At 36.6% G+C, this 256,693-nt stretch overlaps 6 protein-coding genes and 1 pseudogene across 14 annotated transcripts; 3 read left to right on the top strand and 4 right to left on the bottom strand.

Moving 5' to 3' along the window:
• Positions 1-8,712: 8,712 nt before the first annotated feature.
• On the bottom strand, positions 8,713-33,702 carry Qtrt2 (queuine tRNA-ribosyltransferase accessory subunit 2). 6 transcript variants are annotated; one of them, XM_047565205.1, is made up of 11 exons: positions 33,586-33,689; positions 30,074-30,296; positions 26,577-26,631; positions 25,567-25,608; positions 24,566-24,621; positions 22,829-22,905; positions 21,021-21,233; positions 16,302-16,501; positions 13,504-13,655; positions 11,764-11,881; positions 8,713-10,166 (listed from the first exon to the last, which is right to left on the bottom strand). In XM_047565205.1, the coding sequence occupies exons 6-11, from the start codon at positions 22,901-22,903 to the stop codon at positions 9,935-9,937; spliced, it is 990 nt and encodes a 329-aa protein (XP_047421161.1). In that variant the 5' UTR covers positions 22,904-22,905; positions 24,566-24,621; positions 25,567-25,608; positions 26,577-26,631; positions 30,074-30,296; positions 33,586-33,689; the 3' UTR covers positions 8,713-9,934. The 6 variants fall into 6 exon arrangements, with proteins under 6 accessions (XP_047421161.1, XP_047421158.1, XP_047421159.1 ...); XM_047565202.1 differs by having other exon boundaries at positions 25,388-25,608; XM_047565203.1 differs by lacking the exon at positions 26,577-26,631 and having other exon boundaries at positions 25,388-25,608.
• Positions 29,683-33,334, top strand: LOC124993668 (vesicle-associated membrane protein-associated protein A-like). Its single transcript, XM_047565490.1, has 4 exons — positions 29,683-29,686; positions 29,873-29,927; positions 30,031-30,726; positions 33,259-33,334. Exons 1-4 carry the CDS (start codon positions 29,683-29,685, stop codon positions 33,332-33,334), a joined length of 831 nt encoding a protein of 276 aa, XP_047421446.1.
• A 219-nt stretch (positions 33,703-33,921) lies between the features above and the next one.
• On the top strand, positions 33,922-123,638 carry Ccdc191 (coiled-coil domain containing 191). The gene is made up of 17 exons (XM_047563408.1): positions 33,922-34,062; positions 37,696-37,734; positions 43,664-43,805; positions 47,432-47,575; positions 56,633-56,811; positions 58,258-58,481; positions 61,627-61,780; positions 71,885-72,075; positions 83,805-84,054; positions 87,765-88,225; positions 89,276-89,364; positions 91,841-91,923; positions 95,294-95,395; positions 113,834-113,977; positions 115,524-115,676; positions 116,672-116,817; positions 123,348-123,638. Exons 1-17 carry the CDS (start codon positions 33,973-33,975, stop codon positions 123,490-123,492), a joined length of 2,736 nt encoding a protein of 911 aa, XP_047419364.1. The 5' UTR covers positions 33,922-33,972; the 3' UTR covers positions 123,493-123,638.
• Positions 123,639-125,489: 1,851 nt separating this feature from the next.
• Zdhhc23 (zinc finger DHHC-type palmitoyltransferase 23) lies at positions 125,490-141,542 on the bottom strand. Of its 2 annotated transcripts, none has more exons than XM_047563413.1 (5): positions 141,265-141,542; positions 140,474-140,750; positions 134,122-134,832; positions 132,269-132,436; positions 125,490-130,276 (listed from the first exon to the last, which is right to left on the bottom strand). In XM_047563413.1, the coding sequence occupies exons 2-5, from the start codon at positions 140,614-140,616 to the stop codon at positions 130,009-130,011; spliced, it is 1,290 nt and encodes a 429-aa protein (XP_047419369.1). In that variant the 5' UTR covers positions 140,617-140,750; positions 141,265-141,542; the 3' UTR covers positions 125,490-130,008. The 2 variants fall into 2 exon arrangements, with proteins under 2 accessions (XP_047419369.1, XP_047419368.1); XM_047563412.1 differs by having other exon boundaries at positions 141,038-141,542.
• A 1,827-nt stretch (positions 141,543-143,369) lies between these two features.
• On the bottom strand, positions 143,370-208,697 carry Gramd1c (GRAM domain containing 1C). 3 transcript variants are annotated; one of them, XM_047563409.1, is made up of 15 exons: positions 208,662-208,697; positions 197,237-197,332; positions 190,706-190,786; positions 173,644-173,762; positions 170,405-170,537; positions 167,270-167,432; positions 160,323-160,460; positions 155,334-155,452; positions 153,781-153,923; positions 152,905-153,008; positions 151,405-151,581; positions 150,305-150,356; positions 148,541-148,651; positions 148,189-148,294; positions 143,370-143,617 (listed from the first exon to the last, which is right to left on the bottom strand). In XM_047563409.1, exons 2-15 carry the CDS (start codon positions 197,300-197,302, stop codon positions 143,537-143,539), a joined length of 1,593 nt encoding a protein of 530 aa, XP_047419365.1. In that variant the 5' UTR covers positions 197,303-197,332; positions 208,662-208,697; the 3' UTR covers positions 143,370-143,536. The 3 variants fall into 3 exon arrangements, with proteins under 3 accessions (XP_047419365.1, XP_047419366.1, XP_047419367.1); XM_047563410.1 differs by lacking the exons at positions 160,323-160,460; positions 208,662-208,697 and adding an exon at positions 197,924-198,021; XM_047563411.1 differs by lacking the exons at positions 190,706-190,786; positions 197,237-197,332; positions 208,662-208,697 and adding an exon at positions 177,106-177,438.
• A 7,125-nt stretch (positions 208,698-215,822) lies between these two features.
• LOC124992536 (UMP-CMP kinase-like) lies at positions 215,823-216,445 on the bottom strand. Its single transcript, XM_047563414.1, has one exon. It carries the CDS (start codon positions 216,442-216,444, stop codon positions 215,923-215,925), a length of 522 nt encoding a protein of 173 aa, XP_047419370.1. The 5' UTR covers position 216,445; the 3' UTR covers positions 215,823-215,922.
• A 26,474-nt stretch (positions 216,446-242,919) lies between these two features.
• LOC124993669 (mesoderm-specific transcript homolog protein-like) lies at positions 242,920-248,361 on the top strand (annotated as a pseudogene).
• The last annotated feature ends 8,332 nt before the right edge of the window (positions 248,362-256,693 follow it).

Here is a 256,693-nt window from a genome sequence, read left to right on the forward strand (position 1 = left end):
TGGCATCTTGTCATGGACTTCAAAATCAAATAAACCCTCCCCCACAACCCAATAAGCTACTTTACGGTCACTCTTAACCCATCGAACCAAAAGTTTATAACCAAAATTACTTAGTTTGACCTCCTAAAGAGACATGGATTTTTTGTTGTTGTTTTGTTTGGTGATGAGATTGAACCCAGAATGCTAAGCATGTGCGCTACCATAATCTCAGCCACACTCCCGGTCTCAGAAGTGGATTAAATGACTTTTTGCTGTTTTCTAAAATTTAAAGCATACATACAATGCTCTCATGAATATTTAACTGAATGTGCTGCCCAACTGACTCTTTTTTTTATTAGTACTAGGGATTAAACCCAGGGGTGCTTGACTATTAGGTTCCATCCCCAGTCCTTTTTATTTTTTATTTTAGGTAGGGTCTCCCTAAGTTGCTGAGGTTGGCCTTGAGCTTGTGATCATTTTGCCTTAGCCTCCCAGATCGCTGGGATTACAGGCATGTGTGCTGCACCTAGCCCAGTCTGAACTCTTTTTCTGAAATTTCCAAATGTTGCTCCAAAAATGTTTTGAGTAAAGGCAGTATCATCGGAAAAACTCTGTACCCCCATGGCTATCTTCCTAGATATCAAGATTAAATCACCTTTCTCAAAATTCTGTTTTAGAAAAAAATCAGTGATTTGACTCTGAAAAACAGTATAGAGGAAGCAGGTTGTATCATTTTTAGATGCATCACAATGATTTGCCCTGACCCCAAGTACTAGTGAATAAGAGAGAGCTGAGGATAGAAATAAGAGCACAGCCTCTGGAACCAGATTTTTTTTTTTTTTTTTTTTTTTTTTTTTTTTTTTTTGGGTGCTGGGGATCAAACCCAGGGCCTTGTGCTTGCAAGGCAAGCACTCTACCAACTGGGCTATCTCCCCAGCCCTGGAACCAGGTATTTCTATTTGATGTTTGTTCTGACCCTGTTTCCTCAATTATAAAATGTAAACTTTTGGGAGGGTTATAAGTTTATTATAAACTTTAAAATGAAAAACATTCCAATAGAATTTGTGTGAGATGATCTGCAAGTCAGCTAAGAAGTAAACTCACATTCTAATCTGCTCCCAGCTCCATTCCTTGATAACAAATAGATAATGAATAGTAAAAACACACACACATTTTAAAATTTCTTTATCTATAGATATTGTCATCTGGCAATTTTCCACCTTCTCTCACCTCTTAGGACAGTTTATTTGTGGTTGGGATATGATTCAGTAGACTACCTGAGCAAAGTATTGGAGCAACAGTTGGAAATTCTACCCTATGTAAAATATATGTGACTTTAGAGTTTTCTCCTGGTCTTTGAATTCCAAGAAGGTAGGTGCTCCTTAGAAGGCATTTTTCATTCAACTCCAAGTGTCTAGAGAGCAACCCCCACTTAGTTGGAAGTGGATAAATTTTTCTTGACTGAATGAATGAACAGATGCCATTTATCAGAGAGCAGCAGGATGGGGAAAATGCACATAACAGCAATATCCCTGTTACTAAGATATGGAGAAGTCCCTGATCAAGATGTTGGTTTTGACGTCTTCACTGGCTGGAAGACATTCAAGACCATCAAGGACCCATGAGGAAAAAAAAAAAATAAGATCATATGATGGGACCCTGGAAGAGGATCACCTTTTCATTCTTTCCCTTCTCCTGATAAAAACCAGAAATTCTTAAAAATTAAGAGGTGTAATTATGGGTGGAGTATAGGCCAGGGAGGAGTTTATAAATGGCATAATACATTAGAAAGGTTTGGTGGATATGATCTTACAGACATTTTGTGGGGTGGGGACTAGGGATTTAACCCAGGAACACTTTACCACTAAACCACATCTCCAGCCCTTTTTATTTGTTTATTTTTTAGATTTTTAAGGCAGGGTCTCACTAAGTTTCTTAGGGCCTCACTAAATTGCCAAGGCTGGCCTCGAACTTAGGATCCTCCTTTCTCAGGATCCTCCCAAGTCACAGGAATTACAGGTGTGCACCACCATGCCCAGCTTGAGACATCTTTTGCCAAATTCCATGAAGACATAAAAATGAGGCCAATGAAACCTCCTAAAATGTATCTACAGGCAGAATGGTCTCAGTGTCTAAGAGTCATTATCACTCCAGCAGCCTCAAAAGCTAAGTGATTGCCAAAGTGACAGTGATCATGTTTGTAAAGCACCTGGTGTGGGATGCAGGAGCTACAGTAAGGTACCTAGACTGCATAAAGGCAGTATAAGAGAAGGATGTGCAGAAGGCTGAGGTGGAAAAGGAAGCTAGACTCTCCTGGCCTTGCCTCTCTTTTTCCCTTGGACCTTGAGTTAGTCTGGGCCAAGTTCTGCCTAGAATGATGAAGTGGTTGGTTAGATGTTCAGTAACTGTCCTTCTGACTCTAAAGTCATATTTTGTGTGTCACCAAAGAAGCCTCTTTCTGACAAGGAGAAACAATAAGTTATTTTCCCCCTTTCTACAATTTAAACATCCTTTTGCTTTTCATTTATATGTAAATGTATGTGCCTTTGACCAAAACAAAATCACCATATCTGGGTCATTCATGAGCCCCCTCATCATTAAAATGTAGTGTGGTTTTCTGAACCTTAAAAGGGAAAAGGAAACAGTTTCTAAGCCATCCTGACCTACCAGTCCTATAGTACCAGGGCCAAAAGCACAACCTTAGAACAAGGACAGGTGATCACACAAGGAAGCACACACCACTTGGCATAGGTCTCCACCTACCTCTGTCCTTCGCTCTTGAAGGAGAACAGATGTTCTGCACAAGAAAAGCACAATTTAGGGAAGTCAGGAAATGAAATGGGAAAATTCTTGACTTCTGAGTCAAAATACTGAGTTCAAATTCTGGATCCTGTTTTGTATCCTTGAGCAAGTCACTGAACCTCTTGGAGTCACAATTTCTCTTTCGTAAATTGGAGAAGATGATATTAATCACAGAAAGTTGACATGAGCAATTAAGTAGGTAATATGCTAAAGCACAAGAAAGTATTGAAGAAATTATAGTGAAAATAGATATAGGACAAGCTATGCATTAGAATGAGAAGCAGAGAGCATACTAAAAGCTTAGTTCCACTTTCTTCCTTTATTTCATTGGACAAGTATATTGCAAGTTGGGAGAATAACAGAGGTGGGGAGATGGCAGGATGAATATTGAGGAATTTGCTTTTCCACTTAGGAGTTGCTAATCTGCTTGGAGAGTGAGGCATACAGAATTGTGTGCAAACCAAATGCCCAGGGCCTTGGTTGCTGATGCCTTTGTGAACAGGGGAAGTCAGAAGAGAAGGTCCTCCTCTCCTGAATCCTGAGGGTCAATCCTGCTTCTAGAAAAGCAAGTCTTTTAAAGATTTGGTTCTCGAACTGGATGTTGAAGAATGGTTAGGATTAGGATACAACTATTGGGAAAAAGTAGAAAAATCCACGACAACTGGATAGGGGTCAAATGATGGCAGACCTAGAAATCCAGGCTCTCAGCTGTCCTTGGTCTGGATGGCACTGGGGAGCCATTGAAGGTTTTCAGTAAGGGAGTTTATGAAAGCTTACCCTAGTCACAATGAATGGTACAGGAGGAAGAAAATGGAGTTGGAGAAGATAGGAAGGAGATGAGGGCAGGATGGGTAGTAATCTTCCATGAATCACGCTTTAACTGCTTCCTCTGAACCAGTCACCAAGTCTTATTGATCTTTCCTTTTCAATATCTTGCATCCAGCCCTTCCATGTGTGACATTATTCATGTGGACAATAACTTCCAGCTGCATTTGACTTGAAGAGAAGTACCACTGACAGGCCAAGTTGAAGTAGAGATTGATTGAAGGAAGATAGTAAATTTGGTTTTTGACATATTGGGTTAGTGGTAATGACTGAAAGTTCACATGGAAAAGTGAAGTAGAACTGATTTTTCTATGTGACTGGAAGGGATTTTCTACAAAAACAACATGGAAACGGAGAGTCTAACCAAAATCAGATACAGGATGAAAAAGAAAAAAAAAAAAAAAAACTAAACATACTGTCACTCTCTTCTCTTTTGATGTGTAATTACTATGTGGAAACAGAGCATATTTGCATTGTTTGTGTTTTCTTTAGCTGGCATTATGGAGAAGAAATAAATGGAATTGTGATGGAAATGTTATTTAAGTTTGTTGAACTAAAATAAAAATAAATGAGTAGGAAATGGAAAATGCTGGAAAATGTGAGTAAATATTTTAGCTTTGGGGGGATGTGATTTGAAAAACTCATATTTATCATGCGATTAGATTCTGTGAAAGCATTTATGACCAACATAAATGATGCTGGGAGACTTCTAAGGCAAGATTTTAACTATTTGGAAGGAGAACAGATCCTTGGAGGGGAGACCACCTTCCCATCTGTCCATAAAAACTAAAGGAAAACTTTACCAGATTACCAAGCTTGCAACGTTCAGTTGTGAGGGCTAAACTTTCTTAAATTTCTTCACAGAAGGTCCTGAAGATGCTCACCCTGTTTCTCAATTATTGGGGTATCCCTTGCCCCCTTACCTTTTGGTTTCTCTCCCCTTATTTTCTCTTCCTCTTGTGCCTTTTTGATAGCAACTATAAAGCAGTGGTTATGAAATGGCTATAAAACTTTTATTTGAAGCAGAGATGATTATGTGGTTTGGGAGGACAGGGGAAAAAGAACTAAATAAAAGGAAGTGACTCTAAGCTGTTAAGAAAGAGAAGAGCATTATAGCAACATCTTGATTTTGTTAAGAGACAAGCTGAAGCCATCCAAAGCAGGCAGGAAACTAGGTGATAATAAGAGAAAATGTGTTTCACAGACAAAGGCGCAGACAGCAGGGGAGAAGAGTTGAGGGAGAGGCGAACACTAGGAAGAGGGTGCAGAGAGGATAGCTAATCCCTCTGAATCACACTGGGGAGAGCACGGGCTGTTTGAACTCCTTGGCAACTTCAGCCTGGTCTGGGAGTGAATTGTGAGGAGAACAAAAGAAAAGTTCACTCTGAGTTCCTCTTGTCAAAGTAGGGGAAGTTGTTTTGAGGTTAGCACTAAAAGATGGTGATGGTAGAAAGTGGAAGTGAGTAACAGAAAAAAAAAAATAATAATAACGTGTCGGGTCACTGGGAGCTTGCCTAGCATAAGGGAGATAAAAACACCACTGACAAGACATTCAGCATAGGCCTATCACGTACTGCTGGGCAAGCCACTGCCAACCAGTGCTCAGCTGGCTAAAATCTCAAGATAATGCCTAACTACCCCGAGGATATTTGTTCACTTGACAGTCATTGAGATCTCACTGTGCCAGCCAGGAGGAATGCTGGACCATGTATTAGGGGACTTCTGTCCTTGGACCAGCTGGTTTTGTGAGACCAGAAAAGATCAGTGGAAAGTGAATCTTGGGAATTTGATGCTGACCCTGGAAGGACATAGGCCCAGCAGAAAACAGGGGTGAGACATAGGAGAACCAACACAGTAACTAGAAAGGAACATGTGTATGTTTAAACTCCTTGTTGTGAATTAAATGTTTGCATCACCCCAAAACTCAAATGACGAAATCCTAACCCCTAATGTGATACTATTTAGAGGTGTGAGATTTGGGATAAACTTGAAGTTATGAGAGTAAAGTCCTCATGAATGGGATTAGATCCCTTATAAAAGAGACCTCAAGGAATGTTCCAGTCCTCTTTCTACCCATATGAGGATACCACAAGAACACAGCATGTAAGCTCACCAGAACTGACCATGTTGGTACCTTGACCTTAGACTTCCAGACTCCAGAGCAATAAGAAGTAAATTTGTTGTTTGTAAGACCCAGTCTGCAGTATTTTGTTATAGCACCCTAAGCAAACTAAGACACTTCCAAAAGAGGAAGGACACAACTAACTGCTCGTCCTTTTTTCTCTGGGCCTAATATTTCTCATCCATATAATAGAAGGTGAACAGGAAGAAGCATACCTTCCTTCTGGCAGAGTTAGAATGGTTCCAGGAGTTACCTGGGAATCATGAAGTAGAAGTGACACAACATGGAGATTTCTTAATGTGAGAATTTGTACACGGTTACAGGGACTAGAAATTATCAGTACATTTTCCACATATTTGGATCAGTTGAGAAATTCTTAACTGCTAAAGATAACAAAGACTTTCCTCCAAATTTTAAGCCAGAAGTTAAAAACTAGGCACCCCTATGTTTTGTTTGGCTAATACAGTATTTTTAAAAAATTGAGGCAGTATTTGAAAATTGTGAGAACCCAGATTTTTGGCTTCTCTTGGAAAGGCTGGAGTTTTTGACTGCAGTGGACCCATAGCAGCAATTAGCTAGAAGTGGGTAGCAGCTGTCCTGTTTAGATGGCGACACCTGCTCTCTGGTTTGATCATCTCTACCACTCACATTAGGGTGACCATATAACTTGTCCAAATGGCACTTTTGAGAGAAAAGGGATGTGGGGATGCCATTAGTGAGTATACCTGGACCACAGGCATAATCCAGCATTGTTGAGCAGTGAGGATATATGATCAGTTTGTCAACTTGTTTACACTGTTGTTGCTCAGTGTTATTTGGGATTTGGGATCACAATCTGGGAAACTCACAAGGAAGGCAAGAAAAGAGTGTAAAATGAGGAAGAACATAAAGGTTGAAAAGAAAGCAAAGATATTTAAAAGAATATTAAAACGAATCCCAATTACATCAAACCTTTAGGTGAAGGGAGAGCCTTGCTGGGGGATGGCTCAGCATGTAAGTTTGACCTTCCAGGCTCCCTACCCTACACAGCACTGTCAGTTTTAATAAGCTGTGTAAGCCCTTAGCTACAAGCAAGACTAATCAAACTGCAGAGAGCAGGCTGTTCCTAATCAGAAAGGCACAGGCTAATCATTTAACTGTGGTGTCTCAGTGAGCTTTCTCCAAGCTGCCTCTCCAGAAAAAAACATCCCTGATAAGATAACTGCTCTACTCTCCAGCCTTGACCCTCTGATGGTCTTAGAAACTTTTATTAAAATGCTCCAATTATACAAGAATTTGGCTTAAAATTGTTTTAGAAAAATATTCCCCCTTGATTCCAGCAATAACAAAATATTTCTCCTTCAAGACGTATAGGAAATTGCAGACTCCTATTGATTACTGGAGTTCATTTGAACGAATCAAAGCCCCTAAATCCTTTGAACACTTCAGGGTGCAGTTAGTTCCAAACTGGGAAGAGGAGTGGGGGGCATGGCATGGCAACCCATACTGAACATCTACACTGCCAGCATGGTAGCATGGGCTGTATGTGCTGGTACCTGCTATTCCTCACTGAACTTTTCCTCTCTATTCAGTCCTTGATTCTCTCAGTCCCGTCAACCTAGAAGCAAGCCCAAATAAGTAAGAATCTATTCAGTGCAATGGTCAACTGTTGCATTTCTCACATGGAGCTACATTCTAACCAGGGAACTGAGTAGTAATAGGCCCTTAGGCAAACTACTCAACTTTCCTGAAATTTCTGGTAGATCCTCAGGCAGGCTACTCAATCTTCCTAAAACTCAGTTTTTAACCTCAGAATAATAATACCAATACCTTACAGTTAGGCTTTAAGGGTCAATGAGATTCATAAGGAAAGCATTTACTAAGTTGCTTGGTACATTAAAAATCTCCCAAGATTGTGATTATTATTTTTTTTATTATGTACTAGCATGGTCTTATGGCCCCTAATTATATAACTTAAAGAGACAGATAAGGGAATCTTTAAAACGCATACAATTGAACTCTTCTTTGGATTCTGTATTTAGCATGAAAGTTCTTAAAACAATGAACACAGATGGAATAAATAGAGAAAAAATATTTTTCCAATGAGAAATCTCTAGAACATTTCTGGTGCCATGGAAATTTAATATTTTGTTTTAATAGACTACCACTTACAGAAAGCAATACACAGCGAATTTTTTAATTAAAAATGTTTATTAGCTATTGCCTTTAATAGATTTACTACATTAAAGGAAAGAAATATTTTTTGAAATGTGTTAATAAGAAAAAGACCCAGGAAACTGAACAATGTTGAAAAGAATTTTCAGTATTTTGGACATAAATAAAACATAACTTTTACATGAACTCTGGGATATTTACTGATAATCCTTCAACAATGGTCTTGGCATTGAACAAGAAATATGAACACATAAATAAGTATAATACATTTTAAGACAATCAGATCCTTGAGAACAGAAACTCTGTCGTCTGTAAGTGTCCTTTGCCACTCACAGAGAAGTTATACCACTAAAGAGAAAAACATATAGATGGACTCCCAACACATAAAAATACAAGAACACATAATAACTAGAAATAATGTTCGGTAATGCCCATTAAAATTTAAAAACCAGGAAAACATCAGAGGGCAAAACAAATGCATTGGTTACGCCTACCAAACAACCTTTTTGGTTTTGTTATTGTTATTTTACAAAAATGACTATATACATGTATTTGTATTTTTTATAAAAATTGACAGATATAGAAAACACAAAATAAAATAAAAATGACCAGTCATATCATCAACAAAAATGTCAATCCTCTTCTGATAAGAACAGAACAAAATCATACAATCAGAGAGGACCTAGGAAGGACACCCCCCAGCCTCAGGATCTGCTGATGCTAATTCACGAACCACTTTAAAACTGACAGGCCATACTTCATTTTAGTGCTAAATATCTATTCTATTGCTTGTCTCCTGGTACTGTTGCATTTTTAAAATCAGGTCAAGTGATTAATAAGTTTAGTACTCTGATTCAATACTTCCTGTTTTCCAGGAAAAAAAATGTTTTCTTGGGCATCATGTATGTGAGGCAAGTGCTCTAACCCTGAGCTCTAATTCCCAGCTTATTTTTTTTTTTTTTTACTTTTAATTTTAAACCAGGGTCTTGCTAAGTTGCCCAGGCTGGTCTCTAACTTGGAATCTTCCTGCTTTCAGTCTTCTGAGTAGCTGGGATTACAAGTGTGCACCATCATGCCTGGTTGTTCCTCAAATTTTAAAGCTAGCAGAATCTTAGAAGCTCATATAATCCTATCCACTACGCCTATTCCTGTTTATTCATGGGGTAACAGGCACGGAGAGCTAAGTGGTTTTCCCAGCCAATGCACTAAGTAGGACTAAAACTGATCTTCTAATGCCCATCAGGTTTATCCAAGGGGACAAAATGGAAATGAATCTCCACAAGTGACAGGGCTATAGTTATTTCAAGTTTACAATGTTTATGAACCTGGAGGGTAGAACACAGTGGATCTGTATGACCAGTCAAAAGCAGCTAGGTAAACTTTTGGATTCTAACAGGCAAGAACATTGGCTCTAGGAAGACAAATAGACCCACTGGCCAAATGAAGGAGAATGACCTGGGTCAATGATCATAGGAGCACTGTTTGAACCTCATGTTCCAGGGGAGAGGCAAGCATGGTTAAGTCACAAGAGACCTTTCTCAGTGACTGTACTGCCATGGCAGCATGGAAGGCAAAACTATCCAAAAGAGCTCCCAGATTCTGAGGATCAAAATTAAGAAAACCACAGAATTGGCCAGATTTTTTCCCCAGTCAATAGGCATGTGTCCACAGAGGTTATGCTAATCATGCATCGTCATCTCCCCTTGGGTCTCAATTCATCTCAGTGTTTCCTAGAATCTCATCCTCTTCTTCAAGGGTGTCTTCTCACCTCTAGTTTTTGTCTTTGGCTAAATGAATCTCTATCTACTAATAGAATTGGCCTAGAAACTTTATAGATCATGGTTCAATTCTTTTGGATCAATCTATGCCATTTAAGTCTTTAGAAGACTTCTTTTCACCCTCATGTGGGCAGTTTGGGACAGACATTCTTTATTCTGACATATTTTATTCCAAATTCAAATGCTTCAAGCTAAGATTGTTTCTTCTTTTCTTCTTCCCATGTTATATCAGTGGTATTAGCTCAATGCAGAGGCAGATTTGTATTGCCAGTTCTTAACATGCTTGCCTGCTGATGAGCTCTTTCAGCTGTGCCAGTCTGTCACTTTTTAGTGCTTCCCGGATGGATTGGAAAAATCCAAAGTAGTGTTCAAAATTGTGCATCATAAGCAGGACCCCAGCTAGAAGTTCTTTGGTCACTAGCAGATGGTGGATGTATGCACGGGTGTGATTTTTACAGCAGTAACAGGAACACCCTCTCACCAGTGGGTTAAAGTCCTCCTGATACCTGCAAAAAGAAGCCACAGTGACATTCCAGAAGGTGAAGAATATAAGAAAGCTACAACCTAGGCTATCTGTTTTACTGGTGAAGTTATCAGTGGTTAATAACATCGTTGGCAAATGTTTAGTGCAAGGCACCTCCATAAGATGGTAATGTAGATGAAAGTTTACAAAGAATACGACCAATCAGAGAGACTCAGGAGTGTTCCTCTAATGGATGCAATCTTTAAGCCTGGTGGCTAAAAAATCCACATGGTCACTCATTCATGCTGAGCACTGAAAAGGCACATAAGGTTAGGAAATGCTGGTCTGGAGAATGACACTTCTTTCCCACTTGCCATCAGAAGACATGGTACAGCCTTCTATTTCCACAGCCTCGTGTAGTTTACAAAGCACTTTCACATACACTGTCTTACTTAATCTGCAATTACTTTTTGAGATAGCTGTTTTTATTGTCATTCTACAGATGAAGACTACTATGGGGGTTTAGAGGGTTCTGGGCCTACCCAGAGTGAGTTCTGGCTCCACAACTCATTTGGGAAAGTCACTTAACATTCATCTGTGCCTCATCCATGAACCAAAGGTATTCCACCACCTGAGTTGTTGAGAGGATTAAATGAGTTAAGAGACCAAAAGGGCTTGGACCCTGCTGGGCACATACTAAGTACTATACAGGTTTACCTTTTATCAGTTATTAAAGAGAAGGTAAATGACTTGACCAAAACTGTAGTTAAGAGCAGTGCTAGAATTTGTCTCTGAGTCCCCAAAACTTCAAACCTAGCACTGATAATAAGCATACTACAATTTTTAATTACATAAAGGGAATTTTAGTAGTACTATAACCATTTGTATTTGAAAATACAGAAATATTTTAAAAACAGAAATTAATCTCCTTGGCTATTTTTTAAAAAGTTAAATTACGTAGATTTTTACCATTTCAGACCCACATCAAGAAGCCCCAACAAAATATAAATAGAAACTAGGATTTTAATGTTCTTTCATAAATTCTCAAGTCTTTACTATTACTAGACTGATATTAGTAAGTCAGACCTAGAATGTCCCTTCACAGAAACAACAAATCCCCACCCTGAAGAGAATGCACTGAACACTACTCCCTGGTACTGTGGATTATCACTTTGGGCCAAATGTGGAGTTACAATATATCTTAGTTCATTCTTCATTGAGGCAAATGTTTTACTTAAGATTTACAACCTGCACATAAGCAAGACAACTTAAGTTCCTTATAAGTTATAAACTTTGTTGTATTTTATCTTAAAATACCATTTCACTCCATCATTACTTAAAGTACTTGGAGGGAATAAAAGACCCCAAACACATGGATTCGGTCTAATATTTCTGACAGCTTTTCTAAAGCAATTGTTATCTAGCCTCAATTTTTTGATAAGACAAAGTACACAAATTCATCTGCAAAAAAAAAAAACAAAAACAAAACAAAAAATCCTGGAACCAAATTTGAAAAGGCCTAAGTAATATCCAACTATAAATATTTTATGAAGCCATAAACTGAAAATGGAACAGTTACATAAACTTGTAAAACAGACTAAAATTAAAAAGTCTGAATTCAAACTTCAAAAAATTTTTACCTTTTTTCCTTCAGATTAATTTCAAATGATGTCACTTCTTGGTTACAATCAGTTGTTTTAATTTTCTCTATTTGATCCACAGATTTTATTTCTTCTTGTGCCCCATTTTGTTGTAATACTAAGGAAAAAACAACAGAAAGTCTTGGAAGAATTTTATTTTAGTTATTATTTTATGCCCTTTGACCCTGTAATCACTCTTGAGGATCTATCCTAAGGAAATCACACAAGAAAAGAAAAATAGCAGTATGCTCCCAGATGATCACAGATCTATTATCTATAATATCAAAACAATTTGAGATATTCAACAATGTCTAAGCAAATTGTGGTTACAAGTGTGTAACATATACCCTTACTAGCAAGGAATGATTTTAACTAACATTTGATGTGTATGTATGTGTTGGGATTATTCCTTAGCCTCATCTCAATGGACATGCAAAATAAATAGGGCTTTGTAACAGTCTATATTCCATGTAGATTATAGAATATTAATTGGCAAAAACTTTAATGTACAACAAACTCACCCAAACACTACACACAAATATGATTAATAACACATTAATAAAACTATTTTAGTTTCCCTAATCATGAAGGAATGTGGCTTTCTCTGGCCAAAAAGGAACTTGCTCATTCCAGAGAACTCAGGGTCAGGTTCTCTGTGGAGTTTTGCATATTCATGGAACTGAAAGACTAAGTTACCTTGGTAGTGGTGGAAGTAATTTAGTTTGTAAATGAAGTCATGAAAATGTATAAAATGTTAATGGTATGTCTATTCACATATATTATGCTCTGGTCTATCTAAAAGGACAGTAAAATTGACCTCCTATATATAAGAACTTGATCAATCTAATTAATTTTGTTTCTAGAAGTAATCTGATTTAGATTAATAGCTAAGTTGCTTTATGAAAGAGTGACATCCTTCTGAATGAAATTTCAATCACTTGCAGGAAATAAAGGGAAACTTTAAAGAAGTCTGGGACCCAATTCAAAGTTAAGGTTGGCTGTGGTTGAGGAAGGGTTCAAAGGGAAGCAGAAAAAGGAAAATAAAAAGGAAAGACCGTCTCCAAAGCCAGAGAGAGATGGGCAGCCCATACTCTCCAGCCCAACTGCTTCAAGAGACCCCCAGACACAGGCTGCGTCCGGTTCCTTCTCCACAGCCAAGTGAGTGTTAGAATCTAAAACTGTTTGCCTCGACTTCTGAATACCTAAACAATAAAAGAAAATGGCAGTGCTTCAAAGCAATATTAGCTGAGGAAAACAGCTTTCTCATCTCAGTGTGTAAAAAAAAACCCAAAAAAGCTAAATGCAACACTAGGAGCAGATAATGGTGAGGATCCCTGTAATTTAATTGCATGGGGTTTGCAAAAATGGTGCTTGCAAAAAAACAGACAAGAACTCTTCTGTGAAAAAACAAATGAACTTTTACCAAACAGTTAAAAGGTTTTTCCTTTCTTAGATTTTCATCACAATTCACTCTGAATATTCTTTTTTCAGCCTGTTAACAGAAGAGGTCTTGTTTTTACTCATTACAAAAATCATATCCAATATTGATAAGTTACATGTACAGTTTTAAGTACCTAGTTTTGTATGCCAACATGCCAGGGCATACAGATAACACACAAAGAAGGGGTTTTATAAAAGACTGGCTTGACATATACACATTTCTGACAGGTGACAGGCCAAAAATTAATAGAAAATAGAAGAAATTAAGGATTAGACAGAGATGAACTTCAGAAGACCTACATGTCTCTTCTGGATTCGGCTGGTAATCAAAGCTGAAAGTCAGGGCACATCCTCGCTCTGTCACTAGATAAGGGAAAAAACTCTCAAATAAGTCCACTCCTCTTTCAATACACTCAAGCACTTCATCTGGCCGGCTAATACCACAAATGAGCCTGTGAAAATGACAGTAAGAACAGTGACATGAGGACAATGCCAGGAATGACATCAAGTCTTTCTAATGAACAGCGCATTAAAAGTAATAATAACAAAAGACAGCAATCAGGGTTGGAGTGGCTAGCAGCAGATAGCAACATGTGGTAGAAAGAGCTTAGGACTTTGAAGAAAGAGTGATAGGGGCTTACATCCCAGTTCTACCATTTATTTAACTGCTGTGTTACTTTGGGCAGGTTTTTAACATCTCTGATTTTAGTGTTTTCGTTTTAAAAACAAGAGCAATAATATATTCCTCCACAAAATCACTGTGAAGACGAATAAGATATTTGGAAAAGAAGGCGGTAATAGTTCCTGACTCCAAAGAAAAGTGCAGTAATGGTTAGGTTTCTTTTCCTTTCTGAACAACCTCCCTGGTCTTCAGTAAACTATGTCTATTTTTACACAATAGAGATTTTTTTTTTTTGAGTGCTGGGGATTAAACCCAGGGCCTTGTGCTTACAAGGCAAGCACTCTACTGACTGAGCTATCTCCCCAGCCCCGAGATTTTTTTTAAAAGTGCAAAGTCATATGTTTTATTTCTCCCTCAAATACTTTCCTCATTTTAAGTGTTATTTTTCTTCTAATTATTTTTCATAATTGGTTCAATTAAGATATTTTATTCACCATATTTCTCATTGGTTCATTTACACAGCAACTCTTGCTCTTAGAATTTGAACTCTGGCCACAGGATCTAAGACTCTAGTTGGTTTTTTATATTTTCTCTGTGAATAGGAAGTCTGCACTATGGAATGAAATGGTGTTTTCTGAGGTCCTGGATAAGGCATTCTGAGAGTATTAATAATTTTCAGCCAGGTTTTGCCACTAAAACAAAATGGTAGAGATGCACTCGATCAGGCTGGCTGGCTGAAACTATTTTTTATGTTTGTTTTTCTACTGATAGTCCCTTTTTTCATGAACTGGAAGAGAAGAGCTTACATATTCTCTGATTTCTAAAAGAAGTTAAAAAAAAGGCTTATGTAATATTAAACAAGCAGAACCCTTAAATATATGCCAGTTTTCCTGACTACAGTTTCCTTCAAATAATGTAATGTTTTAGAACTCCTCTCCAACTGAAGCTGGCATTTCTACACGCTGATAGAAAGAAAAACAATCCCAGCTTTCAAATTCGGTAACAGACATCTGTGAGCACTTAACACAAAAAAGTCCAGAAAATGACTAGAAATACTAGTGCTGAGTTGTTATCCAAGCCAGAATGAAACAAGTACAGGGGGTGCAAGGAATGCAAGAGAAAGAGGATAAACATGGGGGCAAAAGCTGGGTGAATGGTGGGAAAACCCTTTTCTGCATGGTCTTTACACAAATGTGCAAAAATTCACTGACCTGTATCTAATCATTCATGCACTTTACTGCATGTTATACCTGGCTTTTAAAAAAAGTGATAAAATGATATATACTATATACTATTCAATAGCCCTCAAGGAGTACCAGGTAGCAGACCATAATCAAACTTCCTATATATACGTGGGGTAGGGGAAGCATGATTATTCACACCAAGTGGAATAAAGGACTACAAAGTCTTTTTTTTTATATATATAAAAGATAAAGTTGAATGTATCTGTCATATTCAACATGTTTTGAAGTATATTTCACATTATGAAATGGTTAAATCTAGATAATGAATTGCATTATCTCACCTAATTATCACTTTTATGGTGAGAACACTCAACCTCCATTCTCTTTGCCTTTTTCAAGAATTCAATTTATTATCATTAACTATGGTCACCAGGCTGTACAACATATCCCTCAAACTTATCCCTCTTGTGCAATTATGTATCCTTTGACCAACATCCTCCCAGCCCACCCACCCAAAAACCATTCCAGTCTCTTATAAACACTACTCTACTCTCTACTTCTATGACATAACCTTTTAGGTTCCACATATGAGTAAGATAATGCAGCAATAGTCTTGCTGTGTTTGGCTTATTACACTTAACATAATGACCTCCAGATTGACCTGGTTTTTTGTTTGTTTTTTCTTTTAAGAAAGAAAAAAGTAAAATTTAGGGAGTCTAAGATAATATCAGCTTGCTTTCAGAAATGGAATTTGTAGCTCTGAATCTTGCAGATCGTCTCTTCTCATGAGTACACAGTGAATCCTGCAAGTTATAGAAACATGAGAACCAATCCCAATTATGTTGCCAGTTCTCCCAATTTCAGAAATGACACTACTTACTACCTATCTCAAACCTAAAAACTTATTAGAGTCTCGTTTCATTAGGTACCCAAGATTTGTCCTTAACTTTCCTTAATTTAAAGCAGAATTCCACATGATTTTACACCTGTCCCCCAGTAGCAAGTTAGAATGAACAAAAAATAATATTTATACTTAGTACAAGAATGTGAGGAAACAGTATAACACTTGCCCTCACACTTATAAGGATCAATAAAGTAATTCACATGGCAATCATCCTGTGATCTACATTCTGAAATCAGGGCAGAAGAAACTTGATGGAAACTTCCCTCAGTGTCTGCTGAGAAAAGGACAGAAAGGACAGAATCAAAACATCAGAAGGTATACTCGTATACAGACTGCCTCATATACAACTGGCCAGCACTACTTTCCTACATCCCAGCGGAACACTAGCCTCGGTTTGTCCTCTGGGAGCTCTGCAGTGACCGACGACAGCAAGTGCAGTCTAGTCTCCAGGGTTGCTGGATTCCCATGGAAGCCATCCAGAAGGAAGCCTCCTACAGGCCGCTTGGCTGTCTCTCGTGCTGACCTCAGCCTCTCCTCCATCACGTCTCCACCTTCAATCACTCCAATGATGATACTTTTCTGAAGGACCTGAAGTAAGAAAGGACTGAATGCTCTTAACTATTTTCAGGAAGAGACTTAGTTACATGAACCTTACGTGGTCCAATGGACAGAAGAGATCACAAAAAAATTACTGCAGATGAAACATCTAAGGAGGGTGGTGTTTCCCAAGAACCTCCAGAAACACTCTGTGAAAAACATAAAATAGGTAAGAAAAGACTGAGGAAACAGGGGTAATCAACAGGTTTCAGCATGTTCTGGCTTCAATTAAGTTAAATGAAGATTGAGCAGGTATAAAAGGAAAAGGTCAAAAGGAAGAGTTTTAAATTGTTTAAGTGACTATCTGGAATTGCTTTAGGCTACCTCCAAGTCTCTTAGTCTCTTAGCTATTTAGGAACTTATAGACCTATCTACATCCTAGATCTGCAAGAAATTCTCTAAGGAAATGACAAACCCCATAGAAATCTAGGTAGCATATGAGTAAATGAAATTCAGAAAAATCTGAAAAATCTGAATGGCCTGCGTGCATATGGAAAACTACTAAGCTTCACCAGTAAGAAGATGCAAAGTGAAAACAATAAGATGACTTTTTTGTCAATCACAATAACAAAAAAAATTCAAACACAAATAACGAAGTGGAGGTAAAAGTGTAAGGGATATGACACTTAAACATCCTCTTATTTCCCTTACACTTTTACCAAAAAGAGTAAAAATTAGCTCACCTTCTTAGGAGGGCAAGTAGATAACACCTATTAATGTATCAATATCTTTATCTTTGGATTCTAAAATTCCACTTCTAATGATCTGTCCTATAAATACATTCATTCATATGCATCAAGATATATTTACAAAGATATTTAGAATAATGAAAAACTGGAAGCAACCTAAACATTCATCAATAGAGCAAAAGCTTAAACTATGATATATTCATAACATGACTTCCTATAGTTATTTTAAAAGGAATGAAGTAGATATACTAATAAATGCATGGACAGGAGTTTTAGGACCTTGGCTAACCAAAAACAAATTGCTGATCATATAATCATATTCACATAATACAGGCGTGTGTATCTATATTTGTTTGTTGGTTGGTTTGTTTTGGTACTGGGAATTGAATCCAGGGGTGCTTTACACTGAGCCACATCCCCAGCCCTTTTTATTTTTTATTTTGAGACAGTTTCTCATTAAGTTGCTGAGGTTGGCCTCAACTTGTGATCCTCCTGCTTCAGCCTTCCAAGTCACTGGAATTACAGGCATGTGTCATTGCACCAGACTCTATGTATTAATTACACATATACAACTCCAAAAAATAAGCTTTGCAAGGACATGCACATATCAATAGTGGTTCTCTGGTAAAATAAAGGGATGGGGAGGAAGTTTGAAACACTGTAAAGAAGGAATTTCACTCCTTTACTTAAGCAGGAGGGACAGAATCAGACTATTTTGGCTCCTGCATAGAAAATAAGGGTGAATGTGGCTAAGGAAAGCATAGGAGACAATTAACTAACCTAGGTGAAACACAAGATGATCTGGACTAAAGCAGAGGTAGTAGAAGGAAAAGTGTAGATAAAATTTGAAACTGCGGGGCTGGGGTTGTGGCTCAGTGGTAGAGTGCATGTCTAGCATGTGTGAGGCACTGAGTTCAATTCTCAGCACTATGTACAAATAAATAAAGGTCCATTGACAACTACAAAAATATTGAAAAAAAAATTTGAAACTGCATCAGGAGGTAGGATTAATACAACTGAGTGAATTAGTTCTCTTAGTAGAGGATGAGAATGAATTCTAGGAAGACTACCAGCTCCTGCCTGGGAAGTCCAGGGAGATGGTGCTAAGAGCAAAGACAGGGAATAATCCTAGAAAAATAGGGGAGGCTGAGGCACAATTATTATTCTGCTTTGTGTGTTCCAAATCTGAGGTATTAGATTTCAATTCAACCACTGAAGATATGAAGCTTAAGTTATAAATACGTCTGATACAAATTAGATTGTCCAATTAGAACACTAGATATTTGGCAGATAACACTTTCCTTTCCTGTTTCTGGGGCAGACATGGCTAAGAGACAACTCTTCCTATGGCACTGGGCATGGCTCCAAGCTCCATGGATGAAACCTATTTGCCATTCCTGACATAGGAAATATATGGAGAAGAAAGAATGCCAAAATCAAATCTTGGGGAGCTTCAGTATTGAAGCGCTTTCAGAATAAGAGGATCCAATGAATAAAAGGGAAGACATCACAGAAAGAGGAAAATATGCACGCACACATACAAAACACACAATTACATAGGCCTGCCCCTTTACATGACTAGTACAACCATGTGAAGAAGTATGGTCATATAATTTATTATCTAAAATGGAATGCATGGAAATAATGTGAAATGATAAGGCTGCTTGCAACAACAAAGATGAGGGACTTGAGGCATTGGCCTTTCTAAAAACCATCTCTATCATACACCCTGTACTACTTGCTTGTTTGTTTGCTTGCCTGCCTTTTTTTTTTTTTGAATCAGGGACTGAACTCAGGGGCCCTCTACCACTGAGCTATATCTCCAGCCCTTTTTATTTTTTATCTTGTGACAGGGTCCTGCTAAGTTGCCCAGGCTAGCTTTGAACTTGCAATCCTCCTTCCTCAGCCTTCAGAGTCACTGGGATTTACAGGCATGTGCCACCATACCTGGTCCCTGTCCTGCTGTTTTCTATTTATCCAAATGTTACTAGTCCAACAAAGATAATTACTGATTCAAGATAATTGCTATCAAGCTAATACTAACTACACAGACCTACAGCAATATCCCCATGCAGGACTCCTATTAGAGATAATCCAAGTTCTACTCAGAATGACCAGTTTCCTTTAATATTTCATGTACATTAAGCTTATTAGCCAAATTATATTTTTATTGATAACCTCAAAATAACAATATTTTTCAAAATGTGCTTTTCCATAATTAGACCTGATTACTGCTCAGGATTACTCCACATAAATGATCTCAAATACTGAAAGTCTCTCCTCTGATCACTATCTTTTGTTCCCTCACCTCCTCTGCTCTCCAATAAATGTATCCTCTTCCAACCTCACTAACTTTGCTCTCAGGCTTTCTTATTTACTGCTACAGCTTCATCTTCCTCACCATCATAACCATTCACCATCAGCAAACATTTACTGAAGTTTACATGTGCAGGCCTTCGGCTACATGATAAAAATATACAAAAAGGACATAAAAATTGAGTTTAAAGAGGTCACAGTTTAATAAAGACAAGTACATAAAAAATCATTGGAATACCACTGGGGTTATACTACAGTTATAAAATAAGGGATAGCAAAGGATGAATAGTGCTTCCCGGAAAAATCAGGAACCAGTTTCACAGAATGGTGAATGCAATGAAAAAAGCCAGTGGAAGCAGGAGTGGATTATGGCTAGAGATTTAAAAAAGAAACAGTTCAGAAGAAAGTCTGTGCATAGGTGCATCATAATAAAACAGAAAAATGACTCAAAGAATTGCAAATAATTCAGGAAAATCAGAATGCAGGCCACATGAGAAAAGAAGATCACAATGAGCTGAAGAAGCAGGTGAAGGCCAGGTGACATTGGGTGTACATGCCATGTAAGAGTTGAAGTGGAGAGCCATTAAATTCTTCTAGGAAAGTAGACAATGGGCTAGCACTTAAGTATTACAAAGGTCTCTTAGAAAGCAAGGATGAAATCAGACTGGATAAAAAAGCAACAAAGGCATAAAGAATAATTCAAAGTATCTGTACATAAGAGATGACGAAATCATGGCTTAAGGTGGTAAGATGAAGGGTGGAAAAGAAGAAGTAGGTTCTAGACATATTTAGGGAGTTAGAATCAAAGGAGAGTGAGTAAAGGGATATTAAATGTGCATGAGCAAAAAGATTCTTGAGTCAGGTGTGGTAGCACATGCCTGTAATTCTAGCAGCTCAGGAGGCTAAGGCAGGAGGATCACAAGTTCAAGGCTAGCCTGGGCAACTTAGCAAGGTCTTAAGCAACTTAGGAAGACCCTGTCTCAGAGTAAAAAATTAAAAGTGTTGGGGATGTGGCTCAGTGGTAAAGTGCCCTTGGGTTTGATCCTCATTACCAAAAAAAAAAAGTCTTGACAAGTTCCTGTGCTGAGGAACTTGAACTGAGATAAAGTACTGAGGAAGAGTGAAAAAAAGAACAAGTTTGAAGAAGTAAGACAAGGAGTTTGGTTCCCTTGGAGTTTGATGAATTCAAATTAGTTTGAGTAATACAACCAAGCTACTGCCCAGTAGTTATGTAGACAAATCTTGACAATATATATAATTTTTAGAATTATTCAGCAATTAAAGAGAAGGCTACTCGGGTATGACATACGTAGTGTGATGAAAAGAGAGCCTAAGATAAAATCCTAGAAAATATTAGTTCTCAGGACTCAAGGAAGAAAAATAAAAATAAGTAAAACAGACCAAGAAGTAAGGAGCAGAGAAGGAGGAGAAACAGAAAAAGTGGTATCATGGAGTGAAAGGGATGTGGAGTTTCAAGAGAAGGAGGGTTGGTGGTACAGCCTTACCTCTGACTCTTCTTGTAGCCGCAGGCAGCTATCTAGGAATAGGAGGGATCGGTCCACAGATTTTCTGGCCCTCTTTGTGGAAGTTGCTTCCTCGAAAGATGCCTCTCCATCTGAGAGGCACTGGAACCAGTCTGGCTGAAGGGCTTGCTGAATTGCCATGAACTTGGAAACAGTCATTTCTACTCGTCCTCCAACACCCCACACAGACACAGACTGCCATAGATCAAAACAAAGAGGAATTAGCAACAGTAAAATACAAACGAAAAGAAAGCAATAAAGTGATAAAGCATTAATTCGTCACAACTTTAGGATCTAGACATGGTGGGTAAAAATTTGTCTCATGGAGAGGAAAAGCAAAATTCCAAATTTCAAATGCTCTGGAGATCTTACAGCTCATAAAGAATCCTTCAATGGTAAAACAAGCCAACTTTTGACCTAGCCCCCAAAGAGTCCTCTGTCTCACTTTTCTAGCACAATCTTCCATTGTCCCCTATCTTAGCTCTCCCACCCCAAACCCACACTTGCTATTCTGAACAAACCACAGACTTTGGTTTCTTTTCCACCTTTGATCACATTATTCCTTTTGACTGACATGGTCTTCTACTTCTTTGTCTGGAAAAATACCATGCATCCTTCAAGAAACTGAATTTAAATATCATCTACATGTTCCCCCAAACTTTCCTGGGTTTAATGGATTACTTAATCCTCTAAGCTCTTACAGCAATTTATATTTCTTTCTTTTTCAGAAAAGAGCACTTATCACACCATTTTATATTTGTCTCGAGTATTCCACTTCATACCTTTATCCCAAAAGAATAGTTTTGAGTCCTGCACATTAATATTTAGTAAGTGTTTACTGGGTTCAGGTAGATATAGAATTACATGCAAAGACATCAACCCCTTAGTTCATGAGAGTCACTATATCATATTCCATCTTTGGTTACTCTTTCCCCTACAGCATCTGTTCTTAGATGAGATCATCAAGGACATAGATGGAGAGGCCACAAACGGTCTTTCCAGTATGCACTAAGGTTAAGAATCCTGTTCAAATGAAGTCTCTCCTCCTGTCAAATGGGGAAGATAACTGAAGTCAAAATACTGCCTTTTGAGTTCAAATTATAAAATTTTAAAAAAGCTTAAAACAGGAGAATAATTGAAAATAGTACCCTTAGATAAATTGATACTGTTGAAATCAACAAAGCAAGTGTGGGGAAAGTGATTTCATTCATAAAGCAATAGTACCCACTGAAGCCTCACCTGAACACTGTCCTCAGGGATCCTGCCAATGGGACAACTCTCAGATTAAAACTTTTAAGGAAGTTCTTTTGATACCACTCTTCACTAGCTAAAATCTCTGGCTATGGACCCAGCTTTTCCACATTGGTCTACCAGCAAGCAGTATTACACTGAGGTTCTACTATATATAGTTAGACATGTGATAACACTCATCAGCAACTTTCCCCACTCTCCCTGAAGTTATTAAAACTGCAAATACAGCACAGCATCAAAAGACAATTGTTTTCTCCCATCATAGCAATTTCTTTTTTGGGCGCTTGTGCTTGACCTTCCCTCGCCTCCAATTTTTTTGTAATAATAAAAACATTGAGGATACATTCCTCCCCTTAACTCATCCTTAGGCAGCTCTACTCTCTCTTATATTTCAGCCCAATCCCACTAAAATCATTGAAATAAACATAATATATAAAGGAATTCAACCCAGATCAGAGAGAACTTCACTTCTGCAGAGATATAATAGTCTGATTTCCTGGGACAAAGTTGCAGCCGTGGAGGCTGTTCTAAGAACACACCTTATTTGTTACATAACCAGCTGGACAGGGGCTGACTGGATCGTGCAGAGAGCAGTACGACAGCGATTCTGGCATGCCTGTATAAACACAAAAAAGAATCACTGAAAGTGCTTACATCAATAATAACACAGTTGTAAGAGGGAATAGCTTCACATATGTATTGGTGGATAAGGCATCTCTAACTACAGTGAACAGTTGGTACCTGATCTTGGAATTTTAGGAGGCTTACCAGCATAAATGAAAAGATTACTTTGAAATTTCCTAATCTAAAAGAATGGAATGTAAAGATTCACATCTAATGATGTAGTGAGCTGCTACAAAGGAAAGGTGTATCTTAGAGTATAAGATACAATAAAAAGTTTTTAGTGACACGTTGATCCCAATTTCATTTAAAGAATTTAACATCAAGTATGCTCATTCCAGGAACCATCCAAAAAAAACTGGTACTAGAAAGATGAAATGATAAAATCAAAAGAAAATCTCATTAATCATAAATCTCAGTAATAATAATCATGGTTCCCTATGGACAGAATTATAGGCATGCTGTAGGATACTAAAAATGGATCTCATTCTCAGTATGTTTTCTTTTATTGACTCAAGGTGACAGCTTCTTAGGTTCTTCAGTCAAAAAAAGAGTTACTTTTTTTTTTTTTAACTCAAAAACAACAATAAGTAAATCATTGGTGTTTAAATTTCATAAGCTACCCCAAATTTCTCATAAGAAAAATAAAAGAATTCTACTCAAAAGAGAAAAAAAAAAACCAAAAACAAAGCAAGTTATAAACCTCTGCAGTTCACCTTAATTTCCACAATTTCGATTATTACAATTATCTCCAGGAAGCTTACAATAGCTATTTTGACTTAATTACATGCCTGTACCCTTTAAAGTTGGCAATTACATCTGGCCTCAGATTTAGGAGAATGATACCACATCAACTCTTCTGATGAACCAGCAGGTTATATGCAGCTTCCTCCAGAAGTAGAAGACTGACTGATCAAAGGAAACAGGATCTTCCTTCACTTATGTGAGTCCCAGATATTGGAAAATAGCTTTAGGAGAAAGTGGTCCACAGAACTGGTCTCTACCTGTCACCACTAAGTTTTTCCTTTAAATAAATGAATACATAAATCTGTACAAAAAAAATCTTACTTTTGGAACAAAAGATAGTATCATTATACCAGAATATAGCAATACATAAATTCTTCATCTGCTGCTTTATGAGTGTGGCTCAAGTGGAATGGGACCACTTTGGATCTCGTGCGTGTCCCATGCAGGTTCTCATGTCTGGTCTTTGCTCAGTACCTGTGTCTGCTTCATAACTGTCTTCCACCACTGTTCCCACTACTGACTCAGCTAAAGACTGCTTTCCCTTGACCCATCTAAGATGTCCACTCACCTACTCTCTTAAGAATCCTTTCTTTCTTCTGACAACCTTCCATATGTCCTCAGAGCAGGTTATGTGCTCCTTCCTCTGGGGTTATCATGATATATGTACATATTCCTAATCCTACAAAGCAGTCACCATATTCTCACTAGAATTACCTGTTTATCTCAGCTAGGATCTGAGTTCCATGAGAGCAGCAACTGTTTCCTAAACAACTGAATCTCTAATGGCTGGTTCTTAGGTCTGAAGATGTTTATTAGAATAAAGAATAAATAAATGTATGAATGAACTATCAATAAGTCAACAGCACCTGCAAACTCCAAATTAATATAAGACACAAATTAATTTTTACCTATAAAGTTTCCAATTCCTTTCTTATATTCTGCCAAGACTTCATGATGTTCTGCCCTGTAAGTAAAACAGAAAAATACATAATAACGAATCATTCTGTGGATACTGAATAACAACTAAAGCCCTTTTCTCACCCAAATAAGCTATGACATGACCTTAAATATAGTCTTGAACAATAATGCACATCATTATTTAAGAGTCCCTACTAACTAAGCTAGTTAGGTTCATTACTCAAAATCAAAGCCTTCAATTTATAAATGGTTCTGTGAGAAGATAAATTGCCAAAGATCAGATGCTTCAGAATACTTGGATTTTCTTCTTTCTCTTGCCCCTTCAACGTCACAACTAATATCACAATACTATAGAATCCCTTGATCATATAGTAGGCTCGTCAAGTAAGTACAAAGTTGGTTTATGTACTACACAAGTCATTTAACTCCAGTAGTTTCATTTTCATAAAGTAGTACTAGCAAGTGCTAAGGCAGAAAAATATTGAAGCTGAATAACTAGTAGTCTGGTGCATGATGACAGCCCCTGAATTCCAAGTTTAGCTCTTAGAGAGCACTTCCTGCCCCACTCCCACAAGAAGCAGTAGCAATGAGAGCAGAGGATTGTAAGTTTGGAGAAAAAGCAGCACGACTAATCCACGGGGTTGATCTACAGTTCCAGATCAGAGTCAAATGATGTATACTGATACCTCTTCTCTGATTTTAATATGATAAATCTATGAATACATATGAACAAAAGAAATCTTTCTTTCTTACACCTAATCAAGGTAACTACACTGCTGCCAGAGTCTTGAATGACTAGGTCCAACACTTACAGGGATGACAGTGTAAGCTGAGCCATGGCAGGAATCCCATGGATATTATGCAGTGTGTGATGAGTCAGGTGTGGGGCAGAGCCAGTCTTGGTGTACAAAAGGCAGCCTGGAATGTCCATGGTGCGGTCCCCTGTTTTGCCTAAGTTTTGTATTTTTCCTAGACGACAGCCATTAACTACCTTGGTAAGATTCAGCTTCATCCTTAAGGATTACTCCACGTCCTGCAAGAAAAAAATATTAAATTTACAAGTTCACAACATTGCAGAAAAATGAATGATAGCATATTTATTATTACTTCTAGCCTATTTTTTTTTTTTTTTTTGCAGGGGGCGGGGTGCAGATATTAGGAATAAGAGAATAAAAAAAGACACAGAGAAACTCAGATCCCTTCCCCAAGTTCTCAGAGCAATATGATGACATCAACCACTTTTAAATTTAGCCATGGAATTTTAGTCAGAGTTGATGAAAATTAAACAAATGGAGGATGGAAGTAAAAGGAATAATCATGAAAAGAATGCCAAGAAGTCAAGGTACACTCTTAGCCTTAAAAATGCATATATAGAAGGGTCCCAATGCTTAGGCCATACTGACTGCTGATATGAACCATTTTTTTCTTCCTTTAATTTGAAAGAATACTAAACAACATAGCAATTTTCCCTAATAATGTTGTTCAGTAACAAAAGCAGACTCCAAGACAGAATACTGATATGAATACAAATCAAAGAAGATACATTGAAATTAAGAGATTATATCTAAAGTGGGATTATATTTCAATTTTTTCTCAGTATCTAAACACAGGTGAGAAAATACATGGAGTAAGTATATATATAATCCATAAGTAATTTTTCATTACTTTTGTGACTGGGAAAGAAAAATATAGATATCTAACTTTCATAAATACAATGGGGAAAGAAAACAAAACATCACCAATTATTTATTGGAAGCTGCTAAACAGTTAGTATTTGGTGTGGTAAAATCCTGGGTTCCACTTTTAAAATGTAATTCAGAATTTGATAAGCAGATATGTCAGACCATTTGCAAAATGTCATTGGACATATCAACATTTTATAAGTACTTTAGTACATCTCTACAGCAAGTACCCTTACCATATCCTTAGGAATTTTTCCCAACTGGACCAGGTCAAGTTTTATTAGTAGATAAATTATTACAGCTATCTAGAAACACCAACCTTAGATCTTGTACTCTTAAAAAATTGTTCTGGATGTCACCCATTATTTAAGATGCTATAAAACAAACAAGCATTATTTATTATTAGTTAATGATATTTAGGAAAGCAAACATTACTTTTTAGGAGACAAATTCTTAAAATTTAAATAAGACAACAATTATGGTTATTAGGCTCTGAGACTTGAGAATAACTATTTTCTGTATGATCCAATAAGAAATGTCATGTTAAACATAAGATAGTTGAGGAAAGTTTGGTCGATTTTCTCTGACTATACATCATTCTTTCAAGTTATCACAAAAGTAAAGACAGAAAAATTACTATCATTGGAACCCACAGAAATGAAGACTGTTAAATAGAAAAAGTTAAGTTTTAACAACAGAATAAAAAAGTTTGTTTTTTGCTTTTGTTTGTTTAGTTTTTGTGGTACCAGGGAATTGAACCCTGAGCATTCTACCACTAAGCTACATCATGAACCCTTTTTAGTTTCATTTTGTGAAGTTTTTGCTATGTTGCTGAGGCTGGCTTCAAACATGCCTTGACCTCCCCAATAGCTAGGATTACAGGTGTGCACTACCATGCCTGAAAAAGGCTATCCTGCCCCCAACTCCCAAAGTTGATATACATTAAATCTATTAAGAGAAGAAAATTTGCCCCCAGAATTACAAAAATATAATTACAGGCTAATAAGAACACAATCCAAAATATACAATACAAGAATCATATTACTTATGAGCTAATACTCATTTCATGTATTAAAATATATAAATATATTTATAAAATATATATATATTTTAAACCAACAGAGCCCTGAAGTCATTCTGTAGCAAAATTAAAGACAGTATTTTGCAACCTAAGTAAGCTGTGGAGAATTCAAGCGGGGAAAAATAAAAAGATAAAAAATGCACTTGATCCCAACAGCTTGGGAAGCTGAGGCAGGAGGATCACAAATTCAAAGTCAATCTCAGCAACTTAGCAAGACCCTAAGTAACTCAGTGAGATCCTGTCTCTAAATAAAATACAAAAAGAGCTGGGGATATGGCTCAGTGGTTGAGTGTCCCTGAGTTCAATGTCTGGTACAAAAAAAAGAAATGCACTTCAGTCAGGTGTGGAGGCGTGACTTGGAGACTGAAGCAGGAGGATTGGGAGTTCCAGGCTAGCCTGGGCAATTTCACAAGACCCTGTCTCAAAACAAAAGACTAATAGGGCTGGGGTGTAACTCAGTGGTAGAGCATTTGCCTAAAATACACAAAGCTCTGGGTTCAACGCCCAGCACCACTATAAAAAAATAACCTAAATAGTTTACAGAGTTCCACCATTGCTACCAGAGACCCCAAAGCTGGGGACACCTCATAGCCACCATCACTCCTTCTGTCATCTCATGATAGGGAATCTAAGGCTCAGCAAGATTAATTGGGAACTGACCTAGAACACAGGTCTTCTTCAAGGAGGTATGTGCTCTTCACATGCCTTTTGAGTAAGAGTGAATCTAACATGCTACAAGAAGCAGTCTGATTAAAAAAAAAAAAAAAAAAAAGACCATCCTGCACTCAAAGAAAAAGATGATTTTTCAAATTGTATGTGAAATCTGTGAAACATCTTTCCACCCCAAGAATATACTGTAAAGTCATAAAGAGAAAGAAGCTCTCAAGCTCTGATCTGTGCCAACAGAATGGCACATATGATCAAAGAATGGCTGCCTGCTGTTTCCTCAAAGGCCTCAAAGGCTTGCACTGCTCAGAAAGCTGGCCACTGGTCAGGGATCTGACCTTCTGCCTAGAAAGCTCTAAGTCTGATCTTGTCTACACTCACAGCACAGATCCATCATTTAGGGACTGGCTCAAACAAACCAACTAAACAACAAAATCAGATTATTTATTCTGGAAAGGAAAATGGGTCAGTCAGTGAATTCTTGCCCTACAGAATGCCATTTGGGAACTCAAATATAACACTGTGTGCACAAAGAATCAGAATAAGAAGCATAAGTAACAACTACATACATAAAGGCAACTAAAAGGAAATGCAGTTTCTCTTAATATAACCAAACAGATTCTCCGAGTTGGACATAGGATCCCTTCAAGAGTGTTGAGATAGACCTGGAAGTCCGGACTGGTAGCTTCCAAGACCCACCTTTCTTTTGGGAACCTTTTAGTTTTTTCCTTGTCTGAGGAAGAATGAACATGTTCTAGAAGCCTCCATCATTTAACAGAAGAGTCTCAAATGTAACTAAGCATCCACTCACTCCTGAAGGCCTTTTCTCACATTTCTCCTTCCCACTTTCCTCAACTGAAGACATAGTTCCTTTCATCCTTAACCCACAGTCTGTCATTATAGAGCCTCAGTAGCTCTAGCTACAACTCTTAGAATTGTCTACCACAATTCTTTGATGCAGAGAGGGGCTCTCATGTAATAAAATGTTTGAATCTCAGAAGTTTAAGCCCAATAACTTTAAAGATCACATTAAAAAAATCTCAGCTTAGTGTACTGAACCCAGTAGGTCACTTAGAGAGAAACACATGTGGTTCTTTCTATAGTGCAAGACTTTGATGCTGTGTACTCACATTCTGCTGTTTGAGGCTTCTTAAAAGTACCTCCCTAATCATGTTCATTTGAAATGTTGCTGAAGGAAAATATTAGCAGGGAAAAGCAGAAGAGTGGGTTTAAGAAAAAGTGTTGTGATGGATAAACTGCTACTGTCAAGGACTCTGTGAGGAGGGATGTGAACATTAAAAAATGTGACAGGGCTAGGGGTGTAATTCAGCAGTAGAGTGCTTGACTAGCACCACAAAGCCTTGGTTCAATCCTTAGCACTGCAAGAACAAAGAAGGAAAGAGAAAAAGAAATCTGAAGACAGCAACAGGGAACACACTTCAACTGGCAATCAACATTCAAAAATATAAAATGGGATTTTTGTCCAGAGTTAAACAAACCCTTCCTTTCCTCATTCACTGTTCGATGTATGTAAATGTTTTTATAATTGCACTTCTTTTTCTCAAGTTTTATTTTGAAGTAATGTACATAATATAGACACACATATTAAGTACATATTTTTGAAAATATGCTTTGGGAGTGATATAATCACAATCCCAAGCAAAGGTCAAGAAACATCATGGGTGCGCGTGGCCCCAGCGGTTGGCGTGGGGTTGAGTCAGTTGTGAGACCGGAGCTACGACAGGGCCACAAGCGTTGAGGTCCAGGTCCCCGGAGCTGGCCCTGTCCTAGCGTGGCCGAGCAGCACCACAGTCCCGCCCAGTAGCACACCATGGCTCTGCGATGCCTCTGATGGTGTCCACCTCCAGGCTCATGCAAGCAGATCCCAGTCCTCGACCCACCTACAGACCTCAAATTCAAAGGGTCTTGCTGAGTTGCCCAAGTTGGCCTTGAATTTGGGATCCTCCTGCCTCAGCATCCCCAGCTGCTGGAATCAAAGGCCTGCACTACATTTACTCTTTAATAGAATCTGTTTAATAGGCCCCTTCACAGATGTAGTCACTACAAACCTTAAACTGCAAAATCCGTCAGACAGGAAGGTGTGTTTCAAAGTGAAGACTGCAGCACCTCGGCAGTGCTGTTTGCGGCTCAATAGTGGGATCATCGACCCAGGGTCCACCGTGACCTTTTCAGTGATGCTGCAGCCCTTTGACTATGATCCCAATGAAAAGAGTAAATACAAGTGCATCGTGCAGACGATTTTTGCTCCACCAAACACTCCAGATAAGGAAGCTGTGTGGAAAGAGGCACAACCCGATGAATTGCTGGATTCTAAATTGAGATATGTTTTTGAAATGCCAAATGAAAATGGTAAATTGAATGATATGAAACCTAGCAAAGCTGCTTCACTGAAGGCATCTAAGCAAGATGGACCCATGCCCAAACCCCACAGTGTTTCACTCAATGATACTGAAACAAGGAAACTCATGGAAGAGTGTAAAAGACTTCAGGGAGAGATGATGAAGCTGTCAGAAGAAAATCGACACCTGAGGGATGAAGGCTTAAGGCTCAGGAAGGTAGCACACGTGGATAAACCCAGATCCTCCTCCATTGCGTCCTTCAGAAGTAACTTCACCAGTCCTCTTCCTTCACTTCTTGTGATTATAGCCATTTTCATTGGATTCTTTCTAGGGAAATTATCTTGTAAAGCAAAGCATGTGGAGTGCCTGTTTCTTTTTTTTTTTTCTCTTGACCAGAAAAAAGATTCGTTTACCTACCATTTCATTGGTAGCATGGCCCGCAGTGACCATTTTTTTGTGTGTACAGTGTCATAGACGCTTTGCCTTTAATGATCTCGTACGGTTAGAAACACAATAAAAACAAACTGTTCGGCTACTGGACAGATTATACATTACCAGATCATCACCTGAAAGTGTCAGTTGCACATTCAGTCCTTTATGAAATTCATAAAGAATTGTTCTTTCTTTGTGGCTTTAATAAGAGTTCAAGAATTGTTCCGAGTCTTGTAAATGTTATTTTAATAATCCCTTTAAATTTTATCTGTTGCTGTTGCCTCTTGAAACATGATTTGTTTAGATTGCTATTCCCACTCATTCAGGAAGCGCCAAGAGGTGTGATGTGGGAGGTGGTGCCTCTTAGTGTAAATTTCCCTCTACCTTGCTAATATCATGGCAGAACTCTTCTTACCCCTCGTGAGGCAGTTGTTTTTACATCCTTACAATCCTGTCCCATGGTATTTAACATAAAAAAAAAATTGTTAACAGATTCTTGTTTGATTGAGAGAGAGAGAGAGAGAGAGAGAAAGAAAGAGAGAAGAAACAGACCATGGTCTCCAAATATCAACCAACTTTTATTTGCTTTTATTATTATCCCTTCCCTTTTCACTTGCTGTGGGTACCTTATATTTCTGGGGTTGTGCTTTCTACTTCACTTATACAGATGAAGTCCCCAGAAAAGTCTTAAGGAAGAACCATTAGAATATTAGGACAAATGACAGGCTATCCAAGGATCTGTATCTTTTTAAGGGCCAACAAAGATTTTTCTGCACTTCTGGCAACTTTGTACCTATCCTAACACCTCCAGTCTACCCTACCTTTCAGGTGTCAAGAAAGAAGTAATTTTAAATTATTTCTTCAATTTCTACATGCTGTCATGAAAAGACTTCCAAAACTTACTAAGGGAATAGAGCAAACATAGGTGATTGCATGTTTTTGTGGAAGGAAAATAAACATTTATAAGTACACATCCATATCTCCCCTAACTCCCTCAGATTCTATAATAAGTACATATACATAGAAAAAAATCTGAAGGGCTTCTAAACAATATGATGCACTGAGCTGACTAAAAAAAAATCACATAGAAATGATGGAGAAAATAGTAACAGAAGATGAGAAGACTATTTGGAGGGAAAGTGATCTAAAATTCTTACACCATGTGGTAGGTGGAGAGAGACACTGGATTTAACAAATTTGTTAAGCATTTGTGTTAAAAATTTAGAATTAGTCATTAAAAATGAATGATAACACATAATTTTCAAACCTGCTAGGGAGGGATCAAGAAAAATAAAGGAAATAAGTAATCTAATGAAGGACAAGAAAAAGAGGCCAAATAAAGTCCATAGAAAATAGAAAATACAAATTAAGATGTAGCGCAGAAGTCCAATAGAGTTATACTAATTTCATTCATGGAAAGGTATAATAACAACAGTAGTAACTAACATCTATTTAGTATTTAGTATGTATGTTCTTTATATATGAACTCATCAATCCTTACACCAAGCATTAATAGATGCTATTAATATTTGCATTTTACCAATTAGAAAAATGAGACTGATAAAGTCACCAGGGATAAGTGGCAGATCTACTATTTATATTGTAAAGTTCAGTTTTAGGGGTTATACTTTAATAGGCTGGTAGTTGCTTAGAGGTTCTTTCTTGTCTATAACCACAGGCAATGTTTACATATTAACTGTAATATTAAGATAAAATTTTATGTTCATATTTTCCATTGCTGGTGTTATTATTGCTGTTCTTCTCAATTCTCTCTCCTCTGCCTCTAATCCATCTTCCCAGCCTCTACAACCTTTCTCCATACTCATTCAAACATTTAAACATACTTGTATATGAGAGGGAATTAGCTTTTACAAAAATAGAAACATACTATACTATATACACTTCTCTGCAATTTGCTTTGCTCACAGGAACACACAACGGATCATCCCCTCACCCCCAACACACACCGAGAGAGAGAGAGAGAGAGAGAGAGAGAGAGAGAGAGAGAGAGAAACAATATTAAATTAAAGAAAGAGAACTAAAAGAACTACTTCCTGATATTGCATAGTTTAATGTGACACAGTTTATTCAACCATCCCCTTCCTGTCGTGCGGAAGTTACAGGGCATATCATGCCCGACCTCATTTTCAGCAATTTCAAGTGAATTTTTGTTTACATTTCCTGGCAGAATGCTTTTCACACATTGATCTTTAATCATTACAACATTCCAATGGTTTAGGTACTATCGTCCCCATTTTGCCAATGAGAAAACGTAAGATCTGAAGGAATTAAATAAGTTGCCTAAGGTCATAAAACCAACAAGTAGCTGAATCCACAGCTCCAGCTCTAAATCTCTACTCTGACTTACAAGTTCACGGTTATCACTAAGTGGACAGTTCCCGACAACATCTAGGTTCAGACAATACGTCTGTACTTATCTTCGTCCCATGGGTTTTCTCCAGGGCCCCAGACCTCGCCAAGAGCCTAGCTCAGATTCGAGAGTACCCCACCTTCCTTGATACCTTGGGTTGTGGATAAAAAAATAATAATAATAAAAAAATCCGTCTGGAAACTTGACCCAGAGGCGGGTCAAAAGGAGGCCCTCTGCGCTCAGAGATGTCAGCACGCTCACACGATTTGTGAGAAGTCGAATTCTGAGATGCCTAGTTCCACGTGGGGACCCAGTAAAAGGAAGACGAGACATGGCGGGAGTAGTTACCATTACTGCAACAGAACGAGACTCATTATTCCCCAGCAATCACACACCAGGAGGGAAGAGGGACACTTACCTAAAAAACTCCCAACTCTTGTGGCCTTCAAAACGCTCAAAGATCACCAAAGTTCGCTACCCCACGTGTCCGACTTGCAGAATTCTTGGCCCCCTAAACTTCCGCCTCCGATGTAGAGCCAATCAAGGAACATTGCGTCATCACCAGGCGCCAGAAAGAGGTAAAGGCCCTATCAAAGACACCCTACCGGACTGTCGCTGTTGCTATGGTAACGGAGAGAACGCGCTCCAGCCGCGCAAAGCCTTCTGGGAGTGGTGGTTCGATGGTGTCCGCACTTGCTTTTCTTCATACGGGGAGGAACTACAATTCCCAGGGCGACCCGGAAGCTGCCTCGGCAGAGGAGCGGTTGTTGCAGCTTTGGCCGAGGTCCGGGCCTGAACCTGGAAAATGCTGCTGGCGACCCAGGAAAAGTCCACCTCAAAGAAGAAGATGGGGCTGAATCGCTGGAAACAGTTCACAAGGAAGCCGAATCCCAAGGTGATACCAGTCGGGAGCCTTGTGGGGGTTAGGGATTGCCCAAGACGCTGCCCAGTCCCGCAACAGCCGCTATCCTTCCTGTGCTTCCTCTGACTTCCCCCAGGGGCAGCCTTACCTGGCCTTGACTGTCCTGGAGTCAACATTGCCTTAGTGAAGTGGTTCTAGGAGCTTCATGGTCTGGGTATCTCAGGGCTTTGGTGGACAGCATCATGGAACAACTGTTCCCATCTAATGTTCTTCTCAAACCCGAGAAGTCTGCTAGTGCGCATCGGGGTGAAGGGAGTTCACGACCTCGGCCCCACCTTACCCCTGGCACCAATTTCAGGAAACTTCCCGCATATTTCCTTTCTTTTCTTTTCTTTCCTTCCTTCTTTTCCATCCTTTCCTTCCTTTACAAATCTGCAGCAACTGATCTTTATTGAAAGGGAGAGAGCATCACATTAAATGCTTTCTTTGCCTGTATTTCTTCCCTTTCCGTTTTACATAAAGTATCTAAAAAGAACAAAGTTGTCCAAGGCTTTATTAAATTACATCAATACCTGATCTACATGGTTTTTTCTAACTACCATTCAAAAATAGATCCTCTTATATCTGTCACCTCTTTTGATGCACTAGATCCTGGAGACAGGAAAAAACTCTTAACCCCATTTTAAACTTGAAACATAGAAGTGACATGTGCAAAATCACACAGTGCATTCCTTTCAGGGTACCTTTTTATCAGTCACAAAAATAAATCCTTAAATGTAAATGAGTCTACCAAAATGGAGATGCTTCTCAGCTTTCAGCTCCAGAGCATTTCACCAGCTGTTTTCACCCTTCATTTACTTTCCTTAAAAAAAAAAAAAAAAAATCCTGTAGATGTGTGACCTTCTGTGAGAGCCTCAGGCAGTAGTTCTTGTGGTTTATTCTAAATATACCAACTAAATGCACTGGACATATTTCACTTGAAAATCTTGCTCCAGATACTGGAGGGCATAGACTGGAACATTAGGGGGACTTGGAAACTGAGGCTGCTCTTACTGCAATGAATCAGTTGCATAATAGATTGGATCCAAAAATAGTTTATGAATATAGACTTGAGATGAAAGGTAAAAATTTGGGACAATTCCTTAGGACTCCATAAGGAGGAATTTTTGCTGATAGCACTTATTGTTACTGCCTAGAGGATAAAAAAGTAAAAAACAAGAGTGCCCTGAGGTTTGGTTTTAGTAGGATCAGCTCTTTTATTCATTTCAGTGACAAAATAATTCAGCAATGAAACTGCATTAATTAGTTATCTGTAAGGTGCTTTGAAGGTTAAGTGTTAGATAATGAAAGAGTTATGCCTTTCCCACTTCCATGTGTCAGTATGCTAGTTTAGATATATCCTAATTTTTTTCTTTACACAGTGTTGTTTATTTTAATATTTTATAGGTGAATTATAATTATACATAATAGTGAGCTTCATTTTGATATATTCATAATTGCACATAGCATAATTTGGTCATTCCCCTGTACTTCCCCTTTCTTTCCTCTCCTCCCTCCCACTAATGCCCATCTTCTACTGGTCTTCCTTCTGTTTTCATGAAATCCCTCCCACTCTTTTTTCTCTCTAGCTTCCACATATGAAAAAAAGCATACAACCCTTGATTTTCTGAGTCTGGCTTATTTTTCTTAGTGTGATGTTCACCAGTTCCTTCCATTTTCCTGCAAATGACAATTTTATTCTTCTTTATGGCTGAGTAAAAACACCATTGTGTATATAACCACATTTTCTTTATCCATTCACCCATTGATAGATACCTAGGCTGGTTCTATAACTTGTATATTATGAATTGTGCATTGGGTATGAATGTATCACTATAGTATGCTGACTTTAATTCTTTAGGATAAATCCAGAGGAGCAGTATTAGCTGGGTAATATCGTGTTTCCATTCCTAGACTTTCAAGGAACCTCCTTACTGATTTCCATAGTGAATGTACTAATTTCCAATCCTATCAACAGCGTATGAGTCTTCCTCTTTCCCCACATCCTTGCCAGCATTTATCATTATTTGTATTCTTAATTATTGCCATTTAACTGTTCTGAGATAAAATCTGAGTGTACTTTTGATTTGCATTTCCTTGATTGCTAAATGTGTTAAACATGTTTCATATATTTTTGGCCATTTGTATTTCTTCTTTTGAGAAATATCTGTTTAGTTCATTTACCCATTTATTGATTAGGTTATTTAGGTTGTTCTTTTTTGTCTTGGTGTTTTTTGAGTTCTTTATATATTCTGGATAGTGATTTTAGTTGGCAAAGATTTTCTTCCATTATGTGGACTTTGTCTTACTGTTTCCTTTGCTGTGCAGAAGCCTTTTAATTTGATGCTATCCTGTTTATTAATTTTTTTGTTTTATTTTCAATTAAGGAAGTCAATACCTGTGTCTACATATTGGGGTGTTGACCATATGTTTTCTTCTAGCACTTACAGAGTTTCTGATCTGATTCCTGGGGTCTTTGATCCACTTTGAATTGACTTTTCAGGGTGAGAGGTAGGGGTCAATTTCACTCTTCTACACATGGATATCCAGTTTTCCCAGCACCATTTGTTTAAAAAGGCTGTCTCTTCTCCAACAAAAGGTTTTGGCATCTTTGTCAAGGATCAGATGTGGGTTTATATCAGTGTTTGTTTGTCCCTGTGTCTTTTATTCTATTCCATTGGTATACATGTCTGTTTCCATGCCAGTACCATGCTGTTTTTGTTACTATAATTCTGTAGTATAATTTGAGATCAGCTGTCATGATGCCTCCAGAATTGCTCTTATTGCTCTAAATTGCTTTGGCTATTCTGGGTCATTTATTTTTCCATATAAATTTTAGGACTGTTTTTTCTAGTCCTGTGAAGAATGTCATTGGTGTTTTGATGGTATTGCACCACATTGGAGATATACCCTTACTTTAAAAACCTACCTGAAGTTTTAGCAGATACCTGTATTTGTTCAGTGACTAGTACAGGAACTTTTGCAAGCTTCTGAGAGTTACAGAGAATAAAGAAAGGAGGTGTCCTTATGGTCTGATTACTAATTGCAGATTAATATCTGACTGATCTGGGTAGAAATTAATTTGTTTTCCATCTTATTTTCTGCTTGGTAAAACAGTGGGAGTCAGATGATTAATGCTCACCTCAACCCCTCAGTTCTTGTTGACAAACAATATCTTTGATGTAAGTAAGACAGGAAAGCCTCTGGCTCCAGGCTGCTCCTGAAAAGAGGTAGGAGGGTATCACACCCTCCTCCCAGAAGAAAATTGCTTTGATAGCCTAATTAATTAGTACTTGTTTGGGTTTTTATGAGCAGTATTATATGTAACATTTTTACATCTTGACTCATAACCCTGGGACCTTAAAAAAAAATACTGATGCCTGGGCCTTACCCAGACAAATTAAATCCAAATCTCGAGGTAGGCTAGACAAGAAATAAAAATAGACGATGTCCCAGAGAAGGCTTCTTGTCTATTCCTGTACTGTTATTTGTGTTCTTTTATTTTCAATCAGTGCTGAAATTTCCAATGAAATACTTTCCCACATGTGTTAGTCAGAAAAACAGATAAAATGACCGAGTTAATAAAGATATTGCTGTGCATTAATATTCTGTATGTATTTTTTACAGCCTGCTTTTGACCCTGACAATGTGGAGCACTGGCTTAAGGTAAGGATATTTTTAAATTAGGATAGAAAGAGAATTGGGAGTGAGGTACAATTAGATGGGAAAGAAATACTTTGCACATGCTTGACTGTTTTTATTCCACGTGGTTATATGTGTTGCCTTAATTGTATACTTTTTAGTATTTTTTTGTTACTCTTGCTTCTCATGAAACCATTTAAGTATGAATAGTGAGAAAACAGGTATATAGATATGTTCTTTCAAATGCCATGAGTATTTCATGAAAAGGATTAAAAGAACAAGGGAAGAGAAGCCTTGTACCTTCTTCAGTTGCTGCCAAGACTGTACTGTAGTTACATTGACACAGGGGACTTGTGTGTGAAAGCTAGGTATCACAAGAATTTGCTAATGTCTAGAATGACCAAAATTGTAGTAATCCTAAATGACCCTGAAAGGTTGTTTACTATTAGGTTACTGAAGAATATTTGAATATTAAGTGAGAGAGGATGGTTTAGAAATCCTAGGAAATCTCTTCCAATCCTGAGATGTATTTTTTGAATCTAGATACCATGTATGTTGAAAGTACCCTTAAACCACATCAAGTGCATGCCGCTGAGTGTTTTGTCAACTTGCTGCAAACATAGCAAAACATAGTTCAAAATCATGCATCATTTTCCTGGGAAAATATCCTTCTGCTTGATAGTATTTTTTGAAGAATATACATAAATTGGCCTTATGAGCACCAGGGCAGATGTAATAATTTTGTCCATTCAGTTATTTGACTAGTATTAATTAAGTGCCTACTAAGTACTAACCCACTGAGTTTGGTGCTGGAGCTATAATAGGACACAGGGAAAGTATAGTCCTTGCCCACACAGAGTTTATAGTCCAGTGCCACACAAACAGCCTTCCTAAAGCTGAGTGAAGAGTTAAAGATGTAATGAAGCATGTGGTGGGAGGCATTAATATAGATGGGGCTAGGGAAAGCTTACTGGCTATGGCAGAAGACCTGACTCAGAAGACAACTACAATAGATCCACCATCATGAAGGCTAGCTAGCCTCTGAGAAGACCATTCGACATCTGGTAAGTCTAGCTTGTATGTCAGTGTTGAGAGGCCCAGTGCCACGCCCCTGCATGGGTTGGTCACACAGCTAGTAACCATCTCCTCTAGAGAGAAAGATTTAACTAAATTGGGAGGATAAAATACTACTCCATCTTGTCAATATCATTTTCCTTGTTCATACAATTGTCAGCCAGCTTGACTCAGATTTTTATCATTCCTCTATAACTTCTGCAATGACTTTTTTTCCATTATGTCCTCAAATCTCCCATCCTGAAAAAAAATCAATAAGTCCTTACTTGACCCTGCAGTCCATTCTGATTGCTGAATGATTTCATTTTCTTATCTAATGTCCTCAGAAGTGTAGTCTGGACTCCTCGCCTTTGTATTTTCATTTTTCTCTCATGTCCACAATTATTTTCCTTCAGTTTCCATTTCTTAGTTCAGTTTCCGTTCCACAGAAACTGTTGTTATAAATAACTTCCTGACCAAATTCAGCAGTCTCTTGGTAGGACTCAAACTTTTACAAATTACATTTGGTAGTTATCACTTTTTTCCTTGATTATCTTTTTCTGTAGCACTTTTTTCTCCTGCTTCTACTATCTCTCTGTCTAGTTTCCTGTCTTCTGATTTTTCCCCCTAATATATCCCAACTCTGGGTGTAACCCAAATAATTATAACCTCTGGATCTAAGATTTCCAAATCTACTTGAGGGAACCACCCTTTCAAAATCAGCAGAGCCTTTGTTCCATGGAAGGAGGGCAATGTATATGGAAAGGATGTGAAGGATCGTGAAGATTGACATGGGCCTCTCTTCAGAGGAAAAGGAAGATTTCCCAACAGCAATGTGGACATGACTGAAGAAAGTCACCATAATTTTTCATGGTACCAAAAACTAATAGATCAGATTGATCCAGGCTTAGAGGTTTTCCTTGCAAACACAAAGGAACAGAGATTTGAGAAAAATTCAGGATATCAATTGAATAGCCATGCTGATTGGGAAGGGAAGGGGACTCATTAAAAGATTCAGAGTTTGGGAGGAATGTGGAGATTGGGATACTTGGTCAGGTCCAGTATCAATGTCATGGAGTTCAGGGAGTGAAACTGGGAAATGGTTAGGAGATTGATGTTGCAGAGGGGTTATCAGAGTTTGGATCAAGAAATGAAAGATTCTATGCAACCTTGTTCAAGGTGACTGTCAGAAGGTTGCTAAAGTGAAATTGAAGGGAGGCTGTTGGAATACAGAAGATCTAGCAAACTTTGAGACTGAGATATTAGTGAGTCATTATCAGGGAAGTCTTGAAATCACTTAGAATCAGGCAGATTCTTGACTAGTACTGAATCCTATGGCAGCTCACCCAAAATACAACAGTCCATGATTTATAATTATCTTCATCCTGAGTTGGTAGACTGATTCATCTTACTCCAGTGTATACTGCTCCTTGATTGAACTTTCTAAACAATTTCACCAAGTCAATTCTCTACTCTTGAGCCTCAGTGTTTCTGTGTACCATCATATGAAACTAAATTCCGGATGGGCATTTAAGGCTGTCTGTCGGTCAACCTGTAATACCAGTTTACCTGAAACAGCCCCTGTATTGTGTGACTTCTGCTCCTGTCAGGCCATTCTCCTTCCCTTCCATCAGGTAGGGATTCCTTTTGCTTTGACTCATGCTGATCCCTCAGCCTGGAGTATGTCCTCTCTGAAAGGAAATCCAGATTATTCCCATACAACTCGGCCTGAGATGCCCCTCTCAGTGAACAAAGCTCCCTCACTCACCTCAACACATAATCCCATTCTTTAATACTCTTTCCTTTGGAATTATTTTGGCATTTGTATATACATTTATTGATATAACATCAAGAATTTGCTTTTATGCAAAGGAATTAAAAGAGAATTGGGTGCTTTTAAAATATATTACTTACAAAACTATTCTGAATGATCTTGCTATATGCATGTGAGGGTATGTTAGAAAACTCGTGTTTGTACCACCTGGTCTTAGGAAATGAAGGACTACATTTTAGCCAGTCCACATTTCAGCCATTGTGTAGTGCCCTCCACAATGATCCATGAGACACAAGACACATATAAGATTTCAGGAATAACTGAGACAATTGCTTTACTTGCTCATATGTACCATAGCTACTGAGGAATAAACTTTTGAAGGTGTTTGTCTCTTTCAGATCACTCTGTCTTGCTTTAGAACTGTTGTTTATTGTGAGTTGTTTCTTTTTTTCTCTTTTTTATTGTAAACAAATGGGATACATGTTGTTTCTCTGGTTGTACATGAAGTAAAAGCACACCATTTGTGTAATCATATATTTACATAGGGTAATGGTGCTTGATTCATTCTGTTATTTTTTCCTTCTCTCCCAACCCTCCCGCCCCTCTTTTCCCTCTATACAGTCCCCCTTGAGCACATGGCATAAGGAACCAAAACCAAAAACATGAACTTTTTAAGTATAGAAACTTATTTTCATTTTCCCCTTAATACCCATTATAGTACTAGGAACAGAGCTAGCCTTCAGTCTGGACTTCCTGAAAGAATAAGATGTTAACTTGACACAGTGTGTTTTACTGGAGTATAGGATAGATCTCTCCTAACTCTTACACATTTGTTTTGAAAAAATTAAAAGTGATATCTTAAGACAAATCCAGATTATTTCTAATCCTTAGTATCATCTAGTAGGCAATGATACCAAACTTTATTTTAAGTGATATCCCAAACACTTGCTTTCTTGGAGACAAGCAAACATTTTTCTTTGCTCCCTTCACCAGACTCTTTCTTTGGTACCAAGAACAGTCTTCCTTCTCTTATCTCCCAAACTTTCTACCCTCCTCTGTTAAAGGCTTGTACAAATTTCAACTCAGATAAGAAGTCACATCATATGTAGGTATTTATTTTATTCATAGCCTTAAGAACTAAGTCAGGTTTAAAAATCTGTTTTGTCATTAATTTTTTGTGGGTATCAGTTTAAAAAAAACCAAAGTCGATCAGTTTATTTGTATACTATTTACATATATGTGTATATACAAACATACAGTGAAGTTCTTCTTAACCTAAAGGGAAATACTATACCAACTCTGAATTCAATGAAGGACATATACCACCAACATAAATTGGTAAAAGATGTAATGGGGTAAACAGGTCTCTACAGAGTGATCTTATAAGGAGTCAATGCTATTTCCATAACTAACTTTGATGAGATCACATTTTCTTCTGGTTCATAGCTTTTCTTGTATTTTCTGTCACATCTTTTTCAAATTGCTCATAACTTTTAAACTTTATTCTAACTTAAACCAAATACATGAAACATGAGAATGAGACTGTTAAACCCCTGTCAAGTTTTTGTAGAGGCACTCCTAGTTTAATCATCAAGGGCAAGGGGAAAAAACCATTTTCAAAACAGGCCAGGTGAAAATATAATAGGGGAAAGTGCATCTTTGTAAAATAAATCTGTCATCAATTCATTCCTTCAGCAAACGTTTATTGGGCATCTGTTAAGTGCCAAACACTCTTCTGGCTGCTAAGGGTTCACATGTGAAAGGGAAAACAATCTCTGCCAGCATTCTACTTGGAGGAGACAATACGTGAGAAAATATGTGTAAAATGAAAAGCCCTATAAAGAAGGAGAGTAAGAGGAAGGTGGTTACAATTTCGCATAGGGTGGGCAGAGAGGGCCTTACTGAGAAGGCGATTTTGAGCAGACTTGAGGAGGCGAGGAAAGAGTCACAGGGATGTGTGTGGCAGAGTTGTGCATGCATAGGGGAGTAAGTAAGAACTGGTAGCACACATGGTGTGTTCGAAGCAGTGAAGAGGTGAGACGGTTGGAGAGCTCCCAAAAGGCCCAGGATGTTGATGCGCATTGTAAGGATTTGATTTTATACTGATTGAGATAGGGAGCCATCAATGGGGTTTGAGTGTTGTTATTGCATGTTATGATTTTCATTTTAAATGATCACTCACTGCTCTGGTAAGAGGCTATTCCAGAAAACCTCTCAGGAAATTGTGCCTTAATCCCAGGTGATAACAGTGGAAGTGATGGGAAGGAGTTAGATTTGAAAATAGAGCGCACAGGTTTGACATATTGTCTGAGAATGTGGGGGGTGTGGCGTGTAGAAAAGGAAAGGTACAGAGCAGGAGGTAGAGAGAAGGAGAAGGAGGAGAATTAGGAGGAGGAGGAAGGTAGGGATTGGTTTAAGGAAGACTAACGTTTTCCTTCTTAAGAACAAAAAGAAAGGAGTTGTCACTCCCTGAGTTGGAAGACAGAGAGGGCAGTAAGCATAGGGGAATCAGGTTGTTAGAAAGAGGGAAAGTCAGGGGTTAGTTGTAAAATAACTTATTTTGTACTGTGCAGGTAAGTCCAGATGCCAAAGTAGGTTGCCCACTTCCACCATTCCCTTCCTCAAACCCATGAATTTGGCCATGTTTTTATTAAACTCCCACTGTTGGGTTAAACATTCTGGATGGTAGGGAAACTAATAAAATATTGTATTTTTATTTAAAAAATCCAGATCTCAGGATCTCATTACTAATGCCCTAAACAAAAGTTATCTAAAGCTTAAATAACTTTTTATATAAACATTGTGAACATCTGTTATAACTTGATAAAATGCTGCAACTCAGGGGGCTGGGGAGATAACTCACTTGGTAGAGTGCTTGCCTACAAGCACAAAACTGTGGGTTCAATCCCCAGCACTGAAAAAAAAAAAAATGCTGCAATTCAGTGTCACACATAAAAGTAAAACTTATTTGGTGTGGATGTTTAAACCTCAGAATTTTGTCAACAATTTAAAAGTGAAAGAATCTGAAAAGTGGGTAGAAAATCAGGTTCTTGAGTAAGAGAGAAATTCTCTAACCTTGAACAAAGTTACTATTTTCTTAATGGACTTTTTTCTGTTATACTGAAGAAAATGGAGAAAGCCTCAGAATTTGCAGTTTTGAATGCATTTTCAACCAGAAATTCACACTTACCTGGAAGGCTCTGGGACCAAATGATAGGTTTGGAAGCATCTGAGCAAACAGAGGATCACAATGAAGTTTACACAGAAGGTGAGAGAAATATTCTTTGCTGTGATGTTAACAGTTTTTAAAGCATATCCTGTAATGCATGTCCAAGTATAGACTGGAAACTTTTCTTACTCCTTTTCCTAATTTTTATTTCTTTCTACTGCCTTGAAGCTAATTTACTCTGAAGTTGACCCCATTATTTATATGTAAGGGCATATTTAAAGTCCATTTTGTTTCCTGAGATAGAAACAGCCACATTCAGAAGCATTTTTAATAGTTAACTGATAAGTGTTGTATTTGACCTTTGGCACAGATGTGGCCTTCTACTGATAATTCAACCACTAGTTAATAAAACTAGTTTTGTGCCTTTTAAAGAGATCTAAAACCAGTCTAACTTCTCTACCTCTCATATGTCCCCCAAAGTTCCCTTCATTTGGAATTTGGTATCTTAATTACTACTGCTCTGAGGAACTACACCATTTAGGGATTTGAGGAATTGGGAGGCACTAGCAAAGGCTACTGTGAAGGAGAGACTGCTGAAGTAAGAGGGAAGTCCAACTATAGTGTCCTACAAGCCAGCTTCCGTTTGGATTGTATATGTCTCCAACTGTTTTGTTTATTTCTTCATTTACCCAAAATTTATATACATAATTCTTACTCTGTGCCATGTACAGTTTTAGGCCCTGAATATACTGGTTATAAAACAAGAGAAGCAAAACCCTTTCTTTCATGACATGTACATTCTAATGTGTGAATAAAGAAAATGAAAAACAAACCATCAGGAAGTGATAAGTCAGTCAAGTCTGGACCTGAATAACAAGGAGCCAGCTAAGCAACGATGGGAAAAGTGCTTCCCCGGCAGAGGGAAAGGTGACATTGGGAGCTTAAAGTACAGAGGAGCTTGGTGTAGGTGAGGAACTGATGGAAGACCTGTGTGGCTGGAGCCTCCCAGCCAATATGAGCTTGAAGGAGTGAGCAGAAGACATATCACATAGGACATTATAGGTCTCAGGGAAGAATTTAGATTTCATTGAGTATGATAGAATAGAGCAGAGATCTTTTGGGACAATTTTTTAAATATATGAAGAATGGAAGGGAGAAAAGTCACCAGTGGGAGGCTCTTGCAGTGGTCTGGGTGAGCAGCAATGGTGATTCGTCTTGGGTGGTGACAGTAGTACTGGATGTAGAAAAAGGGGATTGTGGAATTGGCATGCTGTGTCTTGCCCACCCACCTCCCACTCTGCCAGTAGGAATACAAAATATGTGAGCTTAATAAGGGTTCCCTAAAGTTCTGTGGTTAAAAAACTTTCTAGCCCATGAACAGAGATTTTTATCCTGAAGTAGCTATTAACATCCAGAAAAACTAGTGATTCATTATACTAGTTAGAACATAGTTTTCAAAGATTTACTCATTTTTTTCTCCTCCTATCAACTAATCATTCTAGATCAATCATTGTAGAACAATGTGTTCTACAAGAACACATTTGAGAAAGTGCTTAAAGGTAACCTGCAAGCCCCTCCTCTGATCCAACATGAGGGGTTTCTATATCTTAATCCTCCAAGGGAAGTTTCCTTTCTTTGTTCTTTTAGGGGTACTTCATAGTAAACTTTTATTTACCTATGAATGGCACTTGGTAAATCCAAATTATTTTATATATAAATTATTATACACATAAATACCTGAATTATTATACACAAGAGTTAATAAGTATCTGTTCCCTTTCTGTACCTTCCTCTGAAAGCCAATAGTATTTGTTGCTAGTATACTTGTTACACTTAGTTTCTAGTATGGTAGTACCCTCCTTACCTCTGTATCCATGAGATACGTTCTAAGACCCCCAAGTGGATGCCTGAAACTGGGGAAAATACTGAACCTTATACATGCACTTATGATAAAATTTAATCTATAAATCGAGGATAGTAATAGATTAACAATAGTGATAATAATAATATAGAACAATTACAGCTATACTGTAATGAAAGTTATGTGAATGTGGTCTCCTTCTCTTAGGATATCTTACCTTGTATTACCCTTCTTAAGGTGAGATGATACAGTACCCACGTGATGAGGTGAAGTGAGGTGAATGACATAGGCATTAGGATACTTGTGACGTAGCATTAGGCTACTGCCTGGAGTTACTTGAAGACAAGCACTGTGGTGTCGTGATAGGCAACTGATAAATGAGATAGCAAATAAGTGACTAAAAGGCAGGTAGTATACCCAGTGTAGATATGTTGGACAAGGGTGATTTACATCTAGATGGGATGGAGCAAGATGGCATAAGACTTTATCATGCTTCTCAGAACTCTGTGCATTTAAAACTTATCAATTATTTCTGGAATTGTTCATTTAATATTTTTGGACCATGGTTGATCTCAAGAAAGTAAAACTGTGGAAAATGAAACTTTTGATAAGGGGGTATGGACTGTTGAACTCTGATGTTTTTTTCCTGTTGTATCTATATTAAATACTTCTTGGCATCAGTTAATATAGAGAAATACCCCATTCCCTAAGAGCTATGAGATAATGATAACAGTGATGAAGGTAATGCTAACATAGATGTTTTTTCTTTTTGAAATCTCTTTACACATATGAGCTGATTGATAATATATAAATGATGAAGGCAATGCCAAGGAAGGCATTTCATTCTATACCTATGAATTTTAAGAAGAGTTTCTCAATTTAATTAAGAAACAAATTCAAATGGAAGTTGGCATTTAGTATATCACACTCTTGATTTTCATCCTTCCTCAATGGCCTCTCCTTCCTATTCAACTTTCCTGCTCCATCTTCTTTTCCCTTCAAGTCCTAAATGGTGGACTTCCCTAAGGCTGGGTTTTCGAAGCTGCTCTACCTTCCTCCTTTGGTATTTTCTGTGACTTTAAATACCATCTGTAGGCTTACCACTCCCACATTTGTTTCTTCAGCTTGAACTTTTCCTCTTAAATTCAGAATATTATCACCAATGCCAACTTAACATTCCTATTTAGATATCTCTTAAGCATCTGCTTAACTTTTTCTTTTTGTGAGTGCTGGGGATTGAACCCAGGGCCTCACATACTAGGCAAGTGCTGTACCACTGAGCTATATCCCTAGACATTGCCATGTCTCCACGGGGGGCAAAGGGGCTAGATCTCCCCCAGTTGAGAACCATTACTCTAACCTGGTCCAGCATTTCCTCTTCTGTTCATCTCCTACTGTTCTCTTACTCACTCTCCTTCAGCCACAATGGCCTCCTTGCTATTTCTCCAACACTCTAGACATTCCTACTATTTCTCTCTGCATGGTATAATCTTCCCTTGTATGTACATATGGCTTACTCCTCACTTCCTTTTCTTCTTTGTGCAAATATCTACTTCACATTGAGGCTTTCTTTGACCAACCAGTTTAAAACTACAATACCAACTTCCATTTCCTGTCCTGCTTTGTTTTGTTTCTCTCTTCTCTTTTTCTCTCCACTCCCCTCCATCCATTATCTCCCCTGATTGGAAGATAAGCTTCATAGTGGTAAGGTTTATTTTTCCTGTTTTATTCATTGCTATATTCTCAGCATCTAGAACAGTACATAACACGTGATAGATATGTGATATGTATTGAACAAATAAAAATAGCAAATAAATAAAGTCTCTGAATGAATTATTTAAAAGATGTTTTATTTTATTGATAGCTCAGGAGCTGGTCAATGACTGGTTAGACACCAAACTTAAGCAAGAATTAGTAAGTGATGGAGAAGGTGATGCTGAAAACACTGTCACAAATAACACTGCTTTGCCAGAAACCAGTGGCCATTTGAAATATGACAAGTTTGATGGTAAGACCTTATCTAATTTTCTAATGTTTAACACTAATCAATTGTCTAAGAAGTCTTTTAAAGTATTTTGAATAATAAATAATATTATTCTACTTTTCTGTGTTTTGTTTGATTTTATTATTAGCTTTAATTTTTCCTTTTATATGTTAGAAACTTTGTATTTCTTTTCTTTTTTTTATTAAAATCTATTTTTACAGACTGCATTTTGATTCATTGTACACAAATGGGGTACAACTTTTCATTGCTGTGGTTGTACACAATGTAGATTCACACCATTCATGTAATCATACATATTCATAGGGTAATACTGTCTGTTTCATTCTACTATCTTTCTGTCCTCCACCCCCTTCCACCCCATTTACCTCCAAAGTTTCTTCATTCTTCTCTTCCGCCCGCCACCCCACCTCGTTATATATTGTCATGCACTTATCAGAGAAAGCATTCGGCCTTTGGTTTTTTGGGATTGGCCTATTTCACTTAGCATGATATTTTCCAACTTCATCCATTTACCAGCAAATGCCATAATTTTTTTCTTCTTTATGGATGAGTAATATTCCATTGTGTATATATACCACAGTTTCTTTATCCATTCATCAACTGAAGGGCATCTAGGTTGGTTCCACAATCTAGCTATTGTTAATTGAACTGCTATGAACATTGATGTGGCTGCATCACTGTAGTATGCTGATTTTAAGTCCTTTGGGTATAAACTGAGGAGTGGGATACCTGGGTCAAATGGTGGCTCCGTTCCAAGTTTCTGAGGAATCTTCATACTGCTTTCCAGAGTGGGTGCACCAATTTGTAACTCCCCCAGCAATGTATGAGTGTGCCTTTTTCTCCACATCCACACCAACACTTATTGTTGCTTGTGTTCTTGATAATAGCCTTTCTAATGGAGTTAGATGAAATCTTAGGGGGTTTTAATTTGCATTTCTCTAATTATTAGGGATGATGAGCACTTTTTCATATATTTGTTGATCACTTGTGTATCTTCTTCTGTGAAGTGTCTGCCCATTTCCTTAGCCCATTTATTGATTGGGTTCTTTGTATTTTGCATGTGAAGTTTAAGTTCTTTATAAACTTTGGAGATGAGTGCTCTATCTGAAGTGTGTGGAAAAGATTTTCTTCCACTCTGTAGGCTCTCTTTTCACATTATTGATTGTTTCCTGTGCTGAGAAAAAACTTTTTAGTTTGAATCTATCCCATTTATTGATTCTTGCATTTATTTCTTGTGTTATGGGGGTCTTGTTAAGGAAGTCTGGTCTTAAGCCAATGTGATGGAGATTCAGTCATACTTTTTCTTCTATTTGGTTAAGGGTCTCAGGTCTTATTCCTAGATCCTTGGTCCACTTTGAGTTGAGTTTTGTACAGGGTGAGAGATAGGGGTTTAATTTCACTTTACTGCATATGGATTTCCAGTTTTGCCAGCACCATTTGTTGAAGAGGCTATCTTTTTTCCATTGTAAATTTTTGGTACCTTTGTCTAGTATGAGATAACTGTACTTATGTGGGTATGTCTCCATGTCTTCTATCCTGTACCATTGATCTACCTGTCTATTTTGGTGCCAATACCATGCCATTTTTGTTACTATTGCTCTGTAGTAGAGTTTAAGGTCTGATATTGTGATATATCCTGCATCACTCTTCCTGCCCAGGATCGCTTTGGCTATTCTGGGTCTTTTGTTCTTCCAGATGAATTTCATGATTGCTTTTTCTGTTTCTATGAGAAATGTCATAGGGATTTTAATTGGAATTGTGTTAAATCTGTATAGCGCCTTTTGAAGTATGGCCATTTTGATAATATTAATTCTGCCTATCCAAGAACATGGGAGATCTTTCCATCTTCTAAGATCTTCTTCAATTTCTTTCTTTAATGTTCTGTAATTTTCATTGTAGAGATCTTTCACCTCTGGTTAGATTGAATCCTGAGTATTTTATTTTATTTTTTTTTTTTGCGGCTATTGCAGATGGAGTTGTTTTCCTCATTTCCCTTTCAGATGTTGTATCACTTATGTATAAAAATGCTTTAGATTTATGCATGTTGATTTTATATCCTGCTATTTTGCTGAATTCATTTATGAGGTCTAGAAGTTTTCTGGAGGAGTTTTTTGGATCCTCCAAATAGAGAATTATGTCATTGGCAAATAGTGACAGCTTGAGTTCCTCTTTTCCTATTGGTATCCCTTTAATTTCTTTAGTCTGTCTTATTGCTCTGGCTAGTATTTCAAGGACGATGTTGAATAGAAGTGGTGAAAAAGGGCATCCCTGTCTTGTTCCAGTTTTTAAAGGGAATGTTTTCAATTTTTCTCCATTAAGAATGATGTTGGCCATGGGATGGGCTTAACATAAATAGCCTTTACAATGTTGAGGTATGTTCCTACTATCCCTATTTTTCTAGTGTTTTGAGTATGAAGGGGTGTTGTATTTTGTCGAACTCTTTTTCTGCATCAATTGAAATAACCATATGATTCTTATCCTTAAGTCTATTGATATGATGGATTACATTTATTGATTTATAGATGTTGAACCAACCTTGCATTCCTGGGATGAACCCCACTTGATTGTGGTGCACTATCTTCTTAATATGTTTTGGATGCAGTTTGCCAGGATTTTTGCGTCTATATTCATCAAGCATATTGGTCTAAAATTTTCTTTTCGTGATATGTCTTTGCCTAGTTTGGGTATGAGGGTGATATTAGCTTAATAGAAAGAGTTTGGTAGTGTTCACACCTTTTCTATTTCCTGGAATATTTGAGAAGTATTGGAATGAGTTCTTCTTTGAAGGTCTTGTAGAACTCAGCTGAGAATCCATCTAGTTCTGGGCTTTTCTTGGTTGGTAGGCTTTTGATGGCTTCTTCTATTTCATTGCTTGATATTGATCTGTTTAGATTGTGTATGTCCTCCTGGTTCAGTTTGGGAGGAGCATACACCTCTAGAAATTTGTCAATGTCTTTGGTATTTTTTATTTTATTGGAATATAGATTTTCAAAGTAGCTTCTCATTATGTTATGTATTTCAGTGGTGTCTGTCATGATATTTCCTTTTTCATCATGAATTTTAGTAATTTGAGTTTTTTCTCTTCTCTTTGTTAGTGTGGCTAAGGGTTTGTCTATTTTGTTTACTTTTTCAAAGAACCAACTTTTCGTTTTGTCAATTTTTTGAATTGTTTCTTTTGTTTCAATTTCATTGATTTCAGCTCTGATTTTCATTATTTCCCATCTTCTACTACTTTTGGTGTTGTTCTGTTCTTTTTGTGGGGCTTTGAACTGTAATGTAGGTCATTTAGTTGTTGACTTTTTATTCATTTCTTGAATGCACTCCATGCAATGAATTTTCCTCTTAGTACTGCTTTCATAGTGTCCCAGAGATTTTGATATGTTGTATCGTTGTTCTCATTTACCTCTTAGAATTTTTTTATCTCTTCTCTGATGTCTTCTGTTATCCATGCTTCATTCAATAGCATATTATTTAGTCTCCAGGTGTTGGAGTAATTTCTGTTTTTTATTTTGCCATTGATTTCTAATTTCATTCCATTATGATCTGATAGAACACATGGTAGTATCTCTATTTTTTTGCATTTACTAAGGGCTGCTTTGTGACATAACATATGGTCTATTTTCGAGGTTTCATGTGCTGCTAAGAAGAAAGTGAATTCGCTCACTGATGGATGGAATATTCTATATATGTCTGTTAAGTATAAGTTATTGACTGTGTTATTGAGTTCTGTGTTTTCGTTGTTTAGTTTTTGTTTGGAAGATCTAGCCAGTGGTAACAGCAGTGTGTTAAAGTCACCCAGAATTATTGTGTTGTGGTCTATTTGATTCCTGACATTGAGAAGGATTTGTTTGATGGACATGGATGCACTGTTGTTTGGGGCATAAATATCTACGATCGGTATGTCTTCCTGATTTATGGTTCCCTTAAGCAGTATAAAATGTCCTTCTGTATTCCTTCTGACTAACTTTGACTTGAAGTCCACTTTATCTGAATTAAGGATGGAAACCCCCACATTTTTACTGAGTCTGTGTGGGTGGTATTTTTTTTCCCATCCTTTCACCTTTAGTCTGTGGATATCCTTATCTATGAGATGAGTCTCTTGAAGGCAGCATATTGTTGGGTCTTTCTTTTTAAATCCAATCTGCCAGTCTATGTCTTTTGATTGATGAGTTTAGACCATTAACATTCAGGGTTATTATTGAGATATGATTTGAATTCCCAGTCATTTGGGCTTCTTTTTGGTTTTTAATTTGACTTGGTTTCTCCTTTGATTGGTCTTTCCTTTAAGGTAGTTCTTCCTTTTGCTGACCTACATTGTTGTTTTTCATTTCCTCCTCATGGAATATTTTGTTGAAAATATTCTTTAGTGCAGGCTATCTATTTGTAAATTCTTTTATCTTTTGTTTATCATGGAAGGATTTTATTTTGTCTTCAAATCTGAAGGTTAGTTTTGCTGGGTATAGGATTCTTGGTTGGCAACCATGTTCTTTCAGACCTTGAAATATGTTATTCCAGGCCCTTCTAGCTTTTAGATTCTGGGCTGAGAAATCTGCTGATATCCGTATTGGTCTCCCCCTATATGTAGTCTGATGCTTTTCTCTTGCAGCCTTCAAAATCCTATCTTTATTTTGTATGTTAGGTATTTTCATTATAATGTGCCTTGGTGTGTATCTGTTGTGATTCTGTGCATTTGGTGTTCTGTAAGCCTCTCGTATTTGATTTTCCATTTCATTCTTCAGGTTTGGGAAATTTTCTGGTATTATTTCATTGAATAAATTGTTCATTCCTTTGGTTTGTATCTCTGTGGCTTCCTCAATCCCGATTATTCTTAAATTTGGTCTTTTCATGATGTCCCTTAGTTCTTGGACATTCTGTTCATGATTTCTTACCATCTTCTCTGTTTGGTCAACTTTATTTTCAAGATTAAATATTTTGTCTTCATTGTCTGAGGTTCTGTCTTCCAAGTGGTCTAGTCTGTTGGTGATGCTTTCAGTTGAGTTTTTTATTTGGTTTATTGTTTCCTTCATTTGAAGGATTTCCATTTTTTTTTGTTTTGTTTTGTTTTGTTTTGTTTTGTTTTTGAGAATCTCTATCTCTTTATTGAAATGATCTTTTGCTTCCTGCAGTTGCTTTTTCAACTGCTTATTGGTGTGATCATTCATAGCCTGCATTTGTTCTCTTATCTCATCCTTTGCTTCACAAATCATTTTAATTATGTATATTCTGAACTCCTTTTCTGACATGTCTTCTACCATACTCTCACTGAATTCTATTAATATAGAATCTATGTTTGTTTGAATCATTTTCTTCCCTTGTTTTTTCAGGTTGTTCATTTATCTTCCCCTCTAGTACTGCAGATCTGGGGTATTGCAGTTTCCCCCCATAGGCTTATAGTGAGCCTGTAGGTTTCTAAATCCTTTTCTGACAATGAGCTTCTAGTCACCAGCAGCCATCTCAGAATGATATTTGCCCCACCTAAAAATGGTAGATACATCTTCCAGGATTATCCACAATGACCGCTCTGGTTTCCAAATGTGTCGGCAAATGGGGAGCTGCAGCACAGGGTGTGGGCATGGTCGGCTGGAGGTCCTGGAGGCAGGTTGTGGTCAGTCTGCTTGTCGGATCCTGGAAGCAGGGCACACTGAGTTGGAAATCCTGGTGGTAGTGTGCAGTCAGTCAGTCTGGGGGTCCTGGTGGTAGGGCACAGTCAGTCAGTGTGAGAGCCCTGGAGGCAGGGAGTGGTCAGTCGGGCTGAGTGGTCCTGGAGATGGGGCTCAGTCAGTCCGGCCAGGAGTCCTACAGTTCCTGGCTATTTTCTCAAATTGGCGACAACCATGTGTAACCAAACCTGAAGGTATTGTGACAGTGAACTTCCAGGCAACAGCAAGCAGCTGTCACTCTACTGGCAGTCTGTGGTCAGTCTGCTGGCTGCTATCGGACGTTTGGCAGGTGACCCTTGGTCGGTGGGTCATGGGTAGGTGAAAGGCAAGTGATGGACAGGCAAGAGGCAGGCAAATGATGGATGGTAGGCACCAGAGAGTGAGCAATCTGCACTCAAAAAGTAGTCGATATGCTGGCACTGCAGATGATCGCAGCAGGCAAATGCGGGGATGGATAAGCAACAAAAACTGCCTCACCAAGAAACAAATATCCTCTGCTTGAAACCTGAGTTATGGAGCAACCTCTATTCTGCCACCTTGGATCCATCTGTATTTCAGTTTTTCCTGATTGAATGTAAAGTTCTTATACTATATCCTCAGTAAATTCATGGTGTTTTTTTTTTAATTAAAATATTCTGTTATTTTCTGGGCATGGTAGTATACTGCTCTAATCCCAGCTACTTGGGGAGCTGAGGCAAAGAGGATTGCAAGTTCAAGTCCAGCATCGATAACTTAGTAAGACACTGTCTCAAAATAAAAAACAAAAAGGGCTGGGGATATAACTCACTGATAGAGTGCCCCAGTTTCTACACCCTGTTCTGCAAAACAATACAAACCAAAACATCCCATTATTTATAATTTTGCTTATGATTATAATAGCAATTAAAAATATCTCTTACCCTTGTATCATGACCATTTACTTTGGTGGAGACTACATTTAAGCATTCATATATCATTTTATATTTACAAAATTCTTTTTTCTCTCTCTTGGTACCAGGGATTGAAACCAGTAGCACTTAACCAGTAAGCCACATCCCCATCCCATTTTTGTTTGTTTGTTTGTTTGATTGGTTGTAAAAGAGTCTTGGTAAGTTTTTGAGGACCTAAGTTGCTGAAGCTGACCTCAAATTGTGATCCTCCTGCTTCAGCCTCCTGAATCTCTGGGATTACAGACGTGTGCTACTATGCTGGCTACAAAATTCTTATATATTAGTTCTCACTTATAAGAGGAATTTTTCTAGGTCTTTTTCTTTCTTCACTATTTTGTGCAAAGCTAGTGTTAGACAAGTCACATAACCAATTCACGAGGGTTCTTCAAATGCACTCAGGGGTCTAAGGTTTTCCTGCCTGAGTATAGGGGTAGGCATGTTGATGGTAGGGGCAGCTTCCCATGCATGATACAAACACCCTTGAAGAAGTACCTGGCAGTATTCACCTTGTTCAGAACTCTACAAAATCTCCAGCTAGGAGATCAGAGTCATGGAATATAGTGAAATTGTTTCTGCCTTTAATATTATGCTAATAGATTTACTTATAAGCCTTTACTCAGATTGTTATCATCGAGTATCATACTAGGCCTCATTTATCTTATTCTGTTAGAGGGCGCTTTTTTTTTGTCAAAATATGGAACAAAATACCATGTAACCATTAAAAAGGAGGTTTACCGAAAGTACTACTTAACTTCTGATTATAGCTGTAGACACAGAAAAGACACTTGACAAAATCTAACATCCATTCTTGAATAAAACTTTTAGCACACCAGTAATAGAAGGGAAAATCCCCCAAATTGATAAAGAACACTTATATAAGACATATAGACAACAAGGACCAAAATGATAAATCTAAACCCACTTTATCAGAAACACATTAACTATAAATGGATTTAAACACTCTAGCCCAAAGGCAGAGATTGGCAAGATAGATTAAAAGTATGTGACATAAGTATATCCTATTAAGAGACATACTTTTGACTCAAGACACAAATAAGTTGAAAGAGAAGGATGAAAAAAGATATACTATGTAAATAGTAACCAAAAGAGAACTAGAGTGGCTATACTAATATGGAATGGAGGTAGGAAATAGACTTTAAAACAAAAAATTGTTATTAGAAACAAAAAAAAAATGATAAATGGTCAATCCGCCAAGGAAACATAACAATTCAAACATATATGCCTGACAGAAGAGTCCCAAAATAGATGAAGCAAAACTGACAAAACTGAAGGAAAAAACAGAAAATTCAACAATAATAGGTGGAGACTTCTATACCCCCACCGTCAATAACATTTATAATAACAACAACAACAAAAATCAACAAGGAAGATGTTAGTATCATTTGTCATTAGGGAAATGCATGTTAAAACTGTAATCCATTACCACTACATATCTATTAAAATGTTTTAAAGTTAAAGGACAGGCCATGCCAAAAGAATGTAGAGGAACTAGAACTCTACCACATTGCTGGTGGGAATGAAAAATCATATCATTGCTTGGACAGCAGTTTGATGGTTTCTTGAAAAGTTAAGCATGTACATATCATGTAATCTACCATCAGACTCCTAGGCATTTTCCCAGGAGAAAAAAGTCAGTCTGTGTTCATACAAAAGCTAGTATACAAATGTTCCAAACAGCTTTATTTCTAATAGTCCAAATCTAGGAACAACCCAAATGCCCATCAACAGAGGAATGAATGACCAAATTGTGATCTTTCCATACAGTGGAATTCTGTACTACACAGCAATAAAAACCAATAAACTACTGATGCACACAGAATGGATAAATCTTCCAAGTAATTGTGCTGAGTGAAAGAAACGAGACCAAAAAGAGGCATGGTGTATGGCTTAACCTATATAAAACCCTAGGTAGTGCAAACTTTTTTTTTTTTTTTTTTTTTGACAGAAAATAGGTCTGTGCTTACCTGAAGCAGGACAGAGGGCATAGGAAGGAGAGAAAGAGATTTCAGGTCAGAGAACATTTTCTGGAATAATGGACATGTTCATTATCTTGATTGTGGTGATGGTTTTATTGACAAATACATATGTCAAAATTTATCATAGACTGTAGGTATTTCTCATATATTATATGTCAGTTATACCCTTTTATAAAGCATTTTGCTTCCTTAGTGGTAGAATCCTCAAGGTTGTTTAGGTTGAAGTGTCTTTTAGATTTGGCTGTGAAATCTTTAGTGACTTGGGTAAGGGTGATTTCTGATAAGTGGAGTTTTTTTCCTCTTAGTTGAATTGGAGGTAATTGCTGAGGGCTTTACTCATCCTACTGGCATTATCGGTTACTATTTATTGAACACCTGGCCTTTGTATTTTTTCAGGATTCTTTATATAATTATGAATATTATAATTAAGTTAATTTTTAAAAATTTCTCTCTTTGTTGTTCTGTTTTCCCCAGATTTATGTGGTTATTTGGAGGAAGAGGAGGAAAGTACCACTGTTCAAAAATTTATGGACCATCTGCTCCATAAAGAAGTGGTGGATTCTGGGATGTTGGAAGATCTTGGAATGAAGGAAAACCAAGACAAGAAGGAGCAGAAGGATCCTCGTCTTACCATGGAGATGAGACATAAGCAGGTGGGAGGGAAAAACAAAATTAAAATGGATAACAGGAAGCAGTCTTTGTGTAACACATTTAATAAGCTTAAATAAAGATTTAGGCTTTATTATGAAAAAGGGTGCCATCTGTGGTTTGGTTAGAAAGAATAAAAATAAAATATAAGAACTTCAGAAGAAAAATAATTCTCATAAACTGAGGGTAGGAAACAATTTATTTAAGAAATAACCAAAATTAGAATAATTGATTTTGACCAAAAGAATGTTGAACTAAACTTTATTAGTTTGAACTTGGTGTTTCCTATTATAAATATGTATATTGCATTTGCTTTAATTTGATTTTTGAAGTGACATTAATATATTATCATGAATATTCTGGTGAATATTATAGGGATAATTCTTTTCTAGACAACTGAAATTCACTCATTTTGTGATTATAATTTGAAAAGGAGGACAGATCGGAATTAAATCTAGTTCAGCTGTTTTGAATTAGAAAGGCATGTGGGAACTTTCCTTTTTCCAAAGTCAATAGTGGGTAATAAGGGAAAAGACTATCAACACTTCTTGAAGAAGCTTCAGAGACTTAGAATGACCACATCTTTGTCATTTGTGAAGGACTAAGGCTGAACTGGAATTTATGTATATGTGTGTAGTCTTTTTGTAACACCGAATTTCTGGTTGCCAAATTTGAAAAACAATGGTTTAAACCATTAAGTTATGCCTAATCAGCACTGGGGATGTAAAAACACTGGCCCAAATACCATCCTGGTTTGGATGTGTGACAAAAAGGAGGGGAGAAGATTCAATAAGCTACATGACCATTGTATTGAAGTCTTATCATAACTGGAGAGTAAGATAAGGGTAGAGTTAAGTGAAGCAGGATGGAAAAGACCATTCCTTAATTCATAACTAGTCAATCATCCAAAGAAGTGATAGGTTTAAAAACGTGAATGTGCTTATTCAGAAATACGTGCAAAGGTCATGTTTTTGGTCCAGAATCACTGGCGTACTTAAATTATAAGGGAAATTAATAAAGAGTTGTACTGTTACCTAAGTCTATAAATCACTGTTCTGTCCTTCACAATGTAGCCTCTAAAGAATACGCCTGTTCTTTCTTCCATTATAATTAGAATGCAAATAGAGCCAAAATAAAAAGCAGTCACCTTGAGTAGTTCTTTGGGTGGGAGATAATTTCTAAATAAGAATCCAGTACTTGGAATCTGACCCAGTAGACCCAGGTTTTCTGTGCTGCAGACCAATGATTTGAGAGTCTTCTACATCTGACTTCATGTAAAACTGTATTGGCCTTTTCCCAGTAAACAAATCAATTCCCCATAATCTACCAATAAACAGCAGGGCTCTGAGCCAGAATATTTCAAACTGGTTGTATTCTGAACTTCAAAATGTATTCTGAATTTTGCAGCTCACTTCTTGAAAAGCTACATTTCACCCTTGTTGTATTCTAAGGTAAAGGAAAATCGCCTAAGACGTGAGAAAGCACTAGAATACCAGAGAACTGAAAAGGCCCTGAAAAAATCAGCCTTCTTGGAGGCTCAGTATCTGGTGCAAGAAGAGAAGAGAAGGAAGGCTCTGGAGGCCAAGAAAGAGAAGGAGGACATCCAAAGGGAGATGGTGAAGCTGCGGAGGGAGATTCTTGAGAGGCGACGCACTGTGGAGGAAACATGGAAAGAGTAAGCCAGCCTGACAAGCAGTGTGGTGGTTGTGTAAGGAGTGATTTTGGATGTACTCTGAAGTTTGTAAAATGTACAAATATTGCAGTAACAAAACAAAAAAGGAAAATTCCATGGGCTGGGGACCTAGCATGAACAAGGACCTGGGTTCATTCCCCAGTACTGCCGAGAGAGAGGGAGAGAGACAGATAGACAACAGAAATCCCACTATGACATCATTTATTACATCATCTTAACAAATTAATTTTATTTATCTGTTTCCTCCTGGTCTTGGCCCTGTTACATACTTAATTCCAACCATAAAGTACATTTAATTTGTTATCCTGCTATAATTAACACATTCTCTGACGTCCTGAGGTTTGTATACTACTCCAGAGTGGTCCTATACCATCCTTTATATAATGACCTCCTAACTAACCTGCTAAGCATTTTGGTTATTTAGATTTTTCACCAATATAATATTATGATGAGCATCCTTGGCCTAAAGATTTTTTTATTCTTTTGAATTACGCTAGGAATGTCATTAGTGAGTTAAAAGGCATAGATCTTTTTATGGCTCTTGAAACATTGCCAAATTGCTTTCAAAATGGGTTGTACTTATTTACTTTATCACTGGCAGTGGGGCAGTTAACCACACTTCTCAGTATTGGGGAGTATCTCACTTTCAATACTTTTTATACTTTTAGTAGGCGTTGTACAGATTCAGATTAGTTTGCATTTCTTTGGTTGCATAATACCTTTAAGGTTCAACATGTTTCTTTATGTCTTATGCATATTGAGTAATTGTGCCTTGTCCTACTGTGCATTGTGTTAGCACCTTATTTTCTGATAAACATACAGAAAGTCACCATTACCTTACTATCACCGATAAAGAAAAAGAATATCTGAATGAGAGGAAAATTAAAATAATCCTCACAGGATATAGTACTATTAACCATCCTCATGCAGAAAATGAGCTTCAGTAAGTGAAATAACGAATGTATTTATTCTGAAAAATAACACTGATGCATGAACTGCTGAAGTCTTGGAACAACGTGATTAAAGAGTCTGAAAACTCAAACTGAGAGGCCGGAAAGACCTATTAGATAATCCTTCCACCCCCATCAGCCTACACAACTCCTCCCTCCCCACCTGTGGTCTTGATTGCTCTCCTTCTACCAATTTAAAACAGCTCAGCAGTGGACTCTTGCTTCACTTCTTCAAGTGCCAGACTTAGGCCTCCTCCAGATGCCGTTCCTTTCAGAAAGCAATCACCAGTGTTTTAGTGAGTTCTTTCTGAGGTCAACCCTGCTTTTCAGATTGTGCCCAAGCCCTGGAAAAACTGGGCTGACCTAAAATAAATTGTGAAAACAAGTAACACTTGATGGTAGCAGGATGCTCTGTTCACAATGGGCACTTGACAAATATTCATCGACCAGTCATTTCTTATAAAAGTTAAAAATCTTACCCATCATTACAGTAAGGAAGACAACATCCTTTACTTCTAGGTGGATGAACTGATTTAAACTCTCCAGAAAGCAATTTGGCAATAAACAGGATGCCATAAAAATGGTATTATCCCTTGACCTGAACATTCCAGTACTAGAAAATAATCTAAAGTCCAGAGATTTGTTTATGAAGATGATTAAAATAATGTTATGCATAATAACAGCCATTAATAAATGTAGGAGAAATGATTAAATTATTATTGCACAATGAAGCAGGACTGACATGTTATCAGTGTTTATTTCTGGGTAGAAATATGGGTGGCTCTTATGCTGTTCTCATTTTTCACAATGAGCAGATGTTACTTTCATAACAGAAATGTATTTTAAAAAATTCAGATCCATGGCATTAAAACTGCATTTCGTTAATGCCTACTATTCCCTGCCTCTAACCATCTAATATAACATCGTTATTGAATTAGTCATTTTGAAAGAGTAAGATGTTATTATTAAATATAAGGACTTCTAAATTTATTTGCAAGTAATCCTGAACTTCATTGTCTAGTTTTAAAGTATTTCCTTTGAGATACTTATTAATTACAAAGGGAAAAATAATTTTACACTTATTTAATGCAACTTAATCAAGTGAAACAGTTAATATCACCAGGAATAAGACATAGTATTATGTGCCCTGTGTATGCTATATAAGAAGGAATGAAGGCTGGGATTGTAGCTCAGTGAGAGAGTGCTTGCCTAGCATGTATGAGGCACTGGATTCAATTCTCAGCACCATATATAAATAAATTAAATAAAGTTACATTGACAAATTTAAAAAAAATTTTTAAATGAAGGAATGAGAGAATGTCTGTATTCAGGCATCCCTCTCCATTTGAATTTCCACAACTGTAAAGTGAAGCTCTGGGAAGACTAGAAGACTTGTCTGAGTTTTCTCAACTGGTTTGTGGCCAGAACCTAGAATCCTGATTCCTGACTAGGTGCTGTCTCTGCTACCTCATTCATAGTATCTACTTTATACACATACCTATGTAATTAACTACACCCCAATAAAAAAGCAGTAGCTGTGAGCTTTCTTCAGTTGGTGACTGAAAGAGGGATGTCCTGGATGAAGAGAAATAGAAGGGGTGGCAGTGAGAAAGAGGATAACAGAAAGATGAGTAACAAAGTTATTTAGAAGTTCTGGTTACTTACTTAAAGACCTTTCTTTGTCATTGAATTTTACTTTTTTCTCTGGTCAGCTATGTTAGAATTAATGTAGACTCTATTCTCTCCTTACTCAATAATACTTGGTTCTTTTATTATTTTTCTTCCTAGAAACCTTATAAAAGCCTAGTGACTTTCTTACTTGAGGTTCCTTTTTGCCTCCTATCATGAAGAGAGAGAATGTATGTCTACATTAGAGAACACTCAGTAGTTATTTACTCTCAAATTTCCATCAAAGTATGGCTAAATGTTAAACTGAATAAAAATATTTTACTAAAATAAACTATAGAATTTTCTATTTGTTAAAGTACTTTATAATAATTTTATTTCATTTAATCTGCATTTTAAAAAGAACTAAGACTCATAAAAATACCCTACTATGTACTTTTAGAGGCAAATCTAAAATATGTCTCTTCAGTGCTCATTCCACTACAGTAGGTTGTAATTACTCATTGTTAATTCTATTATACATAAATGTATTTTTAAATTGTTATTAATAGAGAGAAGAAAAAGCAAGATGAAAATTCTCAAAAGAATCCAGAGAAAGGCATGTTTCCAAGCGCTCACGTTCTTTTGAATGAAGAAAAAGTTGCAAAAGAAAAAAAAAGGAAACTTAAAGAGTTATTAATCCAAACTTTTAAGGAAAATCACGAGGTAGGAATTATAGTGTCTCTTTTTTCAACATTCTGTAGTATAAATGAAAAGAAGGTCCATCAGAGATGGGATAAAGTGAATGCTAAGCCCATGAAAGACTCATCCTAACTACCAAAATTGCCCACACTATTTGTTCTGTGTTGTCCAGCTAACCTGGGATGTAGTTGTGCATTGGTCCCCCCCTTCTGGAGTTATTCTTTTTATACTATAGAGAGCCTCGGTGAGGTCCTAGAAAACTGACTGATAAATTTAGGACCCTTTCCTCAATCACCATTTTCAAAATATCATTTAACTACATAGGTAACTCTCTGGCAATTTTTGAAAGTTTCACTTCTACCTTGATATTCTCAAGGACCATTGTGGCTAGGTTATTCAGAAGGTAAAAGAACAAATTACTTGCCTTTTGTTAGCTCAAATCCCAAAGTAATGCTACATTTCTGTTTGCTTTTTCTTACTAATGGTCTACATTTTATTTTACCTTTTCTTTTCACTTTCTCTTTTTGTACAAATAACTGCCATTTTGACATTAACAATTGAGTACCCTCCTTGGGCTCTTTTCAATGCTGGATATCTGATAAAAGTGCGAATTCAAGACTTATTACATTTCACATGAAATAAATTACTGAAAGATGTGCAAATGAGATGGTTGGATGAGAAAAGATAAATATGTATAATATGTATAATTTTTTTTCTATCTCCTTCAACACCCACCCCAGTGCCTTAGGTATTGCTGAAATGCAGTGAAAGTTAATAGAATGAACATGTGAATGAGCAGATTTGATTTTTTAAAAAAAGAATGATAGGAAGATTTTGAGTGATCTTGATAAACATAGGGATAGACTTACAAGGGCTCCAGGAATCAGTAATAGAAATTTGAATATAATATGAGTAACTAAGATATGAGGAAAAAAACAAAGTAGCATAAATGATTTTTTAAAAGATAAGAGATATTTAATGGCAGCCTTTTGGAATAATGGGTGGGAAGCCATAATTATTCAGATACTGAAAAACAAAAATTTGTTCAGTTTTGGTTTGAGAAATAGGGAATTGTGGTGGGAGGAAATGTTAAAATTTGGGGTTAATATTTTAAGAAAGTTTGTCAAAACTCAGATTCTGCATCTTTGTGAGATAGATGGAGTTAGTGTTACTTATTATAAGAATAGGTAAGATTTCTAAGGGCATTAGGAAGAGAAATGAATATTAAGGGGACCATGTTGAGAAGCCAGAAAGAAAGTGCCATGATATATGAGAGATGAATATGACATTTTTTAAATGTATTGAAATAAGAAGTCATATGTTTTAGATGGAACTTCTATATATGAATGTTGGGCACATAGATAGTTTTAGAAAATTAGTGGTCCATCTCAGACAGACTACTTGGTTTTAAAAGGATGTGTCAATGTATTTAAAAAGGAAAAATGACAAATCATGAATAAATTATCTCCACTTTGCAACAGATTCTGCTTGATTTTTTTCTCTACTTTATTACTTTTAAGATTTTATTTTGAGATAAATTTTTGGCATACAGAAAAGTTGCAAAAATAGTACAGAGTTCTTGAATACCCTTCACCCAGCTTCTCTCAATGTTAAAATCTTACATAAGCATAATATAATTATCAAAACTGGGAAATTAACACTTTTATAATACCATTTTGATACCATTAATTAAACAATAGACCAGATTATAATATCACCAGTTTTCCCACTGATGTCCTTTTATTGTTCCAGGATTCAAACCATGAATTCATATTGCATTTAATTATTATTCCTTAGTTTCCTCCAGTATGATATTTCTTCTCTAACCCTACTTCCTCCCCACCCCACCCCCACACCAGTACTGGCAGTTGAACCCAGGGGTATTCTACCTCTGAACCACAACCCCAGCCCTTTTTATTTTATTTTGAGACAGGGTCTCACTAAGTTGCCCAGGCTGGCCTCCAATTGTGATCCTCCTATCTCAGCCTTCTGAGACACTGGGATTACAGGTGCGTATCTCTGCACCTGAATCTTACCCTGTCATTTAAGACCTTGACATTTTTTAAGAGAATTGGTCAGGCATTTTGTAGAATTTGCATTTTCTGATGATATTGCTTGCTGAGAATGAGATTATACATTTTTTATATTACAACTTAGAAGTGATATTGTGCCTTTCTCAGTATATCGTATCAAGGAGTACATAATTATTGATGTTACCTTGATCTCTTGATTGGATGTGTCGCCTGGGTTTCTTCATTGTAAAGTTACTATTTTCCCTTTCATAATTAATAAGTGTCTCATAAGAGGTCATGTAAAGCTATGTAAATATCCTGTTTCTCCTTAAAATGCTAGTCCATTAATTTTAGCATCCAGGGGTGGATCCTGCCTATGATCATTATTAATGCGGTAGTTATCAATGGTGACTTTGTATTTCCCTTATTTCTTCTAGGTTTATTAATTAAAATTCTTCTAGAAGGAACTATCCCATCTCCCCCATTTATGTTTATGCATTTATTCATTTTATTTAGTACAGACTAATCACTTTATTTTATTCTATGGGTTGTAATCTAATATTGTTATTAACTTTAATATTTAAGTTGTTCCAACTTCGGCCATTGGGTAATCTTATAGGCTGCTCCTTTGCCCTTTCAACATGCTTCCATCCTTTTCGGAGCACATCCTTTCTTTATGGCACCACAAGATATTCCAGGCCCATATTTTATTTTCCTGGCATGAATCCTGAAATTGTCCATTTCTACACAGAACCTTTTTCAGAGTAGGGTCTTTAGAAACCAAGATCCATGTGCTCGCTGCTACTTTTGGGGTATCATTGTTTCTAGACCCTCTCAGCAGATAGGGCTAAGAAATGTTTGTTTGTAGGTACATTAACACATGCATACATGCACCGTCTGTTTATTTCTGCATTTATCTGTATTCATGTTAAAATTCATGAGCTCCTACTTAAATCTTTACAACACAGGGAGTCATGTCATTCTTCTCCCTTTTCTTATTTGTGACTTACTTCTGTTCTATCTGACTATATATCAAGTAATTGTGAATTTATAATGATATTTTCATCACATTTTTATTCGTGCATAATAGTTGTACGTAACAGTGGGACTTGTCATAATGATATTTTCAATGCAAATCTAGCACCCAGGTTTCAGTGGAGCCTTTTCCCTCTTGCTGACTTATAACTTCTTTCTCTGACAATGAGACACCCAGTTCTCATCATGCACATTCTATTTATACTTAGTTTAATACTAGTTTACTATAAATCGAGTTTCAGAATTACTAACACATACCACTATGGAAGCAAATGTACTAACATATAATGTATAATATTTGCACAGTTATTTTTGGTTTTAGCCTACAGTATTTAGTCACAATATTATTTTCCAAAGTTACTTAGGTTAGTTCTTTTCTTCCCCTTGCCCTTCACGGTGATGATGCTATTCATTTATACTATGAGTAGTGAACCTCTAATTTAGATTTCCCTAATATGGATATAACTGAGACATGGTGAAACTCCATCTACTAAATGCCGCACACTTTTATAGACTTGGCTGGACAGTCCTGGTAAATGCCACTGGAGTAGGCAGGCCCTCTGGACTCACTGTGCTGGTCCTAGTCCATATTCCTAGCCTGATTCTGAAGGAAACTAAAGCTGGCCTTTGGTAGTGAAAGCTGGATACTCAGCAGTGTATATATATGGATTAAAAAGAGTAACAGGTCTAGGCAACTTACCCTGAACACCTAGACAACTGGACATTCTCATCAGCACCCTCAAATGTTTCACTAGAATAGCTGTATAGAATATTTGGAGGATGACTTTAAAGAATGCATTTCTAGTAGTTGTTCTAGTTCAAGTTTCCTTTCATTCCTGTAATTCTGTGCTTTGACTCTGGATTTTATTTGCCCCACCCCAAATGAAATCTTAATATCTCATTTGGGCCATGTTATTTAATGGGAGAACCTCAGAAATAGTGAATGCTCCCTTATCAAAATACAAATTCAGGTGCAGCACTCTTCATACATCTCTCCTACCCATTTCATTGCCAGGTCTTTCTCTTGTATCAGAAACTTCTGTTTTTGTGTAGAAGTGTTCCACTTCTAGCCTATCCTAGTTTCTCTTTGATCTTGTGGTAAAATCTCTTAGGGAGATTCAGCAACCCATGTGTCACTGCTAATTAGCAGAGACAACTAGGGATTAGCTGTGAAATTCTCACAGTATTTGAAAAGTGGGCTTCTTAATTCTCACACTATTTTATAATACATTTTTGTTTTTTTTAATAATATTAGAAACTCTATAAACTTTCTTGCTTATGAAAGTTGGAGAGAATAATGAAAGATGGGGTAACACTGACCTAAATCTTATTTTTCTGGGTGGAGGGAGATTTTGATTTGCTGATTTGGTTAGATTTTTCTGTTAGAAAGTAGAATGATAATGACTCAAAGAAATCATTGTTGATGGTTTACTATGGCATAGCATCTTCCAAAAGCCCACCCCAAATTAAACCAATGAAGCATAGAGATGAATGGAAAAGAAGCTTGCATTTTTTTCCTGACAGGATGATGAAAACTGTAGTTAAGTAACTCATTTAGATAGCATGATTCCTTTTCAGAGCTCTTGGTTTTATCAGAACTTCCTACACACCACTGAAGCAAAACCATTTCTGAACTGACAAGTAGCAACCATCCTCTCAGCAGTATCTATATTTGAGGAGGGAAGTGAAGGGAAAACCTCTTTGCAAATAAAACTAAAGAAACAAAGAAATGCCAGCACATATATGAAGAAGATGGAAATTCATGAAACTCTTCCCTCCAGGTTGATTGCCAAGGGCAATATGTGGCATACATTTTGGGAGGCATTTGAAGCATTACTACATATTACTTTATATAGCCAACTCTAGAAATTTTCAAACTACAATTTTATCTATTTGGGCAAGAACATTGCTTGTTTATTTTGATGTTGTTCTGCCTTTCCTCATCCTGTGGGTAAACCAGATCTCCCAGAAGTTCCTATTCTTAAACATGTGGGTTATCTTTTTTTTTTTTTAATCTTTTGAAAAAAGCACTGATTAAAATTTGCTTTTAAAATTTGAAAAAAAGGGCCTTTGGCATAAATGAAGTCTGTTCTTTAAAGTTTTACAGAGTAGAATATCTTTTTCCCTAAACACTAGACACTTGAGGTGAATATTCATAAGGATCTTGAGTAGGTGAAAAACAAATGAGATCACGTCATTGTCTTCCTGTCAGACTACTCTGGGAGTGAACCAAGCATTTGTCTGATATATTTTGAGGTAAACTGTGTTCTTGGAATAGTTTGTGTGTGTCCGTGGTGGAGAAGGTTGGGCCAGGACTAGGGATTGGTGGGGAAGAAATTCTTGAAGGGAAAGAGAAGGCAATGGGGAGCTGCAGGTCCCTAAAGATGAAGCTGTCATGAGAACTGGTCCAGGCTGTGTGGGGAAAGGAGCTCTTCCTATCCTTACTGTAGTCAGGCTGTGGGCTGTATTAAGGTCATTCTTTTTTAAAGGAGGTTAGAGACATCTATTGGTTAAACATTTACTATATGGTGAGACTAAGGAATTGCTGCCTGAAATTATACTACTTCTAGAGTGAAACAGAGTAAGTATCAGATAAATACAGCAATATTGTTGATTGAAACTTCTTAGCAGAATTAAGAAGAATTTACAAAATGTCCTTATGTTACTGGTACATATTGACACATTTATGGGTAAAATGATATAATGTCTGATGTCTGGGATTTATTTTTAAATACTCAAGGGAAAAAAAAGGTGGTGGGAGACAGACGGAACATGATTGGCAAAATGTTGTTAATTTTTGAAACAGAGTGAAGATTTATTCTTTTGTTCCACTTTTGGATATGTTTGTTAAATTTATGTAATAGGGCTTTTTTTAAAAAAGAAATTTAAAAGAAGGAGAAAAATTTAAATACAGAAGTTTCACACAGCAGTGATAGTTAAAAGTTTGAGTCTCTAGGCTTTTCCATGGAACCCAACAGCAAGTCCAGGCCTTAACACTGTATTCTAGGAACTGAGTTATTTCCTCTAATGTAATGAGCTATACGAATGTATATGGTTGTGGGTGGACTGTTGTCATGATTTCTTCTCTGTTCTTTGGGGCAAAATTATGAAATCAGTAATAGGATGGATCACAGGGTACTTCTTGCCAAATTAAGGGCGAGTCCTTCCCACTGGAAATTTATTTTGCCTTGGTAAAGATCCTCCTCTACCCAATCCCCAGGCTATTTGTCACATCTGTGGGGTCTATTGCTTAGCTACAGTGGCCCTTAAAAAGAAGAAAAGAAGTTGGGAAGTGCTTCCTTTTGAAGCAATAGAATGTCTGTCTTTTGGGAATAGGAGCAACAGGAGTTACTTGGAGGCGAGGGGTGGAGTGGCTTCCTTCCTGACATTTGAGCCTTGGCCAGCTCCCCTAGACCACTAGTTGCACCACAGTTAGTTCCATTCAGTGAAAATAAATTGTAAACTTGTTGACATTTTTGTCCTCTTTACAATTCATTGTTTATTTTTCCATGACGGAGAATTTTGATGCAATTATCACTGAGCTTTCTGACAAAAGGGAAATAGCTGAGGAATTTTGATGAGTTATCCACTTCATTAATCAGAACAAGCATCTCTAGTGACAGGGTTAGAATTACAATGAAGATTAGATGGCAAATTGCTGTTCCACCTAACGTCAATCATTCGCAGTGACAGCAGTGTGATTACACTTCAGGGAAGAGCTTTTCTTGCCAACAGAATGAGGGCAACTCCAGTGCAGGTAATAAATTTAGCAGGGCGAGCTGTCATTTCTTCTCTTGAGTGGAATCCTTAACAACCAAATGATGTCTTGTGGAAGATTTTGAGGGGAGGAAAGCATTCACTTAAAACTTTCTAAATTTCACATTGTAGTATTTTATTTTAAAAATTATTATAGATAGGTACTTAGGAACAACTCATCCCCACAGTGATTTTTGGTACTTCTTTTACCCATATCAAGTCTTAGTTATCGAAGTTACTGATAAAGAAATGGTAGAAGTTAAGAAATGAATATATAGCTATATTTGAGAATGTATTGAAAAATGTTTTAAAAATCTCATACAGAAAGACAGTAGGAAAGAAATCAGTCTAGTTATGAGCTGGTTAAAATTTTAAGGTCTCCTGGTTTAAATGGGATATATTCCTCTTTCAACCTGGTTATGGTGTTAAATAATAGTTCTGTTTCAAAGAGCAAAGACATAGAGCACTATTGTAGGACTAGAATGTAGAACTGAAAAAGAGAGGCAGACCTGGAAGCAGCAGAGTTAGGTGGGGGAGGGAGGAATAGAGAGACTAAATAGATCATGTCAGCAGAAGTATGCCACTTCTCGTCCCTTCGAAATACAAACAAGGGCTGAGAGTGGATTCCTTTCCCAAGTACATTCATGGGACTCATGTTCACCTGAATAATGTTTGCTGTGAATCAAGAATAACTACGCAGCTATCTTTGATTTGTATTTTATTTCCTTTTATTTAAATTTTAATAGGATTGCTTTTTTGAGCAGGCAAGAAAAAACTCAACAGCAAGTCAATTTCAAGAAAACAGTTGCTCTGTGAATCTGTCACTTTGCTGCTGTTAACCTCTGTGTCATGAAATTGAATAGACCTTTAAAACTAATTTTGCACTTGAAATCTCAACCTAGGTATTTTTAAAGAAATATATTGACTAAAGAATTTATAAACTCCAATTTTTTCCCTCCTAAGTTCAGATAAGCTTCTAATCAGTGCTCTTGCTCCATGTTATGTTATACAGAGAGTTTTCTTTCATTACAAAAGCAGCAAAGAATTTGCCCTTCATTTTTAGGATTGGCTCATTACCAAATAGATTAATCAGGATAACAGAATATTTCAGTTTTAGTTTCAGGTACACCACTTTCTATTCCTTTCTCCCCTAGCTAACTCAGGTAAACCACTAACTCTTTACTTTGTGAATTTAGTCACTGAACCTTTCTCTACTTGAAGTTTTAACTTGCTGAGGTTGATCATAAGAATATTCTCAATTTCTATTTTATCATGTTCTAAGAATTAATAAAATTACACATGTCTAAAAGATAAAGGACTGAGGATATAGTGTAGTGGTAGATCACTTGCCTAGTATTAGGCCCTGGGTTTGAAGACTGCAAAAGTAAAAATAATAATAATACATGGAAATTGCTTAAGCTTTACAGAGAAGATGACTGTAAAAATCCAAAGACACTACTAATAGTGTTATTGTCTAGGTAGATTTTGTTTGTACTACTTCATCATTAGAAATAATCCAAGAGACCAGTCATGGTGGCACACACCTATAATCCCAGCAGCTTGGGGGGCTGCAGCCGGAGGATCACGAGTTCAAAGCCAGCCTCAGCAACAGTGAGGCATTAAACAACTCAGTGAGACCTCGTCTCTAAATAAAATACAAAATAGGGCTGGGATGTGACTCAGTGGTCAAGTGCCCCTGAATTCAATCCCCAGGACTCCCCCGCCAAAAAAAAAAAAAAAAAAAAAAGAAGGGGGGGGGAGGAGATAATCCAAGAGTTAAAATTAGAGATAGTTATGCATAGAATATTTACCTAGTCATCCAATAAGAATCTCTTACCTGGTAAATAGACATAGGTTATTTTCTTTTGACAGTGTCACATGTCAACATCATTTTTATGCCATAGTTTGTGAGATAAAAAATAATGGAAAAAGCATATCCCCTCAATCTGGCAGCTGTCTGTTTTCTCCTTGTTATGATTTCAAGGCATATCCTGTATTCAGTAAATCTACTTTTCCCCCTCCCTTCCTCCTTTTCTTCCTTCCTTCCTTCCTTCTTTTCTTCCTTCCTTCCTGACTTCTTCCTTCCTTCCTTCCTTCCTTCCTAAGATCTAAGATGAAGGTCTGGAAAATGTGCCCTCATTTGATATAGTAACAAGGGAACATTATTTTTTAAGTTTGTCATGATTTCTCCCAATGAGAAAGTATGATAAAGAATATCATGTATTTTTACAAAGAAGGAAGGAGTAAAAAGGCTGTCACTGCTGAAGTCTTTGAAGCTGGTTATCAGGCATCACTCATATTTCCCATAAAGTCACCTCCCATGAGGTCACCTCCTGTTTAGTCTCCCCACACTCAGATTTGCCATTCCTGTTTAGGGACCTAGTCACTTCTCTCAGGAGGCTCATGGTTTAGTGGAAATCAGTGAACTGGTGATTATGACACAGTGTGATGAGTTTTTTGACTGAAGAAAGCATAGATGGCCTTGGGAACACAGTAGGTGGGCAGTTATATTTGGGGAGAGGGTAGGTAATAGAAGAGCTTTCTGAGAGAGGTGACTCCTGAAGTAGGCAGAAAGAGGACAGAAAAGAACGATGGAAAAGTTAGCATGAACATAGATAGTAAACTGTGAAATAGTATGGTTGGTATTAAGACCAAGAACTGAAAGGAAGGAACATAAATTTTGTTGTAAAGATAGAATAGATAGATAAGAACTAGGTTGCAGTGATTTTTTTAGACTAGGATCATGAGTAAGGTACTACACTGAGGACATCCATTAGGTTGGTAGACCTTGTCTAAGTTGCTGTCAGATATACATATGGTCTCTCTAGACCTCCTCACTGAAGTCAAACATGGTCACGAGTAGCCCAGCTAAAATTGTTGCTTTTAGTTATCTTGTTAGTTATCTTTTAAGTTTGCAGGGGACATCAGTATAGGACTTCAGTGGTGCCAGTAACAAGAATGAATTAAATGGTTGACATTTTAAGCTCCAAGACAGCCTGGTAGTGCAAATCATGTTGGAAGCAGGTCTTTCAAGGTTCTCAAGCCCTTTAGTTTATGTCTTAGATATTACCTGTGTCTCCAACTTCTCATAGGACTAGTGCCTCAAAATGGAAATTTGGAATTTTGGTTTAAGCTGTGAACACTTCAGTTGCATGACTTGAATATATCTCATCACTAGAAGCATAAAAGAACTTTGTTCTCTTCCATCAAGATCACAGTTTCTAGATTTGTTAGAAAAGTATGAGGGGAAAATCTGAGAAAAGGGCTCTCAATGCTAAGTATTAGAAACTCATTAGTGGTGATTTTCCAAATATTTCCACTGCAGTGTCAAAAACGGTATTTCTCTGCCTGGCACAAGCTGATTCTTGATCATAGGATTAAGCTGGGGAAAGCTGGAACCTTGTCTGACTGGAAGCTCCAACTGAAGGTCCTGAGAGCCTGGAGAGACTACACAAGATCCCAGAAGTTGGAGAGGGAGAATCAAGCCTTGGAAAATGATCTTAGGGAAGAAAACAGGTACCATTACTTATACCATGAAAATCCTTCTAGTGTGTTTATCTAAGGCATCTTTTCCTCCTGAATGATCCAGAAAAAATTCTAAAAATGCTCATTAGAATCATCTTAACTACTTATAATATTTGGTAATTAGTTTTTTCTGTCACATTTCAACTAGAAATTTAAGTGAAAATTACAAGCAAACAAGATTATTATTTGATTAAAGTATACTAATGTACCTGATTTTCATTCTTTAAAGGAAGCAAGTATTAGACTTTTCCCTAATGCTAATGTAGCCACATTGCACCTTGGACCATCTTACACGTCCAATGAGGGAGTTTGATTTATATGCCAATAAATTTCATTGATAGAAATCACTGTCTGCACATAGAATGTTAATTAAGGACACAGGGAACATCCATCTGGAAGGGCCAACCTGCCAAGAGTGATTCCTCCCACTCTGTCTTTTGTTCCACACCTTATTTAGAGATTTTTAATGTTTTTATATTGGTTCCCTCTTATGCTTGTAACAAGCACAGGAAACAAAATTTATCTTTAAATGAAGCTTTCTTTATTCCATCATAAATACATTTTCTTCTCATTTCCAAGTTCATCTTTATACTCTGTTTGTTTGTTTGATGGTGCTGGTTATTGAACTCAGGTCCTCACACATGCTAAGCACACACTACATGCCACATGCTCTACCACTGAGCTAAACCTCATCCCCCTTCCCCCGGGACTTCATCAACTTTATATTCTAGAATCAATATCATAGCTATAGAAGGAATCATCTGTTTATTTGGGGGATTCATGTTCTTAATGTGTAAACATTTTCTCCTGGCAACTCTGACATTCATTCAGAATGAATTGTGGAAATAGTGTTACGTAAGAAAGACATGGTGCCCTCTGGAGCTGTTCAACCTCGTGACAGCGTCAGACCCTGGGAAAGTACACAGGAGACTGGCACGTGCCCCTACATCGTTGTATGGGGGAAACAAGATCTAGTACAGGCGTTGAGCTCTACTGCAAACAGAGGGATATACCTCCTTTTGCTGCTAAGAATATGGCACAGGGAAGTGTTGCTGTGGCCAAGGAGGCTTCTTAAGAGTGCCAGGAAAAACTTTGTCAAGAAGGTGGGATTTGATCTGGGTTCTGTGTGGTAAACATGATGGTTCTAGGTGGGTTTGGGAAACTGGGTGGTGGCATGAAGTATAGTCATCTGGATTGAATGGAGATCATTAAGCATGTAGTTGTCAAGTCCATCAGTTTCTGAATGTCTTTAAATGCCAGAACAAGGATAATAATAAAGGTGAATTCTGGAAGTTTTTTCTTTTTTAGTGAAAGTGTGTCTTAGTCACCCTTTCTGCAGTGTGCTGGGTGAAATCTTCAGTGTAGGGGGTAGGAGTAGTAGGTGAGGGGAAAATAGGTTAGTGTAGGAATCTCTTCTATAATTTGTTTCCAGAATCTCAGGGCCCAGTGATTGATACAAGGAATTGGGACAGTTGCTTACTGAAAAATGAGTGATGGCAGGATTTGTTGGACAAAGCAGGCAAACTGGAGGTGTTATAATGTGGAAGCAATGTGAGTGAGGGCATAAAGTGAATAGAAACTGAGATGGCAAAGTTGAAAGCAGACTGTGAGATTTACATGCTAGAGGAAATTTGTAGAAGAAAAATCTGGAGAATTTAGGATTCCATTCCAATTAAACTGTTTAAATATAAAAGCACTAAATGGGGATTTCATAATAGCATGACGTGCCAATTTTTTTTAAAAAAAGATCTCCTCAGAACTTTGCATCTCATATCTGTGAATTATTTTCAGGTGTCTATTTTTAAATGTTCAGAATGGGCACCAATTTTTTATAACTACCAGAGTTAGAAAATATTTAACTTATAATAATTTTTTACTACAAAGCTTTAGATCAAAAAATATCCTAGATCAGGAAGGCACCTCAAGAATTGTCTGATCTAGCCTCTCATTTCACAGATGATGAAAAGAAGACCCAGAGAGAATAAGTGACTCTGCCGATCCCAAAGCTAAGAGTAGCTAGTCCAGGACTAGAGCCCTATCTTTTTGATTCTGAGTCAGATACTTTTTCCTATATCATACTATTAAAATAAACAGTGTCTAGGTTATGATTCCCTAATACAACCCATCTTTTTCAACTATTTTGCAATTTAGATTATAACAGATAAAAACTAAGATGGATAAATTATTAAATGACAGGTCATCCTAGAAACCTGAGAAAAAAGAAGCTATTCTACCCAGACTTTCCTTCATGCCACTTTCCTCCAAATCCCTGGCTCTCTGCGTGTTGGTAGTTTTCAAGCCTTTTTTCTTAATAGTGATCTCAAGGAAGAGGAGAGAGCATTTATTAAAACAAGTTCATCATATAGAAACTTAACTCTTACCACACTGACTTGGGGCCCCATCCCCTGGATATCCTTGAAATAATTTGTTATATATGTTATTCAGATATTAGCTGAGCCTCATCCTCCATCTCCTGCACCCACATTGGTTTTGTCCCCTGAGATTTGCTCTCACTGACCTTGTCCCTTATGCAGGGCTTAGCATTGCAGACTTTTTATTTATTTATTTTTTATTTTTTAATTCTTCACACTTTCTCTCTGAAACAACAAAAATCCCTTTCTTCTTATTCATAATTTAGCAACCATCTTTTCTTATTGAGCCTGTGTTCAGAGTCTCACCTCCACTCCAAGGGTTCATCCATTTCTTTCTTCTAAAAATGCATCTTGTTTTCCCTAATAGGAATTATGGACACTATTTTTATCTATCTCTTTTCTTTTAAAAGTAAGTATTATAAATAATAGTATTATAAAATTTTAATATGAAATCATGACACAATTTCAACATTAACAAATATTTCCAACCCAAGGATTAATTTCTCTGGGTAATAAAACAAACTTCTAATATTTACAAACCTTTGACACAGTAATATTGAAATTTGAACTGTACTTTCAGTTCCTTAGCATGCTTTGCAAATTGGTTTCAGACCTTCTATTCCTCCTCTTTCCCTTCCTCCTTGAATTTACAGCCAGCCCTAGAGAAAACTAGGGAAAAGCAGGATTTGTTTTCAACATTCTCTGCCAACCTTTCTTGAGCCCTGCTTCCCACATTTCTCCATTTTTCCTTTGGAAGTATCTCTGCCCTTCCCTGTATTAACCTCCGTAACCTCTTCAGTCTTGCCCTCTCTTGCACAGATGTCCTGGGCCTTGCCTGGAGCATGCTTTTTGTCTCTTTGTCCCCCCTTACTCTTTGTTTCTGTAATCCTCAGTTGTCAGGCATTCTTCATTTCCAGCACTCCTAATTTCAGCCTTCTTTGGGGCAGTAATTTATGGAGTGCCTCTGTTAATCATGTTCAGTTGTCCTTTCCTCTTTGCTCACCTGGTATCCATGCCACCATCTGCAACTGATAAACCTCCTGATATATCTATCTGAGAGGCAGGAGGACCAGACTTATATTGCCTGACTTACTTTAAAAATTCTTTAAAGCAGAATTGCCTTATCTTCCGCTTTTCCCCTGGGGGCTGCCTAGTGCATTATTGAATGCATTAGCTTGCTCATGCCTATTCCTGCTGAACCTGCTCATCCCAAATGCAGCTGTTCTTGTCACTGCAGCTTTTATGTTCTACACCAGATTTCAGCACTCAATCACATCACTAGTATATGTTTTTTTATTATTTCCCATTCCCTTTTTTAAAAATTCAAGACTTTTTTTAGACATCTGATAGTCTTGCCCTAAGATAACATTATTACCTTATGTGTGAATTTTGTTTTATATTTTCAGATTCTTTTTTTATTGAATTAGATTCTGAAAATAAAGTTCTTTTAGGTTAGGCAATGTAGGGCTTATTGACACCATTTCTGAGGCTGAATCTACATCTTAGAAACTTCAGATGCTTGCCTGTGTCCCAGATCTGGTTAGTGTTCTTCTGACTTCTAGGTTCTAAATTATGCACTTCTCATTTGAGGTGTGGATCCTGGGTAGCACAGTTCACACATTTCCTTTTTAAACCTTTTGTATTTTATGTTCTTAGGTCTGCAGAGGCAGCCTTCCTCTGCATGCCTGCATGCAGTTATACAATTGTGATGATCAATTTATATACTCTTGCTAGAAATTTTCTGATTTTAGCTTGCAAGCATATTGGGACAGGCTGTTTTCCATAAGAGAACTCTGTCCTTCATTTTATAATTATCTGGAAACTATGTCTGAAACCATTTCTTTAAGTGAAGTTACTCAAGTAAATTGCATATGACTAAGGTTTTAGGAAATTTGGGGTTTTTTGTTTTGTTTTGTTTTGTTTTGTTTTACTTTTAGAATTATTAATGGTTTGTGTGTCATCTTTTAAAAAGTATAGAAACTGCCTTATGTGGAACATCATTACTCTACTAAAATGAACTGCAAGGCAGCAGGAGTGGAGTCAGCCTTGTCTCTGGATTCCTAGCTTCTCTGCTTCTGTCCATCATCTGAACCCACAAATATAGGCATCTTAACTACATTTTCAAATCTCTACATAACCATTATAGAGTGCACTCTAAGCACTACAGTGAACATACATTTTTTTACTCTTTTTTTAAAAAACATTTTTAGTCTCATTGTAGTTACAGAAATGTTCTTCTCTTTGCCTTTTCATAGTGTCCAAATAATCTTTTCCCTGACAGTCAAATACCCAGTGCTGATTTTGGCTGTTTATGCTGTAAAAACAAGAAATTAGCACATCAGGTAAATTTCACACTCCTTCTTGAGCAGATTGATGTAAATTGAATTTCACATTAATCAGAGCAGTGTACTTCTATCCTGTGGAAATTTATGATTTTTTACTCACTTAAAGAAAGTATTAGGGCTGGGGTTGTGGCTTAGCACTTGCCTAGGATGTGTGAGGCTCTGGGTCCAATTCTCAGCACCACATATAAATAAATGAATAAAATAAAGGTATATCCACATCTAAGAAATTTTTTAAAAAGAAGAAAAGGGATTATAGGGCTTTTTTTGTTTCTCTATACAATGGTATTTTTAGAGCTTTGTTCTTACCTGCATCATTTTCTAATTTATTGTTTTTATTCTAAAGTTTTTAATTCAAGATTATTCTGTTTCAAATACTTACTTTCCATTAAAGTAAAATATTATATACAAATATTTATTATAACCTACAGTATACTTTTATTATAAAAACCACCAATCACCAAGTATTTTTTTGAGTACGTATCATCAATGCATTATAAAGATCAATTAGATATAATGAAATATGCTATTAGCAGATGGCTTAGCTGGTTTTCTGCTGCTATAACACAATACCACAGACTGAATAATTTATAAACAATAGAAGTTTATTTGGCTCATGGTTTGGGAACCTGGAAAATCCAAGAGCGTGGTACTGGCATCTTGCCAGGACTTTTGTGCTTCGTTCTAACATGGTGGAAGGACAAACAAACATGCACATCAAAGAGACAGGAAATCAGGACAAACTCATCCTTTTTATCAGGAACCCACCCTCTAGATAACTAACCTACCCCCCTCTACCTTCTCTACCCCCTGTGATAAGAGCATTTATCTATTCCTGAGGGCCCAGCCCTTTATGGCTTAATTACCTTTTAAAGGTCCCATTTCTTCATACTGGTTATAGTAGTGATTAAATTTTAGCATAAAATTTTAGAGGGTATATTCAACCCATAAACAGCAGAGTTGCTTATTTCTTAAAGAAATGTAAGTTTAGAACAGAAATATCAGTGTACCTCTGATATAAAGGTAAATACTATTGAATGAAACTTGTTTGTTTCAGTTATATATTATATATTTTTTTGTTTCCTTTACACACAAACTGGTATATTGAGTCACAGCATGACTTTTTTTTTTAAACTGTAGGTGGCATTCAAAAGAGGTTTAAAAGTTATATAAGCATTAAGGATTTTAGAAATGTTCTCCTGACTCATTGATTTTAGAACTTTATGATTTTCTTGATATGACCCCAAAGAGTCCATGAGAATTAAGCATTTTATATATATTTAACAGAAATTTATGTGCATGTTATAGAGAACTTAACACAAGTCACCTTTACAAGATAAAATCAAGTACACATCTAAACAATATTAGATTTTAAACCCCCAGATTGATCCCTAATGCCATGTAATAGGTTCCAAGCTTCCAGATCACTTTTTCAGGAATAACCTTCCACTTGTAGGTAGATCTGAGAGACATCTGCTTTGGTTCTTTTTTTTTTTTTTATTGTATACAAATGGGATACATGTTGTTTCTCTATTTGTACATGGAGTCAAGGCATACCATTTGTGTAATCATATGTTTACATAGGGCAATGATGTTTGATTCATTATTTTTTTCCCTTCCCCCCCACCCCTCCCACCCCTCTTTTCCCTCTATACAGTCCTTCTTTCCTTCATTCTTACCACACTCCTTATCCCTAACCCTAAACCTAACCCTAACCCTAATGCTAATCCCTTCCACCCCCCATTATATGTCCTCATCTGCTTATCAGCGAGATCATTCGTCCTTTAGTTTTTTGAGATTGGCTTATCTCACTTAGCATGATATTCTCCAATTTCATCCATTTGCCTGCAAATGCCATAATTTTATCATTCTTCATTGCGGAGTAATATTCCATTGTATATATATGCCACAGTTTCTTTATCCATTCATCAACTGAAGGGCATCTAGGTTGGTTCCACAATCTGGCTGGTGAATTGAGCAGCAATGAACATTGATGTGGCTGTATCTCTGTAGTATGCTGATTTTAAGTCCTTTGGGTATAGGCCAAGGAGTGGGATAGCTGGGTCAAATGGCGTTTCCATTCCAAGCTTTCTGAGGAATCTCCATACTGCTTTCCAGAGTGGCTGCACTAATTTGCAACCCCACCAACAATGTATGAGTGTTCCTTTTTCACCACATCCTCGCCAACACCTATTGTTGCTTGTGTTCTTGATAATCGCCATTCTAATTGGAGTGAGATGAAATCTTAGGGTAGTTTTGATTTGCATTTCCCTTATTACTAGGGATGTTGAACATTTTTTCATATATCTGTTGATTGCTTCTACATCTTCTTCTGTGAAGTGTCCATTTCCTTAGCCCATTTGTTGATTGGATTATTTGTATTCTTGGTGTAGAGCTTTTTGAGTTCTTTATAGATTCTGGAAATTAGCGCTCTATCTGAAGTATGGTTGGCAAAGATATTCTCCCACTCTGTAGGCTCTCTCTTCACATTGCTGATAGTTTCCTTGCTGAGAGAAAGCTTTTTAGTTTGAATCTTTCCCAGTTGTTGATTCTTGCTTTTATTTCTTGTGCTATGGGAGTCCTGTTAAGGAAGTCTGATCCTAAGCCAACAAGTTGAAGATTTGGACCTACTTTTTCTTCTATAAGATGCAGGGTCTCAGGTCTGATTCCGAGGTCCTTGATCCATTTTGAGTTGAGTTTTGTGTAGGGTGAGAGATAGGGGTTTAATTTCATTCTGTTGCATATGGTTTTCCAGTTTTCCCAGCACCATTTGTTGAAGAGGCTATCTTTTCTCCATTGCATATTTTTGGCCCCTTTGTCTAGTATGAGAAAATTGTATTTATTTGGGTTTGTGTCCATGTCCTCTATTCTGTACCATTGATCTACCTGTCTATTTTGGTACCAATACCATGCCGTTTTTGTTACTATTGCTTTGTAGTAGAGTTGAAGATCTGGTATTGCAATACCCCCTGCTTCGCTCTTGCTACTGAGGATTGCTTTAGCTATTCTAGGTTTTTTATTCTTCCAGATGAATTTCATAATTGCTTGCTCTATTTCTGCAAGGTACATCATTGGGATTTTAATTGGAATTGCATTGAATCTGTATAGCACTTTAGGTAATATGGCCATTTTGACAATATTAATTCTGCCTATCCAGGAACATGGGAGATCTTTCCATCTTCTAAGGTTTTCTTTAATTTCTTTCCTTAGTGTTCTGTAGTTCTCATTGTAGAGGTCTTTCACCTCTTTTGTGAGATTGATTCCCAAGTATTTTATTTTTTTCGATGCTATTGTGAATGGGGTAGTTTTCCTAATTTCTCTTTCTGAAGATTCATCACTTATGTATAAAAATGCATTGGATTTATGAGAATTGATCTTGTAACCTACTACTTTACTGAATTCACTTATGAGTTCTAAAAGTTTTCTGGTGGAATTTCCAGGTTCCTCTAAATATATAATGATGTCATCAGCGAACAGGGATAGTTTGAGTTCTTCTTTTCCAATTCGTATCCCTTTAATTTCTTTGGTTTGTCTAATTGTTCTGGCTAGAGTCTCAAGGACAATGTTGAATAGAAGTGGTGAAAGAGGGCATCCCTGCCTTGTTCCAGTTTTTTAGGGGGAACGCTTTCAGTTTTTCACCATTTAGAATGATATTGGCCATGGGCTTAGTGTAGATGGCCTTTATAATGTTAAGGAATGTTCCCACTACCCCAATTTTTTCTAGTGTTTTGAGCATGAAGGCATGCTGTATTTTATCAAATGCTTTTTCTGCATCTATTGAAATAATCATGTGATTCTTAACTTTAAGTCTGTTGATATGGTGAATGACATTTATTGATTTCCGAATGTTGAACCAACCTTGCATTCCTGGGATAAAACCCACTTGATCGTGGTGCACTATCTTTTTAATATATATTTGTATGCGATTTGCTAAAATTTTGTTGAGAATTTTTGCGTTGATGTTCATTAAGGATATTGGTCTGAAATTTTCTTTCCTTGATGTGTCTTTGTCTGGTTTAGGTATCAGGGTGATATTGGCTTCATTGAACGAGTTTGGGAGGGTTGCCTCCTCTTCTATTTCATGGAATACTTTGAGGAGTATTGGAATGAGCTCTTCTTTAAAGGTTTTGTATAACTCGGCTGAGAACCCATCTGGTCCCAGACTTTTCTTTGTTGGTAGGCTTTTGATGACCTCTTCTATTTCATTGCTTGAAATTGGTTTATTTATGTTGTGTATGTCCTCCTCGTTCAGTTTAGGTAATTCATATGTCTCTAGAAATTTGTTGATGTCTTCGAGGTTTTCTGTTTTGTTGGAGTATAGATTTTCAAAATAGCTTCTAATTATGTTTTGTATTTCACTCGTGTCTGTTGTGATGTTTCCTTGTTCATTCCGAATTTTAGTAATTTAAGTTTTCTCCCTCTTTCTCTTTGTTAGTGTGGCTAAGGGTTTATCAATTTTGTTTATTTTTTCAAAGAACCAACTATTTATTTTGTTAATTTTTCCAATTGTTTCTTTTGTTTCAATTTCGTTGATTTCGGCTCTGATTTTAACTATTTTCTGTCTTCTACTACTTTTGGTATTGGTCTGCTCTTCTTTTTCTAGGGCTTTGAGCTGTAGTGTTAAGTCGTTTATTTCTTAAATTCTTAAATTTGGCCTTTTCATGATATCCCATAATTCTTGTAGATTCTGTTCATGATTTCTTACCATCTTCTCTGTTTGGCCAACTTTGTTTTCAAGATTAAATAATTTGTTTTCAGTGTCTGAGGTTCTGTCTTCCAGGTGTTCTATCCTATTGGTTATGCTTTCTATGGAGTTTTTAACTTGGTTTATTGTTTCCTTCATTTCAAGTATTTCAGTTTGTTTTTTTTTTCATTATCTCTAACTCTTTATTGAAATGATCTCTTGCTTCCCGTATTTGGTCTTTTAACTGTTGATTGGTACGATCATTTAATGCCTGCTTTTGCTCTTTCATCTCCTCCTTCAATGCCTGCATTTGCTCTTTCATCTCCTCATTTGCTTCCCTGATTGTTTTAATTATGTACATTCTGAACTCCCTTTCTGACATTTCTTCTGCTGTGCTGTCATTGGGTTTTATTGATGTAGTATCTAGGTTTGTTTGGGACATTTTCTTCCCTTATTTTCTCATATCGGTCAGCTGTCAGTGGGACCCTGAGATATTGCAGATTTCCTCTATTGGCTTATAGGGTCCCGGTAGATTTCCAGTGTATCACCTCCCAGCCTTCAGTAGCCTGAAGTCTTGGAGGAACTTGATAATGCAGTGCTTCCGAAGAAAGCTGCCCCTAGTTCCCTACTGGTTCCAGGGCTTGGAGCTGGCTCTGTGAGGAAAGGCTCTCACTGGGGGCCTGCACCGTGCAGCTGGCCGTGTGGGAGGAGCCCACCGCCGGAGTGTGGAAGGCTACCTGGGGAAGACTCTAGCTGCCCTGCCCTGCTCTGATAAGCCACCCCTATCTGTGCCTGCCGCCCAGGCCAAGTTTCGCCCAGTGGGGGAGACTCACCCCGTGACTCTATTTTTGTCCAAGTCTCTCAATGCCTCCCCTTCTTGAGTCCTGGGTTCTGGAGCGACTGGAGATGCAGTCACCCTCTAGGCCACCATCTTGGATCACCCCGTGGAAAGAGCCTGCGGCCAGAGTGGGCAGAGCCGCCTGGAGAAGTCTCTGGCTGCCCTGCCCTGATCCCAGAGGCTGCTTGCAGATTGAAGCAAGCAATCTTCAAGCAAGTCACAAGTCTCCGTAGGCTCGGGGACTTGTGGCTGGCTCTATGTTGAAAGGCTCTCACTGGGCGATCTGTTCCGAGAAGCTAGCCTTGAAAGGCGCCTCCCACCACAGGGGGCCGGGCTGCTTGGGTAAGTCTCTGGCTGCCCTGTCCTGGTCCCTGAAGCTGCTTGCGGGCCGGAGTATGCCGCGCTGGCTCCGGGACTTGGAGCTTGTTCTGATCAGAAAGGTTCTCACTAGGAGGCCTGCTCCGAGAACCTGGAGAAGCTGGCTGTGTGGGAGAGGCCCACCGCCGGAGTGCGCAGGGCTGCCTGTGGAAGACTCTAGCTGCCCTGCCCTGCTCCGATAAGCCACCTCTGTCAGGGCCTGCCACCCGGGCCGAGCATTACCCAGTGGGCAGTCTCACCCGTGGCTCTATTTTAGTCTGAGTCTCTCAATGCCTCCCCTTCTTAACTCCTGGCTTCTGGAATGACTGGGGATGCAGTCACCCTCTAGTCTGCCATCTTGTATCGCCTGCTTTAGTTCTTGACTAGCTGCCACCAAAGTGTCTCCTAGTAAAGATTTCACTCACTTCTCCTAATATTTATAAAGTTTCTGGGAATGAAAGAAACTTTTCCTCAGGAAGAGTTAGATGATGAGTTTCATGAGAGCAAGTGCCCGGTCTTTAACTTTCATGGATGTCTAGTATTAGCAAGCATTTTCACAATACTGTCATTCATTCAGTTCAAAGGTTTTAAATGAATCCTTCTCTTTAATGATCCATTCCCCTACCAAGTCTTTCATTTACAAGACCTACTCTCATAGTTTTATCTATACTTTTATAAGTTATACTTAATTACTGACAATTCATTTAAGTGACAAAGTTTTGTTTCTTTTCCTTTCTCCCAAACCTACCTTCCTTAACTTTCCAGTTGAATCTCTCTCCCTCATGCATTCCTGTTTTTAAAATAGTTATTTATATACCTATTCTTTTTGCTCCTTCCCCTCCAAAAACTGTCAGAAACCATTTCATGGTTATCAAAAAAATTAATATTCCTTTGTGACATGATAGAACAGAACATTCATCTTTTTTCTTGAAGGTACTGTTTTGAGGTGCTGATGCCTTCCATGCTGAGACCCTTTGCACTGGCGAGTTTTAAAGCCATTCCTTTTGCTTAATCTAAAAGGATAAGCTGGACTTCTGGGACTTCCTTGGACTTGTGTTTCATTTATGTTATCAACTAACAAAGTAAAAATGTCTTCTTTATTTTAATGAAAGTGCTTTGTTGTTTAGAAAACAACAACTGGCCACTGAGTATAACCGGAAACGAGTTCTTCAACACTGCTTTGCAGAATGGCATCATTGGTATGGTGCAGAGATCCTAAAGAAAGAACTTGCTCGAGCAAAGGAGGAAACTAGGAAGAAAATGGATGAGCTGCTGAAGGCAGCATCGCTAGGCAAACTCAGTACAAGTGGGTCATCAGGCATCTGTGTACCTGAGGAGGCAACAGCCATGGTAGACTCACCAGTAAGAAATATAGAGGTACATTGCTTTTTCTTTGATTGGTATTCCTGCTCATTAAACACTTGCATTTGAGCTTTGCACTTTTACAGCCTGGAGTATGTCAGCCGAGGTCAGATTGCCTTGTCTAGGTTATCCAATGGTTAGGAAAGCTACAGTGCACAAAGATTACCTTCCAGACAGTGTTTATTTTCTGGAACTGAATCTTCCTTCTGTAAACACATAACAACTTTGGTGTAGCTCGAAGTTGGTAAAGATATATTATAGAGAAGGAATTTATAACAACTAAGTTAAAGACTGCTTTAGGAAGAGACAGATCAAGCACTGTTTACAACTCCTTAATTCCTCTTATTTTCTTATTTGATCTTCACATATTTTCTTTCTAAATGAGCTTGTGACTTATAAGAGAGGAATTTAAACATTTTAATTTTTCTAATTATTATAATTAGTACATATAATAAAGTACATATGTACTAATTATAGTAATTTGGTAGAAGAAAATCACAGAGAAAAAGAAAGTAATCTATAATTCCATCATCTGGGTAACTAATAACATGGAAGTATAGCCATCTAGTCTTTCTATTCAAGCATATGCAAATTTGTCTTCGTTAATATTTTATTTAGCTTTTAAATTTGCTTCTATCAGGTCATTGAGGAAATCTCTGCCATAATTCAGGAAAAGGATGACTATGGTCTTTTTTTTTAAATGCTAATGTAATTATTTTTTCTAAATAACTATTTTGCATTTTTAAAATATAACATGAGAATTTCTTATGCTATTACATTAGCAATGAATAGTTGTGACTGAAAATATACTTCAAAATGAGACCTACTAAATCAGAACTCCTGTGTGTGGGGCAGCTGTGTGTTCTTTTAAAGTTCTGCAGGTGAACCTGGTGTATACCCCTTGTTAAGGACTACTATTCTGTGCCATTGTTTTGTAATAACTACATGACATTCTACAATGGACCATAAACAAGAATCTGTTAGCTCATCTGTTGCTGGAATTCAAGTTGTTCCCTGTTTGCTACTATTTTAAATTGGGCTTTAGTAGCTAAATCTTTGCATATACCCATGAAGCTTTACTTAGTATAAATAATTAAAATTAGAAGGCATGTTTTCTTTTCATCTTATTATTGTTTCATCATTTGCATTTCTTTGATGGCTAGTGAGGTTAAAACATTTTTTTAAAGCAGGTGATGTTTTATTAACTGACCAGATTACAAAAATATGATGGTAGATACCTTAGTTCATTCTTCTAATAAGTCTGTTGATCTGGTCTTCCCTGTTGCCAGCATCTCCACCTTCTATAAAATGGGTGGTCTTTTTCTTCATTCCACTTCTTGGAGAAGATAATTTGAAGGGCCACAGGTTAAAACATTTTTATATTGGATATACAGATATATATGAATATAGAAAGATACAGAGTAACTTGTCTTTTCCCTTTGTTGATTTTTCTATTTGACTACATTTCTTTTTTTTTTAATTATAGAAGCTCTTTATATTTTTAAGACTATAGATGCTTTTTATTACATATTACAAACATTTTTTTCCATTTCCCCATTTGTCTTTTGGTTTAGTTATGGTGTTTGATAGTATGCCCAGTTGTTAATTTTTTTATAAAGTCACTTATGTTTTGTCTTTCCTCATTGTAGTTGTCTAGTTTAGAGAACCTTTTGGAGAAGGTCCTCTACCTCCTCACCTCCTCCCTCCTCATAATGCTGTTAAGTACTTAACTCACAGACATGTGAAATTAAATTGGACACTGGAGGGCTGCAGCCTCATTTTTGACCCTGATTACTGCTAGCAAGTAGGCTGCTTTTAATTTAAGCTCAGTTAGTCTCTCAGTAAAGGGGGAGCATAAGATGCTTATTAGGACTTACCTAACATTTTGGTTCCTTCCCCTAGGCAATTTATCTACCTTTATGTCAGTTAGATAACATTATCTCCAACGAGGTCCAAGAGAGACTTGTAACCTAAGAAGTAGCAGATGCATGGAACCTTTTTCCTTACAAAGTTCCACTGTTCTTATCTTTAATTGAAAAAAGTCAGCAGGAAATATTTTTTACCTGTACAGAACAGAAAACACACACATTCACACTCTCTCTCTCTCTCTCTCTCTCAAAAATGCTTCTAAACCTCTGAAATCAAGAACAAAAAAAAGTGTCAAGAAAGGATGATATTGTAAGAATAGAACAAATGAAAATAGAAGGCTATAATGAATCCTGTCAGTTACAAAAAAATTTTCCAATCTAGAGTAAAACAAACAAATAAAAACATAAACTCTGTAGTTACATGTTCATTAATCATGCAGTCCTAGGAATTTATATACTAAGAACAAAGAACACACATCTTACACCTCTAAATTTTTCAAAACTATTAGTTTATAGGTGATTTTCTCTAATTAGGCCAGGCTGTTCACTCCTTTTCTATTATATACAATGTGTACCATTAAGCTGTTCTTCCATTCTCTTGTTTTTTAACCTAAAATGTTACCATGATCCAAAAGAAATCTTGTTGCTATACTCAAGGCTTTTACATAGTCTTGCTGGGTTAATAACATGTCATTACCACAAAGTTTAAAAGAGTCTAAAACATATACCCTGCTTGATGCTAAATTACATAAGCAGGTATTCTCATGAGTAAATGCCCACTGACATTTCTGAAATAAAAGGCTATTTTTAAAAGTCTTTTAACATGTCAAAGTTTCCATATATCACGTTTTTCACTTCAATTAAGTCTATGGAACACATTTCTATCATCATGAAAAACATTTTTGAGTACTTAAAGGTGGCAACCTGTTTAGACTTAAAAGCTTCTGATATTAGATAGCTCATGGTATTTTTCTCTTTATGCCACTGAAGATGGTAGAATCAATAGCAGATCAGACCGTAGATCATAGACTGAAACCATTCAGAAGAGACATTTTAACTTGACATTATTTTGGTCAGGACAAGTTTTGCTGATTATGAATGCTCGGTTCCTTCCTTTCTGTTTAGAACTTGTAATTGCATATAATAGCTCAGTCTATTAAATGAAATTTACATGATAAAGCTTTGAAACTGATTAAGTCATATGCTAATACAAAGTAGCTAGGTAATATTACTCTTATGCAATACAGATACTTACCTAGTAATCCAGGGCTTCCAAATACTTCTCACAAATAAATGGTTCAATACTTCTCACAAATAGCTGGAGACTAGGTTTTCAGCTAGGCTTAATGCTGCAGAAAATAAATACCTTATACTGAGGCAAAGAATTAATTTACCAGTGGCAGGAGAGGCATCAGAACAGAGCTAGTATTAATTTATATTCTTTAGTTTTTAAACATCCTTAAGAAAGAATATATCCACAAAATTTTCAAATTTCTGTAAAATTTGGAGTCAGTTCTTGCACAAAAATTCCCACATATTTATCTGGAGTAATAGCCTAATTTACAAGTGAGCTATTCACATTAATTCATAAGAGAACATTTTTTCCTGTTGCCAAGGTTTTCGCCCCATGCAGTGGTTCCGACAGCTGTAGCCACTTTCCCACCCACTCTTCATGGTGAGCAACTTTGCACATTCTAACAGGCTCACAGAGCCAAGGCTGTTGACCTTTGGTATAAACAGGCCAGAAGTATAGGGCAACTCTACCTGGGGTGTGGGACAGTTGTGCCTTGAACAAAACAATGCTGATAGAAGAACTTCTTTAAATAGTTGAGCTATGACATATTCTTTTTCTCTTAGGTGACTGCTGTGCCCCCTTTGTCTGAAAAGTCATCCTTGGAGAGCAATGGTTGTATGCTCAATCATTCACCAGGAAGAACAACAATGGGTAACTTGCAAGGTTCCCTTCAGAATGACCCTCAGAACATACCTGACAGTAAGCAGCCCAAGACCCTGAATGTTGAGCTCTCTGAACAGCCAGGCAGTGAGAATAAACTCAGAACCACCAGGCACAAAGCAGAACCAGTTTGTGTGTGGCATTTCTGCAACCGCCATGTCTTCCAGCAACAGCTGATTGAGAAGCAGAAGAAGAAGCTTCAGGAACAGCAGAAAACCATTCTTGAGTTGAAGGAAAAACAGCGGCTGGCAGAGGCTCAGTGGGCAGTTAAGCATGCTGCTGTAGTCACGGATGCCCAGAACCGCCTTCTATTAAAACCCCAAGGGACAGAAGAACCAAAAGAAACCTGCCAGATGCTTCCGAAGTATGTTGAATTAAAACAGTCTTTGGACTTGTTTTATGGGGTTCTTCACTTTGAGATAGAGAGGTTTCTAAACTCTTTTGCACTACTTCTAAACTCCATAATCTTTTCTTTCATTGTACACTGTCAAAGCAAAGAAACCTCACATGTTGTGACTTATACTTGACAGTTATAAACAGATATTTCAGGCAAGTGGTTGCCTATAAGGTTCCAGTTTCACAGTTAGCATTTGGGTCATGGCTGCCTTTGTCTGAGGAACTCTCTATCTACATGGTAAAAGAGAAAAATGCTTACTTGCTCTAACCAGATTTCTAGGTTTCTTATTATGTTTAGTGCTGAAAAGCCAGCTTGGACAATTTCAGGTACCCATGAGCATCCCCTGGGCTTACTAATTACCTAGCTTAAATTTTTAGATGCTTAGGATACAACTAAATACCTTCAAGCCTGATGTAAGAGTTCAAATTTCTCAAAGTCATCTAAGATGGTTTCACATATGCTTGAGACTCAGTACATGTGATATGCTGTAAGATAAGAAGAGGTGATACCTGTTGATTTGAAGCACTAGGCTGGGTATCAGAATGCCTGACTCTCATTGCAGATTCAGGTCAGCCATGCAGTATTTCTGTATCTTTTTTTTTTTTTTTTTCTTTTCTGGATTTTCCATTTTATTTTATTTATTTTTTTTCTTTATTTTTTTATTTTTTTATTTTTTTACATTTACATAGGGTAATGATGTTTATTTTATTTTTCCCCTCCCCCCACCCCTCCCACCCCTCTTTTCCCTCTACACAGTCCTTCTTTCCTTCATTCTTGCCGCTGTCCTTAGCCTAATTCTAAACCTAACCCTTCTGTATCTTAATATACCAATTTGTAGGCTGGATGTAATAATGACAGAGTTATCTCAGAGAGGAAGGATTAATTAAAATTTGTAAAATGCTTTGAATTCCTCAGGTGAAAATGTAGTAAAGGAAGCTGGATATCAGTCTAAAATCTTTCCCCTCGTTTTCTTTTTCTTTCTTTTTTTCCTCCCAATTCATCTGTTACTTCCCCTAGGACTGAAGGCAGAAGTAACTCCCGAAATTCTCTTTCTGGGCCCAAAAGGAACCCAAAGCAGCTAACGGCACCCCATCCCATACTGAAAGGCAAGTTGTTCCTCTCTCCTGGAGTAGAATATGCCTGGGTCTGAAGTGTGGTAACTCAGGTTTTGAGATTTGGCAGAACGTTGTCAGAATCTAAGTTGGGTAGACAGGGGAGGAATGGAATGTATCAGAGAGCTCCACTACTTTTTTCCTGCCCATTTCACAAACCTTTTTGACTTTCCCAGCTATCTCACACACACACACACACACACACAACACACACACACACATTGTTGAAAGGTATATCATTTTTCTGTAATTTCAGATTCAGGTTGTGAAAAAAGAATGGGATAAATTATACAAATGAGAAAACTCTGACTAGTTGCTAAGGCTAAACATTTGTAAAAATTATCTGTCATTGCAACTTGTTAATGCTAAAATACTGGTCAGTTTATAGCAATTGAAGTCAGTATATTATTTTATGATGAGATATGTCTTGATGGTAGTGTTTTAGTAATGAAAACTACAAACCAGATATTTTAATTTGATAATATTTTTGAAGCACATAGAAACCCTTATTTAAAAACTATATGAGACAGTAAGAATAGGAATATTCTTCAGAATCCACCTAGTAAATTTGCTAATTGCTTTTATCATATACTTAGTCACTCACTGTACATATTTATACTATGAGTCTGTTATATGTTGCCATGTTTTATATAGATGACAATTATATTGTGGTTTGTAAATTTGACTTTTTACCTTTGGCAAGCTTGCTACCCTAACAGGAAGGGGTGACATCTGAAAGATACTGTGCCTGTCGTCAATTCCTATTAATGAAGAAATCGGCAGTCTTTGCATTAACTATCTGCCAAGGCAGTAGTTTATGCTATCTTTGCCCACCACTAAGCCTGATCAGAAATACCAGATCAGTGCAATAAGTTCTTTAAAATTATTGTTTGATCAAGGAGTTAGCTATTTTAGAATCCAGTCTACTTTTCAAGCAGACTTTAATGATTCAATCTAGAAAAGATGGGGAAAGGGCATATTATCAGAAACTACTTCTCAGAGCTCTCCTGCTTTAATCCCTTAGTCTATTTCTGTCTTCTTAAGGACAGTCTCGCTCCTGCCATCTGTGGCACCACCACTATTCTTTTGTAGCAAAACAGACACTTAATATCTGTAAGAAATAGCTTGGTGAGTTTTTTGTTTATTAATTCTTAAAACTTGGACTTAAATCTTCTCTGTAACATGGCCCAAGAAATTGAAAGCAACTATGAGCTGGCTTTGGTGAGTAAAACTTGGTACTCCTCCTTCCTGTGAAAGCCCTGCCTGATTACAGAGTCATATTATCAGACCATCTTGCACATTTGTTTCTTTTGGATCGATACTTAATAGACTGTCAAGAACAGGAGTCTGACACTCAAATTCATTTGGATGCCAGTTCTCCAAATGCTTGGTACAATTCCATTTCCTGCCCATCTGGATATCCAGGTCTTAAAACTAGATTTGAAATATATTCATCATGACCCTAAACTTTAGTTTATTTGTTGTTCCTGCATATACAAATGTATATACAGTGACTTAAAATTAGCAGGTTCACTTAAAATAGGATTTAAGGAATGCTTCTATTCTTAAACTATTTGTTAGATGTAGTTGTTTTTTTTTTTTCTGTTTATCAAGTTACAACTAAATTAAAATTCTGACTTCTTCTATTAGTCAGATTATTTTATTTAAACCAGTGAAGAGTTGTTATTATTATTATTGTTATTTTGCAGTATTGGGAATTAAGCCCAGAAACTTGTGCATGATAAGCAGCACTCTACCACTGAGTTACAACCCCAGTCTTAAACCAGTAAAGAGTTATTCTTTTGTTTTTGTTTTTTTTTTCATTCTTTGTTTTTTGTTTTGTTTTGGTACTGGAGTTTGATCCCAGGGGCACTTAACAACTGAGCTATATCCCTAGCCCTTTTTTTATATTTTATTTTGAGATAGGATCTCACTAAGTTGCTTAGGGCCTTTCTAAGTTGCTGAGGCTGGCCTCAGACTTTTGGTCCTCCTGCCTCAGCTTCCAGAATCACTGGGATTAAAGGTATGCAACACTGTGCCTGGCTCACAAAGAGTTATTCTAATAAAAATGTACATCATTACCCTATGTACATGTATGATTACACAAAAGGTATGAATCTACATTGTGTACAACCACAGAAATGAAATGATGTACCCCATTTGTGTACAGTGATTCAAAATGCAGTCTGTAAAAATGTAAAGACAAATAAATAATTAAATTTTTTAAAAAACATAAACAAAAACATAATTACCTACAAATTATTTCTCATCACTGAGGATTGGGTTGTAGGTCTTCAACTTATATAGCATGTTTAAGTCCTTATATCTAATTTTCTTCTGAGATCGTGAACATTCAATTTACAAAAAAAAAAAAACCTTAAAATTAACCATAAATACTGCAATTAAATGGAGATATTTCTTTTGCAGTCTTTCTCATATTTTTTATTGGAATTCTGTTACTATTTTTTAGCCATGGAAGAAAGAGCAATGCAACGAGCTGAACGTAGGCAGATCTTGGCAGAGAGGAAGAAAAAACTAGAAGAAGAGAAATTGGTAATAAATACAGAATGCAAACTGAGGCAAGAAAAAGGATTTGTCTAGATCTTCCTTAAAAAGTGAAATTATGGTATTTGCTGGTAAATGGATGGAGTTGGAGAATATCATTCTAAGCAAATAAACCAAACCCAAAAAACCAAAGACCAAATGTTTTGGATGCTAATTCACAATAAGTGGGGCAGGCGCTAGGGAAGAATAGAGTTACTTTATATTAAGTAGAGGGGAGTGAAGAGAAAGGAAGGGTATGGAGGAAGGAAGGATAGTAGAGTGAAACAGACATTATTACCTCAGGTACATATATGACTGCATGACCAATGTGATCATACAACAAGTACAATCAGAAAAATGAGAAATTATAATCCATTTATGTATAATTTATCAAAATGCATAAATGCATTGTCATGAATAACCAATTAGAACAAATTTTAAAAAAATTTTTAAATGATACCTTGCTTGTTCAAGCCTGAAACTATAAAGTCAGATCAACTTTGGAAATGACTTGCGTTCTTCTCACCTGAGTTATGTAACCTTTTTAAGAAAATGAGAGAGAAAAACATCAACATCATTAGCCTAGCAGGAAGGAAATGATACAAGTTATTGAGAGCTGGCAATTTGAAAGATTCACACATAACCAAGATTAGTATTATAGATAGGCTTTATGAATTTGCAAAGAAGAATAGTTTTTATCTTTCACAAATTTGACCTAGACTGTCAGAAGTAAATCTTGCACCTACAAGGAAAATATTAACAGTCTGACAGGTTGTGTGGGGGAGGATTTTGGGGAAATAAAAGAAAAAAAATCTTTTCCTTCACTGGACTTAGTATTTCACAGATGAAAATTAAGAACTTAAAAAATAGTCATTTTATGATTGAAAATTAATGGTCTTCTTCACGCTCAACCTTATCTTCCCAAGTTGAAAAGGATCCTTTTGGAGAAACTTTTAAGTTATACAAATGATCACCTGTTGGTTGGGTTTTCCACTTTTATCACAAAGTGCAGACTTATTCCAGAGTTAGGGAAGGCATTTTTTTAAAACTTTTTTTTCTATATTTTTATTGGTACATTATAATTGTATACAATGGTAGGATTCGTTGTTATATATTCATACATACACACAATATAATAATATAATTTGGTCAGTATCATTCCCCAGTATTCCCCTTCCACCCTCTTTCCTCTGTTCTGCTGATCTTCCTTCAATTTTCATGAGATATTCCACTCCTCCACCCATCACCTTTCTTTTCCTTTTTCCTCTCTAGATTCTACATATGAGAGAAAACATGCAACCCTTGACCTTCAGAGTTTGACTTGTTTCATTTAACATAATGTTCTCAAGGTGTTTTAGTCAGCTTTTTCACCACTGTGACTAAATGACCCAACCAGAACAACTATAAAGGAGGGAAGATCTATTTAGGGGCTCACAATTTCTGAGGTCTCAATCCATAGACAGCAGTTTCCATTCCTTGGGGCTCGAGGTGAGGCAGAACATCACCTCGGAAGAGTGTGGAAGAGGGAACCAGCTCACATGACAATTCGGCAGCAGAGAGAGAGAGGTCTCCACTTGCCAGATACAAATATATACCCCAAAGTCACACTCTACCACTTCATTTTCCACTCAGTTAACCCCTATAAGGGATTAATCCCTATCCCTATCACTGATTCGGTTAAGACTCTTTTACTACCCAATCATTTCCCCTCTGAACCTTCTTACATTGTCTCACACATGAGCTTTCAGGGTACACCTCACATCTAAACCATAACATAAGGTTCATTCATTTGCCTGCAAATTATATAATTTTGTTTTTCTTTATGACGAAATAAAACTCCATTGTGTATATATACATTTTCTCTATCTGTTCATTTGTTGATGGATACCTAGTTTGCTCCCACAGTTTGGCTATTGTGAATTATTGTGCTGTAAACATGAGTATGTATGTATCACTATAGTATGATGACTTTAATTTTTTATTAATTTTTTAATTTGTTCTAATTAGTTATACATGACAGTAGAATGCATTTATACATTTTGATAAATCATACATATATGGAGTATAATTTCTCATTTTTCTGATTGTACATATTGTAGGATCACATCAGTCTTGCAGTCATACATGTACCTGAGGTAATAATGTCTGTTTCACTCTACAATCCTTCCTACCCCCATAGCACTTCCCCTCTCTTCACTCTCCTCCACCTAATATAAAGTAACTCTGTTTTTCCTTAGCACCCCCCCCAACACACTTATTGGGAATTAGTATCTGCGTATCAGAGAAAACATTCGGCCTTTGGTTTTTTGAGTTTGGCTTGTTTCACTTAGCATGATATTCTCCAAATCCATCCATTTACTTGGAGAAAATCTTTACCACATGCACCTCAGATTAAGCATTAATCTCTAAGATATAAAAAGAACTCAGAAAACACCAAAAAAACCCAAATAATCCAATCAATAAATGGGTTAAGGAACTGAACAGACACTTCACAGAGGAAGAAATTTAATCGATCAACAAATATATGAAAAAATGTTTAACATCTCTAGAAATTTCTCCAGAGAAATGAAATTTCTCTAGAGAATGAAAGTCAAAACTACTCTTAAGATTTCATCTCATTCCAATCAGAATGGCAATCATCGAGAATACAAGCAAATATTGGTGAGGATGTGGGGGGAAAGGTACACTAATATGTTGCTGGTGGGAATGCAAAATGGTGCAACCATTATGGAAAGTGGTATGGAATTTCCTCAGAAAACTTGGAATGGAACCACCATTTGACCCAGCTATCCCACTCCTCGGTTTATACCCAAAGGACTTAAAATCAGCTTATTACAGTGATGCAGCCACATCAAAGTTCATAGCAGCTCAACTCACAATAGCTAAACTATGTAACCAACCTAGATGCTGTTAAACAGATGAATGGATAAAGAAATTGTAGTATATATACACAATGGAATATTACTCAACCTTAAAGAAGAATGAAATTATGACTTTAATTCTTTAGAATAAATAAGGAGGAGTGGTATGGCTGGGTCATATGGTTGCTCCATTCCTACTCTTTTGAGGAACCTCCATATTGATTTCCACAGTGATTATACTAATTTACAGTCCCACAAACAGTGTGAAAATTTCCTTTTTCTCCACATCCTCTCTAGCATATGTTATTGTTTGTATTCTTGATGTATGCCATTCTGATGGGAGATGAAATCTCAGGGTGTTTTTGATTTGCATTTCCGTAATTGCTAATGATGTTGAACATTTTTCCATATATTTGTTGTGCAGGAACTTTGGTAGATACTTGACTTACCTCAGCATGGAAGATCTTATTCCCATGCAGACTAAGGTTCTGATTTTTCTTCATTCTAATCTCAATCAGGCCCAGTTAAAGGCCCAAGAAGAGGAACGTCAGAAGAGAGAGGCAGAAGAAAAGGAGGCTCAACTTGAGAGAAAACGAGAAGAGAAAAGACTGAAGAAAATGGTCAGTAAGGTCCTTGTTAGGTCACCTGTCTATGGAGGTCTATTGTGTGTGATCTTGTAGTCTGTCCACTAACACTCTTCTCTTATCCACACCTACTTTCCTCCATCTTAGTGAAAACCCACCATTGTTCAGATGAGCCTTTCTTGCTCTGACTGCTCTCCTTCAACCCAACTTTAAGTTAGGTCCTCCTTTGTGAACTCCCCTCAAATATCCTTCAGAGCACTACTGATGCTAATAATTATGTATCTGTTTTGTGGCTTTTATTCATTTCTCCATCCCCAACTGAACTGTAAACTCCATCACAGTAAAGGGAGCAGCCTGGTGTTGTTCACGGTTGTATTATCTAGCAGTATGCCTGAAATGCAGCAGGCACTCAGAAAATACGTGTTGAATGAGTGAATGAGTGATTGTACACATGGAGGAAAATACACCCAAAAAAATAAGACATAAATAAGTCAACATCTCAAAATCTTTTACAAGTTACCAGACATTTTGAATCTCCAGAAGAGGGACACAGTGTGCCAGGTAGTCACATGTATCTGACTACAGACCTTTTTTTTTATAGAGCACATAGTAACACACCATGGATCAGCTTGGAGTCATACCATTGTAAATCAATGAGATAATTTTCAAAATATAAAATATAAGAAAATTTCCCTCTCATATCTGTTCATTGTAAAAAATTTGAGAAATATAAAGAAGATAGGAAAACATCTCTGAATTCAGCACTAAGAATTAACTACTTATTATATCTTAATATTTTAATATGTCCATTTCTGTTCTCTGCTCATATCCCTATCCTAGCCCTCTTTCTCTTTTGGCAGTCCTGAAGATTCAGTCCAGGGGTTCTCTACCACTAAGCTACATTTTTATTTTGAGACAGAGCCTCTCTAAGTTGCCCAGGCTGGTCTCAGATTTGTAATTCTCCTGTTCTTGTCTCCAGAGTAGCTGGGATTACAGGCATGCACCACTGTGCCTGATGGATCTCTCTCCTAACAGGTTGATCATTGTGTGTATGTAGGGGTATAGAGTTTTTAAACTTCTTTTTTAAATTTAAGAGGCTATTGTGAGTGTATTCACTTGTCATTCAGAAATTTTCAAGGCTGTGTGTGTATGGATGTGTGTGTGTGTGTGTTCATTTAAAAAATAAACCTTTTTTTTGCATTATTTGGATTTACAGAAAAATTGCAAAGATAGTACAGTTTCCATGTATTCCTCATTTCCTAATGTTGCTTTCCCTAATGTTATCATCTTATAGATACATTTGTTGACACTAAGAAATCAATATTAACACATTACTATTAATTTCAGACATTATTTGGATTTCAGTGGTCTTTCCATTAATGTTTAAGATCTAATTCAGGATACCATATTCCACATAACTATCATGTCTCTTAATGTCCTTTGGTCTGTGACAGTTTTTCAGTCTTTCCTTATTTATCATGACCCTTTTGCAAATTTCAACAATTTTGAGGATTACTGGTCAGATATTTTGTAGACTGTTCCTCTGTGTTTGTCTGATCTTTTTCTTATAACTATCCTGGAATAGTAAGGTTTATTATTATTATTATTATTACTATTATTAGTTCTAATCAGTTATCATGCAGCAGAATGCATTTCAACTCACTGTACACAAATGAAGCACAGCTTTTCATTTCTCTGGTTGTACACGATGCAGTTACCTGTTTATGCAATCAAACATGTACGTGGGGTAATAATGTCCATCTCATTTCACCATCTTTCCCACCTCCATGCCCCCTCTCCTTCCCTCTGCCCAATCCAGTGTTCCTCCATTCTTTCCTTGCCCCCCACCACCATTATGGATCAACATCCACATGTCAGAGAAAACATTTGGCTTTTGGTTTTTTTGGAATTGACTTTATTTCACTTAGCACGATATTCTCTACCTCCATCCATTTACCTGCAAATACCTTAGTTTCATTCTTCTTTAAGGCTGAGTAATATTCAATTGTGTATATATACCACAATTTCTTTATCCATTCATCTATTGAAGGACATCTAGGTTGGTTCCACAGTTTTTAATACAAGAATGACAACAAGGTGAATGCCCTCCTAGTCACATCATAGCAGGAGTACATGATAACAAAATGACTCATCTCTAGTGATGTTCATCTTGACAAGCTGGTTTAGGTAGTACTTGACAAGTTTCTCCCTGTAAAGTTATTTTCCCCTTTTCATACTCTGTCCTTTGGAACTAATCATTAAGTCCAGTGTACTCTCAGGGCAGGGAGGAAGGAAAATTAAGCTTCATGTGCTGAAAGGAGGAGTACCTACCTACATTATTTGGAGTTAGTCTATGAAGAATACTTATTTTCCTTCCTCCATTTATTTATTTGTTCAATCATTTAGTCATTTATTTATATAAGTAGAATTCATGTCTATTTATTTTATACTTGGGATGACAAAAATATTGTTACTTATTTTTTTGATCAAATTATTCTGGCTTTGTTTAGTTAGCATTGGGAGCTCTTTTAGGTGGACTTCTGCATTCCTTTGCAGAAGGAGAGAGAGAGAGAGAGAGTGAGAGTACTAAACATGAGCTCATACTGCTTGCTGTCTGCAGCTCTAATTCATACACAAAGGTCTATCCTATCCTTCCTTTCTTGCTCATTTATAAGTGTCTTCTCTGAAACCTGCCTCTCATAGCCCACCCGTCATTTACTTACTGTTCATTTCCAATATAGGTAGAAAGTAGTTAAAACTTTCAGCTTATACTCCCCACAAGAAATTTACTGATTACAGTATAGTATTTATATATAGTCCCATTTATCTGTAGCTTTACACTTTTGAATTAAAACTGTTTTCCAAAGTCACTAAGATCAATCGTGTTTTTCCCCTTCTTGTGTGCAGTTAAGAGTTATGTCATTCATTGTTTTTTGTTTTGTTTTGTTTTGACACTAGGAATTGAACCCAGGTGTGCTTTACCACTGAGCCACATCCCAACCCCTTTTTATTTTATTTATTTTTGAGACAGGGTTTCACTAAGTTGCTTAGGGCCTTGCTAAGTTGCTGATCTTGGCCTCAAATTTGTGATCCTCCTGCCTCAGCTTCCTGAGTCACTGGGTTTATAGGTGTGTTCCACTGCCCCAGCTGTCATTCCCCCCTTTTTTTTTTTTTGCTGTTGAGATTATTTTTCTTTTTTCTTTTTGTTCTAATTAGTTATACATGACAGTAGAATACACTTTAACACATCATACATAAATGGAGTGTAATTTCTCATTCTTCTGGTTGTACATGATACAGAATCACACCAGTCATATACTTATGTATGTGCATAGGGTAATAATGTCTGGTTCATTCTACTATCTTTCCTATCCCAATACCCCCTCCCCTCCTTTCACTCCACTCTACCTAATCCAAAGTAACTCTTTTCTTCCTTAGCCCACCCCCTTATTGTGAATTAGCATCTGCATATCAGAGAAAACATTCAGCCTTTGGTTCTTTGGGATTGGATTATTTCACTTAGCAAGATATTCTCCAGTTCCATCCATTAACCAGCAAATGCCATAATTTCATTCTTCTTTAAGACTGAGTAATATTCCATTGTGTATATGTACTACAATTTATTTATCCATTCATCTGTTGAAGAGCATCTAGGTTGATTCCATAGTTTAGCTATTGTGAGTTGAGCTGCTATGAACTTTGATGTGTGAACATTGATGTGGCTGCATCACTGTAGTATGCTGATTTTAAGCCCTTTGGGTATAAACCGAGGAATGGGATAGCTGGGTCAAATGGTGGTTCCATTCCAAGTTTTCTGAGGAAATTCCATACTGCTTTCCATAATTGTTGCACCATTTTGCATTCCCACCAGCAACATATGAGTACCTTTTTCCCCATCCTCACCAGTATTTACTGTTGCTTGTATTCTTGATAATTGCTATTCTGATTGGAGTAAGATGAAATCTTAAGAGTAGTTTTGACTTTCATTTCTCTAATTGCTAGAGATGTTGAACATTTTTTCATATATTTGTTGATCAATTAAATTTCTTCCTCTGTGAAGTGTCTGCTCAGTTCCTTAGCCCATTTATTGATTGGGTTATTTGGTTTTTTGGTGTTAAGTTTTTTAAGTTCTTTATATATCCTGGAAATTAATGCTCTATCTGAGGATCTTGTGGTAAAGACTTTCTCCCATTCTGTAGGCTCTCTCTTCACATTATTGATTGCTTCTTTTGCTGAGATTTTTTAGTTTGAATCCATCCCATTTATTGATTCTTAATTTTATTTCTTGCTATTTAGGAGTCTTGTTAAGGATGTCAGATCCTAGTTCAACATGGTTAAGATTTCGGCCTACTTTTTCTTCTGTTAGGCACAGGGTCTCTGTTCTAGTGCCTAAGTTTTTTATCTACTTTGAGTTAAGTTTCATGAAGGGTGAGAGGGAGGGGTTTAATTTCATTTTGTTACGTGTGGATTTCCAGTTTTCTCAGACCATTTATTGAATAGGCTATCTTTTCTCTAGTGTATGCTTTTGTCGCCTTTGTCAAGTATGAGATAACTGTATGTATGTGGGTTCATTTCTGTCTTTTATTCTAATCAGATTCATTTGTCACAGGGGAACTTTCATCTTGGAATCCTTGATATCCTACTTGATTTTGTTTGTTTGCTTACATTAAATTTCACTTTGTATGATGTACAGAGCTATGACTTTTTAACAAATTTACAAATTGTATATCTACATGTATATTACTCAAAGCACTTCCTTCAAGCTAAAAGGTCCCCTGTACATTCTATTCCTTTTGTAATGAACCACTGACCAGCCTCTAAACCCTGGAAAATGCTGATTTGGTTTCCCTATTTGTGTGTGTGTGTGTGTGTGTGTTAACCTTTTCCAAAATTTTTATGAATGAACTTACACAAAATGGCTTCTTTCACTTAGTCCAGTGCATTCCAGATTCATCCATATTGTTACATGAATCAAATGCTCAGTTCTTTTTATTAACAAGTAGTACCCCAATAGAATTCCACCTAGATATGCCAGAATTACCTATTCCTCTGTCAATATTGCTTCCGGTCCTTAGCAATTATGAATAAAACTACTGGAAATATTCACATACAGGGATTCAGTTGGATAGATATTTTGATTAACCTAGGAATATGATTGCTAGGTAGTGTGGTAAGTTTATATTTATGGATAAATACCAAATTATCTTCCAACGACTACCATTGAAAGTTTCTTTTATTCCATATCTTCATTGGCATTTGTTATTGTTGGTTTTGGGGGTCTTATACATGATAATAGGTATATAGTGATAATTATTGTGGTATTTACTTGAGTTTCCATAATAGTAATTAGTATTGAGCATCACTTCATATGTTTGCCTGCCATCTATGTATCTTTCATAGTGAAGGAGCAGTTCATGTCTTATGCCCATTTAAAAAATTGAGTCGTTTACTTATTGTTGGGTTTTAAGAATTCTTTATGTATTCTGGATAAAGTCCTATATTAATATGTAATTTGAGAATAGTTTCTCCAGTTTGCAGTTTATATTTTACTCACTTAACAGTGCTTTACAGAAAAAAGTTTTAAATTTTTATTAAGTCCAGTTAATCATTTTTTTCTTTCATGGGTTTATGATGATGGTGTTGTATCTAAAAATTAATCACCAGACCCAAGGTCAATCAAATTTTCATTACAGTTTCTTTAGGAAGATTTATAGTTTTACATTTCACATTTCAGTTTGCGGGCCATTTGGAGTTAGTTTCTGCATAAGGTATCATGTATGTATCAAATTCATTTTTTTATAGAGAGATTCAGTTGTTCCAGTATCATTAAGAGTATTTGTTAAGAAGAGTATCTATTCTGCATTGAATTACTTTTATACCTTGGTCAAAAATCAAGTACAGTAATCAATACTACAGTTATATGAATCTATTTCTGGATTCTTTACTCTGTTTTGTGGACCTATATATCTATTCCTTTGCCAATATTGAAATGTCTTCTCTAGATGTAGCTTTAGAGTCAATGTAGATTCTCCCACTCTTCTTTTTCAGAATGTTTTGGCTATTCTAGTTCCTTTGTCTTTCTGAATAAATTTTAGACTAATCATGTTAATATGTACCAAAAAAAAAAAAAAAGAGTTTACCAGGATTTGATTCAGGTTATTTGTGTGTATAAGGTCAAAATAGGGAGAATTGACACCTTAACAACATTCAGTCTTTAATTTCTGAACACAGTATATAGTGCTGTCTTTATTTTCCATCTTTATTGAAGTGTAATTGACAAATTAAAACTGTATATTTGAGACAGTATAGCTCTGATCTATTTTCTGTCTTTTTGCAATATAATCGACAAATTAAAAATGTGTATATTTGAGACACATGAAGCCAGTGCTTACCGGGGTCTGCCTGAGGATACCCTGGCCCCACCTGCCATGGGGACCTGGCTGTGCCTCAGTCCTCTGTGTGACCATCTTGCTTGGTTTCACCTCAGAGCCCTAGCACAGAGTGGCAGCAGTTCCACAGAGCATCTCATGGCCTCTAAGCCTTGGAGTGTGACATTTTTAATCATGATATGCCAGAAACTCCTGTGAGCAGATGCAAGAGGAAGAATTCAGGGAACAGCAACAGAAACTGCGGCAGCCCACTTCCTGCAGCAGAGTGCCCACAAGCCAGACACCAGCAATAAACACCCACTGCCCTTCCCTCTACTACCCATGTGCCCATGGAAGTCCTTAAGGTCAACACTGGACAAATCAGTGACGACCACAAGAAACAGAATTATTAGCATCATCCTTACCCTCATCATGTGGCTTCTGGTTCCAGCAGCTACTATGCTTCTGGATGCTGTGTCTAGGGAGGAGTTGGACTTGGCTAAGGTGATGTTGTATGTGGCAGCAGCATTATCACCACCTTCCTTATGGCCTTTGCCTAGGTATTTCCACTGATAGGTGCAGAGCTGTATTGTTGCCTGTACTTAAATGAGGACCAGGTGAATAGCCAGCTCCCAAATGTTTGCTGAATGATTTGAATTTTATTCTAGCTTCTTTAGGATTGTGTGTGTGCATCTTGCAGACCACATGCCTCATTTTTATGCACTGAAAGGATGGAACAATTGATAACTTCATAAATTGGACTTGTATTTATGCTTCTTTCTCCCACCTAATTGCTTACTAAATCCCCTCTGGTCCCAGATCTCTGTAGGTTACCCCCATGGCTTGTTTAGGAGTTTCTAATGCCTACCAGGTAGTCAGTCAGGTACAGTCCTGTCCGTAGGTGATCTGTGTAGAACATCAGAGCCCAGAAGAGGAGTGTGTGCAGAAGATCAGTCACAGGTTCACAAAACTGAAACTTGATTCTGGCAAAGGCCCCTATCTGCACCATGACACCCTCTGGTCAAAAGGTTGCAGCAGGAGTCTTCAGCCAAGTAAAGTGAAACTGTTCTTACCCTCTTCAGTGCATCTAATGATGTGTTGGTACTTCTGTGCTTGATTCCCAGTCTTCACAGGTACTCTTACCCATGGGTAATTGTTAAAATTGGTGCCTCTGTGGGGGTAAAATGGTAATAAGCTCCAGTTCCAGTATCTTGCTGATGTGCTCGCTCCATTTATTTAGATCTTTGATTTGTTTCATCGTGTTTTTACAATTCTCTACAGATCTCACATATGTTTTGTAGATTTATATCTACATACTTTATTTTTTGGTACTATTATAAATGCTGTTTAAAATTTCATATCCCATTTTTTCATGGTTAAATATATAGGAACACATTTCAATTTTGTATGTTGACCATATCCTGTGAACTCTCTAAACTCACTTTTTAGTTCCAGGAACTTTTTGTAAATTCTTTGGAATGTTCTACATAAACAACCATGTTATCTGAAAATAAAGGTAGTTTTCTTTCTTTACAATCTTTCATTTCTTTATCTTGCCTTATCTCACTGGCAAAGACTTCTAGTATGAGATTGAAAAAGAGTGGTAAAGGAGGACAGCCTGCCTTGTTCCAGATTTAGGGAGAAAGCGTACAGTGTCTCCCCACTAAGTATGGATGCCTTTTATTAGATAAAAGAAATTTCCTTTTATTCATAGATCACTGTCAGTATTTATTATGAACTTCATTGATCTATTGATGTGATCATATAGTTTTTTCTTTATTAATACAGTAAATTATATTCATTGATTTTCCCTCATACACTCAACATTTCATTTCTGAGATGAACTCCTCTTGGTCATGACGTAGTATCTTTTTTTATATATTGTTTAATTTGATTTGCCAATATTTTGTTCAGAATGATGTATCAGTGCCAATGAAAGATACTTTTCTGCAGTTTTTTTGTCTAGTTGTAGTATTAGGATAATGGTAGTCTCGTAAAATGAATAGTGTTCCCTTTCTTTTTTCTCTAAGAGATTATATAAAGTTGGTGTTATTTCTTCTTTATTGTATGGTGTAGTTCACTGGTAAAAATCTGTGGGCCTGGATTTTAGAGGATTTTTACTGTTTTGTTCTATTTCTATAAGAGATATAGACCTATTTGGGTTTTTTCTTTCTTCTTGAGTGAATCTTGGTAGTTTGAATAACTCAAGGAATTTGAACATTTTTTCTAAGTTTTTGAGATTCTTGGAATAGAGTTTATAGTATTCTTTTATGACCCTTTTAATGTCTGTGAGATTCTGATACAGTAATTTGTATCTTTTCTCTTTTGCCTTGATTTTCCTGGATATGATTATCAATTTTATTTCTTTTAAAACAACAACTTATAATTTAATTGATTTTCTTTGGTTTTTTCCCATTTTCAGTTTTTCTGAATTCTGCTTGATTTTTGTCACTTTCCTCTTTGTGCTTCCTTAAGATTTTATTTTCTCTGATTTCTTGAAGTGAGAGCTTGAATTATTGATTTGAGATTTTTTCCTTTTATAATATATGCATTTAGTGCTATAAATTTCCCTTCTCTTTAACTGGCATATCAAGTAATATTTTGACATTTTATCTCATTTAGTTCAAAATACTTTTAATTACTCTTGAGAGTTTTCTTTTTGTCCTATGGGTTGTTAGAAGTATATTCTTTAAATTTCAAACATTGAGAATTTCCCAGATAACTTTCTGTTGATTTATAATTTAGTTTCATTGTGGTCCACAAATGTACATTGCATGAATTTTAAAAGTTTTATTTTATGGCCCACAATATGTTCATCTTGGTTTATAGTCCACGTGCACTTGAGAATAATATGTAGTATTCTACTGTGGTGTGCTTTATAAATATCAATTATGTCACACTGATTGTGTCATTCAGATCATCTGTATCTTTACTGATTTTGTGCCTACTTGTTTTAACAGTTACTGAGACAAGAATGTTGAAGTCTCTGACTAAAGTTGCATATTTGTCTATTTCTCCTTTTATATCTGTTTTATGACCCTTTTAAAGTTCATGAAGACCTTTTAATGTATTTTGAAGATCTGTTTTTAGGTACATATACACTTAGAAAAAAACTTGCATCTAACTGTTATGAATTGAGTTTCTTATAGACATTCTGTAACTGTCTTGATTTAGTATCCATTATGATAATGTGTCCTTTAACAGACCTACAGTATTTTTATGCCATTAACATAAAGTGATATTGATATAATATGATGAAAGTCTACCAACTTGCTTAATGTAGATTTCCTTCACCCCATCCCCCAACTTCTCTGGTTTTAGTTGAGCATCACTATAATTTCATTTTACCTCCTCTATGGAGTTATTATTTACATGTTTTAAAAAACATTTTTACAGCTGTACCCCATTTGTGTACAATGAATCAAAATGCAGTCTGTAAAAATTAAAAAAAAATTAATTAAAAAAACACATTTTTAGTGGTTGCCTAGTGTTTACAATGTATTTCTAAAATGATTTCCTTACACCTTCAAATTTTGCATGTAGTGAAAATCCCTACATAAGTGTATTTCCATTTCCTCCCTCAAATTCCTTGTGCTGTTCTTGTCATATATCAAATTTTGCTTTTATTTGTGCTATAAATACCCAATACCTTGTTAAAGGTATTGCTTTAAATGGTTATCTTTTATCTTGCCTTCATTTCTTCCATTTCTGATGCTCTTAATTTCTTTAATATAGATACAAGTTCTTTCCCTGTATCATATTCTTTCTGTGTGTAGAACTTTCTTTGATATATCTTGTAGGATAGGTCTTCTGTCAGTTAAATAAAAACTGAGGGAACTGACATTGAAATAAGTACAGAGAAAGTCTTATTTTTTTCCTTTACTTTTTTTAACTCTTCTTTTTATTTATTCTTTTTAGTTATACATGATAGTAAAGAATGTATTTTCACATATTATACATATGTGGAGTACAACTTCCCATTCTTGTGGTTGTACATAAGGTGGAATTACATCGGTCATGTATACATATATGAACCTAGTAATGTCCAGTTCCTCCTTCTATCTTTCTTATTCCCATTCCTCCTCCCCTCCCTTCACTCCCCTTTGTCTAATCCAAAGTACTCCTATTCTTCACTACACCTCGTTCCTCATCCCTCGCCACTTTGAGTTAGCATCCACATATCAGAGAGAACATTCAGGCCTTGATTTTGGGGGATTAGTTTATTTCACTTAGCATGATTGTCTTCAGTTCCAACACACTGGAATTTTCCTTCACTTTTTTGGGGGGGCGTAGGGAACACTGAAGATTGAACTCAGGGGCACTCAACAACTGAGACATATCCCCAGCCTTATTTTGTATTTTATTTAGAGACAGGGTCTCACTGAGCTGCTTAGTGCCTCGATTTTGCTAAGGCCAGCTTTGAACTCGGGATCCGCCTGCCTCAGCCTCCTGAGCCACTTCGATTATAGGCATTTCCTTCACTTTTGAAAGTTAGTTTTTCTGGGTACAGAATTTTATGTTGACCATTTTTTACTTTAACACTTGAGAAAGATGTTATCCTATAGTCTTCTTGTTTGCCTGATTTCTTACAAGAAGTCTGCTTAATTCTTATCTTTGCTGCCTTGTAGATACGTTTTTCTGCTTGGACTGCTATAATGAAGTATCACAGACCAGATGGCTTAACCAATTGAAATTCATTTTATCACAGTTGTAGAGGCTGGGAAGTGCAAGATCAGGGTGCCATCGTGGTTGGTTTTTATTATGGGCTGTCTTTCTGGCTTGCAGATAGCCTCATCCTCACTGCATCTTCCCTCACATGGCTTTTCTTTGGTGCATGTGCATAAAGAAACCTCTTGGGAATCTCTTCATTTAAGGACACTAATTCTATCCAATAAGGTTCCTACCCTTAGAACCTTGTTTGACTTTACTTCCTTAGTGGCCTCTTGTTCAAATACAGCCACGCTAGGGGTTAGTGTTTTAACATGTTAACTTTGGGGGGACACAGTTACTCAATAACAGTAGGTAATGTGAGTTTTCCCTCCTAGCTGCTCTTAAGATTTTGTGTTTGTCTTTGGCTTTCATTTTTTAAAATATGATGTATCTAAGTATGGTTGGTTTGTTGGTTAGTTTACTTTCATAGAGGTCTTAAATTTCTCAAATATAGGGTCTTAAATTTTGTCACTTATCTGGGAATATATTTACCAATTAGGTTTTCAAATATTTCACCTACCCCATTAGTTTTTATTCTCCTTTTGAGTTTCCTATTATTCCAGTATTAAATTGGTTCATATTGTCCCACAGCTGTCAGATGAACTTGTCACTCTTTTTTCTTCTTACTTTTCAGTTTACGTAATTTCTGTTATCCTATTTTCAGGTTACCTGATTTTTTCTTTAGGTGTTTCATCTAGTGATAAACCCACTGAAGACTGTCTTCATTTCTGGTACCAGGTGTTTTTTATTTCTAGCATTTTTATTTTGAAGCATATGGTTTTCATGCCTACTAAAATTACCTATCTGATAATGATATCTTTTCCATTAGATCCTCTAATATTATTGTCATGAATTACTTAAAATTCTCCCTCTGTTAGTTCCAGCATCTCTGTCATGTCATTGTCTTATTCTGATAATTACTTTGGTTTTTCAAATTGTGTTTATTTCTTATCTTTTGGTCTGTCTTGCATTTTTGTTGTTGTTGTTGTTGTTGTTGAAAGTCAGATATTTTGTTAAGAACAATAGAAACTAGGGTAAATAGACCCTTAGTATGGAGATTTGTATTAATCTAGCCAGAGCTATCTTTGATGTTTATTGTTGTTATAGTTACCACTGTTGAGGTTTGTTGTCGCCATGGGCACCAGAGACTTCAGTTTCCTCTAGTGACTTTGTATTTGTCTCCTCTTCTGGTTTTGGGTTTTCCCTTTGTGCTGCTCCCCAGAGAGGTTCTATCTCTTATAGTCCTCCCAGCTTAATCCAGTATTATTATTGGAGGTTTGTACTAGTGTAGTGGTAGGCTATGGATAAGGGGAAACATTATCTATTCTAATTAAGTTTCAGTCTTTGGAGCACACCTCATTGAGCACTCACAAGAATTCCTGTTCCTACTCTAAGGGTAAAGTTTTCTTTTGAACCTCTATTTCCTTCTTTTAGATGCAGTGGGTATCCACCGCCATCTCAATCTGTGACCTTAAAGTCCCTTCCCCTGGCCTCAGGTGAAATAGGGGGGTGTCTTGTCTGGAAAGTTTAGTGCCCTTCCCCCAGCTGCAGTTCATTCCACCAATGTTGTCACATGGTACCATGTGGATGGAGCCTCCAGTTTCCTAATGGAAAATGGTCTGGGTAGATTTTGCAGGTGTTGTTCTTCCTCTTTCTCAGCCAGAATCATGTGGGAACTTTCTCTGAATCCTCCCTGATCCCCTCTGTGAAAGTCTAGTGGAGTTTTTAGAGAAAAAAACCTGCATAAGAGTGGGAACCACCCCATGATTGTGACCCCCAGGAGCTCTACTCTTCTCCTACTGGTACATTCTTAACCCCCAACAATTCACCAAAATATCCCATCTTATGGTTCATGTGGTATCTGGTAGATTCTGCCTCAGGTAAGCAAACACTTGGGTCCCGTGTCTCCAGATTTGGGATGGCTTCACATCTGATAAGTTCACAAAGAGACATTAATTTTATGTCTGTCCTGCTTTTGTTGTTGTTTTATTGCAACCAAATTGCTTATACAGACCAAGAATAATGAAAAATATGTACTGGCCAAGAGATAGTTTTATTTTACTCTTTATCCCAAGTCCAAACCCCCTTTTTAGGAATGTCAGTCCATACCAATAGGCAAAAAGATTTTTGTCACATAGACTAGTTTCCATTTGGTTTAGTCAGTTGTAGCTTTCTAAATTGAGATCTACACATTTGCAGACGTGCTATGTTTGAGCCTTCTTTGAAAGCAGCTTTAGACTCAAAACATACTTGGCAATTGTCTTCTTTTCCATCTGGGTAAGGATGAACTACAAGTGTGCTTTCATCCAGTTTATCATGTGGTCTTACTCCTTTTGAGGCATCACATTCTGCACAACCAATTCCTTACTTCCTTATATTTTATATATATTTGTTCCTGGTAAACAACCTCCAAGACTATATTAATGTTATTCTTCTGGATGTCAAAAGGATAATGGCACTTCTGAACCAATGTTTGTTGTGTCTTTTCTGATCAGTTATATGTGACTGGATGGATATCCGCTTATTTAGATATGAGTGTCCCCCAAAAGCTCATGTGTGAGATAATACAAGAATTATTAGAGGGATTAGATTATGAGAAGTGAAACCTAACTGGTGGACTAATCCACCGATATGGATTAAGAGGGTGGTAATGTGGGCAGTAGGGTGTGGCTAGAGAAAGTAGGTCACTGGGGGTATACTTTTGGGATTTATATGTTGTCCTTGGCAAGAGCTCTGGGTCTAAGGTCAGGCAGAACATTATGGCAGAAAGGTGTGACAGAGGAAAGTAGTTTAGGACATGGTAATTCAGAAACAAGAGAGCTCTACTTGGGAAGATTTTTGCTCATTGAATTTAGAGCAAATTGTCTAGCAGAGGTGCCATATTTTCTAATTAAACAAATGGGCAACCCTGCTATTGATATGATGGAGAAGGTCTCTGAGACAATCACCTATACTTTTCTGGATAGAAAATGTAAGATAAACTTGGATATCTGTGTGTAGGGTCCTGTGACATCAATTTGAGGACAAAGGACCTGGAAGAATTCTTCAAGATAGGCCTATGACACACTTGTCCTCTCAGGAAGAGGTGCCAAGGGGCAAGACATGGCTATGACCAGGGCAGGAGAACATGTCAGATGCAGTACTATGATGGCTATTCACAGGTCTTACACCACAACTTCCTGAAAATAAAAATCTAACCTCCCCTTAACATCCCTTTGCTCTGTTTTTATTAAATGCTTACTTTCTAGTAATATGTATCAGACAATAACTTTTGTGACTGTATAGATATGCTTTTGACTGATGGACACAGAGCTTGTGACTAAAAATAATTTTATCAGAAAAGATCAGGGAAATTTGCAGGAAAATTGATAGATCTTTAGATCATTAAAGTAAGCAAAATAAGCCAGACTCAGAAAGAGAAGTGTTGTGTGTTGTCTCTTATGTGTGGAAGCTAGAGGGGGCGGGAATGGAAAAGAAAAAGAAAGGGATATGATGAAATTAGAAAGGAGACCATTGGGATAGAGAAAGTAGATACATGGGAGGAAAGGGAAAAGGGAGCTGATAGGGAATGAAATTGATCAAATTATGTTTTATGCATGTATGAATATGCCACAGTGAAACTCACCACTCTTTAATATTCACCAATAAAATGTACAAATATTTGTAAATATGTTAGTCATTGTTCTAGATGTTAGAATAAAGCAATGAATAAGACCAACAACAGACCTTCTTTCAAAAATCTTCAATGCTAGTTTGGGAAAACAGGCAATAAATAAGTAAAAAATTAAATACATTGGAGAAAAACAATGGGGGAAGCAAGATGGGTAAACCTCTCTGAGAAGGTGATATCTGAGCTGCTAGATGTTGAGGAGGCTCCCACAATCTCCACATCATGTGTGGGATGCATATTATATATTATCATATTGGATATAATAGCCTGGACATCAAAATTATAGTAAAGTATCTGCTAGTCAAAAAATGTCAGTGCTTTTAATGCTCTGGAAGTGACTGGGAGAATGTCTGGGTAGAGAAGAGATGAGGGCGGGTGTACAGCTCAGTGGCAGTGGGCTTGCCTAGCATGTGTAAGGCCTGGGTTCAACCCCCAGCTCCACAAAAAGGGAAAAAAGGAGGAGAAGAAGAAGAGATGAGAGTCCAAAACTGAGAGTCCTAGAGTATATTGGAAGATGAAGAGGTGTGAGGAAGAAGGAAAATCAGAAAAATTTAAAATTAAATGCTAAGAGAAAAAATATTTGTGTTAGGGGAGTGGTGGCCTTTAACCTGGAAAAGTGTTACAGAGCTCTGTTAAGAAGAGAGCAGACAAGAGACTCTGGTTTGGGAACACGGAGATCATTCATGACCTGGACAAGAGTGCTTTCAGTGGTGTACTGGGATATGAGCCACATTGTGGTGGATTGAGGAGAGATTATGAAGGACATAGTCCATGAATGTAGACAGCAGCCATATGGGACCAGAGAAGAATTTTTTTGTTGGTGACTGTTTCTTGGCTTTATTTGTATTTTAAAGATGAGCGATACCAGCACATGTTTATATTCTGATGGGAATGATCCAGTAGTGAGGGAGAAGTTAGTTTTGGAGCACTGTCAACTCCCCTCTGCTTATCTGTACATAAGCTGCCCTGCTTTTTCTCAAGACATAGTAGCTGACATAGATATGCATTTAAATGAGCCTTTTTGTTTTTGTTTTGGTACCAGGGATTGAATCCGGGTGCTTAACCCCTGAGCCACATCACCAGCCCTTTAATTTTTTATTTTGAGATGGTCTCACAAAGTTGCTTAGGGCCTCACCAAGTTGCTGAGGCTGGACTTTGAACTTGCCATCCTCTTGCCTTAGCCTCCCGAGACCACTGCAGTTACAGGCATGCACCACTGTACCCGGCCATGAGCCTTTTTTTTTTTTTTAATGTCATTTATAATTATGTAAAACAATAAGTCAGAGAGAAACTGATACTTAGTAGCCCTTTTTAGCCTGAGTCAACAGTGAGCTCTGTGAAACCCTAGCTGTCTAGATCCACAATATAAAAACTATCTCAAAGCAGATAGCATCATATTCTCTTCACAAGCAGTTGTGGATGCAGGTACTATTATAGACATGTATAAGGAAATGGAAAATATGATATTACTAACGAAATATAGCCAACTCAACTGAGGAGTCCACCAATGGAGTTGACCAAGATGTATAATCAGTGGAGGAAATACCCATTTCAATTAAATCACTGTGTAAGAATACACATTTTTGATCCTTTTATTTAATATTTTTCTATTTTCCACATAAATATAGACTTTTTATTAACTTTATTTATCTGTTTTTATGTGGCACTGAGGATCAAACCCAGTGCCTCACCACTTAACACTGAGCCACATTCTATAGACTTTCTTTTCTTTTTGGGGGGGGGCGGGGGCAGGGTGCTGGGGATTGAACTCAGGGCCTTATGCATATGAGGCAAGCACTCTACTAACTGAGCTATATTCCTCAGCTGGAAATACAGACTTTCTTAAAGACTGTTTTTTTCTCCAGAAATCTATCTAAAAATGGTTTTCCTTTTGGAACCTAAAACACCAGTCATAGAGTTACAATTCTAGAAGGATAGTTGGACTGTCATTTCTGTGTGCATGTGAACAGGTTCTTTTCACTGAGCCCAAGGACTTCTCCAGAGTCTGGGTTAAATTTCTGTCTGCAAGTTGCAGCTGCTGCCTTGATGCTACAGGGACGTTTCAGTGGACATAGAAACATTTTCTTTGTTTTCCTCCACATTTAACCCTCAGCTTCCTGTTACTATTCATCAGAAAATTGTTGTAAGCAATTTTTATTTCTGGCCAGTCCATTCAATGTGCCTGGGTAAAAATTATAAAGGTTATTTTGGCTTAATGCTTTAGAGAATCTGGACATTTCATTTTCAGGAACTTGTACAGAAATGGGTCATTTACATTGGGAGATTAGAGTAATTCTCCTTTCCATATTAGCAATGTTCCAGTCCTTTCTAATTTTTTTCTTGCAGAAGTCAAAGGCACATAAAGTTGCTTGTCAAATCAGCCAATTTACCACTACCCCTTTCTTGACATGAAATTATAAAAAGATGAAGGCACTTAAGTGTTTTCATATTTATACCCCATCGATGATAGCCACTAGGAAGGCAGTGTGCAATCTTTGCTGTTACTCTTGCATCTTTCATAGCAGGTCATTTGCTACCATTTACCCTTTTTAGGTAGATTTTTTCTCTCACTTTTCTTATAAGCTATTTGTACTAAAACAAAACAAAAAAAAAAGGATGAATAATATCTGTAGGGTAGACCATTAAATTTCTGTCATCTTTCTTTTTCTTTTTTTTGTACCAGAGATTGAACCCAGGGGTGCTTAACCACTAAGCCACATCCCCAGCCCTTTTTTTCATTTGTCCTAATTAGTCATACATGACAGTAGAATGCATTTTAACACATCATACTTAAATGGAGTATAACTTCTCATTCTTCTGTTTGTACATGATGTAGAGTTACACTGGTTGTGTGATCATATACGCACATAGGGTAATAATGTCTGACTCATTCTACTATCCTTCCTACCTTCCCTCCCCTCTCTTCACTCCCCTTTCTCTAATCCAAAATACCTCTATTCTTCCCTAGCCCCCCTTTTTTATTTTTTATTTTGAAACTGGGTCTCACTAAGTTGTTTAGGGCCTCACTAGTTGCTGAGGCTGGCCATCCTCCTACCTCAGCCTACCAAGTCTGTTGCAATTACAGACATGCACCTGGAAGTTTCTGTCATCTTTCCCAGGCATACTACTTAGGTGCATTCCTTCTATAAGGATCATGGGGTATTTTTCCTCAGTGCATCACCAGGGGTACTCTTCTTTCTCCTCAGAGGAGGAGGGAAGGCTGCTTAGTAATGGTCAAGTACTTTTAACTTGCGTCTGGACTTATTGTTCATAACTTTAAAAAGAAAGGTCAATAATGAGAATATGCTTCTGGAATTTATAATTTCTGGATATATAATTCTGTTACATTTGAATAGCATTATTTATACATAAATCTCTACCTCATAATCTAGGAGTTGTACTTGGTTTTCCACAAAAATGAGGGAAAATTCCTGATGGTCTCCTGACTAGATGTTTACTTTCTAGAAATTTAGGGAGAAATAAATCATTTCTGTGAATAATACTGAATAAATCCAAGAACATACATAATGCTCATTCTTGTAGGGCTTATAACCAACTTTTCCTGACCTTCTAAGCAGAATTGTTTCTTCTTTTGAAAAATATTCCAGGGCTGTCTTATAATTATTAACACACCGTTACATGTTCAAATTAAATACTTTAACTTTTTGTTGAAATGAAATTCTTAGTGTTTTCATCATGGCATTTTTACTTCATTATTTTTTCCAGAAGGAATTCGAGAAACAGAAGAGAATTAAAAGGAACCAAGAGTTGGAAGCAGTAGCCAAAGAACATTATAAAAAGCTCTTGCTAAGAAACAAAGGTCTAGAACCTTGGAAGAGATTGAGAATGCAAAGCAAACAAAACACCCAGGTGCAGTGTCCCGCTCTTGCCCCAACCCTCAAAATCAGATAAGGACTTCTTCAAATGGCATAAGTATCCAAACTAGCCTTCGGGGGAAGGGAAGTTTGGTGATTTAAAAGCCCAAAAGATAAATGATTTGTGTGTATCTATTTGTTTGGGATAAGAGTTTATATTTAATTTTTTAAAGACTTTTCTAATTTAACAGGTTGGAAAAAACTGGAATACATTTTTTATTAGAGAGCTTCAAAGTAAAATGAATAGAGACTTCTACTAATTTTAGCAGAGTTTAAGAAACATAAAAGGTTATAAGGTATATTAGGTTGTATTGCCAAATATCAGTGGCTTACAAGACTTGATTTCTCACTCACATGTCTGTGGGCTTGTTAGATGTGTACGGGGTTCAGGTCTCTACCCAAGCCTCATTCTGGTTCCAGCAAGCTTTCACCTGGCAGCATGCTGTCTTTTCACAAAAGACAAACCAAATTATGTAAACCTACATGAAACCTCTGCTGCCACCTAATATTTCATTGGAAAAGCAAATCATAGGGCCATGATCAAGGTCATTGAAGGGGAAAAGAAGCTCCATCTATTCCACTGGGAGGCACTGTGAAACCAGATTACAAATGGCATGGATATATAATTCTGTTATAGAGATCTATCACACTGAGAGGTATGAAATTGAACACCACTGAACTTTCTCTGATAAATTTATCCACTGCATGGAACTGGGTGTTCAAGTGTATTATTATGAAGTTCAAAATAGTTGAAAGATTGGCTTCCAGGCTTGTATATGCCACAGATGTTCATTTTGACCAATAAATATGACTACGCAGAGGTTTGCTTGGATCAGTCATGTTCACAGGGCTAGATGGCTAGAAAAGGCTTAGGAAAATGTGTCATTGCCTATAGAGGACTGAGAGAGAGGGTCTTTTCTCCTATCTCAAAAAGATTGTAACAATACTTTATAAAATCTATAAAGTGCAAGTTGTGTGCTTTTTTTAATAGAATGATGATCTTTGCCTTTTAAGTTGCTACATTAATATTAATCATGTTATTTTTTCTACCATTGGTTTTGTGGTTTTTTTATAATATCTAAATTTCAATGCTGTTGACAGTTCATTCTATACAACTAATTGACAGTATTGGCATTTTCTCAATTAGAGATTACGTACATAACAAAGAGAGGTCTGTTTTGGAGTTGCTGTCCCTGTTGCAGGAGAGCAAACCAAGCATGTTTCCAGCCACCCCCTCCAAAACTCAATGGAAGTGAAGTGACAGCTTTGAAGATTGTTTAACTCATTTCTATAACCAGCCAGTCAGGGAGTGGTCTTTAGGAAGTCAGCATTGGGCCATGCATGATGTGAATCTGTATCCTCCAAATAATAGGACCAATAATCAAAACTTCCGGGACATAGACTATTTATACCTTAAGATTATTCTTCCCTAAGAACTGCTTAAATGCAGTATACAGTATCATATACTATAAGCTGAAGTTTTCTTAAATGATTTAAAATTTAAGGAATAATTTCCTTTTCTCTCTTAAAAAAATATCCAGGTGGCCCAACAACATCACTCTTTGGCTCTACAGAGGAAATGCCTATTGACCTGGTTCCAGTGTAGTCAGGAAAGTCTGGCTAGGAAGATGGCCCAGGCTGATCAATTTTATTCCCACATATTGCTTAGAAGAGTCTTTAAGGGCTGGCTTCAGGTAAGGACACCTTTTTTTTTTTCCATGCTAGGGACTGAACCCAAGGCTTGCACATGCTAGGCAAACTCAACCACTTAGCTACATCCCCAGCTCTTTTTATTTAATATTGAGTTAAGGAAAAGGAAGCCCTCACCAAGTTTCCCAGGCTGGCCTCAAAGTTGTGATCCTCCTACCTCAGCTGCTGCTGCTGCTGCTGCTGCTGCTTCTTCTTTTAGGTGGACACAATACCTTTATTTTAATGTGGTGCTGAGAATCTAACCCAGGGCTTCACATGTACTAGGCCAGCACTATACCACTGAGCCACAACCCCAGTCCCTACCTCAGCTTTCTTGAGTTGCTAGAATTGTAGGCATGCACCATGATGCCTGGTGGGAAGGGCACTTTAAATATATCTCACTGCTTAGTCCTACATAAAAAAACTGAATGGACTCTGGAACACCCATGGACATTATATTTTCTTCAAGAATAATATATAGTAGTGAATCTAATTCATTGCTTTGAAATGAATTTTAAAATGTCAGATCAATTTTTGTTAGTATAAAATACTAAGTACGTGTAATATTACATCAACACATTTTTTAAAAACTTTTTTAGTTGTCAATGGACCTTTATTTTATTTATTTACATGTGGTGCTGGGAATCAAATCCAGTGCCTCACACATGCTAGGTAAGTGCTCTACCACTGAGCCACAACCCCAGCCCTCATGAACACATTTTTATACTCCTTGTTTTTTCATCTCACAGTGCCCAGATGATTTTATTAGAAACCTATCCCTCGATCTTACACCTGTTCCTACTCCTCTGATTCTGTCATTTTTATAATGCATTACAGAGGATATTATCTTGGCTGCCATATTCTCCTTTTTCCTTTATCCATCTAGTGTCCTTTGTTTCTTTGTTTTATATGTTTCAGTTCTCTCTCATTTGTACTATTTGCTCTGATTCTTTGTCTACTGATATTATTTGCTCACTTCTGTTCCTGTCTTCATCCCCAGTACGTGACTGATCTGGAGGAACAAGTGAGAAAACTTTGTGTACATTTCCTTCAGAAGAGGATATTCAGGGCCTGGTTTACGGTAGTCAAAGAGTCGAAGATTGATGCTCAGAGCAAGCATGAGATCTCCATGGAGCATAGTGACAGGTGAGGTTTTGATCTTTAAGGAAATTCAATGACTTCATAAATACCCTTCTAATGGAACATGTCTGCAAATAGGAGGTGGAGGTAAGGAGAGTTGAGCCCTTTGGGACTCCAGGGAACCCATTTTTAAAATGAGGAGAAGGAGGCCTGCCCTCTTCACCTCACAGGGACCAGCAAGGAAATCACATGTGCAGAATACATGCTGCACACCTAAGTAAATGTACCGTCTGCTTCATTAGTCATATAGGTTTTTTGTTTTAACATCTTGTTTTATAACATTATTCGTTGTGAAATATAACACAGATAAAAAAAAAAAAGTGCCTAACTCATAGTCTAATGAGTTGTTTATAAAAGTAGACATCCAGGACTGGGGTTGTAGCTCAGGGGTAGAGCACTTGCCTAGCATGTGCAAAGCCCTGGGTTCCATCTTCAGCACCACATAAAAATAAGCAAATAAATAAGGTATTATGTCCATCTACAACTAAAAATATTTTTTAAAAAAGTAAACATCCATGTCACCCACCACAGCTGAGGTCAAGAAGTAGAACATCACTCTCTGCCAAGCTCTTTACCAATCATAAATCCCTCTCAAGATAAAACTATTTTCCTGACTTTTACAGGGAACCCTTCCTTACTTTCCTTTTACTTTTCCCTCCTAAGTATGCAGTCTTCAGTGCTATTGTTTACTTTTACCTGGTTTAGAACGCTGTATAGATGGAATCATTGTATATCATATTAATATTTAAAATAATAATTTAATCCAGTATTTTTAGAAAATAAGGTAGTACATGTAAATTCATTTTTTTTCTTTGACTTCTTCAATTGTAAGCCTTTTGTACTGAAGTGTTCTCAATATCATTATGCACTTCCCTTTGAGAGTGAACAGTCTATCCTTTTTGGTGATTTGATGTCATTCCTTATGAACATTGGTGAACATGGTGGGCACTTTCAGGATGCCTCTGGGTTTTGCAATGTGAAGACTGTTGTGATGTGTAGAAGTCTCTCTTGTCACTGCCCTCAGATTCATTTTTGGTTGCTTTCATTTGTGTGTAGGTATATGTGTGTGCATGTGCATGTGTGTGCATCTCTGTTCTTTTTATTAGTTTTCATAATTTGGAACACTAGAATACCCACTCCTAGCAAAAACTGTTCATCCACATTTAATTTACAGTCACTGGAAATCAGTGGGCTGGCAACAGATAAGCAAGTAGATTATAATTTTGTATAAATTAAAATAAATATGCAATAAGTGAGAGTATTCAGAGGAATTTGCCTTTGAATAAAATGCTTCGGTTTTATATCCTGAAAGCTAGTACTCAATATCTGTGTGACTTTGGACAAATAACCTTTCAAAGCCCATTTCGCTTTTCTAAAATGAGAATAACAAAAGAACCTATCTTATGGGGTTGTTGTGAACAGTAAGCAAGGTATCATTGTAATGCACTGGTTTGTCCAAAAGAATAGCTGATATTTTAGTTTAGTGTCATGGTGAATGTATTTTTATTAAAATACTTTTTGCCTGCCTTTCTTTTCTTTCTGATTTTCAGCCACTATATAGAGGCTGAGATTCATTGGAGATTTCATACAAACCATCTTATCACAGTGTAACCCAGGGGTGAGGGGCAGATGTCATGATTTCCATTTTCAGGCAAAGAAACAGGCTGTAGGCAGGTAGATGAATTGTTCAAGGTAGGCAAATAATACATCCAGCTCCCTGGATCAGTCTTCTTCTCCATTTTCATAATTCACTGTCATTCATAAACTATAAAACATAACAGTAAGATAGTGTTTCTGTTCAGGGTTTGAAGTTATGAAATCAATGTTAAAAATCCATGCAATCAACAAGAAATAAAATCCCAGCAGTGTCTCCTTGATATGAAAGTATTGTTGTGACTTCATTTCTTCCCATTTTGCTCCTTGTTTGCTATGTTCCTGCCCCACTTTCCTCTGTTCTGTTCCTTGCACAAACAAAGCTCACTTCTGCTTCAGGGAATTCATAGAACCTGGAATTTCACATTATTCATATCTCTGCTTGAATGTCACCTTCCTAACCAACCTACCTTCATCACTGTGTGTTTACTTGCCCTATTTCTTTCCATGCAGGGGGCAGAGTATTTCAGTAGGGTAGCATACTAGGAACTAAAATGTGTAAGTCAAAAAATGGGAGTGTAGCCAGGAGAGAGAGGATGTGAACAGCAGGTAAGAGTGGGAGACAGATTCAAGGACTGGGAGAGGGCCCCACTATCATTTGGATATGAGGTATCCCCCCAAAAGCTCCTATGTTAATGCAGAGGTGAAATGATTAGACTATGAGAGCTATAATCCTAACCAGTAGATTAATCTATTTGATGAATTAATAATTCGAGTGGACTAACTGGGTGGTAACTCTAGGCAGGTGGGCTATGACTCGAGGAAGTGGATTACTGTGATCATGCCCTTCTAAGATCATGCCTTCTAAATTATATGTTTGTCCCTGGCTACTCATGTTCTCTCTGCTTCCTGCCTGTCATGAGATGAACAGCTTTCCTCCATGAGGCCATTCCACCATGATGTTCTACTTTACCTCAGGCCCACAGCAATGGGGTCAGCCACCCATTGACTGAACCTCTGAAACCATGAACCAAAATAAACTTTCCCTCCAGTAAGTTGTTCTTGTCCATCATTTTGGTCATCATGACAAAAAGCTTACTAAAATTAGTACTAAGAAGTGCAGAAATTGGTATGATTAACCTGACTATGTGGTTCAAAAGCCTTTGGAACTGGCTTGCAGAAGTAGTTTGGAAAATTTTGATAATGCACATTGGAGAAGGCTTAGAATGTTGTAAGCTTAATGGACAATTCTGGCAGGATCTCAGAAGACCAGAATTCTGACAGGAATGCAGGCAGTAAAGGACTGTATTCATGAGGTTTCACAGAATGAGGACTCTCTTGGGAGTTGGATTAGAGGCCATTCATGTTATATTTTGGCAAAGAACTTTTCCACATTTTACCCACATCCTAAAACTTTGTGTGAGGCTGAATTTAAAGGCGATAGGCTTGATAATCGATGGAAGGAATTTTTAAGACAGCACAGCATTCAGGCAGTGTTTTAGCTATTGCTGACATCTTTTTAAGCCAGGTTTATTGTAATAATTGGGAACAAAAAGCAGAAAAGAAAGAGTTTTTAAACTTGCAGTTTAGCCAGAAAAGTGTATGTAAAATTGGGGCCAAGGAAGGTGTAATTGTTGAGGGTATTACTGCCACTAAAGAGAATCAAGTACTTTGCACAGAGACACTAGGAAAGTTATCTTGAGGGCATCTCAGGAGTCAGCAAGACCATACCCATGGCAGGTTCAAGGATGTAAAAGTAAAAATGTCTTTGAAAAGAAACCATGAAGGCACCCAGCTCACACAGCAGAACCTAGGAATTTTGTTTCCCCAGGATTTATTTCACTGTGTTCAGCCACCCAGGCACTCAGAGGCTGCTGCAGCCATTGTCCAAGGAGGCCCAGAAACTGCTCGAGCTTGCTGCAGACCTTGGCATCATTCCACATGGTGCTGGTTCTGCAGGATTTCAGGATGCTGAAGTTAAAGGGTCATGGAAGTTGTTGATGAGATTTCAAAGGAAGGCTTGGGAGGCCAGACAAAGTATAGCAAGGTTGGAATCCCTATGAGCTGCCCCTGAGAGTGTGATACAGGAAGCTGTGAAGGTGAAGCTGAAGCTGGAATGGATATCCCAAGAACTAAGAGATAAGAACAATGTGGACTGTGAGCTGAGAAAAGCTACTGGCTGCAGAGAGCCATCCTAAAAGAGAGTCTATGTAGGCTGCAACCAGTAAGGTCTGAGAGGTGGGGCTGCCCAAGCCCTTTGTATCCTAGATGCTGGCTGTGGAGCTATAATACCTGTTTGTCCAGTTGGATTTCAATCTTACTTTGGTCTCATCCCTTCTTTCTATTCCTCTATTCCTCCCTTTTGTAATGATAATGTTCGCTCTCTGTTTTAGGCAGCTTTTTCACTGCTGTGACCAAAAGACCTGATTAGAACAATTTTAGATGAAGAAAAGTTTATTTGGCATTCACGTTTTCAGAGGTCTTGTTCTATAGATGGTTGACTCCAATGCTCTGGGTCCAAGGTAAGGCAAAACATCAGAGCAGAAGAGCATGAGGAAAGCAGCTCAGGACATGACAATCAAGAAGTAGAGATATATCCTCTCATCAGGGCCAAAATATATACCCAAAAGCACACCCCTAGTGTCCTACTCCTCCAGTCATACCCTCCCTTCTCCATTCACACCCGACCAATTCATTCAAGTGGATTACTGTACTGATTAGATTAAGACTCTCATAACAGTTCATTTTACCTCTAAACTTACTTGCATTATCTCACACAAGAGCTTTTGGGGCATACCTCATATCTAAACCATAACACTATGCCATTATATATTGGACATATGTAATCTGCTTTTGATTGTTATAAGGGTTTATAACCAAGAGTTTGCCTTAAGTCTCAAATGAGACTTTGGACTTGGACTTTTGGTCAATACTGGAACTGTTAAGATTATGAGGACTCTAGGGAAATGAACTAATGTATTTTTGTGTGTGTGTTGCTACAGATTGAACCCAGGGCCTTATGCATGTGAGGTGAGCACTCTACCAACTGAGCTATATCCCCAGCCCCTGAATTAATGTATTTTGCATTATGAGATGGTTATGAGTTTTGAGGGACCAAGCAAAATGTTATGGTTTGGATACAAGGTGTCCCTGAAAAGGGCCTGTTTTAATGTAAAAGGTGAAGTGCTTCAATAATGGGAGCTATAACCTAATCACTGGATTAATTCATTTGATAGATTAATAATTTAAATGAACTAAATGGATAACTCTAGGCAGGTGGGGCATGGCTGGAGGAAATGAGTTACTAAATGTGTGCCTTGGGGATTATATATTTTCTTCCCTGGCTCTTTGTGCTCTCTGCTTCCTGGTTGTCATGAACTGAGCTACCTTCCTCTACCATGCCCTTCTTCCATGACATTCTGCTTCACCTGAGGCCCAGAGCAATGGAGTTGGCTGACCACGAACTGAGACCTGTGAAATTGTGAACCAAAATAAACCTTTCCTCCTCTAAATTGTTCTTGTCAGGTATTTTAGTCACAGTGATGAAAAGCTGACTAACATATTGCTTAAAGATGAGTACAGGAAGCTGTAAATGGTGGACTGAATGGATAAAAATTCAAAGCAGTGAACAGCTCTGCTCCGTGAAACCCCCCCACCCCTGTCAGTAATACTTCTACCAACAAAAATCAACATAAAATCAGACAACCAACAGCCATAAAACTAATGAGGACTGAGATTCATTCCAGGCTTCGTTAGTTGGTTAAGATGCCAGAACAAATCCCATCCCTGCCTCCAGTTGTAAAAATATAAACTACTCTGCACTCTGTTTCAACATAACTGCTCTTATAATTCCTCACACATGCTCTGCTATTCTTGCTTCTTTGCCTTTACTCAAGACGTGCCCTCTTCTGGGAAAGCCTTTCCTTTACCTAAAATGCTGTTCAGAGATCATGTCTTTCAAAAGCCTCGGATACTCCTCACCCCCAGACTGGGCAGTCCCTGTGCTTCTCTCCACTGCTGCCCCTTCCCACTGTATTGGAACTCAGTTCTGTTTAACTGTCTCCTTGGGCAGACTCCCTGGCTGTCCTCTCCATGGCTGATGTTCAGCTGGAGCAGGCACTGAGAAACCCTCCAAGGACACTGCATGCTTCCCTGTGATCATTGAGAGACAGCTTCAGAGCCCTTCTAACCATGCTTCCACAACTTGATATTAGGTTCTTTTTTCTCAACTTATATTCTAGACTTTTTTTTTTTTTTGCTTGTTTTTGTTTTTGTTGGAGGTGAAGTTACCAGAAGGCATTTGTTTTTATTTGTTTTTGCACTACTGGAGATTAACTCAAGGGAAATAGACCACTGAGTTACATCCCCAGCCTCTTTTTTAATTTTAAGACAGGGTCTTGCTAAGTTGCCCAAACTAGCCTTGGACTTGCAATCCTCTTGCCTCAACCTCCCCTCAGTCTCTGGGATTACAGATGTGTACCACAGCACCCAGCAACCAGCAGGATTTTAAAATATATCTAAGCATTACAGCCCCAATGCCCATGTAGTTTTCCAAAATCTTTGTCCTGAGTGCTGTTGCTACCAGTGCCCTTGCTGGAATCACTGATCCTGGCTTGGGCACAAAATACAGGCTGTGATCAGATCACCTGAGAAATATGTCTCATAGCCTGCATTATCAGGGGCCACTGGGTACTCTGCTCAAATGTCACCTCCTAAGAAAGGCTTTCCCTGCAATACCACCAAAAAGCAAACAGCTTCCCTCTCCACTCTCATCCCCTTTTATTACTTTCACTTTATAGCATTTCAAACTGATTCCTAGTTGTGATTTCCACACATTTTATGTAACTTTCTATTCACATAATTATTTTAATAAAGTGTTTAATGTACTTCGGTTGGAAAGTCAACTTTTCCTTAATATTCTCCCACCTTCTTTGTTTTTAAAGGAGGATTCTCAGCCAAACATTTCGGACATGGAAGACATCTGTAAAATTTATGAAAGAGGAAAGATTAAAAGAACAAAGGCGAGAGCAGCTCCGCAGGAAGGTGGCTGAAATTCTCCCAGACTTTCAGATGCTGGCACCATCATGACTATAACTTGTCCCTTCAGTCAGATACTCAGCCCCTGAGTAAGAGAAGTCTTTTGTGTACCAGTAAATACAGGTACAATGGCCAGTTGGTCCAGAATGTGTGTCTATGTTGTCTCCACCCACCCACATACATACCTGTACCTGGTTTATGTTCTGAGAAAGTTCTTGGACCAGAGGGAGTATTTTGGGAATTCCTTTTTAGGTTTTTCCTGGATTGCTAGTCATTTACTATAGCATTTAGCACAGTGGGATCACATGAAGGCACAGTCTAGGACACTAACTATTCAAATGTATCCTATATATTTTTAGCATAGTAAACTTTAGAAAGGACAAATCTTTGCCTGCCTGAGCTTGTAATGGCTTAATCTGAACTGTTGATAGAAACTTTCCACTTTAAAGTAGTAAGTACTTAGCAAAAAGGGGATGGATGGTCAGAATTCGAGAACCTCAGCATCAATGACAAGCATCCTACAACACCCATTCCTTTTTGGCACACCCTGATGGCAAACCATGTAACAAAAGTACTCTTCACAGCTGCTTTGGAGGGTAGCAGCTTATCTGATATTTAAAGAAACTGGGGCAACAAATATAATGTACCTCAGTAAACATGAAGAAAATTCCAAAAGTTAATAACTCTATCAAAGACAGTCCAGCGACTCATTAAAATATCTGTTCACGCTCCCAGTTACAACTTCAAATAATGCACTGGATTTGTCTTCTACTCCTTAGTTTAGTTTGATCTAGTTTGATCTAGTTTGTTACTTTTCTTGAATTCAAAGCATTAGGTACACTGATAAAATGGTCTCTTCTTGTGAATTGTCTTAGAAAACTACCTGGTAGGAAAACTTTTTCATTACCAAGTACATGTTTATAGTGCCATTTCAAGTAGCACAAATGCACAGGGTAAAACAAGTAAGATCCTTGTAGCCCTGAGGGACCTATTATTTGGTATGTTGGAAATCTGAATTGGTAAAATAAAATCCTGTGGTTTTTAAAGTGAAAATGACTGTTTCCATCTTGTACTTCCTGGAAGGGGTATTCCCATCCACCACCTGCAACATATCTTGCAGTTTACCTGGAGGATGTGTGATGATTAACAAGATATGACGAAACACCCCCAAATGAACTTCTACTGCTCCCACAATAATCTGCCCCTACACGTTGTTTCCTTTAATATGACTATACCATTGTTTTAAAACTAAAGAAAATTGTCTTTTCTAAAGAAAACGGGACTAAAAGTAATTCCTGTCTTTCCATCTAAACTACTGTTTACATTTTACAATAGCACAGTTATAGAATATTGGATGATATTAGCACCCAAAAACAAATATGAGTATTAATTCAATGCTAAGACTGCAGATAAGGAAGGGTGAATTCTAAGTAAAAATGTCATTCAAGTTTTCTGCTAAGACTGCAGATAAGGAAGGGTGAATTCTAAGTAAAAATGTCATTCAAGTTTTCCTTTTTTGGGATGGAGGGGCACCAGAGATTGAAACCAGAGGTGCTCTACTACTTAGCTGCATTCCCAGCCCTTTCCATTTTGAGACAGTCTCACTTAAGTTGCTCACGCTGGGCTTGAAGTTGTAATCCTCCTGCTTCAGTCTCCTGAGTAGCTGAGATTACAGGTATGCACCACCACATCCAGTTTATTTTCTTAAGCTTTATTTTTGCCTCACCTCAAGCCTAGCAATCCATAATATTCTGATTAGACTACCTAGATTTTTTATCTACCTGTAGAACCCTCAAAAGAGAAATTTTTATGCTCTCTTACTGAACTATCAGAAAGATATGATTTGAAATATTCCTGCTAACATAGCGCCTGAAACAAGCAGTTTCCTGATATACAAAACTGGAAAAATAACCAAGAAAATGATGGTTTAGGGCTAGGAACAGGTCCATAGGATGAGACATTAAGGTAGCCAAAGAAGCAACAGATATAATGCAGGGTTTTCTTAAAGCAAATGAATTCAGGAGACTACCAAACTATTTTCTTTAAAGAAAGCACTTTATTTTCCATTTAAACAACTTGGTCACAGGACATCAATTTACACAAATGGCAGTAATTTGTAAAATCTCCATTTAAAAGGCCTTGTGTCTGATTCTGAGGTGGTTAAGAGGATAAGAATACAGGTATAAAAACAGTGCAATATATGGCCCATGGCCTCCAGCTTGGCTTCAGAAATTCCCTTTAATGTTGTTGGGCCAGTTCCATTAAATATTGAATTTTTAATATTAGGTAAGTATTCCTGGGTTTCCTTTAGTCCAACATCAGGCCCAGAAATGTAATCAAATGAAGCGGCCCCAAACATCTCAAACCATCAAATCAGATAAAAGGATCACAAGTTGAGCTTAAAAGCTCTGTAACATGGCATCTTGTCTGTGGATCCAGCTAAAGAAACATAGAACCTCAGTTACATCAACAATTAGAATAGACTAGCTGGGGTTTTAAAGCTTTGCCTTATAAATATTAATTTCTAGAAGTTAAAGGTGCTATTTGAAGGTTAGAGCCCTAGTAAGTCACAAGCCCAATTTGGAGATGGACACAGCCTCTAAGAAATGTGTCTCCATTAACCATTTAGTCTGTGGCCTACTGCTGGTACTCCAGGGAAACACTTAGAGCCGGCCAGAGTGTGGGTAACTGCACTAGCAACAGGCTTACACTTAGTTGACTCTGCAAAGAGTGTATATTAACCACAGCAAACATCCACAAGAGCATACGAGCCTTATTCAGTATAAAGTTCGGCATGGCTTTGATTCTCCCTGGCATCACCTTTGCAGTGCTGGATATAAAATGGCACACTTGTCAAGCTGCTGCTGAGAACACTGGATCCCAAATGGGTGCCTCAAGCAAAAGACTCTTACCATCCACTGCTTATTTGAGAAAATTCTTCTCTTCAAAATGTAGGGTACCGAAATATGGCTAAAATGAATTCATATAAACCTATTTACCTAGTTTACAGAGATCCTTAAACCTCACAGAACATTGATTTTTAAATATCCTGGTTAAAACTGTGCTTCTAGTGTCATATTTTTGCTTCTATTAATTGAGCTACACAATAAAAAGCTAATGTCCTAACCAAGGAAATAAGTCAGTATTACATAGAATCTTACTGGCATTGTGTTTTCTGGCAGTGAAAGATTCTAGCCTAGAAAATTTTCTCTTTTTAAAAACATTAGAAGTACCAAGGACTATTGCATAAGAGAAAGTTTGTAGCAATCTTACTTCTAGGCAGATGGCACAGTGGAAAACAATCACTTCATTCACCAAAGGAAAATAGTATGCGGATAGCAAAGATTTACAACATCCCAAATTCAGACACAAACATAGCCAAGGTGAAACAAGCAGCACACTATCCCAAAAACACACTTAAGGCTTTGCTTTAGCAGCATGGGAGTAATCTACCAAAGAGGCATTGTTAACATTCTGCTCATTTCAAAGAAGCACCCAGCTAGAACCACAGAGTTTTTTGTGGGTATCCTAAGCAACATTTAAATATTGAAGGATTTTCTCCTTTTTGTCCAATTCTGGCCCTTAACTATTTGTCCCTTGAGTCTTTCAAATGGACTCATTCCTCTTCCTCAAGAAAGTACACAGTGGTGTGATAATTATGTAAGTGGCCAGAATATATTGGGTAATTTATTAAGCTTCACATCCAGAATGTTTCTTAATAGAGTCTAGGGATGTGTGGCAACCAGAAGGGGATCTGCTTCTTTAGAATAACATGGGGGTCGGGGAAAGAAGGCTTGTTCTTATGGCCAACGGAATGCTGGGATACAGGTTTGCAGGGCAATTCTCCACTGCCACCACCACCAGATATTTCTCTGGGGTGACTCATGCAAAGGCCTTGTCCTTACAAACACTCCCTCCACAATAAATTCTCCTGCCGTCCAGAGGAAACCAAGGCCTATAATGAAATCCCTTAGGTGGCTCCAGATTATAAAATGGTTCAAAAGTCTACAAGCAAAGAGCAAGGATATTGCAGACTGCAGAAACACTGCACATCAGCCCCTCGTTTGCTGCTCCTCTTGGTACAAACACTTCAGAAGGCTTTTTTACTCCACAAAAACCAATGATCTTTTTACAGGTTTGAGCTTTCTTCAGTAAACTGACAATCATGAGTTCTTAAGGAACTTAAAACAAGCATCTTAATTCCAATAAGCCAGAATAATATCTAAGCAGTTCCCATCCAAGTAAAAGAAACCGAGTTGCCTCATCCAGGTAATCATGTTAGGAGTGAGCAGTCACAGAGATAGTGATCATTCCTGATTCTCCCTGATGACTTTGGTCTTTTTGTACTACTCATCATTATATTTTTTGGTACTGGGGGATTGAACCCAGGGGCACTTCACCACTGAGTTACATCCCCAGCCCTTTTAATTTTTTTATTTTGAGACAGGGTCTTGCTAAATTGCTGAGGCTGGCTTTGAACTTGCAATCCTCTTGTCTCAGCCTACCAAGCTGCTGGGATTTCAAGCGTGTGCCACTGTGCCCAGCTCACATTTCGATTGTTGTTCATGATTTGGTGAGCTACTATAAATGACTAATGTATATGAATTTTTGTTATCAATTGTGAGATAATCAGAGTTGGCTATTTAGCTGTGGTTTGAGATGCATGAGAACTACCAATTTCTGCCCACATAATGCTGTCTTTGACATTACTACCAGCTCTCAATCTCAAACCTGCACAGAAAGAAATTATTTATATCAGAGCCAACTTTAATTCTAAATGAATATTTGACTCTGGGCCAGAGAGAGGGCATCACTGTAAAAACCACAGTGTCTGCTGGCATCCCCAGGCTGGTTCTTTGGCTCATCCTAGTGGAAAGCAGAGCCTATCATTTGTTAAACAATCTATCTCTGGGGAGAGCAATGACATGCCTGAATAAAAACATAATGACAATGTCTTAAGGAGAATCCCAACTAATGACAAGACTAGGGATGGTGCTACCCGGAATTATAGGAAGTGGTATTTCCTCTCAACATGTACAAATCTATTGCTAAAGCAGCATGCACAGACTGATGGAAAAAGCTAGCAATATTTCCCCTATATTAAGCAATAAGCCAAGGCAAATTTAAGGACTCAAGAATTATCTTTGGGATTGCAGAATGGTACATGTATAAAACCAAAAATTTCAAGAGTGTATTTTCCTTATATGAAACTCACTCTTAATTCTATGGCAGAATGACCCATTCTACATAAATATTCCATCTTATACATTTTCAGTTTTGAGATATAATTAAAGAAACAATTTATTATTCTGGAGAAAATGAGGGAAGAACAGTAATCCATTAATGAGTGGAAACCACATATACCCTGTTTTTCTCTCCTAGTGAGATACTTTATGTAGTAAAGAGTGAATGGAAAGTAATGTGTAAGTGGGAAGGTATCAATCAACTTCTCAAAGACAGTAATAACAGAATAATGTGAATGCCACATGACTGGTTTTTGCAATTTGGTGCTATAAAGTTACAGTGCTTAAAATACATATGTGAACAACAACAACAACAACAACAAACCAAGCCCTTAATATTAATTAGTCTCCCTACCAGGAAAGAGAATAGCGTGTACCCATAAGAGTGTCTGTTCCTCTTCCAGCCACCATCATGTGTGCTAGCACCTTACCAGGTGAAACACAGAAAGAGGAAAAAACATCAATGCCTTTTGAAGTTTGTTACAGTAAATTCAACACATAAAAAAATAAAAATAACTCATTTCCTTACTCATGACCAGTACACATTATACTATCTTTATCATTGTGATCAATTGTCCTTTTAAGATCAGATGACCAGAGTCAGTTCATCTCATCTCCTATCCCGTGTGAGCAGATAATGTCTAATACTTAAGGAGAAATTCCCATAATTGTACAAAATGTTATATGCTGAAAACCGATTACCCTAATATTGGCTACAGTATTCTGAACTACAAACATTTTTCTTCAGTCTTGGGATTTTCCTAATAACATTTCACATATCCAGGTACTTTGTTTCATAGTGTTTTCCACATCCCTCATCCTCACGTGACCCCTGCATGACCCACCTGTGACCTTCATGACGGCTCTGTGAAGTAGCCAAGGCAGGCATCAGTACCCCATGCTACAGATGAACCTGAGACTTGGGAAAGTGACTCAACTAAAGGTCACATGGCTATTAAAAATTGAAAAGGGACTAGAAGCTCTCCTAATCCAAAACTCCTTCTCCCATGCTAAAGGATGAGAATTGCTTATATTAATTTGTGCATTAGCAATCCATATCCTTTTCAATCTCTGGTGATTCCGTCAATTAGTAAGGTGACTGGAAAAGAATGGCTCGGCTTTTACTGCTTCAATATAAAAATCTCTTATGTTGTGAAGTCAGAAAAATTAATTTCACTCCAGTCCAGTATCCAAACCTGAGCATGGCCCTAGAATGCCTGTAAGAAACTGGGGATAAAAATGAACATCCTGCATGGACACTGAAGTGTAAAATGGAAAGGAGTTGGAGGGAGGAGCCACCCCGCAGAGCCACACAGAAGGCACTTCAGACGATGTCCTCGGCAGGGTGGTGGAATGCACGTGTGCCCAGGGTGGAGAACTGGTGCCAGTTCCGCAGGAAGCCCCTATTGTACTGGCCTGTGTCCACGATGAGCCCACAGAGGAGCCGGCGCCCCGTCTTCTGTCGAAGGGCCTGCTGGACTTCCCTCTCGGTCACATTGTAGCTGATATTTATCAGCTGGATCAGGAAGATGTAGGCCATACCCGCTGTGATGATCACAGAGTACCATACACAGGTGAAAGACAGGGCCGAGCTGCAAGGGGAGAAAAGGGCTGCTGCCATTTTTGTCACACCGAGTCCTCACCGTTCTCACATTTTATACAATTTGTACTTATCACTAAGGACTTTGGCAATTTTTCCCAATCCTCCAAACTGAAAAATACCTTACTATCCTCACAATACCAATAGCTAGTTTAATTTATAAGAATTAACAGGTTCCATTTTATTTTATAATTATCAGTGCCTCTCTTTCTAGTATGTTATACTAGAATAGTAAGAGCTGTTTTTTACATTTTGTATCCTCCACACAACCAGCACAGCCCTGACATGATGTTCAACATCTGTTTGTTGAATGAATGAGTAATTCCTAAAATGTACCTAACACAGGAGAAAATGAAGATGCTCTATGACTGCTAACAATGTCCTCTAGGAAGTTGCAGATGGGAACCTAGGAACAGTGCTTAAGTTATTAATCTCCATTCTTTTTCCAGTCCAATGCTGACAAACACAAAGCAGAAAGCAATTTCCAATACTTAGTAGTCCTTCACTTACTTATAAGATCTATAGGAACACCACAACATTTCTAACTCAGCTTCCTAAAACCAAACAACCTTACAAGGCAGAAAAGCTCCTTTCAGGCTCACCAATGAAGCTGCAAGGAGAGCTGCCTGACTTCATGTGCCATTTGATTACATCTATTCAAACATGTGCAAATAGTTAATTCACTCAGAATCCTTTTTTTTAGTTGTAGAAGGACACAATATCTTTGTTTAATTTATTTATTTTTATGTAGTGCTGAGGATGGAACCCAGTGCCTTTACATGTGCCAGGCAAATGCTCTACCACTAAGCTACAAACCCAGCCCCAGAACCTTTTTTTTGTAAAGCTGAAAAGGGACTCAGAAATGATTAATTCCAAGATCCTCACTATCCAGGTGAGGTGACATGAATCACCTGCACAGAGTGGGGTGAAAACTAACAGTGGGGCTGTGCTCCTGGGTTCATTTCAATCACCTCACAGAGCACAGATATGCTCTGCTGCAGGACATTCATCACCCGCAGTGTCAGTCAAGAATTCCAGAACTACATAACAGACTCCAGAGGTCTAGGAAAGAATAGTGTCCTGAAGAAGGGAACCAATCTATTTTAATAATGCCCATAAATGTCCCAATCTAGAGTAACATTAGGGAAATCTGTACATAGACTTAAAAACAAAAAGCCATACAAAGTACTATGTAGAGAAAGCAAGGACTATTCTGAAGAAAGATGAGAGAGACTTTGAAAAAAGCCTGTGTTGGAGGGCAACGGTGGATGAAAGGGAACACAGAATGTTGCAGAGGAACACATTGTGTTGCAGGGTTGAGGTGGAGGGGTCAATTCTGAAGAATCCCAGTTTTTGCCACTGCATGGAAATCTTTACAGTATATAAACAGGCCCCCACCTAATAATGCCTAAGGAAATTCTGACCTAGATACCAGAGTAATCATGATTTAAAAAAAAAAAAGTAGAACAGGAAAAACCATGAGAAGTTAGAAAGAAAAGAAAGGTTATAGAGATGGTGAGCACTTTTCAAAAGAATTAAGAGCAATAAATTAAGGTTGGGCTAAACAGCACCAGAAAGGAGCAATAAAGTGAAAAGAGATTCCTAGTATTCCTAGTTATATTTATTGTTTTCATTTCACTGTTGCTACCTTGGGTATGCAAGTGGTCATTTGACTCTAAAAGTCCCTGATTAAGCCTGGACCTGTGTGTACAATACTAGTTCCTCACTTTTTAGGGGTTAATAATCCTTTTGACATCACCCTAGAAAAATGCATATAACCATGGCACAATTTTATTGGCAATTTCAGGGATACCCAGGATCCCTATAGGGGATAACATACAGGCTACCTGTCAGGTAATCATAATTCTGTATCATGTATAGGATTTTGGACAAATCCTAACCTATCAGTAAATAAAAGCTCCTATTAATGGCAATATATATTACTTCTTCTCTGAGTATGTCAACTTTGGGATACATAGCTCACCTGTAATTTGCATAAACTCCAGGACAATAAAAAAGGGCAGTGAAGACACTTCTATCTCTACAAATAGTATCCAAAGTCAGCATTATCCCGTACACCGAAGTGAGCAAGAAGATCAAAAGGGCAAGAATAAATGCTTGATGATTTGATTCTCCAACGCAGCTGTTTATCCTTGAAACAGCATGGGGAAGAAAAGCAAACATGTTTAAAAAAGTTCTTCATATAACTTACATAATAAACAAGAAGCTATGAAAATAAGAATAATGTAACTTCAGTTTAAAAGGTTAAGTTCTATTTTTCAAGTTTATGGTACTAAGACTTGTCCAACTGAGCAAGGCAGTCCTGTATTCTATGCTCTTTACCAAGTAGAATCATTATCATTTAGTAAGGACAAGGCTCAGCAGAAAGCAGATCCAGCTAACAAATCATCTAAAATATATAAACATATATTTATATTATTTTATGTGCTAGAGATTGAACCCAGAGCCTTGCACATGCTAGGCTAGGGATCTACCACAGAGTTACATCCCCAACCCCTATTACTCAGTATTAATAAGCGAAGTCTATTACCCAGTAACAAAGAGTGTTAATACTGCTATCACTAGACTAAGGAAAGGAAGTTATATGGTAGAGTTATGAAAATTTTAAAAATGCTAAGTCAAATATTCAGTATAGGAAAATACATGATGCTAGATATATAAGAGAGTAGCAAAAGAGGTTAGAAACAGCGTAGGATGAAGAACAACCTGATAACATACAGGCTACCTGTCAGGTAATCATAATTCTGTATCATGGTCATTTGTAGGGCAGGATGTACAAGCAGTCTCTCCTGCCCACTGTACACCAGGATACTCAGGTGGTAAGAGTAGATTTCACTTAGGAGAGGCTATCAGACCTTCTGCAAACTAGCATATACACACACACACACACACACAGAAATAAATGATGAAGACAAAGAATATCTAAAAATGGAAATACTTATTTGCCCCTAAAGACGAAGTCCCAGAAAAGAGCTGCCCCTGTACTTGGGTTGTGCACTTGACTTCCACTTGGGTGCTCTCCTGGCCTTTCCAGCACCCTCACCTTCTTCTATATCCCCTGCTAAGAGGAGGTAAACTATATGGCCAAAAAACACAATTCAACGATCACAACTATTCTAAGAGCAATGAAGCTACCAACATGCTATTTACAGCATGTTGTATCTGAATACTTAATACTCCCTTCAGTTTAGAGTAACTCAGTAAATTTGCAAACATTATCTTTAAATGTTGCACTGTGTATCTTATGAACCTTACATGTGTTCCTCAGCTACTGGCCAGCTAGAAGGTATAAAAGAAGCCCATACTTCTTCAAATTAGCAGTTATCTGGTAGGGCTTCAACTCCATAATGTTGAGTGGAAATCACTAGAAGCATCAAAAATTATTAAGGGTGTTTGACAAGAGGACAAAAGAATCGCCTAAAAATAGGAGAACACTTTCCTATGCTCTCTGTTCAAACAGAATAGCACAGGAAAATACACATGTGCTGATAAATTCTTTTTTAAAAAATCATTCAACTCTATTAGAAAGGAGAAGATAAATAAGCAGTTCAAAAGAAAACTGCAAAATAGAAAAGAAGAAAGAAAAAGGAAAACCACACCCAAAGCATTTTTCTACTTCAGGAAATAACTGAAGGAATTAAATCTGTGAAACTCAAAAATCTGATGACTAAGTGGGAACATCCCTAAAGCCCACAAATATCTACAAGGTGTAAAGCTAGGAAGGAGAGAAATTTTAGACGAGCACAAATATCAAACATGGCTTGGGAGATGTACATGAATTCACACTTTTCAGGCCTCCAAATTTTTGCACCATACCAGACACAATGATGATCCATTCTCCTTACACAGATGCCACAGATTCGGCAATGCCAGGCCCGGGCTGGTCGCACCAGCTGGCACTTGGCACACCAGTCCTCCTTCACCTTGGTGGGGCTACTGGCCAACATCCTGGAGGAGCCCTTAAGATCATCCTTCAGTGTGCGGTTGTTGAGACTGCCCGACATGTCAGCTCCAGGGAACCCTTTGGTCTTTTCCTGCCCTTTTTTGCTCAGACATTCGTTTTGGCTGCTGCTTAAGGATTTGTCATTGCTTGCTGAATTGCTGAGGTAGCCTGGATTCTTCTTGGCTCTGTACAAGGCTAGGAGTATCAGAAATAACCCACAGGTAACAACAGCCAGCCGAGTGGGCCCCACACGCCCTCTGGGAACCACTTCCCGCAGGAACACATAGTACATGTAGCCCAATGAGAACAGTCCAAGGCTCAGGAAAAACAGAGTCTGTTCTTTCCTTCTGTGAGTGAGGTAGTAGTACCACAGTGCCAGCACAGGAAGGGAGGTCAAAACCACCACCCCCAGGAGGAAATGCCAGGAAGCCACGTGAAGGAAGACAGGCAGAAGGATGAGTGGAGGAATGATGCTAATGTTAACTTTTTTGGCTCCCCTAAGCCATGGAATTCGGAGGCGATCAGAAATTGTATCCATGATTCTTTCACAAGTCTCTGGCTGCACTGATTTACATGTAAGCCATCTATTCAGAGAGAGCACAAAGAGAAGGCACTTCATAAGGGTCTGCTGAATTCAAAACTACAGAACACTGAATGCCAAATAGCAGAATAAATGATAAAAGTGACTAAAGCCCAAGCATTTTATTTCCTTACTATTAAGCCTAGACTTTTCAGACTTTAAAAAATAGGAACATGAAGATAATGTTTAGAAATTTAACAGTCAAGATTATATCTTAAACAAATACATAGGTATTTAGTAGGTATATACACATACTCAGTACAAGAAATGTTTAGATATGGGTGGGTATATGGTTAAAACAATCTTGAAAATTCACAATCTGTGCAGACAACATAAGAATTCAACAAAATACTACAGAAGTGACAAAGCAACAATAATCACCTAATGAACTCTTATAATCAAATGTTATAGAATATTCAGAAGAAGATGAATACTTCTGGTGGATTCGTAAGAGGGGACTTAGTGGAAAAAACTGGATCTGTTCTTGACCCTGAGGGTCAGCTGGCACTTATGTGGGTGGAGGGGAAGAGAGAGAGGTATTCCAGGGAAGAGGAATGGGTACAGCACAAGGCCTATCCTGGGCCCAGAGAACACATCAGTCCAGTGGGGACAGGGCTCTGCACAAAGAATGGAGATCAAACCAGTGTAAGTCAAATGCCTGGCCTTGATGATCAGAATGGTGTCTTTTGACACTTCTGCACACTAAGGCTATGCTATGGTCTGAATGTCTATGTTCCCCCATATTCACATGCCAAAACCTAATCCCCAACATACTGGTATTAAGAGATGGGGCTTCAGATAAAAAAAAAAATTATTTGAGCATTGGCTCTCTTTTCAATTTCCTGGACAATATTGGATATACAGTATCCTGAGAGAAGACTCCATTGTGCATATACGGGGTTACCTATTTAGGCATGATACTGGAAGGTGAAACCTGAAAGCTTTGCCCAGAAAAAGTCAACCCATATTGTCATATCCCCTTCCTCAGACAATAAAACAACTTAGGGCCTTTCTTGGAACAACTGGATATTGTAAATTTTGGAACCCTGGACATGTTGAGAAGGCAAGACCCCTCTATGATCACCTCAAGGAAGCAAAGGGACACTCATAGGCAATCATTAATTGGACTCCAGAGATGAGGAAAGTCTTCAACACATTAAAAATAACTCTTAGGAGAAAAGACCTCCGGGTGTCTGAGGCAGCTTCGAGGGAAGCAGATCTCAAAGCCTCTGTGTGACTGACCTCAAGAGCAGCACCTGGCACCTGGAGAAAACACCTCCAGTTGTCTGTGGCAGCAGCCTCAGGGGCAGCTGCGCCCCACTCCACAACCTTGGTGCCCTTCAACAGACGAATGGATAAAGAAAACATAATAATATAAATATTATGGAATACTACACAGCTTTAAATAAGAATGAAATTATGTCATTTGCTGGTAAATGGATGGAGTTGGAGCATATCATGCAAACCCAAAAAACCAAAGGCCAAATGTTTTCTTTGACATGCGGATGTTAATTCACCATAAGGGGGGGGCGGGTAGGGAAGAATACAGTTGCTTTATATTAGGGAGAGGGAAGTGAAGGGAGGGGAAGGGGTATGGGTGTAGGAAGGATAGTAGAGTGAAACAGACATTATTACCTCATGTACATATATAACTGTGTGACCAGTGTGATTCTGCAATATGTATAATCAGAAAAATAAGAGATTATAGTCCATTTATGTACAATCTATTTAAATGTAAAAATACATTCTACTGTCATGTACAACTAATTAGAACAAATTAAAAAACCCAGCTCTTAAAAAAAAAAAAAAAAAAAAAAAAAAAAAAAGAGATGGGGCTGCCAGAAACAGTGGCATGCACACCTATAGTTCCAGCTAATCTTTAGTAGACTAAGAAAAAAGGGTCCCTGTGCCCAACAGTTCAAGGTCAACATAGGCAACTTAGTAAGACCCTCTCTTTAAAATGGGTTGCAGGTGGATACAGTGGTATACACCTGTAATCCCAGCAGCTTGGGAGGCTGAAGTAGGAGAATCTCAAGTTCAAAGCCAGCCTCAGCAATTTAGTGAGGACCTAATAGTGAGCCCAAGTCTCAAAATAAAAAAATGGGTTGGGGACGTGGCTTAGTGGTTGAATGCCCCTGGGTTCAGTCCCTGGTACCAGAAAGGGGTTGGGGGGGCGCTTTAGGAGGTGATTAGATCATACATGAGAGCAAGCTCTCATGAGTGGGATTAGTACCTTATAAAAGAAGTCAAAGGAGCTTATCTGCCTTCCTCCCTATGAAGATACAGCAAGAAAGCACCATCTATGAAGTAGACAGCAGCCCTCACCAATCACTGAGTGTGTGCTGCTGCCCTGGTCTTGGACTTCCCAGTCTCCAGAACTGTTAGCAACAAATTTCTGTCATTTATAATTTCCCCACTCTAAGGTATTTTATTATAGCCCAAAGACACTAAAATGGAAATTAGTACTTAGTGGGGCACTGCTATAACAAATACCTAAAATTATGGAAGTAGTTTCAGAACAGGATAGAGGCTAGAGTTTTGAAGTGCACCCCTCCCCACTCCCCCCCCAAAAAAGCCTACATTACTGTGTAAGGGCAATTCTGGTGAGGGCTCAAAGAGGAGAGCTATAAAGAAAAAGTCTCTTAGAAATTAAGAGGTCATGAGCAGAATGTTTAGAAATATGGATGGTAAAGGCCTTTCTGATGAAGTCTAAGTGGAAATAAGAAACTGGAAGAAAGGTGATGCTTGATATAAAGTGGCAAGAACTTGGCTGAATTATGTTCATGTCCTAGTGTTTTGTAGAAGTTATAAATCAAGAAGAATGAAACTGGATATTTGATAGAAGAAATCTCTAAACTAGTGTTCAAGGTACTGCATGGCTTCTCTTGAATGCTTATAGTAAAATGGAAGGAGATTTAAAGACTGAATTTATAACCAAAATGGAAACAGAATTTAAAGATTTGGGAAGTTCTCAGCCTGTCTATATTGTAACAAATGAGAAAGCATGTTTGCCAGCAAACATCGAGGGTGTGGGTGAGATCAGTATAGACAAGTCCTGCTATTCATAAAGTCAGTGGAAGAATAACCTGAAAACTCCACTCCCATCACAAGCTAGGAATGCCAGGGCCTTAATGGCAGAACAGATTCATAGGAAAGACCCAGTGCACCTTTGAGACCTCAGGGCTTGCTGCCCAGTGCCACCTTAAGTCTCAGATCCCTACATTCTGTTACAGCATTCCAGAGCAGCTCAGGTATGACTTGAGTAGACCCAAGTGCAGTAGAGGCTACAGTGTCCACCCCTTCAAAGGGTACTAGTGGTAAATCTTGGTGGTAGCCTTAAGTACCAACCCTTAAAGCTGTACAGACATGACAGCCAAGGCAGAGAACTGCCATAGGGGCATAGCCACCACAAAGAGCCCCCACTAGGGCAAACCCTACTGGAGTCATGGGAGTGGGGGCACTTCCTACACCTAATAGGGCTGCACCCAGACTGGTAGTCACCAGTATCAACTCCAGCAAGGGAGAGAGTTGTAGGCACATGACTCCAACTCACTGGAGCTGCAGTGGGCTACACCCAGCAAGGTTATGGGGGGAGGAATGCCTAAAGCTGTGGGGACCCAACCTCCATCTCAGTATGTCTGGAGGGTAGAACTTCCAAGTCCAAGATTATTCTCAACCCTGAATGTTGTTTTCCACGTGGGGTTGAGAGCTTTCTCTCCTTCCTTCTTTTTACTTTTGGAATGGGAATGTCCTTATTCATGATCCACCACTGTATTTTAGAAGCACACTATTATTTCATAGGTTCATAGCTGGAAGAAAATTTGCCTCAAGATGCACTGTACTTGAATCTTACTCATATTTGATTTAGATGATATTTAAATTATATTCTGCACTTAAGACTTTTGTATTGATGCTGGAAAAACTAAAGAATTTTGAGGTTTGAGGGATGGAATGAATGTGTTTTACATGTGAGCATATGAATTTGAGGGGTCAGTGATGGAAGGCTGAACATTGGTGTCCCATCAAATTTATACATTGGAACCTAATCCTCAAGGTGATTATATTAAGAGATGGGATCTTCAGGAGGTGATGATGTCACAAAGGCAGAACTCTCATGTATGTGATTACTGAGTGTCCTTCTAAAAGAACCCCAATGAAGATCACTCACCCTTTCTGCCAGGTGCCACCTATGAGGAACAGGGCCCTCACTAGATACTGATTCTGCCAGCACTTTGATCTCGGATTTCTCAGCCTCTAGAATGAGCAATAAATTTGTCATTTATAAATCCCCCAGTCTAAAGTATTTGTTAAAGAGGCCTGAATGGACTAAGACTAATAAAGAAAGGCGAGAATAATGAAAGAACTTTGATTTTAGACAATTTTATAAAGTAGGACTAGGACTTTGAAGTGAGTGGGATTAACCACATGGTAATCATACAAAGCAGCAGGGGCAGGGGAAACACTGGAACCCTATCTCCAGAGAAGAGTACAGAGAGAGCAGAGGAGAGAATTTGGGGGACAGCCTCTGTCTTAACAGCTAGGAAGGAGAAAGAGCAAAGTTAATGGAAATGCTGTGGTCTTGAGTGACAGCAGTTATGGAAAAAGCATAATTTCTCCATTCATTAGTGCGAAGTGTCCCATTTTCTCACTATGGATTTTAGAGTAAATCTAAAAAAGTTATATTTAAAGATATTTGCCAAGGAAGAATTACAAAGAGGCAATGGAGTCTTTGGGAGACAAAGTTGGTACAAGACTGCAGTGGTCCCCAGAGGGTGTTTTTCATGGCTAGATTAATGCACCAAGCTCTAATCTGCAGTTGAAATGACTTTAAAACCAGAAGTAATTAAAGCAAGTCTCCAATATCCCTACTCTTCTCACATTATTGTTTTCCATAAGAATTTTAAACACATAATTATTTAGAAAGTAGATAAAAAACAGTTTATTACTATTTGGCATACTTTTTCTCAGTGATGTTAAAAATTGTCTTCTTGGATAGTAATTCCTATCGTTGATAGTACTGAAAATAAAGACCCAATGTGATGTGATTAATCAAGATGTTGCTGCTCACCCTGAAAACAGTCAATCTAGGGGAGGTTTACGCCTCCTGGCTGGAGCTCCTCCTCAGAAACAAGGGGCAAAAACATCAACAACACAAAAATGATCTTTCAAACCTCAAGGTGCTTTGAAGCCAGGCAGAATGTAGTCACAGTCTCTAATGAAATCAATAGAATATGGGAACTTTCTGGAACTAATGTGTTCATTTTAAACTTACAGATTCAGTTAGATTATAGGTTATTTATATATATACACATATATATGTATGTGTATGTGTGTATATATATATATACACACACACATTCATTTAACTTGCTTGGTATACACTTACTGCCTGTTGTCTCCATCATCATTTCTCTTTAAATGAAAAATAATAATGTTCTACTAAACTGAGCTGGACCAGTGTGCAACACTGCGTAATTCGTCTTTATAAAAACCCAACACTTGACATATAAAACAACTCTCAATTTTAGATCCTCGGAAATGGAATCAAGAGCGAAATCTAGCGTTCTGGATGCAAAGCTGAAAGTATGCATGGTAGTTCTTAAAAGGACCGGTAGGGTCAGCATCAAGAAAAGCTCTGTTCTTACCTATCACACCCTTCATCGAGATCTTGACAATCACACAAACAAGCAGCCATGTGGTTCTTTTCCCCATTTCGATCTATGTATTCGCAGCAGCACAGGGGTTCCAATTCAGGTTCTTCGGTTTTCTTTTTCTTCACTGACTTCATACTGACTGCCCTTCTGTGCTGTGACTTGCACCTGTCACCATGAGGAGTATGCAGCCCTCAGAAGGTAAAGGTGGAAAGAACCCAACTCATATCTTGTAAATACATCCACGCCTCTCTCTGATGAACGTCAACGCCTGAGTAATCAAAAATGAGAAGAAAGTGGGGGAGGGGTCCCGATTTCATCAGGCTTTTGCGGCTTCACATGGCCAGGCAGGGGGCTCCGGGGATCTTGGGGCTCCAAACTGCCTTCACCTCCCCTTCCCATTCAGGGCAGACGCCGTCTGGGCACAAGACGTTCCCATGGCGACAGCCGACCACGCGGCCCGGACCGCCCGGGCGCGGGCGGTTGTGTTCACCTGGGGTGCTGGCTGGGAAGGGCCGAACGGTCCCCGCCCCACGGCTGGGCGCTATGAAAACTCACCCCGGGGGTGCAGGGAGCAGCGAAGCGTGTGCTTGCTCAACCAGCGAACGCGCCCCGCCGCTGGAGCCGCCAACCGGCTGGGGGAACGGCACCAGGTTCCCCGGCAGCCTCGAGGTCGCCGTCCAGTCTCCCGCTGAGCGCGTCTCCACCGCCCCTGTCAAACTGGAGGACGTGGGCGGGCCTCAAGCGCCGCCCCGCTTGGAGAATGACCTTGGAAGGGAAGTTACCTGCTCTCCCGACGGAGGTGCGGCTGCAGCGAAAGAGGCGGAGACCGAGGGGAAAAGCCTCTACTCCACCACCGGCGCGGATGCGTCTCTCGATCTCAACTCCGCGGGGCTCCGGACGTGACAGCTGGAGTCGGGGACCCGGGCTCCGCTGGATCGTGCCCACGCCGCAGCTGCCCACCTGTGAGCACAGCCTGCCCGGCCCCGGCGGCGCGCGCCTCCCGGTACTGTCCCCGCCGGCCCGGCTCGGCGCGGCAAGTCCGCTCGCGCTTCCGGGTGCCCCGCCCCCGGCGCCGGGGATCCCCGCCCGCCCGCACGTGCGCCGCCCGCCGCCCCGCGAGCCCGCCGGCGAAGCCCCTCCCCCGCCGCCGGACCCGAAGGCTGCTTCCCGGAGCGGGTCCGCACGCTGGGGTGCAGGGCTGACACGGTAACTCCGCGCGCCCGAGCCCCGCCGCTGCCTGCGGGTGGCGCGTCGGCGGGGCAGCCTCCCGAGCCTTCGGGGTGCGGACGAGGTGCGGAGACGGAAATACCGGGAACCCGGAGGATTTGCGAACTACGTGAGACCGTGGGTCCTGCAGCCTTTCAGACGCCGGCAACAGGCGTTGGGGGCTGTCAGCGCAAATGTTACCGAGGTACCTCCCCCATATTGCGGGACCTTCCCTTAAAGGCCCATCGCTACTCCCGGATCTGTTGATTTATCCAACTTGTTCATTCGCATGATTTGTGGCCAGCAGTCTGCATTCGACCAGCAGGCCTCTCCAGTACTTCTGTTCCAGTAGTCTGCGTTTTTGAAATGAAATTGCCCTGAGATAAGAGTCCTCTGGGGGTTTTTTTGCACCGAATTTTTAAGTGTTGGCCCATGTGTACGTTTCACTACCTCGGGCATTCTGGATGTTTTGCTTTTGTTTTTAAGCAGAAAATGAAGAAAATTTACAACTCGGACATTTTGTGTTTTATTTATATTCAGTTTACATAGCAGGTTCAAATTTTATGAATTGAATTCTGCCTGCATAGTCAATTTATAAAGCATCTTTGTTAATCTTCTTTGAGGTATGTTATTAAAGTTTTAAAGAAACCACAAAAATATTGTTTGTCAAATGACTTCCCAAACTTTTCCTGCTTCTTGGAAAAATGTCTGATTTCAAGTAAATTCACAAAGTCCTTATTTTCATGAATCACTTGTCCTGAGATATAAATGCCTAAAAACTTTTTATGGAAGAGTCCAAAATTGTATCTCACAGCTTCAGTGAAATTGTATTGGGACATAAATGCCCCAGAAGTATTTACTAAAGGGGTAAAATTTGTGTCTGGTTTATAACTTACCAACTAAAGCAAGCCACACACACACACACAAACACACACACAAGCCATAGGTGGCTACTGAATGATAATTCATAAATTATTTTCAACCAGACAGGTCACTTCCACTATGAAAGACTGCTAAGCTGAATCCAAGCTTAGTTCAAGTATGCATTTGATCTGTCACTAAATGCCCAGATTTTAATGTCATCTGGTTTTTAAAACCCAGAGGATGGCTCTTTATATTGAGCATTGGTATCCTATATATTTTCTTTTCCTAAATTGACTCTTATGTCATTTGATGCATAAAGAGGCAAGACAATCTCACCTCTGCTACCTTTAAAAAAAAAAAAAAAAAACTCAAAGATACAACATGGCTGAAGAACCTTTCAAAAAATAACCATCTGTCATGCAGAATGAAAAGGTTTGACCACTGAATTTGCATGCCAAATAAATGGAGATATTGTAATATTTCACACAAACCTAGAAATGTCCTGTATGCCTGAAAACTGATCCTTTAATATTAGAAATGATTTAGAGTTTTCTTATATTTTCTTCTTTAGTCTTTTAAGCTTATCTCAACTGTGAAAGCAGTCTACTGGACACGTACTGATTCTGTGCTAACAGATAAATTTAAAGCATCATACTTCAACCTCAATGTAGAAAGGGCTGTACCATTCAATTGAGTGTCTGGTTTTCTTTTTTTATCACAGAATTTCAATTCCAGAATATATTTCACGGTTCACTGAAGAAGTTCACAGCTTAAAAATATGTTTTAGGAAATGAAAGGATAGATTCATAAGGCCATCAGAGAATAATTATCAAACATGTTATTAAAAAGAATTTCATATTAGGAATCCAAATAATATGAAAATGTGAAAATGTTCATATGACAATGAAAATCCTTCATCCTTTGACTTTCTTCCCAATATTTTCTATTGTTCCGAGTAGCTCTACAGTTTCAATCCATAGATAACTAGCTTTTGACAGCCATGCCAGTTTTGTTCTTATTTAGTAGATCGAAGGTTTTCTGAAGCATAATGAGTGAGCTCTTCAGCTGCAAACAAAATTAATTTTCAAAATCAGATTGTTAAAATTTTTCTGATTATTTTATGCCAAAATTTTACAATTAAATTCAATATAGTTTTGTTCATACAAATAAAACACAATATGAAACACTCAATTCTTTAGGCTATCTACTGTTAGTATTGTTGCTACACAGTTCTCCTCATCTGGAGTACTGCATTTTTACCTACTACTGTGTATTCTACTTTCCAATATGTTCGTTAATCAAATTATCCCATGTGAAGGGGTGGTTTTCTTAAATGGTTTCTGAAATTGCACTGATCTCTTCACTATTCCCTACACAATTCAAGTTCCACTGATGGGTTGTTTCTTACTATTATGTTCATGTACCTGTTCGCATATCTAAAACTTATCCATACCCACTGTCTCTGTAGTGTTCCCTATGCTGCTTTTAAACTCCCAGAACATTACCTTTACTACTTAACACTTCGATGCTAAATTTTGTACTTTTTTTTTACTCTTTAACAATACACATGGATGTTTGATTTCTCTAATAAAATTGTAAGCAACTTAGAACAAAGAATTATGTTTTATTCTTTCTTGTATTCATTCATTCATTCATTCCACAGATATTTACTGTTTACTGACCACTGTTCTAAGACAGTATAAAATGGCTCCCCTTCATGGACTTTACAGACTAGTGAGGGATTAACTAAAATGGATAGTCACATAAAAAAACTTATTTTATTTATTTATTTTTGTGGTGCTAGGGATTGAACCCAGGGTCTTATGCATGCTAGGTAAGCACTGTTACCACTAAGTTACATCCTCAGCCCTACTTTATTATATTTTTAGCATGAGTAATTAGAGGAAAATAGTATTTTCTGAAATGAGGTTCACTAGAAGGGAAGTGAGTTGGGGCCTAATCCATTTGGGATGCCCATTAAGTCATGGGTAAAGATGCCAAGTAAACAAGGGACTATGAATCCAAAACTCAGGAAAGGGAGTCAGGGTAAGAAATACAGGTTTGGGGGTTGCTGCAGCTTGAACATATTCCCCTCCAAAATTCATGTTAAAATTTAATCCCTAGTGCAATAGTATCAAGACATGTTGTCTTTAGGGGGTGATTAGGTCATGAAGACTCTGCCCTCATAAATGGATTAGTGCTCCTATAAAAGGGCTGATGGGGAACCAGCTAGGTCCCTTTTGAGCCCTTTTGGTTCCTTCTGCAATGTGAGCACACCTAGATGGCACCATTTACGAGCAATGGGCCCTCATAAGATACGGAACCTTCCTATTCCTTTATACTGGACTTCCCAGCTTCCAGAACTGTGAGAAATTTCTGTTATTTATAAACTACCCAGTCTCAGGTATTTTATCATAGCAACACAAACAGACAAAGGAAAGAGTCAGAAGCTAATGTGATTATTTAAAGTTAGGGGAGTAAATGAGAACACCTAAAGGGAAAGGAGAAGGAAAAAGAATGGGCCAGGAAGAAGTGAGTATGAGACCATTAAAATGTAGCTTTACAATATTCTAAGTGAAAGAAGAAAATCAGAAAATACCATGTTAAAAAAAAAAATACTATGGATTGTATAAGCCATTTATATGAAATGTCCCAAATAGGCAAACCCATAGTAATGAAAATAGATTGGTGGGGGCCAGGGGCATGACTGCTAATGTGTAAAGGATTTCTTTTGGGGTGATGAAAATGCTTAGGAATTAGATGGTGGTGATGGTTATGCAGACTTGTGAATATACTAAACATTCTTTAAAAGGGTGAATTTTATAGTATTTGAATTATGTCACAATAAAGCTATTTTTTATGGTTTTAAAGAAGGCAAGATTAGCTACAGTTCAACAAAGGGGAGGTCAATTCCAATAGATGTTGACATTATATGATGGAGACTGAAAAAAGGTATTATTTTTAAATCCTAAAGATCACAGAAGACCTTACTCAAATCAGTATCAATGAGGGGAAAAAAACGGGGAGAAAATATATACATTCAACTTTGCACCCTCCTGAATCCCTACTAAAAGTACAGTAAAGGGATTTTCTTCCTTGTTTGTTTGTTTGTTTGTTTGTTTCTTTTTTAGTAGGGATTAAACACAAGGTACTCTTATCACTGAGCTATATTCCCAACCCTTTTTAAAAATACTAAGATAGGGTCTCTCTAAATGCTCCAGGCTGGTGTCAAACTTGCTATCCTCCTGTCTCAACTTCCCCAGGAGTTGGGATTATAGGCCAGGCACGTGCCACTCTGTGTGCCATACCTTTCTGAGGCACTACTACAGAATGTGCTCCACTAAAAGGGATGCAGCTCAGTCACAGAGCACTTGCCTAGCCCTGGGTTCAGTCTTCAGCACAAAAAAAGAAAAAGGAGAAAAAAAGCCAAGAAAGGAAAACATGGGACATGAAAACCAGAGGACATAGACAATAGGAATCCTCAGGAGGATAGCTGCACAACAGACACAGGACCACCAGAACTGACTAGAGCTAGTCAGGCTCCATCAGTGGAATAGCTGAGTAAACAAAGATTTTGAGAGGAGATCTGTAAATAGAATTAGGAGATGAAATGCTTATAAATAACACTGATAAACTAATCAACTATAATAAGAATTTTAAGGATAACAAAAAGCACAGAGAAGGTAGTTATGGTTTAAATCTTTGGCTTATCTTGGAATAGCAACTTGGTCAAAACAAAGTAAATAGTATTGTTCTAACCAAAATGATGTTATAACTTCACGGGGAAGATGATAAGAATCTGAAATGTATGTGTGTGGGAGAGTGGGAGGTAAGAAAGAAAATCAAAGCCTTGTTTTACATAAAAGAAAGTCAAAAGATAATGTCTAAAACTGAAAAAATCAAGAATTAACAATACATAGTTGTTGATAAATATGGATGTAAGGAAAAGAATAAAAGAGCTACATATTAACTTCAGGAAACAAATGGGGGAAAGGCTGCTGAGATTGCCACTTTTCTGAATAAGCCTTGTAGAACAAGTTAATTCTTTATGTGAACAAGTGATTTTGATGAAAATAAAAGTGTAAAAATGAAAGAAAGTTTAACAGCTAAAGCGCCTGTGAAAGAAAGTAGATATAAAGGAGTAAGTAGGGTAAATGGGTAAAGCAGGCTTGTTAATATAGAAGATAACAGAGCAGGGTCAAGTGCTGATGGTCAAGATCTAGTTGATAAGGGAGAATGAAAATGAAGAAGTTAACTGAGGCTAGTGACACACACCTGTACTCAGCTACTCAGGAGGACCACAAGTTCAAGGCCAGCCTCAACAACTTAGCAAGACCTTGTTCAATATAAAGGGCTGGAGTTATAGCTTGGTAGTAGAGTGTCCCTGGTTTGAATCCTCAGTAGTATGGAAGGGAGGGAGGGAAGGAAGGAAGGATGGATGGATGGAAAGAAGGAAGGAAGGCAGGTATGGAGAAGCTAGAGGAGTGATGGATGAAGTCACCCACTAACATGCTGGAATTTACCTCCCATAGGTAGAGGAATTGTTTCTAACATTAGTAGAGAAAAGAATGGGGATAGATAGTCAGGATAGATTGGTTTATAGATTGGTCATAGACAAAGGAGGGAAAGTTTTTCTTTTCTCCATATGGCACAGTCATCAATTGAGAGTGAGGGAAAAATGGGAGGAGAGGACAAGGGGAAAAGTGAACATGATCTGCTCCTTGGTGAGAGTGGGAGGAAAAAGTCACTAAGGAACTGTAGGTACAGCACATCTGAGAACCACCAAGTTGAAGCTGTAACCTTTAATGCCTGCGTGAAAGTCTAAGAACTGTAATTGAATTTTCTTAAAAAAAAAAAAAAAAAAAAAAAAAAATATATATATATATATATATCACACATAGAAGAAAAGGATAGAAGGAAATAAAATATCAACAGTGTCTGAATGTTAGAACTGTATATTCTCTTCTACTACTCTCTTTTTTAAATTTTGAAACGTAATTGTGTTGTATTCATAATGGAAATATTAATCTTCATTTTTCAAAGGGAATCCTAAATCTGGTTCATAGAACTGACTAGCACATATTATTCATACCATGTTCAAGAGATGTTAATAACAAAATACTGAAATAACCTAAGTATTCACTTTAATGACGAACTGGTAAAATAATTGTCATATTTATACAGTTGAACCCTATGCAGGTATTAAAAGAAGAGGATGTGCTTTACATGCTTCATAAGATATATCATTCAAAGATAAAAGAAAAATAATGAAGAGTATATATAGGAGCTACCATTTCTATGAAAATTTAAAGCATAAAATTTCATCTAGAAAATTAATAAAAAGAATGAAGTAGATGTATACATGACGATATATTAAAACATTTTCAAAATCTGTTACTAATTTTAAAGTAGGATACTCAACAGTGTGTATACTGTGTTCCCAGTTTTGCAAGAATAACACAAATGGCTGCATATAAAATATGTATAATGCAGAAACTTTCCTCAAATTATACTGTAAGAAATATTCTCTCATAACCAGAGCAACTGCTTCACACTTGTTTTCCATAAAAGAAAGTCAAAAGATAATGTCTAAAACTGAAAAGGTATTAAGCACTTTGGTATAGAGATTTGCCTACCTGTTCAAGCATCACTATGGAATCTCGGAGCACTCCTTTTAAATGATGAGCCTGATCTTTGTTCTTTTTAATGTTTTCAGTTCTCGAGACAATATCAGAGGCTAGACTGAAAGAAAAATAACATCCCAAATCAAGAGAATAGCTTCTGATCTTTCATATCCAGAAACTGTCAGTGCCCCATACATTGCAAACAAAACACAAAAGTAAACAAACAAACAAACAAAAAGCCAATTATGACTACAGGGTATTGAGGAGCCAAGAATTTTTAAGACTGGAATTAGACTTTCTACAACTAAGAATTGCTGAAGTAATAGGGTGAAAACTGGAGGCTAGGGATGGGGATGAGACTTACTTTAAAGATTTCTCTTCCCGGAGGTGGAGACGGTAAAAGGATTGAGCAGCATATTCTACCTTTGACAGCTTCAGAAACAGTGTCACATTCAACAAAACTAGCAACAGCAAACTAAACAGAACAAACGATACCTGGTTAATCCATACTTATACCTCAAGCATTGCTAATACAAAATATATATTTAAAAGCCTCAAAAATTTGTATTTCTAAGACTCTTTACTCATCATGAAAATAAATCCTATTTTATTGCGTGAAATAATTCCTTTTAAATAATGAGTGAACATTAAAAAAAAAAAGATGGAAGGTAACAATAAAAATCTTGAGTTGGGGTTGTCTCTGACATCTTTCGTCTCTGCTAGGAATCCCAGTCAGTATTGATGTGTGACCACAAACTTAAAAATCTACCAGGTAAGCTTTCAGGATCTATTTTGGGTACTTTGGACTTAAGCAATTATATACCCATAATGATACATTTCAAAAAGGAAATGAAGATCAATATGCAGCTGATCTTAGGTGGATCATGAAGTATCTCTCATTCCCAGCGGAACCAAAGGAAGTATCAAATTCTTAATATACATCAATGATGTCAAATATAAAATAATGGTCTTCATAGTAGTCTTTCAAGTGAATGAATACATATTACACATATATGCAAATATACAGGTGGCATAATATCTATTTTTTTTTCTGTTAGAGCAATGACTTGACATTAAAATATATAATGGAGGTTTGTGGTGTAGTTCAGGGGTAGATCCCCAGCACCACAAAAATAAAAAATAATTCACCTTTACCTTTTTCAAGAAAAGGAGTTAAGAAAAAAATTTAAAGGTAGCAAGAAAATAAAATCTGTGAAATTATAATGGCATTGAATTATATATGGGTCAATATTTCAATATTTGACTATTAATTTTCTGCAAAGTAATGCAAAAGAACACTGATATTTGCCATTCATTGTCACAGAAAATCAATTTAAGCAAAATATGAAAACCTTTTATAAAACTCAAAGGAATAACAAATATTTACTGTTTTGAAATCTAAAATGATAAAAACAGTTAATATAAAAGCTTCATTCCAAAAACTTATCACCCAGAGTGTATCACTGAGTCAGAACCAATTCAGTTAATTTAAAGGATTATCTCATGATTCATATAGAGTCATGTAGGTATTAATTCTCTAAATATAAATATGGCTAAGTAGATTCCTAGAGTGTACCCTGAGATTCAGACCCGAATATTTCTCACCATGTGATGCCCAGATTACTTGCATCAGAATAACCTGGGGTGTGTGCTTTAAAATACTGATTCCCGATCCCTAGTAAAGATCTACCCAATCAATCTCTGGGACTGGAGACAAGAAATCCACACTTTAGCAAACTCCCCAAGTGATTCGTATGCACAATACAGGGTAAGAACTACTGACCTAATCAAATAGAGTAAAATAATATTATAGGGAATTTAACAAGTATACATAAGTATTCCTTTTAAATTCATAGAACTTTCCATAAAAACCTATGATAGTAGAAATGGATTAGATTGGATAAAAAATTTTTTAAATGTGAAATGCGTACCTGTATTCCTTCAAATTTAACTACTCTGAAAATCATACATCAAAATCTATCAGACTGAAACTTATAAAATTGCTGATTTTGTTGGTTGAATAGTAGTAATTTCAACCCAATAATATACAAATGCATTCAAATTCTTTGGGAAACTAGTTAAAAGTAAATGAAGACACAAATAAAATAAGTATTGACAACAAACTTACAAAATACTCATCACCACAATAAGAGCAGTGTTACAACTGTCCATTTTCTTTCCTGAGGATCACAAGACAAGGCTGCATTAGAGTGAGAATTGTGATAACAATTGATAAAAATTTAATGTTCATTTGAAAACTGAAAAAAATTTAAAAATTATTTATAAGATGAAGTGATTTAGGGTAATTTCCCTGTGCCTCTTTTTTGATTTCTTATATCCTATGTAATGTGAAAAAAGTCTACAAAGAAAAACCTACAGCAATCCTTCAAATTTGAGGTATATTACAAATTAATTTATTCTAAAGTTAAGCAATTCATCACAGCATGTGTGATATACAGCTAAGTACTATATAAATAATATGTGAGCTGGATTTATGTACAGAGCTTCCTTCCTTTAAAAAAAATCATTCTATTCACTGTTGCCTACACTTTTAAATTCCAAAATTAAAGATTCATTAATCTTAAATAGTGGATAAACATTCACACTAAGATATAAGCCTAAAGAGGATTTGATAATGTAGTAGAATGAGAAGGCATGACAGTATTATAGTGCTAAGAAGGCAGAAGAAGCAAGATGTCTTCAAAATTGAGAGTGGGGATAATAAAAGTCAAATTCCATCTTTAAACCTTTCTTGGACTGGCCCTGACAATACTTAAGAGCAGTACTCTCAAAGACAGAAATCAAATGAGTGAAGTGGGCCAGAAGCCAGGAGAAGCAACTGTGGTGGAACTAGCCAGCATCGAAGCACATGCCATCTAAAGGGGCAACAAGGAGGAAGCTCTAATCAACTATAGCTGTGAAGGGTTGTCAGATCTGAGTTTTTATATAAAAATGTCCAATTTTTAAAATGCTATAATAGTACAGGGAAAGAACTAGTGACTTAATCAAATAGAGTAAAATAGTATTAGAATACTATTGGCCATATGCCTGCCATTTTACAACTGCTCCTTTATGCTTTCATATTTGTTATCTTGAAGGAAGTCAGAGTGTGATAAACATTATCAAAAAATAGGGAAGAAAGGCAGACTCCAGACATACAAACAAGGAGGACCTTCTGCTTCCTATAACTGAGCTAAAATTCTTCATCTGTTCAACAGTGACAGCTACCTGTAATATCCCCTTTGGTCTCTAAGCCCATATCTCCAGAAGAATGCTGAGAAGAAAGCTTAGTAATTGTTTCTGCTGTTCGGTTGAATGTTCGCCTTCTCCTTCGTAGGCCGCTAAGTTTTCCAGGGTCTTCAATGGACTGATTTAACACAGATTCTTCCATTAACAAATCTGATTCTAAGAAGGAAAAATAAAAATCTTTAAATATGTGGAAAACTTCTCAACTATAAGATGATACAAAGGTTTTTTTTTTAAGATTTGATTACTTTTTTTTTTTTTTTTAAGATTCTTACGGCCTTGATTTAGATTTTACTTTTAATGAAAAGCTTCAGAGAGTATGATGACCCCATAATGAGGTTTCATTTTTCTAGGAAGAATGTGTATTAATAAATGATGGGATCATCAGTGCCAATTTGCCATGTGCTACATTAAATATTAATATAATGGTTTCAGTTATGGAAACAATGGGCCACCCACTTACAGTGGATCATTAGAAAGATCTCCAAAAGAGTCTAAGGTGCTTGTCAACCTCAAAGGAAGGTAGCATATAATAGTTCTATAATAGTGAGGGTTTGCAAGAAAGGAAGCACAAGTAAAGAAAATCTAAACAACCTGAAATCCTCATTTTTGTTGTTTCTTTCAATCTTTTCCTTCACCTGTTTCTTTTTAATTAGAAGCTCATTATTCAGCAACCAAAATAATTTTTGAGTTTCATTTTCTCTGCTTGTGATGAGAAGTTTACTAATGAAATAGCCAAAGGGAAGAAGGCCAGGAAAATGATCGACAAAACTAAATGATAAAGCTTTAAATTACCTTGAGATGAATGACCTCCAGCTTTTCCTCAACTAAAATTACGTTCACATATATACATATTTAAAAATACCCAAAAAGAATAGCTGTAACACTTCCCCCAGTCAGTCCTCAGTACCCAAATCCAAACACATATATAACACTATTGCTAAGTGGGACTGCACAAATCCAAGAAACCTTCCACAAAGAAGGAAGTTGTGGGTTTGAGAACTTTCCAGATCTTAGAGAGCACAGGGTGTATCTGTGACCTGGTCACATAATCCCTCTCTGTATTCAGCTTCCTCTGCTCCTTGGCAGAGGCAGGGGGTGTGACAACTATTCATTGTGTAATCCTGAATAAGTCACTTAACCATACCATATTTCAATTTCCTCTTCACTTAAATGGAAAAACATAATCATCTACTTTGCAGGGCTGTATGAGTATGAAATGAGTTCATATTCACAAAGTACATAAAACGTATTATATGTCTGGCATTTAATAAACATTATATAAGTATTTGAAAGAATGTTAAAAGTGGAAAGTTTTGAAATCCCATAAGGGTTAGAGCAAGTAGGGGATTTTGAACCACTTCAGTGAGTCATTCCCAGCATCATCTACTATCTCCTGCTATGAATCCAAATGAAAAATCAATTTATCTTATTAATAAGTGCTATCTTTACAGAAATAGATGCATCAAAAATTTTACAAACCAAGCTGTTTAAAATACTGCTCCAATGAACTCCAGGAATTTTTCTCAATTAAAGATTTGACTAGGCCCCATGGTTGTTTTCTGTATTTCAAATCTGTGGAAACTCTAATAGGGTAAGAAGGAAAGAATATTTATTTAAGGTCATAGTATAGTTATATTAATATCATAATTAAATGTAAGATTATATTCAGGGGAAAGTTAAAAGTCATTAAGATTTCAAAAGAAAATCTGTTACTAATAATGCCTTTAAAAAACTACTGAGTTGTTAATAATTTCATCAAATTCTCCTTTTAAATACTTGCCATTTTATTTCTTTCCTTTCTCTAGTCCTGAATTTTTCTTACTTATATAGCAATCATGGCTCCAAATAAATGTAAATTTTCTAAATGCCTTGAATAAAAATTTCTAGTGGTCACATATTTGTTAAAAGTAACCACATTAACTAGGACTAGGCCAGGCATATGATAGCTCATCACACCTCAATGCACCAACATTCCTCACTTCCCACTGCAGCCGTCAGTTACTGCTCACCATCTGCTCCCCTAGAACTCCCAGCCCCCTTGCCCTTAAATAGGGTCATGGAATGAGTTCAGGGCAATGGACTGTAAGCTCAATTCTATATGTGAGCTCAATTCTGTGGCTTTCTCTTCCTATGGCAACTGAAATGGCACTTATGGATTGTGTGGCTCTAGGATGTTAAAGCCTTAATCAACTGGAGTCTTGGGTAAGGATCCCCACCCCTCTTTTAATGTCTGTGGACATGTAATTTAAGTAAAAAATAAAGCTTTGTTGTGTAAACCTAAGAGTCCAGGGTTAAAATGTTACCAGAGCACAATTTAGCCTACTCTAACTAATATACTCATTTATAATAGCTCACCTTAGCCTGCATTTCTGTTTTGAAGATCGGATGATACAGTATCTGTTCAGTGTATAGAAGTAATCATGGTAGGGGACATCATGTGTCAGTACTTCTGAATCTACTAAATAAAATTGTGCTTCTCGACTTTCTTTATACAATGTCTGCCAAAATAAGATTTTTAAAATGTTGGCATGTATATTTTAACAATTTTTTAAGTTTCTTGGCAATTTAGAACACATATACTAGAATTCCTTCCCAGAAGTTACAAAAGACATGAGAAATCTATATACCAAGTTAGAAGAGCCTCCATGTTGGCTGTGGCATCTGTGAAGTGAGAAAGGACCTGTAGAAATAGATTTAATGTCCCTCTGTCATTTCATTGTACAATTAATTTTTTATTGTAGGCATGAGGAGGTGGAAGGAACCATATAATCTTGAATGTTTGTTAGTTTACGAGGAATTTAAAATATTCCCATTGGGGGAGACTTCAAAAATCAAGTGAATAATACAAGAGCCCCACCCCCAAATTCATCAGTTTAACCAAGCCACCCTTCTTCACCCATATAGCAAAGGAGTCAGGCAACCAAAGAAATATTGCATTTGTTAAACCAGATTTAAAGAGGCTATCAGATAAACCTTCCTCATTTTAACCATACCTTTTCTACCTATCCTCTAAGGGAGGAAAATGAGGTTTTCAAGGTTATTAAAGATTCCCCTATACAAAAATACCAAACTTTTCTTAAATGTTTCATAATATTTAAAAATTTTAAAAGGTAAGGAATTACATCTCTTTTTGATGAACAAAACTGCAAGAGCACAGATTCTAATATGTATTTGCAGAACAGGTACATTACACTTAAACATAAGCTGCCAAAGCCCACTTCAAGATAGTGCCACATTGCTCATGAAGGAGGCACATTAAATAGCTTATATTTAGTTTTGAAAATCCAGTTTCTTATCCATGTGTCCCAGTAGCCATCTAGTTATTTGGTACTAACTTCTGACATGATTCTGTAAGTTGAATTTTAGAAGTATTCTTTTTAAAACATTTTATTATGAAAAACTGTATATAAACACATTAGTAGAAATGAAGTATAATGAGCCCTCATGAGCTCATCAACCAACTTTAATAACATTAACTACTGTCCAGTATTGATTCATCTGTACCCCACCCCCACATTCCCTCCTTCCACCACCACTAATCTAGTTTCAAAAGAAATCCTAGGCATTAATATAATTTCATCCATAAATATCTCAGTTTGTGTCTTTACACTATTCAGTATATTTCTTTTTAAAACAGTGTGTTCTTAAAAACATAGCTATAATGCCATTATTATACATAACAAATTAATTCCTTTTTAACAGGAGGTTTATTTAATTAGGATTAGAGTAACATGGTTTATATGCCTGGTAAGTTTCTTTTAACCTATAACAATTCATTCTCCTTTTTTTTTTTTTTTTTTTTTTGCCCTTGTTCTGTTGAAACTGCCTTGTAAATTTGTGACTATGGCAGATAAGTTCTCTCTCATCACACACATGATTCTTTCAGAATACGGACAGAATAGGCATACCTGCTTTTCAGTGGCAGCAGTGCACTTTCCAGTAAGTGGATTATTAAGAACTATAGTGTAAGTCATTGTTCTTAGCTGATCACCTCCAGATTCTACAGTCCAAGGAGTAGACACCACGTCTAGTCACAGGAAACATAAAAACAGGTTAGTTCTAGAAATTTGAAGTACATGACTTTAAATAGAATCAAAAGTATCATTTTAGCATTTTTTTTAATGTTTTATTTTTGCATTTTTTTTCCTGCAGTGTTGGGGACCAAACTTACGGCCTCACACATGTTAAACAAGTACTCTACTACTGAGCTATAACCCCCAGCCCTAAATTTTTATTTTTGGTCAATCCTAAGCCCCTTATAACTATGTATGTTCAACACTGAAGAAAAAGAGATTAACTAGGCATGGTGGAGCACAGATATCATCTCAGCCACTCAGGAGGTGAAGGCTGGAAGTTCTCAAGTTCAAAGACCAGCTCGGTCAATTTAGTAGCACCCTGTCTCAAAATAAAAAGGACCAGGGACGGAGTTCAGTGGTAGAATAACCTGTATTCAACCCCCATACCAGAAAAAAAAAGGAAGGAAGGAAAGGAGAGAGATAGAGTAAACATTAGATAGTCTTATATGTGACATACACATATCTCTGATCTACTTATTCCTAAGCTGTTTCCTTTTAATATAGTTTTTCTTATTTTTAGAAGATCAAATTAAAAGTTGGTTTAGCTGTAAGCTTGTCTTTAAAGTTCCTATGGACAAAAGTAATGGCAACAACCTTATCAAACAGCAACAAAACAACACTTCAACATACCATCATTGAGGACAAAACTTTGAAAGACATTTGTTATTATGCAACAATATGACCTTGATAACCAGTTGCAGAGAAATCATGTCAATATTATGAGAACTCATGAATGTTAGCAGCTTGTCTATAAAATCTTCAATCAAGATAAGGTAATAGAATGTAAATTATTATATTCTGTATAAACTTGTCTATATTAACAAGACTATAGGATCATCTCTCTATATTTTTAAGATCTTGGTCAGTGTTCTGTTTTATTTTCTGAGGAACAGCACAGTAAGTGAAAACACACTTTGAAGAGAAACAGTTCTAGAACACAGCTCAATACAATGAAAGTTAAAATTAGTAAAGTATAGATAAAAACATGGACTCTTTTTAAAGACCTGACTAAATAACCTGATGGCACTAGGACAAATGGACTTGGGCAATTACTCAGAATATTTGGCTGCTATTCAGCATTCTAAAGTTTAGGAGCCTTTATCTAACCTATTATCCATCATCAAAGAAATGAAAAAAGTTTTACAATATAACCGATTTTACTTAACTTCTTTTATACAGTTAGGCCTAGGGATTTAATGACAGACTTTGAAGTTGCTTTTTGAGTATCTGTCAAAATCTTATAACTAAATTAAAAAGACAACATAATGAACCATGGAATCTATTATCCAGAATCTATTGTAAAAATTATTTATTTGGGTGTACATACAACTAATTCTATAATTTTTTTTCAAAAGATTACTTTCGTCATGTCAGTCTGTTTCAGGAAAATGATAAAAATAATCAATTGCATATCAGAATGAGAATTGAAGGATATCATTGAATTCTGCCATTTAAACTGCACACTGTTCAATAAAACGATAAACAAATATAAAAGAGCCAGGTGCTATGGCATATGCCTATAATCCCGGCAGCTCAGGAGGTTGATGCAGGAGGCTCTCTAGCTCAAAGCCAGCCTCAGCAACAGTAAGGTGCTAGGCAACTCAGTGAGATCCTGTCTCTAAATAAAATACAAAAAGGGCTAGAGATGTGTGGCTCAGTGGTTCAATCCCCAGTACCACCCCAAAAAAAGGATAAAAGAAAAGTATCTATTTTCCCATGTATGTTACATTTGCATTTTTACCAATGTTACCAACAAGGTATACTGAATATCATTTGCCAGACATCACATAATTAACATCATATTGGAATAATAAGTTCTCCAATATCTAAATAAAGTTCAAGATAATATAAAAAAATTCTGGAATTAAATTGTAAGAAAAATAGCAACAGTGCACAAAAGGACACATGAGTCATTTGATACAATGAGTTGAAAAGAGCAGGAATTATAAAAATTTTTAATTTAAATTTTAATTTAAATATTTAAATTGGTGAACTATTAGCATGGTTATTATTTTAAAAATTAGAAAATAACAAGTGTTGGTGAGGATGTGGAGAAACCAGAACCTCTGTCCACTGCTGGTGGGAATGGAAAATGGTGCAATCATTATGGAAAACAGTGTGGTTCTTTCTCAAAAAATTACACAGAGTTATCCTATGATGCGGCAATTACATTTGTAGGTGTATACCCAAAAGAACCAAAGGCAGGGTTTTAAACAGGTATTTGTACATCAGTGTTCATAGCAGCATTCTGCATAGTAGCCAAAAGGTATAAATGGCCCAAATGTCTACCAGATGGATGAATAAACAGAATGTACTACTGTATATATACACAATGGAATATTATTCTGCCTTAAAAAGTTATAAAATTCTGACACATGCTACAACATGTATGGATAAACTTTGAAGACATGCCAAGTGTAATAAGTCCAACATTAAAGGACAAATATTATATGATTCCACTTATACAAGGTACCTAGAGTAGTTAAATTCATAGAGACAGAAAATATAATGGAGGTCACCAGGAGCTGAGGGAAGGAGAAAATGGGAAGTTGTTATTTAATAGGTTCAGAGCTTGTTTGGGATGATGAGATTCTGAAAATGGAGGATGATAATGATACTGCAACAATATGAATATACTAAATGCCTGTGAACTGTATACCTACAAATGGGTTTTATGTATTTATCATAATTTTAAAAATTGAATCAATTGACGTAGAGGGTATATGGATGTTACACATGCAACTTCTTTTACATTTTCAAAATGAAAATTTTGGGTAAAATATTTAAAGCTGAGTTTTTAATTATAAGTAGTGTCATACAACTATAAATGAGGAGTAAATAGAACATCCACTTAAAAACTCCCTGATTTTTAAAAATATACCCAGTAGTGGCCATTTTAATGCTAGAATTAGACTTACCCCACTAATAGTTGATTATAAAAAAAGTATTAATTTTTACATTTTTAAAAGAAGCCTTTGAAACTCTTTAAGAAATACAACTTGATTACCAGGTAAAAGTTTCCAAGGACAGCAGTATGGTTTGCAGTCATGAGCAGATTCTAGGTCTACCCTCTATTGTGCCTATAACTGTTCAGATTGTGATTATGCAGAAATCTTTGTTTCCTAAAACCATATATAACACCAGATAGCAGATACAGTCATCCATATTGAAGCTAGGTATATCAGACAACAAATGTAATCGAGTTTCAAACACTAAACTTCATTTAGTGTCAAGCATGGAATAACATGCTAGTCCCTTCTGGGCCTTTTCAGCCTTAAAAAAATGACATTGCAGTATCAGTAGGCATCACTTAGAAAATTAAGAGAAAGCATAAATCTAAGTCTTCTACTTCTCCAAGTAGAAATGAATAACAATAAAATATAAATTCCAAAGATAAGCTAAATATAAGGTACTGAGTGGAGAGGAAGATTTATATCTCTCTAATAAACCACATTTTTAAAACTGGAAGAACAGAAAAAAGTGATTTTTTAAAACCATGAAACTTAATATAATCACAAGACTCAACGATTCATTAGAAATCGTTTTGCTATTCTACTGTGAATAAGAAAAAGTTGATTTTTGTATGTAGAAACCATACCAAGATCATCTATGAGTATATAATTATGTTTACATGAACATTTCAAATAAAGGTATAACATCTAATGGTAAATAAAATCCATAGATTACAAATTTTATTTAAATTGATTATAGAATAACTTTTTCATGGATGATGTCAAATTGCTTACCTTATGTGAATCTCTGCTGCTGCTGTGTTCTAATTTTATATAGCAAACTAAACCACTTGCTCCCAAATTTAGTAAAGTATCTGGAAATGTTTAGGTTAAATTCATTTTTTAAACTATAAGATATTTGAGGTATTTACCATATCACATGATTATTGAAATCCTTCCAATTTCCTAAAAAACTTTGAATTTTTTTCACTAAAATATACTACAAACTATAATCTCAAGTATATAAGTCCATGATTTTCACAAAGGAAAAATACACGTGTCCCACTCAGACTAAGATATAAAACTTTTACCCATATCTCAGAAGCTCCTTCCCAGTCTTTATCCACTGACTCCACAACTGAAACCACTATGCTGACTTTATGTATATTTTGCCTGTTTTTAAATTTTATATAAAGAAATTATATAGCATATGTTCTTTTGTACCTGACTTCTTTGCTTAACATTGTTTCTGAGATTTCTTTATACTATTATAAGTAGCAGTAGTTTGCCATTATTTTCATTAGTATATACTATTATTCTGTGGAAGTCTCCAGAATTTATCTGTTTTATTCCAGATGGATATTTAGAATGTTGTGAGTTTGGGGTCATTATACATAAAGCTACTGTGAACACAGTAACAGATGTCATTCAGAGAACTCATGTGCCCTTTTCTCAGGGGTGCACTCCTAGGAGTGGAACTTCTGAGTCTGAGAAGTCATTGCTTTAATAGACATTACCAAACAAACCACTTGACAAAGTGGTTGTTCCAGTTTATACTTCACCAAAATTCAGTTGTTCCACAGTGGTTCCTCTTGAATTACATTCATCCCAACTGAATAGATACATTAATGAATATATATAGTTTTAATTTTTAAAGGGTTTGAACTTATTTTAAGTAGCATCTAATTAAACAAATCATTCATGTGTGAATTTAACCCAACATTTAAAAATCAGTTTATATATCACCAATAGAATCAAAGCATATCTAATATTTTCCCCTGACATCATCAATCAGTTTATACAGGTTTAATTTTCTAAGGATAATAAAATCTTCCCAAATTTATTATTAAGTAGAAACACAAGGACTAACCTATTATATTTCTAGAACTGGCAAATCTCTGCATAAAGCATGAACTAGTGAAGAGCAATTCAAACATCCTCTCAGCACTGATATGAAAAACACGATTGATATAAAGTCTTCCTTGAAGATCTTTCTCAGGAAAATTTTCTAGAAAAACAAAAATATACACCAAAGAGAAGAAATTAAGGAAAGGTAGTTTCAAGGGGTGTATGTGTGTGTGTTTTATTTTGGGCACAAAATGGTTTTAAAATGTGATTACAATGATCATCACATTCTAGTACACTATTAAAACTCCAAACTGGAATTCATATGTATGCACTATTTATAATTAAACATAAGTATGTATGGTTGACTACATATAATCAAACATTTCAATTATTAAAACCTAGAAAATGTAGAAATATTTAACTAGAATGATATCAAACTCTCATACATACTACTCAAAAGAATATTTCATAAGTGATTAAAGCAATATTGAGGGCTGGGGAGATAGCTCAGCTGGTAAAGACTTGCCTTACAAGCACAAGGCCCTGGGTTCGATCCCCAGCACCACACACACACACACACAAAAAGCAATATTGAGACACACAACAATTAGTATGTCCTATCTCTACATACTCATACAGTCAGTAAATACTTAGTCATCAATGGCTATAATATCTGCTGCACTCACTAGCTTATCAGCCTGAATAATGCAACCTAACAATGCTAACTCCCCCAAGACAAGGATCACTGTATTCACAATGATCCCAATACCACACATTGAAAGAATAGGTAAACATCCTGAAAAGTACTCTTCAAAGCTAAACAATGCCCAATGGAATACCACATTTTTTTCTTGGAAACTTAATGATGTTGAAAACTAGCAGTAGAAAATAAAGCAATATTTGCTCACTTCTTCTCATGCTCCCTGGAAACATTAGATAAAATAGACCATATTTACATGATATTTTCTATATGTCAGACATTGTACCTAAGTACCTCTCACTGCATTCTTCTGAAAGAAATGGTATCATCATCATCATTTCCATTTTACAGATGAGAAAATGCAAGCATGGAGAGAACTGTCAGGATCCCACAGCTAGTGAATGACTGATTTGGAAACTAAACCCACTTCAGTCCTAAAGAACACAAGCATAACCTTATTTTAGGCTGCCAGAAAGATTTTTACTTCAAAGAACCAAAAAGAAAAAGACAGATAGGTATAGGAACTTGGTATAATAAAGAAAATAGTGAAAAGGAATCCAAATGAAATTTTAATCATTTAAGGATAGGTATTACTTCTATTTCAAGGGTTATGCTCCATCAATACAAAATTAAAATTATGGCAAAAGCTCCCCATATTTCAGAAATCAAGCTCTGAGAATTACCTGTGCAAAGCATATGTCAATATTAATCCATGGGAAGCAGTCCATTTAAATGAATGGGCAAAGGACTATGAATCAGAAAAACTCTTGAAACTCCAGTTTCAGCTCTAACTATTGCTAGTTCTCCCTCATTAAATAATTTGTACTTCTATATTTTGTCACAAGTGCAAAGAATTTAGGGACACCAGGTAGGTATTGACTTATCTTCACCCTTAAATAATACTATATGTAGGCAAAAATGATTCACTGCAATTTCAAATAATGGCTCCTTTGGAATAGGAACAAATCACAAAAATTAGGCAATTTGCTAAGGTTTTGTGAAGTAACACCCCAATTAGGCTTGAGAAACAGCTTTTGCCCACATAGAAGTATTATTTGTTCACACAAAAATAATTCAAATACTCACACAAAAAAAGTAAACAATTAAAGATAATTCTATTGATCCTACTCATTTCTTCACAGAACCTATCCTAATTTGTAATGAAATTTTTGGTGGCTTATTCACTTGCTTATTATCTCTCTCCTATACTTGACTCTATGTTTCATGAAAGTTGGGATAAGGTCAGTTTTAAACGACTTGTACATTCAGTGTTTGACATATAAGAATTGTTTAGTTATTTTTGAATGCATAATTAATATGGAAAATACTAGAAATATCTTAGATTCTATTTTTGTTTCTAGGACTTTGAATTTGCAACCTCTAAAAAAACTTCTTAATCTGTAATATTTTGAAATATATAATTAATTAAAATATACTCTATCTCCCTTCCAGTAATGCCCTTTTTCTGTGTAAAAGTACGATCTAAAACACTACATTGCACTGGACTCACTCCTGAAGTTATTTTATTTTTTAGGTTATAATCTAATAATGTCAATATTTATTTTGTTCCTCAAATTATTTAACTATTTGACTTGGCCATTAGGAGCTCTTTCAGGTTGGTGCCTGTATTTTTTTGGACATGGTTTCCCCTCCAAACACACACACTTCCTTACTTTTTGGCACTACAATGTGCTCCAAGCTCATCTTATATTCTCTCTATACCTAGAATCAGCTATTCTTTCAAAGATCCCTGGAACTATAACTTTTCAAAAATAAATTTCTTAGGGCTGGGGATGTAGAACACTTGCCTAGTATGTGCAAGACCCTGGATTCAATCCCAGAACCAAAAAAGTAAGCTTCTTGTTCATCTGTAAAAAGGGAAAACTGCACACATTTGCATATTTCAATACAATATATATATAGTTTTAGTACTAGGAATTGAACCCAGGGACACTCTGTCACTGAGCTACATACATTCCCGGCCATTTTTAAAAATTATTCTCAGACAAAAATCTCACTGTTGCTGAGGCTGGTCTTGAATTTGTGATGCTCCTGCCTTAGTTTCCTGAGTTACTGGGATTACAGGTGTGTGCCACTTACTGCGCCTGACTCAATACGGTATTTCATATTTCTTTTAAACCCCATTTTTAGATAACAGATTCTGAATTACTATTGATAAAAATATAATTTGTTGTATGGCTATAAGGAATGAACAACCATCTATTTTGTATGTAAATTTATTCAAGGGAGAAAGTAAATGAAATAAATTATTTCCACATGGTATTATTAATTTATGAAATTCATGTACTTCAAAGTCTGCTATCTGAATAACATCATCAATAGTATTGCTGTAACATATTAAGCTAGAGGGGGTATTGCTCCACTCAGTAGCAAGTTACTATTGCCAATAAAGAAGAAATAGTATTTTAAATATATCAGTTTGAAAGTAGCCAGTGGAGATTATGTAAAGTGAGATAGATAAATATAGGAGAAAAGCATGAACATGAATGAAACTGAAAATATATGGTTGGCAGTTTTTTGAGGATACTTTAAAAATGTAGTAAGTAGGTATGTAGCAGTTGATTGAAGTTAAATTTAGTGACTAAGCACACACAATCAGTTATATCCTCTGTTTGCTAAAAACTAGTCACCTGCTATCTTCTTGATTCAGGGTACTCTTTACAACTGAAAAACTAAGTTCAACTCAATGTGTTGTTCAAAACTCCAACTCAGGTAACTGTTGGGCTACCTGGTTTAATCTCAGGGCTGCTTCCCTGATATGCTAGCTTATCTTGTGGCTTTTTCTCTGGCTTTTGCCAGAATATACTTGTCCTTGCCTTTAGTACTTAATAAGCACTATCTAATATTCCAATTCCTGTTACTCTTCACTTGGTTTTGCCTCTAATTCATCTTTTTCTGTAAGCTATGGGTCATGGATTCCAATTTTGCTATTCCTTTATGTTGTTCCCACATCCTAATCTTTGCTTTAGATTTAGCTTCCATTCTCTGCATAAGTGTCCTGTCACCATGACATAATTTCTTAGTTTTTTTGTAGCTCAGTTGGTAGAGTGCCTGCCTCACAAGCACAAGGTCCTGGGTTCAATCCCCAGCACCGGAAAAAAAAAAAAAAAAAAAAAAAAAGACTATAAGTTTAAAATTAGAAATATGGTTTAACATATTTAAACACAATGCTTAGCATTTCGTTCAGGAGCTAGGTGCCCAGACCAATTTCTGAAAGGATAGAAATAGCTAAGTAAAGGATACCCTTCAATGTTGTTGAGTTCTAAACTGTCTAGCACTGAGAAAGATCATTATAGTAGATGTTAGCCCAGGCAGATTCTAGTTGAAATTTCTCTATCTGCATTCCACTTAAATTCTTCATCAAAGGAATGGGGCCAGAAATTACAGCAGTTCCCTCCAAGAGACATTTTATGATGCTCTGCTTTGTTAAGTCCTATCAGGAATACACGGGTCCAGAGGGAGTCTCTTTATCAAAATAATCCTGGGCTCCCGCTCCCCAAAATAACAGCATTTGGGGAATGGAAAAGGTGAAAAAATACTCTCATTTTCTCACTTAGCCTGGTCCCCAAAATAGATGAAAACACTATTATTTTAAACAAAATTATATTTGATTTAAAGTGATCTGTCACCCATCCAGCTCCCTCTCACCCGCCTCCACCCTGCAAATCTCCAGATCTCTTGAGATGGTTTTCTTCTTCTGGTCTTTTCCATTTTTTCCCCAATTACTTTACTTCAAGTGTCTTCATAACTTTACAACTTTAATAAAATAAAAAATAGATTCATTATCAAGGCCATTTGATACATCTCACGAGATTCCAGAGCCCATTTGAGGAAACCAGCAGGAGTCCACATTTGTTATCTAATGATAATCTAATAAGAAAAAGTCATTATGCTACACACTTTAAGAAAAACTGCCACAAATAGAGGGCTGGGTGTTACTTGTTAAGTTCTTATTGCTATAAAGCTGAACAGGCTTTAAAGGGGAAGGATCAGGGGAAACAATGTGATCAGTGCTCACACACAATACAGAAAATATACCACTACTGTTCCTTATTCCTGGGTACGTGCACAGCTTTTATGAGTTTACGTTGTCACCTATATAACGTCTCATAAATGTCAACTTAAAGGAACTCAATAATGAAACTACTTTTTCAAGTACCATTCTTAATAAACTAAGTTGAGATAAATACTCGTTTTGGTGTCACTTACCTATTTGGCCACTGGGTGCCAGAGTAGATCTTTTATAAAGCCTAAGTTCAGTCAGGCAGGGTGTAACTAATTCCTGCCCTGCTGCATAGCAGAGAACCAATGTTAACAGCTCTGATAAAGCACTCACTACATCCTCCCTACATCCTTCCCAATGAGTCCCACTGCACTGACTTCAATGTCAATGATCTTATAATTTTTTTTAAAAAATTCCTGATAATACCTACTTAATAAGTATGACAAGCCCCAGGTTGTGGGTTCTAACTTAAAGTAGAGAGACACAATTTGCTGTAAAGTTTTCTCTAAACAACTACTTTTTATATTTATCATATTCTCAATTTTTGCCTGCCTCCCTCTTCCTCTCTCCCTGCTCCATCTCCTCTCACCCTCCATCCCCTTTGTGAGCATGTGAGGAAAAGACATGTGAGGACATTGCAAGAAGGTGGCTGTCTATAAGTCCAGAAAGAGATCTCTTACTAGAAACTGACTCTGCTGGACCTTGATCAGAGATTTCTATACCCCAGAATAATAAAAAAAAAAAAAAACATTTCTGTTGTTTAAGCCACATGGGCTGTGGTATTTTGTTAGGGCAGCCCAATCTGATTCATACAATTTTAGTTAGTATGGAAGGTTGTACTGGGCAGGACTGTCACTTCTCTGTACTTTCTTCTGGGCCTCAGGTGCCTACAGAAGTCAATGCTCCTCCAGGGGTGATCTTCCCTTTCACAATGGGAAGAGGTCAAACATTGTGACTGCTGGATAAGCCTATCACACTCATCAGCTCAATCATCAGTCCAAGTACCTTTGGCACACATCTTCATCCTCTAACTTTGCCACTATTACTATTAGCAGTGTATTTTGGCCTCTATAAGACCTGCTTTTTGTTTTCTTTCCCAATTTTGTAACAACAGGGGTGGTCAAGAAGGATGGTTGTTTGTTGAGCCCACTAACGACCCCATGTATGCAGGGATTACAATACTAAACATGTAATTAAATGCTATCTGCAATATAATACTTCTGAGATTCAGAAGGTCTCTGGTTCATGATTTTCATTATGATTTATCATTATATTAGAATTAAGCTAAATTTCTGTTGGCCTTCTAAAACCAAGTAAGTTGCTTTTTAATGCCACATGGAATATTATTTACCATTTGTCTTGGTAATAAATTTCAACTATAGAATGTTCATCTAAAAAACTGAAACTGAATGGAAGTTTTTAAAAACTGGAAATTGGCTATAGTAAAAGCATATCAAATTCAGAAGCAATTATGAACTGTCCATGCTCCTGCTTTCAAAAACTCACCCCATTATTCTAACATATCACCTGTCAAAAGCTTTTATCTTTAAACTCAAAAGTGGAGCATTCTTCTGAGTAATACAATAAGTAATTTTTTTTTAATTTCCTTCTATAAATTTTGAGATTACAAAGGTAATAAAGAAACTAAATTCATATCCATTTCAGAATGTGCACCTGCCATGACTACTTGCTTTAATAATTATACACCTTTGCTAAGGTGCCTTTTTTTAAAAAAAGGAAGAAAAGAAACAAAAAGTTTGGAAGTACTGAGTTAAAGTAAAAAGAACACTAACTTAAGAGACCTGGTCTCTAATTCCAACTCTGTATAGTGAACTAGCTGCATGATTTTAAACTGAACCCCTCTAGGTCTTACTTTCCCTACCAGTGGCCTAGATAAATCAATAGATCACACCACCTATAAAATGTGAGCATCTCACTCCATCTGTTATGTGGGAGAGGGCATGCAGATTTTTATTAACTGATCTGCTTTTTCACTGGTACTATTCAACGGTTGGGATTTTAAAAGCTAACTATGATGGATATTTTCAAATTCCAGGCTTTGAAAGAAGTGGAGATGGGTTTGATTTAGCAGGCTTTCTTCTGTTTTCTATAAATTTCCATTTCTTTTAAGATTCTTTCCAAGACAAGACTTCATCTAACAAAACGAAATTCTCAATCTGCACACACCTAATATAAACATTAAAAGACATACTTGCATTAAAATTTTTTTTCAGAAATTCTTTACCTTCATCAACAGAATCTGAAGTGCTGCTTTTGTCCAGGGAAAGATATTCATTTTTATTCAAATCCAGTGATTTTGATGACATTCTACTTAACCTGTTTTCTGAAGTTAGTAAAGGACTCTTTCTGATCTGTTTCTCACTTTCGGGTTCCTCTTTCCCTAATGCCTAAAAGGCAAATAATACAGTTAGTGAAAAACAAACCTTAAGCCTAGATTTTACAGTGAGAACTTTTATATTAAAGATTTTTTTCAAATACTGCACTTTGGAAAACATTTGTAGTGTTTTGTTTGTTAGGGTTAAATCAATCACATTTGCAATGCTGCTAAATGTGGGTCCACGAAATGTTAGTAAATAATACATGCCTTCCTGAAGTCATCTTCTTACACAGTAATGAACAACAAATTTTATATGAAAAGAACTCACAGAAAGTTAATGTCATGTGAATTACTTAAGCAGAAGGAAAAAGGGTCAAAGGGCAAAAATAATAGAATAATCAGTTTTTTGGAGTGGATAAAGGGGAGTAACCAAACCCACTTAGTTTCCCCAACCAATGTCTGCCCCATCATCTCAAGGAAGATAATTCACCTACCTCTCAAAACCAGTAACTAAAGCAGAAAGGGGAAAGAAAATAGAGAGATAAAAGTCACATAAGAGTACAGTGAGGAAGACAAGATTCAAAGGGAAATTAATTTCATAGCAAACTCAAAAGCACACAATTGGCTTTGCTGTTAAGAGCCTAAGCATTAAAATAAATTCAACACACAATGCTATCTATACTTTCCGGGATGGTTTGATACAGACATGTCATTTCTACAGTAAACTGAATGTTAGGCATTAAAGTATGAATATTATTACTATGTTAATATTCAGATAGGCTAGTATTACATTCAGGCTTAGTAGGACACTGTAAAAAAATGTATATAAACTATACAGCAAAGTACTTCCTTGCAGTGTCTATGTGTACACAGATGAAAGAGAGCAAAAAGCTACATATACAATTCTTAGACTTCCTGCCCCAGGAGATCCTTGAGCAACACTGAACAGAGAAACAACTCCAGGGAGGATACGGGTTTCCAATGGTTACCCAGAAGCAGAACAACAACTGGGATCCAGGACACAATTTACTAAAGGATTAGACTACCCTAGTCAGAGGAAAGATTCTTAAAAGCAGAGACTACTACTAAAATCAAGAGTTGATATGTTTGGGAGTTCCACACTATAAAGCAGCATGCTTAAGGAGCACCAGGGCCTCTAACGGATGCTAAGGAGAGTAGGTTTCTCTAATTCCACATTTATGTTTCCCCTCTTGTTGCTAATTAAATTGCATGTCTTATTATAAAGAATATAGATAGGACTTGGGATACAGTTCAGTGGTAGAGTGCTGGCCTAGCATACAGAAAACCCTGGTTCAATCCCCACCATGGCAGGGGTGCGGGGGTGAGGAATATTAGATACATATAGGAAAAGTAACAGTGACTATTTCAGTGGTTGGCATTTGGACAGTTTTTATTTCTTCATTTATTTTATATTTCACAAAGTTTTACAAAGAGTATTAATTTTAATAACTTAAAAAGCATGTTTTCATCTTGGAAAAAAATTGCTTCAGACTTTTTCTTATTTCTAACTTTGCTAGAAGTGAAAACAAAGCAAACTAAGTGACACACAATATTTGTTGACATTTGAGAATCTCACCATACTGCTCTTGAATGCAAAAGGGAAAATAAAAAACAAATAAGGACCAAATTTCTATATTACTTACATTGCATAACATAAAAACAACTAAACTAAACATCAAGAAATGTCTGATTGATCTTATAGCATTGCTACTCTTCTATACTCCATTTCTTTATTGAGAGAAAATGTGACCTTCTTTAGGAAAAAAACTAGAGGCAAGAACCAACAGGTTAACTATTCAAGAGGCAGTATAGAAGAAATTATAGAGAGGCTGCAGGAAGGACTCAAGTAGAGATTAGCAGTTCTGAAAACCCAGTCATCAAATTCAGACTTTTGTAAAACGATAAGGGGAATACAAGAAATCCCCTATCTTGTTACCTCACCCAAGTTCAGTAGTTTCATCATCTCAATGAGAACATGCAAAGAGATTAACATCCAAAGTCAAATTCTTTGTACCAGTGGTGAGTCCTTAAGTGTCTCTCAGTGCATACATTTTGCAAGAAATCCACAGCACAAAACCAGGCTGAGGTAGCTGCATGATAGATGATGGTTACCTAAGGCAAGTTCATAACTTAGGGCCTTTCACATAAATAAATTTCTTTCATTGTTTTCCCAACATTTCCATAGAGGAAATACTGGCAGCTCCCTGGGGAAGGGTAGAAAAAAAAAACATTGCTGGCCATAGGTGGGTTCACTTTCAATTAAAACAGCTTATGGTTTGGCGTTACTTAACATGTGCTAAGAACTAAGTATTTTCATATATATTAATTCATTTAATTCTTATTTTTAAAAACCCTCTGAGGTATTATTTTCACTTTATAGTTGGGAAAAGAAAGGCAACACTTAAGTAATTAAATAGATTATTAGTCATCTCAAAAAGACAAAGGAGCTTACCTAAGGCTCACATTGGCAAAGTGGACAAACTGAGTATCAAAATAATAATAATAAATGACTCCAAGTTATTGAAACTCATTGAAATTGAAAACCCAATAAACTTATAATGATCCTTAAAAAAAATGAAGGAAGAAACTGACCTACTAACTGTAATGCCAGTAGTTAACTGGACCTGCCTCTTCAGTAGGTGGCTTAAAAAGCGTTTATTGTTATTCTTCCATTTCTCCCTTCAAAACATTCTCTCCATCACACTCACTACTCACCTTGGGAAAAATTCTGCAACCTACAAATTTCTATAACTTGTGATATTTTTAAATGACATTTATCCTCCCCATTGATGATGCTCAGAGAACTGGCTGGTAGCTTTGTACCTTACCCAGCACTAAACAAAACCACACTTTTCCCTCATATAACCTCTGCTACTTATATATTTAAAACTCTTCTCATAAAATAGCAGCCTGAGATCCTAAGTTTTAAACATTTTGTAGATTGAATTTTTTACTTGAACTTATATTGTGACTAACACATGGCAGCATCAGATATATTTTAAAGGAACAGCATATACTAACTCCTTTCGATGAATTTCCATCCAATGACTCTGTTTCTGAAACTCGATGAATTGATTCACGGGTAAAACTGATAGACTTGGATAATTTTTCATCTCTTTCCCCAGAATCATCCACACCACTTCTGCCGGGACTGCTGTAAGAAATATTATTATAAAAATATAAAGTCACCTCCACACAAATAAGTGACTTAGTTTCCTGGGATCTTTTTTATTACAAATCATTTTGATGGCAAATGGACTATTATAATGGAGCAAACAAGCCTCTACTTACAACAAGGCTATCTTCTTAAATTACAAGCAAATTAACTTTATTCCTGTAAACAAATCATATAAGCTCATAGGAAGTTTTATAAATTATAGAAACCATTAAAAAATGGCTAAACTACAAGCAGCCAACAACAGCAGCTCATCAAACGAGCTGGGTACAACCATGAAACTTTGAAAGGTTCAGGGAGGATGTGTGAATTGGACATCAATCAGCACAGAAGGCAGTTTTTATATCTCCTTCCTTCTGACTCAGACTCAGCTGAAATGGCAAATCCCTCCAGGAAATGGAAACTCCTGCTATCTGAGCCCATCAATCAGTCTTGCCCTCTCCTGGTTCTTTTCAACACTAAGAACAAGGTGTAAGAAACAGTTTTCAAATGATCATAGGGCCATGAATGTCCTAGTATCTGCTTTTCCTTTCTCAGGAAGCAAAAAGAAAGTAAAGAGATTAAATATAAAAGGAGCATATCTGATCTAATTTCCAGTGCCCAACCTTATCAGGCAACTACAATTCCCATATAATCATAACTAAGTATATTTAAAACTCTTCTGCTAAAATAAAGTAGCATCCTGATTCTCATGCAATATTATCCTAAGGAAGGAATAAAAAGCCAAAGGGCATTTCAACCCTGTTTTACTCTGTCCAAATAATACTTAGGTCTGTTACCAAATCATTCTTGGCCAGGCAGAATGGCAGGGCTCTGAGGGAGCCAAACAAGAAAAATGGGTCATTGGGACTAGCCCACCAGTTGAGTGTCTACACTTAAGAATTTTGAGGATGGAGGTAAGGAATGGAGAAATAAAGAGAGAAGAAAGGAGGAAAGAATGAAGAGGGAATATGGAAGCCCTGAGGAAATCTTTCAGATACTAGAAGAATGGAAAAGGAATGAATAGGGAATGAGAGTTCTGCCATGTATTTTCTTAGGAAAAAAAGAGTCACTAGAAGAAAGTAGCAGCTTTACTGGTCACCTTGAAAAGTTGATCCTTAAAGTCTGAAGCCCCCTGTCTTCTTCAAAGACTAGAAACTTTTCAAGATGCAGGGATTTTGAAGGTCATCTAGTTCGATGGCCTCACTTCATGGATGAGTAAACTGAGGACCAGAAAGTTTAAAAGATTTGCATGAGGTTGCTCAGCTACTTGATGGCCCAGATTAGAATCCAGATCTTGTTTACCACCATCCAAGTCTCTTTGCATTAGATCAGTTGCTTTTCTACACAGTTTTAGTACCTGAGAGAAACTTGTAAACTTTACAAGGAAAGCAGTACAATGGAAAATTTTTACTTTACAGAAAACTAATAAAATATGCATGTGCTACCATGTAAAAAAGACTATAAAATATTGATACTAACTGAAGCAATATAAATAGGATCAGCATAACTAGAAGACTATCTAGATGACTAAAAATTTTAAACCCACTTAGAGATTTTCAAAATATTTCCATTTTAAGATTTGCTGTAGATTTTTAAACATCTTTATTAACATATAATTCATATAACAAATAATTTATCCTTCATTTAAAGAGTAAAATTCAGTTGTTTACAGAGTTGTGCAAACATCACCACAATCTAATTTTAGAACATTTTCATCACCCCCAAAATAAAACCTGTACCCATAAGCTGTCATTCTCATTGTTTCTTCCTCTTAGCACCTGGCAACTACAAATATACATTTTCTAGGAATTAATGGATTTGAACTCCATTTATACACTCCATTTATAAACTCCATTTATATACATGGTATTATACAATACCATGTTACAGGCTTCTGCCACTTAACATAATGTTTGTTACATAATGTTAAGAATAAAGTATTTTAAATATTACCCTTATTTGTTTTTAATTACTACAGCCTCAACTTTGCCATTGGATGAAATTACTTTTACTTGAATGTTTAATAAAAATGTTCACTCATAGCCAGGCATGGTGGTACACATCTACAATCCCAGCTCCTCAGGAGACTGAGGCAGGAGGATCACAAGTTCAAAGGCTATTCTGGGAAACCTGGTGAGACCCTGTCTCAAAATGTAGCTCAGTAGTGGAATGCCCCTAGGTTCAATCCCCAGTACTGCAAAAGACAAAACACAAGAATAACAAAAATGTCCACTCTTCTAAATCAATTCTCATTTGTCAACAATAATCTTTCTCTACTCATAATTTCTTTACCACATTACCTATTCTTCCTTCATGGCTCTTATCTTGTATCATCATTATTTGCATTCCCATAGTATTATAAACTTTTTTCATTAATGTACTCAGTATTTACTGAGTGCCTACCACATGCCATACACTAATGCTAGGAAATCCTTGAGTAAGTCATAGAATCATTGTGTTCCTCAAGACACGTACCATTCAATTTACTTTATTTTTATCTGTAAACTCAGAGATTTCACCAGTAATTCTCCAGATCCTTAATAAAAAGACAAATTAAAACTAAGCTTTGAGGGGCTGGGGTTGTAGCTCAGTGGTAGAGCACTTCTTAGCATGTGTGAGGCACTGGGTTCAATCCTTAGCACCACATAAAAATAAATAAATAAAACAAAGGTATTGTGTCTATTGTGTCTATATATATATATATATATATATATAGACAGAGAGAGAGAATTTCATATATTAAAAAAAAAACTAAGCTGTGAAAAGGGAAAATAAAAGGGGAAATCATAAACTAAAATCAATTTCCATGCATGTATGAGTTTGTCAGAATGAACCCAACTACTATGTATAACTATAAAGCTCTAAAAACAAAAACTAACTAAGCTTAAACAAATTCTAGGCAACAGTTCATAGTTTACATGTCTTCATATATCTCATGTTTAGCAAACTATTCTTTGTGTCTACCTTCTACCCCATTCTACCACAAAGATCAAGGCAAACCGTACCCAAAGATAAATTAATAGAAATTCAGAATTAGAAGAATCTAAAATAAGTCCACCTTAAAGGGTACTAAACCTTGACATTTCAAAACATTTTGCTGTACCTTGGATGAACATTATCTTCAATCGACAGTGACAAGTTTTCCATCTCTTCAGCATTTAAACCTAGCTCAGTGCCATAGTTCTGCTGGAGAAGTTGCCAGAATTCTTGTCTGGTCAAACTCTAAATGACAGAAACACAATGAGTATGGGATAATATAAAAGGTAATATAACACATTGATCTAAAACATGAATATTGAAGTCAAAATGACCTGTGGTACAGCTACCAGAGGCGTGGACTTGGTAGTTTTCTGATTTTTCTATACCTTCATTTTCTTTATCTACAAAAATGACTTAGAGCCTATCAGACACAGTTGATATGAGATTTATATAAAATTATGATTTAATATTTTGCTTATATTTTTCAAGACAGGGTCTCACTACATTCTCAAGGCTGGTCTCAAATTCTTGGGTTCAAGTGATTCTCCTGCCTCAGCCTCCCAAGTAGCTGGTTCAATAAGCATACACCATCACACCTGGAAAATGATGATTTTTAAGTATGTAATAAAATAACTACTGTAAGTGGGAAGTAGAAAATATTTAAAATTTTGTTTTTATAAAATAATTTATTCATAAATATTCTGAATCCAACCACCTACCATGACCACTGTTATCACCATTCAGAGTCCTAAATGTCAACTTGGATCCATTCTTTTAATCTATAATGTATCTGAATATTTTAGCTCCTTTAGAACCTGATATACCAATAAATTTTAAATTATATTTTCCTAAAATTCAAAATGCAAGAGGCTATGGACTTCAGGGTTTCCTTTACTTTTAATAAAGTCTAGCTTGTTCTTTTTTTTTTTTTTTAATTTTAAAGCTGTTTATTTGGGAAGCACACAAAACTAAAATGTCTATTTTAGTCCATCAACTCAAATAGGGAATTACAAGCTAATAGACACACATGTCTATGAATATCCTTGCCATGATTCTAAGACCTAGAACACCTAGAATAGAGGACATTACATTTTGATTTGAAAAAAAATATTTAAATTAAATTTTTTACATATACAATGAGTAGATAAATAATATCACATCCAGAACAAAAATATTAAAGATTAATGAAAACAGTTGATACCAAACAAAACTTTTTTTTTTTTACTTGAGTCAAATTCTACACACTGCAAAAAGACAGAAGTCCAGACTTTAGTTCTGAAGATGATTTTTAAGTGCTTTTAACATCTATCAAGGCTGCAAAGTCTGTTAATAAATAAATAAAATTAATCTAGCTTGTTCTTTGTCTATTACCAGTATTAAAAATCACCAAATATACTGGCAGTGGCACATGCCTGTAGTCCCAGTGACTTGGTAGGCTGAGGCAGGAAGATAGTGAGTTTGAAGACAGCCTCAAAAAAAGTGAGGCGCTAAGTAACTCTGTGAGACCTTATCTCTAAAAAAACACAAAATATGACTGAGGATGTGGCTCAGAGGCCAACTGCCCCAGAGTTCAATCCTTGGTCACCAAAAAAAAAAAAAAAAAAAATCACCGAATACAACACACTTGTGCAAAACAATGATATTATGATAACCAACAGGAAACATCATAGTTAATTACATGATTAAGCAAGGTAGAGGGAGTCAGCTTCCAATTGTCAATAAGATTCCTCATCTCTTTTTTTCATTCAACAGGTATTTATTGAGTACCTATCAAATATATACCACTCTACTAGATGCTAAGGAATGTAAAACTTATGTAGAAGTTAAGCTCTTGACCCTCAAACAATTTCTATTATAATTGAAGAGCTACAGGACACTTTAAATAAAATTAAATATGATAAGATATGATTATGTGCTAAAGTGCTAGTAGAATTGAGATAACATAAAAGTCTAAAGGGAAGAATATTATAGATTAGGGTGATCGGCTATGGTTTCACACTGGTTTTCAGCTGAACTGAAGGAAAAATATGAATGGGAGCAGGGGAGAAATGAGATAAGTTGGGAAAGGAAAAACAACATAAAATACAGAGTAAATGCGTGAGTATAAGTAATATTTGTTTTGAGGTCAGTAATAATTTGTTAGCCCAATTGGAGTAAAAATTTAAAGTTGGGAAACAGTAAAGATAAATATAAATTTAACAGGGCTAAACTGTATATAGATGCCTTAAATTCTTCCACAATATTCCCTAGAACAAATACACTTCCTTTTTTCTCTCTCCTTTCTTTGCTCTCTAGCAGCTATGGTATCTTTGTTTTATACTTATATTGGATGATCTTCATAACATTTTGAGGAATCTCAAAAAGATTAAAAAGAAAATTTCTGCACTTCTTTTCCCACATTTTTTAAATTGGTATATTATAGTTGTACACAAAGGGATTTGTTGTTACATATTTGCACATTCACACAATACACAATAAAACAATATAATTTGGCTAATATCACTCAAATTTCTGTACTTTTGACTGCTAATTCCCTGTCTGCCATGCCCAGATCACTAGGATACCACAAGAACACTTGCTGAAAATTCAGGTATTATTATCAGTATTTCAAAATGTTGAAAATATCTGAATAATTACCTACAATAAAGCTATTCAAACTAAGTAAAATGGCAACACTCTTTGCTTTGAGCTATTGTATTAACCTAGAGTGGATATTTTAAACTGATAAAGTCTTGTTAGAAATAATGTATGTCTAATAAATGATAATGTTCTAATATTTACTATTCAATATAAGCACTTTTTGGTGGACAGTCTTTTCAGACATAGTATCCAGAGAAGAAAAATAAAAGTGATCATTGGTGGTAAAGAAGGTCAAGGAACAACTGTCTTTGATCCTAAAGAAACCCTGCATACACTTCCAACTTCTACTCCAAGTTTTACAACTGCTTTCCATAATGACAACTTACTACTAATTAACTCATTCTTCCAAAGACTATCTTTGAAATATTTTAGCGTCATATAAGGATAGTTAGCTTTATAAAGAGAAGCAAACAGTATTTCAATATACTTGTGTAAGATTAACCTTTCATAAAAACATTTCAAAAACAATTTCCAAAGAAAGACTAAAATAAACAAATCAACGAATACTTAAGACAGCTTCCTGACAGTGAAAAAAATGAAACTTATAAGTAAAACACTAACAACAAAAATGTAATTTTATTTGACTACATAAATACATGTTTTAAATTTTTTAACAAATACTACTAGGAAGTTAATCACAGGGTAATTTCAATATGCTTTTTAACCTATTAATTAAACACACACACACACACACAAAACAGGTTAGTGGGAAACAAAACTCACTGAATTCACCATGTAGGAGATTTGGTATTTGTTAAAAAATCACTCTTCTACAAAGCTGTCCAGTTGTCATAAAAGTTCAGTTATTTACAGCCATGCTGAACATTCAAACATTAAAACATATCCAGCCTGATATTTATAATTCTTTCAATAATCAGCAGTAGAACATATCTGCTTGAGTAACCTTAAAAACAACCTAATTTTAAACAAAATGTAGACCACCTACCTGCAGACAAAGTAGAGTCTCCCGTTTCAGCCTACAGAGTAGTTTAACAAAACAAAGATAAACTAAGAAGTAATCAGATAAGGCTCAAAAGTCAGCAGATCAATTTCTGGCCCAGAAAGCTTTGTATTCCAAGTGTGCTTCAAACTCTATCCGAAGCAGAGCGCCAAATATTTAATGACAATTACACAAAATCACTGCTTCAGTCTCCTAATTTTGTTATGAGATGTTTTTCCATGTAAAAGACAAGTGCTAGTGTAGTTTAAAGCATATTATTTGTCGCTTCCTGGTTTGTAGTTCCAACAATCTTTCCAAGGCTGCAGGTCAGAATGCACAACTGAAGTTATACCTCACTCTACAGGTTCCTAAGCCACTCCTACTAGAAGAGGAGAGGTAAACAGGGTTTTGTTAAAGGGACAGCTCCTAATTTCTTTCTTTCTACACAAGGTGTAGAAACATGATGCAAATGAAAATATCTAGCTTATGCTCAATTAATGTAAAAAACCTATTGCAATATTTTCAAATATTACTTGAAAAGTTAACTGTTAAGGATTAAATTTTTTTCACCATGATAGCACTTTTAATTCAGTTCCAGAAATGTCATCATTACTTTTTCATAAACCACTTCTTCAATACTGATAGAGCATTCCCATCAGACTCCTCAATGACTACTATGGTTGTATCTCTTGAGTATTATAAATGGAATGTCAGGAAATAGCAGGAAGAGCCAGCTATTCAGGTAGAGAAATTCCAGTCAGTACTTACATATCTTTCATCACTGAAAAGTTATGGTAATATCTTGATTACTAAATAGTTCTTTCCTTTGAAAATACTTCTGACTTTAATTCATTCAGAATAATTTCCTGGGGGGCTGGGGAGATAGCTCAATCAGTAGAGTGCTTGCCTTGTAGGCACAAGGCCCTGGGTTCGATCCCCAGCACCCAAAAAAAAAAAAAAAGAATAATTTCCTGGACTATAATAAACACTACAGTTTTATCTGCCAATTCCAGTTTATTCCAAAAATGAAGAGCTTTCTTCTAAATTTCAGTTTTTAAAATTACATGTCCTAATTTCTACCAATCATTGCATTTAATTTAGTAGAGTACATAGAAAGTCAAATGCTACTTGATGAACTACAAGACAACCTTTCTGGGGTTGCTAAAATCTAATCATTTTTACAAGGGCAGGATGAGAGGGCAAAATGATGTGAAGAAGACCACTCACTCAAATGAAGAAAGCACACTATGTGGGGGCTAGCTTCCATGTGTAAAAACAAGAGCTTTTAGTCTACAAAGCAAGTTCTCATTGGCTAAAACTCTAGATGAATATATTTACTCCCCAGCTCTGAGAATAAAACATACTGTAATATTTATCTACTTCTGCTAACTATAAAAATTCCTCATAGCAAAGCAAACCACTGGTATATAGAGCAGAGTTGAATTCAGCAGGTTTAAGAGGGCAAACACAACCTAAAATTGAGCCCCAAGAAAGAACAACATACAAAGAATAAGTAGAGAATGAGTGGCCAAAAGAAAACTGAGGGAAATATTGGAGAGGGAAGAGGAAAGTCCAGAAAGAATGATATCATGGAATTCAAGGGTAGGTGTTTCAAAATGGAGGGAGTATACAAAGGTATCCATGCTGCTGAAAGGTCAAGTTCAACAAAATGAGCACACGTGGCAAATGCAAGTCTCCAGAGGAATGGAGCAGACTGGCAGGCCTAGGCACCATGACTAGAGTACATGTGAGGGAGGAAGGGAAAGAGTCAGTCCATGGGAAAGGAGGAAGGCCAGTTCTTAAAAGGTCTTGCATGCCATGCTTAAGAATATGGACTTTACATTGTGAAAATACAAAAAAAATCACCTAGTGGTTTCCTCTGAAAAAGTAATTGTGCTTTCAAAAGTCATTAGTTGGCAACCACCTCAAAGGCAAATCAGAATGTTAAAAAAGAGATAATTAGGAGACTACTGTGATGCTTCAAGCTAGAAATGATGAGGAGCTTAGTGATTAACTAGACATGTTGGCAAAGAAGAGGTAAAAAACAAGGATATTCCTGGGTTTCTGGATCAAGTGACTGGGCTAAAGTTGCTTTGGTTCACCAAGAAGAGTAGGTGGAGTGCTGCCAACCAAAAGGTCAAGATGTGGGAACAATATAGAAATACAAATACTTCTGTCCTGCCAGGCTATTATGTAGCAAATGTGACTAAAATAGTTAGCAACTTCACATTTCTTTTTCAAGGTAGGTTTGAATGTTGCATTTATAAGATTTATAGCACTACTAGAAAACTTCTAAAATACTAAGTAACTCCAAAAAGAATGATCACTATAGAGTGGATTAAGAAAGAGCAAGGGGATTTGATCAAGTTGAGCTGTCCACAGGAGAGGGCTACTTGACACTTTTCTAAAAGGTCTCAGAATGTGACATAAAGTTCTGTAAACTAACCACTATTTGGAGAACAGCCTTATCACTGCTAGTGTCCTAGACTTGGACTCACAGAAGCTGAGCTAAATAGGTCACACTCACAAACTACATATAGTGACTCAGTTGGAAATATACTAATGTATAGAAGGATTATATTCCTTGCTAGGGATAAGAAATCTCATTCTACCATGTAGGGCACCTTAGAAGTCAGATTAGTAATCATAAAGTTGCATGGTGTAAGCATGGAATCTGAGTTTTAAAGAACAACTCACTGTGACCTTGGTGGAGCCTAATGATTCATCTCTGTCCTATCTCTGTACTTTTTCTCTACTGATTAGAGCTTGCCTCTGTTATTCTACTTTTCTGTCCTAAGTCTTAAGTTCTTGGCTGAAGTCTGACCAAGCCTCCTTTACACTGACATATTCTTTCTTTATACATTTACCAATACATTCATTCAATTGTTACAAACCTTTTCCCATCCCCCAACACCCCAAAAGAGAAGCTGGAATGACATGTATCAGAATTTGGAGAGGATGGGTCTATATGTATTTTAAAAAGCTCCCCAATCTAACAATACATGCCATGTCCCCTGTCCTTTAAGAATAAGTTGAAAGCCATGTTTTCTCTTTATGCCTTAGAATTTTAAATGAGTGCAGATTTTTGCTCTATCAGGTCCTGGATTTAAATACTCTCAGAAGATACTCTTAGTTTCTGAGGAAACCTAGCTTCCTCATAGCCCGATGTACTGGCAAGAGACTACTATACTCTGAGAGAAAAATTATGGCACAAAAGTAAATTTTGACTCTGTATGCATACTATTTTCAGGAATTCTGAATTCAATAACACAATAATATATTTAGAAACATGAAAAGATTAAGAGCTTTAACCAAAAAAGGAAGATTTTGAACTTTAACCCTTGCTACAACTAATGACCATATATATCTATACCATATTATGTTAAATTCAAGTGTAGAGAGAATAGAATTTATTTTATACTTTACATTGTTTCAAGATAATTTTTTCAACCTATGTATACAGAAATTAAGTTAAATACACATTGAATTTTGGGCAAACTAAATTATTCTGAAACCAAATTTCTGAATTTTCTCTCCATTCTTTGCTTTTTCATTTAACAAAGAGAATTTTAAGTCTTCTTAATTAAAAGTACTGATTATCTGGACCCCAAATCATTAAAATTTCATAAATTGAGTCATTCAAACAGTATTTACTGGACATCTGCTACACATAATACATAACTTATTATCCAAACTGGTCATGTTTTTGAGAGTCAAGGGACACAGTATTTACTCTGACAGAGGCTTACACCCAGACAGTCCCAGATAGTTACTGACTGTACTGGGCAAACAAACTGAAACGTATGCCAAATCTGAGCTTTGTCACTGGACGTACAGCAGTGAACAAGACAGAGACAGTCCTTATTCTCAAGGTGTTTATAGTCAAAAAAGGAGAAAAAAAAATAGAACAAAGATCAAGTAAAATGAATGGAACTGGAGATGGTAATGTTAACTGAAAAAGTCAGACAAATCTGCATGTCTTCCCTCATATGTGGAATCTGGGGGATGAGAGGATGACAATGAAAGTAATAGGGAGACCAAGAGAAGAGGAAGGGGGTGGAGGGTGGGAAGGAAAGGGAAGGTAATGGGGGTTGGATATAATCAAAGTATGTTATTTGCATGCATGAATGCAGTACAATGAAATCCATTATTCTGTATAATTAAAATGAACTAATAAAAAATAGAATAAAGAATCATAATTATAATGTTATAAAAGAGAAGTGCAAAATATAAAGAAAGATGAATAATAGGATGACATCAGATTTATTAAGGAGTTTCAATAGAGCAAAAGATGAGAATAAATGGGTTACAAGTTCTAGAAAGAAAAAAAGTGTTTGAAGACCTGATGCAAAAGAAAAAAAATGAAAAATATGAAAAAAAGAAGATTATAATAAGACGTGGCTGCAATTGTGAACTGCGTCAGATTATGTAATCTCTATATAAAATTTTAGATTTTAATTCCAGGTGCAATAGGTATTAAAAAGGAAGCTGAAATAGGTCTTAGCATTTTTTTTTTTAAAGATAACTTTGGCTGAAGTATTGTTCAGGGTTTAATCAACTGTTTCTGTAAAGGACCATACAGTAACTATTTTAGGCTTTGTGAGCCATACAGTTTCTGTTGCAAATACTCAACACCATTGTCATAGTGAAAGCATAAAAATATGAGCATGACTGTGTTTCAATAAAACTTTATTTAAAAACTTTATTTACTCTCATATAAATGCCAAGTATCATGAGTTGTTATTTTAATTTTTTTTAACCACTTAAAAATGTACAACCCATTCCTTGTGGGCAGACCATGCAAAAACTGGAGACAGGACTCTCTGGCTCTGGTTTAAGAAATTAGTTGAAACTAAGCAAAAAAGAGCTGAGGGATGGTGGTGGGAAAGAGCCTACAACTTATCTTGAACCATTGTTGAAACATCAACCATGTTCAAGTCTTTGGATAATTCGGTTGTTTTTAATGGTGAACATGCAACTCTATTCCAAGTGGGCACTATATTCTCATTTTCATAAGGAGAATGGTAGTTGTTTCTGCTCTGTAATATGATAAAAAACAATACTGAAGTATCTATTATATATTAAATACTAAATATAACTGCCCAACAGGAAATTTTAAGCACTATAGAATTCATCCAGAAAAAAGATCTAGAAAAACAAAGAGAAAAATACCTGTTTATGTATTTTCCTAGTGAATTTGAAGAACAATGCTAAATAGCATTTAGAAAACACTGCCCTCACTCCAATCTGGGTGCTTGCAGGGCTAGCTCGAAGAGATGCATCTGGCTGGGAATTTGGAAGGGTGGGGGCCCTGGAGGTGCACTGCTTTAAAATCTCCAGACAAACTGACATTCAGGGAAGAAGTTAGAGCTCACCAAAGCCTAAACCCTTCCTCCAGGAATTCCACCTAATGGATTCTCTCCCACTCCAGCAATCCAGAGGGTGGAGCATCATGCTCCAGATGACCCTACCTAAAACTGCTGAGAAGAGAAGCTAAGAATCTTTTGAACTCCAATAGAAATAATTCTTTAACTTCTAATTGAGATTTTTTTTCTCCTTTTTCCTTTCTTCTCTCTGTTTAAAAGTGACCTTAATGGTACATGGACATTTATAAATACTCACATTTTTTTCTCATTTCTAGCATTTTTGAAGCAAGTTACTTTTCATGGATCAGATTTTTTGTTGTTTGTTTGTTCTGTGAACTAGGATGTTTGATTAATATATTTTAGTTTTGTTTGGTTTTCATTTTTCATTTTTTGAAAATTTTACTTCATATATATTTTTCCCTTACCTATCTCTTTCCCTTTATTCTCTTTCTCTTTTTTCTTCCACTAACAGTCAATCTCTAACATTCTCTTCCACTCTTCCTTTAATTGTTTACTACTTCTTCTCTTCTCCTCCTTAATAATCATCACATCCTATATCACTTCTGTTTTCTCTCACTGTCCACCATTTGAAATTGTAAACTCTTTGCAAACTTGCTGTTTTTATTGTAGGCAAAAACTGATCATATCATTTTGGCATATTGTGATAATTAACATTGTAGACATCACAGTAGAAACTATTTGGTTTAATACTATATATTGTTTGCATTGGTGGTTATTACTTGTCTCCCCCCTAAAAAGTGAGGTAACAGTGAGGTATTGGAAACCTTCAGGGACACTGTAAGTCCACAGGGTAGAAACTCTGCTGTCTCAGATTCATACTGTTAGATGGATAGACACACAAAAACAAAAAAGCAAGGGAAAAATTGCCCCAAACAAACCAAGATACTCCAATAACAGAATCCATTGGCACCACAGTGGAAGAAATGTCAGAAAAGAGTTTAAAATGTACATAGTTAAACTGATCTGTGAAGTAAAGGACTGTGTAAGGAGTGAAATCAAAGAGGAAACACAAGAAGAGAAAGATCACTTCAATCAAGAGAGATTCTGAAGAAAAAAAAAAACAGAAATCCTCAAAATGATGTAATCAATAAACCAAATTAAAAATTCAACTGAAAGCATCACCAACAAACTAGATGTAAGGCAATGAAGACAAAATATAAAATCCTAAAAACAAAGTCAACCATGGAGAAAAGATGTTAAGAGACTATGAACAGAACTTCCAAATATATGGGATAACCTGAAAAGACAAAATTTAAGATTTATTGGGATAGATAAAGGCTCGGAGATATATACAAAAGGAAGGCACAATCTTCTCAATGAAATAATATCAGAAAATTTCCTATACCTAAAGAATGAAATGAAACATCAAATATAGGAGGCTTACAGAACCCCAAATATACAAAACTACAACAGATCCACCCATACCAAGGAAGTTATAAGGAAAAATGCCTAACATACAGAATAAACAGAATTTTAAAGGCTGCCAGAGAAAAACATCAGGTAACATTTAGAAGGAAACAAATCTGGATCGCAGCTGATCTCTCAACCCAAACCCACAAAGTTAGGTGGTCTTGGAATAATGTATACCAAGCTGTGAAAAAAAATGGACACCAGCAAGAATATCATACCCAGCAAAATTAAGTTTTATAATCAGCAATTAAATAAAAAAATCTTCCATGATAAACAAAAGTTAAAAGAATTCACAACTAGAAAGCCTGCTCTACAGAACATGCTCAATAAGGTATTTCATGAAGAAGAAAAAAATAAAAGTGAAAACCAGCAAAGGGAGGAACTACACTAAAATATCAGTGAATCAATGGAGAAACATTAAAATTAAAAACCAAAAGTAAATCAAAATTATAGGGAATACAAATTATATCTCAATAATGACACTAAATGTAAATGGCTTAAACTCATTACAAAAGACATAGACTGGCAGACTGGATTAAAAAACAAGACTCAACAATATGCTGTCTCCAAGAGACTCACCTTATAGGCAAAGATATCTACAGACTGAAGGTAAAAGGATGGGAGAAAAACATATCATTCATATGGATCGCATCAATAAGCAGGGGTTTCTATACTTATATCAGATAAAGTGTACTTCAAGCCAAAATTAAACAGAAGGAACAAAGAATAACATTTCATACTGCTTAAGGGAATTATACATCAACAAGACATAACAATCATAAATACTTATGTCCCAAACAATGGAGCATCTATGTATATCAAATAAATCCTTCTCAATTTCAAGAATCAAATAGACCACAATAAATAATCATGGGTGAGTGACTAACACACTTCCGTTACCACTAGATAGATCCTCCAAATTAAAAACTAAATAAAGAAGTGATAGAATTAAAAAATACAATTAATAATTTTGACTTAACAGACATATATAGAATATTTCATCCATTGATGACTGAATACACTTTCTTCTCAGCAGCACATGGATCCTTCTCTAAAATAGACCATATCTTAGGCCACAAAACAACTCTTAGCAAATACGCACACACACACACACGCAAAAACCCAATACCTTGCATCATATCAGATCATAATGGAATGAAATTAGAAATCAATGATAAAATGAAAAATAGAAGCTACTCTAACACCTATAGACTAAATAATACTCTAGTGAATGATGAATGGACAGCAAAAGAAATCAGGGATGAAACAAAAAATACTTAGAGGTAAATGAGAATAGCAATATAACACATCAAAATCTCTGGGATACTATGAAGGCAGTACTAAGAGGAAAGTTCATTGCACTGAGCTCATATTTTAAAAGAATAAGAAAGTCAACAAATAAATACCTAACATTACAAATACCTAACATTACCTAGAAAAAAGAACAAATCAACAGCAAAAGCAGTAAAAGACAGGAAATAATCAAAATCAGAGATGAAATCAATGAAATTGAAACAAAAGAAACAATTCAAAAAAATCAAAAAAACAAAAAGTTGGTTCTTTAAAAAAAAATCAATAAAATTGATAAACCTTAGCCAAGCTAAGTAAGATAAAAAGAAAACTCGTATTACTAAAATTCATGATGAAAAAGGAAATATCACAACAGATACTACTGAAATACAGATGATAATCAGAACCTACTTTGAAAATTTATATTCTAATAAAGAGAAAATCTTGAAGACATAAACAAAATTCTAGAGACATATGACCTACCCAAATTGAATCAGGAGGACACAGAAAATTTAAACAATTTAAAGCAAAGAAATTTCAATTTCATTGCAAGCAATTTCAAGCAATGAAATTGAAGATACCATCAAAAGCCTGCCAAGAAAGTAAAGCCTAAGATCAGAGAGTCTCAACTGAGTTCTACCAGACTTTCAAAGAACAAACACCAATCATCCTGAAATTACTCTATGAAACAGAAAATGAGGGAATACTGCCAAACTAATTCTATGAAGCTGGTCTCACCCTGATACCAAAAGCAGACAAACACATCAAAGAAAGAAAATTTCAGACCAATATTCCTAATGAATGTTTATGCAAAAATTCTTAATAAAATACTGGCAAATTGCATGCAAAAACATTTAAAAGATAGTGCACCATGATCAAGTAGGGTTTATCCCAGAGATGCAAGGTTGGTTCAACATAAGGAAATCAAGGAACATAATTCATCACATCAATAGAACACTAGAAAAACTAGGGATAGTAGGAACATACCCCAATATTGGAAAAGCTATATATGCTAAATCCAAGCCAACATCATTCTAAATAGAGAAAAATTGAAAGCATACCCTCTAAAAATTGGAACAAGGCAGGGATGTTCCTTAGCAAGAAAAGTGAAGCAAGAGGCATCACAGTACTAGACTTTAAATTATAATATAGTAACAAAAACAGCATGGTGTTGGCATCAAAACAGACATAAAGATCAATGGTACAGAAAAGAAGACATAGAGACAAACCCACATAAATATAGTTATCTCATACTAGACAAAGGTACCAATAGCATACATTGGAGAAAGACAGACTCTTCAATAAATGGTGCTGGAAAAACTGGAAATTCATATGTAGCAAAATGAAATTAAACCCCTATCTCTCACCTTGCACAAAACTCAAAGTGGATCAAGGACCTAGGCATTACATGAGAGACCCTGTGCCTACTAGAAGAAAAAGGAGGCCCAACTCTCCACCTTGTTGGCTTAGGAACTGACTTCCTCAGAGAGACTCCTAAAGTACAAGAAATAAAATCAAGAATCAATAAATGGGATGGTATCAAATAAAAAAAAATTCCTCACAGCAAGGGAAACAATCAAGAACATGAGAAAGCCTACAGAATGGGAAAAATCTTTGTCACCTGCACCTCAGATAAAGCATTAACATCCAGGATATAGAAAGAACTCAAAAAACTTTAAGACTGAAAAAACAACCCAATCATAAATGGGCTAAGGAACTGAACAGATACTTCACAGAAAAAGACATATAATTGGTCAACAAATACATAAAAAATATGTTCAATGTCATTATCACTAACAATTAGAGACATGAGATTTCTCATTTCTCTGAGATTTCCTCTCACTCCAGTCAGAATGCAATTATAAAGAATACAAATAACAATAAGTGTTGGTGAGGATGTGGGGGAAAAGATACACTCACACATTGCTGGTGGGACTGCAAATTGGTGCAACCACTCTGGAAAGCAACATGGAGATTCCTCAGAAAACTTGGAATGGAACCACCATTTGCCCCAGTTATCCTACTCCTTGGCATAAAAAGGACTTAAAATCAGCATACTATAGTGATGTGGCCACATCAATGTTCACAGCAGCTCAATTCACAATAGCTAAGCTATGGAGTCAAACTAGGTGCCCTTTAATAGATAATGGATAAGGAAAATGTGGTACATATATACAATGGAATATTACTCAGTCATATAGAAAAATGAAATTATGGAATTTGCTGGTCAATAGATGGAAATGGAGCCTATTATGCTAAGTGAAATAAGCCAATCTCCCAAAAATAAAGGATGAATATTCTCTCTGATTTATGCAGATGCTGACTCACAATAGGCAATATGGGAGAGTGGAGTTCACAGCATTGGACAGGGGCAAGTGGGGAAAGGCAGGGGATGGGAATGGGAAAAACAGGAGAATCAATCAGACATAACTTTCCGATGTTCATATATGGATATACAACCAGTGTAACTCCATATCATGTATAAGTATTATAAGTTATATTCCATGTATGTATGATATGTAAAATACATTCAACTGTCATGTATAACTAAAAAAGAATTTAAAAAATGGTGATTTAAAACAAATAGTCCATCCTCTAGCCCCACAAATCCAGATAATTCAACATGCTATATAGATAAGAGCCAAGCTCAAAGGTTGTCAACTATGCTGAAGTGCTATAAATTACTTCATGAATGAGCATATGCATGTCTAAATTCCAGTTTCTGTTATGCTAAGTTAAATACTAGAAATAAACCATCCTTTCTTAAGTCTTATGAATGAAAAAGATGGGTCTTCAAAAAATATTCTTTTTCAAAGGTACTCGTAAGGCTCCAGCTTTTTCTGACCTCTTTTGTGGGTTTACTAGACAAATAAATAAGAAACAAGCACGAACAATCATGTTTTTAAAAAAATTTTGTAGTATTTAATCAAATAATCTTTCTTCTAAATTAATTTGCTTTGTTTTTACAGCCTTCTCAGGCAAAAAGTAAACAGAGGTAACATATTTATTTTTATTCTCAGATTCTCTAACTACAAGTAAACATATATATTCTGAACTTACTCTCTAAAAATATTCCAAGTATATATATATATATATATATATATATATATATATATATATATACATAAAACACGAATAAAATGAATTATTCAAATTATTATTTATGAGGTTTTTATAGGATTCTATAGCTATGCTCCTGTATAATCTATGGATTTTTTCCTTTACTTTTTTTTTTTTGAGAGTATTACACAAGATCAAGAAATCTAATCAATGTGACTGTTTCACTTCAAAAAACTAGAAGGTAGGCCAGGCACAGTGGTACAGGCCCAGTGACTTGGGAGGCCGAGGCAGGAGGATCGCAATTCAAAGCCAGCTTCAGCAACTTAGTGAGGTCCTAGGGTACTCAGTAAGATTCTGTCTCAAAATTAAAAAAAAAAAAAAAAATGGCTGGGGATGTAGCTCAGTGGTTAAGTACCCCTGGGTTCAATCCCCAGTACCAAAACAACAAAAAACTACAAGGCAAATGGGGCTTCCAAAATTCTAGACAATATCATCACTATCAAGTGCCTGGCACCAAATACAGCATAAATAGGAGTTGCCATTCTTGTTATAGATATTTGCATATTTTTAAAAATAGCATTGTCCTTCGAAGATTACTAGGAATATACACACACACACACAAAAAGTAGTTTTCTGTTTGTTTTTCCAGTTCTTTTTCTGGATGAATTCTATAGGGCTTAAAATTTCCTGTTAGGACAGTTTTATACAGTATTTAATATAAAATAGATGCTTAAATGCCATTGTCTTATTACAGAGCAAAAACAACTGCCATTTTCCTTATTAAAAAGAGAGTATACCCTATTCTCACCTGGTCTCCAAAAAAAAATAAAATAAAAAAATAAAAATAAAAAGAGAGTATAGTTTCCACTTGAAATAAAGCTGCATGTTTTGCACCTTAAGGTGTTGTTCAAGCATGGGGCTCATGGTAGGTAGGATACTCATGAGTCCTTCCTCCCTGCTTTTGCCTTCCTCTGACTTTCAGGCCTCTTTTTCTGAATGGGTGCTGCTTGGAAGAACCTGTCTTCAGAGGCTGAGTTTCAAAAGCCATTCAACCTTAAGAACCCTGGAGGTCAAAATGTGTTCACTTCAGAGGGGCTTAGCTGAGGAATGGGGAGGACAGAAGGTAAAGTTCTCACTTGTGTGCTTATGTTCCTGCTGAACTCAAGCCTCACACATGGGATGCAAGTGCCCCTTAATCCAGGAGCCTGTCTTATCTGCTATTGTGTTTTGTTTTCATTTCATTCAACAATGTATTTTCTACTTTGCCTATTTCTTTTTTCATCCAATGGTTATTTAGGAATGTTCTATTTAATCTCCACTTTCTAGTGAATTTCCCAAAATTGATTTTGAATTTCATTCCATTTGGTTAGAGAACCTATTTTGTATTATTTTAATCCCTTTAAATGTATAGAGGTTTGCTATTACCTAGTATGTGGTCTATTCTGGAGAATGTTCATGCACCTTTATGAAAGATACGTGTTCTGTTGTTGTGTAGAGTGTTCCATAGATGTCTTTTGGTTCTAGTTAGTTTATGGTGTTGTTCAAGTCTTTTATTTCCTTGTTGACCTTCTGTCTAGTTCTATCACTGAAAGTGGTATTGAATTTTCAATAGTAAAACTGAATTTTCCAACTACTACTGCTCAATTGTCTATTTCTTAAGTCAGTTCTGTCAGGTTTTACTTTATATATTTTAGGGCTGTGTGAAAAAATATACATATGTTTAAAGTGACCCTTTTATCATTATAAGATATTGTCTTTTGCCTCTATAACTTTTGGTCTTAGTCTATTTTGTCTGATATTACTGTAGTCATCTCTGATCTCTTCTGGTTACTGTTTGCATGGAATATCGTTTTCTTCCCTTTATTTTCAATGTATTTTTGTCTTTGAATCTAATCTGTCTCTTACATACAGCATATAGCTGGATCATGTGTTTTTTTATTCTGCCAATCTCTGACTTTCAAGTGTTAATTCACTTACGTTTAGTGATCTGTGTAATGTCTACTTTTTTTTTTTTCCTTTTTTGTGGTGCTGGGGATTGAACTCAGGACCCTGTGCATGGGAAGCAAAGCACTCTACCAACTGAACTATATCCCCAGCCCTAATGTCTACATTTTGCTAATTGTTTTCTATGTCATATCTTTTATGTTCACTTATACTTCAATTACTGCCTTTTTATGTGTTAAAAACATATTTTCTAGTATAACATTTTAATTCCACTATATTTCTTTTACTATATTTTAAAATTCTTTTCTTTCTAGGGGAGGTGGTTGCCCCAGGGATTACAATTAACATCTTAATTTGTAATTATGGATCTTGTTTTGCTTGAAGTTTTTTGGAATTTGAAGTGTAGTCAAAGTTAGGTTCAGAAAAATAAAAAGGAGCTCTTCATAAATTTTCTTTGTGTACACAGTAGGAGGTTCTTATTATAACAAACACCTGCTTCTGGTATGAACACTTACCTTATCTAATAAAACATTCTGCCACAACCTAAATATACTGAGGTAACTTCTGTCCCTGGCACCAAAAGATGTAAAGAAAAACTGCAAAGGAAAAATAATAGAACAATTTTAGTAACATGGAAAATAAAGAAAAAGCATCTGCCAAGAAAGTTTGCTGGGGATTACTATAGTCAAATCAAACTAATAGGTTACCACTGCCTACTTTATAAACTCTTTTTATTTGATTTTTTATTACAATAGGAGAAAAACAGGTATCTATTATACAAACGCAGAATCTTTACAAATAGTATCTCACAACAAATAGTATCTTACAACAAACACAATTTTGGGAAAGGGGCTTGAAATACCATAGACAACTACTTACGTTCATCATAGTTTAACTATTAGAAAATCAACCTAAATAAAATTATTTTTAAAAATTACAAATTGTATTTTATTTTGAACTTTCAAAGATATATAAATTGAACTGGCTGACATTTGAGCCAAACATACAAAAAGAATAAGAACAAAAAATACAAGTGGATTAAAGAGATGGATTTATTTTAAGGATCTTAATTTTAAATTATATTATTTTTATAGTCTTTTCAAAGATCCAGAAAAACTAAATCTCTGCTAATTATAGATATAAAACATTCGTGTTAACTCTGAACTTTTCTTTGTTATAGAAGAAAAGTAGTATGTTTCAATTTATAATTCTGTTTTCAGTTCATACGTTTCTCTGCATTTAATTGATTTTAAATACAAAGCCATATTGTAAAATAGGCTTTTATAATGGGTTAAGGAACTGAACAGGCACTTCACAGAAGAAATACAATCAATCAACAAACATATGAAAAAATGTTCATCATCTACTGCAATTAGAGAAATGCAAATCAAAACTGCTCTAAAATTTCATCTCATTCCAGTCAGAATGGCAATTATCAAGAATACAAACATTAATAAATGTTGGCGAGAACATGGGGAAAAAGGGACACACATACATTATTGGTGGAAGTGCAGATTAGTGAAACCACTTTGGAAAGCAGTATGGAGATTCTTCAGAAAACTTGGAATGGAACCACCATTTAACCCAGCTATCCCACTCCTCAGTTTATACCCAAAGGACTTAAAATCAGGATATTACAGTGACGTGGTAACATCAATGTTTATAGCTGCTCAATTCACAATAGCTAAACTATGGAACCAACCTAAATGCCCTTCAACAAATGAGTGGATAAAGAAAATGTGGTACATATACACAATGGAATATTACTCAGCCTTAAAGAAGAATGAAATTATAGTATTTGCAGGTAAATGAATGGAACTAGAGAATATCATGCTAAAGTGAAATAAGCCAATCCCAAAAAACCAAAGGCCAAATGTTTTCTCTGATAAGCAGATGCTGATCCATAGTGGGGGTATGAAGGAACTTTGAATTATAGAGAGAATGAAGGAACTTTGGATTGTATAGAAGGGAATGAGGGAAGGGGTGAAGTGGGTGATGATGGGAAGGACTTTAGATTGTGAAACAGACATTATTACCCTATTTTTAAAAAATTATGATATAAAAAAAGTCTTTTATAGGAAAATGTAACAAGAGGCAGCCTTAATATAGTATCTCAGTGTGACATCTCTTCCAATCTCCTAGTTAATGACCTTGCATGACTAAGGGATTATCTTCAGGAAGGAGAAACTTGGTTCTATGCTGACATTATTAAATAACATGTCAAAAAATAATATGTGGGGTATTAACATTTTTCATAGTAAGATTTTTAAAGTGCTATTTTTCTGATTCATTAAATTGAAATCTTGGTGTATATTCTTTATACAGCAAAACTTTTTATAAATAGGATATATCCAGGAATTCTTCCCAATAGTATTATAAATATAATATATAGCGTAAGGGTCACTACTTACTACTGTCCACTATTCCCTTTTCTTAAGCCTAATTATTTTACCTAATTAAAATAACCTCAAAATTTTGTGTTCAAATAAACAGATTAGAAAAATCCTGTTATCTCATTTTTACCAGTATGCTTTGTTTGCTAAATTTCACTTTTAAAACTAAATACTTTGTCATTAACTTTATACACTCTTGAACATAATCACCCCATTCCCGGTTCCTTAAAACTCAAAGCTTTCTGGATAATCTCGCTATATCACTACCGTCCTTTATTCCTTGCTACATATCCAACTTCAAAAATTATTAATAAGGTGGAGTGCAGTGGCACTCACCTGTAATCCCTGCAACTCAAGAGGCTGAGGCAGGATGATAATGGCCAAGTTTAAGGATAGCCCCAGCAACTTAGCAAGACCCTGCCACTAGACAAGAAATAAAAAGGGGATATAGCTCAGTAGTAGAACATTTGCAAGGCCCTGAGTTTAATCCCCAGGACTGAAAGACAGCAACAACAACAACAACAAAACTATTAATAAGCCCTGGTTCAAGAAAAAGCCTACTAATACAGGAAGAATTCTAAATAATGAACTCTAAAACAGTGAAGCACAGAATATATTCTAGAACTTAAAAACTGAAAGTAACATAATTAGCCTTCCTTTAATTATACAATACATATAAGTGATGCAAATTAAGCAGTACAAGAGTTTTGCCCCATTCTGATAGAAAAAGAACTCACTGAGCTAACACAGTCTACAGGAAATTAAGAGCAGGGTCTATGAATGAAGTTGCTGTTCTGATTCTGTTATTAATTCTCTGCCCTTGAGCCATTTCTGCATTCTTTACCTTTCTCATGTACAAAAAGAGAATAATTGAATAGTTAACAGTAGCAGATTTTTGTGAGAATTAAATGAGAAAACATATGTAAGTGTTTAAAATAACATCTACAACAGTGTTCAGTAAATGCTAGTTGTTATTATCATTATCAAAATTAAAATGTTTCATCCTGAAATTTCATAATGTATGTGAGAAATAGTAACTCATGAGCTTAAGAAAGCCATGGTCAGACTGTTCTGCAGCACTGTTTATAAGAGCAAAACATTAAAACTGAATTAATGGTCAAGGGAACCACAGGACATCCATTCAAAGAAATATATAGCACTTGAAAAACCAGAGACAGATCTTTCTACTATGTGCTCATCTGTAATTCCAAAAGATAATGTTGATGGTGGTGGTGGCGGCCATTATGTAGTACTGGGGTTTGTGCATGCTAGGCAAGTGCTTTACCAGTGAGCTACTTTCCCAGCCCCCGCCTTTTTTTTTTTTTTTTTTTTTTTTTTTTTGATATAGGGTCTCACTAAATTGCCCAGGTTGCTCTCTAATTTTTTTGATTCTCCTGTCTCAGTCTCCAGAGTCTTTGGGATTACAGGCATGCACCACCATACCCAATGTCATGCTAATTTCTTTTAAAAAGAGGGCTGAGCCACTTGCCATGGGCTCCTACTTGTAATTCCAGGGATTTAGGAGGCTGAGACAAGGGGATTCCAAATTCAAGGCCAGCGTCAGCAATTTAGCAAGGCCCTAAGCAACTTAGTCAGATCTGTTTCAAAATAAAAGATTTTTTAAAAAGAGCTGGGGATGGGACTTAGTGGTAAAGCACCCCTGGGTTAAATCTCCAGTACAAAAAAAAAAAAAAAAAAAGAGAGAGCAAGAGAGCTGAAGAGCAATATGAATAAGATAGCATTTACTTTAGAAAAGTAAAATTATATGTACATATATATACATATATACATACACATATATGTGTAAATATACAGGAAGACAGCCTGAAAAGACAAATCAAATTGGTAACAGCATTTGCCTCTGGAAAGGTAATGGGATTGAGGCTTACTGGCATGGAAAGAAGATGGTAGTTTAGAATCATTTGATTTTGCTAAATAGTGAAAATGTATGCATGTACTAATTCTAAATGTAATTTTACTCTTCCCTTACTAAACAGTTCCTCACTAAAAGTGTTGGCAGAACAGAGAAAAGTAGAGACACCCACACAGAGAGGATAGGGGCAGAAAAGCTCAAAGTAGGGTGTCAGACCAGAAAAGAATGAGGAGATTGTCCACTTAGAAGGGTTGCCACACAGTGTCAGAGCCCAAGTGGGTAAGAAAGCTCTGACAGAGAAATGTGGATCCAGGGAAAGGGCATGTGACATCAGTCCAAGCACGGTGAGGAGATCACAGATCAAGATGGTGAGAATATTTAGGTCATGGTGGGATAGGCAGTGGCCCAACTCTGTCAGAAACCTTTCATGAGGTGAAAGGACATCCATATCAGCGGTGACAGTGGAGATGGAGATTGGTTCCAAACAGGCTGACTGGTCAAGTAAGTAAATATGTTAAGGATAATGGGAACCTGGTTTCTCATTGTCAGGGAAGAAAGGGTTACAAACATGTAAAGGGAGAAAACAAGAATGAACTCTGTGGTGTTCAAGTGGAATGGGAGGTGTTGATATGAGTTCATGGATGAATAGATGGATAGATGAATGGATGGCTGCATGGAAGGAAGGATAGGTAGATATATGAGTGGGCATATGTATATGTATGCATTCTGAATATGAGTGTATGATTATATACACATAATATACACTCTTTTTCTGTCCACAGAGAATTCAGAAATAGTGATATCCCCAATAGCACTGAATATGCTAGCTTCTAAATATTGGTCTTCTCCTAAAGAAATCAAAACTCCCTGAAGAAATGACTTGATTCCAACACTTGAGCAGGGGAAATCTGAAACATCTTGTGCCCAAAAGCAAAGAAATGCTCAAATAATGCTGAGAATAGTCAAAAGGACATAGGCATCAGCTTGAAAGAGTTTCAAATGGCCAAACTTGGGAAATCTAAGCATCAAAATAAGTAATTATAGTGATTATACTCAATGAATAAAGTAAGAAACCATGAGTTCACAGTGATATAAGTAAATGATAAAAATAAATGAATGAATAAATTTTAAGTTTGGCAAGAATGGTACATTTACATAGGTTCAAAGCATCCTGCCTCAAAATACTGACAAAAGAAAATAGATTAACTTTATAGTAAAGACTGACAGACACAATCTTGATCAAATAATCAATGTAAATATCATCAGTAATGGCACAAACTGAAATTATGTGCCATCTGATAGGATCTAACGGAAGAAGAGATCATCATTTCCAGGAATTTCTTCCAAAACTGCATAACCCAAATTTAATCGTAAGCATCAAACAAATAAATATTAAGGAATAATCTACAAAATAAGTGACCTGTAATCTTTAAGTGTCAAAAACATAAAGGTGAAGAAAAGGCAAAGGGACTCCTTCCGGAAACTGAAGCACATATAATTAAATGTAATGTTGTAACTCTGAACTGGATCTGTTTGCCACAAGGGAGATTACTGAGATAACCATGGAAACTGAATTCAGTCTGAGGATTAAACAATGGTAATATGTCAATATTACTTTCTTGATTTTGATGGTTATATTACAGTTATGTAAGAGAACGTCTTGTGGAAAATAAATATAGAATACTGAGGGCAATGAGACATCAGGGTTAACAGTCTATTCTCAAAAATAGTTCAGTGGGGAAAGGTCTTTGTATTGTACTTGGGAAGTACTCTGTAGAAATGAGAAATATAAGGGGATGGGAATATAATTCAGGGTCAGAGAACTTGCCTACCATGTGTGAGGCCCTGGATTTGATACCTGGCACCACAAAAATAAATAAACAATAAAACTTAAAAGTGCATATGAAAGAAACTTTATAAGATTAAAAAGTATGAGACTGGTACTGTGGCTCAGTGATAGCATTTGCCTAGCTTGTGTGAGGCACTGGTTTCAATTCTCAGCACCGCATATAAATAAATAAAGGTCCAACTACTAAAAAAATTTTTTTAAATATTAAAAAGTATAATTACAAAGATTTAATGTCGTGATATTATTTCTTTTTCCCCATGTTCTTTCTTTCATTTTTTTCTTTTTCCTTCTCTCTGCACCCCCTTCATACCCTACCATACTTTCCTTCTTTACCTTCCTTCTGTCCTTTCTTCTTTCTTCTTCCTCAGCATTACGCTTCCAATATCACACACAGAGCCCTAATCAATTTTTTCAGGTAGGTATAGAAAGATTATTCACATATCCTAACCAAGAAATGTTATATATTGCAGGTGAATAATAAAATGATGGCTATTGATTGCCACTGTTTAAAAAAAGATTATAATGATTATGTGTTCTTACTTGTATGCTGCCCAAAACTGCTCACAAGACTATTTGTTTTCATTAGTTGCTATTATACAAATATTACTGACTAAACAATCATGAAATTATTATGGTATTTAGAAATAATAAGATCATTTTGCCAACACTCACCCTACCTACCTCTTACAATGAAGAAATGGAAAATATGGGTGAAAGTTCTTATAAACTGTAAAGTACAAAAAATTCAGCAGCCATTTAAAATTAGTCACCAACAGCTATCAAAATATACATAAATCTAGTATTAAGTACAGTGTATTTCTACAAGATATTCCTAACTTTAAGAGCCGCCTATATTCTCAATACTGATGATCAGGATGAGGAAAATTTTCTTCACATTATGGAATGTGGCAAAGGTAGAAAAATTTTTCACCTTTTCACCATCTGTGATGATTTGGATAGCATTTGGGATCAGTCGAGCAGTTTTCTCCTTGGTCATAAAGGTTATGTTCTTCAAAGCAATAGAAATCTAAACATACAAAAGAATTTAAAAAGTCAAAAAGTATATTTTTCAGAAGCATATACAATACAAAATGCCAAGTATTACAGCGATCTAATCCAGAATATTTAGTGAAAATCCTGAAGGAATTAATAAGCACATGCTTATTAATCCTTTAGGAAAAACAAGGTAAGCACACAGACATTCTTCCCTTCTGTATTCTCCTCCATCAACTCCTATATCTAACATTAGGACAAAGTGTGAAAAGACACGTGGGTGTTCACATTCCACATTAACACACCAACACACAAGCAAAACTCAGTCTTTCATGTAAGACTTGGTTTGGGCAGCCAACAGATAAACAGTCAAGATTTTTTCAACCTGAAATTTTTCTATAACCATATCTAATAAGTACAAATGGAGCTCAAGGTATTAAATTAGAAAAATATGTTACATTTTGTTCAACACGTGAATTTACTCATATCTAAGTATAGATGCACAAATATACATATGAATTTTCTTTGAAATCATCTACAATATGTTGTTTTTAAAGAGGACAGTGTATATTTCTATCTATGCAATTATTTGTACCAACTAATCAAATGCAAAAATAAGTCTTACTGTAGTTTCCCATCTGAAGATGTTGCTATAGAAACACAGCCAGTTTTCTGAAAGGTATAGTCGTCCCTGAAGCAAAATGTCCCTTTGAAGAGCACAAGCATAATCTATATACACAAAAATAGGGAGCATCTTATTCACAAAAATATGGCAACTGAATAAACCCTATACCATTTCAACACATGGAAAGTCACCACGATTTGTTCATTAGTTCACACATTCACATACTTGGGACACCATAAGTTAGATATTTTGCTGTGTACTAAGGTTATCAGAAGTAGATCTTACACTCATGGGAAGAGTCTAGAGGGAAGGAAGACAATAAACAAATAAATACAAAATGCTTAACATCATTTGTACCTCAATAAAGCTGTTTAAAACTGAAAAAAGTAAATATGATAATGACCAAAGCGTAGATAAACCTATGAACATCTACAGGTAACAAGAGCTATAAAGGTAAGGGGGCTGAGGATATAGCTCAGTTGGTAGAGTGTGGGTTGGATCCCCAGCACCACAAAAACAAAGAAAAAAAAGGTAAGGGGGTGGGGTGTGGAGACAGGATATAAGGAATGATTCCCCTAAAAAAGCAATCTATGCATCAGAACACAGTATAAATAAAAAAGACATGAGTACATTTTTTTAAAAAAAAAGCAATCTATAAACTAAAGTCTAAAGATTAATGAAGTTTCAGTAGCATCATGAAGGAATAACATAAGTAAAAGTCCTATGGTTTAAAGATAGAGGGAAAAATAGTGGTGTAGGAGAACAAAAAGGAGGAAGGAAGGGAAAGGGGAAGATATATGGAATGAATTTAACAAAATCATATTATATTCATATACAGATATCAAAAGGAATTTCACTTTTATGTATGTGTAGAAGAAGGGAAGTTTAATAGCATATAGGAGGGATAATGGGGGAAGGAGGAGGAGAGGAAAAGTGGGAATGGGGACTGCAATCAAATTCCTTACATGTATGATTTTGTCAAAATGAAACCAATTACTATGTATAATGATGATGTTCTAATAAAAAATATAGTTTTAAAAAGCCCTATAGTGGAAAAAAAAACGGTACATTTTAGGGTCTAGAAGATAGCTCTCTAGACTGGAGAAGCTAGAGGAATACATCTTGTAAGGTCTTACAGGTCATGGTAGAATGTATTCTCAGAAGCCACTGAGGAGGACTTTTGTTTTTTAATATAGAAACTTTGCTTTTATTTATTTATTTTTATGTGGTGCTGAGGATCAAACCCAGTTTCTCACAAATGCTAGGCAAGCACTCTACCACTGAGTTACAACCCCAGACACCTCACTGAGAGGTTTTAAGTGGAAGGGACATGACCAGATGTATATTATTAAATAGTGCTTTAATCGCATTGTGAAAATCGATTTCAATATGTCAGCTGGAAGTCCAGGGGACAGTTGATGGTAGCTCAGACCAGAAGAAAACAATATGAAGAGAAAGAAATAGTTAAAATTCAGAAATATTTAGGAGGTAGCACTGATGAGGAATTGGTGATTGATTATAATGTTGGACAAGGTTAGAAGAGTAGTCAAAGATGACTCAGAAAATTGTATAAATTTTGAGTCAATTTCAAAGTTGATCCTTTCCATTTTAACACTGAAATCCAGCAAAATCAAGTTTTCAATTTAAAAAATACAAAAGAGACATCTGGAAAATGTTACTGCCTATCAAACAAGTTAATACCATATCTCTAAGATTAAGATCTGACTCTGTGACTAACATAAACAGTAGTGGTAAATGCAAGATATAAAGGGTTGCTATGAGGTGATTTAATTAGCTGGTAAATTTTAAATTCTATAATGTAATTAGCAATTTTAGAAAAAAGCTGCACAAATCTCAAAATATTTTTACTCAGTCATGTTAAATTTCTAAGCAAACACTAAAAATTGAGCAAAGTAGCCAGTCTTTCACAATGCTTCCTTCAGTAAAACAAACCTGAGATGCCACCAAACAAAAATTCCTAATAAATAATTAAGCAGATTAAGTTACTCATTTCCTAGTATGCATCTTCAAAACAGAGACTGGACTAAAGGTTACCTTGAGGTATCATGAAATTTTTATATAAACCACTACGATATTTTATCACTTTAATGCTCCCCATATTTCAGATCAGAAATACCTGGCAGACTTATTAGAACACAGATTGTTAGGTCCCTCCCCTAGAGTTTCTGATGCAATAGGTCTGGAGAAAGGTCAAGAGTCTGTGTGTTCAACAGAATCTCAGATGATGGGAGCATGGCTAGTCTGTACATCACACTACATTATTTTATAATTAACTATACTAAAAGCTATAGGAAAAACAAACTATAGGAACCACTACCTGGACATACTTTTTACCAGTGTTTTTTTAAAATGACTTCCCCAAAATGGGTATGTATGTTCTATCATAACAAATGTTTACCTTGATAAAATTGATTTTTTTAAAAAAATGACAAAGACAATATATTCTATGCAAGAAATAAAACATTTTCTTTAAACAATAAAGAGGCTTACTCTTTGTCTTTCTCCCAATTTCCCTACTGATTAATGAATATGTACTATAATAATAATCAGTATTTCAAGAGGCAACATACTACCTGACTTGAGTCATATTAACAATCTGATTCACCTAGAATGGAATGAGAAAATAAGGCTTATCACAAATTATTTTATGGATTTTATAACTTTATATTTGGTTATCAGAAAGAATAAAATTCAAGAAGTTAACCAAGAAACTTAAGTCAATATGATAGAAGCATTAGCATCAATCAATTTAGCTATTACATGATCAATTTCAGCAAATTGAATAGCTCCAACTCCTAAAGATTTATTTTAGCAACTACAATTTAAAAGGATACAGAACAAAGTACTATGGTAATATAGGAGTAAATCAGTACCATAGACTTACACATTAAACTTGCATAACAAGTAATATGCACATATTTAAGTAAACAAGATGCACTATTTTGTTTTACTGAAGGACTACTATCCAAAGGGAAGTAACAATTAACTACAAGAATGTATCTTTTTAAACAATAATATCAGGAAATATATATCCCAAAGTGTGAGGTGCCATTCATGGCTGGCAAATAAACCTGGCTTGGTTGAGCCATTAGACACGGAAATCTGGTTCTCAGGAACTGACAGTTATGACATATTATTCCAGATTGCCTGGAGTATGTGGTTTCCCTGCAGACTGCTTCACCGCTGGAGTGTGCAGGCCCAGGATGTGGGAGAGACCCACTAGAGCCAAATGGCTTGCTTAGTTCCACCCAATACTGTTTCTCACGGAAGAAGAGCCTCCCTTTCCCCTTTGCTCTGTACCGCTATAAACAAAGAAACCAAGGGCTCCTCCATTTTGTTAGAGTCAGACCCTTATGAATGACTCAACCCATGACACCCCCATTCTAAAGATAATTCTGTCTCCTGTTTGTCTTGATGATAAATAAATTTCTTAGCCATTAGTTCATAGCCAGCCCATCCCTCGACAGGAACCCTTTTCCTCACCCACGTGGGACCTGCGGCTATACCAAAGCATTTCATTCTAGAAGCAATCATCTTTGAGAGCCCAATAATGCTGACGTTGCTTTAAAAAATTTTTAAAAGACTCTTAAGACATTTTTAGAATGCTTACAGATTCAATAAAGTTATGAAAGATATGAAAGATAACTACTCTCATTTTTTATTTTGTTTGCTTTTTACTTGAAATAATGAGTAAATATAATTTTTTTAAAAACTGATTTTTTCCTGGTGCAGAAAGGGAAAAAGATACTCCCCTTGCTTTTCTTGGAATATTTTCTTTAGAAAACTTGCAATTTTTTCTCTGTTCCTTTGAGGACGTTTATGAATCTTTTTTTAAAAGTTAAATAGGTTTCTTGCCAGTTTTAAACCAGGAATATTTTCTCAAGGACCTGGGAGTCATCTCTGAAAAGTAAACATCAAGGAAAATAACATCTCTATCTCCAGCATCTGTGAGAATGTAGGAGCCTAACTTCAGTAGGTACCTCACTTCAAGTTGCAAAACTAACTCCTGCCATAAACATATGAGTTTATTTTTCCTTTGTATTTATGCCAACTAGTTATCACTGATGGTTGCCCTAATTACAAGGTAAATTTGGGATGAACTATGCGTGACATATGGTGATGTCAAGTCCTCTTATTTAAGGACTAGTGATCACTTCTTCAGAACCCTACCTAGTAGGTTGTATGTGCTTGACTGTGTAACAGCATGAGAGATTTCTTTCAGTTTTTACAACCTCTTGTGGGTTGCCTGCAATGCACTTCACATTCTGATTTAATGCTTAATTGATAATATAAAATTGTTTTCTTTCTCTTTGGCTTTGTGGAGAGATTTTCTGAATTGGTAGGAGATTTTTATATTCCTTCAACACAATATTATCTGTCTTGAGCATCCACCTTGTTCACTCAGATAATCAGAGAATTTAACAAGGTTTTAAGTAATGGCATCCCTGGAAAAAAGAATACAGTCTCCTAAGCTGAATACTTTCAATGGGATAAACAAATGTATACAGAAAGAGTTATTTTAATAGAAAATCATACATAGAATGGCTGGTCTAAGTTGGGAGGGATACTAACATGCATTTACTTCCCTTTTTATCCACAATTCTTTTGAGAGAACAGGGAAAACACATAAGAGATTAAATCCATAGCAATGCTGAGGGGTAGGTAAAAGAATGAGTATATTAACAGACTGAAGGTTCCATTAAAGTTTCAGAAGACAGAAAGTGGATATCAATGAACAGAGTATGGAAAAAGCCTCACCTCAAAAAATATGCAGACAAAAGCTGCAGTACAGATACAGTCATTCTTCCCGGTATCTGCACACTTAGAATCAGCAGGTACAAAGAGAGATGGTTAGAATAGATACAGACATCACAGAACTGACTGATGGGCTCCCTATGGCAGAGGTCAGCCACACTCACTGCCTCTTCCAAACATTCGCAGACCCCAACCTCTAAAAGCCACAGCTCCTAGTGTAAATACTAGTGTACCAGAGTAAAAGTTGACTTTAGGCATTTAAGGTTCAGGGTATAGCATAGTTTAGATCTTGAATGTCCACCAAAGGCCATGTGCTGAATTTGTATCCAGCCTATGGCACTACTGGGAGGTAGTAGAATCTTTAAATGGTGGGACTTAATGGAAGGAAGTTGGGCCACTGAGGGCATGCCACTGAAGGGGATATTAGGACCTAGCCCTCCTCTCTGCTTCTCAGAAGCCATGAAGTAATCAGCTTTGTTCCATCACATGTTTCCCATGATCATGTACTTCCTTCCACCGGCTCAAAAGCAATGAAGTCAACCAATCATGGACAGAAACCTCTGAAACTGTGAGCCAAAATGAATCTTTCCTTCTTACAAGTTGATTATCTCAGGCATTTTGTCACAGTAATGGAAAGCTAACACAGGGTAGAAATCCAAATCTGCTTTCTCTCTGCACAAAGGAAAGATTTATCAGTCAACATGCCTCCTTTCTACCTTTCCACACAGGGGAGAGTTTTCTCAGGTAAACAGAGGTATATGCTTAGAGGCAACCCACTCCAACTTTGTAACAATCTATTCCTTCATTCATAATATGAAAGGACAACCATAAGATTATACAATTCATATTATTCCAGCACATATTCTCCTTCCCTCTTACCCCCACTACCCAGCACCAAATGATTTCACAGCTGACATAACTTCAAAAACAAATGAGAAAAAAATTTGCTCTTCTTGTATTGCATAATTGGGGCCATCAGTTCCTTGAAAGTTGAATAAAAATTATCTGTAAAAACATCAGGGCATAGGGCTTTTTGTATGGTAGAATTTTGACTAATAAAATTTTTTAAGGATTATAGATTTTTTTTTTTTTTTTTTTTTTTTGCAGTGCTGGGGATTTGAACCCAGTGCTGGGGATTTGAGTGCAAGGCAAGCACTCGACCAACTGAGCTATATCCCCAGCCCAGATTATAGATTCTTTATGTAACATTGTGCTCCACTCAATGTATTTCAATACATTTCATCCAATTTCCAACCATCAGCACTTCAATCATTTTACCCAAAGGCTCTGCTATCTGCATACTCAGGATAAGCCAAAGTGTTGGGAGATTAACATATCCCCATGATACTATTTTTTCTAGAAGTAGAATTGCTGGGTCAAATGTTTTTAATTTTAATAAATATTTACTTGGTCAAGATTAAGCAAGAAAAAAAGATATTACATGAATAAATATTAGAAGTGAAAAAGCAGATATATAGGGGGCTGGGGATATAGCTCAGTTGGTAGAGTGCCTGCCTTGCAAGCACAAGGCCCTGGGTTCAATCCTCAGCACCGCAAAAAAAAAAAAAAAAGCAGATATGTATACTCATGCTTAAGAAGGGAGAGTTAGTTGTAGTTACAGAGTCACACTTGGGATGGATCTGCTAACAATCTAATTAGAAGGACTACATTCTAGCAGAGGCTACCATAAGCCCTTCAACTATTATCACAGTTCAAGATCAAATGTTTGGCTAATTAGTATATGTCAGAAAAAGAATTTCAAGCTGTGCACAGTGGTGCATGCCTGTCCCAGCTGTTATGGAGGTTAAGACAGGAGGATCTTGAGTTTAAAGCCAGCCTCAGCAACTTAGTGTGGCACTAAGTAACTCAGTGAGACCCTGTCTCTAAATAAACTATAAAACAGAGTTGGGGATGTGGCTCAGTGGTTAAGTGCCCCTGAGTTCAATCCCCAGTACAAAAAAAAAAAAGGTCGGGGGGATTTCACTGGTGAAATTACTGGCTTGTTAATCAGTGTAGAGGACGTTAGACACAGGTTAACATTGATGAAATAAGTTTTGTCAATATCCAATTGTTGGCTAAATATTTTAGATTTTCTTCACCATTACAGGTACAGAGTGTAAGAATCTAGTAAGGCTTTCAACCCAGGTGCATGCTTAATTCCCTAAATCAGAGTTTCTCAAACTTTAATGTGTATATATATTACCTAGGAATGCTTGGAATTTTTTGGGAAGAGTTGTGGGCTTCTCCCTATTTAATTATTCAAGCATTTATTTATAATAGTATGGACTCATGAATATTTATTTGCTTCTTAAAATTATAATCCAAAATTATTGTTATTTTATTGCTCAAGCAATTCTAGATTTGATCATTTTCAAATTGGCTCTTTTTTTTTTTTTTTGGTAAGCTCTGCCTGACTTTCTGAAATAACTACAAGATACTTCAAACTCCCTCATCCTACATTTTTACTGCTCCAGCTCTAGAATGGGCCATTTCTTCAAGAAGTTCTTGCTTATTTTATTGGAGAGTGGTATTTAGAAAATAAAATCCAAGCCCCAGGCATGATTATTATTGCTAGGGTACTACTGTTTTAAATCCCTCTCAGCAGAAAGAGCTACAGAATAGACCTGTAAAGTCAGCCCTCCATACACATGGGAAGAAGGAAGGAAGGAAGAAAAGGAAGGAAGGAGGGAAGGAAGGAAGGAAGGAAGGAAGGAGGGAAGGAAGGAAGGAAGGGAGGGAGGGAGGGAGGGAGGATGATTAAACCTATACTGATAAACTTTCTTCTCTCTGCATCACTCCCTAAACAATATACTATTGTTGCAGGGCAGGGGCCTTCTGGGAAACTGAGGTAGAGTGAAGACACCCCCAGTTTTCAAACTCTGATTTTGTCATCAAGTCAGAAAGACTTCAGACATGTCACTCAGAATAATAGGTATGAGTTTATTGAAAGGATAGGATAAGGGAAAGGGGGCACTCTCATAGACAAAGGGGCTCCTCTCAGAGAGGAGAAGGACAATGTGCCTCTTCTGCACTCCAGTTTTATTGGGGATCCCAGAGAAGTTCCCAGAGAGTTCCACCCAGATCCACCTCTTGACTTTTGACTGACAGTAAGGTGATTTCAGATTTTCAAGTCTTCACTGCCATGACAACTATAGTTCACTTTGGCCTAAGAATCTAATTGGATTCTTAATCACAAACTCTTACAGATTTTATAATTAGGAGGAATTATCCTTATCTCCCTGAGTTTCAGGATCTGGTCTGTGATGAGGATCACAAAAGTCTCCTCTTTCAGGGTAACTTGGGTTCCTCTTATGGACATGATTTTTGGGCCTGCCTTTCTTCTGCAGATAACAAGTAGTTTGCTGAGAAATGTGACATATCCTGTCCACCTAAGCCAGGCAGGGTTACAGGTGATTTGCTTCTTGGAAAAGAAAGCATGTAGGGGTTAGCACAATGTGCCCATTATATAGAATTATTCCCTTAACCTCATGTTCCCACCACTCATCTGTCTGTCCCCTATCACTGTAACTTAACAGAAAGGTTCCCTCAGAAGCAGTCTTTAACAGAATTACTTTCCCATTTTCTTCCTAATCTTTTTAATAACTCATCCCTCTCCCATGGTATTCTAAAGAGAGTCCTCCCTCATAACAACCCTTCCTTTTATTAGCTCTTGTGAAGTGACATGCAGAAAAGCAATGCCTTCTGTCAGGAAAGAAAATGCAATCTAGGTATAGTGGAGCATGTTTGTAATCCCAGTGACTCTGTACGCTTAGGCAAGAGTATCACAAGTTCAAGGCAAGCCTGGGCAATTTCAGAAGATCAAATCTCAAAATATAATAAAAAGGATGGGGATGTAGCTCAGTAGTAGAGCACTCCTGGGTTCAATTCCCAATAGGGGCAGGAGATGCAGATGATGGCCCAGGAAGTTGAGATTCATTTTGATGTTCTAGGAAAGGAGGAGACATATGCGTGGAAGCACAAATAAAGGAGAGGAAGACCCACCCTGCATGTGGATGTCCTGCCTCTTGTCCTACTGCACAACCTGTTTCTCCTATAAAAGTCCTTTGCACCCCTGATGCCCCTAGGAGAGATTTGAGATGGAAAAGTCTAGTCTGCATTCTTTACAGCTAGCCTTGAATGAAACTGTTTCATTCCACTAAGTTTTTTTCCCCTCAAGATTTGGGTTGAGTAATGAGCAGCATGAACATTGGATCCCTGAAACATAACAACTATTTACACAGCATTTATATGAGGTATTAAACATATTCTAAAGATGATTTAAAGAATACTAAACAATGTGCACAGGTGATAGGCAAATACTGTGCCATTTTATATAAGGGACTTGAGCATCCACAGACTTTAGTATCCGAGGGGGAATCCTGGAACCAATCATCTTCTAGAGATACTAAAGAACTATACTGATATCCTAGTTGATTAAACAAGTTTCCTGTGTAAAGGTCTGACAAATAAGCAATTACATAACCACCACTGAAGTACCATGTAGAGCCATTCCATCACCCTAGAAATACCCTGTGCCACCGTTTTACCTCTCATAACATTTTCTAAATTTTCTAAATGGAGCAGGTTTACTATAGCAGTAAGAAAAAAATTAAAAATGTAAATTTTGAAAGCAAATATACACACTGGAAAATATTGAAACAGACTGAATTTGGGAGTCTCTTTCTGAAATTAAGAGCAAATTCCTCATGCTAAGAGGAAAAGTTGAAGGGTTCTCCTAACCACAACCACTACCCCCATGTCCTAAGGAAGCTGAGAATGGCGATTGTCCTGTTCCCAGGCCTGTGCAGCACTCACTAACTAAATCTATACATGTACACTTCCTATCATTTGTCTCACATCCCTGCCTCTGCTGCCTGAGTGCTGCCTCTTCAAAAAGTCTTGCTCACTTTCAGAGATCTCAAAGATGGAACTTTTGAAACAATTAAGTTTCTTAAGTCTTTCTTCAAAGCTGGCTTTGAATAAAATGTATTTTCCTATCAATTTAACTCCAAATATTTTTGGAGCACTGAGCATTCTTTTAGCCTAAGCTCTTCCCCAGAGGTAGTATTAGAGCCACCCAGTAACCATTTCTAAAAAGATAACTACAAAATATGAGCCAAATTATATATAGATAATTATATATAGATAATAGGATCACCAATGATTTTCATTTTTTTCTTTTTACTTTTTCTGTATAACTTTTCAGTTTTATGATGAGTATATTTTACTGTAAAATCAGATTAATTTCTTTCAAGAAGGCAGTAATGAGAATGCTACATTTTAGAAAGGTTTCTGTGAAAAGTATCTTGATTTTAAGTGGCAGACTGGCAAGAAACATTCTACATATGCAAAAAAGATCTACAATTTATTTTTAATATCTAACAAGCTATTCAAAGTTTAGGAAAAGACAACCCACTAGAAATGTAGGCAAAATTTATGAAGAGAAAGGTTCACAAAAAAAGAAATACACATGGTTTATAGACATAAACCATGTTCAATGTCTCTCATAATTAAGGAAATGCATATTTAAACAATGATTAATACCATTTCTACCTACAAACTCTGATAAAGCAGAATTCCTCAGGTGTGGCAAAACAAGTACTCACACTGTTGATAAGAATGCAAATTGTAAGGCCTCTCTGGAAAGTGATTTAGCAACAGTTAAAATGTTAAATGCTCATTAGCTTTTGTGTCATGATTCTACTTCATGGAGATTATATTAGAGTATGTGTGCAAAAAAATTATATATATACTTAAGTCAAAAATCACTCCTCCCCAAATTATAACAGTTTTACATTGTCTAATTGTGAATGAGAATATGTGGCTTATCTTGAAAACTATTTTCTGTCTTGCATAAAGGCTTAAATGTTCTACATATACAGTCACTTGCCACTTACATTCAGATAATGATGGTTAAAAATGTTGTTTTGTTTTGTTTTTTGCAAACTTCCATATTTTTTACCTGCTATCAGCTTCTCCGTATCAGGTAGATGGGTGAACTGTCTTTTGTATTCCTCATTCCTGTCCTTATATGTTGAACTTGAAATCTGCAACAATAAAAATTTTTAATTTCTGCTTAATTATAATTGTAATATCTTAGAAAATAAATGAAATTTAAAATGCTTTCTATGCAATATTTTATATGTCCTCATATGAAAAACATAATTATCTCAAAAACACTAAGGGGAGAAAAAAGAACCGAAGAAACTACTTTCAACATGACAGAAAGGTTGGCAATCCTCTCTTCAAAAGTGAAAATATGGGAAAAAACTGATAATCATCTCAAATGGCTGGAAACCGACAAAAGATATACAATAAACTGTAAAATGATTTTATGAAAATCACTGAACCTGGGTAAGTACAGCAGAATTCTGTGGTCCTCTTTCCTGGGCCTGTTCCCATAACCCCTCCTCCCCTACCAGTTAAGTCAGTGTGATAGTTCTACCAAGATAGAATAGGCCATAAAAATAAGCAGTTATGTCAACAGAGGTGGTTAAGTTCATTGGGAATGGAAAGCAGGAAATCTCTGCCTAGAGGTAAAAGGGAAAATCCTGAAGCTATTCAAGCAAGAATGAAGGCAAAGGCTCTATTGCTGCAAGTCAAATGACAGATGAGCAAGAGACTTTACAGAGAGATCTTGAAGGAGAGGCAGCCACAGGTGGGTTTGATACACTCTCCATATATCCCTGGCCAAACAGAGGCTTGCATGTATATGTAGAAGAGACTAGAAATAGCCCAGCCTATTCATACATTCCTGGCTAGGGACACAGGAGATCTCAAGAGAACATAAAACCTGAGACAAACTGGAAAATGGTCTAAACTTTGAATACGTTCCCTAATCTATACACACATCTGTTGGTAGAAGGGAAATGCTGTACTGGCTGTATGTATTTGAACACATCATTGACCAGTCACTGGCTGACATGGGTAGTGACTCCTACAAATTCAGCCTTAAAGAGAAAAACAATATAGTTGGACATGGTGGTCCAAATTTGTAATCCCAGCAACTGGCAGGCTGAGGCAGAAGGATCTCAAGTTTGAGGCCAGTCTCAGCACCTTAAGTAAGGGCCTCAGCAATTCAGTGAAACCTTGTCTCAAAATAAAGTACAGAAAGGACTGGGGGTGTAGCTCAGTGCTAAAACACACCCGAGTTCAATCTTAGTACCAAAAAAAAAAAAAAGAAAGAAAATAATAAACTGAGCAGAAATGTTAGTTCCCACATGTCACAAAATAAACATTAGCTTTAGGCAAATTATTAAACAAAAATCAACAATGACAACCCTTTGAGAAGGGAGAATACAATCAGAATCCAGAAATGGTTATTATCTAAATAGTCCAATTTTCAGTAAAACTATAAAATATGAAAAGAAACAGAAAAATGTGACTTATACTATGGAAAGAAAAAAGAACAGGTAATAGAAGCAATCTTTAAGGGTCCCCATTCATTGGATTTAGCAGACAAATATTTCAAAGCAATTATTATAAATATGTTCAAAGTACTAAAGAGAACTATGCTTAAAGGAAAACAAAACAACAATGATTCCACAAGTATAGAGAATTTAAGCAAATATATATTATATATATTAACATATTTATATATTTAAACAAATCTTTTAAATAAAAAAATGGACATTCTGGAGTTGAAAACTACAAACCCTAAAATAAAAATCTCACTAGAGGGATTCAATCAGTAAACATGAAAATAGATCAGCATAACATCAAATATGAAGAGGTGGGGAAGTCTAAAGAAAATAAATAAGACTCTCAGATACCTGCAGGATAGCATGAACTAAACCAAAATGAATATAAACCAAAATGTATGAATATCAGAAGGAAAAAGGAGAGGGCAGAAAAACATTTGAAGAAGCAGTGGTCAAAATTTTTCAAAGATTTTTAATAAACCCCAAGTAAAAGAAACAAAGAGCATCTCACTTAGACTTACAATAGTTAAATTACTGAAAAACATGCTCTTGGCATTGCCATCTGGTGTCCTCACTGGATGCCGAACCAATGGGGCTGGCCTGATCTCCAAAACTGTGAGCCCAATAAATCTTTTCTCTTTATAAAGTTAGTTTCCCCTAATATTTAATTGTAGTAATGCAGAGCTGACTGACACATGTCCCATTCAACAATAGCAGAATGCACTTTTTTTTTTCTAGCTCACAGGAAACATTCTCCAGAGCAGACCACATCCAAGCCCTCAAGACAAATTTCAGGAAAATTGAAAGGATTAAACCATATGAAGTATGTTCTTTGTGAACAACAGAATAAAACTAAAGACTAACAATACAAGGACTAGATCACAGCTTCAAATAATCTGAATACTTAAAAACAGAATGGAATATAGCCATCTCCTACTGAATCAAAGGGTCCTTGACCACTGAGCTATATCCCTAACCCATTTTTAATTCTGAGACAGGGTCTTGCTAAGTTGCATAGGGCCTTACTAAGTTGCTGAGGCTGGCCTCAAACTTAAGATCCTCCTGCCTCACAGCCTCCCAATTCACTGGATCATAAGCATGTGCAACTACACCCAGTCAGGTTAATTTACTCTGTTTTTCACTTCTTATTCTAATCCACTACCAATACTCATTTCAAAAATATACTTTGGAGGCTATGGAATATGTCACAGATACTGAATCTCTGATAACTCTTCAGATCATTTTTATCAGATATCAACCATTAGGATTTTGGATTGCAACATATTGGTTTACTGAATTTTATAGTATTTCTATATATAAATATGCACAGAAAGTATTGGAATAACTTAAAGTAAGACGACTTATTTTTGAAAATGATTTTAGAGAATTACAAGACAAAAAGAAATTAGAATTTTATTTTATTTACTTATTTATTTATTTATTTATTTATTTATTTATTTATTTATTTATGCTGTCTTGGAGTTTGCATCCAGAGGTTTTCTACTACTGAGCTACATCCCCAACTCTCTCTATTTTTTATTTTGAGACAGGGTCTTCTTAAGTTGTCCAGGCTGGACTTGAATTTGGGATCCTCCGGCCTCAACTTTCCAAGTTGTTTGGCATATAGGAGTGCACCAGTACTCCAAATGAAATTGGAATGCTTAGGGACAGAAACTTAAAATTATTAAAAATTTTAATATTATCTACCTCATTCTATCTTCATTTACATAACCATCTCCTGTTAACAGCCATTTTTAATTTTAACAAAGTACAATGTATCTATTATTTTCTTTTGCCTCTTGAAATTTTGGTGTCACATCTAAGAAACTATTGTCTAATCCAAAGGTCACGAAGATTTATAATTGTTTTTTTCTAAGAGTTTCATAGTTTTAGCTCTTACATTGAGATCTACGATAGATGTTGAGTTAATTTTGTATATGGTGTAAAGCAGAGGTCCACGTTTATTCTTTTGCATGTGTATGTCTAATTGTCCAGGTACCATTTGTTGAAAAGACTACTGACCCTTTACATTACTCTGGCACCTATCTTAAAAATTAACTGATCATAAATTTAAGAGTTGATTTTTAGACTCTCAATTTTATTCCATTAATATACAAGTCTAGTTTTGTGTCAATGAAAGTCATGTTAATTATTGTAGCTTTGCAGCAAGCTTTGAAACCGGGGTGTGTGCATTTTCTAACTTTTTTTTTTTTAAGTTGTCTATGGACCTTTACTTTATTTGTAAATATGCAGTGCTGAGGATAAAATCCAGTGCCTCACACATGCCAGGCAAGTGCTCTACCACTAACCTCCAATCCCAGCTCCTAACTTCATTCTTTATCAAGATTATGTTTGGTAATTCTGGGTCCCTGGCACTTTTGGGTGACTTTAGGTTCAGCCTACCAATTTCTAGAAAAATAATAGTTTGGATTTATAGGATAGCATTGAATCTGTGGATTAATTTGAGAAGTATCTCCCTCTTTACAATATTGTGTCTCCTAATCCATGAACATGAGATGTCTTTTCTCTTGATTATCTATTTAAATCTCTTTCAGTGAGGTTTCGTAGTTTTCAGTGCACAGTAGTCTCTCCATATCATAGGTTTTGCTGTCATGGTTTCAGTTACTTGTGGTCCGAAAATATTAAGCAGAAAATTTCAGAAGTAAATAATTCATATACGTTTTAAATAACTTCTATATAGTATGTTTATCATAGTTAATTTTATTACTTACTTATTGTTCATTTTTTACTATGTCTAACTTATAAATTGAAATTTATCATAGGTAAGTATAGGAAAAAATATAGTATATGTAAAGATTTGTTGGTATCCACTGTTTCACGCATCCACTGGGGATATGGAAGCCATCCCCTAAGGGTAAGAGGGGACTTCTAATACAAATATTACACATCTTTTGTTAAATTGATTCCTAACTCCTATTTTGATGTTATTATAAATGAAATTTTCCTAATTTCATTTTAAGATTGTTCACTGCTAGTGTAGAGAATTACAATTAATGTTGGTTTTAGAATCAGAAAATGGTTTGGGAAATGTTGTCTCCTTTTCTACTTTTTTGGAAGAGTTTTTAAAGGATTTGTGTTAATTCTTTAAATATTTGGTAGAGTATACCAGTGAAGCCATTTGGTCCTGAGCTTTTCTTTGTGAAAAGTTTCTGTTATTGTTTTGGTCTTGGGGGTTGGTGTGTTCTATTGTTTTTTGGTTCATTTTTGTGGTGTTGGGGATTGAACCCAGTCCTTCACACATACTAGGAAAGCACTCTAACACTGAGCTATATCCCCAGCCTGGCAGTTTCTTAAACTAAACGGATGACCTAGCCATTTGCATTCCTGGACACTTACCACAAACAGAAAACCTGACATTCATACAAAAACCTGTGTACAAATGTTTATTGCAGCTCTATTTGTCATTTCTCAAACCTAGAAATAACTAAATGTTATTCCACAGTGAATTTCAAACCATGGTACATCTGTACAATGGAATACTGCTCAGCATTAACAAGGAATGAACTTTTAGCATACACGCACAAAACCTGGATACATCTCCAGGGAGTTATGCTGTGCAAAAACAGCCAATATGAAGGGATTACATATAGTTCCATTTGTATAACATTCTTGAAGTGCCATAATTGTAAAAATAGAGAACAAATTAGTAGCTTCCAGAGGTTAAGTAGGAGGATGAGGGAAGAAGAGAATGGTTGTTGTCTATAAAAGAGCAACAGAAGGAATTCTTGCTGAGGTGGAATTTGTTTTTCAATAGCTTTATTGAGGTAAAATTGAAGTATAATAAAATGCCCATATTTGAAGTATGTAGTTTGATCAGTTTTGACATGTATATAACCAATACAATGAATATAAAAGCATTTCCATTGCTTTTTTTAAATTTGAAGTCATGCAGACTGTGTTTCCTGCATGATTTATTACATTAGAAATCAGTCACCTTAAGATATATAAAATCCCACTCCCACATGTCAATTATTTCAAAATTAACAGGCACACTTATAAGTATCTCAGAGATCAAGGAAGAAAGCACAAGAAAAGTATATAAAAAGTGATTTAAGTGATAATAAAATCTTAAAATACCAGGATCTCTGGGATGAAATAGTACTCAGACGAACATTTATTGCTTGTATCAGAAAGAAGCTAGAATAACAATCAAATTACTTTCAAATTATGTAGTAGGAAGGAAAAAATAAGAGTAGGAGCAGAATATATGAAATAGAGAAGAAATAAAATTTGATAAAAATCAAACAAGTCTAATCAAGAAAAAAGCAAGAACACAAAAATTAATATCAGTGGAAAGGGAGCTATCAACATAACCCTAGAGATGTTAAAAATATATTAAAGTAATATTACAATTGTATGACAAAATGGTCTATATTAGAAAAGGATCCATGTGCTGCTGAGAAGAAAGTGTATTCAGTCATCTATGGATGAAATATTCTACATATGTTTGTTAAGTCTAAATTATCAATTGTATTTTTTAGTTCTATAACTTCTTTATTTAGTTTTTGTCTGGAGGATCTATCCAGTGGTGACAGAGGTATGTTAAAGTTACCCAATATTATTGTGTTGTGGTCTATTTGATTCTTGAAATCGAGAAGGGTTTGTTTGATGTACACAGATGCTCCATTGTTTGGGGCAAAATATTTGATTGTTATGTCTTGTTGATACGTAATTCCCTTAAGCAGTATGAACTGTCCTCCTTTGGCCCTTCTGACTAATTTTGGCCTAAAGTCCACTTTAGAGGATAGAATCTCCTGCTTGTTTTACATGATCCATGTGAATGATATGGTTTTTCCCATCCTTTCACACTCAGTCTGTGGATGCCTTTGCCTATGAGGTGAGTCTCTTGGAGACAGCATATTGCTGAGTCTTGTTTTTTAATCCAATCTACTAGTCTGTGTCATTTGATTGATGAGTTTAGGCCATGAATGTCCAAGATTATTATTGAGATATGATTTGTATTCCAGTCATTTGGGTTTATTTCTAGTTTTTAATTTGAATTAGTTTCTCCATTGATTCACTGTTATTTTAGTGTAGTTCCTCCCTTTGCTGGTTTTCACTTTTTTTTTGTCATTTCATCTCCATGAAATATTTTGTTGAGAATGTTCTGTAGTGCACACTTTCTAGTTGCAAATTCTTTTAACTTTTAATGGAGGGTTTTTATTTCATCTTCAAATCTGAAGCTTAATTTTGCTGGATATAGGATTCCTGGTCAGCATCCATTTCTTTCAGAGCTTGGTATATGTAATTTCAGGACTTCCTAGCTTTCAGGGTCTGGGTTGAAAAATCAGCTGAGGTCCAAACTGGTTTTTCCCCCATATGTAACCTGATATTTTTCTCTTACAGCCTTTAAAAATTCTATCTTTATTCTGTATGTTAGGCATTTTCATTATAATGTGCCTTGGTATGGGTCTGTTGTTATTTTGTACACACTTGAGGTCCTGTAAGCCTCTTATATTTGATTTTCCATTTCGTTCTTTAGGTTTGGGAAATTTTCTGATATTAATTCATTGAGAAGATTGTGTATTCCTTTGGTTTGTATCTCTGTGCCTTCATCCATGCTGATAAATCTTAAATTTGGTCTTTTCACATTATCCCATAATTCTTGAAAGTTCTGTTCATGGTTTCTTACCATAAAAATTTACTTTGTCTTACTATGTATTTTCTAGTCATTAATTGAGATGTGATTTTGAAGATTAAAATTGCCTTTGAAAGGGGTTGTAATAGCAGCTATCAAAGCAATATTCAAGCATGATTTCAAGGATGCTTCCAGATTTAGAGTTAGCCTTCTTTGTCAAAGATCTTCACAACTTCATCAAAAACTTCATCAACAGATTTAGAAGCATCTATTTTCTTGACTTTCCCCACCTCTTCATATAAGTGAATAATTGGCTTTGTTGACTGTAGGTAAGTCTGAATTCTCTTTTCCAAGCTCTCTCTGTTGTCATCACTCCTACCACTACTCTTTCCCCTCTCAAGACATCGTTCGATACAGATCTCATTATTACAGTCAAAAAACAGAACAAAAGATACATCTGCCTTCCCATCCACAGTCTTGTTCCAACCTTGAAGATTGTCTTGATTTCTTGGAAACCCATCAATCAAGAACTTATTCTTCTCAGCATTGGCAGCCATTGTTTGATCCATTTCCCTCTTTAATAAACTGATGGTTATTTCAACTGGTACAATCTTTCCATCTTTAATGTACTTTTCAATGAGTTCAACATACTGTGAATCTGGGTTCTTCCTTTCATCACAGAGAAGTTCTCCTGCAGAGAGGTGTGTGTAGCCATATTTCTCCATGCCGGGCCTTCTCCCAGTCCACTTGTGACACGCATCCAGTCCCCAAAATGCAGGGAAAAGGGGGCGCAGAACTAAGCACCCCGGGCAGCCCCTGTGGTGGGCGACCACGCGCCGGCGCCCCTAGCCGCTGCCACGCGGGCCTGATTTCATTTCTTATACCATCCTTACTTCACAGATCAGTTTAAGTATGTACATTCTAACCCCTTTCTCTGACATTTCTTCCACTGTGGTATTGATGGATTCTATTACTGGAGTATCTTCATTTGTTTGGGGTTATTTTTTTTCCCTTGTTTTTTCATGTTGTTTGTGTGTCTATCCATCTAACAATATGAATCTGAGGCAGTAGAGTTTCTACCCTGTGGACTTATAGTGTCCCTGAAGGTTTCCAGTAACTCACTATTTAGGGGGAGACAAGTAATAACAATAACCAATGCAAACAATTTATAGCATTAAACCAAATAGTTCCTACTATGATGTCTACGATATTAATTATCACAATAAGCAAAAATGATATAATCAGTTATTGCCTATGATAAAAACATCAAGTTTGCAAAAGGGTTTATAATTTCAAATGGTGTACAGAGAGAGGGCAGAAGTGATATAGGATGTGATGAGGGAGGAGGAGAGAAGGAGAAAAAAATAAAGAAAGAATAAAAGAGAACAGTAAAGATTCTTAGAAGAAAGGAGAGAATCGGGGAAAAAAACAGGAGAAAAATAGATATAAAGTAAAAATTTTAAAAATTAAAAACAAAAATAAAAGAATACAAAACTAAAATATACTAATCAAACATCCTAGTTCACAAAAAACTAATCCATGAAAAGTAACTGGCTTCAAAATTGTTAGAAATTAGGAAAAAAAATATAAATATGTATAAATGTCCATGTACCATCAAGGTCACAAGTAAACAGAGAAAAAGAATTTTTAAAAATCTTGATGACAAATTAGAGAATTCTTTTTGTTGGAGTTCAAAAGATTCTCAGCAGTTTTAGGTGGGGCCTTCTGGAGTGTGAGACTCCACCCTCTGGACTACTGGAGTGAGACAGGTAATCCCACAGATGGAGTTTCTGGAGGCAGGGTTAGGCTTAGGTTTGCTCCAGACTCTTTGCTGAAAGCCAATTGGTTTAGAGATTTTAAATCAATGCACCTCCAGTGCCCAGTACTTGCTGGTTCACGCTGGAAGATGTACCCCCAGGGATTTCCCCTGGATTCCACTTGTGTGGTGGGGCACCCAATTCTTAGCCCCCACCTCATCCTTGGATCCCACATTTGGTCTCAGGTTCAGTCTCTAAACAATCTCTCCCAACCCTGACCATCCAAGTTCCCGACCAGATGTGTCTCTTCTAGCTGGTCCTGCAACAGACTGGAGGGAAAGGGGTAGAACCAAGTGGGTTTCCACAACCAGTTGTCCCCTGTGTAAACCTCTCTCAACATTTGATTTTTCCCTGGTCACTTAAGCACACTCCATGTCATGCAGTGTGTTTACTTAGCCTGTATTTGGGGCCAAACTCAGATTTGCCAGGAATCAGCCTCCTCAGTTGCTGGTCCCTGTGCAGTAGCTGCAAAATGGTTCCTTCTTTTTTCCTTCGCATGTCACTTGGAGAAATGGCAGCTTCTTTCCCCACACACAGATATCATGCAGTGAGTCTTTCCTTGATCTCTAAAGTCTCCGTATTCAGACACACATCAGGCTTCCCCTAAATGCAGGTTCCTTTAATTCCCTTATCCTTCCACTATGCTCATGGAGGGACCAATCTGGTTAGTGTTTCTGGCCAGGCTGTGGTAGTAGCTGTGGCGCTGGGGATTTCTTCCTTATTTTATTATATCTAACATCCTGAGCCCCCGATCTGCTTTAAATATCCAGTTTTTAATTACAGGTTTTTTTTTTGTTGTTGTTCACCCACTTTGCTGAGAAGCTTCATGTCTGCTTTCTTGGTTTCACTCCATAGAGCAGCCAGGAAAGCCTAGGTGGAAATTTTCTGTATCTTGATTCTATCGATGCCAGAATCCTCATTGGGATAATGTTCTATGGTTTTACAAGATATTATTAATGGGGGAAACTGTTTAATGCATTTAAGAGATCTCTTGTTATTATTTCTTAGGACTGCATATGAATGCACAATTATTTTAAAGTAAAAAAATATTGGCAAATGAAGAGGAGGTTAGTAGAGTTAGAATAAATGTGTTAATTCCATGTCAGGGGGAAAAAGTTCTTTTAAAAACTGATTTTTAAAAAGTTCTTTTAAAACTGATTCAGAAGTCAATACTTAATACCTCTTTTTACCCCCTCCCTCCAACTACCTATCCTTAGTAGGCATTTTACTAATTATAAACATCTTCCCCAGTAAAATAATGCAATTTAAATTATTTAATCATTGAGCAAAATGTGACTAGTATAATAAAAACCCAGTATCCCATGTAACTCACTGCATTATTGTCACTGTTTTTAAATTCACAGCTCATATCTAATAAAAGATTTCTGGAAAGACAGGGAATGTTAAGCAAGAATGTCTATATTTTCTTAAATTTGGTTTGTATGTGCTATTTAAATTTCTCACTGTCACAGATTATCAAATTATACTGAGGATGAAGCCTTAATAAATATCCTAGTAACATATCACTGTTTCAATTATTTTCCTTAGTCTCTATATCACTTATTAAATATGATAATTTACTGGTGCTATGATTTTAATGTGACCCCCCCAAAGTTCATGTGTTATAAATTTAATCTCTAATGCAACAGAGTAAGAGGTGATCAAACTAGTGTCGTTACCATGGGAGTGGGTTAGTTATAAGTGGACTTCAGCTGTCACTGAACTTGATTTTAAGTTCTCTCTTGCTCTCTCATACATTTTCTTTTGCCCTTCTACTTTTTACCATGAAATAACACAGCAAGAATGGCATCACCAGTCATAAGCCCCTCAACCTTGCACTTGCCAATCTCCAGGACTATAAAAAAAATTTCTATTTTTTATAAATTAGCCAGTCTGTGGTATTATTAGAGCAACACAAAACAGATCAAGACAATTAGTAATTTCTTAATGGTCATGTTTTTGGCCCCAAAGATTTTTTTCCATGCTGATATGATCATCTTTAAGAAGTTTATTTTAAGTAAAATATGAATTTTTTTACTTTGTTCCTTTATTTTTTTGGATAATTGTGTGTCACAATTTACAAAGGAAGATCAGGACAATAGTCTAAAACCTGATGCTTCAGTTTGGTTTTTGTCCTCCAATTATACTATTTAAGTCCTTAGCAACCTCCACCTTGCCAAACCAAAAGTCATCTCTCAGATCTTTTCTAACAAGGTCATTTTGTCCTTGAAAGACTTTCTTCACTTGCCCTTTTGGACACCACTTTCTCTTTTATTCTGTCTCATTAGTCAAATCTTCAGTTTCTTGTTCTTCCTCTTCCACTTGAGGTTTTAAAAACATCAGAGGCCACTTCTCTTCCCTTATCCATATTTTTCTCCCAAAGTAATCTCATCCAGTCTTTATAAATCCATCTTTAAATATCACCCATACTCAGTCTCCCAAACTTACTTTCAGCTTCCACTTCTCCCCTGAGATTCAAGTCACATATAAAAGAGCCTACTAGATCTCTGTACTCATATACCATATATGCATCTCCAACTAAACAGAAACAAAACATCCTCATTTCCCTACCCCAACAACTACTTCTCTCCCATGGTGATTCCTTCTCCTAAAAGGTGCTTCCATGTATTCAGATGCACTGACCTGAAACCCAGTAATCACTATCCATGCTCTTTTTCTTTCTCTCACTCACCACATCCATCCTTCAGTAGTTGTCAGGTAAGCCAATAATATTCCTGCCTCAGGTTCTTTCCATGCAACACCACTCCCCTTTTTCCTCCCTCAAATGATTCAACTATGTTCTTTCTTCTAACTGCACCACTTAGGTCTCTCTCAAATATTACCTTCCCAGAGAAGCTTTTACTGGCTTTCCCAACTAAAAATGTAACTATCTCCCATTAGATTCCCCACACCTTTGTGTCCTTTTTTTGTCTTCAAAGTTTCTATCACTATCTGACACAATACTATACATTTATGTATGTGTATACTATCCATTTCCCATTCCAGACCTCTAGGGTGGAAGAAATGCCATCTGGTTCACTTAGAACAACATGGTATATCAAAGAAACTCAAATCAATAAGACCATTCCTTCCTTAATTCACATATATCTACCTTTGCGATTCTGCTCGTGTATTCTCTCCTGTGACAGACTCACTGAACTTTGATTCTGAAGTCTTTCATCAAGAGTAGAAAATTTGGGCTGGGGAGATAGCTCAGTCGGTGGAGTGCTTGCCTTGTAAGCACAAGGCCCTGAGTTCGATCCCCAGCACCAAAAAAAAAAAAAAAAAAAAAAGAGTAGAAAATTTTCACACATATTATCTTTGAATATTATCTCTTGCTCATTCTGTCTTTATCTTCTGAAACTCCTATTAGATTCATAAGAGACTTCTGTACTATTCCCCCATATCTTTTTTTTCCCCATATTAAGCAGGTTTTATTTAAAGATAATAATACAGACTTCTCCTGGGAGGAAGAAGGGGGCCATGGCTGATGTTCTGAAGTCCCCAGAAGTGAGTGCACCCTACATCTTTTATAGGTTAAGGTGTCTTTTGTTCTCCAGTTCTCTCCCCCCTTTTCTCTCCTTCCTGCCTACCTGACTAGGCCTGGTTTTGCATTCAGTGAAAAGCCATGGGCAGGGGGAGGGCCAAGGTAATTCAGGCAGGTAAGGGCCCAGGGGGCATTAATTAGCAGCTCCATGTTTGCAGTCCTTGATAAAGGCAGGTAAATTTGGTAATCAATGGGCTCTGGAGATCCTTGACATTCCATTCTTCCAGGGGCAGTCTCCAACTTCCAGAGGCAGATGGTTTCCATGGCTTCATTTCCTCGATTTGACCCAATCCCCTATTTCTACACTAACTACCCATCCTTAATTCTGGCTTCATTCCCCCCTTTTGCTTTAGGAACTCCTTACTGCTGTAAGGAAAAGGGGGCGCCAATAGTTCTGGCTTCTTCAAGCTGGAAGCAGGCAGCGTGGGGCAAGCAGTTTGGAGTTCCCTTTTAAAAATCGGGTCAATTGAGGGGTCCAAGGTAGAAGTCTGGTTGGGGAAGAGCAGGTTGTAAAGTCATCTGGGGGTGGGTGCTTCCTTTTATTTAACTGGAGTCTGTATTAGTATTGGAAGTTACCACTATCTGTTCTATAGGTGATGGCTTATTATCATGTTACTAGGTTGTGCATTCTTGAGGCAGCTACTTCATTACAGACAAGTTTAGTTTGGATAATAGCAGCTTGATAAATTTCCTGCCTTAAAAACTTGTATACCTTGGCGTAAATCTCGGCAGGACCTCCAAATCTGATACCACCATTTAACGGTGACGAGTTTTGCTCCTTCTAATGTTGAAGTTTGAACACTAGAGAAGCACGCCAAGGCAAGCATATTAAGCAGGTTTTATTTAAAGGTAATAATACAGACTTCTCCCAGGAGGAAGAAGGGGGCCATGGTTGATGTTCTAAAGTCCCTCCCCTTCTATCTTAAACTAACTTTTTCTCTGGGTAATTTCCTAATATATCTCAATTTTTGATCTCTCTTTAGCTGCTATTTTCCATGTTTGCTGCAGTTGTTAATTATTATTTCAATGACCATATTTTTCATTTCTTGAAGTTATATTTGGTTATTTTCAAATATGCTTGGTGTTTAGGAATTGTTTATCCATCATATTGTAAACTCCTTCTATTAAGTCTTTAATATCAAATGACTTTTTATCTTGGTAGTTCTACCATCTAAAATTTTCAAGGGTTTAACATGCAATATAATCATCTTCTTCTCACTCATAGTGTATTAAACTCAAACCCCAAAACTTCATGAGAAAAGGATTATACTTGGGTGCTCTTAGGACAAACTAACCCCCCTCCATCCTAAGCCTGGGTTTAGATAGAAAAGCTTCCTTGTCTTCAACCTACACATGTAGATAGATTCTCTTCCCTTGTCAACATTTCAAAGAGAGTATATAACTCTTCAAGAATCATGGCTTATGAAGAATTCTCAGTTCCAAGGTATCATCATCTATCATCTCTTATTCCTGCACAGTCACTAAAGTTTTAAGAGTAGCAAACTTCTCATGCCTGCATTGACATTAGCTCATCATGCTCTTACAACTCTTAAGGGGCAATTCACTTTTCTTTTTTAGCCCACAGGAACTTCCCATGCTATTTTGTGATCCCAGATGAACATTACAAAAAGATATTTGTAACAGTGTGTTCAGTATTTTTTTATCTAAGTACTTGTAATAACAGAACATTTAAGTTAAATAGCACCCTCTTCATATTGCCATAGTGTTAGTTCTGTTCCTTTATATTTAAATCCAAAAAGGTTAAAAGATACCTATGTTTATCAAACAGTATCTAATATTTATAAAATTTTTTAAAAGGATATGCTTTTTAATCCAACATAAAGTTGGAAAATGAGCTGATTCTTCTTTATCAGTCATCAAACAGAAAATCACAAATAGCCCTTATATCTATATATATTTGAATAAACTCAAGATGTGCTGCTACAGAGGACAACATGAACATAAGAAACCTCTTCACCAAAGTCACCAAAGTATATTACAAACACACAAATTAATCCTCTGGGTTTTTTTTTATTATTTTACAGCACAACATTAATTAATCCTACAATGTACCTATAAATTAGGTTTGTACATATAAATATGTTTTACCACTTATAAGTAGAAAAACTTACTTGTGAATGTGACTATGATTATTCTATAAGTCAGTGATAAATACAGAATCAAGATTTCTATTTTCTTGTATAATTTTTAATACTCAATAATCAAGAAAAGCTAAATTCTAAACATTTTCTATTAAAGTATAAGTTTTGGCTAATTAGCATTTTTATACATATAGATATTTCAAAATCTAGACTTTTCTATTCTTTAAAATATTTTAGAACAAAAGAATAAAAGAAATTATTAAATTCTAACCTCCTTTAAATTTTTCCTACTTCATCTTTTCTATTTTCCTTCCTAAATCAAAGACATGAGGAATCTGAAAGTCATATCTTCTTTATTCTCTATATATTTTTGAATTTTTTTAAATACACAATTTTTCAAAGAAAACCATGGATACCTAAACAAATTTCACTTTAGTTACACAATTCAGGAAACCATAAATTTCTCCACTTTAAAATACAGTTATCAGTTAAATCAGCTAATAAGGAAATAAAGGTATAAAAATGATGAGGAACTTAAATGCCAAGTAGAAAGTAATGCTTAATAATAAATAATTTTATCCAAAGCATTATTATTTGTCAAAATTTCCAACTAAGTATGTCTTCTTCTAAACACACACAACAGAAAAATCTCAAAGGCTTTTTTCTACTTTTAATAGTTAATACTACATCACTAAGAGAAATTATACTAGATAAATGCACCTGCTACAGCTCTGCCTGTTTTTCCTCTGGGACCTTAATCTACCTGGAATATATCATTATTTTAGCAGGGAAGGAAAAAAGTTTTTAGTTTTGGATTTTTTTTCCTTTTTGTGATGTATTTTAACTAACAGCTAAAAAGCAAAGGTTTTATGACAAATACTTATTTGTCATTAACTTTATTTTCAATTTCATTCATTCATTTCAAATATTTTTTGTTGTTTCATGAAGGTTTAAAAGTTAATAATAAAATTCTTTTTGAATATTCTAGGGTTAAATATTTTAACTTCCAAGTAAAATAAAATAAATATAACAATTAATATTCCTATCTTTATATAACAGGATTCAAATAGAAAATCCAAAGCTGTTGACCTCATTATCAATTACAATGGAGATTTAAAGACTTACCCTCAGAAAGACACTTTTTGGTCAATCTATTAAACAGCATGAGATGACACAAGACAAACCAGTGTTGTCATACTGTGACCCAATCTCTAATTTATAGGTGATGTAACTGCATTCTGGTTATACAACATTCAAGATCACCACACAGTAAAATCAGCCAGGCAAAGGAGATACTATTTCAGATGTTTTATTCCCAGTCTCCCATTTGCTTAATCATATTATGCAGCTCTCTAAACTCACTACTGTGGAACAACCGATTTAGCCAAGTTGGACTATATGAGTTATTCTACATTAGTAAATTTTCCATATCCCTGGAGCTTAGCTATTTAAATACCAAAACTTTAAAACAGTTATTTGATTCTTTTAGTAGAAATCTTCCTAGAGATGTGCCACAACATTGGTAGCAATGGCAGCTCCTCTGGGCATGAGGGATGCCAGCAACACCCCCTGGAGACTTCTGCAGTCAGCCAGCCCCTGCACCAAGGTAACCCTGTGCAACTGAAAGGCAGTGATCAAAAAATGCAGACATATTAGAAGAAGAGATGTAACAGGACTTGGGGGAGTGTGTTATGTAGGTACTAGAGAAATATAACAAAAAAGGGCATGGCAGTCCATATCAAGAAGGAGTTAGGTAAGAAGTACAACCCCCTTCAGCACAGTATCTTGGGAAGGAATATCAGTAGTTTATATTGCACATGAAATCAAACGCTCATCTACCTCTGCCTGAGTCCAGTGGCCATTCTTCTGTTCAAATCTGGTTAAAAGCATGGACTATGCCACACACCCAGTGACCCATCCAAAGAAAGGATTGCAATCTCAATTCGAAATACCAGAGACTGAAATCTTCAGCCTTGCAGAGGGAACACCTCAGTTTTGTTTTGTTTTTAGTACTGAGGATTGACTCCAGTGGTGCTTAATCACCGAGCCACATCCCAGCCCTTTTTTATATTTTATTTTGAGAGAAAGTCTCGCCAAGTTGCTCAGGACCTTGCTAAATTGCTGACGCTGGCTTTGAACTTATGATTCTCCTGCCTCAGCTTCCTGAGCTGCTGGGATTATAGGAGTGCCCACCATGCCCGGCAGGGCAGTCTTTGTACTAGTGTGTGTTATGAAACAACTGACAAAACACCTTACATTTGTATAAAACAGCTTATATTTACATTTATTTTCTAGTCTATATTTCTCTGCCTTATTTTTTTTTTTCCTCTTAATCCATTCCTGTAAAAAATAAACCTGTGGTGGTGGTTTATTTATTTATTTTTTTCATTAGGCCCTGGGTTGGATCCCTAGCACTAGAAGAAAGAAAAGGCAGGAAGGAAGGAAGGGAGGGAGGGAAGGAGGGAGGAAACCAACTGGAGTGTATTTTTTAAAAAGAAAAAGTAACCTTCCTAAAGTGTAAAAGGCACAACTTCAAATTCCTTGTATGTTTCAGTGCAAAAATTTGGACATTCTTGATCTTTGTTTAGATACCAGGTCAGGTGCTTCATGAATATTTTTCTGTTATGCTACTTATCTTCCTTGTGTTAATTTTGAATTCTTCTGTGAACTCTGCCATTTTATTGTATTAATTAAATCTCTACTTCATTGTTGGAAGAATGAAGAAAATAGCAACACAGTGGTAGAAGCAGATGAGTTTAAAATGGCAGAGGAAAGAATTCATTATTTGTTTTCCAGATTTCTTAAAGATCATTTCTACCAGTTATAGTACAATAATACCAGTGAGGTCTTTTTAAATGGACTTTATGTTCACACACTATTGAAATCGCCATCACTGAGTCAAGTTAGATACATAGATCCTTGGCCTCCACTTTAAGAGCCCAGGTTCCAATACTTTTTGGGCTCCCACTGTTATTTCTTATTGCTGTACATATGTAATTATCAAGTAATTGTCCTATCTTTGATATTCTATTCAACTTATTAAAGCTTATTTTTGATATAGGAGATTAAACTCAAGGATACTCTATCACTGAGCTATATCCCCAGATCATTTTTTTTTTTTCATTTTGAGACAGGATCTTGCTAAATTGCTGAAGCTGGTCTTAAATTTGAGATCCTCCTGCCTCAGCTTCCTGATTTGCTGGGATTACAGGTATGTACCCACATCTGGCTTCAACAAATATAAGCTAATTTTTTAAAATATGGCAAATAATTTTATAGAAACTCCAAAGGAAGATTTGAGGAATTCTCCTATTACCAGTTATGTTAGCCAGCATGAACTAATTCATCCATGCAGGGTCTTTTTTCTGTTTGCCTTTTCTTTTTTTTTTTTTTTTTTTTTGTCTTTTCTTTTTTAGAACTGGGGATTGAACCCAGGGCTTTGTGAATGTGAGGCAAGTGCCTGCCACTGAGTTACATCCCAGCACAGCCTCAGAATTCTTGATAGTTCTGGTTTCTGGGTAAATGACCTCTGGAAAGTCTATAAAAATTCTGAAATGCTATATTTGTCTTTAAATCTGTTCTATGTGAAATCATATAAATATTTCTCAAAATAAAAGGCCTACAATCAGTTTAGGGGCCTAACCTGAGCTTAAGAAGCATTCTAAACCAGTGCTTTACTGTACATGTAAATCATTTGGTAATACTGTGAAAAACAAAGATTTTGATGTAGTAGGTCTGAGGTTGGGCCCAAGATTCTGTATTCCTCATAAAGTGGCAGGTGATTCTTCTGGTCCCACATAGTATTGTATGAGTAGCAAGGATCCAGTGCACATTTCTTTTTTTTTTTTTTTTTTTTTTCCTCTCTCTCTCTCTCTCCTTCTATTTCTAAATTCTCTTATTCCCTTGCTTTTTACTTTTCTTGTGTTATCCTTTTTCTTGCTCTAAGTCTGCCAAGAGTAACCATAGTAACTACTTAGCTCTGTAGATAGCCCTTAGAGCTATGAAGACTCCTCAATCCATAACATAGGCTATAAAAATTATAGTGCAGAAGATCAAAACACAATAGTCTTCAACTTTTTTTAAATGTGACCAACAATAATATAGTCAATATAGATGATGTGATTTTTTAGGATGTTGTTATTTTGGTATATTTCTTAGAAACTGAATAAAATTTTTCCTTAGGTTGTGATTCAAAAAAACTTAAGATATTAAATTTCTTAATTGGAAGTCAGAACTTGTTAGCCATATTAAGATTCAGTAACATTCCCATGAACTGAATTGCTAATTATGAAGAGAATGATGCTTCTTGTGCTAATCCTTATAACTTGTTAATATAATGTCTTTTTTTAGCCTACTATAAAATTATAAGAAAATTACTCTCAAGTATTCCCAATCCTCAAGAAGTCAGCTTCCTAATGAACTAACATTAGAACTATATATGCTTTATGACCTTATACAAATTTCACTTATAGTTGTGTTACACTGGGTTCTATCAAATGACTCATAAGTCTCATAGGATTTGCTAGATGTAGAATGAGCCTTTTAACATAATAAACACATTCATAGAGGAACAGAAACATTCTTTTTTTGGGAGGGTGAGGGGTACCAGGGATTGAATTTCAACCACTGAACCACATCCCCAGTCCTATTTTGTATTTTATTTACCAACAGGGTCTCACTGAGTTGCTTAGTGCCTTGCTTTTGCTGAGGATGGCTTTGAACTCGTGATCCTCCTGCCTCAGCCTCCTGAGCTGCTGGGATTACAGGCATGTGCCTCTGCACTGGCAAAACATTCTTATAAAAAGACTCTAATATCTCCATGTGCCTACCCCACAAAAGCAGTCTCATTTTATAGTGGTAAAACCTAAAAGCATAATCAGAGTACACAAATAAGTGAATACACTGCAAATAAAATGTAAAACTCCTAACTTTAAAATGCATCTTATAGCTATTACACATTAGAGGTTGAACATTGTTAAACCTCCTTTTAGGTACAGGAATTAATTCTTTAAATAAAAATTATATAAAATAGCTGGTTTTCCCATAATGCTTAGAAATATGGCTTATATAATGTTAGTTTCTTGCCAATATAGTTAACGGCAATGTAAGTGGAATTTAATTCTGTGTTGCAGTTTTCTCACAAGGAAATTAAAGCAGACTATTCTACTCCATCAAGCCAGACAATAGTGCATTCTAGTGGTCAAAGGAGGCCATAGTCAGAAATGTCTTAGGGACTCCAGTCTAAAATCAGAACATCTCAGAACATCTAAAGTCTAGGAGCTAATAATATTATAAATATTATATGAACTGTTATAGTATCAAAGAAATTTTTCATTCAAGGTTGAGATGATAATATTAAAATAAAAATATTACCCAAAAGCTCCAGTCACCACTCCAGTTATGTAAATTTGGTCCCTGTTTTTTAGCCGACACTATATTACTCTCATCCACAGTTGGACTAGGATTTTCCTCTGTCTCCTCCTGTAACTCGGTGGCAAGGCCTGCATCCCCTTCATTTGCTGCCTGGAAACAAGTATCAAACAATTCCAATTACTTATTGAGAAATATCTATTTTAAAAATAATTAATGTTCAAAACAAACTATTATTTAAAGGAAAATATTCAAACTTTTAGAAGGTAGAACTTAATGCTTTTGCTTCTATAGTTTATCACTTACATATACAACAATCTTCAACTACTACTATTTGTTAGTAGTTTAGTTGGCACTAGGGATACAAAGATGAATAAAACAAAGACCTTAGCTTCCAAAGTTTACAGTCTCCTAGAACATCAAAAGTAAAACTACAATTCAGTGGGAGTGTCAGTTGGTACGACCACTTTGGAGAACAATCTGCAATACCAATCTGCAATACCCAGTCGTTTCTAAGATAGGCATATACTACAACCCACCAATTTAATATGTACATGCAGTACAGGATGTTTATTAACACAAAAGTGGAAACTTCACTGTTCATTGATAGAGAAAATAATAAATAAGCCTTTATTCATACAAACAACAGAGTTAAAAATAAATGAATCAGGCAGTGGCTGCTAATCTATAGAATGCTCAGAGCAATGATTATACTTTGTGCAAGTTAAGGGACCACTAAGTAGTTGCTCATTAAAGAGTTATCATTAGGGAGTTAAAAAAAAGAAAAAGAAAAGTTAGGAAGTAGCCATTATGAGAACACATGGCTCACCAGGACCCTTAAATATCTTGGCTTCTACTGCTGATGCCAACCTAAGCTCAAAGTTCTCAAACCCTGTGAAGTAACCATAGACATGCAGGAAAACCCTAACCCCAGTGAAACTTATGTGAAAGGCTTTGGAGGAAGAAATCTGCAAACCTGAAAGGGTAGAGAGGACCTCTTTCACAGGAAGTTTATCTAGTAACCACCAAAAAGAGAAGGAGAAAGAAAGAAACCTAGACATAGGGAGGAAACAAATCTGAAACAAAACCATTTGACATAATTAGAAATAATTCGTTAAAATAATTTATACAACAAAAGATTAACTTTGGTGCCTCTACAACATAGGTTCTGAATTAACTTAAATTTCTACTGAAATGCATCAGTTGGCTTTAATCAATACTGGGACTCAAAATAGGGTTATACCTGGAGGTCCCACTAAATTTAAATAAGGTTCCACTTATAATAACATAGACAGCAAAGGTTGTAAGGCATTCTTCACCTTCACCATGAGAGCTATGCCTTGCTGTGAAATTCTTCAAGGTCATAAGATATATTACCCTAAAATATCACTAGTCATTATGGACTCTATGATCCAATGAATAATAAATTTAAATAAAGTCTTTGGAGTTTACAAATTGCCTTTTAAAAGAGTAGGACTCCCATGGAATACCATCCCCTAGTTAATATAACCTAGTGCAAAATAAAAGAGATTTCAAGGATTGAAACTAAGACTTACCTAGTAAAAAAGTGATTATCCCACTACTTTTCAACTTAACAGCCTAATTAGGCCTGTTCAATTTGCAAAGAATGAATGGGGCCTCACAGTTGGCTACTGCATCCTTGATGCTATAGCCCTACATTATACTATTAAAATTACAAGTAGTAAATATTTTGCTATTATAGATTTGACTAATATGTTCTGTTTAATACCTCTTTCAATGGCCTCTCAGTATGCCTAGACCTCCAGAAGGATGTACTGCTGATGTACTCCCAGAGCTTTGCCATCATTTGCAAACTTTACAGGCAAGATCTTAACTGAGTTAAATCTGGGCTTTCTGGCACATCTATGGTAGCAGGGCATGACCTCCTCTGTCCTCACTGCTTAGACGGATGCCAACATTCTGGAAGAGGTCACCCTTCTCCTGGACCCTTTATCTACCTGAGGAGCAACCTGGGTTCAAATAAGCAAATAGCAATGGGAGTTTGTACACTTTAGGGACAATATCAGGCATCACAATAATGTGTGATGGAATTTTCTGGAGAACTTCTGCTTTTCATCCCTTAACCACAATGTCCCTGATAAAGTACAACTGGCTCAACTTCAGAAAGTCATCTTAATACTGATACTCTAGGCAACAATTGGCTCCATCTGTACATTTATACAGATTCTTGGTCATTGAGAGTTGTACCCTTTGGGGTAAAGAACTCTTAAAACCCTTGCTTCAAAAGTTTATACCCAAAGTATAAATCAAGATCACAAATATGTCTGTATAAACTAAATCTATAACACAAGGCCTCCCACCAAGACACTCCTTATCCCTTCAGAGTTCCAGACATTACCAATAATGATCAAGACACTCATTTTATTTCTCAAAATGGAATCTTGAACAATGCTTTCTATGGAACTTTCACCTTCCTTACTGGTTTCAGACTGCAGGTCCCATAGACAGCCACAATGGCTTTCTTACACAAGTTCAAATTCAATTAAATAAAAAATGGTACATTTCAGTCATTTGTCAAACATCAGAGTGAATTTTAATGAAGATTCAGTGATTCAATGTCTTTAGCCTTGCTTGCAGACAGTTTTAAAGCCTCACTCCTCTTTCTTCCTCTTCAGGACAAATTGATAAGAAAGACTGAGTGCTCTTTCCTTTGGGTGGCTGGGAGATTCACACCAAGGGATCCCTGTCCATACACAGAAACCCTCACCAGACCCCACCTCCTAACCACAGTAAAAACCTGGAGTCAGTGTTCTTTCCTGCTCTTAACAGACCCACCAGAAACCTCAATTATATAACAGACCACTTCATACCCTCATGGTTTATGTGAGGCATCATCAGTTTCTACATCTGAATCAAATTTTGTGTGGGACCCATTGTGGTTTCTAGGGTGGCTAGAATAGATTCCTATTTCCCTTCATTTTTAGCAGTGTGGTCCATGTTTGTAAAGTCACTCAGTCGTTCTAAGTCTGTCTCCTCAACTCTACTATATAGATAATAATTCTCCCTGATCAGACAATAAGCTCACTGAAGGCAGGGATTGTATCTGTGTTGTTTACCCTTTTTTTCCTGAACACCAGGGATAAGACTGGAGCCAGTCTTCTTTCCTTGATCTTGAGAGGGACACCAAGAGACTGGCAGGGTGGGGCTGGGACATAGTTGAGTAAGTGAATGAATGACTAAGTTCATGAGTAGCTATTTCACAGTAATTTTTTGAGAGTCAAATAAAATTCATTCATTTTAATTATTCAACAATTATCTCGGAGTCTCTATCCTTCAGTAAATGAAAAATACTACTCCAAAGGTATAGCACTGATTTTAACTTTCTGAAAATAAAATATATACACCCAACGACTGTAAATGTAATGAGGATAGTGTTAAGAAATGTAGGCACCCATTCAACAAAAGGCCTTCACCTTAAAGACTGGTAAGCAAGTTTTTCAATTTTTATCAAATAAGGGAGTAAACAAATGACAAAACTAGTTAAACCAAAACTTGGTTGGTTGACATTACAGGGATTTAAACTATCTGAGCTCTTTTATCGAGGGCAGATAGTGAAGGGAAGCGAGTAAAACTGGAACAATGCGATACCAGGTCAGAATCCCAACAGTGGAGCCAGTTTCAGCGGGGCCTGGGCTGAGACATCTGGACTGGCACATTTTGGGACCAAATTCAAGCACTCAACATCCCCAGAGAAGCAGACGTTCCCTCCCTCGCCCAGAAGAGAAAGGCTCTCGGGAAGCACAGGAAACCGTTTCCTTGGTAACAACTTTCCAAATTACTCCAAAGAGCACCGAGAAAAAGGAAGGAAGGAATTAATTATCATAATCTGACAAGGTTCAAACAACTATTGACAGGGAAACTGCCGGGTAAAGCCGGCGCTTTGGAGCCCGCCCCACCGAGGCCGCTTACCTGGCGTATAGTCACAGCGCCCTCCATCGCGGCTGCCTCCGCCGCGACGGAACCGCGCACGCGCCCGAGAGCCGCCCCCGTAGGGAGGGGGCGGTCAGGCGCGAGCCCCGCACCCACCTCCGGCGCGCGCTCCGAGCTCTGGACCCCCGCCAGCGCTCGGGAGTACCACCGAGGGTCCTGCAGGAGCGCCTTGCGCCCTCTGGTGGCAATTGAGGACCCCTGCGTTTCGCTCACTCCTGAAGATGGTTGATTTGATAAAGCAGGAGGCCACTCTTTAGTAGAAGTCAGGATGATTCTTAGCTACCAACCTCAAACTTCAGTGCTTATCATAAATGCATACCCTGCTACAATGTGCAAGAAAGTGAGCTGTGTGGGAAAGTCTTGTTCCATTTAACACCCTTTCACTGAGATGTCCTCATGATTTTCTATTGGGTACGTCCACCCTTGTGTCAAAGTCAATAAATCCAGCGTTATTCAACTACAGGTGCATGCCTGGTGGCCTCTGGCTAAAGGCCATTGATATTTATCAGTGAAACAGAATACAAAGTGAAAGATAATATGGAAGAAAAGTTATTGAAAGTTTGAGGAGAAAGGGAAAATGCATAGGAAAATGAATTGATAAATGTATCAGGGAAACAGAAGGATTGCTGGCAACACAAATGCTTAACTGAGATCAAAGGTCATGTATTTAAAGTGAGATCACATTAACATAAGGAACTCCCAGAAACCAATACGGAAAAACGATAGTTAAGACTGATAAAACATGTCAGAGGGTTTACATACAAGTTCATACAACTGTATCATCAAAAACTATAAAAAGATCCTCAGTTTCACTCAAAATAAGTAGAAATTAAAACCACACTGAAATATTATTTTTTCACCTGTTAGACAAAAGTACAGAAGTTTGATAATGCATTCTGTTGATAAGGCTATGGGGATACAGGAATTCTCATGATGAGAGTATAAAGTGATAAAGCCTTTTGGCAATAGTTATAAAAATTACAAAATACATGTACTCTTGCAGCAGTACCACTTCTGAGATTTCTCTATGGATTTAATTGCACACATGCAAACTAATGTGCAAAATTATTTACTGAAGTATAGTTTATATTAGTAAATTAGTGTTAGTAAAAATTGGAAACAATTTATCATCAGTGAAGGACTGATTAAATAATATATCTATATCCACTGGAATTTGGAAATTCTATGTAGTTAAAAATAATAATGAGAGGGAGTGATTTCAACACTAATAGCAGAGAATTCCAAAAGTCTGTACCTCCACAACAGCAACAAGTAACCATCAGAATGAACTTTTTTGGAACTCTGGAGTCCAACCAAAAGCTAATGATCAGGGGAACGTTTAATTAAGAAAGAAATGGTTAAGTCTCAGTCAGAAAACTTTAGAACATTTTTTTTTGGAGGGGAGGTACCATGAATTAAACCCAGGGGCACTTAACCACTGAGTCACTTCTCCAGCCCTTTTTATCATGAGACAGGGTCTCAGCTAAAGATGCTGAGGACCTCGCTAAATTGCTGAGACTGGCTTTGAACTTGCCATCATCCTGCCTCAGCCTCCCAATCTGCTCTGATTACAGGCGTGCACTACTGTGCCTGGCTCTTTGTGACATTTTAAATGACTCTTGTACCATTGCATCCCATAATAGCCCCCATTCCTTATGCTGGTTCCTAATCTCAAAGGAAGCAGTTCAGACCTGATTCTTAAAGAATTGTGGTGGTTTGTTTTGAGCTGTCTTTGGCTCCCTGAAACCTAGAGGATTTACTTGCCCTATTCCACTACCTCAAAACTCTTGCAGGACTGTGGCAGCTACCTTGAGGGGAGGGAGGGAATTGACATTTGTGGGAAATATATGAAGGCAAATGGACTACTGCCTCTTGGGGCAAAAGATGACAACACAAAAAGGCAATCTGAAAAGCTTTGAAGGAAAGGGTAAGGGAATGCGATAGGGGACTAAGGGCTTTGAAAAGCTCCCATGGATTTCTGGGAATCCAGAAGGCCACATCCATGCCAAGAGTTGGAAACATACTCAGAAAAGACCTATGTGGGTCCAAAATCCTCACATTTAGCTTTCTGCTGTGCTAGAACAGGAGGGGAAGGCCAAGGTAGAGTTTTAAACTTCCTACATGAGAGTGACAGGCATATTCAAAAACCAAGAACCCATCTGCAAACATGGGAATATTATTCTTTTTCTTTTTTCCTTTTTTTGGTTTGCTCATCACTAAGCAGTGACCATCACAGTGACTTCTGTGGCCTCACATGACAAACAATAAAAACATTAGTTCAAATTTTATGAGGAACCCAGAGTAGTCAAATTCATAGAGAAAAAGAGTAGAATAGGGGATTTCAAAGAGCCAAGCAGAATGACAGGATGGAGCCTTATTGTTCAATGGGATTGGAATTTCAGTTTGGGAAGAGGAAAATGTTTTAAAGATGTGATAATTGTATAGTAATATGAATGTACTTAATGCTGCTAAACTGTACACTTAAAACTCAGTAAAGTGATAAATTTTATATTTTGTGTATTTTACCACGATTTAAAAAATAGTCCATATAAGTCACAAAACAATCAACCAGTAAATACTAGAAAAAGCAGCAGTGGGGAGGGGCGCAGATTTCTAGAGTTGCCACATCTTATAATATTTAATGTCCAATTTTCAACAAAAAATTACAAGGTATGCAAAGAAATAAGAAAGCATGGCTCATATGCGGGCAAAAAGTAAAAGCAACAAGCTATAATGAAGTCTATATTAGATACATTAAATGGGCAAAATTATTAATCAACTATTTCATGTATTATCAAAGAACTAAAAGAAACCATGTCCAAAAGAAGAACCATGAATATAATGTCTCAACAAATACAGAATATCATAAATTATAAAAAGAATGACAGGAATTTGAGAGTTAAAAAATGCAGTAATGCTGGCATGGTATTGGCACCAAAATAGACAGGTAGAACAATGGTACAGAATAGAGGACACAGACAAACCCAAATAAATAGTTTTCTCATGCTAGACAAAGGTGCCAAAAATATGCAATGGAGAAAAGATAGCCTCTTCAACAAATGGTGCTGGGAAAACTGGAAATCCATATGCGGTAAAATGAAACTAAACCCCTATCTCTCACCCTGCACAAAACGCAACTCAAAATGGATCAAGGACCTTGGAATCACACCAGAGACCCTCCACCTTATAGAAGAAAAAGTAGGTCCAAATCTTCAACATGTCAGCTTAGGATCAGAATTCCTTAACAGGACTCCCATAGCACAAGAAATAAAAGCAAGAATCAACAACTGGGATAGATTCAAACTAAAAAGCTTTCTCTCAGCAAAGGAAACTATCAGCAATGTGAAGAGAGAGCCTACAGAGTGGGAGAATATCTTTGCCACTCATACTTCAGATAGAGCACTAATTTCCAGAATATATAAAGAACTCAAAAAACTTTACACCAAGACTACAAATAACCCAATCAACAAATGGGCTAAGGAAATGAACAGACACTTCACAGAAGAAGACCTACAAGCAATCAACAGATATATGGAAAAATGTTCAACATCTCTAGTAATAAGAGAAATGCAAAGCAAAACTACCCTAAGATTCCATCTCACCCCAATTAGAATGGCGATTATCAAGAACACAAGCAACAATTGGTGTTGGCGAGGATGTGGGGAAAAAGGTACACTCATACATTGCTGGTGGGGTTGCAAATTAGTGCAGTCACTCTGGAAAGCAGTATGGAGATTCCTTAAAAAACTTGGAATGGAACCACCATTTGACCCAGCTATCCCACTCCTTGGCCTATATCCAAAGGACTTAAAATCAGCATACTACAGTGATGCAGCCACATCAATGTTCATAGCTTCTCAATTCACAATAGCCAAATTGTGGAACCAACCTAGATGCCCTTCAATTGATGAATGGATAAAGAAACTGTAGTGTATATATATGCAATGGAATATTTCTCAGCCATAAAGAATAATAAAATTATGGCATTTGCAGGCAAATGGATGAAATTGGAGAATATCATGCTAAGTGAGATAAGCCAATCCCAAAAAGCCAAAGGCTGAATGATCTCACTGATAAGCAGATGATGATATATAAGGGGGGGTGGGAGGGAGGCAAGAATGGAGGAAGGAGGGACTGTATAGAGGGAAAAGAGGGTAGGAGGGGTGGGGCAGAAGGAAAAAAAATTAACAGAATGAATCAAACACCATTACCCTATGTAAATGTATGATTACACAAATGGTATGCTTCCACTTCATGAACAGAGAAACAGTATGTATCCCATTTGTTTACAACAAAAAAAATGCAGTAATGAAGATTTTACTAGAGAAGTTCAAATAGGTTTGAGTAGGTGGAAGAAAGAATCAGAAGGCATGAATATAAATCAATTGGATAATTGAGATTATCCAATCAGAGGAACAGATAGTGAAAAAGAATGAAGGAAAATGAACATTGATCATTATAAAGTGTACCAACATACACATAATGTGAGTTTCAGAAGAGGAAGGAAAAAGAGAGACAAAAAGGAATGAGGAAACTCTATGGACTGATATGAAAGGATCCATAAGAAATATTGTCAAATGACAAAAAAATGTGCCAAAGTAGAGTACCAAAAATGCCTAAATTCAATCTAATCATGAGAAACATCAGACAAATTCGAATTAAGGGTCATTGATCAAAATAATGCACTTGAACACTTCAAAATGTCAAGTTTACAAAAGGCAAAGAAAGATTGAAATATTGCTCCATACTAAAGGAAACTAATGACATGGCAACTAAATGTAATGTGTGATCTTGGATTAGATCCTGAACCAGAAGTGATCTTGTTCCTATAAAAAATAATATTGGTACAACTGGAATACTTTGAATAAAGTCTGTAGATTATAGTATTGATTCAACGTTAATTTTCTGGTTTTGGTAATTATACTATGGTTAGATATGAAAATGTCCTTGTTTTAGTAAATAAACACTGATATACATAAGGATAATTCAGTCTCAAATGTTTCATAATATGTATGTGCAAAGAGAATAATAAAGCAAACATGAAAATAGTAATAATGAAGGAATCTAAATAAAGGGTAGATATGAAGTATTAGTACTATTCTTACAACTTTCCTGATTTTGTTCAACACACTTGAACAACTTTCTCTGTTTTCCTTATTTTGAACAAAAGTCATTATAATCAGAACCCCCGAAAGATAGTGAAACCAGCCTGAATAGTTGTGTGGGGTTTTATTTTGTTTTGTTTTTCAGTTAAACAAGTGCAAGCAACAGAACACACAGTGGGATTTATTTAGGGCTGAACTTACCAGGTGAATATGCTAGAGAACAGAAGAGCAAGGGAAGAGGAGTGTGAACACAAGTGTGTAGTAATAATTACTGTCCCTGAAATCAAGTAAAATATCAAGTTACAAGAATGTGAAGGACAATGAAATGTATTAGAAGTTTTAAAGTCTAGTTGAGGGGCCGGGGATGTGGCTCAGTGTTACGAGTTCTTGACTAGCATGCTTGAGGCCCTGAGTTTGGTCCCCAGAAATGCACACACCACACAAAAATCTAATTGAGATTAAAAGATTGCAGGTAATAGACAGAGGTGATGAGTTAGAAAGAGAAAATGGTGCTTAAAATTGAGATTATGGGTAAATTAAAGTTATAACATTCGGAGCATGAAAACAGGTGATCAACTAGAGTAGTTGCTAAGATGATTGGAGGCAATGTCAAGGAACTAAAAAGCCAGGGATTGAAAGTATAATCTTAGTCACTACTGAAATTACCAAGTATAAAAAGAGTGTTTAGAAGAATGTGACCATGAGCAAGGAGCTAAAATCTTCAATACAAAAGGAGAACATGAATAGTGAGTTCATAGATGACTTTAATAAGGAGAGGGAGTCAGAGACACAGTTTTCTGATATAAATTTCAAAACAAGTTTTAGGAGAAAGTCAAACAACAGACAGGACCCAATGATATACTAGTTACTATAGCTGCATGAAAAATCACCCCAAACCTTAGTGATTAAGAACAAGAGTTCACTGTTTCTCATGGTTTCCATGGATCAGGAATTTGGGAGCAGCTCAGGTGGGTAGTTCTGGTTCACTATCTTTCATGAGGTCCCTCTCCCTGATGCCCCCATCCCCTGCAATCATGTAGGGCTCCAGTCATCAGGACTGACTAGAGCTGGAGGATCCATTTCCAGGGTATTGGCTACTGGTTTGAGGACACAGTTCCTTCCCACTCTAGGCTTCTCCACAAAACTGCTTGGGTCCTCCTGGAATGGCAATGGCTTTCCATAGAGCATATGACAAAGAGCAAAAGACAAAGGAGAAGGCTACAGTGCCTTTTATGACCTAACATCGGAAGTTAGACACTGTCACACTACATTCTACTGGAATCAAACCGTCAGCTCTGATTCACTGAAAGAGGCAACTGTACAGGGCATGAATACCAGAAACCAAGATCCCTGGAGACTTTCTGAGAGGAAAGTTGTCCAGGTATTATGATGATGCTGAGCAAAATGATAGTTTGAGTGGTATTCAGAGAAAGCAGTATCCTTGGGTGAAAGTCAGGTTTTAGTAAGAGCAAAATGAATAGAGACTTTAGAAAAATTCTAAAGAAAACCAAAAGTCTTTAGAACATAAGGGATTTTTATTAATGTTCAATCTTGAGTTCCACAGCACACTGAAAAGGAGTTTGGGAGATGGGGACAGAGATGACAGTGAAGATCATGAGTTGAGGAAACACATCATGCTGTCAGAAATACATATTGTCCTGGGGTCACTTATTTATTCTATTCCATTGAGGCCTGCAGACCAGTTTAGGAATGGAATGTCACTTTTTGTCCCTTCACTAAGTGAAATTTCCCTGAAGTATAGTTCTCTAACTTACATTTTATTACTAAAGTTTTAAGGAGTTTAGAAACTTTAATTTTTCAATTTTTTTTTTAACGTTCAGTATGACTGGTTTTGGTCCAGATCCTTAGAAAATGCCACTATTAATTTTTACCCACCTATTTCTAGTTCTGCTACTCATAAATAGTGGGCTAATATATTTGTACATATATATCTTGTCTACTTTTGTTTCTTCCTGAAACCCATTAAAACTACAATGGAAGGAATTGTAGACAGACAGGGAGGATAAGAGGGGAGATAAAAGTAAGGAAATTTTGTAAGCTAAAAAGCAGTTGAACAAGTGACAACTGATTTATAAGATTGAGAGAACCAAGCCCCAAATTGACCAGGAGGAAACCTGAAGACCCACCTGATTTGTATGAGTCCTCAAAACGCATGGGGACTAGCAACACCAAAATATTTCTGGAACTGGTGATAAATAAAGATACGAGGGACAGGGATAAAGAGTAGCTAAAGCATGGAGGACTAGGGTCAAAGCTGTATGAGAAGCAGTTCTATCTCTAGACATCTCCTTCCCTCCAGGCTGCTAGGCAACAGCATCATTTTTCAGATGTACAGTATCTAGGAAAATTTACTACCCACCCTATTTGAGAAACAAGCATTCAGAGAGAAACCAATAAAGACAAAATATGGGATGAGAAAAAAGAAAAGAAAGAAAAGCAGAAAATGGAAGCAGGAGAGGAATGAAGGGAATTCCCAAGAGACTGCTGAAGGCAGATCCCAGAACGACAGCTGTGGGCTAGACACAGAAGGCAAGCAGTTCAGACGGGAACAGGGCAACCAAGAGGCAAACTGACTGAGCACTGTCATCACCAAGATCCCTGCTGTCATTTATCTTTTTCATGGAGGAAAAAACATTCTACCATGAACCATGCTGATTCTTTTCTGTATTTAGCTTGTGAATTTCCCATCCTGCCTTTGTGCTCTGCTGCTTAACCCCATAGATTTCTGCTTTGAAATTACTCCTGAGAGCGGGAGAAGGTTTAGAAGCAGACATCCACCCTCTCTGACCATATTTTTTACCAAATGTCTGGAATCTGGTCAGGTGCTCACACAAAATGAGCTCTGTTTTTCGGGACTCTCTCAGGTCCTGGCCCACTGACTTACCTATAAATGGCTCATAAATTCTCGGGCAACCTGAAGTCAGATCATGACCCACAGACTGATCATATTATGCTATTCTGAAAGTCTTTATCTGATAGTGGCAACATCCACCTTTCCTTAAACAGGATGTTAGGTGCTCGCTCCTCAGTTTTTTTTTTTTAAACTAAGGATATATTTATAAGTTAAAATAGGTTACTGATTAATACAAATGTCAGAGTGATGTTTGTCTTAGGGGAGAGGAAGATGGATACAATTGGGGAGGAACACACAGAGGGCTTCTATGTTTCTCCAATGTTCTATTTCTTAGACTGAGTAATGGGTACATACATATATATGGGTTTTTAAATTGTTCATGCAAATGCTCTGTATTTTCCAGTATACATGATACATACCATGATATTTTAAAGAAAAATAATAATTAACAAAAGTAAGGGTCTTTTTTATTTAAGTGTTCCTTTTTGAACATCAGATTGATGCTTTTGTGATGATTTGATTAGTTTTTGTAAAGTGAGAGTGGCAGGAATATATTTATAATCTATTAGGAAAAAGACAATAGAGAAAAAGAGGTTGAAGATAAATTGGACAGAAAGAGAGGTAAAATTTCCTGGCATAGTGGAATGACATCCACTGGACACAATAAACTTTAGAATTGGTAAAATAAGGATATGAGTGAAGGAGCTAAAAAGAGAAAGTGGAAACAGAGTTCCTAGGTCATTTGCTAAGGCTACTCGGTGTCTGGATTCACATTTCATTAAGCTGTGAATTATTTAAATCCACCTTGAGTCAATTTCTGAAAAGAGATGCCTTATATTATCTAAGGTAGCATTTAAACCTATGGTGTTAAATAAATAAACATACCTAACTTGACCTGCCATCTCTCTCACCCCTTTCCTATCCCTTTGCCTCAAAGATATCCATGAACCTCTTAATTTTGGCATTGCCATTTCAAATAGACAAGCTTTGCCTTTGCAAAGATATGAATAAATGTTTTCTGATAGACTATTGATAGTGTAATTGAATTCAGAGATCACTAAACATATTGAGACAATGTTTTCTTTATTCAAGATTCTTCCTGGAAATCAGACATTTTTAGAAGGTATTTTATCTATTTCATTGCATTTAACAGGCTACGAGAGTACTATTTAATAAAAATCTCCAGCAAGATCATTAGCAATTTAGCAGTTATAATTCATGGGCAAGTGTTAAGTCTGTCTACTAAAGACAAGAATAGAAATTGTGTTCATTGTAATTAGAAACTCATGCTAAAAATAAAGTGTAAAATGTGTAGTTTTTTTTTTTTTTTTTGTGTGTGTGTGTGTGTGTGTAGCTATGTTTGTTGGAAAGTGGAGAAGGGAATACAATTATCAATGAGACTCTTACCTTGAATCTCACAACTGTGCATTTAAAAATAAGTACAATCCCCTGGAAAAGAGTATCTATCTGTGATTCAGATCCTAGAACATAAAAAGACTCTGGATAAAAAGATGAGGACCTGAATTTTCGATTTTGTAAAATTAGAAGTAGTTATCTCTTTTGCAGTACTGGAATTTGAACACAGGAGTGCTCTACCTTGGAACTACTTCCCCATTTTATTTTTTAGTTTGAGAAAGGATCTCCTCAAGTTTCCCAGGGTGGCCTCGAACTTAACTTGAATCCTCTGCCTTGTAAGCAGCTGGGATTGCAGACGTGAGTCACAGTACTTGGCAGAATAGATGTCTTTTCTTTTTTTGGTACCAGGGATTGAACCCAGGGGTACTTACCCACCAAGACACATCCCCAGCTCTTTTATATATTTTCTTAGAGACAGGGTCTTGTTGAGTTGCTTAAGGCCCCACTGAGTTGCTGAGACTGGCTTTGAACTTGAGATCCTCCTGCCTCAGCCTCCCAAATTGTTGGGATTACAGGTGTGTGGTGCCCTGCTGAGTAGATGTCTTAATGAAGAAATACTATATTTTTATCATTAGAATTATTAGTATTATTATTTTTTGGTGCTGGGGATCAAACCCAGAGCATTGTGCATGCTAGGCAAGCATTTTACCATTGAGCAACATCCATAGCCCTAAATGCTTTGCTATTAACATATCACTTGAAGGCCTTCTTTTCACAAGCACCTCTCAGAACAAGAAGCTCCTCTGACCTATGCAACATGGCTGGAAAAATCATAGTAGTCACTTCTGTCAGCGAGAATTTCTGTGGAAGAAATGAAAGTGGAATTTCTTCAGTTGCATTCCTGAGAAGCACAGCCTGAGACTTATTGAAGTAGTGCTGCTCTGGTGAAATTCACAAGGCAGTGAGGGAAGTAGGAGAGGAGAGAAGTAGAAGATATTCTGTTGTGGATGCCTTGGAAATTTACCATCAGCTGGATCCCATGGGAAGCTCTGGAGCATGAATGTCATCACAGACTTGTTTCACCTTGAAGCAAGAAGACTGGTCTTTGATATCTTCCTATTGACGTGAGTGGGTGATGTGGGTGGAGCGACACAGCATAAGTTTCCAGGCACTGTCAAATGTGGCAGCCCCTGTTAGTCAAGGGCATGTTTCAGTACAAATGTGCTATTGAGTCCTTAGCAGCCCACATTCAGGAGGAGGATGGGTGAACTGGCCTGGTAAAAAGAATAAGACAGTCCAGGTGTGATGGTGCACACCTGTAATCCCAGCCGCTCTGGAGACTGAGGCAGGAGGATCAAGAGTTCAAAGTCAGCCTCAGCAAAAGCAAGGTGCTGAGCAACTCAGTGAGATTCTGTCTCTAAATAAAATACAAAATAGGGCTGGGGATGTGGCTCAGTGGTTGAGTGCCCCTGATTTCAATCCCAGGTACCCATCACTCCCACCCACCCATCACCTCCCCTGACCCCACCTGCCAAAAAAAATATAAAAAAGAGAGAGAATAAGACCAGTTCACCAACAGGACTGCTACAAAAAATATTTTTGTATTCTCTTTCCTTTTAACCTAATACTTCCCCATTTACTTTAGTTCATATTTTGACTCAAGAACATTTTTGGTAATACTCTTTTGTATTTTAAAAATAAAACCAATATACCTTTTCATTTAGCATCTGGATTCATTATTACTTAAATATTATTTTTAAGAAAACTTTGAAAAAGCAGCATAAAAAGGTTAAAATACTTTTTATGGAAGTCTTCAACTGAAATAAAGTGTGTTCTTCAGTGGTCAAGGGAAAAGTTTTTGGATAAAGTAAAAGTGGATTTAAAATCTGGCTCCAATGCTCACTAGCTCCAGGATTGATGAGAATTACCTTATGAACTTCACTTGCTTCTTCATCTCAATGAAATATGTTTTTTTTTTCTTCAGTTACCTTTAACATTTTTGTTTATGATTGTTTTTCAGCAAGTAGATTATAATGTGCCTTGGTGTGGCTTTGCTGTGTGTGTATGTGCTTATCCTGAGCTTCTCTGATCTTGGCTCCATGGGCCTTTAATTTTCATCAGATCTTTATTTCTTTCCTGATATTTCTTCATATATTGTTCTGTCTTTCCTACTTGAACAACAATGATCTGTATTTTAGACTAACAATAGTTATTATCCTACAGGCCACTGAGGCTCTGTTCAGTTTTTTTTTCCTATTCCTTTTTCTTTCTATGCATTTTTGGAAATAGATCCTATTGCTTTCTCTTCAAGCTCATTGTCTTTCCTTTGCAGTATTTAATCTTCTATTAATGCTTTCTAGGGAAATTTCAATTTCTGCTTTGTACTTTTAATCTCTAGAATTCCCATTAAGTTCTTTTTCCTGTCTTCCATTTCTCATTATGTTCTCTCCTGAGCATAAAGAGTACATTAACAATAGTTTTTTTCAGTACCTTGTCTACTAATTCCATCAACTTTATCATTTTTGGAATTACTTTGATTGGCTAATTTTTCTTCCAGCTGTAGTTGGCAATATCCTATGACATTGTGAATTTCAGTTTTTTGCTTTGTTTTGGTTTGGTTTTGGTTTTTTTGGTAGAGGAGATTGAATCCAGGGGCACTGGAAAAGCCACATCCCTAAACCTTTTACATATTTTTTCTAAAAATAGGGTCTCACTAAATTGCTCAGGGCCTCACCAAGTTGCTGAGGCTGGCATTGAACTCGCAATCCTCCTACCTCAGCCTCCTGAGCCACTGGGATTACAGGCGTGCACTACTGTGCCCAGCAGAATTTTATAATTTTGAATACTGTATTTTGTTACTTTCCATGAAAGTATTTTGAAACTTTTCTAAGAAATAATCACTTACAGATTAGTTCAGAGTAGCATCAATTCTAAGGCATGGCTCTTCTGTTATCACTACTGAATGTTCCTTGTATCCAACAAGGATTCTCTCCTCTGACTGATAGAGATTCAAGTTTATTAATCCTCACAAAAAAAAAAATCCATGAAATGATACCACAGAGATAGTGGTATTCCAATATGCATTCTTTTTTTTCTCCAAAATTTTATTGCATGTGAAATGGGGTTCTTGCATATGTCATCCAATGCTTGATTTTCTTTCTTTCTGTTCTTTTTTTTTTTTTTTTTTTTGGTGCTGGGAATGAAACCCAGGGCCTTATACATGCTCTACCACTGAGCTGTACCATCAGTCCTTCAATGTCTGATTTTTATAAATATTTTAATGCCATCTTTATTACACAGAGATGGAATTTGATAGTTTATACATGCATTTTTTTCTAACTTACAAAATTTCAGCTCAAATATAAGGAAAAGTACTTTGTCATACCATAATATGTAATTCGATGTGTAAATATGCAGACACTTCTAAAAAGAAAACATAAATGAGTGCTTAGATGCTTATGTCTATAGTTAGACTTATTGAGAACTTAACACTCAATGCAAAACTGGTGTGTTGACTTCACAGAAGAAGATCTACAAGCAATCAACAAACATATGGAAAAATGTTCAACATCTCTAGTAATAAGAGAAATGAAAATCAAAACCACCCTAAGATTCCATCTCACCCCAATTAGAATGGCGATTATCAAGAATACAAGCAACAACAGGTGTTGGCAAGATGTGGGGAAAAAGGTACACTCATACATTGCTGGTGGGGCTGCAAATTAGTGCAGCCACTCTGGAAAGCAGTGTGGAGACTCCTTAGAAAACTTGGAATGGAACCACCATTTGACCCAGCTATCCCACTCCTTGGCCTATACCCAAAGGACTTAAAATCAGCATATTACAGAGATACAGCCACATCAATGTTCATAGCTGCTCAGTTCACAATAGCCAGATTGTGCAACCAACCTAGATGTCCTTCAATTGATGAATGGATAAAGAAACTGTGGTATATATATACAATGGAATATTACTCAGCCATAAAGAATGATAAAATTATGGCATTTGCAGGCAAATGGATGAAATTGGAGAATATCATGCTAAGTGAGATAAGCCAATCTCAAAAAACCAAAAGATGAATGATATCACTAATAAGTGGATGATGACACATAATGGGGGGTGGGAGGGGTTAGTGTTAGGGTTAGAGTTAGGGTTAGGGATTGGGGCAAGAATGGAGGAAGGAAGGACTGTATAGAGGGAAAAGAGGGGTGGGAGGGGTGGGGGGGAGGGAAAAAATAACAGAATGAATCAAACAACATTACCCTATGTAAATTTATGATTACACAAATGGTATGCCTTTACATCATGTACAAACAGAGAAACAACATGTATCCCATTTGTTTACAATAATAAAAAAAAAAACTGGTGTGTTGAAAGACAACCCAAAAATACATGAGTCGTGATCAAGGACATCATTTCCCAAAATGGTGAACAACTCTTGAATAAGTTCCCCCAGGAAACAACATACAATATTCACTTAATATACATACCATTTATTTTCCTGAAAATTCAGTGTATATTAACGCCCTGTAAAAAATACATGTAAAAAAAGGGTTATAGGCACAGATAATTGAAAAACAAGTGTTTAACTTATAAGAATGTCTTATAGGACATGTGAAATTTACGGAGGGTACAGGGTGATTCTTCATTCCTTCATATTTCAAAATATCTACCATCTCTGGCCCTGACCATTAAATATCACTGGCAAAGAGACCCCCATCCAACAACATATACATGCACACCCTCATTGTTCATTTTTTCAAACCCTCATAAATTTCCAAAATGTTCCTTGAGTGATGTCACCAATGTTGAGAAACCCCAAACTTTATCTTGGTACATGGTTGCTTGGAATAAAGGCTACATTTTCTAATTTCCTTTTCAGATAGGTATGATCTTGTTACTAAGTACTGGTCAATGGTATGTTAGTAGAAATGTCTTTAAAGGGAAAGAACTTTTTTTTTCCTGTTTTCTTCTCTGCATGGCTGGAAAGTGGTATGTAGGTTTGATGGAAGACTTAGCAACCACCTTAGACTTGATAAGGTCCAGGACTTGCTACCCCCCAATTTTTTTTTAAGCAGAAAGGATTTGAGAAAACCATAGAAACGGGAAGATCTTTCAAACCTTTTCTTACCCTTTTTCACTGAAGCAGGTCATACAATCTTAGAAGGGCACATTAGAAGAGTCTCAGGTGCTCTCCCTGAATCTGCAGGAAAAGAGCAAGCAGCCTTATCTCTGAAGGCAGAGGGTCATAGAGACAACACTGAACAAATGAATTGTTAAGTTTCCCCTCGTTTATTCCAGTTAGATCATAACATATATCCACCTAATATCAAACCTAACATAAAAAGTCATGTTTTAACTGTTTCTTCATGTATTTTCCCGACCGCCACCTTTGGTACTGGGCATTGAACCCAGAGGTGTTTCCCAGTGAGATTCATTCCACAGCCCTTTTTAATTTTTTTAAAAATTTTTTGAGCACATGCGTGCCCAGTTCCCCCCAGACATGGAGTCCTGTAGCCCAGGTCTTACCTGAGTCAGGATGAGGGAGTTGGTGGATCCACGTGGGGCTACTGGCTGTGCCCCTGCTTGCTGTGTACCTGCACATCCCACCCCCTCAGCTCTCCCCTGCTCTGCACTCATGGAAGACTTCTGGCAAGTTTTTCACCTACAAGGGACTGTGCATCTTCTACCAGGACTCTGTGGGTGTAGTTGGCTGTCCTGAGATAGTTGTGATTTTACATGGCTTTCCAACTTCCAGCTATGACTGGTACAAGATTTGGGAAGGTCTGACCCTGAGGTTTCATCGAGTGATTGCCCTTGACTTCTTAGGTTTTGGCTTCAGTGACAAACCGAGACCACACCAATATTCCATATTTGAGCAGGCCAGCATCGTGGAGGCGCTTTTGCGCCATCTAGGACTCCAGAACTGCAGGATCAACCTGTTGTCTCATGACTTTGGGGACATTGTTGCTCAGGAGCAAAATCAATCGGGCCGGTTTACCATAGTCTTTGCCTGTCAAATGGAGGTATCTTTCCTGAGACTCATCGTCCTCTCCTTCTCTAAAAGCTACTTAAAGATGGAGGCGTGCTGTCACCCATCCTCACGAGGTTGTTGAACTTCTTTGTATTTTCTTGAGTTCTTACCCACGTCTTTGGACCATACACTCGACCCTCTGAGAGCAAGCTGTGGGATATGTGGGCAGGGATCCAAAACAATGACGGGAACTTTGTCATTGACAGTCTCTTACAGTACATCAATCAGAGGAAGAAGATTAGAAGACGCTGGATGGGAGCTCTCGACTCTATAACCATTCCCATTCATTTTATCTATGGCCATTGGATCCTATAAATCCCTATCCAGAGTTTTTGGAGCTGTACAGGAAAACGCTGCCACGGTCCACTGTGTCAATTCTGGATGACTACAGTAGCCTCTACCCACAGCTAGAGGATCCCATGGGATTCTTGAATGCATATATGGGCTTCATCAACTCCTTCTGAGCTGGAAAATAGCTTCCCTGTATTATCTACCCCACTCCCGTAACTGTTGTGTATTCCACTTAGGAAGAAATGCCCAAAAGAGGTCCTGGCAATCAGAACTATTCTCTCACAAAAGTCCACTTTACTCACATTGTTGGAACAGAATATAGAAAAAAGGCAGCAGAAACTCTGACAAAATAGTCCACCTCATTCCTATGTCATCTAAGTATAGGGACTTGTCTTTGTGTTATTAGGAAATTCTGCTGAGCATGACTTCTCATGGATGCATAACGATAGGCATTAGACATTCTTTTGCTTAAAAGACTTTTCAACACTTCTGTGAACTTTCCTGAAATATCTGAAAGTGCTAATTTCTGGCCCAACCCCAGTTGGAATTCCACAGTAAAGAATGAGGAGTGGGGTCTGTTACCTCTCCTTGAATGGCTTGAAGGGTACATGGTTTTTAAAATTCTCTAAGCAACATAGCTTAAGTGAGTGAATCTCCCTTGTCACACTTTGGATTAGTTTCATCAGCTGTTTCAAATTATAGACATTTTGTTAAAATATTTGTTTAAGTAACACAGTACTTTAAAGTATGGCGTAAGAATATGATTTACCTACACATTGTATATAGTTATAAGGATACTAAACTGGCAGACCCTTACCCTGCCATAGTAGTGAATCTTATTAAACATGTATTTTTTGAGTAAACTGAACTAAATCCAAATTATTTACAGAATTTCCTAAAATCACAGACATTAAGAACCAATTGCTTCTGTGCCAGAGATTTACTGTTATTAGCTGGAAAGATCAATTCTAACAGCAAATAATATCTGTCTACTCATAACTCAGTGCTTAGAAGCATGTCCCTCCTGGGTTGAAGTGTATGGAGGGGACCATTGTATACTCCACGTTACCTTGCTGAAGTACACTGACTCCTCTTGTGATGGTTGCTTACCTTCCCACTGGCTGTCCCAGAGAGGCTATCTCATGCAGCTCAGCAGTTCCTGTACTTAGCAGACAGGATAGTTCCCAGATTCTTTAAGAACAAATTCTCAAAGACCTATGAACAAATGGTGCTGAATAGTTTTTTTTTAAGCCACAGTTTCATTGTCTTAGTCAAAGTAGAATTATTAAGTGATTAATTTTAAATTCATTTCTTAAAAATTAGGAACTTCAAGTATAACAACTTTGAAACTGGAATAAGTGTTTATTTTCTATTAAAAAAATGAATTGTGACAAAAAAATTTTTTGAGACAGGGTCTTTGCTTATTTGCTTAGGGGCTTGCTAAATTGCTAAGGCTAGCCTTGAATTTGGACTCCTGTCTCAGTCTCTCAAGTCATTGGTATTACAGGTGTGAATCACTGCACCCAGCTTCTTGTTTGCTTTTGAAGCTTCTCTTGCTATGTAAAACTTATATTAATTATATTTGGTTTCTTTCTTGCTAATTTGTCTTTTATTATATGGGCTATAACCATAAACCTATGATGAGCAGAGAAAAATTATGTTTATATTTAATTATATATAATTACATATATAATATATATATATATATATATATATATATATATATATATATATATATATATAAAACAAAGTCTAGAGAATGGAAGACATGTTGAGGATAAAGAGGAACAAACGAATATCCAAAGATCATGTATTCATCTTCCTAATCCTGAGTCCTTACACTTATATGAAACAAATAAACTTCAAACTTATGCTAACCAAATTATTTTCACATTTCATCACTCAAGCTGAACCTAATCCTAATTAAAGCAGTTATGTCTTACCATCCCTACTTGGTAGATGAAAAAAATGAGAGGTTAAGTTGATTGCCCAAGGTCACATAGCTAGGAAGTAGCAGAGCTGGGACTGAAACTGGACAGTTTTACCCACCGTATTTTGTCCCTGCTATTAGATAAAGAGGAAAGTGCTCAGCAGAAAAGGAGAAGTTGATGATATTTTAAAGAGTAGGTAATTGTTAGAACAAAGTTCTTAGGAAGTGATAGGGATGGTAATGAGAATAGATATGATTTTAAAAGTTCTAGAGGGAAAACGTGCATATTTATAAACAATAAACATTTTATGAAACTGTAATTTAGGTTTGCTGGGTTTTTTTTTCCCCAAAAGTGCAAGTCTATCTTTCTTGCTTTCCCCTGTCATTCTTATAGAGTTATTTAAATGACAAGTAATTTAAAAATCTGCAGTTCATAAAATTTCAATTGATATTGCTTATACTTCAACCCAATGTGCTTTAAACCCATGTTGATGTTTCCCCTCTGCTCAATATAAACTTTATAGCCTGTGTTTCTGGTTACCAAGTCCCTAAGATTAATTTAATTTTTTCATAAAAATGAATTTTGCTGAGTGTGGTGACATACACCTGTAATCCTAGCAAATGTGGAGGCTGAGGCAGGATGATCACAAGTTGGAGGCCAGCCTCAGCAACTTAGTGAGACCCTGTCTCTAAATAAAAGTAAAAAAGGATTGGGGGTATAGAGTTCAGTGATACAGGGCCCATGGGTTCAATTCCCAGTACCCTGCCCCCACCCCACACAAATGTTCATTGTTTTATTAATTTTGAAGTACTCACTTCCTGAAGAGTTTTGCATTCGATGATGAGTTTCTATATGCAATTAGTTCAATATTCACCTGAGATCTATTTGTAAAAGTATAAGGTAAACACTTACATTTTACCTGATGCTAAAACAGTGAGCTCAGTTTTTAATTCTAAAAAAGCAAGGTTGCTAAAATATTTTTCATGTGAAGACTTACATTCATGATTCTTGTCATATCTTCTTACTCTTTGTGGTGTTCTGTACTTAATTTTTTTCTTTAAAAAATGACTCTATTTAGAGTACTTTGTTATTGTAATCTTAGAAAACTAATACACTGGGTCATTACATTCATCTGCCATGGAGATGAGTTCATTCTTTATCAAATATATGCTCAGAATGAGATGCCAGTGTCATCATTTCAACACCCCAGTTTAAAAAGAATCAGTAAATAAAAGAATCAGTGCAAAGAAAAAAATTTTTAAAATAATAGAGATGACTCACTTTAAAAATACTGAATCGTTTGGCTTCCTTCCTGAGCAAATCCTTGAAATCATGGACTCAAAGTAGTAAATGACGGCTCTCTATATCAGTTTATACTATTTGTCTCTAACCTAAGCACAGAGAACTGTGTTGTGGATTCCTCTGTGAGTGAAGACTTGCCAAGCCACTGCCAAGAGTGTGCTCAGGAGATAGCCCTAGTTGTCAGCTCCTTTTAGGCCTACAGATGCTGATGACCATGGAGCCAAGGTCACTTCTTTATAGGCAGCCTGAATGTGAGAACCAAGAGAGTCAAGGGTAAACAGGTCTGACCATTTCAGGCTGATAGCAATCAGTTCTGGCAGCATTTGCTTCTGTGCTTTCTCCCCCAGGAGTGACTAAGACTAGGTCAAGACTGCTTTGTACTTGGACTTCTCTGTCCAACCCTGCTTTTGCCCCCTTCCTTTCTTAATTTTTTATTCCTAATTAGGAGCTTGTACCTCAGTCTCAGCATCTGTACCTAAAGAACCCAACCATCAATACGATATTTGGGGAAATAATGCCCTAAATATTTTTAAGGGCAAGATTCAAAAAGGGTTTATAAAGACTTTTAAAAATAAAAGCCATGAATATGATTTTATGATTTTATGTGACTTAGGCAATTTAGGGCTTTTATACAAGGTATCCCAAAACTCTTGGTACAATTTGAAGTCATCAAGTAAATGCTAAATGTACTATTCGGGAGTCATAAAAATACAAGAGCTATTCAGACAGTGGTTAAAAATTGAACCAAGAAAATTATTATGATTGATAAAAATTTTTTTTGAATCCCAGGACAAATGTTTTTAAAAATTGGAATTAAATTATACTTTTTGTAATTCATGAACTAAGCCTCAAATATATTGTGAAATTTAGATTCCTTTTTAAAATGCCCTGCATATAGAGAAATGAGCAGAAGAATCATGTAAAAGAATCATGTTTGAAATCCATTGGCATAACAATAATAAATGCTTACATTTCATAATTTAGGAAAACAGTCTTACTGCCAGACTATTCTGAGTCTAGAGATTCAATACATGTGAATCAGCAGAGTATTGTCTACGGCTGGTATCAAGGAATATCTTAAAGGATAAATGGCTTAATGAAATCTTTTAATGCTGAAATTATAATACTAGTTAGGTTTTGGAAGAACACTTATTTACACTTAATTTTCTTATGCTGTCTTTTATAGCTAAGCCTTGAATAAAGTCTCAAACTTGCCCTAGGGAAAGAATTACCATGGATTGTTTATGAAATTGACTCACCTACTCTCCTCCTAGATGGCAGAATCCAGTTCAAGTTGATTTGGGGTCAAGGCCTGAAAATTTGAGTTATTAACACAATCAAATATGCCTCATATTCAGACTTGTTTGGAAAATATCTAATTAAAACATATTTAAAATATTAAACCTGCTTTTAGTAGTCATGCATTGCTGCTTTGAGGGCTATGATATGTATTCACAAATACCTGTTTGTATACCACTGGCTCTGTGAATAAGACAATTGTTTATGCATTCTACAAACATGTAGCCTGATTAGCTTTCCTCTGTTCCAGGAATAGATTATTCCCCCAATCTTGATCAGCTATCTGACTGAAGAAGCTACTAATTGCAAAAACACCTAAACCTCTCAAGTTGAAAAATTCAGAGGCCCTAGGTTTGATCCCTTGTTAACAACAACAACAAAAAAATTCAAATCTGTCACTACTATTAGGAAAGTGCAAGTTTAAAAATCAAAGATTATGTTTATTTCTAGGTAAACCTTAAAGTAGTTTTAAACCACCATGATGCATTTTTTAGTACAAACAACTTTACTTAGAAATTCATTAATTAAAATCTTCTTTGTAAACGTCTCAGTGAAGTATGACATACACATAGAAAAGGATTTAGATCAGGTATGTGAATTTTTCTTAAATTTATTACATATTTATGGTGTATCATGTTGTGTGTGAATTTTTGCAAAGCAGGCACACCCATTAGCACGGCCCACATCAAGAACCAGAATGCTAATATTCCAGAAGCCCCTTTATGCCACACTCCTGTTATTAATATCCCCTCTTCCCCACCACCCTGACTTCAAATAGATTTCATTTTTGAATTTTATACAATGGAATCATACAGTATATTTTTGTTTGGCTTCTTTAAACATTATATCTGTGAGATACATTACATGTGTGTTGTTGGATTAACCTTTTCTGAATGTATTTCATTGTGTAAATATACCACAATTTGCTTCAATTCTATCAAATCACCATTTAAGTAGATTCTAGTTTGAGGCTATTACAAATAGTGCTCCTATGTATATTTTGGTACATGTCTTTTGATGAACATATATGTATGCTTTCTGTTGGGAAAATACATGTGTATTTATTCAACTTAACTCCTTGGTTCTGAATAGAAAGTGCAGCATAAGGAAAATACAGTATCATTTAAGTGCAACCAGACCCTGAATGGGATTCTTGGGTCAACAGGTATTCATACCTACCTTAACTTTGTAGATTCTATCAGAATAGTTTTCCAAAGTTGCGCAAACAACTTTGAAGAAAGGTATCACACTAACTTGCATTTTCCTAATGACTAGAATCTGAGTACCCTTTTCACACAACGTGGTCTAAGTTTTTATCTTTCAAGATTTTTTTCTTAAAGGAATTCTTCATATATTCTTGAGACAAGTCCTTTTACAATATTTATTGTTCATGTTCTCATTCTTCCTCTTTAAATACTTCTATATTAATTTGGTGAAAGTCTTATGTATATTTCTACATTCATCCTCCTAAACTGATTCAATTAGTAATTTCTCACATTGTAAATGAGTCCTCATAGTATACTACTCATGTCCACCTTGTGTAGCCAGTAATTTCTCTAACTTAATTTTTTCTGATTTGTTTTTCTCATCTTTATTCAACTTAACTCCTTGGTTCTAAATAAAAAGTGCAGACATAAGGAAAATACAGTACAATTTAAGTGCAACCAGACCCTGGAAACTAAAGGAACTGAATTCTCATATTAAGAGCCTTGTGTGATACTGAGCAAATCAACTAACTTCTCTGGACTTCAAATTCCTCTTCTTTATAATAGATGATCAAAATCCCCATTAACCTAAGAAGCTGTTTTACTTTCAGGAGCATTGAACTCCACATTTGTCTACTCATAACCGTAATTAGTGCATGTTTATGTATACTCTCTGCTCTTTAAAACACTAAAACACATCTTTTCTCCCAGGTTCTTGATCCTTTAAAATGGTGTTTCCTTATTTTTTTAGAACAACAACTTTTCAGTTAATGATTAATTCTTTTTTCCTGGGCTCTGAAGAAGTCTGAAACCATTGCTGGTAATGTCCCACCTTTATCTCCTCAGCTATGAGTTATCATTCAGTGCACACTAGCCCAATCTCCCAGGGGATTTTGTATGGTCACCAGGCCTGATCTGTCTGTATGCATGTGCTGGGAATTATTTTTCTTGTCTTTGTGGGAATAGTTTGCAATGGAAGATTGACAGGGGCTTGCTGTCAATGACTGGTGAAAGTACCCACAGGTGGTATATTTGAGATGCATGTTTTTCACTTGCTCCCAGAACTCAGCAGCAGGTTTGTGTTCCATAGTCTAACAGTATTAATTTGCTTAATAATGCATGCTTATATTGATTTCTTTTCATTCTGTCCCAATTCTCTACTCCCCTATTGGTGCTTCCTGGGATCATCTCCCAAATAAACTACCTAAACTCAAAATACTTGTCTCAGAGTCAATTTCTGGGGAAAACTCAGATTAATCTATTAAAACAATGTCAGCAGCATTTTATCACACCCACTTTCAAAAGTGAGTTCTCTTCTTCATGCTCTTATGCATAGCAAACCATTAAAACTAATATGATGAAGATATTGGGATATTACCTAATGGACTAAAAACTACCCACGCTATAATAAATCTTCCTGTGAATTCCTAAGTATTCTTCTACATAAACATGGCACTCAGTAGGAATATGGAGTTGTCCATTACATCCTGTTTTTCATTCCTTTGGAAATACAACATTCAAGGAAATAAAACATATCCTAGGTAACATACTGGATAACCACAAAGAATGTTGCTCATTGCTACACTGGATCTAAAATCGTTTAGCTTGCAAGAGCATGAATTATAAGGTTTTAGTTCCCTTGCCCAAAACTGAAGTTAGTACTACTGATCTCTTTTAATTTACAAGTGAATTTTTAGAAACCAATAACTTTTCCAATTTAAAGTAACTATCAGAATGGGATAAAACTGTGTATTGTATTTTCAAATCACTGTAGGATATGATGATAGGACATCACTACAGTGAAGGCCTCAATTTGATTTTGTGATCTTAAACAATCTGTAAAGAAAGGAAGAAATAAAAAATTTAAAAGGTTGTGCTGAAATGTTAAGCTCAAAGAAAACAAGTGGCATGTTTTCTAGCAGATTCCTCCCCACCCAAAAAAAGAAAGAAAAATAATTTAAGTTCACTTTTTATTCTTTCATAGATTTTAATAATTATACATAACTTTTAACATAAAGATAGTGAAATCTCAAGGATAAGGAGGCAATATATATGGCCTCTTCTATTCATTTTTCAAGATAGAGGGAAATTTCCAAAGGGTACAATGTGTGAGATTTAACACTGGAAAAATACATATGAAACTTGTTTAACTGGCTGCACTTAGGACCAGGTACAACACAATAAATATAGAACTGCATAATCTTTTTAAAAGATTGCTGTAATTTTAACACACCCTTACTCAAGAAATACTCAGTAACTAATCTGAAATTCTACAACATATATGTGAAGGGACACTTACAATGAATATCTGAGCGTAGTTTCTCTAACATCTTCATACTCATACATCAGCATTCTTAAAAGGAGGAAGAATGGATGTTTCAAATTCAGAAAAACAAAAAACAAACTTGGTCAATTAATTTCTTCATGTCATTCATTATGATCACAATTCTAGCTTGCTGGTAGATTTAATAGAAGTTTTTGAAATCCTTTTAATTTCCACTAGTCTTAGGACCTCTGGGTAGGAAGTCAACTACACTGGAGGCAAACTGGTTAAGCAGCACCATTAAGTCCACATCTAAACAAAACATTGCATAATTTTTATCTGTCAATATTCTGAAGGGTTAAAAAAAGTTCTGTGGAAGAATATCTTTCAACCAAAAGAAATGCATAACCCCAAAATTTAAATAACATACTGAGGCATAAAATAAATACTTTTATTTGTGCTATTACACTTGTGTAAGAGATCATCAGACATGTTCACATACCCT

This window comes from Sciurus carolinensis, chromosome 9 (genome assembly GCF_902686445.1).
Source record: "Sciurus carolinensis chromosome 9, mSciCar1.2, whole genome shotgun sequence".
Classification (NCBI taxonomy): Eukaryota; Metazoa; Chordata; class Mammalia; order Rodentia; family Sciuridae; genus Sciurus; species Sciurus carolinensis.

Coding starts and splice junctions, on each gene's coding strand:
- Qtrt2 (XM_047565201.1), bottom strand. CDS start 25,587: ATGAAGCTGAATCTTACCAAGGTAGTTAATGGCTGTCGTCTAGGAAAA. Junction 24,622..25,387: donor CAGCTTACACTGTCATCCCT/GTAAGTGTTGGA, acceptor TTTTACTTACAG/GGCAGAACATCATGAAGTCT. Junction 21,234..22,828: donor CTGGTTATGTAACAAATAAG/GTGTGTTCTTAG, acceptor GATCTATGGCAG/TCTGTGTCTGTGTGGGGTGT.
- LOC124993668 (XM_047565490.1), top strand. Junction 29,928..30,030: donor ACAGACCTCAAATTCAAAGG/GTCTTGCTGAGT, acceptor ACTCTTTAATAG/AATCTGTTTAATAGGCCCCT. Junction 30,727..33,258: donor TGTAAAGCAAAGCATGTGGA/GTGCCTGTTTCT, acceptor GGTTTTCTCCAG/GGCCCCAGACCTCGCCAAGA.
- Ccdc191 (XM_047563408.1), top strand. CDS start 33,973: ATGCTGCTGGCGACCCAGGAAAAGTCCACCTCAAAGAAGAAGATGGGG. Junction 47,576..56,632: donor GAAATATGACAAGTTTGATG/GTAAGACCTTAT, acceptor TGTTTTCCCCAG/ATTTATGTGGTTATTTGGAG. Junction 84,055..87,764: donor CACCAGTAAGAAATATAGAG/GTACATTGCTTT, acceptor TTTTTCTCTTAG/GTGACTGCTGTGCCCCCTTT.
- Zdhhc23 (XM_047563413.1), bottom strand. CDS start 140,616: ATGAAGTCAGTGAAGAAAAAGAAAACCGAAGAACCTGAATTGGAACCC. Junction 134,833..140,473: donor CTCGATGAAGGGTGTGATAG/GTAAGAACAGAG, acceptor CTCTCTGAATAG/ATGGCTTACATGTAAATCAG. Junction 132,437..134,121: donor ATGGATCATCATTGTGTCTG/GTATGGTGCAAA, acceptor TGCTGTTTCAAG/GATAAACAGCTGCGTTGGAG.
- Gramd1c (XM_047563409.1), bottom strand. CDS start 197,302: ATGACCAAGGAGAAAACTGCTCGACTGATCCCAAATGCTATCCAAATC. Junction 153,009..153,780: donor AAACAGAAATGCAGGCTAAG/GTGAGCTATTAT, acceptor TTACCCTATTAG/AGTTTCCACAGATTTGAAAT. Junction 143,618..148,188: donor CCATAGTGATGCTTGAACAG/GTAGGCAAATCT, acceptor TTTTGTTTGCAG/CTGAAGAGCTCACTCATTAT.
- LOC124992536 (XM_047563414.1), bottom strand. CDS start 216,444: ATGGAGAAATATGGCTACACACACCTCTCTGCAGGAGAACTTCTCTGT.